The sequence below is a fragment of the Choloepus didactylus genome (genome assembly GCF_015220235.1).
Source record: "Choloepus didactylus isolate mChoDid1 chromosome 13 unlocalized genomic scaffold, mChoDid1.pri SUPER_13_unloc1, whole genome shotgun sequence".
Taxonomy (NCBI): Eukaryota; Metazoa; Chordata; class Mammalia; order Pilosa; family Megalonychidae; genus Choloepus; species Choloepus didactylus.
In genome coordinates, this window is record NW_023637588.1 from 894698 (window position 1) to 1183055 (window position 288358).

Consider the following 288358-nt stretch of genomic DNA (forward strand, 5'->3'; position numbering starts at 1 on the left):
GGAGATCCCATTTGTCTATTTCTTCTTTGGTTGCTCGTGCCATGGGTGAGAGGTCTAAGAAACCACCTCCTTTCACAAAATCTTTAAGATATTGCCCTACATTTTCTTCTAACAGTTTTATGGTCTTGGTGCTAATGTTTAGGTCTTTGATCCACTTTGAGTTAATTTTGGCATAAGGTGTGAGATGGACATCTTCTTTCATTCTTTTGGAAATGGATATCCAGTTCTCCAAACACCATTTAGTGAACAGGCTGCTCTTTCCCACTTCTTCAATTTTTTTGAAGAGATTGAGCAGGATTGGTACTAAGTTGTTCTTGAATGCTTGGTAGAATTCAAATGTGAAACCATCTGGTCCTGGGCTTTTCCTTTTTGGGAGCTTTTTGATGACTGACTCAATCTCTTTACTTGTGATTGGTTTGTTGAGGTCATCTATTTCTTCTTGAGTTAATGTTGGATTTGTTGATTCTCTCTATTGTTTTCCTGTTCTCAGTTGCATTCATTTCTGCTCTAATCTTTGTTATTTCTTCCCTTCTGCTTGCTTTGGGGTTAGTTTGTTTTTCTTTCTCTAATTCCTCCAGGTGAGCAGTTAACTCATCAATTTTTGCTCTCTCTCCTCTTTTAATATAGGCATTTAGGGCAGTAAATTTCCCTCTCATCACCACCTTTGCTGCATCCCATAAGTTTTGATGAGTTGTGTTTTCATTGTCATTTGCCTCGAGGTATTTACTAATTTCTCTTGTAATTTCTTCTTTTACCCACTGGTTGTCTAAGAGGGTGTTGTTTAGCCTCCATATATTTGTGAATTTTATGACCTTCTGCCTTTTATTTATTTCCAACTTCATTCCATTGTGGTCTGAAAAAGTGTTTTGTATAATATCAATATTTTTAAATTTGTTGAGACTTGCTTTGTGACCCAACATGTGGTCTATCCTAGAGAATGTTCTATGAGCACTTTAGAAAAAAGTGTATCCTGCTGTTGTTGGATGTAGTGTTCTATAAATGTCTGTCAAGTCTAGTTCTTTTATCATACAGTTCAAAATCTCTGTTTCTTTAGTGATCCTCTGTCTAGATGTTCTATCCATTGAAGAGAGTGGTGTATTGAACTCTCCAACTATTATTGTAGAGGTATCTATTTCTCCTTTCAGTGATCGCAGTGTTTGCCTCATGAATTTTGGGGCATTCTGGCTTGGTGCATAAATATTTATGATTGTTATGCTTTCTTGATGAATTGACCCTTTTATTATATATAGTGTCCTTCTTTGTCTCCTTTAATGGTTTTGCTTTTGAAGTCTAACTTGTCTGATATTAATATAGCTACTCCCACATTTTTCTGGTTGTTGTTTGCATGAAATATCTTTTTCCAACCTTTCACTTTCCATCTATGTTTGTCCTTGTGTCTAAAGTGAGTTTCTTGCAGACAGCATATAGATGGGTCCTGTTTTTTAATCCATTCTGCCAGTCTGTGTCTTTTTATTAGGGAGTTTAATCCATTTACATTTAGTGTTATTACTGTAAGGGCAGTACTTTCTTCTACCATTTTGTTTTTTGGAATTTATATGTTGTATCTTATTTTTTCCTCTCCTTTTACCTTTCCTGATAATCTTCATTTCTGTACTCTTCTCCAACTCTCACTCTCCTGTCTTTTCCTATCAGCCTGTAGCACTCCCTTTAGTATTTCTTGTAGTGCCGGTCTCTTATTCACAAACTCTCTCATTGTCTGTTTGTCTGAAAATGTTTTAATCTCTCCCTCATTTTTGAAGGAAAGTTTTTCTGGATATAGAATTCTTGGTTGGCAGTTTTTCTCTTTCAGTATCTTAAATATATCATGCCACTGTCTTCTTGCCTCCATGGTTTCTACAGAGAAATCTGTACATAGTCTTATTGACCTTCCCTTGTATGTGATGAATTGCTTTTCTCTTGCTGCTTTCAGAATCCTCTCTTTGTCTTTGACATTGGACAATCTGACCAGTAAGTGTCTTGGAGTAAGTCTATTGGGATCTATTCTATTCGGGGTATGTTGTACTTCTTGAATCTCTAATTTTCTTTCTTTTATAAGAGTTGGGAAATTTTCAGTGAATATGTCTTCTATTACACTTTCTGCCCCTTTTCCCCTCTCTTCTCCTTCTGGGATACACATAACAGGTATATTTGTGCATTTCATGTTTTCACTCAGCTCCCTAAGACCCTGCTCATATTTTTCCATTTTTCTCACCATCTGTTTTGCGTATATGAATTTGAATGACCTGTCTTCCAGTTCACTGATCCTTTCTTCTGCCTATTGAAATCTACTGTTTTGTCCCTCCAATTTGTTTTTCATCTCCTCCATTGTGGCCTTCATTCCCATGAGTTCTGCCATTTGATTTTTTAAGTTTATGAATTCTTCTTTATGGTCAGCCAGTGTCTTCTTTATATCCTTCAGCTCTTTTGCTATATCTTCCTTCATTTCATCAAATTTATTTAGCATTAGTTGCCTCCACTCCTGTGTCTCAGCTGAGCTATTAATTTGTTCCTTTGGCTGGTCCATGTTTTTGTGTTTCCTGGTAAGGCTTGTTGTCTTAAATTCTCTAGGCATCTGATTTTCTTGATTAGTTTATTTTGGAGCTTGTTTTCTGTCTTTTACCTAGTGGTTTTCTTGTTGGTTGGCTTTGTTCTCTGGCCTCTGTTATTCAGTTCAACTTATTCTAGACCTCTTAGGTTCTATTTAGTGGATCAGAATTTTTCCCCTCTTGTTTTTTTGTTTCTTGCTCTGCCTCTATGTAACCTTTTTGTGAGTGGTTCTCCTCAGATATGGTCAACCCTAGTCAGATTTTCCCAGTCTAGTGAGGCCCAGGTCTCATTGGGAGGGTATGAGGTTTTCCTGAGAATGAGACCCTCCTATGAGGCCTTTAGAATTGGTGCTTTTCCTCTCCTGTCCAGCAGGTGGCACTGGCCAGCCTGCAGCTCCCCCACCTGTGTAAGGTGGTATGGAGCCTTTAGTTCTCCTGGTGACTCTGATCCTGTCAGGGGTGTGGCTGACTGAAGCTGGAATCTGAATTCCAGCCCCTGGGTCTGAATTCCCAGAAGGAGGACTGCCAGTTGAGCTGGACCTCCCTCCACTCTCCCAATCCTCAGAACTCCAGTTGTCTCTCAGGGGCACTATTCCCTTCTCCTCTCTCCTCTTTGGGGCCTCTCCAGGTAGATTCCTTGGTCAGCCTGAGTTGCCAATTAAAGACGGGGGTGGAGGCCTTCAGTAGTGAATACAGAATTCAAAGACACTGTGGGTACTCTATCTCCCCCAAGCCCAGCCTAGTCCCTCAACCTGGGCTTTCCGATAGAAAATAACCACATATATTACTTTTAGATTTGAAAAAAAAAAATAGAAAAGAAATCAAGAAAAAGAAAAAAGGAAAAATAAAAAAAGAGTCTCTTTTAAAATTCTTTCCCCAGCCTGGAAGTTTTGTCAGTGTCAGAATAGAGCATTTAAAGATATGCCTTGGGCTATTGTCTGACAATTACTCTCCAACCGCTTCAGTTCCACCCCTGCCTCGGGCTATTGAAATACAAAAAGATAAGGGATCAGTGAGAAGCCAGAAGGGACAAAATGTAGGGGAAAAAAAATGGCTGTTTTGGAGTCTGGGAATGGGTGCCCGCTTTTACGTGTCCCCACTTCTCAGAGCCCAGCCCTTCTTTAACACCCCAGCTCCCAAAGTTAGTTAATTAATTTGTTAATTAATTCTGCAGTTGAGGCTGGGTTGAGCCTCCCTTCTTGCCCTCAGCAGATTGCTGTTTTTTTCTCCTCCCCCCCCTTTCAGGGAGCTGGCAGCAAGACAGTCTGTGAGGTCTGAGTGGGGAGGGACGCCAGACCCCTGGTCCGGGGAACATACAATGTTCGCTGCAATCTCAGCTTTTCCTCCAATTCCAAACTTGTGTCCAATGTCTGACTGGTTACTGGAGACCCCAAAAACAATGTTTCATGTAGTTCTTGGGTATTTGCCAGCTGCTCTAGGGGAGAGATGAAATTCTGCTTCTCACCACTCCACCATCTTGCCCCCAGGTGTGTCAGCTCTTTTTAAAGGATTCCAGTAAACAAATCAAGATCCTCCTGAATGGGTGGAGCTGTAACTCTGTGGAAATAATCTAATCAAATGTATCACCTATAGTTGGGTGAGTCATATCTCCAAGGAAATAGCCTAATCCAAATATCCCACAATATTGGATTATAACCTGGGTTTCCAGGGAACATAACTTATCCAAACCAGCTAATTTGTTCAGTTTCTATTTTTGATGCAACTCTAAAGATGATTATGTTGTCTAAGTTGAATCAGGAAAGAACACTGAATAGTAACTGAAAACTGTACAATGAAAGATGATGTGCCATGATTCAAATAAAAACTATTACAGATTTTACACAATATCTTATAGACAATAGATGATATTTTATAAGGTCAGCACTCACCTGATACCAAACTCTGAAAAGCACAAAAAAAAAGTACAATATTTCCTATCACCATACCTCATTTTTCTAACCATGTATAAAACACATAAGGATGAAGAATACTTATACAAACCATGCAAATTTGGTTCAACATATGATAAAAAATCAATATAATCTTTGTATCAAGCTAATGAAGAAAAAATCATTATATCAATTGATGCAAAAAAGAAAAGCATTTGGTAAACTCCAACTCTTAATCCTGTTAAAATATTCATCATGTTAAGAGGGAAATTACCTTAAGCAGTAGAAGAATATTTACAAATAAAAGTTCAGCTGACATCAAACAATGAAAATCTAAATCCTTTTCCCCATTAAAGAGAACAATAAAAGGATGCCAACTTTCACCATTCTTGTTCAGTATAATATTGGAAATACTAGCTACTACAATAAAGGAAGAAAAATGAAAAGCATACAAATTGGAAAGGAGGATATAAAACTGCCCTTATGCATAGATAACATGATGGTTTTAGTGTAAAAACCCAAAGAATCTACATTACAATTGTATACTTAATAAATGAATACAGAAATATCACCAAATACAAGATCAACACATAAAAGCAACATATTTCTATTAACAGTGAAGCTGAGGAAGCCAAACCTAAAAACACAGTACCATTAGAAATCACTCCAGAGAAAATTATATATTCAGATATATATTAAAAAAATAAAAGGCCTGTATGCTAAATATTACAAAACATTTTTGAAAGAAATTTTACTGTACACAAATAAATGGAGTGTCATTCCATGCTTCTGGACTGATATACTCAAATTACTGAAGATTTCAGTTATCCCTAAATTGATTTATAGGTCTAATAAATTTCCAGTCAAAAGGCCAGCATGATTTTATGGGCATATACAAGCTTATTATAAAATTTGTATGGAAAGGAAAATACTCTAGAGTATCTAAAAAGTTATTGACAAGAAAGAATAATGCAGAAGTAATCTATACCCAATAATTTATTACTCTTCAGACATAGTAATCATGACTATGTGATTTTGATGTAGGAGTAGACACATAGATCAATGGAACTGAAGAGGAAACAGGACTAAACAAATATGTCCAACTGATGATTGAATAAAGTGCAAAAGCAACACAGTTGAGGAAAGATAGGCTTTTCAACAGATGATGCTGGAGGATTGGACATCCATAGGGAAAGAAAAGAAACATTGCTAAAACTCAATCTTATAAAAATTAACTCAAAGTGTATTATGGAGTTAAATGTGAAATGTAAACTGTAAAACTTTTAAAAATTACACCAAAGAAAGTCTTTTGTATCAAGAAGTAGGCATAGATTTCTTAGATGTGACACCAAAAGCACACTACATAAATGGAAAAAAGAAAAGGAAAATATTTGGATCTTATCACAGTTAAATTATTTTAGTCTGCAAAATTCCATGTGAATAAGGTTAAAATACAAGCTATACTACACACTGGGAGAATGTATTATATATATATATATATATATATATATATATATATATATATATATATATGCATATATATCTGACAAAGAATTCACATATAGTACATAAAGAACTCTGAAACTGAACATATATAAATGAAAAAAATCCTATTAGAAAATGGGCAAAAGACATTTCACAAAAGAAAATACACAAATGGCAAATAAGTATATGAAAAAATGCTCCACATCATTAGCCATTAGACAAATGCAAATTTGAACCACAGTGGGATACCATAACATCTTTTAGAATGGCCAAAATTTAAAATAAATTGTGGCAAGTGGCAAGGATACAAACAGTGGCAAGGATGTGGAAAAACTGGAATATTTAAATATTGCTCATGGGAATGTAAAATGCAACCATCACTCTGAAAAACATTCCAGCAGTTTCTTATAAAACTAAGCATGCAATTACCATAAAACCCAACAATTACACATCAGCATTTATCCCAAAGAAATGAAAATTTATGTCCAACAAAACCTGTCCTTAGAAGTTCATAGCAGTTTTATTCACAATAGTAGAAAACCTGGAAATAGCCCAGATGTCCTTCAGCAGGTGATTGGCTAAACAAACTGATATTTACATAGCCTGATCTGTTATTTGGCAATAAAAGAGAACACAATGTAAATGCATGAAACAGTTTATATGAATCTCAAGGGAATTATTTGAAGTGTAAAAAGCAATCCCAAAATGTTATATATTGTATGATACAGTTATGTAGCATTTTTGAAATTACAAAATTTCAGAAATTGAAAAAATTACTGGTTGTCAGGGACTGGTGACACACAGAGTTAATGGGAAGGAGGTGATTATGGTTACAAAGGAGCAATACAAAGAATCCTTGTGTGATTCAACTGTTCATATCTTCACTGTGGTGGTGGGTACACAAATCTGCACATGTGATTAAATTTTACAGAACTCAAGTTGTTCATTCTGAATTAGTTTATATATTAAGTACAATAACAATAAAATTCCAATGAGCTTTTCTGTTTAATTAGGCAAATGATGCTAAATTACATATGGATATATAAAAACATAATATAAGCTCGGAAAGTATAGGACAGGCAGAGTTGTGAGGGAGAACTTGCTCTACTAAGTTTTAAAAATAAGGCAGAGACTCCACTGAACTATGACAATGTCTGCTGACCCTTCTGTCTTCAAAATGTCTCTGGGCTTCTGTGTGTCCTTGCTTGTTCCTCCTAGGGAATTTCTGTCTCTCTTGGATTCCCTCTTAGCTTCTCCCAGGGAGCAAACTTTGGATGCATATTTTAGCTTCTCTTTCAGCTTAACTGTTTGTTTCTCCAGGGTGTTTCTGACTAAACATCTCTCTTAGCTTACCATCTCAAAATATCTTTCTGTCTGTATACCAAAGCTGTGGTTCTGTGTCATCTCTGAGCTCTCTTAAGGACTTCAGCAAACTAATCAAGACCCATTCTCAATGGGCAAGGCCACATCTCCAATGAAATAATCTAATCAAATATCTCACCCATTGGTGGGTGACATCTCCATGGAAATATTCTAATCAAAAGATACCATTCACAGTAAGTCTGCATCCACAAGACTGGATTAAAATAACATGGTTTTCTGCAGTACATAATAGACTCAAACCAGCACACAAGGGAAGTAATGATCATAGTGCTTGGCTATATGCAAGCACTTTGTGGTGGGATGAAATACAGGAGAATTACAAATTGTGAAGTAATTTTTACTGAGTTTATTTTTTTAATATTATGAGTGAAGCAATTCTGACAATATTTTAGATGTATTATAAGAATAGAGCAAGTAAATAAATGTGCTGTTCGGAGCCAGTGTTCTCACTGAAAAAGAGGGAACATATAAAATTTAATTGGGGAATATAAGAGAAAAACAATGTTAAGTTAGACAATACTTTGATGTTTCAAACTCATGATTTCTAAAATATGTATATACGTGCATGTTTGAAAGTATGTGTGCATTTATAATTGCATGTATGTGTATGAATGTGTTTAAATACAGGCATGAATTTCCTGTCTGCTGAAAGTACCAAAAAGAAAGAAATCTCCCAGTTACAATAAACATACAATGTCCAGATGTGTGTGACTAAATAATTTTATTTTGCCCTAACATTGTACAAAAATTAACTGCACATACATTTTTTATTCAGTTTTATTGAAATACTTTCATACACCATACAATCATCCATGGTATACAATCAACTGTCCAAAGCATTATCACATAGTTATGCATTCATCACCACAATCTATCTCTGAACATTTTCCTTACTTCAGAAAGAACCAGAACAAGAATAAAAAATAAAAGTGAAAAAGAACACCCAAACCATCCCCCATCCCACCCCATTTGTCCTTTAATTTTTATCCCCATTTTTCTACTCATCCATACACTAGATAAAGGGGGTGTAATCCACAAGGTCTTCACAATCACACTGTCACCCCTTGTAATCTACATTATTATATAATCATCTTCAGAAGTCCAGACTGCTGGGTTGGAGTTTGGTAGTTTCAAGTATTTACTTCTAGTTATTCCAATACATTAAAACCTAAGAGGTGTTATCTATATAGTGCATAAGAATGTCCACCAGAGTGACCTCTCGTCTCCATTTGAAATCTCTCAGCTACTGAAACTATTTCATCTCATTTTGCATCCCCCTTTTGGTCAAGAAGATACTCTCAGTCCCATGATACTGGGTCCAGATTCATCCCCAGGAGTCATATTCTGCATTGCCAGGGAGATTTACACCCTGGGTCCCACATAGGGGGAGGGCAGCAAGTTCAACTGTTAAGGTGGCTCAGAGAGAGAGAGGGCCACATCTGAGCCACAAAGAGGTACTCAGGGGGAGACTCTTAGGCACAATTATATGCAAGTTTTAGCCTCTCCTTTGCAGTAATGAGCCCCATAAGGCAAGTGCCATGATCAAGGGCTCAGCACATCAAACTGTCAGTCCCAATGCTTGTGACAACATCAACAGCAGTCCAGGTGAGGAAGTCCAACACTTCCGCACCTTCCCCCAGATCCTCAGGGGTTTGGGGGGAGGCTGTAAATATATTTTTTATTATCTGCCCAAATTACTCTGGGATATGTCACTATTTCACTCCAGCCTATACTAACCTACCATATCTCACCATGCAATTGTGGTGTTTGAACAAACTGAGTGTAGAGTTGTACCATTTAGAAAATTTAGATCCCTTACCAAATAGACATCTCTTCCCTTGGTCTCATAAGGAAGTTGAAGTTTTAAAACACAGTCAGTTTTGACCTTTACCCTTTGGCCCGGTTTGCCCTGGTCTTAACCAGACCTGCTTCATTCATATCACTAATTGAAGTCTGGGCTCTTTTTCAGCTTTTTTTTTTAACAGTGGCTGTATGCACTAATACTGACATTCATATCTGACAAGCTCTAGCTCTGACTTTTAGGTGTCTCAGAAATATACATTGTTCCAAAGACAAATCAGGTTATATCCTATGGGATAAGCATCTCAAAGTTTAGAGATAGGCATTACAATTTAGGGATAGAGTTAACTGCTGTAAGAGCTTCCAATCTAGGGACTATTACAATAATTATGTCCATGTTAGGCTATGTTCTAAGATTTAATTCTGAGTTTACACATTGTAGTTAGTCCATATTGCTGAGGCATTAAAGTGTTTGCCTTTATTTTTGGTGTACTTCACTCAAATACTGTGTATAGGATCCATTCACCTCATTGTGTGTCTCACAGCTTCACTCCTTCTTGTAGTTGCTCAATGTTCCACTGTATGTGTACACCACAGTACACCATACTGTTCCTCAGTCTATGGACACTTAGGTCACCTCAACCCATTGCAAATCATGATTACTGCCTCCATGAACACCAGTTTGCAAATGTCCATTCATGTCTCTGCTCTCAGATCTTCAAATGGCATACCCCATAATGAGGTTGCAGGACCTTATGGTCCCCACATACTTAACTATTTGTGAAACAACCACACTGACCTTCAGAAAGGCTACACCATTCTACTTGCTCATCAACAGTAGATAGATACATCCCTCTCACTATGTTTTCTCCAAAACTTTTACTCATATATAGATATATATATTTTCCTACAATTTTATAGAGTTATATTCACATATCATACATTTATCCACAGTGTACAATCAGTTGTTCATGGCATTATCATAAAGTTGTACATTTATCACCACAATCAGTACTTGAACATATTGATTACTACAAGAAAAATTGTTCTTTTAGCAATAATAAAAAATGATAAAAAGAAAAATAACATATCATGCAATACAATATAATAGTAAGGACAGCAAATAATCCCACTACCAAGAATCACATATTCCTCCCCTATATCCCCCTCTCATATACATTTAGCATTGGCATATTGCCTTTGTTACATTTAATGGAGGTATATTACAATGTTACTGTTGACCATAGACTCCAGTTTGCTTTGATTATGTTTTTTCCTGAATACCATCCCTTTTTCAAATTTCTACATGGTTGACATTCATTTGCTTTCCCACATGCAAAAACATTTTTATATTTGTATATTTAGTAACAGTCATTGGCCACCCCAGTTTTTGCCACGTTATACAGTCCCAGTCTTTATCATCTATCTTTACCTCTGGTGTCATACATTCTCTTATCCCACCACTTTCAGCTTTACTCACAGACATCTTTGTTCAGTGTACTTACAATACTGTGCCACCATAACACAGTATTATGCTATCTATTTCTGAATCTATGCAATCAATCCTAAACATTCTGTAGTCCTTCAGCATCAAATGGCTGGTCTCTGCCCTCTTTCTATCTCCTGGTAACCTGTGTTATCAACTTTTAACTGCCAAAGATTTTTTATTAATGTCTGTTCATAGTGAGAGCATACAGAATCTATCCTTTTGTTTCTGGCTAACTTCACTCAACATAATGTCCTCAAGGTTCATCCACATTATTATAAGATCATGTCTTTGTTCTGTCTTACAGCTGCATAACATTGCATCATGTGTATATACCACAGTTTGTTTATCCACTCATCCATTGATGGACATTTGGGCTGTTTCCATCTCTTGGCAATTGTGAATAATGCTGCAATAAACATCGGTTTACAAATATCTGTTTGTGTCTTAAGTGTCAGTCCCTCTGAGTATATACGTAGCAATGAAATAGCTGGGTCATACACCAAATCTATATTTAGCTTCCTGAGGAGACTCCACACTGTCTTCCAGAGTGGTTGCACCATTCTACATTCCCACCAACAATGAATAAGTGTACCTCTTTCTCCACATCCTCTCCAGCACTTGTCATTTCCTGTATTTTGGATAATGGCCATTCTAGTAGGTGTGAGATGATATCTCATTGTGGTTTTTGTTTTGCATTTCCTTAATAGCTAGTGAAGTTGAGCATTTTTTCATATGTTTTTGAGCCATTTGTATTTCCTCTTCAGAAAAATGTCTGTCTGTGTCTTTTGCCCATTTTTTAATTGGATTGTTTGTCTTTCTGTTATTAGATCCAGGATTCCTTTATATATTCAGGATATTGAACCCTTATCTGATATGTGGTTTCCAAATATCATTCCCATTGTGTAGGTTGCCTTTTTACTTTTCTGACAAAGTCCTTTGATGTACAAAAGTGTTTAATTTTGAGGAGATCCCATTTGTCTATTTGTTCTTTGGTTGCTCGCACCTTGGGTTTGAGGTCTAAGAAACCAACTCCTATCACAAGATCTTTAAGATATTGTCCTACATTTTCTTCTAAGAGTTTTATGGTCTTGATGTTAATGTTTAGGTCTTTGATCCAATTTGAGATAATTTTTGCATAAGGTGTGAGATAGGCATCCCCTTCATTCATTTGGAAATGGATATCCAGTTCTCCAAAAACCATTTGTTTGACAGGCTGCCCTTTCCCAGTTTTTTTGGCTTCACTGCCTTCTCAAAGATCAGTTGTCTGTACACGTGAAGGTCTACTTCTGAACACTCAATTTGATTCCATTGGTCAGTATATCTGTCCTTATACCAGTACCATGCTGTTTTGAACACTGTAGCTTTGTAATAGGCTTCAAAGTCAGGTAGTGTGACATCTCCCACTTTGTCCCTCTTTCTCAAGATATTTTTGGCAATTCAGGGCACCTTACCCTTCCAAATAAATTTAGTTATTGGTTTTTCTATTCTGTAAAGTAAGTTGTTGGGATTTGAGTTGGTATTGCATTGAATCTGTAAATCAGTTTAGGTAAAATTGCCATCTTTACTATATTTAGTCTTCCAATCCATGAACATGATATGTCCTTCCATATTTTTAGGTCTTGTTCAATTTATTTTAGCAGTTTCTTAAAGTTTTCTATGTAAAGGTCTTTTGTGTAGTTGGTTCAGTTTATTCCTAAATACTTGATTCTTTTCATTGCTATTGTAAATGGGATTTTTTCCTTCATTTTCTCCTCTTGCACATTACTTGTCTATAGGAACACCACAGAGTTTTGTATGTTGATCTTGTAGCCTGCTACTTTGCTGTATTCATTGACTAGTTCTAATAGCTTTGCTGTAGATTTTTCTGGATTTCCTACATATAGAATTATGCCATCTGCAAATAGTGAAAATTTTACTTTTTCCTCTCCAGTTTGGATGCTTTTATTTCTTTTTCTTCCCTAATTGCTCAAGCTAGAAATTACAGTATATGTTGAATATCAATGGTGATAGTGGGCATCCTTGTCTTGTTCTGATCTTAGAGGAAAAGCTTTCAGTCTCTCCCCATTGAATATGATGTTATCTCTGGATTTTTCGTATATTGCCTTTATCATATTGAAAAAGTTCCCTTCTATTCCTATCCTTTGAAGTGTTTTCATCAGGAAAGGATGTTGAATTTTGTCAAATGCCTTTTCTGCATCGATTGAGATGTTCATGTGGTCCTTCTGCTTTGATTCATTGATGTGGTGTATTACATTAATTGATTTTCTTGTGTTGAACCAGTCTTGCATACCTGGAATGAATCCCACCAGGTCATGGTGTATAATTCTTTTAATGTGTTGTTGGATTCAATTTGCAAGTATTTTGTTGAGGATTTTTGCATCTATATTCATTAAAGAAATTGGTCTATAATTTTCTTTTTTTGTAGTATCTTTGTCTGGTGTTGGTATTAGGGTGATGCTGGCTTCATAGAATCAGTTAGGTAGCTTTCCCTCCAATTTTTTTGAAGAGTTTGGGCAGGATTGGAACTAATCCTTTCTTGAATGCTTGGTAGAATTCACATGTGAAACCATCTGGTCTTGGGCTTTTCCTTTTTGGCAGTTTTTTGATGACTGACTCAATCTCTTTACTTGTGATTGGTTTGTTGAGGTCATCGATTTCTTCCTGAGTTAATGTTGGTTGTTTATGCTTTTCTACTAAGTTGTCCATTTTATCTAAGTTGTCTAGTTTATTAGCATATAGTTGCTCATAGTATCTTCTCATTATCTCCTAAATTTTTGCAGGGTCAGTAGTTATATTTCCTTTCCCATTTCTGAATGCATTTATTTGCATCTGCTCTCTCTCTCTCTCTCTCTCTCTCTCTCTCTCTCTCTCTCTCTCTCTCTCTCTCTCTCTCTTTTTTGTTAGCCTAGCCAGCAGTCCATTAATTTTATTGATTTTCTCAAAGAACCAACTTCTGGTTTTGTTGATTCTCTCTATTGTTTTCCTGTCCTCAATTGCATTTATTTCTGCTCTAATCTTTGTTATTTCTTCCTTTCTGCTTGCTTTGGGGTTAGTTTGCTGTTCTTTCTCTAATTCCTCCATGTGAGCAGTTAACTCTTCAATTTTTTCTCTCTCTTTTCTTTTAATATAGGCATTTAGGGCAAGAAATTTCCCAATCAGCACTGCCTTTGCTGCATCCCATAAGTTTTGATAAGTTGTGTTTTCACTGTCATTTGCCTCGAGGTATTTGCTAATTTCTCTTATAATTTTTTTCCTTTACCCACTGGTTTTCTAAGAGGATGCTGTTTAGCCTCCATATGTTTGTGAATTTTATGACCTTCTGCCTTTTATTTCCAACTTTATTCCATTGTAGTCTGAGAAAGTGTTTTGTATAATATCAATATTTTTAAATTTGTTGAGACTTGCTTTGTGACCCATGTGGACTATCCTAGAGAATGTTCCATGAGCACTTTAGAAAAAAGTGTATCCTGCTGTTGATGGATGTAGTGTTCTATAAATTTCTGTCAAGTCTTTTTCATTTATCATACAATTCAACATCTCTGTTTCTTTAGTGATCCTCTTTCTAGATGTTCTATCCATTGATGAGAGTGGTGTACTGAAGTCTCCAATTATTATTGTAGAGGTGTCTATTTCTCCTTTCAGTGATCACAGTGTTTGCCTCATGAATTTTGGGGCATTCTGGCTTGGTGCATAAATATTTATGATTGTTATGTTTTCTTGATGAATTGACCCTTTTCTTAATATATAGTGTCCTTCTTTGTCTCTTTTAATTGTTTTACTTTTGAAGTCTAATTTGTCTGATATTAATATAGCTATTCCCACTTTTTTCTGGTTGTTGTTTGCATGAAATATCTTTTTCCAACCTTTCACTTTCAGTCTATTTTTGTCCTTGTGTCTAAAGTGAGTTTCTTGTAGACAGCATATAGATGGGTCCTGTTTTTTAATCCATTCTGCCAGTCTGTGTCTTTTTATTGGGGAGTTTACTCCATTTGTGTTTATTGTTATTACCGTAATGGCAATACTTTCTACTACCATTTTGTTTTTTGGAATTTATATGTCATATCTTGTTTTTTCCTCTCTCTCTTTTACCTTTCCTGATAATCTTCATTTCTGCACTCTTCTCCAACTCTCACTCTCCTGTCTTTTCCTATCAGCCTGTAGCACTCCCTTTAGTATTTCTTGTAGTGCTGGCCTCTTATTCACAAACTCTCTCAGTGCCTGTTTGTCTGAAAATGCTTTAATCTCTCCCTCATTTTTGAAGGAAAGTTTTGCTGGATATAGAATTCTTGGTTGGCAGTTTTTCTCTTCCAGTATCTTAAATATGTCATGCCAATGTCTTCTTGCCTCATTGTTTCTGCAGAGAAATCTGTACATAGTCTTATTGACCTTCCCTTGTATGTGATGAATTGCTTTTCTCTTGCTGCTTTCAGAATCCTCTCTTTGTCTTTGACATTGGACAATCTGACCAGTAAGTGTCTTGAAGTAGGTCTATTGGGATCTATTCTATTTGGGGTACGTTGTACTTCTTGAATCTCTAATTTTCTGTCTTTTGTAAGAGTTGGGAAATTTTCAGTGAATATGTCTTCTATTACTCTTTCTGCCCCTTTTCCCCTCTCTTCTCCTTCTGGGATACCCATAACACGTATGTTTGTGCGTTTCATGTTTTCACTCAGCTCCCTAAGACCCTGCTCATATTTTTCCATTTTTTTCACCATCTGTTCTTTTGTGTGTATGAATTTGAATGATCTGTCTTCCAGTTCACTGATCCTTTCTTCTGCCTGTTCAAATCTACTGTTGTGTCCCTCCATTGTGTTTTTCATCTCCTCCATTGTGGCCTTCATTCCCATGTGTTCTGCCATTTTTTTTTTAAATTTATGAATTCTTCTTTATGGTGATCCAGTGTCTTCTTTATATCCTTCAACTCTTTTGCTGAATCTTCCTTCATTTCATTAAATTTATTTAGCATTAGTTGCCTCAACTCCTGTATCTCAGCTAAGCTATTAATTTGTTCATTTGGCTGGTCCATATTTTTGTGTTTCCTGGTATGGCTTGTTATTTTAAGTTGTCTAGTCATCTGATTTTCTTGATTAGTTTATTTTGGAGCTTGTTTTCTATCTTTTACCTAGGGGTTTTCTTGTTTGTTGGCTTTGTTCTCTGGCCTCTGTTATTAATTTCAACTTATTCTAGAACTCTAACTTAGGTTCAATTTAGTTGATAAGAATTTTTCCCCTCTTGCTTCTTCTGTCTCTTGTTCTGCCTCTATGTAGCCTTTCTGTGAGTGTTTCTCCTCAGATATGGTGGACCCTAGTCAGATTTTCCCAGTCTAGTGAGGCCCAGGTCTCATTGAGAGGGTAGGGAGTCTTCCTGAGAATGAGACCCTCCTTTGAGGTCTTTAGAATTGGTGCTTTTCTTCTCCTGTCCAGCAGGTGGCACTTGCCACCCTGCAGCTCCCCTACCAATGTAAGGTGTTATGGAGCCTTTAATTCTCCTGGTGACTCTGATCCTGTTGGGGGCATGGCTGACCGAAGGCAGAATCTGAATTCCAGCCCCTGGGGTCTGAGTTCCCAAAAGGAGGACTGCCAGTTGAGCTGGACCTCCATCCACTCTCCCAATCCTCAGAACTCCAGTTGTCTCTCAGAGGCACTATTCCCTTCTCCCCTCTCCTCTTTGGGGCATCTCCAGCTAGATATCTTGCTCAGCCTGAGTTGCCAACTAAAGACAGGAGTGGAGACCTTCAGTAGTGAATACAGAACTCAAAGACACTGTGGGTACTCTGTCTCCCCAAATCACAGCCTAGTCCCTCAACCTGGGCTTTCTGATAGATAATAACCATGTATGTTACTTTTAGATTAAAAAAATAGAAAAGAAAAACAAGAAAAAGAAGAAGAAAAACAGAGTCCCATTTAAAAGATTTTCCCCAGCCTGGAAGTTTTGTCAGTGTCAGAATAGAGCATTTAAAGATATACTTTGGGCTACTGAGTGATAATTACTCTACAACAGCTTCAGTTCCACCCCTGCCGGGGTCTATAGAAATGCAGAAAGATAAGGGATCAGTGAGAAAAGAGAAGGGACAAAATGTAGGGGGAAAATGGCTTTTTTTTGGAGTCTGGGAATGGGTGCCTGCTTTTATGTGCCCCCAATTCTTGGAGCCCAGCCCTTCTTTAGCACCCCCAGCTCCAAAATTAGTTAATTAATTTGTTAATGACTTCTGCAGTTGAGGCTGGGTTAAATCCCCCCTTCTTGCCCTCAGCAGATTTCTGGTTTTTTTTTGTTTTTTTCTCCCCCTTTCAGGGAGCCAGCAGCAAGAAAGTCTGTGAGATCTGGGTGTGGAGGGTCACCAGACCCCTTGTTCTTAAACTTACAATGTTCACTGCAATCTCAGCTTTTCCTCCAATTCCAAACTTGCATCCAATGTTTGTTTACTGGAGACCCTGAAAACACTGTTTCATATAGTTCTTGAGTAATTGCCAGCTGCTCTAGGGGAGAAAAGTAATTCTGCACAACACTCTGCCATCTTGCCCCACCCCTGCACATACATTTTTAAGTTTAGAGGTATATTTCCTCTTTGTAGATTTTGTAGGTAAAAAAATTAAATATTGGGAATTCCATATGGTTTAACTTACTTTTTTCAAACCTCTCATTTCACTCATGAGATATCTATTCCCCTTTCCTATATAAATAATCTCTATATTCTCTCATACATATTTTTAGATTTTTCCTTTCTTTGTATCACCATGTAGTTCATCTTAATTTGTCTGTGAAGTTTCATGTTTTAGTTTCCATCTCCTAAAACAAATATCATACATTGGGTTTACTTAAATAATGGATATTTATTGGATCACAGATTTAAGACTTGAAGAAGTCCAAAATTGGGATGTTAGCAAGGCATTGCTTTCTTGCTGAAGATGGTGGCATTCTGGGGCTGATTGCTGGTGATCCTTAGTTCTTGGAATTTCTGTCACAGGGCAATGCACATTGCTGAATCTTCTTTCTCTTCCAGATTCCATTGACTTCCAGTTTCTGGCTGTTCCATATGGCTTCTCTCTTAGTAGCCTTCTCTACAAGGCCTCCAGTAATAGCATTAAGAACCAACCCAATTAACCTGGACCACATCTTATCAGAAAGAACATTTTCAAATATATACTATTTACAATATATTTACAACCACAGAAATGGATTAAGATTTAGAACATGTTTTTCTGAGGTAAACAACTCTGAGCCACCGTAGTGTGTGATCCAGTTTGCTAATACTGCCAGGATGCAAAATACCAGAAGTGGATTATCTTTTATAAAGGAGGTTTATTTGGTTACAAAGTTAGTCTTAAGGCTGTCAAGTGTCCAAGATAAGGAATCAACATTTGGGTACCTTCACTGAAGGATGGCCAATGGCATCCAGAAAACCTCTGATAGCTGGGAAGGCACATGGCTGGCATCTGCTCTGGAGTTCTGGTTTCAAAATGGCTTTCTCCAAAATGTCAGTATTAGCTTCCAACAGCCAACTTCAAAATGTGTTTCTCAGCTGTGACAGCTCATTCTCTCTTTGAATACTTTTATAGGAGTCCACTGATACAAATAAGACCTACCCTGAATGAGTGGGGTAACACCTGCATGGGAGTCAATTTTGCCAAATTCTCCACCTCATTAAAACAAGGGTTACCTTTCTTCTAGTTGGTAATGGCACATTCATCATTTCTGCTTAGGGCATCATCAGAAGCATATTTAGAGGCAATATTTCCACAGTCACTTCAAAGTAATCTAGGACTTTTTTATCAAGCTCCTCCCAATTATTGCAGAATCTTCCCCTTATCCATTTAAAAAACCATTCCAATATGTTTGGTATTTGCAAACTCAGAAGCACCCCAATTCCAGAACCAAAATTTGTTCCAGTTTGCTAATGCTGCCATAATGCCAAATACCAAAAATGGATTGGCTTTTATAAAGGGAGTTTATTTGGTTACAAAGTTACAATCTGAAGGCCATAAAGTGTCCAAGGTAAGACATCAACAATTGGATACCTTCACTGAAGAATGGCCAAGGGCATCCAGAAAACCTCTGATAGCTTGGAAGGCATGTGGTTGACATCTGCTCCAGTGTTCTGCTTTCAGAATGGCTTTCTCCAAAATGTCAGTGTTAGCTCCTAACAGCCATCTTCAAAATGTGTCTCTCAGCTGCAGCAGCTCCTTCTGTCAGTGATTCAATTAAGACCTCCCATGGGGTAACACCTCCATGGAAATTATCCAATCAAAGTTCTGGCCCGTATTTGATTGTGTCACAGCTCCATGGAAACATCCAATCAGAAGGTCACACCCTAATCAAAAAGATTAATCAACCTTCCCCCACAAGATTGCATCAAAGAACATGGCTTTTCCTGGGGGACATAATATATACAAACCAGCATATTGTGGTTTTATTTATCCAGCTCAAGATTTAATGAGGATTTTTAAAATTTTAAACTTGTATTTTCATTCAGTAGTTAAAAAACAAATATATTTTACCACATTTTTTTCCTACCCTGTACTTCTGGAGGACTTTTTTATTTTGTGTTCCACTTTCTTTTATTGATTTTCCTAAATTTTTCCCCTTTCATTTTCCTGGAAAAATGGCTAATACCAGGACTAGGGAAGGGTAGGAAAACAACATTCTTTAGAGATTTTTTTTTCAGCAAATGCCTGATAATGATAAATATCTCTCAGTATGTGTATATGTGCCTCCTGTGTAAGTTTCTCACATTTGTTTTTCACCTTACTAATCCTGTATTTCCTACCTTGTCTCCCATTGAATTGATCAGATTCTGTTTTTAACTTAATGTTTAAGATGAAATATATTTTTATAAGCTTTTTTTTTTTTTTTTTTTTTTTAGAGTTTTACTAGTTTATTGATAATGTATTATTTCTTACTGTGATGGGAAATGGAAACATTCTTGGGTCCTAAGTTGGTGGATGAATGTGTGATGATAGCAGTCAAAACATTATTACATGGTGCCTTTTACTTTATCACCCAAAAGAGCTTGTTTTACTACTTTTCTGCTCTAATTCCACATGCAAACCACCATCTCTTATTTGTACTCAGGAAGAAGAGAAGTGAAACTGAGCGGTTTTGATTGAGTAATTTAGAGAAAGAGAGGGGGAGCAAAAGTCAAAATCAGCTAGCATTTGGGGGAGTTTGTCACAAGGAGCCCACAGACCCTTCTAACAGAAAGGAGTGCTGCCGTGGGTGCCAATTTCATGTTTCATCATCTGGAAGGAAGGGGCTGTCCCTGCTTTGCCTTTTGACCATTTACCTCTATTACAAGTTGCATACATTTGTAGAAACTCAGCCAAGGCATTTTTTTTTTTTCTGGTTTTCTGTGTTATAGGGACAGATACTTCCAAAATTTTCTACCATTCATTTTTTACCCACCTCATTTTCTTCATGGTACTTCTATACCATGGGGCTATTGAAGGATTTTTTTTTTTTCTTTTCAATCATTTTATTGAGATATATTCACATACCACGCAGTCATACAAAACAAATCGTACTTTCGATTGTTTACAGTACAATTACATAGTTGTACATTCATCACCTAAATCAATCCCTGACACCTTCATTAGCACACACACAAAAATAACAAGAATAATAATTAGAGTGAAAAAGAGCAATTGAAGTAAAAAAGAACTCTGGGTACCTTTGTCTGTTTGTTTCCTTCTCCTATTTTTCTACTCATCCATCCATAAACTAGACAAAGTGGAGTGTGGTCCTTATGGCTTTCCCAATCCCATTGTCACCCCTCATAAGCTACATTTTTATACATCTGTCTTCGAGATTCATGGGTTCTGGGTTTTAGTTTGATAGTTTCAGGTATCCACCACCAGCCACCCCAATTCTTTAGAACCTAAAAAGGGTTGTCTAAAGTGTGCATAAGCGTGCCCACCAGAGTGACCTCTTGGCTCGTTTTGGAATCTCTCTGCCACTGAAGCTCATTTCACCTCCTTTCACATCCCCCTTTTGGTCAAGAAGATGTTCTCCGTCCCACGATGCCGGGTCTACATTCCTCCCCGGGAGCCATACTCCACGTCGCCAGGGAGATTCACTCCCCTGGGTGTCCGATCCCACGCAGGGGGGAGGGCAGTGACCCCACCCCTCAAGTTGGCCCAGCCAGAGAGAGAGGGCCACATCTGAGCAACAAAGAGGCACTCAGGAGGAGACTCCTAGGCACAAATATAGGGAGGCCTAGCCTCTCCTTATAAGCTTTTAAGTTATTTTACATATTTTCCCTTCTTCTTTCATATTTTCTTGTTTGCTTTCTTTCTTCGTTTTTCTTTCTTTCTTTCTTTCTTGCATACTATTTTTTTGTCTTTAAACATTCCTTCTGCTAATATTTTCTTCAGACTACATCCAATATACAGTGGAAGATCCATGACTTCTAAGTTCTTAGAATGTCTCAATGGATCAGTTATTTAATTTTCTCTGCTCTAACCCTTTTGGATTTAATTGTACTGGTCTAGTTTATATGATAATTTGCAGGGGAGAGGGTTAAAAACATGGTCCATGAAGGAGATGTATACTCAATCATATGGATGACACTGACTTGGTTATTTTTATAGCCAAAGGGCTCAGGACTTTATTCAGACTCAGTACTGGTCTCCTGACTCTACATGGATACTAGACCTCCAGCTTATGCTCCTTTGGCACATCACTATTGCTAAATGAATTAGGCTGCTGAAGCATTAGTCTGAGCTTTACAGCTGTGGCTTCATAGTAGCAATAGCCTGACTGAATGAGAAGATAGAACTCTGACTCATGTAAGAAACACAGGATACCAAACCACAATCCCTGCAGTAATCATCCCAGGATGGTCAGGGCTTGGCCACCAACAGCCATTTATTAATTTAGAGTTTGATAAAACAGAGGTTTCAGCAACTGTTATATTTGTGTTTGGCAGAGACTCAAAGGAAAGCAGAGTGCTGGAAAAGCTACATAGTGGGAAAAATGAAGGTTTTATGTATATTCTGATTGGATTTTATTAATATGGGAAAGTTGGATGTGGGCTAGCTAGAAGCAGGTCATTCCATGTGATTGGTTTGATGAATATATTTGGTTTCCTCTGGTTGGTCAGGCATTGAAAGCAAGGGCATACATTAGTGAAGGCGTTAGTTTGTGCCAAATTATGACTGAATGCACCAGTTACTGCAAAGGTTGTGGGTCAGAGTTCTATTATCATATATGATCTGGCCATTGTCTGAGTATATGTTTATTCTCTCAATTGATAACAAAACTCTTTACAAAAGCTTATTCAACAATCTTTATTGAAAATAATATCTTTTGAAAAGTTAACATCCCAAAGTTAAGAAATTGAAAATGAAAATAGATTATCAATAAATAATTTTCATAGGTGAATATTTGAAAAAAATTAAAAAAAAACAAATTATCTTTTTGTCAGTTGGGATGTTTTGAAACAGGCTTCTCCAACTTGAACTCCTATACAGGAATATAATTCTTATTGAAAGAAATGTGGAAAAATAGATCAAGTGACTCATAAAGTTTTAGCATTGTCTTTCTGTTTCCACTTTTGGTAATGTATCAACACTAAATAATTCTTAATAATAATATATTTTGTCTCCAAAATTGTACTTTCCTCCATAAATTATATGATGAACTAAAAAAGGAAAGTTAAATCAAATGCCCAGAAAATAAATATATTCACTTGATAGTATAAAATTACATTGTGGAATATTTTTTCATCAACATAGAAGAAAAGGCCTGAATTAAGGAACCCATATTGTGTATTCTCAAATGTTTCCTTCACTTTGCATTACACTGTGGATATAATTCCATGTAAAACTGACTTATCCACTTTAAAAGCAATTCCAGTTTGGTAATGCTGCCCTTTTGCAAAATGCCAGAAATGCAATGGCTATTATAAAGGGGATTTTTTGGTTGCAAAGTTACAGTCTTAAGGCCATAAAGTGTCCAAAGTAAGGCATCAACAAAAGTTACCTTCACTGGAGAAAGGTCATTAGCATCTGACAAAACTCTGTTAGCTGGGAAGGCATGAAGATGGTGTCTGCTTGCTCCCAGGTTGCATTTCAAAATGGCATTCTCCAAAGTGTTGCTCTTGGGGCATTTTGTCCTCTCTTAGCTGCAGCTACCATGAAGCCCTTCTGTTTGTGAGTGTCTTTATAAGACTCCAGTGAACTAACTGAGGATTGCCCTGAATGGGCAGGGCCACACCTCCATGAAAGCATTCAATCAGAAGTCACACCTTAGCCAAAGGAGTCACTCACAGTTGGGAGGGTCACATCTCCATGGAAACAACCTAATCCCAATATCCTACAAGACTGGATTAAAGAATATGACTTTTTCTGGGGGACATAATATATACAAACCAGCACAAAAACAAAGACTATTCCCTTGTTTTTGGTATAATAACAGCAGATATGGATAAATCTGTTGAAAATAACTTTTACTGAGGTTGACAATAGCACCTGCTTTTAGGACTTTGAAAATTGGGGGACCACCTGTTGAGGCATAAATGCTATTTCTCCTTAGAGGGGAACAACCTGACTTTTTCTGGTAGTTTCAATTTTTAGAAATCTCCAAGAAATAATCTTAGGAATTCTTCATGTTTAGCCATGGATTTGAAACTCATAATCAAAGCAAAATATTGAGTGAAGCAGAGCAAGTGTAATTTATATCATTATGGTAACAAGAGGTAGAATAGCAACATAGAAGCAAATTTTGAATATTTATATTCATCACTCTGACAATTAAATTTGTCCCATTTCCTTCAAATTTTTAGCCTTCTTGTTCTACTTTGCCCCAGTCCATATTTGAGGACTTAGGAAAAGTTCCAATTATTGACAGGGTTTAAGGGGTTATCTGCTATCAGTTCTATGAGCTTTTCTTCTTGAAAGGAAAAAGCACCTTGTGCATGTGTAACAGGACAGGCAGAATACATCTGAAGCATAGTTAAGGTTCTAATCCACAGCCATTGAAAAAGTGATTAAGAGAGGGAAATGAACATTTCATGTGTTAATGGTTGAAAAGGAAGTAACTTGGCACCCTAAGAGATGGAGACCTTAAGAGGGAAATCAAACAAGTTATTATAACTATCAATAAGTTATTTTCCCTCTTAAGCCAAAGAATATCCTAAACTTATTGGCTTGCTCAGATTAACAATCAGAACTCCTTTTTACTTTCTTTTGCTAACCAACCCATTGCTATGCAATTTGTACTGCTTTATCCAAAGTCTCTTGTAGTCCTGTTTAATCTTCTTTTTGCTTTTCATCAACTATTTTTCAATTCCTTAATTGAAAATCTTTGCTAAACATATGTGGCATATTATAAGTATCAGCTTGTAATTGCATATGTATCTGTTTTACTGTGTTTTATAAAAAGAACATGTGGAAATAATTTCACATTCTGATTTCAGTTAAAAATTTATTCATTCAACCTTTTCCTCATATCCAATATTTCCAAAATATTGTTCTCAAAATTGTGTATATGATCAAAGAATCTTAAAGAGGACAAGAATTAGGAGTTTATTTAGTAAACACCCTACTAACTACATATGTGCACCTAATTTTACAAAAGGTAAGTCCAATGCAATGTACAAAATTTTGCTTTACATAAACATCCAATTCCTTTTTATCAAAAGCTTCCATTCATATCATGTAGAGGAAACACACCATATTTTGTTTTATTTATTTTCAGTGCTTTTTCTTCCCCTGTATTTAGGAACATTTGTTCTTGTTTTTGGAAATTCTTACTTGGTAACTCTGTACACATATGGAAACAATTTACAAGAGATTTCTTATATTAGAGGTGGTTTATTTTCTCTTCCACTTCTTTTGCAGAGTTTCTCTTACATCCTTGTTATGGAGGCTGTAGATAAACGGGTTCAGAACTGGAGTCACAACAGTGTTGAGGATGTGTACCACTTTGCTCAGATCCAAGGAGACTTTGATTGATGTATGAACATGAAGGAACATTATGGATCCATTTCAGATGAGCACCACAGTCAGATGAGAGGAGCATGTGGAGAAGGCTTTGCTCCTGCCACTGGATGAGATCTTAAGGATTGTTCTGATGATGTAGAAGTAGGAGATCAGGGTGATGAGGCACGATCTCAGGATAACCAGAAAAGCAATCACAAAGACCACAAGTTCTATCACCTCTGTGCTGGTACAGTCCAGGGCAATAAAGGGGGCAATGTCACAGAAAAAGTGATTGATGGCATGGGGACCACAGAAAGAGAAGCCACTGATGAGAGCTTTTGGCACTGAAATGACCACAAAGCCACAAACCCAGGAACCCAGGGCCAGCTGGGCAGAGAGCAGGCTGCTCATGAGAGCCACATAGTGTAGAGGACAGCAGATAGCCAGATATGAGTCATAGGCCATGGCTGTCAGGAGGAAGTATTCTGTGCAGCCTAATGAGAAAACAAGGCACATCTGCAACAGGCAGCCAGTAAATGAGATGGTCTTGCTTCTCCCCAGTAGAATGGCCAGGGCCTTGGGGACAGCAGCTGTGGTATACCAAATCTCCAGGAAAGAAAGTTTGCTCAAAAAGAAGTACATGGGAGTGTGTACTTGGTGGTATTTACTCACCAAAATCAGGATAGCAAGGTTACCACTGACAGTGAGGATGTACATCACCAAAAAAAACATGAAGAGAGAGAGCTGAAGTGCCTGTGACCATGAAAATCCCAACAGGAGAACTTCTTGCAGTAGTGTTGTGTTGTCTGTACCCATTGTGGTGCTGAAATAAACCAGGAAATATAGGCCAAAAGCTAGAAGCAATCACACATTTCTAGAAAGATAAAAAGAAATGGATTCATGAGAATGTCAATAACTGAAAGCAGCCATTCAGAGAGGTTCTAATGTTTGTTGAGTAAGTCATATGTGCCTGGAGTTTTAAGGGCAAACCAAATCAAAAACAAATTAAAAAGGAAGAAATACATTAATTTTCTCTGGTGCAAAAAGGAAAGACTCCCACCCTTCCCTTTTCTTAGAACATTCTTTAAAAAATTGTAATTATAAATACTTTGCCCCTTTGAGAAATAAATTTTTTAAAGCTAAATAAGCTTTTTGCCAGCTTTCCAGTCCTGGAATATCTTTTTACAAGACCCTGGGAGCTATATCTCTGAAATGTAAATATAAAGGAACTTAGCATCCTTATCTCCCCATTTCTGTCAACTTTAACTTAAGTGTCTGCCTCCAAATATAACTATCTACCTATCATAAAGATATGAGAAGTTTTATTATTCCTTTGGATAGAGACAATAGTCACAAAGTCCACTCCAATTACAGGTGAATTTAAGTTGCACTGTGCATGACAGTTGTTGTTGCCAAGTCCTCTTCCTTGAGGACTAGTTATAGTTTATCCTGAGAATATGTATGCAATGGTTTGAATCTGCCTGGCTACATATAATGGTGAGGTATTTTTCTTTCTTTGCAATCTCTTTAGTGGATTGCCTGGTGATGCATCACATTCTAGTTTCATGCTTATTTAAAAATAAAGGTGTTTTCCTTACTCTTCTAGCTTTATGTAGTAGTTTCCTAGGTTGGGGGAAGATTTTGTTTTATATTATGTTTTCCCAATACTGTGCATTGTTAATTTCATTTAATTTGACCAAACTATTGTGCATATATTAGTATTACCAATTAAAGTTTAGGAAACTAATGTACAAAGAATGTTAGCTCTTTTGCAAAGGTTGCACTTCAGAACCAAGAATCAAATCCAGTCTCTTTGACTCCATTGACCTGTTCTAGTCATTCCCATGCAAACTCTCCCATTGTAGATTACATGGAAACCCACAGATGGCTGACCCTTTTATCTGGGCTCAACTACTCTTTTTAAAACATCCTTCACTCCAGAAATGTCTTGGACTCACAGTCAGGGCTTAACAAGTTGACAGACTGGTTGAACGAATGGTAGGAAGGAAACTTAGTAGTTACTTAGCCCATTCCTCATTCTACACAGAAATTCATGTGTATATTGCTGCTCAGATATCCAGAGGCAGAATCTAGCAAAAATTTAGAACAAACCCTCAGTAGAATCCAGAATATAAGACAGACCCTCTTGACATTGGTACCTTCTGTGGATTCAACTACTTTTTAACTAGACTCTTCTCTGTGGTCTTGAATGAAAAAAATGTAATTTTGTCTTCAAAAAACTGCCTCACTTGCATGTTTGAATAGAACTAGAAATAGCTTCCCAGTTGATCTCATTTATAATCTCTGTCCTCAAAAGTAATGTCAAATGAAAACAAATGCAGATGATGTATACAGACTTTATTAGAAACAGTTCTTGCAATTGGGGGGGATGGACTATTGCAATAAGTTCTGCAAGCATCTCAAGAGTGAGGCAAATTTTTTTGTTTTATTTTTTTTGTCAGAGAGAAGTAAACAAAACAGAAAGAACTCTGTGTGGGGATATGGGATGAAATGATGCTAGGATACAGAGAATTGATCAGTTAATTTACACTGACACTAGCATATTCTCTGGGGGTGACAGGGAGTGTGAGGCATTAAGGAGGGCTTATGAGGGTGAGGGTGGTCCAAAGTTCAGAGACCTGCCAGAACAAGAGACACTTAACTAAAATTAAGTTAGCAAGCATTATATTCCTATTGATTACTGGGGACAAAAAGTTCAGATATTCATTTTGAGGCAAAAAGGGAATTTGGAGGCATTATCTTACATAAACAAGGAAGCAGCTGTGACTCATATAAATGATACGGGGAAGGGTGTTCTTTTCATAAACCTTCCAGGATGCAAAAAGTGTGGAAGTATTTTACTTAGCTATTGCTATTTTTCAGGATCAAAGGGTTCAGGTAAAATTCAACATTTTCAATACCTTTCAGAAACAAACACTAAACACTTTAAAAATAATTAGCAGTTTCAAAATGAATCTCTCTTCTCAATATTCTATACTTCATGTAGTTTCATGTTTACTTATTAATACAAGAATTGAAGTTTTCCATGAATCCAACATTACAAGCTTTCATTCCTTATATTTCATTTTGAACAATATGCATACTGCTTTCTACTTCTAGGACACTTGATGCTTTTTCCAGCTCTGGTGACTTCACCCTTTTTGATTTTTCACATTACCAATTACTCTTTTACTTTTTATTGCAAACTTCAACATTTTACAGTAAAAACAACTAAGAATACCTTAAAGTCCAATTAATTATATCTGTCTTCTGATTCATTTCAATATAAAGGCCCAAGTTGTTATGTAAATATCATTAGTGAAAGCAATTTATAATTAACATTTCTGAATTTCACTTGAACACTTTTGCATACAGTTCTTTATATATATTAACAATATTTAATGGCTATATAACAGTCTATGTTAGCAATAACAATACACCAAAACTTACTTATCCATTTCCCAATTATTGGCTTTCTTAAAAAAACCTCTTATGAATGGTATTGCTCAAAACATCTTTGTATTAGAAGGTGCCTTCACTGTTGGTATTATATTTTGAAGGACTCTTCCCTTTATCATCCTCATGAATAACATATGTATACTCACTAAAATCATCTCCTAAATAAACCTCATGCTTTTTACTACATGCTTACAAGTCAATAAGTATATGTAGAATACAATAGGAGTCTACAAAGTGTATGAGTCTATATTTTGAGTATAACTCATTTAGGGCAGAAAAGCCCTCTACAGTTTGCTTCTCAAGTACGAATCAGCATGGGGATCACCTGGAGGTATTGTCAGGGTGCAGTTTCCAATTATGCCTCTGGGATGGGACCTGGTATTCTACATCTCAGACAAGCTTCATGGAATTATAACTAATCAGGAAACATTTGTCTGTACAAGAATCTAGAAGCCTTCTAATATTTAAATAAAGAATCTGAAAGCCAGGGAGATGGCATAACTTTCCCAAGATTTAATTGGTAGTAAAACAACCTAGATTACTAATTAATTATCCCAAGTAAGAAAACAGCTAATTGCATTAATTTAGATTTTGATGGATATGTCAGGACAGTCCTATGGCAATAAATGTTGACAAATGGTTTTCACAAATTTCTTTCAGCTAATATAATCTCCCAACATACATGTTATTCATGTTCAACTAATATTTCTAACTGCTGTTTTCTAGTTCAAGTACTAATATTATTAGTTCATTTTTAATGTCCTTTAGTACTGTCCATGTGTTCTTTTCATAAAAGATAGTCAAGGAATACCCATTTAAATATCAACTCATAATAATAGATAATAACAGCCAATTGATAGTGAATTCTTATTTGTCAGTAAATACTCCAAACATTTGCATCTACTCTAATGTAATCTTTCTGAACATCATGAATGTCATTTTATTATCCTACTTATTTTATACTTAATAAAACTGAAACAAAAGGACCAAAGAGATTTTCTGAAAGGAAGGTTTGAATATGAATCTCAGAGATTAAGCTCCAGAGCCCCAGTACTTTGAACCACTACATTATGCTACTTTCAGGGACATTTTTACAGCCTCCTGTGGTATCTGATTTGTTGCTTCAAATAAAGGATTTTTTAATTTATATTCAAATATGAATCATTAGTCAAAGTTATTCCAAAAATCTACTAGCAGAAAAACTTCTGTTTTAAATTTGGATTTATGTGAATAATGTAATTAGATCTATAATTTTCCATTTTTTAAAATTTAGAAATCCATTTTTCATGACCCCTAATTAGAGAATAAATAGAAAGGATATCAATTGCCATATTATGAAATGGTATTTTCTAATTTTTTTCAGTTACCCTGCTGAATTTGTCTGATATCATGAAATGATATTTGTTTGAATTATGTGATGATTATGTCCCCAATTTTAACACCTACTTAAGTTGCTCTGTGTTTGAGTATCTCCAGTATTAATTCTAAGATGAGACTAAGATGACAATAGGAGTTAATAAAATCAAAGGAAGAAATAGTTTGATTTACTGAGTTTAAATAAATGACTTTTAGATTTTCCAAATTAATTGACAGAATAATTTATCTTATATAGACTAGATCCAGTTCATAAAAGTTTATTGACAGGGGAAACTAAGATGGTGGCTAGCTGAGACAGGGTGAAAAAAATGCCTCCGTGAAAAACACTAGCTAAAAACCAGAAAGTGACCTAGAATACCAGTTACAGTGATGTGCCAGCTGGATGAGGGCTCCTAGCTCCAGAGGGGAGTATACTTGGTAAAACCAGGAGTTGGCATTCTGAAATGAGTGAGTAAGCTGGCTGGAAGACTCACAGTCATGAAGAGGGCTGGGGAAGCCAGGGTTCAGCATTTGAAGACCAGCTGGCTCTTTAAAAAAAACAGGAGTATTTCCAGCAGCAATGTGGGAACCACACAATACAACACAGCAAGAGGGGGCTGGGATGGCCTCCTGGTATCTGGCCAGGAAGATAGCCCACAGCAGATACCCTTGGGTTTGGGGGAAAGGAGGGGAGAGCCAGAAGCAGAAAGAAACCCCATAGATCACAGCTGGCCCCCCTGGTGGGCTGGATAAACACCTGCCCAGGGCTGTGCCCACAGCCCAGAGCCCCACCAGTTGTCCCAGAGCTGGGAAGGAGGAACTGGGCAAGTTGGAGGGGGCTGAGATGCCCCATTTGGCCATTTTTGCTTCAGGCAGGGAGTGCAACGCTGCATGGCCCAGTGGCCCAGGGCTTCCTTCTGGGATGGCATGCACAGGTGATGTAGCACAGCATTCTCTCAACTGAGTTCCTGGAGGAGCACAGCTGGGGCGGGGATCTGCTTAGAGAACCCAGGGACACTATGCCAAGTCAGTGGTTTATGGATCAGCAAGAGAGAGGGCCTGGGGCTAAACTGAAATGAAGGCTTAGACTCTTGTGGTGGCCTTGAATCTCTGGGATCCTGGGGGATTTGAATGTTAGAACCAACTTTCCTCCTTGGCCACCTGTACACATGCCCCACATTCATGGTGGACAGCTCCAGCAACACACCCAAACTGAGTTCTCCAACTGAACCCACAAGAATCATTTCCCCCACACAACACGGAAACTAGCTTGAGAACTGACTTGAGGGATATAGGTGACTCACAGATGCCATCTGCTGGTTAGTTAGAGAAAGTGTACATCACCAAACTGTTCCTGAAAAATTAGATCGACATCCCTTTTTCTTTACAACCTGAAAGAACCCTATCAAGCAAAACAAATGCCAAGAGGCCAAAAACAGCAGAAAATCTTAACACATATGATAAAACCAGAAGATATGGAGAATCCAACTCCAAACACACAAATCCAAATATCAGAAGATACAATATACCTCACAAAATTAATCAAAGAACTACAATCAAGGAACAAAAACATGGCAAAGGATTTAAAGGACATCAAGAAGACCATGGCCCAGGATATAAGTGACATAAAGAAGACCCTCGAAGAGCATAAAGAAGAAATTGCAAGAGTAAATAAAAAATAGAACATCTTATGGAAATAAAAGAAACTGTTGGCCAAATTAAAAATACACTGCATATTCACAATACAAGACTAGAGGAAGCTGAACAACATCTCAGTGTCCTAGAAGCCCACAGAACAGAAAATGAAAGAACAAAAGAAAGAATGGAGAAAAAATCAAAAAAACAAAATGGATCTCAGGTATACGATAGATAAAAGAAAACATCCAAACTTAAGACTTCTTGGTACCCCAGAAGGGGAAGAGAAGGGTAAAGGTCTAGAAAGAGTATTCAAAGAAATTGTTGGGGAAAACTTCCCCAGCATTCTACACAATATAAATACACAAAGCGTAAATGCCCAGTGAACTCCAAATACAATAAATTCAAATAGACCCACTCCAAGGCATATTCTAATCACACTGTCAAATACTGAGGAGAAGGAGCAAGTTCTGATACAGCAAGAGAAAAGCAATTCACCACATACAAAGGAAACAACATAAGACTAAGTATTGACTACTCAGTGGACACCATGGAGATAAGAAGGCAGTGGCATGACATATTTAAAATTCTGAGAGAGAAAAATTTCCAACCAAGAATACTTTATCCACCAAAACTCTCCTTCAAATTTGAGGGAGAGCTTAAAATTTTCACAGATAAACAACTGCTGAGAGACTTTGCCAATAAAAGACCTGCCCTACTTCAGATTCTAAAGGGAACCCTGCCAACAGAGAAACAACAGAAAGGAGAAAGAGATATAGAGAATTTTAACAGAAATATATAGTGCCTTACATCCCAAAGCACCAGGACACTCATTTTTCTCTAGTGATCATGGATCTTTCTCCAGAAGGGACCATAAGCTGGGACATAAAACAAACCTCGAAAAATTTAAAAAAAATAATAATGAATATACTCAAAGCACATTCTCCAACCACATGGAATACAAATAGAAGTCAATAATTTTTGAACTGTAATTCCACTAGTTACTTCCTACATGATATAAAATACACAAACTCTAAGGACAAACCAGTGGTTTTGAACTCAATGTAAATCATGTAATTTTACACAACTATATAAAGGTGGAGGAATGTAGGAGTATAGGAACATAGTTTATGTGTCCTATTGAATTGAAGATGGTATCAAAGAAAAACAAGATTGATATGGATTTAAGAGGTTAATTTTAAGCCCCACAGTATGCAAAAAGAAATTATCAGAGAATATAAATATAGAGATGGAAAGTAGAGTTTGGGTTAAGAGAAATGGGGGAAGGGGCAATGGGGAGTTAAGAAATGAGTGTAGGGTTGCTGTTTGAGGTGAAGGGAAATTTCTAGTAATGGATGGTGGGCAAGAGCATTACAACATTCTAAATGTAATTAATCCCACTAATGAAAGGCTAGGGAGGGGTTGGATTGGGAAGATTTAGGCTGTATATATGTTTCCACAATTGAAAAAAATAAAAGTCTAACTAGATGACGATTGAATGCTAAGGATGAACTTGGATGGGACTGGAGGATAGAGGACAGGTGGCTCAAAGGGACACAGTTGAGACATAAGGAAAAGGAAATATAGAATGTAAGCTTTGTATCATTGTTGAATCTCTTGTACTTCTTAGCTGCACTTAATGGGATTGCATAAAAGAATGTACTTGTTCACAGAAAGTGTATACTTGAATTATAGTGTATGCTCAAGGATGTGTGCAGCTAACTCTCATATGTTCAGAAGATAGAGCAATAGCTGATGGATGATAGGGAGGGAGGGAGGGCAAGAAATAGCAATTGGACAGCATGTTAAAGTTGGTGGATTGAGCTATCGGGGGACTGGGATCAGGGTATAATGGAATTCTTTGTATGGGGCTAGTATTGTTTCTGCAACTGTTCATATAACTTTGAATTTATTTCAAAATAAAAAAATAAAAAGCTTATTGACAAAGGACTATACATAATTTCAATATCTTACATTTGGAAAGTGACTTTGCATATATAAAATACATATATTTTAAATAGAAGAATGATATTTTCACAAAAATAACTGTATTATAGTTCCACCATTTCAGTTATTTCCTTCTAGGTGTTCTAATACCTTAGCGATTAAGGCATAGAAAATTATTTTAGCTACACGTTAAATTGTAATTTGAAATTCATCAACTCTGTATATATGTTATATTTCACAATATGGAAATAACTGGAGCTATGGTACTGTAACCCATAAAATTCTTTGAAATTTCCTATATAACTACTTGCTTAATTGTACTTTGAAAGTTATCCTCTTTCTGCATATATGTTATATTTCACAATAAGGAAATAACTGAAACCATGGAACTCTAACCCACAATATTCTTTGAAATTTGTTCTCTATTTGATATATTGTGCTTGCAAAGTTATCACTTTTATGTATATATGTTATATTCCACAATAAACCAATGAAAAAAAGAAAGTAGTTAAAATGGGAAATGTTATGTTGTATATTTGTTACCACAATTTAAAAAAAGAATTAAAAATATAACTATATGTGAATTGTTTCTGAATTTTAGATTTGAAGTATTGATTGTATTTTGTGATGGATCTATGATATAGAACAAATTTGTGATTGCAAATTTACCCATTGATGAAGCTTTGGCTAGAACATTTTAAGTATCTAATAACCCAGCTCACTTACCCGGGTGCAATTCTTTCTATCACACATGTACATTCCAAAAATCTCTGTCCTTTATCCATTTTTCTTATTCCATGGTTTTTTTTCTTTAAAAAATCTTACTTTTTGATAGCAATCATTCTTTCTATCTCCTTTTCTTCTATTTTTGTTTTGTTATCTTATTATTTCATGAAGCTTTTCCCCTCCTTAACACTTATTAATCATTGATTACCTCAGTATTCCATAGTCTTTGAACACTGTTCTCAGTGTTTTTCTGTTCCTTCTGTATTTTTATTCTGACCCTGTCCTGCCCTGGACACAGTCAACCTCTCTGGGTCTTAATTTTCTCCACTTCACTTTTTCTCATAATGAACTCCACACTATTTGCTGTTAAGTAATTTTGTATGTGAGACTGATTCTTCTGAGAGAAGATGAAATATTGAAACTCCCTTGTGGGTATTTAGGACTAGATGAAGGAAAAATAACCTTACTGGCAGCTTTGTTAGATTTTTCTGAATGGGTGGTTTCAGAAACTTATCAATTTGATTGAAAGAACTCAAATTACTGAAACAGGAAAGGAATACTTGCTTTGTGTTTCAAATATATTAATCTGTTTTTTTTTTTTTCTTTTTTGTCTTTCTGACTGTGTTCTGGGAATGCAAGTGTTTAATGAATTCAGTAAATTTGTGAATAACTCTTTAAAACAAATCTGATGATCTAAAGAAGTGAATTTAAGCAAAATTATGATAAATTAACAAAAAGACTGATGTAACTGAAAATTTAAAATTACCTGAGAATAAGAAAACAAAAATCTGCTTGGCTGTCTAGCAGACTAAAATAGCTGGCAAAGAAAAGGCCAGCTCAAAATACAACAGGAAATAATTACAGATAATTACAAGCTGCACTGGTAATTCCCTTCTTTGAGGAAGTACTTTTTTCTAACTCATTGAAATTTCTTTAAAAGGTTGGCTGATAGAAACTATGATGTTTAACATTATATAAGCAATGGTGAAATATCCCACCCTTACTCCTCAAGGGGGCTCTGCATAGTTTTTTCATTGTTTTTATCATTAACTTTTTTTATATTCATTTTACTGAGATATATTCACATACCATGCAGTCATACAAAATAAATTATACATTTGATTGTTCACAATACCATTACATAGTTGTACATTCATCACCAAAATCAATCCTTGACACCTTCTTTACCACATACACAGAATAACAGGAATAATAAAGTGAAAAAGAGCAATTAAAATAAAAAAGAACACTGAGTGCCTTTATCTGTTTGTTTCCTTCCTCAATTTTTCTACTCATCCATCCATATACTAGACAAAGGGGAGTGTAATCCTTATTTCTTTCCCAATCCTTTGTCACCCCTCATAAGCTTCATTGTTATACAATCATCTTCAAGATTCATGGGTTCTGGGCTGTAGTTTGATAGTTTCAGATATCTACCACCAGCTACCCCAATTCATAAGAACCTAGAAAGGGTTGTCTATATTGTGCATAAGAGTGCCAACCAGAGTGACCTCTCGGCTCCTTTTGGAATCTCTCTGCCAATGAAGCTTATTTCATTTCCTTTCATTTCACCCTTTTGGTCAAGAAGATGTTCTGCATCCTATGATGCCAGGTCTACATTCCTCCCTGGGAGTCTTATTCCACATTGTGGGGGGATTCACTCCCCTTGGTGTCTGATCCCACATAGGGGGGAGGGTGGTGATTTCACCTGCCAAATTGGCTTAGCTAGAGAGAGCGGGCCACATCTGAGCAACACAGAGGCATTTGGGAGGAGGCTCTTAGGCATAATTATAGGGAGTCCTAGCCTCTCCTTTGCAGCAACAGGCTTCCCAATGGCAAGTCCTGTGGTAGAGGGCTCAACCATCAATCGACCAGTCCCCTATGTCTGTGAGCACATCATTAACCATTGAGGTGGGGAAGCCCAACACCCCTGCATTCTCCACCAGCTCCTCAAGGGGGCTCTGCATGATTTTTTCATTGTTTTTTTCATTAACTTTTTTTTAAATCTATATCAAAAAAAATTAAAAAAAATATTAAAAAACATTTCAAACAAACCATAACAATGGAGTAAGAAAAAGACAACTAACCTAAGATAGATACTTTAATTACAATGTGTTCCTACTGCATCCCTAGAAAATAACCTAATATAGCGACATTTCTGTGACCTTGTTCCCACCATACCAATCAGAAATTAATAGACTGTAGTCATTCCTGGGTGTTCCCAGAACATTAAATTTACCCATGATAGCTTATCTTCTCTTATTGCATTTTCCTTCCCCCTTCCTTAATTACTCTGTATCATTAGTTCCCTTAAATTCTATATTACAAACCATTTGCTTTACATTTTTCAATGTTCACATTGGAGGTAGCATATAATATTTCTCTTTTTGTGACTGACTTATTTCACTCAACATTTTATCTTCAAGGATCATCCATGTTGTATGTTTCATGACATTGTTCCTTCTTACAGCCACATAGTATTCCATCATATATATATACCACATTTTATTTATCCACTCATCTGCTGAAGGACATTTGGGTTGTTTCCATCTCCTGGCAATTGTGAATAATGTTGGTATGAACATTGGTGTGCAGATATCTGTTTGTGTCACTGCGTTCAGATCTTCGAGGTATATACTGAGTAGTGAAATCACTAGATTGAAGGGTCACTCTATATCTAGTTCTCATCTTCTCATTAGTCTTCAATTCCTGTCCAGGTTCATAAATATGTATATCTTAATTGCTAAGTTCTTTTAATGGATAGATTTTACTTGGGTCTATTCCCTCAGCATGTAGAGACAATTATCCCCTTGATGTTACCCCTGGGTACTGGCTATTTTCTATTCCAATGGCTGTGTTCCCAAGGCTTTACAAAATGCCATCAGTGTCCCTGTGTTTAAATAAAGTGTACAGGGAGGCTCTTGTTATAAAACCAAATGATTCCTGATAGGAATTCAGTCATCTCAAGGAAATATGCCCACTCTTCCTCACCTGCACCTGAAATGTCACTGAATCCTTTTCAGATGTTCTGGCTTGCCTATCTAGGCAAATAAAAGCCAATATTATCTTGTGAGCAATTAATGCTATTATTGTTTTTTTTCTCATCTTCACTTCATTACATGAATTACACTCATCTCTCCGCTGTGTTTCCCACAGGTTTTTGAAAGTGACTGTAAAAGATATTAGACAAGAAATATAGGTAAGAAAGGAACTCACATAATGACATCAACCTCCTTTTTATATTAATTTCCTTAAAAACCTTAAAAACTCAGACATAGAATTATAGTTAATAATACAATTATAAAAATGTTCTTTCACAAATTGTAACAAATGTACTATATAACACAAGGTGTTCATAATAGGGTGGTATAGGGAATTGTATTCTACATGTAATTCTTCTGTAACCTACAACTTCTATAATAATCATAACAATAACAACAATAATAAAAAAAACCTCAGTGCCAATAATTTTAGCAGATTTTCTAGCCATCCATGGAAGCACAGATGAACTGATCATACCACATTGTGGAGCAATTGCCAGCAATACAGACAAGAGCAGCTCTGTACACTACAGTGGGCAGAATGTTAATTGAAATCTCTACTTAATACACATTTAATTATCTTGGATTATGTTTTGCCTAAAGGAGATGAAACAATTATTTCTTCATGTTACTGAAATTAAAGCAATAATTTCAACAATATCTTGCATCTCATCTTCTCTTGGCTAAAAATTATGCTATACTTTCAGGTGGTACAAAGATGGATAGGAGAATACATGCAAAAATTAAAATGCATGCAAATTCTCTTATATTTCAGGTGTAATTCTAGGGCTTTCTCATAGCATATCATGAAAGAGAATTTCAGCATTTCTATGATTGACTCCCACATTGTCCAGACTGCTTATAATTCACCCAAAAATATTTTAAAGTATTGAGTTAATTTTAATTAAAGATAATATGAACCTATAGATAAATAAATGAGTAAATATATCAATGGGCAACATTTATCTTTCAATTCTTCCCTTTAAAAATGAACACTTGAAGTCTGAAGAAAAGGAAATGGAGCATTTGCTTCTACACCTTGATGGACCATAGTACTCAGGTAACATTCTAGTCACCCAATGATAACTTTACATGTAAGTAATCTCCATGACACCTGTCTGTCTGCAGGTAAATAAATGGCCATATGTTTGTAATTTCTATTCAAATCACTTCAAAACAGTTTATATTATTATATTCCTTTGAACAGGAAATTCCATTAGCAAACTCATGGTGCTGAATTTTCCATTTTTTGTTCACTTCTTAAACACCATAGTACTTTCATTTTAAAACACAAGGAATGCAAATGCTAAAGGGATCTTTGCCTTCCATTTTTAATCAGTGGTTTATAGCTTTTATTTATTTAACTTTCTCAATATAACTAAAATTTTGAGATCCTCCCATATTTGAAATACTTAATAAATGTTAAATTCAAAGGAGTAGGTAGTATTGCAAATTTTAGAGATAAGGAACTTAAAGTTCAAAGATGATTAAGAGGTTCCCCACAGATATAAAGCAAGTAACTGGTGATTCAGGATGCAAAATATATTTTCCCCTGAAGGTCATGAAATTCAACCTCTGCTACACTACCACATGGAAATTCAAGCCAGAAATTAGCTGGTCAGAAAATGGGTTAAAACTTAATGCAGAGTTGTGATTGGATATCATAAAAATAATAGCCACCTATCTCTATTCAGATTCTGTTTGGACGTAAAATAATGATGAGTATTAACATTTATAGAATACTTCTAATGAATCAGGATACATAGAGTTTACATATATTTACCTTCCTGGCAAAGCTGTGACCTCCAATATACTAATTTAACCACTATTAAATGATGGAATATTTTGTGAACATTGGCACAAGCTCTTAAATATTATATTTTATTGCTGTCACATCCATGGAAATCAGTTAAGCAAGCAGGGAGACTAAAGGAGAAGAAGGCACCATTATGTTACTTTCAAATAATCATTACCAATAAAGAGAATAGAAATGGATAAATGAGAGTTGTTAAATGCACTTATGCTCAATTCTTTCCTCATGATGATTCTCCAATTTGTTTAGAGATTATTTGCCTTTGCCTTTCCAGGTCCAAAGCAAATTATGCAAAGATGCCAAACTATGCTACAGTGACTGAGTTCCTACTTATGGGTTTTTCTGATGCATGGGAACTCCAAGTCTTATGGGCCATGCTATTCCTACTGATATACTTGGCCACCCTTATGGGAAACCATTTCATAGTTCTTCACAGCTTAATGTGCTCCTTCTTTAGGAATCTGTCTGTTGTGGCCATGTACTACATTTCCATCTCTGTGCTAAGGTGTGTGCCATATTCCCCCTTGACAAACCAGTGATTTCCATGGTTGGTTGTGCAGCTTAGATATTTCTTGAGCTTTTGTTGGCTTCTGCTGAGATGCTGTTCCTCACTACCATGGCCCATGATCACTATGTGGCCATCTGTCAGCACCTTCAGTATGCTGTGTTCATGAACCCACATGCCTGTGTTCAGATGACACTGAATTCTATAATTATAGGTTTTATCAATGCAAGTGTGCATATTTGCAACACTTTCCAGTTGTCCTTCTGCCAGTCCCTTGTGGTCCATCAGTTCTTCTCTGACATCCCTTCTGTGCTGAGGCTCTCCTATTCAGCAATCAAGTTGTAATTTTTGTCTCTGTAGAGATGATTTCTGAAGTCTGCTTTGCCTGCATCATAATTCTTATATTCACATATTTTCTACTGTGCTTAAGTTTCCCAACAAAGGAGAGAAGGGAAAGGCCTTTTCCACCTGTTTCACTCACATTCTTGTGGTGACCATCTTTGTCAGCTCAGCTTGTGCTGTGTATATGAAGTCAAGTTCCAACTCTCCCACAATCCAGGACATGATTATTTCTGTTTCTTAAATCCTATTATTTATAGTCTTAGAAACAAGCAAATAAAGGAGGCTCTAAAGAGAATTTTGAGCAGAAAACTTTACTCAGGAAAATAATAGAATGCAAGACATTTTCCCCATGGTGACGCAAGTAGAAAATGTTTCAGTATTAGATTTCTGGCCTATTTTCAACACTGTGGGAGCTGAATTGATTTCTAAGGGACTGTCATCATATTATTTGTCAGTGTAGAAACATGTATTTTCTTTTGTGATGTTTCCTTCCAAAACTGCACATTTTCTCATTCCTGAAACATTACTGTTAACAACCAATACCATTTGCTAAATAGTCCCCTTTCCAAAATTCTTTGACTCTGGAGAGAGATAGAGTAAATAAACTATATATTATGTTCTCTCTCAGCTTTCTGTGCAATTATAAGACATAGAATCATTCTTTCAGTCATATATTTAAATATTCCTAAAAATGTAAATTATAACATCTGTAACTTAGTCATAAAATCATGTTACAGATTTTTTTCTTAATTAAAATCTTAGCATCTTAGAAAATTTTGATGGGTAATTAGGATCAACTATAACTTATCCTGCTTGTCATTAGAAGGAAGGATAAATTTTATATCAATAATATTTTTACTAGAAGCATACAAATGCTATTAAAAACTAAAATTGATATATGTTTAAACTATTTGAGATTAAGATAATTTGGTGGCAAATATTAAATTCCCCATGACCAGAAGTCAAAAATAAGGCAATTGTTTTCCAATTTCATACATAATGCTTGTGTTCCACCCTTTCAATTCATTGAGAACATACAATGAAGAAAATATATTTAGTGTAGTTTCAGATTCGTTTCTCATATATGGGGACCCATAATCCATAAAGTAGTGTTTAAATTTAGGCACAGTACACTCTAGTGGATGAATAGAAAGTCTCACATATTGGACATATAATTTCTAATACATATATAATATTGACTATTTTTTTCATTTTTTTCTCGTATAGTTTGTAAGTAATCCCAATTTTAATATATAGACAAAAAAGGTGGATTTTCCCATTCCTGATTCTTCCTGAGGACTCCACCCGACCTCTCACCACCCCCCACAATCTGCCAACCTCCCTTATGCCCCCACCCCACCTGCTCCTCTCCTCCTGGGAGTCTGGGGTGTGGGGGGCTGGGGGGAGTCCACAGGCGCAGCCGCGGTGTGGCCAGTGGGGGAACTACAGGCCTCCCCCTGGTGCATTCCCACCTGGGCCTTTCTCTGAGACCAGTTGCGGGATTGCTGGGAATGCCAGGTGGGGAAGGTGGTTTGGCAGGCACCACTGGTGGCCATCTCCTGAGGTCCTGGGAGCCCTAAACCGATGAGTGTTACAGTCCCCCAGCAGCAGTGCTTGCCAAATCCCAGGATCCAGGGAGAGGATCTTCCCCACTCTCTCCTCTTCCTGGCTACCACCCCCGCGGGGTCCCCCCTAGGTAGCCGCCCCTCCCACTGCATGACCGCTCCCCCTCCCATCCCCCACCCCAGCGATGGGTGAGCCAGGGACAGGGGGACTGTCCCAAGTGTGCCCTGGAAGGTTTGAACCATCTTCCCAGGGTTCCCAAGCTGCCATGCCCTGACAAGCAGAGAGAACTGAAAGCATGGGGTCGCCCGTGATGTCTTCTACCCACGCAATCCATTTTGTAACACAGACAAGGAATCTAAGATTAATTTAGTACAAAATTCTTACGTTTTGTAAAATTATTTTCAACTCTTGATAAGTGAATTGGGGAAGTTATTGCTACAATTATAATCAGATCTGCTGCTACTGTTAATGCTATTGCTTCTAAGATTTTTATGTCATAGGGTGCTAAAATGGTTAAGTGATGCATTTTAATATTTTGCAAATTATTATCCTCTGGAAACACATCACATAACATTTGCAAAAAATTATATTGAGTATATTTCTTCATATGACTTTAGATTTATACATTATATTTGTAACTGTAATTTTATAAATGCATTTTGTACCTGTAATGTGTAAACAATAATATAGTTTAAAATAATGACAGGAAAATAAAGTTAATACAAATTCTTATATTTTACTGTCACCAACAATTTTACTCTGGATATGCACAATAGAGTTTGAAGATCAATGTCCTAATGCAAATGGTAATGTTTATCTTATTTAGAAAGTTGCTTTGCAAGATCCATTCAAATAACATGGTATAGCATTTGTATATACATAATAATATAGCATCACACTAAATAAAGCATGAATTAAGAAAACTAAAAGGAGAAATACAAAATATCATAATTATTTTAAGGTATGGTTCACAGCATTTGATAGAACAAACAGATCAAAAGTAAGGATAGATTTTGCCAACTTGATCTAATTGACATTTGTACAAAACTATTACCTGCCCAACAAAACTGCTGTTAATAATTCTGATTCACATAGACATGAAATATTTACCAAAATAGAACATATTCTGTGCCATGATGAAAGACTCCACAAAGTACAAATGACTCTAATCATACATAAGATGATCTTTGATTTCAGGAAGTAATAAAGAGAGGGGTGTTATTGAAATCTCTGACTGTAATTGTTGATACGTTGATTTCACCTTGAAGGTCCATTAGTTTGCATCCTGTGTTTTTAAACTCCATCATTTGATGCTTAAATATTTAAGATTTTTATTTCCTCTTGGACAACTGACACCTTAATCATGATGAAATGACTATGTCTTCTTGTGAATAGTATCTACTCAGAATTCTACTTTCTGTTGTTAATTTAACCACTTTGGTTTTCTTTTTATTCTTGTTTGCATATATATCTATATATTACTTTTAACCTGTTTGTGTCTTTTCCTTTGATGCCGTTTCTTGAATGAAGCATAGAGTTGTTCCTTGCTTTTTAACCCTACTAGATAATTTCAACATTTATTTGTGGTGATTCTTTTTAACAATAATAATTATATATATGTAAAATTAGGTTTAATTATGTCATGTTGCTTTTTATTTTATCTTTGTATCATTGGTTCTTTTTTCCTTGGTTCCACTTTTATTCAGTCATTGTTTTGATTTATTAAATATGTTTCAGCTTCTTTGTTGGACTATTAGCTATAATTCTTTGTTTTCTAGTGTTGGTTGTTGTTTGGGGTTTGTAATATACATACTTAATTTCTCAATATACATTTATTTGACATTACACCACTTCTTTTGTAATAAATATAGCATACAAAAATACTATACAATAGCATACCTACATTTCCTCACCACCCTTGAGATATTTTATATAAATTTTACTTATAGATATATTACAAAACACCGAAAACATTATGACTATTTCTGTCCTAACAGCCCATTATATTGTTGACAGTTTTTCTTAAGACAAATAACAATCTTTATCCATGTATATCCCATTACTAGTGCCTTCATTCCTTGTGTAGATCCATATTTTCATTATTCTTCTCCCTGAAGAACTTTCTTCCACATCTGTTGTAGTGAGGGTCTAGTGGTGGTGGATGATGTCAGGTTTTGAATATCTGCAAATGTTTTATCTGCATTTTTTAAAGTTACTTCATTGAAAATAATTTTAGGGCATCAATTTTTTTCTTTCAGCAATTTAAAGAGTGTTCCACTGTATTCTCTCTTTGATTCAGGTGAGAAATACACTATCATTTTTATGTTTGTTCTGTATATAATTTTGAAAACATTACATTTTCATCTGTTTATCACAAGATTTGAACATTTGCATTTGATTTGCTTTCGTGTACTCATCTTCAGGTTTCTTTGGCTTGGTATTCATTAAGCTTCTTGTATATGTGGCTTTATATGGTTTTACCAAACTTGGAAAAGTTTCATCCAATATTTCTGTAAATAATATTTCTGATAACCTCTCTTTTCTTTAAGTTACATTGACTATATATATTAACAGATGTTTGAAGAATATTCCAAACTTGATGATTTTTTAAAAACACTTTATTTAGTGAGTATAATTTTGGATAGAGTTGCTATATGTTCAAATTCATTAGGATATTTTTTTCTTTTTCAATGTCTAAGCTATAAATAATCCCATGTTGGGTAGTTTTCATCTCAAATATTGCATAATTTTTTTATCTAGAATTTCCACTATGGATTATTTATCTCTTCCATGCCTCTGACATTTTGAACACATGGCCAACAGTTGCAACAATGCTGTTAATTTATGTCCTGTCAATTCTAACATTTGCCTTAGTCCTGGATCAGGTTTTATTGATTTATTTTTATCCTCCTTATGTTAGATTTTCCTGTTTTTTTAAATGAGTGTATAGTAATTGTTGACTGCAAGCCAATATTGCAAATTTTAAGTTTTTATTTCTGTATTTTGTTAATATTCATTTTATCGAGATATATTCACATACCACGCAGTCATACAAAACAAATTATACATTCGATTGTTCACAGTAGCATTACATAATTGTACATTCATCACCAAAATCAATCCCTGACACCTTCTTTACCACACACACAAAAATAACAAGAATAATAATTAAAGTGAAAAAGAGCAATTAAAGTAAAAAAGAACACTGGGTGCCTTTGTCTGTTTCCTACCCTTATTTTTCTACTCATCCATCCATAAACTAGACAAAGGGGAGTGTGGTCCATATGGCTTTCCCAATCACATTGTCACCCCTCATAAGCTACATTTTTATACAATTGTCTTCAAGACTCTTGGGTTCTGGTTTATAGTTTGATAGTTTCAGATATCCACCACCAGCTACCCCAATTCATTAGAACATAAAAAGGGTTGTCTATATTGTGGATAAGAGTGCCCACCAGAGTGACCTCTTGGCTCCTTTTGGTATCTCTCTGCCACTGAAGTTTATTTAATTTCCATTCACACCCCCCTTTTGGTCAAGAAGATGTTCTCCATTCCACAATGCCGGGTCTACATTCCTCCCTGGGAGTCATATTCCATGTTGCCAGGGGAATTCACTCCATTGGGTGTCTGATCCCACATAGGGGGGAGGGCAGTGATTTCACGTGCCAAGTTGGCTTATCTAGAAATAGAGGGCCACATCTGAGCAACAAAGAGGCATTTGGGAGGAGGCACTTAGGCACAGTTATAGGGAGGTCTAGCCCCTCCTTTGCAGCAACAGTCTTCCCAAGGGCAAATCCTGTGGTAGAGGGCTCAACCCATCAAACCACCAGTCCCCTATGTCTGTGGGCATGTTAACAATAATTGAGGTGGGGTGGGCCAATACCCCTGCATTCTCCACCAGCTCCTCAAGGGAGCTCTGCATATTTTTTCCTTGTTTTTTTTAAATTTCTTTTTTAAATCAACTGTATGAAAAATAAAAAAATAAAAAAAAAACATACAATAAAAGAACATTTCAAAGAGACCATAACAAGGGAGTAAGAAAAAAAAAAACAACTAACCTAAGCTCACTACTTTACTTCCAACATATTCCTACTCTACCACAAGACAGTAACCTAATATAGCAACATTTTTGTGAACTTGTTCTTACTATACCCATCAGAAATTAACAGACCACAGTCATTCCTGGGCATTCCCAGAACGTTAAATTTTCCCATGATAGCTTATCAGTTCTAAGTGGATTATTGTTCCCCCTACCTTAATTACTGTCTATCACTAGTTCCCCTACATTCTACATTATAAACCATTTGTTTTACATTTTTCAAAGTTCACATTAGTGGTAGCATATAATACTTCTCTTTTTGTGCCTGGCTTATTTTGCTCAGCATTATGTCATCAAGGTTCATCCATGTTGTCATATGCTTCACGAGATCATTCCTTCTTAATGCCATGTAGTATTTCATCATGTGTATATACCACATTTTATTTATCCACTCATCTGTTGAAGGAAATTTGGGTTGTTTCCATCTCTTGGCAATTGTGAATAATGTTGCTATGAACATTGGTGTGCAGATATCTGTTCATGTCACTGCTTTCCAAACTTCTGGGTATACACCAAGAAGTGCAATCACTGGATCAAACGGTAACTCTATATCTAGTTTTCTAAGGAACTGCCAGACTGACTTCCAGAGTGGATGAACCACTATACAGTCCCACCAACAATGAATAAGAGTTCCAATTTCTCCACATCCCCTCCAGCATTTGTAGTCTGCTGTTTGTTTAATGGCAGCCATTCTAATTGGAGTGAGATGGTATCTCACTGTGGTCCTAAATTGCATCTATCTAATAACTAGTGAAGCTGAATAGTTTTTCATGTGTCTTGGCCATTTGTATTTCCTCTTCAGAGAAGTGTCTTTTCATATCTTTTACACATTTTATAATTGGGTTGTCTGAACTATCGTCATTGAGTTGTAGGATTTCTTTATATATGCGAGATATCAGTCTTTTGTCAGATACATGGTTTCCAAAGATTTTTTTCCCATTGAGTTGGCTGCCTCTTTACCTTTTTGAGAAATTCCTTTCAGGTGCAGAAACTTCTAAACTTGTGGAGTTCCCATTTATCTATTTTTTCTTTTGTTGATTGTGCTTTGGGTGTAAAGTCTAGGAAGTGGTCGCCTAATACAAGGTCTTGAAGATGTTTTCTTACATTATCTTCTAGGAGTTCTATGGTAATTTCTTTTATATTGAGATCTTTGGTCAATTTTGAGTTAATTTTTGTGTAGTGTGGGAGGTAGGGGTCCTCTTTCATTCTTTTGGATATGGATCTCCAACTCTTCCAGCCCCATTTCTTGAAAAAACCATTATGACCCAGTTCAGTGATTTTGGGGGCCTTATCAATGATCAGTCGGCCATAGATCTGGGGGTCTATCTCTGAATTCTCAATTCAATTCCATTGATCTATATGTCTATCTTTCTGCCAGTACCATGTTGTTTTGACAACTGTGGCTTTATAATAAGTTTGAGAGTCAGGGAGTGTAAGTCCTCCCACTTCGTTTTTCTTTTTTATAGTGTCTTTAGCAATTCAAGGCATCTTCCCTTTCCAAATAAATTTGATAACTAGATTTTCCAAGTCTGCAAAGTAGGTTGTTGGAATTTTGATTGGAATTGCATTGAATCTGTAGATGAGTTTGGGTAGAATTGACATCTTAATGACATTTAGCCTTCCTATCCATGAACATGGGATAGTTTTCCATCTTTTAAGGTCCCCATCTATTTCTTTTAGTAGAGTTATGTAGTTTTCTTTGTATAGGTCTTTTATATCTTTGGTTAAGTTTATTCATAGGTACTTGATTTTTTTAGTTGCTATTGAAAATGGTATCTTTTTCTTCGGTGTCTCTTCAGTTTGTTCATTTCTAGCATATAGAAACATTACTGACTTATGTGCATTAATCTTGTATCCCACTACATTGCTAAATTTGATAGCTCTAGTAGCTGTATCATCGATTTCTCAGGGATTTCCAGATATAAGATCATATCATCTGCAAACAATGCCAGTTTTACTTCTTCCTTTCCAATTTGGATGCCTTTTATTTCTTTGTCTTGCCAGATTGCCCAGGCTAGCACTTCCAGCACAATGTTGAATAACAGTGGTGACAACAGGCATCCTTGTCTCATTCCTCATCTTAGAGGGAAGGCTTTCAGTCTCCCACCATTGAGTACTATGCTGGCTGTCAGTTTATCATATATGCTGTTTATCATATTGAGAAAGATTCCTTCAATTCCTACCTTTTGAAGTGTTTTTATCAGAAAGGGATGTTGGATTTTGTCAAATGCTGTTTCAGCATCTACTGACATGATCATTTGATTTTTCCCTTTTGATTTGTTAATGTGTTGCAATACATTGACTTTCTTATGTTGAACCACCCTTGAATGCCTGGAATGAACCCCACTTGGTTATGGTGTATGACTTTTTTATTGTGTCTTTGGATTTGATTTGCAAGTATTTTGTTGAGGATTTTTGCATCTATATTCATTAGGGAGGTTGGCCAGTAGTTTTCCTTTTTTGTAGCATCTTTGCCTGGTTTTGCTTTTAGATTGATGTTAGCTACATAAAATGAGTTAGGTAGTGTTCCATTTTCTTCAATGTTTTGAAAGAGTTTAAGTAAGACTGGTGTCAGTTCTTTTTGGAAAGTTTGGTGGAATTCCCCTAGGAATCCATCTGGCCCTGGGCATTTATTTGTGGGAAGCTTTTTAATGACTGATTGGATCTCTTTGTTTGTGATTGGTTGGTTGAGGAATTCTGTTTCTTCTCTGTTCAGTCTAGGTTGTTCATATGTTTCCAGGAAATTGTCCATTTCCTCTACATTATCCATTTTGTTGGCATACAGTTCTTCATAGTATCCTCTTATAATTTTTTAAATTTCATTTGGATCTGCAGTAATGTCACCTTTCTCATTCATTATTTTGTTTATATGGATCTTCTCTCTTTTTGATTTTGTCAGTCTAGCTATTGGCTTGTCAATCTTGTTGATCTTCTCAAAGAACTACCTTTTGGTGTTATTTATCCTCCCTATTGTTCTTTTGCTCTCTGTGTCATTTATTTCTGCTTTAATCCTTGTTAAATCTTTTCTTCTACTTGATTTAGGATTGGTTTGCTGTTCATTTTGTAGCTTCTTCAGTTGATCCATTAGTTCTTTGATTTTGGCTCTTTCTTCCTTTTCAATATATGCATTTAGTGCTATAAATTTCCCCCTCAGCACCGCTTTTGCTGCATCCCATAGGTTTTGGTATGTTGTCTTCTCATTTTCATTCATCTCTCTATATTTAGCAATTTCTCTTGCTATTTCTCCTTTAACCCACTGATTGTTTAGGATTGTGTTGTTTAACCTCCAGGTATTTGTGAATTTTCTAAGTCTCTGATGGCTATTTACTTCCAATTGTATTCCATTGTGGTCAGAGAATGTGCTTTGAATAATTTCTATCTTTTTAAATTTATTGAGCCTTGTTTTACATCCCAGCATATGATCTCCTCTGGAGAAAGTTCCATGAGAACTAGAGAAGAATGTGTATCCTGGTGATTTGGGATGTAATGTTCTATATATGTCTGTTAAATCCAATTCATTTATCAGATTGTTTAGGTTTTCAATTTCCTTATGGGTCTTCTGTCTGGTTGATCTATGTATAGGAGAGAGTGATGTGTTGAAGTCTCCCACAGTTACTGTGGAAGCATCAATTTCTTTGTTTACTTTTGCCAGTATTTCTCTCATGTATTTTGTGGCACTTTGACTGGGTGCATAAACATTTATGGTTGTTATTTCTTCTTGTTGAATTATCCCTTTTATTAGTATGTAGTGACCTTCTTTGTCTCTCAAAACATCCCTGCATTTAAAGTCTATTTTGTCTGAGATTAATATTGCTACACCTGCTTTCTTGTGGCTGTAGCTGGTGTGAGATATTTTTTCCACCTTTCACTTTCAATTTCTTTGTGTCCCTGTGTCTCAGATGAGTCTCTTGTATGCGACATATTGATGGTTCATTTTTTTTGATCCATTCTGCAAATCTATATCTTTTAATTGGGGAATTTAATCCATTTACATTCAATGTTATAACCATGAAGGCATTTCTTGAATCAGCCATCTTATCCTTTGGTTTATGTTTGTCATTTATATTTTTCCCTCTCTCTAATAACATCCTTTAGTGTACCCATACCAAATCTCTTTAGTTCTGAACATTTCTCCATAACTTTCTCTCCTTTCTTTATTTCTCTGTCTGTAGGGCATCCTTTAGTATCTCCAGTACTGCAGGTCTCTTGTTAGCAAATTCTCTCAGCATTTGTTTGTCTGTGAAAAATTTAAGCTCTCCCTCAAATATGAAGGAGAGCTTTGATGGATAAACTATTCTTGGTAGGAAACTTTTCTCACTCAGAATTTTAAATATGTTATGCCACTGCCTTCTCGCCTCCATGGTGGCTGCTGAGTAGTCATTATTTAGTCTTATGCTGTTTCCTTTGTATGTGGTGAATTGCTTTTCTCTTGCTGCTTTCAGAACTTGCTCCTTCTCTTCAGTATTTGACAGTGTGGTCAGAATATGTCTCGGAGTGGGTTTATTTGGATTTATTGCATTTGGAGTTTGCTGGGCATTTATGATTTGTGTATTTATGGTGTTTATAAGATTTGGGAAGTGTACCAGTTTGAATGTATTCTGTCCCCCAAAATGCCATTTTCTTTGATGTAATCATGTCTGGGCAGATGTATCAGTGTTGATTAGATTGTAATTCTTTGAATGTCTCCATGGAGATGTGACCTACCCAACTGTGGGTGATGACTAATTGGATAGTTTCCGTGGAGGTGTGGCCCTGCCCATTCAGCCTGGGCCTTAATGAGTTTACTGGAGCACTATATAAGCTGAGACAGAAGGAGCGAGCTTGCTATAGCCAAGAGGGACACGTTGAAGAATGCACAGGAGCTGAGAGAGAAGCTGCAGCTTACAGAGACCGTTTGAAGATGGCCATTGAAAGCAGACTCTTGCTCCAGAGAAGCTAAGAGAGGACAAATGCCCCAAGATCAACTAAGAGTGGCATTTTGAGGAGGAGCTGCATCTTAGAGAGGAACATCATCGGGGAAAGCCTTTGCAAAACTGCAACTTGGAGCAGATGCCACCCACATGCCTTCCCAGCTAACAGAGGTTTTCCAGATGCCATTGGCTATCCTCCAGTGAAGGTACCCAATTGTTTATGTGTTACCTTGGACACTTTATGGTCTTAAGACTGTAACTTTTTAACCAAATAAAACCCCTTTATAAAGCCTTTCCATTTTTGGTATTCTGCTTAATGGCATCACTAGCAAACTGGAACAGATTTTGGTACCAGAGAAGAGGGCTGCTGGTGCTGCTGAGTTTGCAAATACCAAAAATGTTGGAATGGCTTATTAAATGGATAAATGGAAGATTCTGTAAGAACTGTAAGGAGCTTGATAGAAAAGACCTAAACTGCTTTGAAGAGACTGTTCATGGAAATATAGACTCTAAGGATACTTTTGATGAGGCCTTGAGCAGAAATGATGAATGTGTTGTTGCAAACTGGAAGAAAGGTGATCCTTGTTTTAAAGTGGCAGAGAATTTGGCAAAATTGAGTCCTGGTGTTGAATGGAAGGCAGAATTTGAAAGTGACAACCTGAAATATTTAGTTGATGAGATCTCCAAGCAAAATATAGAAGTAGCCTGGCTTTTATAGCTTATAGTAAAATATGAGAGAACAGAGATAAGCTGAGAAATGAAATCTTGGTTTCAAAGAAATCAGAAATTGATGGCCTCAAAAACTCTGGGCTTCCATGGGGTGAAACCCCAGAAGCTACAGCCCAACATGAGGATGTAACCAAACATGGAACCCAGCTGCCTTTTCAGTACAAGCCAAGATTGGATATGGAGTTAAGCAGAAAGGATTTGTGGAAAGTCCTATTGTCTGATGGCTTTGCCCCTGTGTGCTCCATGAGAAGCCAACAGAATTTTTGCATGCTCCTTACAGACAGAGCTGCTGCTGGTTGGGACTAGAGGAGACAGAGAAAGAACAAATTGAAGAAAAAATTTCTTCAAAGACAGAGCCATGGATGTTGAGGTATAGAGTCAAGAGTTCTCAGGCTTGGAGAGTGGAGTGGCCCACATGCATGGAAAGGGTGAGTTTGCCCTAGAGGTTGAGGGTGGGCATTCCACCTCAATGTTCAGGAAAGTTGTTGCCACCCTAGGCCTCAAAGAGGGTGGAGCACATTCCCAGGGGACTTGAGAGAGTCTGACCACCACCCCACTGTTCTGAAGGGGTTGAGTGTGTGCCCCAAAGATGGAAGAGAATCAGGTGCTGCCTGATATTTGAGGAGGGTGGGGCCAAGAAGGTGGTCTCCCCAATGTGTGGATATGTTGGAACACTCACTCCAGCATTTAGAGAGGAAGGTACTGCCAAAAAGGCCCTTAGGAATGGTTAGACTCCTGCTCTCTCAAGCCCCAAGGATGCAACATCATTCTGTAAATGACTCTCAGACTTTGAAATCTAATGGAGTTTGCCCTGCGGGTTTTAGGAACTGTTCTGGTCCTGTTAACCCTGTTTTCCTTACTGTTTCTCCTTATGGCAGTGGGAATGTTTATCCTATGGATGCCCCTCCTTTGTATATTGGAAGCACATGACTTGTTCTGGGTTCACAGATCCATAGCTGAAGGAGGGTTATGCCTTAGGACTGACCATGCCTGTAATTGATTTTGATGAGGTCTTGTAGTTAACTACTGTTACTTAAGGCAATGGGAATGTTTATCCTATGACTGTCCCTCCTTTTTATATTGGAAGTACATAACTTGTTCTAAGTTTCAGAGGTCCACAGCTAGAGGGGAATTATGCCTTCAGACAAACCATGCCTGTAACTGATTTAATGGGATCTTGTACTTAACTACTGTTACTGAAATGATATAAGTTTTTGTGATATATTCATGGGATGAATGTACTTTGTATATGGAAAGATCATGTCATTTTGGGGTCCAGTGGGTGGAATGAGCCAGTTTGAATGTATTCTGTCCCTCAAAATGCCATTTTCTTTGATGTAATCTTGTGTGGGCAGATGTATCAGTGTTGATTAGATTGTAATTCTTTGTGTCTCCATGGAGATGTGACCCACCCAACTGTGGGTGATGACTCTAATTGGGTAGTTTCCATGGAGATGTGGCCCTGCCTATTCAGCCTGGGCCTTGATGAGTTTACTGGAGCACTATATAAGCTGAGACAGAAGGAGTGAGCTTGCTATAGCCAAGAGGGACACGTTGAAGAATGCACAGGAGCTGAGAGAGAAGCTGCAGCTTGCAGAGACAGTTTGAAGATGGCCGTTGAAAGCAGACTCTTGCTCCAGAGAAGCTAAGAGAGGACAAATGCCCCAAGATCAACTAAGAGTGACATTTTGAGGAGGAGCTGCATCTTAGAGAGGAACATCCTTGGGGAAAGCCTTTGCAAAACCGAAACTTGGAGCAGATGCCAGCCATGTGCCTTCCCAGATAACAGAGGTTTTCCGGATGCCATTGGCTATCCTCCAGTGAAGGTACCCAATTGTTTATGTGTTACCTTGGACACTTTATGGCCTTAAGACTGTAACTTTTTAACCAAATAAAACCCCTTTATAAAGCCTTTCCATTTTTGGTATTCTGCTTAATGGCAGCATTAGCAAACAAGAACAGGAGGTTTTCCCCAACAATTTCTTTGAATACCCTTCCTAGACCTTTACCCTTTTCTTCCCCTTCTGGAACACCAATGAGTCTTATATTTGGATGTTTTATATTATCTATCATATCCCTGAGGTCCGTTTTTGTTTTTTCAATTTGTTCCCCTTTTTTTCTTTTGTGCTTTCATTTTCCATTCACTCATCTTCCAGGTCACTGATTAGTTGCTCAACTTTCTCTAGTCTTGTACTATGAGTATCCAGAATCTTTTTAATTTGGTCAACAGTTCCTTAATTTCCATAAGATCATCTGTTTTTTTACTTAGTCTTGCAATGTCTTCTTTATGCTCTTCTAGGGTCTTCTTGATGACCTTTATATCCTGTGCCATGCTCTTCTTCATGTCCTTTATATCTCATGCTATGGTCTCATCATTCATCTTTAGTCCTTTGATTAGTTACTCTAGGAACTGTGTCTCCTCTGAGCTTTTAATTTGAGTGCTTGCGCTTGGGTTATCCATATCATATGGTTTTTTCATATGCTTTAAAATTTTCTGTTGTTTTTGGCCTCTTGGCATTTGCTTAACTTGATAGGGTTCTTTTACAATTTGTAAACGAATTGAAATCCTTATCTCTAATTTGTCTGATCTACAGCTTTGTGGAGTACACCTTCTCTAACTAAACAGCAGGTGGCATCCAAGACCCACCTGTTCTCCTGAAGCCAGTTCTCCCCTGCTTTGCCTATGTGGTGAGTGGGGGAGTGAGTCTTGTGGGGTCCAATTGATGTACCAAGCTTGTGTGTGTAGTTGGTATTGCCCACCCTGTATATGGGGCGTGTGTCTGGGTGGTCAGAGAGGGGGGCAGCTCTAACAATCAAATCTCCCTTGTGATCCTGGAGTTTTAAAGCTGCTGCAATAGTCTAATCTTTCATTTCACTCCTGCCACATTTTGTCTCTGCCACTGACCCACAAGTCCTTGGTATGGCCCCTGAGACTTGTGAGTGGGTCCCTCTTCCAGGCCATGCACCCCTGGTCCTCTGTTGAGGGATGACTGTGTTATGTCAAAGGTGAGTGCCATCCTCCTAGGGAGGTACTGGGCTGCAGGGTTGTGTAGGGAGGCTCCCAGTCTGCTGAGCAGATGTCCCCCTTTTCTTGGGAAGTTGTGGTGTTTAGTGAATTTTCTCAGCCACTGAATTATTGCCTTTTGTCTCAGAGCTCTCTTAGTTCTGCTCTTGTTTTGACCTGCCCAAATTGCAAGTCTTTGAGGCTTTCTGTATCGGGCTTCTTAGAGTAATTGCTTTAGAAAAAGGAAAAATAAATAAAAAAGGGCCCACCTTGCAGATCTAATGGGTAATTGAAAGGCTAAGAGACAAAGCAATTAGGGCCATTAAGGAAAAGTCCAAGGGGTAGAGAGATCAGTTTTTCTTCAGGATTTGCATATGAGCCTCAGGTCCTGAGCTGTGCCCTTCCCCTTTTTATGTTCACCAGAACTCCAAAAAGCCTCCACTTTTCTTTTTGGTCTTCTCTTGCTGTTTCTTGCTATCCCTATCTCCTCTCTGCTGGACTGGCTGCTCTCAGATTCTCTGGTGTCTGGTCTCTATGATTGGAGTTTGGATCAGTAGAATGAGTTTTGGATAAGAGCCACAAGAGCAGTTCTCCCTCCTCATTCCCAGTGCTGATGGCCCCTCCTCTCATGGGACTGAGCCTGGCAGAGAGGGGTGTGGGTCCCTTATCTGCAAAAACTTGTGGATTTCACTGATCTCAGCAGTTCGACGTGTTCATGAGTGTTGTATGAAGTATGCCCAAAGTCAAATTGCTCTGCGGTGTCCAGTCCACGCAGTTCCTGGCTTTCTATCTACTTTCCTGAAGGAGTAACTAAAACATACACCTCACCATTCTGTCATCTTGCATCTTTATATTTTTATTACTATAAATGTACTTTGGCTTAGCTCATATTCACAGGTATGTTATTTGAAAACAGTTTAATCTTTTTGGATCTTCATTTAAAATTTGTGTGATGGATCAGATAAGTGTTTGTTTCAGGACTAAAAACTCCCTTTTATTGAGAGAAGACCCTCCATAACATTTTAGTCAATGGTTTTAGCATTATGACATGTTCCACTCACCCTGTCAGCCCAGGCACAATTCCCATCCCTGTGTGAGTATTTGGTCCTGTTCGCACACATCCTTTTGGACAGTACCCAGATTAAACTTGAACACTTTTCTCACATGTGTGTTCAGAATTTTACACTGCTGAAACTTGAGGATAACCCTCTACAGATTTCCAGTTTTTTTCCTACCTGTGCTGGGCACTTCTTTTTGGCACTATGTGCTGTAAGCTCTAGCAACTTTAGTCTGAATCTCAAATCTGTCACCTCAATTCAGGAAATGCACTGGATTCCAACTGAGTTCCTCTTCCATGTTTTGTAGCCAGAAAATTCTCTTAATGCAGTCCCATGTGGCAATTATTTTCTCTCTTTAAGTGTTCTCTTTCCTTCATTGCCTGATATTCAGTCTCTGGAAATCAGGTTTGTTTGTTTTTTTGTTTTGTTTTGTTTTTGTTTTTGTTTTTTCCTTTTTTCTGGAATTTTTGAATTGGGGATTGTTTCAAGAAGGAGGGTTTGGTAGATATAACTGTCCCTCAAAGAATCTCATCTCTTGGAATTCACACATTTGAGTTATTGCCTTCACCTGAGTGGGATTTGCATTTACTGTGTCATTTGTAGCAAATGAAAGCCAAAAATAATTGATTGGGTATCACTTTCTTTTCTAGGTTCATTTGTTTTATTTTGAAATAAATTCAAATTTATATGAACAGTTGCAAAAACAATACTAGCCCCATACAAAGAATTCCATCCTACCCTGACACCCCTCCCCCGATAGCTCAATCCACCAACTTTAACATGCTTTCCCTCCCTCCCTCCCTCCCTATCATCCATCAGCTATTGCTCTGTCTTCTGAACATATGAGAGTTAGCTGCACACATCCTTGAGCATACACTATAATTCATGTATACACTTCCCATGAACAAGAACGTTCTTTTATGCAATCCCATTAAACACAGCTAAGAAGTACAATAGATTCAACAATGATACAGAGCTTACATTCTATATTTCCTTTTCCTTATGTCTCAACTCTGTCCCTTTGAGCCACCTGTCCTCTATCCTCCAGTCCCCTCCAAGTTCATCCTTAGCATTCAATTGTCATCTTGTTAGACTCTTTTTTTTTCAGTTGTGGAAAAATATATACAGCCTAAATCTTCCCATTCCAACCCCACCCTAGCCTTTAATTAGTGGGATTAATCATGTTTAGAATGTTATAATGCTCTTGCCCACCATCCATTACTAGAAATTTCCCTTCACTTCAAACAGCGACCCTATACTCATTTCTTAACTCCCCATTGCCCCTTCCCCCATTTTTCTTAACCCAAACTCTACTTTTCATCTCTATAGTTATATTCTCTGATAATTTCTTTGTGTTTACTGTGGAGCTTAAAATTAACCTCTTAAATCCATATCAATCTTGTTTTTCTTTGATACCACCTTCACTTCAATAGGACATATAAACTATGTTCCTATACTCCTTCATTCCCCCACCTTTATATAGTTGTCTAAAATTACATATTTTACATTGAGTTCAAAACCACTGGTTTGTCCTTAGAGTTTGTGTATTTTATATCATGTAGGAAGCAACTAGTGGAATTACAGTTCAAAAATAATTGACTTCTTTTGTATTCTCTTGTGGTTGGAGAATGTGCTTTGAGTATATTCAATTTTTTTTTTTTAATTTCTTGAGGCTTGTTTTATGTCCCAGCTTATGGTTCCATCTGGAGAAAGATCTGTGATCAATAGAGAAAAGTGAGTGTCCTGGTGATTTGGGATATAAGGTACTATAAATGCCTGTTAAAATTCTCTTTATCTCTTTCTCTTTTCCCTGACTCTCTGACAGCAGGTCTCCCCTCAGAATCTGAAGTAGGGCAGGTCTTTTATTGGCAATGTCTCTCAGCATTTGTTTGTCTGTGAAAAATTTAAGCTCCCCCGCAAATTTGAAGAATAGTTTTGTTGCATAAAGTATTCTTGGTTGGAAATTTTTCTCTCTCAGAATTTTAAATATGTCATGCCACTGCCTTCTTGTCTCCATGGTGTCCACTGAGTAGTCAATAGTTAGTCTTATGTTGTTTCCTTTGTATGTGGTGAATTGCTTTTCTCTTGCTGCTTTCAGAACTTGCTCCTTCTCTTCAGTATTTGACAGGCTGATCAGAATATGTCTTGGAGTGGGTCTATTTGGATTTATTCTATTTGGAGTTCACTGGACATTTATGCTTTGTGTATTTATACTGTGTAGAATGTTGGGGAAGTTTTCCCCAACAATTTCTTTGAATACTTTTTCTAGACCTTTATCCTTCTCTTCCCCTTCTGAGACACCAATGAGTCTTAAGTTTGGACGTTTTATTTTATCTATCATATCCCTGAGATCCGTTTTGATTTTTTCCATTTTTTCCCCATTCTTTCTTTTGTTCTTTCATTTTCTGTTCTGTGGGCTTCCAGGACACTGAGATGTTGTTCTGCTTTCTCTAGTCTTGTATTGTGAATATCCAGTGTCTTTTTAATTTGGCCAACAGTTTCTTTTATTTCCATAAGATCTTCTATTTTTTTATTTACTCTTGCAATGTCTTCTTTATGCTCTTTGAGGGTCTTCTTTATGTCACTTATATCTTGGGCCATGGTCTCCTTGATGTCCTTTAAATCCTTTGCCATGTTTTCATTCCTGGATTGTAGTTCTTTGTTTATTTTTGTGAGGTATAGGGTATCTTCTGATATTTGGATTTGTGTGTTTGGAGTTGGATTCTCCATATCTTCTGGTTTTATCATATGTGTTAAGATTTTCTGTTGTTTTGGCCTCTTGGCATTTGTTTTGCTTGATAGGGTTCTTTCAAGTTGTAAAGAAAAATGGATATCAATCTAATTTTTCAGAACACAGTTTGGTGATGTACACTTTCTCTAACTAATGAGCAGATGGTGTCTGAGTCACCTATATCCCTCAAGTCAGTTCTCAACCTTGTTTCCATGTTGTGTGGGGAAATGATTCTTGTGGGTTCAGTTGGAGAACTCAGTTTGGGTGTGTTGCTGGAGCTGTCCACCCTGAATGTGGGGCATGTCTACAGGTGGCCAGGGAGGAAAGGCAGTTCTAATGTTCAAATCCCCCGGGATCCTGGAGATTCAAGGCTGCCACAATATTCTAAGCCTTCATTTCAGTTCAGCCCCAGACCCTCTCTCTCACTGATCCATAAACCACCAGACTTGGCATAGTGTCCCTGGGTTCTCTGAGTGGATCCCCCCTCCCAGCTGTGCTCCTCCAGGAGCTCAGCCAAAGGAATGCTGTGCTACATCACCAGTGCATGCCATCCCACAAGGGAAGCCCTTGGCTAGCAGGCCGTGTGGTGGTGCACTCCCTGCACAAAGCAAAAATGGCTGAATGGGGTGTCTCAGCCCCCTCCTCCTCACACAGTTCCTCTTTCCCAGCTCTGGGACAACTGGCGGGGCTCTGGGCTGTGGGCATAGCCCCAGGCAGGAGTTTATCTAGCCCTCCAGAGGGGCAGCTGTGAGCCATGGGGTTTCTTTCTGCTTACAGATCTCCCCTCCATTCCCCTGAACCCAAGGGTATCTGCTCCATGGTATCTGGCCCAGCCCCCTCTTGCTGTGTTTTCCTGCATGGTTCCTGCAATTGCTGCTGGAACCACTCCTTTTTAAAGAGACAGCTGGTCTCCAAACACTGAACCCTGACTTCCCCAGCCCACTGCATGGCTGTGGGTCTTCCAGCCAGCTTACTGTCTTGTTTCAGAATACTGACTCCTGGTTTCACCAAGTATATGGCCCCTCTGGAGATAGGAGCCCTCATCCAGCTGGTGCATTACTGTAACCAGTATTCTAGGTCACTTTTCAGATTTTAGCTAGTGTTTTTCATGGATGCATTTTTTTCACCCTGTCTCAGTTAGCCACCATCTTAGTTTCTCTCCTGGGTATCACTTTTGATATTAGGTAATAAAAAGCCGCTGGCTTCCCTAGTGGGAAGCTTAATAAGTGATTTATTTCACTTTTTCTCTTCCACCCTGAGGTTATACAGCTGCCAGGTTTTGAAGAGATCCTTTGGATGGGCCAAGGTTTAAATTAAAAAATTCCACTCACCGTGTAATCCCCGGTACAACTCCCATCCCTGTATGAGTACCTGACACTCTGCATACATATACTTTTTCATAGTACCTAGGTTAGCCTTGAATAGTTTCCTCACATATGTGTTCAGAACTGTATCTGCTGCATTCTGAGGATGAATCTCTATAGTTTTCTAGGTTATTTTTTTTCCTTCCTGTGCTGGTCACTCCCCTCTGGCACTTTGTCTATACTTTGATCTGATTTTGGCATGCTTGGCTCCTGGATTATATAGAAAAGAAGTACAAACTATTCTTTTAATTCTTATTGCTTCAGTTTCCTGGGCTGCTCAAGGGAATGCCATGAAATGGGTTGGCTTAAAAATGGGAATTTATTACCCCACCATTTTGAGGCTAAAGGAACATTCAGATAAGGCATCCTCAAGGCAATGCTTTCATGCTTAAGAGTGTGGCATTCAGAGGCTCTCTGGTGCTCCTTGGCTCCTCTGTCACATGGGAAGGGACATGGCAGTGATTCCTGGTATCTTCCTTCTCTTCTGGGTTCTGTTTCAGCTTCTTCCTATCTGTGGCTTTGTCTCCTGCTGTCTGAATTTCATTCTACATATAAAGTAATACAGTAATAGCATTAAGACCCACCATGATTGAGGTGTTGTCAGACCCAACTGAAATAGCCTCAGCAAAATTTCATACTTACAATGTGCTCACACCCACAAGAATGGATTAAATTTAAGAACACAATTTTCTGGGATACATACATATTATTCATCAGTGTTATAGTGGGTGATCTCCAGTTTCTTAAATGTTTTTTGCATTGCCACTATCTCATCCAAGCCATCAACCAACAGCAACAACAAAAAGAGAAAGAAAGAAAACCTGCTAATTACAGATGTTAAATAGACCTTAATGGGAAACTTGTTACGCAAGGATGATGCATCACACAGTGATGAAGAAGAAAAAAGAATTGATCACCTCTATAGCCAGGCATACTCAATCTTTCAGGTCTGCCTGGAGAATAAGCACAAGGGGTCTCAAGAATTGAGAATATCTTCATCATATCTGTGTGCTGTGGTAAATATTTGCTCAGGAAGTTACTACAGAATAGCTCAGACCAAAAAATAACTTCATTCTTTGTCTCAGGAAATTGTCGTGTTCCCAATCTACCTGGGCAAGCATTTTGCTCATCTGAGCTAACAGTCTGCTTATAAAGATAAAGGCTTGCTCATTTCAACTTACCTCATGACACTTAAGATCTCATATCAAGATCTTTTACTCACTGAAAATGCAATCTTATGTTTTCACGCTGTGAACTTTGCCCAATCCCAAACCATTCCCTGCCTGGAAAATCCTTTGTAAACTTTTTTTTTTAAGTACAAAATAACTTGTTCATAAAAGCAGAAAATGAAGGTGACTTCCAAAACAAATTGAAATTGTAGGAGAAATGTAACCTGGCAAACCTACTGGAAGGTTGGGAGTCCATAGACCATATTCTGACATTTTCTCTAAGAACAATATTTAGTACATAAGCCATAAAAGACATCTAGAGGGTGTCCCAGTTAGGGGTCAACAGGAAAACTCAACCTCTTAGACAGATTCCCACATAAATTAACCCAATTTAATACATCTTTATTGTGTGCCTACTACATACCAGTTGCTGTATCCCCTAACTTAGAACCACTCACCTTCAAAGGTCCCTAGGTAGACGCTTCTTTCTGCTCTAAGAAGGTGTCAAGGAATAATTAGCAGAAAAAAAAATCAAAGCTGAGTTAGGAATTCTTGAGAGAAGCCAACACAGAAATGAATTTTAGATATAAATTGTCCACAGGTACAACTAAAACACTACAGTTGTAACTTCCACTTTAAAAGAATCTCATGTCTTCACACAAGTTCCTTTTTTCACATTTCCTTTTATTGAAACAGGGTGAAATAAAAGAATACTCACCCAGAAATCAGCAGCCAGGTGCTTCCTGAAGATTTTGGAGTATGATTGTCACACAACCCAATACTTTCAAAGACTATGCAACTATCAAAAATGAGCTGATGAATGCTTTCTTTTCTAGGCCATCAGATTGGTCTTAATATTACCATTAGAGATGGAAAGGACCTTAAAAATAATTGCTTTCACCTCCTCATTTTATAAATGCATTTTACAAAAACATTCAGTATTTATTAAATCAGGAAATTTTGATGAAAATCAAAGAAAATTTGCCATGAGCTACACATTTTTAATGCTTTTAGGTCACTCCTCAAACTACTGACAGAAAAGAGAACCTTGGAAATGGCCCAGCTTTGTGAATCCCATACTGGAAGAAGGGCTGACAGAGAGCAGAACCACCAGGATTGGACTGAATCCAGCATCTGAAGAGAAAAAATATATCTAGATTGTCAATAATTTTTTAACTGGGCATTCCCCATTAGTTTTTTGATATTTAAAATGTACAGGTACAGTTTGTAACTTGATAAACTCTATGTCACAGCAGTGATGTCTATTTATTAAGAGAATTATGGACAAACAATCTACTAGTAAAACAAAGCCAAAAAAACACTCAAATTTTACGTGTGTTCTCAAAAATTCCCACAGGTTGGCATTACATTGTACATATGTCCTGGCTTTTAAATTTCTATATGATTGTAAGGTTTTATCGAGGTATCAATAATAATTTTTCTACACAAATGAGCTAATCAGAATCATCTCTGCTTGTAATATTCTGTATTTCCTTGAAGGTGGATACAAATGAAGAGATACCCTAGATAGAGTGTATTCCTCTGAGGACTATGAAATATCATTCCTTGAACTGTTCTTCTCTCCTCTTTGTGCAGTGAATATATCTCTGGATCAGGAAATGGCCAGTCATGACACAAGCCTTTCTGAAGAGATTAGAACTGTTATGTTTGGAAATTGCCATCATAGAGTACCCTGGGAGTTCCAGTGAGTGGAGAATTTTGTTGCTTGGGGAGCTCAGGCCTTCACCTCTAGCAGGCACTACTCAGATTGAGTTCTTGTGGTCTTAGAGCTACCTAGGTAACTGTAACTGATTCCTTACTGATTATTGGGATCCTTTCCTTCTATTTTCTTGAAGGTGAAGAATCATTATGATCTCTCTAACAATTCCCCACCATTAAGTCAGTAGGTGAAACAGCCTCTGGGTCAGGTTGGGATGTTTCTGGATTATGAGAATATAATCATGAGTTTCCAAGAGGTTGAAAGTGTCCCCTCATACAGTTTCCTTCCTTCTTCATCTTCCCTTCTGAGGGCTTTATTTGGCCTGGGTTCTCCATGAAAAGTCAGATTTTGGGATCATATATTTGGAGAACTTCCACATCTGAGAATTTAGTTTCCTGTGACCTTCTCACATGAAGCAACAGGATATACCTGAAGGCACTGAATGTAGTTGTACATTTGAAATTAAGGAAACATAATTGCTGAAGGATTATAAATATGATAACCATGTAGACTGCATAGATTTGTGTATTAAATGATCTTTGAGTAAAAACAGTTTCTTTTGAAACATCCCCTAGAATATCAGCCATTTAATTTCCTTTTGTAAATTATAGCAACCTTGTTGAAATAAACTCATATAACACAAAATTCCCCCATTTAAAGTGTACAAAAAGTTGCTTTCAGTATATATCCAAGTTGCGCCACCACCATAACTATCTAATTCCAGAACATTTTCATTACTCCCAAAAGAAACCTCTTATCTATTAGCAGCCACTCCTTATTCCCAACTACAACATTCCCTAGCACCCACTGATCTAGTTTCAGTCCAGATGAATTCACCTCTTCTGAACATTTCACATAATTTTAATCTTACCATTTGTGGCCTTTTGTGTCTGGCTTCTTTCCATTAGCAGAATGTTTTCAAGATTCAATCATGTTGTCAACAAAGATATTTTACTTGCAAATTTCATGTAAGTTGGGATGGCAAAATAAAGGGATGTATTTTCAGCTTGGTACACCAAAGGAAATGAACTTAGTTTTTATCTTCAAACCTCAGTGTAGATCAAATGTCTAACATATTTTTTCATTTCTTTAAATTCTAGTCACTCATAGCTGTTCAGCTCAAACTGTTTTTCAGGGAAGAACTCCCTGACTCCAGAGATCAAGGTGATTCCTCCTATTATGCACTTTCTTAACATTCTATACTATCTCCTAATACTAATACTAATTCTAATACTACTGCTACTAATAATAAAACTCTCATCAATTTGTTAGATATCTGTTATGGTAGATTGAAAATTGCAAGTGGGTAAGGGAAATAGTTTTTCTTATTTGCTACTATATTCTCACAATTTAACACAGCACTTAGAACATAGTACACTATAAATATGTGAAAAATTAATGGATAAATGAACAAACGAGCTAATAAAAGCAAATATTATAATGACATAAAACATTTTTCTAATGTCTAGTTGAAATATTAGGAAAGATAATTATAAATGATAATGTAAATAAGAATCCAGAAATATCACGGTCTCCACCTTCATGAATCTTAAACACCAGAGAGAAGAAAAAATCTTAAATAATCGAATAAGTCAATGTAAAAATATCCTTACTATGACTAAGAGGGACTTGTTACAATTATATGCATTAATTCTGCATATAAAATTTTACTTAGGGATGCTAGAGAATCTTCCCCAGGAAAATTCTGATTTAGGGGAAAAGAGTAAATGTAAGTAAAAATGAATGAGATATTTGGGCCTTTGTGGTAAATTGAAGAGTGGACACAGAATCTGTGCATTGGCTGAACTACTTACATTTCTTCCCACAGTGGGAAGATTGGGGTTTTTTTGAAAAAGTGCTTCAAATCAGTTTTTCCAGCCAATAACCAAGACAGCTTCTTAGAAATTTCCCCCTTAACTATCTTGTAGGTCCTTACTCCTGCAAATCATACAGCATGAAACAATGCCAGCACCTCAAAATGTTAGCAACAGATACATACTTCAACTATTAAGTGTGTGCAAAAGTAATTCCCTTTTACCTAGCCTGACATTTTGAAAATGAATTTTCTCCAGCTCCCTTGATCAACTCCTGCTTCTGGTGAAATGTAAATAGCTCCTCCTGAGTTACATTGATGTTCTCTTTATTGAAAATATGATATAGAACTTTATTGTGTTCTCTATGACAATTAAGATACTATCACAAGTTCTTTATAATTTTGTAACACTTAGAAAATGGGAAGAATAATTTGAATAATGTGAATTATTCTCAAATGTAAGAAAGTGGTGGTATTTTATTTTAATTATTTATATTTGTGTACAGAAATCATATTCATGAGAAATGTATATCATGTTTCACACTCTCCCAGAAGTGGAGAACCTAGTTTCTACAATTGATCTTGAAAGTGTTGAAATGAACATAGCCCAGCTTCCTGTAGTCAGAGAGGCATTGATTGGAAAGGTTCATTGCTGATGCCCTGCTCTACTCAATTGCTATTTCAAAGAGGCACAACTGTCAGCATGCCACAGACTTCATAACACCCTGAACAGGTGTCCATGGCATAGTTCTCACTGTAAAGTTTGTATGCTTTGGTTCTCCTCTCTCAAATATTTGCAGAAATATTTATTTGGGCCAATCTTTGTGGACTCTTTGATAGAGATGGATGCAAGCTTATGGATTCTATTTCCCCACATCCATAAATATAGATGAATCAACAGGGAGGACTTGGGAAATATTTTTCTCATCAAAGTTTTCTATTACTGTTGCTGTACCAAATTTTTTTGCATTTAGCTTTTCATGGAATACTCCTGTTGACTTAAAGAATGACTTGGGACCCGTTCTAATTCAACTAGGTGAGCACACACCTGCTCCCTTTTCTTTTCTTGTAGCAATGCTATACTGTGGGATATATCAGACACTTCTGTGGGAGAGGCCAAAAATAGACTTAGTTCCCCAACATGATCTTCATCAGGCATAAAGGTAACAATTTGATCCCTAAGTGTGTGATGCTGCTTCTACTCTGTTCCTTTCATCCTATGACAGAGAACAGGTTTATCTTGTACTTATCCTTGACAATCCTAATAGAAAATATTTTGGTTGTTGTTTTAAAGAAATGGCCACTCAAAAGTGATATTTGTTCTATTTATTGAGTACCATATAATTTTAATCATTCCACTTTAATGAATAGGTACAGATGTGTCTACCTTGTACTCTACATCAGTTGAGATTCAACCATTGAAAGAAGATGATTTTTTGTTATTTGTTCCATGATATTAACTACTAGTCAAATCAGAAGTGTGGGATAAAAAAAAAGTTGCTAAGAGGTAATCACTTGTTTCCTGCCCAACAAACTATCACACAGAAACCTTAAGCAAGATACAGCGTCATGGCCAGGGGAAAAATCCTGGCCCCAAATGTGACATCTTCTCCTGAAAAAGCTTGTCAAAGGCTTCACTCTGGGCCACTGTGAAGTGGTTTTTCCAGTCCTCAGAAATTCCTGCCAGACAGAGATGGAAGGAAAAGTATCAAATCAGAGAAATAAAGCCCCAGATATACAACCAAGCCTGACTACCCCTTGGTTTCTCCCAATGACCTAATCAATCCAGTCAGTGATTGCTCTGAACAGTAACATGAGCATCTGCTCCCTGTGCTCAAAGTCAATGAAGAGCACAAGTAAGAATGGGTGGAGTAGTGGCTACAAGTGAGTACAGTATCACACAGATGAGATTTGAAATCCCACTTCTGTACTAGCTTGGGAAACCCAAGAGAGTTGTTTAACTTCTCTGAACCCCAACTTCCTTATTGGGACAATAATCATAAACAGCTGAGAGAATTGCTTTATCCATTATGTATAATACACTTCAATATATTTAAATAATATAATGGATAGTAACATTTTTTGTATTCTTTTATTTTTTGATGTAGATTTATGATAAGTTGGAAAACTAGTAGAGGGATTTCCTGGGTGCACATCATCCAGTTTCTTCCATAGTTATATCTAGAGAACTGTAGGAAAATATGAAGAACAGAAAATTGACATTTCTATAATGTGTGTTTAATCCTCTGTCATTTTACCCCATATATAATATAATATAATATAATATAATATAATATAATATAATATACATAACATGTATATTCATGTAAGTCATAAAATATTCCATCACAACAAAGATCTCTCATACTAGTTTCAAGTCACACCCACCATCTCCCCCTCCATTGCTAATCCCCATAAATCATTAATATTTTCCCCATCTCTATAAATTCATTATTTTAAAAATGTTATATAAATGGAATTATACAGTATGTGGCCTTTTGATACTGACATTTTTCACTCAGCATGCCTTGAGATCCATCCAAGTTGATGCATAAATCAAAATTCTTTTTCATATGGGTGATAAGTTGGTATCATTATACTTTCCCCATGAGTAGCACAATGGATAATATCTATTTGCATAGGTTATCCATTTTAATCTCACAAAAAACTTTGAGGTAGGAGTTCTTATTACAATGAACATTTTACCCAGTTTACTATGGACTCTTCAAAGGACAAACAGCCAATAAAAGGCAGAGCCAGTGACTTAACACAGAAAACCTAGTTTTCAGATCTATTGGCCTTGACAATTTCTCCACTATCCCTTATATAAGGATTGGATCCTAAATGGACGTGGACCTCACCAGAAATATCCTGAACAAATTATTCTTGCTCAAAAACATTCAATGTGGTGGAGTTCACCATCTATGAAAGCAGGATACCCATTCAATAATTGGGCAGGTTTCTTCTTAAAAAAACAATTATTTATTAAAAATATCTTGGTGTATGTTCAAATCTTAATCTTAATTTTACATCCAAGCAATTGTTTCATGGAAGACTTCCTTCTGTTACAGAAGTTAGTTTTGATCAAATGCATGCATTGCCACTCCTAACCTCTTTGAAGTTAATTTCTGATATTACATAAGCCTCATATTCAGCAATTGAGAGATAAGACATTTGTATTTCATTCTATAATTACTGAGATTGGATAATTAGAAGCTCTATTTCCCCCATATGAAGCAGGATATACATGTATATGTATGCATGTGTGTATGTATATAAACATTATATATATATATATATATATATATATATATATATATATATATAAACATTATATATATATATATATATATATATATATATATATATATATATATGTTTCTGATTAGGATATAATCATTTTGTATTTCTTGAAAATGATCCAGATCCATCTCCTGTAATGTGTTTATTATTCCATGGATTATTTCCATTTAGGATAATATAGGAAAGAAGAAATATGTGGTATGGATAGATGGAAGGAAACTTCAGTATGGATGTAGCCCAGGGAGCAGTTGATATAACAAAGATGGGGTCAATTTTAGGCTTGGAAAGAAGCAGAGGAATGGCTAAAAATACCTGGGTTGGATTATAATCAGGATCTGTGATGCCTTCAAGAACAGGGTAAGGGGTCTAAGATTAGGTATGATTGTGGTTAAAGATGTTGTGTGTTATATTCTGCCTAACCAATTACACATGGGCTAAAAATGGTGAGAGTACATACCTGACAATAGTTTTGGTAAGTGAATAATACATCTAAAGACTATCCGTCATACATTTTTGGTGGGAATATAAAATGGTACAAGCACTTGGGAAAAAATGTTTACAATTTCTTTAAAAACTGAACATATAGTTACCATATTGCATTCATTGGCATTTACCTCAAGGAAATAAAAATGAATGTCCAGAAAATATATATGCATAATTGATAATAGAAACTTTGTCTGCAATGACAAATAAATTGCAAACAACGCAAATATTCTTCAATGAATGAATGGTTAAACAAACACTGACACATCCATACCATAGAACACCGGTCAGCAGTTTAAGGAAGAAACTATTGATACATGCAACAACTTGAATGGATCTTAAGGTTATTATGCTGAGTGGGGGAAAAAGCCAATGTCACAAAGTTGACAGATCTATGAGTCCATTTATATGATATTCCTGGCATGAAAAAATTATAAAGATTTTGGATGGAGTAATGGTTGCCAGATGTCAGAGATGGTGCAGGGAAAAGAATGGGTGTGACTGTAAAGTAGTGGCATGTGGGAAGTCTTTGTGATGATGGAATAATTCTGTATCTTGATTGCAGTGGTATCACATATGTGATAAAATATCATAGAAATATACAAACACACACATACAAATGAATGCATATAAAACTGGTCAATTCTGAATGCAGCCTCTTGATTTTTCTGATGTCAATTTTCCAGTCTTAAATATTGTACTATAGTTATGAAAGAGGTTACCATTGGGGGATACTGGGTGAAGGGCATAAGTAACCTGTGTACTATTTTTGCACCTTCTTTGACTCTCTAATCACTTCAAAATAAAAAGATAAAAAAAGAAGGTGACCCAGAACATCTAACTACCTGATATCTGCTGGGGGATACTGATGCTTGGAGCTCTCTGATACCTTGACAGGAGTAACCACTTTTCAGAAGAAGGGAAAAACAGTATATCTTCTGATCCTTCCTTCCCATGATCCTTTCAGCCATGTTTTAATCTTTATTCTGACAAATGACCATTCTTCTCAAAAAATCAAACACAAGGCAGTCAATATTCAAACACAGTTGCTTCCATGCCCTGTGCTTTATATGAATTTTGACATACAATCTATTTCATTGATGCAATCTTGTCCCCCAGCCCATCTGTTCTCACCCTTTCTCAGCATTGGTGCTTCAGTGAAGGCATGGATGATAAGCTGAACCATGCTGGACATTTTGTTCTCTTTCATGACTGAGAAGGAGCTGTTATGGAGTACTGAGTCAAATTCTTCTGGCTCCAAATTTTTACCAAGAAACTGACAAATCTTCTCCACACTGCCCTTAATGTCCTGAGGGGAAAAATTGACAACAGATATTGATTCTAAGGACTGATTTTAGAACCAGCTGTTTGAAACTTAATCAATGTCCAACACTGAATACTTGTGTGACCTTCTGACATTTTCTGAACTCCCACATGTCTCAGTTTTCACATCTGTAAAATGGAGATAAAAATGCACACCACATAAGGTGGCTATAAGAATGCTACTAGAGAGGCTAACAGCACTTTTTATAATATACTTCTGTGGTGCTTTCTATATTTAGCATTAAGTTTTTCCTTGCTCACATAAAGTCAAGTGTATATTTTGTTAGTCATGTGCATTTTAATATGACTACAATCCTAGCCTTCTGCTGTTTTGTGGCTCAATCCTCCATCGTATCCTCACACTCCTCTCTCTTCCATTGGCAGTTGGAGAAGATCATAGGATTGAAGCACTTCCTTCTTCATCAATTCTTCCCGAAGTAACCCCAGTCTTCCACTTACTTTCCATTAGCAAAACCAAGCCACATGCCCCCATCTAGATGCAAGGGAGACTAGGAAATATAGTCCCTACATGGCAGGCCACTTTCCAGAAAAAGCTCTATCATTACAAAGGGGAATTTAACATTTCAGTGGCCAGCTGGCCAACAATGCCACTGAATAAATGACTTTATAGAAGTATATCTGGCATAGATAAAGGTCTAGATAAAAACTGACCATTGTTATTGGCACCAGGATGGGTGTGGGTGGGTAATCACATGAAATCTAGAGATTATTTATATTTCTGTCTATCACCCCCACTCTCCACCCCAGGACCTCTATTGGGAACACTCTAATCTGGAAATGCCTCTGAAAGATTATGTGAAATGACTTGGGACTAGTTTGCAGTTCAATAGTCCATCCAATAGAAATGGCCCCAAGCTGAGGATGATTTTAGGTGCCTGCATAGAACATGTTCATGAGATGCAGGAGTTGACAGTTTGGGTCAGCTTCATGTATGTAAATAACAATTTCCATGTGTTAAGCATACATTGCACAGATTTGAGAATGTGCATAAACCAAAGAGAGTAGAAGATTGTCAGCTGCTGTTCTGGCCTAACTCTCTGAGAGTGTCCTATGCTAAAATCAGAAGGACGTGTGGAAGAAATATACCTATAAACATGCTATAGCTAGCATGCATTAAACACATATCCTATGGGAAATATGATTGTTGATACTTTCCTTTTTGTTCTCAAAAGTCAGTAAATTATTATTATTCAGGCTAGGGAATGGGGACATTGAGGCACAGAGTAGTTAAGAGTTTGTCAAAGTTACCCAGTAAATAGGCAGTCTGGCTCTGAGCATTAAGCTCCTAGCCACTGTCTCACACTTCCTCTTATGAACGCTTCTGCATGGATGAAGAAATATCTGGGAAGGGAGAGAAGGCTGTTTGACCCTAGGAGGGCCAGAGAAAGGAAATTACCCTCTGCAGGTCCTCATAAAACACTAGTAAGAAACACTTCTTATCTCTTCTCTCCATCCATCCAAGAGTATGATCAAACCAAAGTCCATAAGTCACTGTATGGGGATAAAAAAACATGAAGGTTAATAATTCCTCCCATACTCATATTCAAGGAATATTTATTGCCATACCTAGAGTGGATTTAGTTATTTTGAATTTGAGGGTTGGGAGTTAACCAAGAAAAAGTTTTGACCACTGCATTTTGGAATGCCAAAGCCATTTATTGGGGATGATGTTTTAGCTTTGACAGATTTGCAGTGGGAAAAGCAGTCCTTCTTATCAGGAAACATGCCAGATGCAGAGTGTGAGGAAGCCTCTAGGAGAAGCATACAAGGGGGAAACCCCCAAAATTCCCAGGAAAGAGAAAAGTGGGGGGTGGAGGCAGGGGTTTGTATCTAGGCAATGTCATGGGGCTTGCACAACAGGGGCTTCTTGACAAAAAAGCTATGAGGTGCCAAAGATGTCAGGGGGCTTATAAGTGCAGAGTTTTATCTTATCAATGGTAACCACAATTCGTGGACAGTTTTTTAGGGTAGGCATTGCAGGTCAACTCTAAATGGCAAAGAATTTCTTAATTGGGCCATTTTTAAAATAAGTGGATGTGTAAGAATTTGATTTTGGCACCAGTGGGCTTTTCTAACAGACCCAGGCTGCTGTGATCAAGTAAAAACACACAGTGGCCACCTTCAGGCTCATTTATGTAAGAGAAGGAAATATTTTATTTTGTGAATTGTTGAAAGGGAAAAAGACAATATCCTTCCCTCTAGCAGTGTATAATAAAATAATGATTATAAAAACCATAAAATCTCAGATGCATTTTCTATGTACTGAGATGCAACTATGATACAACTCATTCTTACCATTTAGATTTTTTAAATGAATAGACATTTTTAGAGAATTTTAGGTTTATAGAAAAATTCAGTCAAAAGTACAGCATTCCCATATACTCCTTCTCCTCTTCCACAAAGTTTCTTCTGTTATTAACATCTTACATTAGTTTGGTAATTTTATTACAATTGATGAACCAAAATTGATACATTACCAACTAAAGATTCTAGCTTACATTCAGGTTCACATTTAGTGTTGCACAGTGCTATGAGTTTTGATAAATGCATAATGTCATGTATCCACCATTACAGCATCTTGCAAAATATATTCACTGTCACATAACACTAAGTGATGACTACCCATCAGGCACAAATGCAAGTGAGAATGCAGTGGTATAACATATTTAAGATTGTTAAAGAGAAAAATTGCCAGCCAAGAATTCTTTATCCAGCAAATTTTTCCTTCAAAAGTGAGGGAAAGTTTAAAATTTTCACAGACAAATGCTGAGAGAATTTGTTAACAGGAGACATGCAATTCAAGAAGGTTGTCTGACAAAAAACAGAGAGAGGTCTGGAGTAGGGCACAGAATTGAAGAGTATTATTAAGAGTAACTTAAAGGATATAAAGAGGGAGAAAAATAGATCTGACAAATAAAATCAAAGGATAATATGGTTGAATCAAGAACTGCCTTTACAATAACATTGAATGGTAATGTATTGAAGTCCTCCAATTAGAAAAACACAGATTGACAGGATGGATTAAATAATATGATCCATCTATTTGGTGTTCACAAGGGACTCATCATATACCCAAGAAAACAAAAAAGTTGAAAGCAAAAGTATGGAAAAAGATATTCCATGCAAGTTGTAACCAAAAAAAAAAAAAAATAATAAAAATAAAAAAAATAAAAATAAAAATAAAAAAAAACAGGGATAGCTATACTTATATAAGGCAAAGTAGACTTTAAATGCCACAATGTCAAAAGAGACAAAGAATAACACTACATATAAATAAAAGGATTATTTACCAAGAAGAAATATCATAAATATTTATGTACCCAATCAAGATGCTCCAAAGCACATGAGGGACATTGGCAAAACTGAAGAAAGCAATAGACATTTCTACAAAAATAGTGTGAGACTTCAATACACTATTCACTTCTATAGATATAACAATTTGGACAGAGGATCAATAAGGAAATAGAGAACTGTTCTGGTTTGCTAAAGCTGCCATAATGCAAAATACCAGAAATGGATTGGTTTTATACAGGGGATTTATTAGGTTACAAATTTACAGTTCCAAGGCTCATAAAAGTGTCCAAACTAAGGCATCAACAAAAGGAAACCTTCACTGAAGAAAGGGTGATGACATCCAGAACACCTCTGTCAGCTGGGAAGGCACATGGCTAGAGTCTACTGGTCGTTTTCTACTGGGTTATGATTTCAAAATGACTTTTTTTTTTCAAAATGTCTCTGGGCTTCTTTCTCTCTGCTTCTGTCTTGGCTCCTGTGAATACTTTCTTTTTATCCCAGGACATTTCTCTATGAACACCTCGGGTCCTCTCTTTGCTTCTCCAGGACAAACTCTGGGATTCATCTCTTAGTTCAGTATGTCTAAACATCTCACCCCTCAGAAAAATGAGATGGTAGCAGGATCTCCCTAATCCCCAGGGAATGTGTTCCACCCTCTCTGAGGCCTGGGGCAGCAGCACACATCATGAACATTGAAGTGGAAAACCCAAACTCAGCCTCTGGCAAAAACTCACCCTCTTCACATGTATGGGTTGTTCTGCGCTCCTATCCTGAGATTTCTTGGCTCCAGACCTTGGATTCCACAGTTTGAGTTTTGAATAAATGTTTCCATCAATCTTTCTCTTTTATGTCCCTCTTGGTCCAGACTGGAAGTGGTTCCATTTATATAGATATCACACATGCAATAATGCTGTCTTGGCATGCAGCATACAGGGGTGAAGAAGGTCAGATAATAAAACTTTCCTCAAAACCTTTCTGGGTAACTCAATCTCCAATCCTGGCTTGTACTGAAATGGCTGGTTGGTTCCAGGTTTCATTAAATCTTTGTGTGGCACACTATCTTCTGGAGTGTCACTTTCTGGAAGCCCAAAATTTTCCAGACCATCAATTTCTAGTTTCTTAGTACCCAACAGTTCAATTTTCAGCTTAAATGTTTCTTCTCACATTTTACTATATGCTGCAAGGAGAAATCAGGCTGCATTTTCCAAGTTTAGTTTGGAGATCTCTTCAACTAAGTATCCCTGCTTGTCACTTTCAAATTCTGTATTCTATCAGACACCACAAGTCAGTTTTACCAAATTATCTGCCACTTTAAAACAAGGATGGCCTTTCTTCCAATTGGCAATGACACACTCATCATTTATGTCTAAGTCCTCATTGAAAATATCTTTAGGGTCCATATTTCTACCAATAGTCTCTTCAAATCAGTCTGGGCTTTTACTATTAAGATCCTCATATTTTTTTCCAGAATATTCCCCTTATCCATTTAAAAAGCCATTCCAACATGTTTGGTATTTTCAAACTCAGCAGCACCCCACTTCTATGGTACCAAAATCTCTTCTGGTTTGCTAAAGCTGCCATCATGCAAAATACCAGAAATGGATAGGCTTTTATAAGGGGGATTTGTTCAGGTACAAATTTGCAGTTCGAAGGACATAAAAGTGTCCAAATTAAGGCATCAGCAAAAGGATACCTTTGCTGAAGAAAGGCCAATGGCGTCCAGAACACCTCTATCAGCTGGGAAAGCTTGTGGCTGGCATCTGCTGGTCCTTTGCTCCTGGATTCTGGCTTCAAAATGTTTTTCTCCAAAATGTCTCTGGTCTTCTCTGTCTCTTACCTTCTCTCTCAGCTCCTGTGAATCCTCGCTTGTTCTCCAAGGGCATTTTTCTCTAAACATCCAGGGGTTCTCTCTTAGCTTCTCCAGGGTAAAATTCTGGGCTTTTTCTCTTAGTTCTGCATCTCCAAACTCATTCTCCTGGGGTCAAACTCTAGATTTCATATCTTAGTACATTTCTTTCCAAACTGTCCCTCTCAGCTTCTCTGAACTCCTTATCTCCTTCTCTCTGTGAGCCCTCTTAAAGGACTCTACTGATCTCACTTTATGGGAAAGGTCATGCATCCATGGAAGTGATTTAGTCAAAATATGTCAACCACAATTGTGACGGTAACATCTCCATAAAAAAAAACCTAATCAAATGTCCCATCCATGATATGTGTACCACCACAAGACTGCATTAAAGAACATAGTCTTTCCTGGGGTACCTATCAGTTTCAAACTGGAACAAGAACTTAATATAAATGATTAGACCTAACAGACCTATAAAGTTCATTGTACCCCAAACACCAGGATGTATATGCTTCTCAAGTGCTCATGGAACATTCTCCAAGAGAGATCATATTCTGGGACACAGAAAAGGACTTAATATTTTTTAAAAGATTAAAATTATCCAAAGCACTTTCTCTGACCATAATGGAATGAAGCTAGAAACCAATAATGACCAAGGAACTATAACTTTCAAAAATATATGGAGAGTAGAGGGGTGGGGAAAGACGGCAGAGTGATGAGGTGCGGAATTTAGTCTGTCTTCTGGAGCAGCTGGTAACTACCCAAGAACTATATGAAACTGTGTTTTCTGGGTCTCCATTGACCATTCACACATCAGACACAAGTTTGGAACTGAAAGAAAAGCCAAGATTGCAGCAAATATTGTGTTTCCCTGATGATGTGTCTGGTGCACCCCCAGACCCCATGGACTATCTTGCATTGGGCTTCCTGAAAGGGAAAAAAAAAAACAGAATAATTTGCTGAGGGCAAGAAGGGGGGATCAACCCAGCCTCAACTGCAGAATTAATAAATTAATTAACTAATTTTTGGAGCTGTGGGTGCTAAATAAGTGCTGGGCTCCAAGAAGGAGGGCATATAAAAGCAAGCACACATTCCCTGGCCCCAGAAAAAGCCCCCCCCTACACTTTGACCCTTATCCTTTCTCACTGACTTCATACTTTTGGAATTCAGTAGCCCACAGCATGGGAGGGATTGATGCTGTTGGAGGTAATTAAAGGCAATAGCCCAAATACATATTTAAATGCTCTATTCTGACACTGACAAAATGTCCAGGCTGGGGAAAGGCTTTTAAATGGGACTTCTTTTTCTCCATCTGCCATGGAGATGGCAGAGAGTCTGAGTGCCTCCCAGATAATTTAGGTGGGTGGGGCTGAGAAAAAGTTGGTCTCCCCACTACTTGGATTTGTTGTAGCAATCACTCCAGTGTTTTAAGAAAGCAAGGCTACTGCATGAGTCTTTGAAAGGGGTGGGACTGCCACTTTTTCAAGCCCTGAGGATAAAACATCATTCTGTAAATGATTCTCATTTTTGAAATCTAATGAGGTTTGCCCTGAAGGTATCCTTTTGTTGTTTTTTTCCTTTTTCCTTGTTTTTCTTTTCTATTTTTTAAATCTAAAGGTAACATATGTGGTTATTTTCTATCAGAAAGCCCAAGTTGAAGTTCTAGGCTAGTCTGAGTGTGGAAAGACAGAGTACCCAGAATTTCTTTGAACTCCAAGTTCACTTCTGAAGGTCTGCACCCCTGTCTTTAATTGGCAACTCAGGCTGACCAAGGAATTAAGCTGGACTTGCCCCAAAGAGGAGAGGGGAGAAGGAAATAGTGCTCCTTGGAGACAACTGTATTTCCCAGGATTGGGAGAGTGGAGAGAGGTCCAGCTCAACTGGCAGTCCTTCTTCTGGGAGCTCAGACACCAGGGGCTGGAACTGACAATGCAGCTTCACTCAGCCATGCCCTCAACAGGATCAGAGTCACTGGGAGAACTAAAGGCTCCATACCTCCTTACTCTGGGGGGGGAGGAGCTGTGGGCTGGCAAGTGCCACCTGCCAGACAGGATAGGGGAAAAGCACAGATTCTAGAGGCCTCAGAGTTGGGTCTCATTCCCAGGGAAACACCATATCCTCCTTCTGAGATCTGGGCCTTTGTAGACTATGTGAACCTGACTTGGGTAGACCATATCTGAGGGGGTCTTCTCACAAACAGGCTACATAGATGCAGGGCAAGTAACAGAAAAACAAGAAGTGAGCTAAATAGAACTTATATTAGAGGTCTAAAATAAGCTGAGCAGCACAAAAAAGTTCAGAGAACAAAGTCAAATGACAAGAACCCCCCAGGTAAAAGAGTGAAAATGAAATGCAGAATAAACTAATCAAGAAAATCAGATGCCTAGACAACTTAAGATAATGAGCCATGCTAGGAAACATGAAAATATGGATCAATCAAAGGAACAAATTAATGGATCAAGTGAGATACAGGAGTTGAGGCAACTAACACTAAATCAGTTCAATGAACTGAGGGAATATATGGCAAAAGAGGAGAAGGATATAAAGAAGACACTGGATGACCCTAAAGAAGAATTCATATACCTGAAATAACAAATAGAACTTATGAGAATGATGGCACAATGGAGGAGATGAAAAACACAATGGAGGAACACAACAGTAGATTTGAACAGGCAAAAGAAAGGGTCAGTGAACTGGAAGACAAAGCATTTGAATTCATACATACAAAAGAAAAGGTGGTGAAAAAATGGAAAAATATGAACAGGGCATTAGGGAGCTGAGTGGCAACATGAAACACATGAATATATATGTTATGGGTATCCCAGAAGGAGAACAGAGGGGAAAAAGGGCAGAAAGAGTAATAGAAGAAATGTTCACTGAAAATATCCTTGCTCTTATAAAAGACAGAAAATTACAGAGTGAAGAAGTGCAGTGTATCCCAAACAGAATAAACCCCAATAGACTGACTTCCAAGACACTTACTGATCAGATTGTCCAATGTTAAAGGCAGAGAATTCTGAAAGCAGCAAGAAAAAAAGCAATCCATCATATACAGTGGAAGCTCCATAAGACTATGCACAGATTCCTTTGCAGAAACCATGGAAATGAGAAGACAGTGGCATGATATACTTAAAATACTGAAAGAGAAAAATGCCAACCAAGAATTCTATATCCAGCCAAACTGTCTTTCAAAAATGAGTGAGAGATTAAAATGTTTTCAGAAAAAAAGACACTGAGAGATATTGTGAATAAAAGACAAGCACTACAAGATATATTAAAGTGAGTGCTACAGGCTGATAGGAAAAGACAGGAGAAAAAGTTTTGGAGAAGAGTGCAGAAATTAAGATTATCAGGAAAGGTAAAAGAAGAGAGGAAAACATAAGATGTGACATATAAACTCTGAAAGACAAGATGGTAGATGAAAGTACTGCCCCTACAGTAATAACACTAAATGTTAATGGATTAAACTCCCCAATAAAAAGACACAGACTGGCAGAATTGATTAAAAAACAGGAACCATCTATATGCTGTCTGCAAGAAACTCACTTAAGACACAAGGGCAAAAAGACTGAGAGCTTAAGGATAGAAAAATATATTTCACACAAACAAGAATGTGTCTATATGAGTATCAGGCATATTAGACTTCAAAAGTGAAACACTTAAAGGAGACAAGGACAGACACTATATATTAATAAAAGGGTCAATTCATCAAGAAAACATAACAATCATAAATATTCATGCACAATGACAGAATGCCCCAAAATTCATGAGGCAAACACTGAGAACACTGAGAGGAGAAGTAGATACCTCTACAGTAACAGTTGCAGACTTCAATACACCACTGTCATCAATGGATAGAAAATATAGACAGAGGGTCAATAAAGATGTTGAATTGCATGATAAATGCACTAGACTTGACAGACATTTATAGAAAACTACATCTAACAACAGCAGCATACATTTTTCACTCAAGTGCTCATGGAACACTCTCTAGGACAGACAACATGGTTCACAAAGCAAGTCTCAAAATTTTTAAAAGATTGATAGTATAAAAAACACTTTCTCAGATGATAATGGAATGAAGTTGGAAATAAATAACAGCAAGAAGGTAGTAAATTTCACATACATATATATATGGAGGCTAAACAACACACTCTTAGAAAACCAGTGGGTAAAAGGAAGAAATTACAAATGAAATTAGTAAATACCTTGAAGCAAATGACAATGAAAACACAACATATCAAAACTTATGGGATGCAGTAAATTTATTGCCCTAAATGTCTATTTTAGAAGAGAAGCAAAAATTGAGGAATTAACTACTCACCTGGAAGAATTAGGAAAAGAAGAGCAAAACAAACCCAAAGCAAACAGAAGGGAAGAAATAACAGGGATTAGAGCATAAATAAATGAACTTGAGAACAGGAAAACAATAGAAAGAATCAACAAAACCTGAAGTTTGTTCTTCGAGAAAATCAATAAAATTGATGGGCTGCTAGCTAGGCAAACAAAAAAGGGGGGGAGGGGGAGAGAGTGGATGCGAATACATACAATCAGAAATGGGAAAAGAAACATAACAACTGTCCTGTAGAAATAAAGGAGATAATGAGAAGATATTATGAACAACTATATGCTAATAAACTTCACAAATTAGATGAAATGGGCAACTTCCTATAAATGCATAAACAACCAACATTGACTCAAGGAGAAATAGATGACTTCAACAAACCAATCACAAGTAAAGAGATTGAGTCAGTCATCAAAAAGCAATCAAAAAAGGAAAAGGCCAGGACCAGATGGCTTAATATTTGAATTCTACCAAGCATTCAAGAAAGAATTAGTACCAATCCTGCTCAAACTCTTCAAAAACTTTGGAGAAGAGGGAAAGCTACCTAACTCATTCTGTGACACCAACATCACCCTAATACCAAAATCAGGCAAAGATACTACAAAAAAAGAAAATTGTAGACCAAACTTTTTAATGAATATAATTGCAAAAATCCTTTAAAAAATACTCACAAATTGAATGCAGCAGCACATTAAAAGAATTGTGTACCATGAACAGGTGTGATTTATTCCAGGTATGCAAGGCTGGTTCAATACAAGAAAATCAATTAATGTAATACACCACATCAATAAATCAAAGCAGAAGAACCACATGATCATCCTGATTGATGCAGAAAAGGCATTTGACAAAATTCAGCATCCTTTCCTGATGAAAACAGTTCAAAGGATAGGAATAGAAGGGAACTTTCTCAACATGATAAAGGCAATATATGAAAAACCAACAGGAAACATCATACTCAATGGGGAAAGACTGAAAGCTTTCTCTCTAAGATAAGGAAAAATACAGGGATGCCCACTGTTGCCACTTTTATTCAACATTGTGATGGAAGTGTTAGAGCAATTAGGAAAGAAAAAGAAATAAAATACATCCAAACTGGAGATGAAGAAGTAAAACTTTCACTCTTCAGATGATACAATTCTCCAAGTAGAAAATCCAGACAGCAAATTGGCAAGACACAACATCAGCATGCAAAAATCTGTAGTGCTCCTACACACAAGAAATGTGCAACAAGAGAAGGAAATCAAGAAAAAATCCATTTACAATAGCAACCAAAAGAATCAAGTACTTAGGAATAAACTTAACCAAGGAAACAAATGACCTTCATGCAGAAAACTACACGAAACTGCTAAAAGAAACCAAACAGGCAATTTTACCTAAAATGATTTATAGATTCAATGCAATATCAATTAAAATAAAAACAACTTAGTTTACAGATAAAGAAAAAAAAAACAAATTTATTTGGAAGGGCAAGGTGCCCCAAAGAGCCAAAAATACCTTGAGAAAGAGGAATGACATTGGAGGTCTCACACTACCTGAAATTGAAACATACTAGAAAGCTACAGTGGTCAAAAAGGCATGATACTGACATAAGGACAGATATACTGACCTATGGAACCAAATTGAGTTTTCAGAAATAGACCCTCTCATCTATGGACAGTTGATCTTTGGTAAGGAGGTAAAGCCAAAGCAAGTGGTAGAGAGCAGCCTTTTCAATCAATGGTGTTTGGAGAACTTCATAATCATTTCTGAAACAATGAAAAAGGACTCAAATCTCACACCTTATACAAACATTAACTTCAAATAGGTCAAAGATGTAAGCATTAGCACTAAGACAATAAGACTCTTAGAAGAACATGTAGGGCAATATCTTAAAGATCTTGTGATAGGATGTGGTTTCCTAGACATCACTTCCAAGTAACAAGCAACCAAGGAACAGACAAATGAGACCTCCTCAAAATTATACAATTTTGTACATCAAAGGACTTTGTCAGAAAAGTAAAAAGGCAACCTATGTAATGGGAGATGATATTTGGTAATCACATATCAGATAAGAGTTTAATATCCTGAATATATAAAGGGATCTTACAACCCAACACCAGAAAGACAAACAATCCATTTTAAAAATGGCAAAAGTCATGGACAGACACTTTTCTGAAGAGGAAATACAAATGGCACAAAAATATTAAAAAATGCTCAACTTCACTGGCTATTAGGGAAATGCATATCCAAACCACAATGAGATATCATCTCACACCTACCAGCATGGCCATTACCCAAAAATCAGAAAATCACAATTGCTGGAGAGGATGTTTAGGAAGAGGCACACTTATTCATTATTGTTGGGAATGAAGAATGGTGCAACCACTCTGGAAGACAGTGTGGAATTTCCTCAGGAAACTAGGTATAGGTTTGCCATATATCCCAGCTATTCCATTGCTAGGTATATACTCAGAGGAACTGAAAGTTAAGACACAAATGGTCATTTGTAAACCAATGTTTATTGTGGCATTATTCGTGATTGCCAAGAGATGGGAACAGCCCAAATGTCCATCAATGGATGAGTGGATAAACAAACTGTGGTATATATACATAATGGAATTTTATGCATTCATAAGACAGAACAAAGACATGGATTATATAATAATGTGGATTAACCTTGAGGACATTATAAGTGAATTTAGTGAGAAACAAATGGACAGGTACTGTAGGGTCTTGCTAATATGAAGTAACACTGAACAGAGTTTGAGAGTTAAAAGCTGACAACACAGGCTATCAGGATACAGGAAGAGGTTTGAGATCAGTCATTGGATGCTGAAGGACTACAGAATGTTCAGCAGGATTGATTGTATAAATCCAGAAATAGCATAATACTGTGTGATGGTAGCACAATATTTTAAGTACACTGAACAAATTTGTCTGTGAGTAAAGCTGAAAAAGTTGGGATAGGTGAATGAATGACACCTGAGGTAAAAATAAATGACAAAGACTGGGACTATATAACTTGGCAAAAACTGGACAGGCCAATGACTCTAATGAAATGCACAAATATAAAAATGTTTTATCATGTGGGAGAGCAAATTGATGTCAACCATGCAGTGTTGAAAAATGGATGGTATTTGGGAAAAAAAACATAATCAAAGCCAACTGGAGTCTGTGGTTAGCAGTAACATTGTAATATATTTCCATTAAATGTAACAAAGGCAATATAGGAAAGCTAAATATGTATGAAAGGGGGATATAAGGGAGGGATATGGGATTCTTGGAAGTGGTGTTGTTTTCTGTCCTTACTATTATATTGTACCATACGACATGTTATACATCACTAAAAAACTGTTTTTTGTAGTAATCAATATGTTCAAATGCTGACTGTGGTGATCAATATACAACTTTTTGATGATACCATAAAGAACTGACTTTACACTGTGGACAAGTATATGGTATGTGAATATAACTCTATTACATTTTAGGAAAAATATAAATAGGAGTAAAAATGTTGGAGAAAGCATGGAGAGATTGATGCACCTATCTACTGTTGATGAGGAGACAGGATGGTGTAGCCTTTCTGGAGGTCAGTGTGGTGGGTCCACAAAAAGCTAAATATGTGGGGACCATAAGGTCCTGCTACCTCACTATGGGGTATGTACTTGGAAGATCTGAGAGCAGAGACAAGAATGGACATTTAAACAATGGTGTTTATGGGGGCAGTATTCATGATTTGCAATAGGTGGGTGTGGTCTAAGGGTACATAGATTGAAGAACAGAATGGTGAAATGTTCTGTATGCATAAAATGGAATATTGAGCAAATACAAGAAGGAGTGAAGCTGTGAGACATGCAACAAGGTGAATGGATCCAGTAGACAGCATGTTGAGTGAAGTACACCAGAACAAAAGGCAAACAATACAATGCCTCACCCATGTGGACTAGCTGCAATGTGTAAACTCAGAATTGAATCTTAGAACAGAGCCTAACAGGGGAGCAATTACTGTAATGGTCCCCCTTACAGCAGTAAACCTGTTCTTGAATTGTTGTGGTTATCTTCAAACTCTGAGATGCTGATCCCTTTGTGCATACCCTGATTGGTCTCTGGAATTCTGGGTATCTGTGTGACACCTGAAACTCAGAGCTAGTGCTCAGCAGATATGAATGTCAGTATTACCTCATACAGTAACTGTTTAAAAAGCTGAAAAACAGTCAAGATTTCAATTACAGATATGAATTAAGCAGAACTGATTCATATAAATGCATACAGCAGCTGTTAAAAAAAGCTGAAAAAGATCACAGAATTTGATTACAGATATGGATGGAGCAGATCTGACTAAGACTGGGGCAAATCAGACCAAAGGGTGAAAATTGAAACTGACTGTGTATAAAAACTTCAACTTCTTTGTGAGACCAATGAAAGAGATGATTATTTGGTACAGGATCTACATTTTCTAAACAGTATACCTTTTACAATTTGTTCCAACACTACAGTCACATGGAGCTTTGAATAGGAAGTGAGATATGTTATGGCTGTATAGGTTACAGTGAAATAGTGACACATCTCAAAGTAACTTGGACAAAGAATACAAATATATGTATGCAGGAAACCCCTGAGGAGCTGGGGGAAAATGCAGAAGTGTTGGACTTCTTCACTTGGACTGACACTGATATTCTCACAAACACTGAGGCCTGGTAATTTGATATGCCAAGCCCCCTAATATGGGACTTGCCATTATGAAAGTGGTCATTGTAAAGGAGAGGCTAAATCTGCATATAATTGTCCCTAAGTGTCTCTTCTTTGTTGCTCAGATGTGGCCCTCTCTCTCTAGATAAGTCACCTTGACATGTGAACTCACTACTCTCCCCCCTATTTGGGACCTGACTCCCAGAGGTGCAAATCTCCCTGGCAATGCAGGATATGACTCCTGGGGATGAATTTGGACCCAATATTGTGGGATTGAGAACATCTTGACCAAAAGGGAGATGTAAAATGAAATGAAATAAAGTTTCAGTGGTTAAGAGATTTGAAATGTAGTCAAGAGGTCAGCCTGGTGGATTTCTTATGCACTATATAGATAAAAATTTTTAGGTTTAGTGTATTGGAATAGCTAGAAGTAAATACCTGAAGCTATCAAACTCCAACTCAGTAGCCTGGACTCTTGAAGATGATTGTATAACAATGTAGTTTACAATGGTGACAGCATGATTGTGAAATCCTTGTGGATCACACTACATTTATCTAGTGTATGAATGATGAGAATAAAAATGGGGATAAAAACTAAATGAAAAATAGGGTGGGATGGGGGATAATGTGTGTGTTCTTTTTTACTTTTGTTTTTATTCTTATTCTGATATTTTCTGATGAAAGGGAAAAGTTCAAAATTAGATTGTGATGATGAATGCATAACTATATGATGGTACTGTGCACAGTTGATTGTACACCATGGATGATGTATGTTATGTGAATATATTTCAATAAAATTGAATTTAATTTTAAATAGAGAGAGATTTAGTATAGGAATTGGCTCATGCAACCATGGGAATTAGCAAACTGAATTCTATAGGACAGGCCACAAGTAGGAAACTTCAATATGCATTTGAATTCCCAAGCTGGAAACTCCAAAGAAGGTGACAAGTTCCCCAACAGAACTGGGCTGGCTGAGTAGAAACAGGAATTTTTCATTCTGACTGCTGAAATCCTTAGTTCCTGCTTTAAGGCCTCAACTGATTTTATGACTAACATCCTCCACAAAAGACAAGTTCAAATCTTAATCTGCATTCCTGTGTATGTGAACCCATTTGTAAATAGGACATTTTGAAGATGTTAAAATTAGTTAAGGTGTATAGAATTGAATCAGTTAATTGAATTAATTAAAATGTAGAAAATTGAATTGAAATGACTAGAAGCTTTGTAAAGAGAGGAAATTTGGATGAAGTCAGTCAGAGAAAGCCAAAAGAAGTCAGACAAAATTCAGCAGAAGCCAGAAGAGCAGATACAAGAGCAGAGAGAGAGACACCAGGTGACATCACCAGAGGGCTACAAATATAGGAGAAAAAACAAGGCCTTGCCAGCATCTTGATTTTGGACTTCTAGTCTTCAAAACTCTGAGACAATAAATGTTTGTGGTTTAAGCCAAATATATATACATGGAGGTTGAACAACACACTCTTAAGCAATCAGTTGGTTAAAGTAGAAATTGCAAGAGAAGTCAGTAAATATCTGCTGATGAATGAAAATGAGAATACAACATATTAAAACATATGTGATGCAGCAAAAGCAATGCTAAGAGGGAAATTTATAGCTCTAAATGTCTACATTAAAAAGAAAGAAAGAGCTAAAACCAAATACCTAACTGAACAACTGAAGGAACTGGAGAAAGAGCAGAAAACTTACCCAAAAGCAAGTAGAAGAAAAGAAATAAAAATTAAAGCAGGAATAAATGAATTGGAGACCAAAACAATAGAGAGAATCAATAACACTAAAATTTCTGCCTTGAGAAGATCAACAAGATTGAGCAACCTGTAGATAGACTGATAAAGTAAAATAGAGAGAAGATACAGACAAACAAAATTAGAAATGGGAGGAGACTGTGCTGGTTTGAATCTGTTATGAACCCCAGAAAATCCATGTTCCTTAAATCCAGTCTTGTAGGGACTTACCTATTGTGGGTGGCATATTTTGATTAGGTTGTTTCCATGGAGATTAGACACTGCCCATTCAAGATTGGTCTTAATCCTTTACTAGAGTCCTTTAAGAGAGGAGATAGATAGACAGAGATAGACATAGAGATAGAGATAGAGATAGAGATAGAGATAGAGATAGAGATAGACATAGACATAGACATAGAGATAGAGATAGAGGTAGAGGTAGAGGTAGAGGTAGAGGTAGAGGTAGAAAGAGAGAGAATGAGATTGAGATTGTGACAGAGATAGAGAAGAGGGTGTTCAGAGAACTAAGGTATGTAATCCAGAGTTGGCCTCAGAGACATTTTGAGAAATCCACAGAAACCAGAAGCTAAACCTGGGAAAGTCCAACAGACTCTCATCATTTGACTTCCCATGTGAATGAGGAAGCCCAGATGCCATTGTCCTTTCTTCACAGAGGGTATTGTACAGTTGATGCCTTAATTGGGACATTTTTATGGCCTTAGAACTATAAAGTTGTGAACTAATAAATTTCCATTGTAAAAGCCAATCCATTTCTGGTATATTGCATTTTGTAAACTTTAGCAAGCCAAAGAAGTCCCATTTAGAAAATGCTTATAAGAAAATTAAGGCCTACATTGTAAGATAGTATGGAAGTAATATTTATTCTTGAGTTTTGTTATTTCCAAATTCTGAAATTCTGTGCTCTTTGTGTAAAATCTGGTAGTCCCCTGGAACTTTGGGTATCTGGTTGATGCCTGAGACACAAAGTTAAAGTTCTGCAAATCTGAAATTCAGCATTACACTTTACAGCAACTCTTAAGCTGAAAAAGTGATCAGACTTCAATTAAAGATGTGAATGAAGCTGAATTGGTTAGGACAAAGGTAAATCAGAACACAGGGTAAAGGATGATATAGTCTGTATTTGAAACTTCAACTTCTGTGTGAGACAAAAGGAAGAGATGAATATTTTGTCCAAAATTTAAATTTTCTGTAGCATACTGTCTAACTTAACCTGTCTGGTCAGCTTATTTAAACAACCTAATTACATGGAGCCTAGAAGAGAGAATGAGAACCTGTTACTCTGTATAACTTAATGTAATATTCTCACACATTCCTGAATATTTTGCAAAGAAAATAAAAGTATTTTCAAAGTCACTTGAGGGACTGGGGAAAATTTTTGGAACTATAAAACTTCTCCACCAGAGAAATTCCTGACATTGTCTCAAGGGTTAAGGACTCCCAATTTAATAATTCAAGCCCTCAATCTTGAGGCTTGCCCTTATGAAACTTCTTTCTGAAATGGCAAATCCAAACCTATTTATAATTATGCCTAAGAGTCACCCCTAGTAAATTTCTTTTGTTTCTCAGATGTGGTCTGTCACCATCTAAGCCAAACTCTGACAATAAACTCTTGACCCCACCCCCCTACATGGAAAATGACTTCCAGGAGTGTGAGTCTCCCTGGCAACATGGGAGTTGATTACCAGGTATGAACCTGATCATGGGATTGATATTGACCAAAAGAGAGAAAGAAAATAAACAAAATAAAATTTCAGTGGGTAAGTGATTTCAAACAGACTCAGAGGTCAATCTGGAGGTTACTTTTATGTAAGCTTCAGCCAGATATTGCAAATTGCCACAGTATGCTAAACTCCAACCTGCTGTATTCCTGAAAACTCTAAAGAATAACTTGAGCTCTATCTAAGAATGTATAAAAGTTTTACTTATTGTTTATTTTTTCAGAAACTTAAAACTTCCAGATTGTTCCTATGACAGATAAGCCCTGAAACCCAGAGGAACCAGTCTCTCCAAGAACATCAATGAGTTTCATTCAGCTACCCCATAGTGTTGACACTCTTTTTCAGCATGAAGTGGTTAGAATGGCCATTGCCAAGATATCCCAGAATATTGAGAGAATGATCAAATAAGAGGGAGTAATTGTAGCAGAGAAGTTATGATTTAACAAATGATTATGACTACTGAATAATTATATAGCTATTTCCTTTTAGTTTCTAGTGTATTATGATACCCAGAAGGAAATACCTGAAATTGTTGAACTGTAACTCAGTAGCCTTGATCTTGGATAATGATTGTATGACTATATAGCTTGTGCCTTGTGACAATGTGATTGTTAAAAACTTGTGTCTGATACCCCATTTATACATGTATGGTTCAATGAATAATAAAATAAAAACATACATGGAAAAAATTCTAAAGGAGATGAAGGAAAGTAATTAGAAAGATCTAAGGGATATAAGAAAAACAATGAATGAATGATATGAAAGTATTAATAAAGAGAGAAATTTTAAAAAGGAACAATATAGAACCACTAGAGTTGAAGACCATAATAATGAAACATACCCAGCAGGGTTTGAAGAGAATGTTGGAGCTAGCAGAAGAAAGAATCAGTAAACCCAAAGACAAGACACTTGAAATGACTCAGGCTGAGAAGCAGAAAGAAATGAATTATTAAAAGCAAAAAATACCTAAGGTATCTCTGAGGACACATCATGTGTGCTAACATAAACATTATGGGAGTCTCAGAAGAAGAGAGAAAGGGGCAAAGAACACTTAAAGAAATAATGACAGAGAACACCCAAAATTTAGCAAAAAAATATAATATGCAATCCAAGAAGCTTAGAGAATACCAAACAAGTTAGACATGAAGAAAGATACACCTGCCACATATTAATAACACTACTGAATACAAAGGAGAAGGACAGAGTCCTAAAAGCTGCAAGAGAAAAGCAACATGTTATGCGTAAATGAGTCCCAATGAGATTGAGTGCCAACTTCTCATCAGAAACCATGGAGGCAAGTAGGTGGTCCATGAAATACTTAAAATACAGAGAGAAAACAGCTACCAATCAAGAATTTTATATCTGCAAGAATTTCTATCAAAAATGTGTGAGAGAGGGTGGGGTAAGATGGCAGAGAAGTGAGGTGAAGAATTTCATCTCTCCACTAGCACAGCTGGCAATTACCTAAGAACTATATGAAACAGTGTTTTCGGGGTCTCTGGTAAACAGTCACACTGGACACAAATTTGGAATTGGAGGAAAAGCTGAGATCACAGCGAACATTGTAAGTTTCCCAGAACAGGGGTCTGGCACCCCGCCCCATCCAGATCACACAGACTGTCTTGCTGATGGCTCCCTGAAAGGTGGAAAAAAAACAAAAAACAGCAATCTGCTGAGAGCAAGAAGGGGTCTCAACCCATCCTCAACTGCAGAATTAATTAACAAATTAATTAACTAATTTTGGGAGCTGGGGGTGCTAAAGAAGGGTTGGGCTCTGAGAAGTGGGGGCACGTAAAAGTGGGCACCCATTCCCATACTCCAAAAAAGCCATTTATTTCCCTACATTTTGTCCCTTCTGGCTTCTCACTGATCCCTTATCTTTTTGCATTTCAATAGCCCCTGGCAGGGGTAGAACTGAAGATGTTCGAGAGTAATTATCAGACAATAGCCCAAAGTATATCTTTAAATGCTCTATTCTGACACTGACAAAACTTCCAGGCTGGGGAAAGACTTTTAAAAGGGACTCCTTTTTTCCTTTCTTTTTTCTTTTTCTTTTTTTTCTGTTTTTTTTTTTTTTAATCTCAAAGTAACATAAGTGGTTTTCTATCAGAAAGCCCAGGTTGAGGGACTAGGCTGTGCTTGGGGGGAGACAGAGTACCCACAGTGTCTTTGAGTTCCATATTCCCTACTGAAGGTCTCCACCCAATCTTTAATTGCCAAATCAGGCTGAGCAAGGAATCTAGCTAGAGATGCCCCAAACAGGAGAGGGGAGAAGGGAATAGTACCCCTGAGAAGTAACTGGAGTTCTCAGGATTGGGACAGTGGAGAGAGGTCCAGCTCAACTGGCAGTCCTCCTTTTGGGAACTCAGACCACAGTGTCTGGAATTTAGATTCTGGCTTCAGTCAGCCATGCCCCTGACAGGATCAGAGTCACCAGGAGAACTAAAGTCTCCACACCTCCTTACACTGGTGGGGGAGCTGCAGGCTGGCAAGTGCCACATGCTGGACAGGAGAGGAAAAGCACCAATTCTAAATGCCTCACAGGAGGGTCTCATTCTCAGGAAAACTCATACACTCCCAATGAGACCTGGGCCTCACTAGACTGGGAAAATCTGACTAGGGTAGACCATATCTGAGGAGACCCTCTCACAAAAAGGCTACATAGAGGTAGAGCAAGAAACAGGAAAAACAAGAGGGGAAAAATTCTGTTCAACTAAATGGAACCTAAGTTAGAGATCTAGAATAAGTTGAACTGAATAACAGAGGCCAGAGAACAAACAAACCAAGAAATCCCCTAGGTAAAAGATAGAAAACAACCTCCAAAATGAACTAATCAATAAAATCAGATGCCTAGACAACTTAAGATAACAAGCCATACCAGGAAACATGAAAATATGGACCAGCCAAATGAACAAATTAATAGCTCAGCTGAAATACAGGAGTTGAGTTAACTAATGTTGAATAAATTCAATGAAATGAAAGAAGAGATAGCAAAAGAACTGAAGGATATAATGAAGACACTGTATGACCATAAAGAAGAATTCATAAACTTAAAAAAACAAATGGCAGAACTCATGGGAATGAAGGCCACAATGTAGGAGATGAAAAGCACAATGGAGGGTCACAATATATTTGAACAGGCAGAAGAAAGGATGAGTGAACTGGAAGACACGTCATTTGAATTCATACACACAAAAGAACAGATGGTGAAAAAATGGAAAAATATGAGTAGGGTCTTAGGGAGCTGAGTGACAACAAGAAACGCATAAATATGCATGTTATGGGTATCCCAGAAGGAGAAGAGAGGGGAAAGGGGGCAGAAAGAGTAACAGAAGATATATACACTGAAAATTTCCCAACTCTTATAAAATGCAGAAAATTAGAGATTCAAGAAGTACAACACACCCCAAATAGAATAGATACCAATAGATCTACTCCAAGACAATGGTCAGATTGTCCAATGTCAAAGACAAAGAGAGGATTCTGAAAGCAGCAAGAGAAAAGCAAACCATCACATACAAGGGAAGGTTGATAAGACTATGTACAGATTTCTCCGCAGAAACCATGGAGGCAAGAAGACAGTGCCATGATTTATTTAAGATACTGAAAGAGAAAAACTGCCAAACAAGAATTTTATATTCAGCAAAGTTTTCCTTTAAAAACAGGATGAGATTAAAACATTTTCAGACAAACAGACACTGAGTTTGTGAATAAGAGATCAGCACTACAAGAAATACTAAAGGGAGTGCTACAGGCTGATAGGAAAAAACAGGAGAGAGAGAGTTGGAGACAAGTGCAGAAATGAAGATTATCAGGAAAGGTAAAAGGAGAGAGAGGAAAAAATTAGATATGACATAAATTCCAAAAAACAAAATGGTAGTAGAAAGTACTGAACTTACAGTAATAACACTAAATGTTAATGGATTAAACTCCACAATAAAAAGAAACAGACTAGCAGAATGGATTAAAAAACAAGCCCATCTATATGCTGTTTACAAGAAACTCACTTTAGACACAAGGACAAAAATAGAGTAAAAGTGAAAGGTTGGAAAAAGATATTTCATGCAAACAACAACCAGAAAGAAGCAGGGGCAGCTATATTAATATCAGACAAATTAGACTTCAAAAGTAAAACAATTAAAGAGACAAAGAAGGACAATATATATTAATAAAAGGGTCAATTCATCAAGAAAACTTAACAATCATAAATATTTATGCACCAAGCCAGAATTCCCCAAAATTCATGAGGCAAACACTGCAATCACTGAAAGAAGAAATAGATATGTCTACAATAATATTTGGAGACTGCAATACAGCACTCTCATCAATGGATAGAACATCTAGACAGAGGATCACTAAAGAAATGGAGATGTTGAATTGTATGTTAAATGAACTAGACTCAGCAGACATTTATAGAACACTACTTCCAACAACAGCAGGATGCACTTTTTTCTCAAGTGCTCATGGAACATTCTCTAGGATAGACCACATGTTGGGTCACAAAGCAAGTCTCAACAAATTAAAAAATATTGATATTTTACAAAACATTTTCTCAGACCACAATGGAATGAAGTTGGAAATAAATAAAAGGTATAAGGTCATAAAATTCACAAACATATAGAGGCTAAACAACACCCTCTTAGAAAACATGTAGGTAAAGGAAGAAATTACAAGAAAAATTGGTAAATACCTTGAGGCAAATGACAATGAAAACATAACTTATCAAAACTTATGGGATGCAGCAAAGACAGTGCTGAGAGGAAAATTTATTGCACTAATTGCCTGTATTAAAAGAAAAGAGGAAGGAAAAATTGAAGTTAACTGTTCACCAGGAGGAATTAGAGAAAGAACAGAAAACTAACCCAAAAGCAACAAAAGGGAAGAAATAAAAAGATTAGAGCAGAAATAAATGCAATTGAGAACAGGAAAACAACAGAGAGAATCAACAAAACCGGAAGCTGGTTCTTTGAGAAAATCAATTAAATTGATGGACCACTGGCGAGACTAAGAAAAAGAAGAGAGAGCAGATGCAAATAAGTGCAATCAGAAAAGGGAAAGGAAATATAACTACTGACCCTGCAGAAATTAAGGAGATAATGAGAAGATACTATGAGAAAATATATGCTAATAAACGAGACAACTTAGATGAAATGCACAACTTCCTAGAAAAGTATAAACAACCAACATTAACTCAAGAAGAAATAGATGACCTCAACAAACCAGTCACAAGTAAAGAGATTGAGCCACTCATCAAAAAACTGCCAAAAAGGAAAAGCCCAGGACCAGATGGTTTCACATGTGAATTCTACCAAGCATTCAAGAATGAATTAGTACCAATCCTGCTCAAACTCTTCAAAAAATTGAAGAAGAGGGAAAGGTACCTAACTCTTTCTATGAAGCCAACGTCACCCTAATACCAAAACCAAAGATATGAAAAAAAAAATTATAGACCAATTTCTTTAATGAACATAGATCCAAAAATCCTCAACAAAATACTCACAAATCAAATCCAGCAACACATTAAAAGAACTATACACCATGACCAGGTGCGATTTCTACCAGGTATGCAAGGCTGGTTCAACACAAGAAAATCAATTAATGTAATATGCCACATCAATAAATCAAGGCAGAAGAACCACATGATCATCTTGATCAATGCAGAAAAGACATTTGACAAAACTCAACATCCTTTCCTGATGAAAACAATTCAAAGTATAGGAATAGAAGGGAAATTTTTCAGTATGATAAAGACAATATATGAAAAACCCACAGCTAACATCATACTCAATGGGGAGAGACTGAAAGCTTTTCCTCTAAGATCAGGAACAAGACAGGGATGCCCACTATCACCATTGTTATTCAACATTGTGCTGGAAGTTCTAGCCAGAGCAATTAGGCAAGAAAAAGAAATAAAAGGCATCCAAATTGGAGAGGAAGAAGTAAAACTTTCACTATTTGCAGATGACATGATTCTATATGTAGGAAATCCAGAAAAATCTACAGAAAAGCTACTAGAACTAGTCAATGAATTCAGCAACATAGCAGGCTACAAGATCAACACGCAAAAATCTGTAGCGTTCCTATACACAAGCAATGTGCAACCAGAGGAAGAAATCAAGAAAAAAATCCAATTTATAATAGCAACCAAAAGAATCAAGTATTTAGGAATAAACTTAACCAAGGACACAAAAGACCTTTACATAGAAAACTATAAGAAACTGCTAAAAGAAATTGAACAAGTCCTGAAAAAATGAAAGAACATACCATGTTCATGGATTGGAAGACTAAATATAGTTAAGATGGCAATTTTACCTAAACTGATTTACAGATTCAATGCAATACGAATTCTAATCCCAACAACTTACTTTACAGAAATAGAAAAACCAATAACTAAATTTATTTGGAAGGGTAAGGTGCCCCGAATAGCCAAAAATGTCTTGAGAAAGAGGAATGAAGTGGGAGGTCTCACACTACCTGACTTTGAAGCATATTACAAAGCTACAGTGCTCAAAACAGCATGGTACTGGCATAAGGACAGATATACTGATCAATGGAATCGAATTGAGTGTTCAGAAGTAGACCCTCACATCTATGGACAACTGATCTTTGATAAGGTAGTGAAGCCGAAGCAACTGGGAAAGAGCAGCCTGTTCAATAAATGGTGTTTGGAGAACTGGATATCCATTTCCAAAAGAATGAAAGAGGATGTCCATCTCACACCTTATGCCAAAATTAACTCAAAGTGGATCAAAGACCTAAACATTAGCACCAAGACCATAAAACTCTTAGAAGAAAATTTGGGCAATATCTTAAAGATCTTGTGACAGGAGGTGGTTTCTTATACCTCACACCCAAGGTGCAAGCAACCAAAGAACAAATAGACAAATGGGATCTCCGAAAACTTAAACACTTTTGTACATCAAAGGACTTTGTCAGAAAAGTAAAAAGGCAACCTACACAATGGGAGATGATATTTGGAAACCACATATCAGATAAGGATTTAATATCCTGAATATATAAAGGAATCCTGCATATCAATAACAGAAAGACAAACAATCCAATTAAAAAAAAATGGGCAAAAGACATGGACAGACATTTTTCTGAAGAGGAAATACAAATGGCTCCAACACATATGAAAAAATGCTCAACTTCACTGGCTATTAAGGAAATGCAAATCGAAACCACAATGAGATACCATCTCACACCTACCAGAATCATCATTATCCGAAAAACAGAAAATGACAAGTGATGGAGAGGATGTGGAGAAAGAGGCACACTTATTCATTGTTGGTGGGAATGTAGAATGGTGCAACCACTCTGGAAGACAGTGTGGAGTTTCTTCAGGAAGCTAAATATAGATTTGCTGTATGACCCAGCTATTCCATTGCTAGCTATATACTCAGAGGAACTGAAACTTAAGACACAAAGAGACATTTGTAAACCGATGTTTTTTGCACCATTATTCACAATTGCCAAGAGATGGAAACAGCCCAAATGTCCAACAATGGATGACTGGATAAACAAACTGGAGTGTATACACATGATGGAATATTATAGAGCTGTAAGATAGAACAAAGCCATGGATCATATAATAATGTGGCTGAACCTTGAGGACATTATGTTGAGTGATGTTAGCCAGAAAAAAAAGGTCCAAATCTGTATGGTCTCACTAATATAAACAGACATTAATGAACAAACTTTGGGAGTTAAAAGCTGACAACACAGGCAACTAGGAGATAGAAAGAGGGCAGAGACCAGCCATTTGATGCTGAAGGACTTCAGAATGTTTAGGATTGATTGTATAGATCTAGAAATAGATAGCATAATACTGTGTGATGGTAGCACAGTATTGTAAGTACACTGAAAAAAGATGTCTGTGAGTAAACCTGAAAGAGTTGAGATAGGAAAATTATGACACCAGAGTTAAAGATAGATGATAAAGCCTGAGACTGTATAACCTGGCAAAAATTGGAGTGGCCAATGACTGTTACTAAATATACAAATATAAAAATGTTTTTGCATGTGGGAAAGCAAATGAATGTCGACCATGTAGAGAGTTGAAAAAGGGATGGTATTCAGGAAGAAACATAATCAAAGCAAACCGGAGTCTATGGTCAACCTTAGCATTGTAATATACCTCCATTAAATGTAACAAAGGCAATATGCCAATGCTAAATGTATATGAGAGGGGATATAGGGAAGGAATATGGGATTCTTGGTAGTGGTATTTCCTGTCCTTACTATTCTATTGTATTGTTTGACATGTTATTTTTCTTTTTATCATTTTTTTATTATTGTTAAAAAAACATTTTTTCTTGTAGTAATCAGTATGTTCAAGTGCTGATTGTGGTGATAAATTTACAACTTTATGATGATACCATGAACAACTGATTGTATACTGTGGATAAATGTATGGTATGTGAATATAACTCTATAAAACTGTAGGAAAATATATATAGGAGCAAAAGTGTTGGAGAAAACATGGTGAGAGGGATGTACCTATCTAGGGTTGATAAGCAGGTAGAATGGTGTAACCTTTCTCAAGTTCAGTGTGGTTGTTCCACAAAAATTTAGGTATGCGGGGACCAAAAGGTCCTGCAAGCTCATTATGGGGTATGTCATTTGAAGATCTGAGAGCAGAGACACGAATGGACATTTGCAAACTGGAGTTCATGGAGGCAGTAATCATGATTTGCAAAGGGTGGAGATGACATAAGGGTATATTGACTGAAGAATGGAATGGTGTACTGTGGTGTATGCATACAGTGGAACATTGAGCAACTACAAGAAGGAGTGAAGCTGTGAGACACACAATGAGGTGAATGGATCCTGTACACAGTATTTGAGTGAAGTACACCAGAAATAAAGGCAAACACTTTAATGCATCACCAATATGGACTAAGTACAATGTGTAAACTCAGAATTGGATCTTAGAACATAGCCTAACATGAACATAATTATTGTAATAGTCCCTAGATTGTAAGCTCTTACAGCAGTTAACTCTATCCCTGAAATCTAATGCCTATCTCTAAACTTTGAGATGCTGATCCCTTAGTGTATAACCTGATTGGTCTCTGGAACAATGTGTATCTCTGAGACACCTGAAACTCAGAGATAGAGCTCAGCAGATATGAATGTCAGCATTAGTGCATACAGCCACTGTTAAAAAAAAAGCTGAAAAATAGCCCAGAATTCAATTAGTGATGTGAATGAAGCAGGTCTGGTTAAGACCAGGGCAAGCCAGGCCAAAGGGTAAAGTTTGAAACTGACTGTGTTTAAAACTTCAACTTCCATATGAAACCAAGGGAAGAGATGTCCATTATGTACAGGATCTAAATTTTCTAAATGGTAAAACTGTACAGTCGGTTTCTTCAAACACAACAACTGCATGGAACTTTGAATAGGAAGTGAGATATAGTAGGTTAGTATAGGCTGGAGTGAAATAGTGACACATCCCAGAGTAATTTGAGCAGATAATAAAAAAAATATATTTACAGCCTCCTCCCCCAGCCTCAAGGATATTGGGGAAGGTGCAGAAGTGTTGGACTTCCTCACCTGGACTTATGTTGATGTTGTCACAAACATTGGGATGGCAGTTTGATGTGCTGAGCCCTCAGTCATGCAACTTGCCCTTATGAACCTTGTTACTGCAAAGGAGAGGCTTATCTTGCATATAATTGTGCCTAAGTATCTCCCCCAGGTACCTCTTTGTTGCTCAGATGTGGCTCTCTCTCTCTCTCTGAGCCACCTTAACAGTTGAACTTGCTGCCCACCCCCTATGTGGGACCCAGGGTGTAAATCTCCCTGGCAATGCAGAATATGACTCCTGGGGATGAATCTGGACCCAGCATCATGGGACTGAGAGTATCTTCTTGACCAAAAGGGGGATGCAAAATGAGATGAAATAGTTTCAGTGGCTGAGAGATTTCAAATGGTGCAAAGAGGTCACTCTGGTGGACATTCTTATGCACTGTATAGATAACACCTCTTAGGATTTAATGTATTAGAATAGCTAGAAGTAATTACCTGAAAGTACCAAACTCCAACCCAGCAGTCTGGACTCCTGAAGACAATTATATAATAATGTAGATTACAAGGGGTGACAGTGTGATTGTGAAGACCTTGTGGATCACACCCCCTTTAGTGTATGGATGAGTAGAAAAATGGGGATAAAAACTAAAGGACAAATGGGGTGGAATGGGGGATGGTTTGGGTATTCTTTATTCACTTTTATTTTTTATTCTTGTTCTGCTTCTTTCTGATGTAAGGAAAACATTCAGAGATAGATTGTGGTGATGAACACATAACTATGTGATCATACTGTGGACAGTGGATTGTATACTGTGGATGATTGTATGGTGTGCAAATGTACTTCAATAAAACTGAATTAAAAAAAAGACATTCCCAACTAAAAAAAAAAAAAAAATCGTGTGAGAGATTGACATTCCCAGAGCAGCAAAAGCTGAGGGAGTTCATCATCACTGAACCTGCCCTACAAGCAACACTAAAGAGAGTTATTCAGACTGAAAGGAGAGGACACTAGACAGTGGTTCAAATCCACATACAGAAACAAAGACCTCCAGTAAAGTTAGCCATTTGGGTGACTATAAATGTCGATATTATTGTGGTGTATTGTTATGATAGCTAAACAGGTGCTAAGAGGCAAATGCATAAAAGGTAATGTTAAATCTGTAGTTTTGTACATACAATGTACAAAGATATGACTGGTCACAAGTACAGAAAAAGGAGGGGGGATGCAAGAGTATAGGAAAATTATCTGTGTATGCTATTGAAGTTAAGGTAGTATCAACCAAATATGATTGTTATGTATTTAGGATGTTAAATTTTAACCCCATGGTCAACACAAGGAAAAATGATAAAAAAAAAATACAGCCAAATAGAAAAGAGAAGACACTCAATATGATACCACCCAAAAATCAAATAAATATAAAAGTAGGCATTAATGGAAGAATTAAATGGTCAAAAAATGTATAAGACATATGAAGGCTAAATAGTAAATTGTACTACATTATCAGTAGTGACTTTAAATTTAAATGAATTAAACACTACAGTAAAAGAGAGAATAGCAGAATAGTTACAAAAGTGTTACCAAACTATATGCTGTCTGCAAGAGACTCATATTAAATTCAAAGATAGAAGTAGGTTGAAAGTAAGAGGATGGGAAAAATGTCATGAAACTAATAAACAAAGGAGAGGTGGAGAAGCTGTACTAATATCAAATAAAATAGACTTTAAGTAAAAATCTCCTATGAGGGACAAATACTGTCATTATATGTTGATAAATTGGAAAATTCAAGAAGAAGATGTAACAGTTATGAATATCTAAACACCTGAGAGCAGAGCCCCAGAATATATGAAGCATTCACTAACAGATTTGAGGGGAGAAATTGACAATTGTATACTAAAAATAGGAGAGTCACACATAACTTTCAATAATGGATAGAACATCTAGTCATGTATCAAAAAGGAAATCCAAGACTTGAACTATATTACAAACCAACTATACCTGACAAACATATATAGAATATTTCACCTCAAAAAAGAGTACACATTCTTCTCAAGTGCACATGAATCATTCCCCATGAGACACCATAAGTTAGGTCACAAAACAAAACAAAATAAAAAAATTGAAATCATATATGTGTAGCATCCAACCAAAACAGAATGAATCTAGAAGTCAATAACAGATGGAGAAATGAAAAATTAACATATATGTGGAAATTAAACAACATTCTTAAACACCTAATGGTTTAAAGAGGAAATCAGAAGTGAAATTAGGAAATAACTTGAGGTTAATGAAAATGAACATACAACATAACAAAATTTATGGGATGCAGAAAAAGCAGTACTGAGAGGGAAATTTATAGCTTTAAATTCTTACAGTAAAAAAGAAGAAATATTTCAAATCTGAGACGTAACCTCAAAACTGGAAGAACTGGAAAAAAGCACAAACTAAACCCAGAGTGAGCATAAGGAAGGAAATAACAGAGATTAGAGTGAAATTACTGAAATAGGAACAAACAACAACAAAAACTCCAACATTGTACTGGAAGTTCTTGCCAGAGCAATTAGGAAACAAACATAAATAAAGGTGACTGAATTGAAAAGTGTATTAGAGTTCTCTAGGGAAACAGAATCAGCAAGAGATATCTATAAATATAAGACTGCATAAAAGTGCCTCATATAACTGTGGGTATGCAAGTCTCCAAATTCTGTAGGGCAGGCAGCAAACTGGCAACTCAGATGAAGGTGTTCAATGAAATCCTCAGGCAGCAAACTGGCAACTTCAATAAATGTGTTCAATGAACCCCTCTGGAACGAACTGGCAACTTCAATGAACTCCTCAGGAAATATTTTGCAGGTTAGCTGAAGAAGTGAAGGCCCTCTGTCTTGCTTAAAAGTCTTATACTGATTGGATTAAATCCAGCTGATTGAATTCTGTCATTATGGAGGACACACACTTCATTGAATGTAATCAGTCACAGCTGCAGGCAATGGACTGATGATTTAACAAATGAGCCTTCAGGTTTATTAACCAACCACAAATGCTCTTGGAGTAACAGTTAGGCCAGTGCATGCTTGACTAGACACCTGGGCACCATCACATAGCCAAGATGACACATGAACCTGTAACAGTCAACCCCTTGTCAAATTGGCAGTTATACACATCACCTTATACCATACTTTATCTCTATGTAGAGAACAACAGATGTATGTTTCACCTAACAAATCTCTACTGTCCTACATACAGCTGGAAATACACTAAATCTATCTAGATTAGGGTGCAAGTTCTTGGGTGACATTAACCCTTAAAATTGCTTTCCTTTAACTTAAATACTGTGAAATGAACAATACAGCTCATGTCATATGACCAGGGGATAAGATAGAGAAGAAAACAAATATTTGCTTTACAGACAAATTCAAACATACTCGTAACTAAACAAGGAGGAAATATTTATGCCATCAAAGTCCTCATTTCTGTAACTGGTCATGTGGTTGTAGTTCATATTGGTTATTACCTTCTTCCACTACCCATTCCATATTCCCTTTAACCTCAGCAAGCACTTCAGAAGGACATGGTTCTTTTCTTGGTGGGATGACTAAATTTTCATTTCTGAAGTTTCTGGAACATTGGCAGTCCTGCCTGGAATTGGTTGTTGCAGTTTTCCATTGACTTTAATCACAGGGCATGGTAATGCTAAGAGATGCCCTAGGAGATTTCCTGTATTCCAGGAAAACCCTTCTTTTCCTCCATTGTGTAGTTACAGAGCTACTTTCCCTTGATAGGATCAATCACCACAGCCAATACAGTAATCCCCTTCCTTGTCTGTTGATTCACAGGTATAAGAAGAACAAGTGGCCAGGTGCCAGTCTTAACTTCCAGTCAAATGAAATTATTTTTGTGTTTTCTGGTGGAAAGACTCCTCCTTTTGGAATTAAGACTTGTAGACCCACAGAACTTAAGGTTTCAGGGACAGGAATCAAAAATTTTCTTAGTGGATTGCTAGGAATGATAGTGAGTTTTGCCACTCCTGTTTTCATCCCTTGAATCCTGGACCTGTGAATCTTGGCTATGGAAGAAACAGCACCATACAGTGGATGCAGATTCAGAGCATACAGTCTCCTGGAGAACACTGACCCAGCCCTGCAAGGTATTGCCGCCTAGTTGGAGCAGTAATTGATTCTTCAACAGGCCATTCCAATGTTCTATCAACCCAGCTGCCTCTGGATGGTGGGGAACATGGTGTGACCAGAGTATTCCATGAGCATGTGCCTATTCTCTCACTTCATTTGTAGTGAAGTGAGTTCCTTGTTCAGAAGCAATGTTTTGTGGAATATCATGACAGTGGATAAGGCATTCTGTAATTCCACAGATATAGATTTGGAAGAAGCTGTTTGTGCAGGGCAGAAAAACTGATATCTGGAGTATGTGTCTATTCCAGTAAGGACAAATCACTGCCCCATCCATGATGCAAGTGATCCAATGTAATCAACCAGCCACCAGATAGCAGGCTGATCACCTCGGGGAATGGTGCCATATCAGCAACTCAGTTTAGGTCTGTGCTGATGGCAGATTCGGCCCTCAGCAGTGGCTGTGGACTGGTCAGCCTTAATGAGTTGAAGTCCATGTTGCTGAGCCCAAGCATAACCTCCATCCCTACCACCATGACCACTTTTTCATGAGCACATTGGGCAATGACAGGAGTGGCTGGGGAAAGAGGCTGATTGGTATCCACCAAATCGGTCATCTTATCTAACTGTCTGTTAAAATCTACCTCTACTGGAGTTACCCTCTTGTAAGCATTCACATGGGACACAAATACCTTCATGTCTTTTGCCCACTCAGAAAGGACTATCCACATCCCTCTTCCCCAGACTTCTTTGTCACCAAATTTCCAATCATGTTCCCTCCAAGTCCCTGACCATCCAACCAAACCATTAGCAACAGCCCATGAATCAGTAAACAAATGCACCTCTGGCCAGTTCTCCTTCTAAGAAATGTGAACAACCAGGTTCACTGCTTGAAGTTCTGTCACTGGGAGGATTTCCCCTCACCACTGTCCTTCAGGGACATCACAGAGAGGGGCTGCAGTGCTGCAGTTGCCCACTTTTGGCTGGTGCCTGCATATCATGCAGAACCATCTGTAAACCAGGCCCAAGTTTTCTCTTCCTCAGTCAACTGATTGTAAGGAACTCCCCAAGATGCCATAGCTGTGAGCAGGGAAAGAGAAGGTAATGCAGCAGGGGTGGGGGCCATGGTCATTTGGGCCACTTCCTCATGTAACTTACCTTTGCCTTCAGGACACACTCAAGCTCTATCTCTTATATACCATTTCCATTTTCTGATGGAGTGCTGCTGTGCAAGCCCAACTTTATGGCTTGGTGAGTTGGACAACACCCAACTCATGATAGGAAACTAGGTCTCATGGTAACTTGGTGGTCCATAGCTAAGTATTCTGTCTCTCCTAAGGCCCAATAGAAGGCCAAAAGCTGTTTCTCACATGGGGAGTTATCTGCAGTGGGTAGTAAGGCTTTACTCCAAAATCCTAAGGGTCTACATTGAGATTCTCCTATAGGAGCCTGCCAACATCTCCAAGGAGCATCTCTATTTGCCACTGACACTTCCAGCACTGTTGGATCATCTGTATCATTTGGTCCAAGTGGAAGAGCAGCTTGCCCAGCAGCCTGGACCTGCTTTAAAGCCTCATCCTTTTCCAGTCCCTACTCAAAACTTAGAAGCTTTTCTGGTGACTTGGTAAATGGGATGGAGTAGCACACCAAAATGAGGAACATGTTGTCTCCAAGATCCAAAGAGACCAAGTAAGCATTGTGTTTTTTTAGGTCATAGGAGGGGTCAGATGCAGCAGCTTATCCTTCTCCTTAGAAGGGGTAGCTTGACATGCCTGACACCACTGGGCACCTAGAAATTTTACTGAGGTGGAAGGTTGCTGTATTTTTGTTGGATTTATCTCCCATCATCTGACATGCAAATACCTTACCAACAAATCTAGAGTAGTTGTTACTTCTTGCCTGCTAGTTCCAATCAACCTATTATCATCAATATAATGGACCAGTGTGATGTCTTGTGGGAAGGAGAAATGTTCAATGTCTCTTCAGACAATGTTATGACATAGGGATAAAGAGTTGATATACCCCTGTGGTATCACAGTGAATGTGAACTGCTGGCATTGCCAGATGAATGCAAACTGTTTCTGGTGGTCTTCACTAACAGCTATTGAGAAAAAAAGCATTTGCCAGTTCAATAGCTGTATACCTGGTACTGGGGGATGTGTTGATTTCCTCAATCACTGATATGATATCAGGAACAACAGCTGCAATGGCAGTCACCACCTGGTTAAGCTTACAATAATTCACTGTCATAATCAAAGTTCCATCTCTTTTCTGCACAGGCCAAATGGGAGAGGTGAATGGGGATATGTTGAGAATCACCACTTCTGCATCCTTCAAGTTCTTAGGAGTGACATTAATCTCTGCAATCCCTCCAGAAATCTAGTATTACTTCTGATTTGCTATTTTGTTAGGCATGGCAGTTCTAGTGGTTTCCACTTGGCATCTCCCACCCTAATAGCCCTCACAGCATGAGTCAGGGAATGAACATGAAGATTTTGCCAGTTGCTGAGTATGTCTATTGCAATTATGCATTACAGAGCTGAGGAAATAATCACAGAATGGGTTCAGGGACCTGAAGTACATAAGCCCCAACTCTGACTGGTGGATGAGAGTGATGTTTTGGGTCTCCTGGAATTAATGTCACTTCTGAGTCAGTACCTAACAATCCCCCAAATATCTGATCATTTCTTTTTCCCCAATGCACAGTTTATGGTAAAAGGCCATAAAACCCTCTGGGTATGGCTGGGAGGAAGATTAACAGTATAAATTTTGGGCAATGTAACAGTTTACTTCCTTAAGGTTACCCAGCCTACAACCCATTCAAGGGACTCTGGATCTGTGAACTGTCTCAAGTCTGGGAATTAAATAAGGGGCTGCAACTCTCTGTTTTTGTAATTCAGTTTAGATATTTGTTCACTTGACCTGGAATACTTCTGCTTATACACCTCAAACAAGAATTTAGTAGACTGCCCATCTATTTTACTGCTAGGTACACCATGATCTATTACCCAATGCAATAAATCTCTGTGAGTCAGACTACTTGGACAGCTGCCTTGAGCCTGTTTTCCATTATGGTAGCCATGCCCACCTTTTCTCTGAAAATTAACTGCTGCCATGTGGCTTCTGCTGACTTGAGATGTGATTATCCCCATTGTGTTTAAGTATTCCAGCTCAGTGACAGCAGTTCCCACAGTAATATTTGACCTACAGAAAAACACAACTACAGAGCTTTTCATGGGTGATGGAGCTAGTCTCACAAATTTATTCCTCAGAGTCCTGGTAAAAGGTGTCCTCTGGACATTCCAGGGGTGTGTGAGCAGGTCTTCCAAGATAAATCCACTCTAACATTCCAATCTCTCTAAGCCTTTGAATTCCCTCCTGTACATTATACCAGGGAAGTCCTGGCATTTTGACCTCAGGAAATGTCAGCCACCTTTTGATCCATGTTTCAGCCAACCTCCCAAACAACCTGTTAACTCCCTTAATAACCCTTTGAGCTACAACATTAGATGCAGAATCTCTGCTTGGTGGGTCCATATCAGTAAATTTAGCCTGATCCAACTTTATATTCCTTCCACCGTTATCCAACACCCTTATTATCCATTCTCATACATATTCCCCTGGTTTCTGTCTGTATAAATTGGAAAACTCATACAGTTCTTTTGGAATATAGCATACTTCCTCATCGGCCACACTTTTTACCTCACCCTTTGGGGCCTTTTGGGACATTAGTCTAGTTGTAGGTCCTGAAGCAAAGACTGGTGATGGGGTTGGGTCATAAAAAGAATTAGAAGTATCCCTGAAGCCACACAACCCAGGACATTCTGTTGCATTTTCATCCCCTGAAACAGGATTAATCTCTTCAGACAAAGGAGAGAGGGCTGCTTCCACAGGGGAGGTGATTACAGGTTTATCAGGCACTGAAGGGTTAATCTCTTTAGGTGAGGGTGGGATGGTAGGCTCCTCAGGGCAGACTAGAAGTTGGGTATCTGTTTCCTCAGGGCAGACTATATGTGAGGGGCCTGTTTCCTCAGGACAAACCACTAGAGTCATATCTAACAAAGACTCAGCAGAATCCAGAGTTCCCCTGGCTTTACTGACATTATTATCTATCCATATGTCCCCATCCCCTTTTAGGATCCCATTCTTTTCCAATCAATGCATTTACTCTAACAGCAGAAATGCTATGAATTTGAGATTTTAGTTTACATTGTACATGATACTCACCCAATGAGACTCTAGGTCTGTTTTTTCAGAAATCTCAAGTCTGTGACAATGGGAAATAATATTTTCTTTAAGGGCACACACAGAAACATTTACAGCTGTCATATGGTGCTTAAATTTCAAATTTTAAACCTTTAACTCATCCCTTTCTCTTATAACTTTATCCAGCATATCTAAGAGCAACCAGCTCACATCATTGTACCTCTTAAGTTTGCAAAACTTTGTTAAGGTGTCAAAAACATGGTCACCCAGAGCCTTGATTCATACAAGAATATGATTAGGAAAATCAAATGATGCTATTTTGCTTATCTCCAGTGCCAACTCATGCCACGGATGGTCAGTGCCATCTTGATTATTGGTAATTGGGTCATTAGTGTCTTTGAATCTAATCAGAGTGGAAAACTAATTGTAAAAGACCATTTTAAGATTCTGTTTCTGAAGAACCACTCCTAGTATGAAGCTCTATTAGTTGGGGTTATCTAGGGAAACAGAATCAACAAGAGATATCTGTAAATATAATATTTTATAACAATGTCCCATGTAACTGTGGGTATACATGACTCCAAATTCCATAAGGCTGACAGTAAACTGGCAACTCAAATTAAGATGTTCAATCAACTCTTCAGGTAGCAAACTGGAAACTTGGATGAACGTGTTGAAAGAATTCCTCCAGAAATGAACTGGCAACTTCAATGAACTCCTCAGGAAATGCCTCCCTGGTTAGCTGAAGAAGTGAGGGCCTTCTATCTGTCTTGCTTAAAAGTCGTAAACTGATTGGATTAAATTCAGCTGATTGAGTTCTCTCATTGTGGAAAACGTGTCCTTTGTTACATGTAATCAGTCACGGCTGCAACCAATTGATGGTTTAATAAATATCCTTCTGGTTTATAAACCACCCACAAATGTCCTTGCAGTAATGGTTAGACCAGTGCATGTTTGACCAGACACTTGGGCACCACCACATGACAAAGTTGACACATGAACCTAACCATCACAAAAAAGAAGAAGGAAAATATTCCATATTTGCAGATGACATGATCCTATATACAGAAAATCTTGAAAAATCCATATCATATTTCCTAGACCTAAGAAATGAACTCAGCAAATTGGCAGGGTACAAGATTAACACCCCAAATCAGCAGTGTTTCTGTATACAAGCAATGAACAATCAGAATAAGAAATCATGAAAAAATTCCATTCACATTAGCAATTAAAAAATAAAATACATAGAAATAAATCTAATGATGGAGGTTGAGGGCTTGTACATGGAAAACTACACAATATTGCTAAAAGAAATAAATGTCCCAAATAAATGGAAGGACATTCCATGTCTATGGATGGGAAAACTAATTAAGATTAAGATGTCAATCCTAGAAGGAATGGATAGATTCAACACAATCCCAATCAAAACTCCAACAGTCTTCATTGTAAGCATGGAAAGCCAATCATCAAATTTGTATGGAAATGTAAGGGGTTCCAAATAAATAAATCTGTCTCATAAAAGAATAATGAAATTGGAGGAATCACATTTCCTGATTTTAAAACCTATTTATAAAGGCATAGTAATCATAACAGCAGGTACTAGTACAAGGATGGACATATAGACCAAAGAAATAGAATTGAGAGTTCAGAAAGCAACCCTTACATTTATGGTGAACTGATTTTTGATGAAGTGGCAAGGACTACTGAACTGGGAAAGAAGTCTCTTTAGCAAATATTGCTGGGAAAACTAGATCTCTGTTATCAAAAAATAAGGACACCTACCTTAACCCATACACAAAAACCAACTCAAAATGGATCAAATACCTAAATGTAAGATCCCAAACTACCAAACTCCTAGAAGAAAACCTAAGGAAGTTTTCTCAGGTTCTTGTGTTAGGCAATGGTTTCTTACAATTTACACCCAAAGCACAAGCAACAAGAGAAAATATAGATAAATATGACCTCATCAAAATTACAAACTTTTGCACCTCAAGGGAGTTTGTCATGAAATTAAAATGACAACCTTTACAATGGGAGAAAATATTTGGAAACCACATGTTCCAGTTTGCTAAAGCTGCCAAAATGCAAAATACCAGAAATGGAATGGCTTTTACTGGGGTGGGGGGGTGTAGTAGTACACAAATTAAAGTTTCTATTGTCATGAAAATGTCCAAATTAAGACATCAAGAGGTAGAGACCTTCTCTGAGGAAAAGGCTGGTGACATCTGGAACACCTTTGTCAGCTGGGAAGGCACATCATTGGCATTTGCTGGTCCTTTGCTCCCATGTTGCATTATTTTCATCTTCTGATTCTAGTTGTTTTCTACTTAAGCATCTGTTGGTTCCCACTTAGTTTCTCCAGGGCAAAATCTGGGCTTCATTTCTTAGGATCTCCAGACATCTGGGTCTGTGTCAGCTCTGAGCTGTCTTCCAAATGTCTCTGCCTTTTATCCACTCATATAGGATGCCAGTAAACTAATTAAGTCCAAACTTGAATGGGTAGGGTCACATCTCCATGGAAATAATCTAATCAAAAGATCCCACCCACAATAGGTCTGCTTTCACAAGAGTAGATTAAAATAATATAGTCTTTTTATGGGGTACATAACAGATAAACCATATATCCAATAAAGGTTTAGATTCAGAACATAAAAAGATATCCTTCAACTCAACAACAAAAAGGCCATGAAACCAAGTAAAAATTGGACAAAATACTTGAATAGACATCTCTCCAAGGAAGATTTACAAATGGCTAGAAAGCACATGAAAAGACGTTCAACATCATTAGCCATCAGGAGAAGTGCAAATCAAAACCACAATGAAATACACTTTCAAACCCATTAGAATGTCTGCTTTTTTAAAAAATGGAAAATAAGTGCTGGAGAGGATACAGAGAAATAGGAACACTCATTCATTGCTGGTGGCTAGGTAAAATGGTGCAGCCACCATGGAGGAAAGTTTGGGGTTCCCTTTGAAAGCTAAGTTTAGAATTAGTGCCCAGATATAAGCATATATCAAAGTAACTGAAATCAGGGACTTGAGCATATATTTGTACATTGATGTTCAAATCAGCATTATTTACAATTGTCATAATATGGAAACAACCCAAGTGTCCTTCAACTAATGGATGGATAAATAAATGTGTGATATGTACTATGGAATGTTATTCAGCCATAAAAAGAAATGAAGTCCTGATATATGCAACCACATGGATGAACCTTGAAGATATCATGTTGAGTTAAATAAGCCAGACACAAAAGAACACGTATGATCTCAGTGATTTGAAATTATTAGAATAAGCAAAATCACAGAAACAGAATCTAGAATATAGGTTACCAGGGTACAGCGTGGGGATAGGAAATGGGAATTTTAAGGCTTAAACTGTACAGGGTTCATATTTGGAATGATGGAAATGTTTTGGTAATGGATGGTCATGATGGTAGCACAATATTGTGAACATAATTAATATCACTGAAATATATATCTGAATGTGATTTAAAGGGAAAAAGTTAGATTTTATATATGGTAACAATAATAATTTTAAAAATGCATGCAACTACACTATATAAACAGTGAACCCTAAGTTAAACCATGGACTACAGTCAATGGTACAATTATAAAAATGTGCTATAATTAATATAAAAAATTGTTTCACAGCAATGCAAGATGCTGGTTGTGGGTTGGTGTATGGGAACCCTGAATTTTGTGCATGATTGTTCTGAAAACTGGCAACTTCTTTAATAAATAAAAGTCAATGTGTGTGTGTTTATATATATATATATATATATATATATATATATATATATATATATGTATGTATATGAAATAATTTGGCTTAGGTGTTCCCAAATTATACACAATCATTTATGAAGTAGTTTTCAACTATTAATTTGATATCTATCTTTTTATATTAACTAATGGGTTCTGTGCCTTCAAGGGGGTGAGTGATTGTAAAGTAATAAACTTATTAATAAATTGGATCCATTTGGAAAAAAAGATAAAATTAGCTCCATTCTTTACAGCAGACACTAGATTAAAGATCCAGAGATCTAAATGAAAAATATGTAGCCATACAAGTAGGGAAAGATAATATGAGCAAATTTTTCCCTACTCTCCTTAAAGAAAAAGGGTTTCTAAGTATGATTCACGTGAATTTAGTAAAATCACAGAGATTATACTGAAAGCCACTGACTGTACACATTTGATGGATATTATAGTATGGGAATATATATCAATAAAACTGCCTTAATTGTATATGCCGTGAAATAGTGTAATATTGAACTATATTTTAAAAATTGCATGATAAGAACATAAACAGTTAAAAAGAAAACTGACAAACTTAAGAAAATATTTTCACTATATATCACCAAAAAAAGGATTGAAGTTGCTAATATATTTTTCAAACCCTTAATGATTGCTTGGAAAATAACCAAATCCCAATATAAAATGGATAAAAAAAGAGAACCATAAATTACAGACAGAAAAGATATACAATGGATCTTAGACATGTGGAAAAATTTTCAACCTTATTCATAATCACATAAGTTCAAATTAAAACTGCACCAAGATATCAATATTCACATATCAGGTTGACAAAAATTAAAAAAGCTATGACAATATATTCCATTAGCAAGACAATATGGGAGATAGGTACACTCACAAATTGTTGGTGGTAATGCAAGTGTGAGACAATTTTATCAACTAAATAAATAATAATAGTAATGGATTTTAATCCATAGAATAAAATAAAAATAGGTGAATAAATGCTGAATTTACCAAAAAAAAAAAAAAGAAATAAAGGAAATCTCTGTTACAAATGAATTTCAACTAATAAATGTAGCAAGAAAAATTGAAATAGAACCATATGGCAAACACCATAGTCAAAATTGATTCAGTTAAGAATCATTGATTCTAAAAGTAGCAGGATGGTTATTTACTCTCAAAATAACTCCGCACAAAGCACATATTAATTTAAAGAGAAAATCTTAACAAAGTGTTCTCAAAGATACCATCTTAACCGAATGAAAAATGTTCACCTGGAAAGAGTAAAATTGACACTATATGCTTCCTGATAGGATTCACAGAGAACACCTCATATCTGAGGTACTGTTCCAGTTTGCTAACGCTGCCCTTTTGCAAAACACCAGAAATGAATTGGCCTTTATAAAGGGTGTTTATTTGGTTCTACAGTTACAGTCTTCAGGCAATAAAGTGTCCAAGGTAAGGCATCAACAAAGGGTATGTTCACTAAAGGAACATCCATTATCTTGGAAAGCAAGTGGCTGGCATCTTTTGATACTGGACTGTGTTCCAGCTTCTCTCTCAGCTCCTGCAAATTCTTCAAAATGTTGCTCTTTTGGCATGTTGCCCTCTCTTAACTTCTCCAGAGCAAAAGTCTGCTTTCAGTGGCCATCTTCAAAATGTCTCTCTAGTTCAGCTCCTCTATCAGCTCTTGTACATTCTTCAAATGGTCCCTCTTGGCTATAGCAAGCTCACTTCTTCTGTATGAGCTTATATAGTGCTCCAGTAAACCAATCAAGACCCATGCCAAATGGGCAGGGCCACACCTCCATGGAAACTATCCAGAGTTATCACCAACATTGGGTGGTTTGCATCTCCATGGAAACACTCAACCAGAGAATTGCAATCTAATGAACACCAATATGTCTATGCATACAAGATTGCATCAAAGATCATGGCATTTTGGGGGACATAAAACATTCAAACTGGTGCAGTTACTATGGCCAAAAGAGTGTATCATGAATTTAATTATGAGGAAACAACAGAAAATAGCAAATTGGAGGATATTCTTCAAAAAAACTAGATCCTACTCTCCAAAAACATCAATGACATGAAAAAATAATTATTCCAGATTAAAGGAGAATAAGGTGACATAACAAAATGAAATTTATAATTTTTGATTGGGTCCTGTTTCCCCAGTTGGGAACTGATGAAAATTGAACAGACATAGATAATAGCATTACATCATAATGAAATGTTAATTTCCAGATTTTGATCATGCTGTAGTTTTAAAAAGGTGTTAACTTTTGCTAAATCTGGATGTATGGGAGTTCTTTATAAATTTGTTCATTTTTGCAGGCTGAAAATATTTCCAAAAAAAAAAGTAAATAAAAATTTTAAACCCTAGCAAATTAAATTGATCCAGCGTGAAAAGTATATCCTGAAGAAGAAAGCCAACTTCTTTGGGACAACAGTGGGAATGTGTTTCATGGTTGTGGGACTCTGTCTAAACCATGATTGATTCCAAAAAGTAACATTCATAGCTGAACAAAGAATTATATGGACCAATCATATTTTCAGAAATATTCAGTACAAGTGCTAATGTGGGAAAGAGAAGAATTGCATTGAAGTTTGAACTATTCATCTCTTTGACTGCGGATAATTAAAGGCTAATTGGACTTTTTTTTATTAAATTCAGTTTTATTGAAATACATTCACACACCATACAATCATCCATGATATAGAATCCACTGTCCACAGTATGATAACATAGTTATGCGTTCATCACCACAATGTAACTCTGAATATTTTCCTTACATCAGAAAGAACCAGAACAAGAATAAAAAATAAAAGTGAAAAAAGAACACTCAAATCATCCCCCCATCCCACCCCATTTGTCCTTTAGTTTTTATCCCCATTCCTCCACTCATCCATACACTAGATAAAGGGGGTGTGATCCACAAAGTCTTCACAATCACACTGTCACCCCTTGTAATCTACATTATTATATAATTGTCTTCAGGAGTCCAGACTGCTGGGTTGGAGTTTGGTAGTTTAAGGTATTTCCTTCTAGCTATTCCAATACATTAAAGCCTAAGAGGTGTTATCTATATAGTGCATAAGAATGTCCACCAGAATGACCTCTCGACCCCATTTGGAATCTCTCAGCCACTGAATCTATTTCATCTCATTTTGCATCCCCCTTTTGGTCAAGAAGATACTCTCAGTCCCACGAAGCCAGGTCCACATTCACCCCCGGGAGTCATACTCTGCGTTACCAGGGAGATTTACACCCCTGGCAGTTGGGTTCCACGTAGGGGGGAGGGCAGCGAGTCCACCTGTCAAGATGGCTCAGTTAGAGAGAGAGAGGGCCACATCTGAGCAACAAAGAGGTACTCAGGGGGAGATTCTTAGGCACCATTACATACAACTTTAGACTTTCCTTTGTGGTAATGAGCTTCATAAGGGCAAGTCCCTTGCTCGAGGGCTCAGCACATCAAACCGCCAGTCCCAATGTTTGTGACAACATCAACATCAGTCCAGGTGAGGATGTCCAACACATCTGCACCTTCCCCCAGATCCTCAGGGCTGGGGAGGGGGGGGGCTGTAAATATGTTTTTCATTATCTGCCCAAATTACTCTAGGATGTGTCACTGTTTCACTACAGTGTATACTAACCTACCGTATCTCACTTCCTATTCAAAGTTCCATGCAATTGTGGTGTTTGAACAAATCGACTGTAGAATTGTACTGTTTAGAAAATTTAGTTCCTGTACCAAATAGATATCTATTCCCTTGGTCTCATATGAAAGTTGAAGTTTTAAAACAGTCAGTTTCAACCTTTATCCTTTGGCCTGGCTTGCCCTGGTCTTAACCAGACCTGCTTCATTCATATCACTAATTGAAGTCTGGGCTCTTTTTCATCTTTTTTTTTTTTTTTTTTTTTTTGACAGTGGCTGTATGCACTAATACTGACATTCATATCTGCCGAGCTCTAGCTCTGAGTTTCAGGTGTCTCAGAGATATGCAATCAGGTTATACACTAGGGGATCAGCATCTCAAAGTTTAGAGATAGGCCTTACAATTCAGGGATAGAGTTAACTGCTGTAAGAGCTTACAATCTAGGGACTATTACAATTATTGTGTCCATGTTAGGCTATGTTCTAAGATTCAATTCTGAGTTTACACATTGTAGTTAGTCCATATTGGTGAGGCATCATCCCTCTCACCATGTTTTCTCCAACACTTTTACTCCTATATATATATATTTTCCTACAATTTCATAGAGTTATATTCACATACCATACATTTATCCACAGTGTACAATCAGTTGTTCATGGTATCATCATAAACTTGTACATTTATCACCACAATCAGCACTTGAACATACTGATTACTACAAGAAAAATTGTTTTTTTTAGCAATAAGAAAAAAATGATAAAAAGAAAAATAACATGTCATACTATACAATATACTACTAAGGAGAGCAAATAACACCACTACCAAGAATCCCATATTACTCCCCTATATCCCCCTCTCATATACATTTAGCATTGGCATATTGCCTTTGTTACATTTAAAACACATCCCTAAGGCATAACAACACATCTTCCAAAACACAGTCCAAACCCTGCCAAAGACCTCCTAAGGATAGATGGACGACGAAAAGGCTATCCTTATCCAAACAAGTAATTAAAAATAAACCAACACAGGAAATACAAAACTATATAAAATAAAAAGGAAAACCAGAGAATCACTAGATAATAAATGGCATTTCACAACTTCTCAAAAGAAAAATTTTGCCAAGGAGAAGGGAGAAATTCAGTTAACCCTGTTCAAAACAATTATATCTACCAAACAAGAATTTAAGCCAGGGATATAAGAGTTCAGGGAAGATATGATAAGACAACAGAAGGAATTGAAAAGTAATGATATAAATAAATAATATATGCCCATACAAGCACATAAAATAGGTCCTCCACTTATTGACCTTCTGAATAAAAAAAAAGATAAAAATGACTATCAGATAAGAAATGTTTTCCACACTAAATTCCTTCTATGACATTGGAGAAAATTTTGAACAATCATTGACCACAGATTTACACTTTTATTAAAAATGCAGTTAGTCTGATTATTATTCCAAAATTGTAAATGGAAGTCCATGTTCTACTCACCATCACCTTGGATAAACTTGTTGAAGTATTCATCAAAATTTCTTTGCTTCTCCAACTTACTTTCTTTCACTAAATAATAAAAAGATGTAAGAATATCTCTTGGATTCCTTATGACATAAATGACCTAAAGGAGAAGGACAGTTTATGAAAGCTCAGCATAGATACTTATCTTTGTCTGCCCCTCTCAGTATTTCACATTTCTTTTACTTGGACATCACCTACTTGTCTATTTAAACACAAAGCCTGAGTTAGAAAAGACGAATCTTCACTCTCAATCCAATACTCTTTCAAGGCAAGCTCTCTTTCCTTAACATGATTCCATTTACCATTAGGTAACAGATGCTAAATTAAACTTAACCTTGGGCAAGATTAATTAATTGGTAGTGGCTCCCACTAGATTAAGAAGAATTCATACCTGCCATCTTGGTTCACAAGACAAAGTATTGTGATCAGTTAATTATGGCTGCCTAGATTTGGGAGTGGGGAATGATTATATATTTGCCATGCATTTAGAACACTTCCTTGGATTCACCATTTTAAAAAATGATAGAACATGATGTGAGAATTCTTCAGAGGGAGGAACATCAACTCACTTTGGCATTGGAGGTAAAATAGGACTTGGGGAAAAGATGTATGGGGAGATGTGAAGACACGAGGCGTGGTCCCTCCTGGTCACTTAGGGCTTTCATTGCAGCATCAATTTCTATCCATGGGGACCTGACAAAGTTAGGGACAGACTGTACCCAAGTGGGGTCCCCATTGGAGTTGATCAAACTGACAATATCAATCATCCATTGTGTTCCTGTTTGTGGGAAGAAGGTGAAGTCATGTTATTTATATATTACATTATATATAATAGATTTGATTATATATACATTAAAATACACACTTTCTGTATTCCAGACACCCAAATCTGTCATTATTCATAATCATCAGCTATTATGTCCTGAAAATCATACTAGAAATAATGATGGAAGAGGCAATATTGTATTATCATTTCAGTTCTGATTTATTGGATTTTTAGTGATATTGAAGAACTGCCATTATAAAAGTTCATAAATGTCCTCACATTTTAAAATTCTTTGTGGGGCTTTTAACCCCCTTTTCTTATGTAGTCAAAGAAAAATTTATAAATTAAAGGCAAATAATATTGTTTTTATTAATTTATATAATAATCACAGAAAATCTTTATTAACATTCCAGAATTTGGAAAATTATTAACTTTCTTCTTGTCCTAGTATTTTTTTATTGTTTTGGCTTCTAGTATATTCATTTGCCTGTAAATTATTTTGATTTAAAGAGTGAAGAGAAGGAAAAACATACCCAAAAGGATACTATTGGGACAATTGAAAAAAATTGGAATATAGCTTCTATGCTTTAGATCAATGTTAAAATTATTGAATATGATAAAAGAAATTAATGAGGTTACATAAGTGAATATCCTTGCTCTTTGGCAGTGTACATGGAAGTATTAAGTGTTCAAGGAACATGATGCATGCAACCTACATTAAAATGTTTATAAAATAAATATGATAGATAAATTGATAAAAAATATAACAAATGTGTCAAAATGCTTTTATTTTATAAAAATGGTTTTACTTGTGGGAGAACAAATAATTGTCAACCATGCAAAATGTTGAAAAAGGGATGATACTAGGGAAAAATATAATCAAATCAAACTGGTGTCTATGGTTAACAGTAACATTGAATATGCTTCCATTAAATGTAACAAATGCAATATAAAAAAGCTGAATATATGAGAGGGGGATATAAGGAATGATATGAGATTCTTGGTAGTGGTGGTGCTGTCTGACCTTATCATATTATATAGTATGGTATATTTTATCATATTTTTTATTATTCATAAGTTTTTTTCATAGTAATGAATATGTTCAAGTGCTGGTTGTGGTGATGGATGCACAACTGTATGATGATACTGTGGACAATTGATCATACACTGTGGATGATTGTATGGTATGTGACTATATCGCCATAAAATTGTAGGAAAAAGTATAAATATGGATAAAACTGCTGAAGAAAACATGGAGCAAGAGATGTACCTATTTACCATTGGTGGGGATGTAGAATGGTGTAGTCTATGTAGAGGATAGTGGGGTGGTTCCACAAGAAGCTAAGTATGTGGGTGCCATTAGGTCCTGCAACCTCACTATGGGGTGTATACTTGGAATATCTGAGAACAGGGACATGAATGAACATTTGCTCACTGGTGTTTATAGAGGCAGTATTTGTGATATGCAATGGAGGTGGCCTAAAGGTGCATTGACAGAGGAACAGAATGGTGAACTGTGGTGTATGCATACAAGAGAATATTGAGCAGCTGCAAGAAAGAATGAAGCTGTGAGACACACAACAAGTTGAATGGACCTTGATGACAGCATTTTGAATGAAGTACACCAGAAACAATGGCAAATATTATAATGCCTCACCAATATGGACTAACTACAATGTATAAACTCATAATTGAATCTTAGAGCACAGCTTATCAGGGGAATTCTTTTTATAATGGACCTTAGATTGTAAGCTCTTACAGCAGTCACATCTATTCTGGAATTGTAATGGCTATTCCTATTTCTGAGATTCTGAGTTCTTTGTGTATAACCTTGTTGGAATCTGGAAATTTGGGTATCTATATGACACCTGAAACTCAGAGCTAGAGCTTGGCAGCTATGAATGTCAGTATTAGAACATACAGCAACTGTTAAAAAAAAACTGAAAAAGAGTCCAGACTTCAATTGCAGATATGAATGAAGCAGATCTGGTTAGGACTAAGGCAAAACTGGCCAAAGAGTAAAGGACAATACTGATTGTGTTTTAATACTTCAACTTCTGTGTAAGACCAAGGGAAAAGATGTTTATTTGGTATAGGGTATATATCTTCTACAGCACAATAAATAAATAATTTAACTTCTATGGTCAGTTTATTCAAACATCACAATTACATAGAACTTTGAATAGGAAGTGAAATCTGGTATGTTTGTGCAGGTTGGTGTGAAATAGTGATCCAGCCCAAAGTAATTTGGGTAGAGAATAAAAATATATTTTCTGGCCCCCCTGAGGAGCTGCGGAAAAATGCATAAATGTTGGCCATCCCCACCTGGGTTATTGTTGATGTTCTTGCAATCACTGAGGAAAACACTTTTTTATGCCAGGCACTCAATCTAGGGGCATGCCCTCTTGAGGCTAGTTACTGCAGAGGAGAGGCTGTCTACTAACTGTGTCTCTTTGCTGCTCAGATGTGACCCTCTCTCTCTAGCTAAGCCAATTCAGCAGGATCTGACTCCAGGGATGCCCACTTAGCAGAGCTTCTTCATTCAATGTTGTAGCACAAGGGGTTAGGAAGGCAATTGAAAGATTGTTTGGGTGGTTGTCTGGAACATGGATGAAAATGTGGCTGAGCTTACCTGAGGTTTAAATGCCAGAACTGCCCTAGTATAATATGAAGGGGGAATCCAAATGCTTAGAGATATTGGAATGGGTTAGCATGGATTTATCATGAAAGACCTGCTCACACACCCCAGGAATGTCCAGAAGACATATCTTTTACCAAGACTGTGAAAAATAAATATGTTACACTAGTTCCATTATACCTGGAGAGCCCTGCAGTTGCCCTTCTTTGTAGGTCAGATATTACTGTAGGAACTGCTGTCACTGAGCTGGAATCCTTAAACAGAATGGGGATAATCATATCCCAAGTTGGCAGAAGCCACATGGCAGCACTTAATTGCCAAAGGCAAGGTGGGCATGGCTACCATAATGGACAACAAGATCAAAGCAGCAATCAAAATAATCTGACTCACAGACTTATGACATTGGCTAGTAGATCATGGAGTATCCAGAAGTAAAATAGATGGACAGTCTACTAAATCCTTATTTGATCTTTGTAAGCAGAAGGATTCTAGGTCAAGTGAACAAATGTCTAACCTGAATTACAAAACAACGTCATGGCCCCTTAATCAATTCCTAGACTTGAGAAAGTTTACAGACCCAGAGCCCCTTGAATGAGGGGAAGAAATGATACCCTTGGGGAAGGACCCTGTTACACTGCCAAAAATTTATACTGCTAATCTTCCTCCCAGCCTTCCCCAATGGGACCTATGGCCTTTTACCAGGTAACTGTGCATTGGGGAAAAGGAAATGATCAGATATTTGGGGAATTATTAGACACTGGCCCAGAAGTGACATTAATTCCAGGAGAATCAAAATGTTACTCTGGTCCAGCAATCAGAGTTTGGGCTTCTGGAGGTCAGGTGATTGAGGGAGTTTTAGCTCAGGTCCATCTCACAGTGGGCCCAGCATATCCTTGGATCCATTCTGTTGTTTCCCCAGTTCCAGAATGTATAATTGTAATAGACATACTCAGCAACTTGCAGAGTTACCACATTGGTTCATTGGCTTGTTGAGTGAGGGCTATTATGATAGAAAAGACCAAGTAGAAGCCATTAGAACTGCCCCTGCCTAGCAAAATAGTAAATCAGAAGCAATAATGGACTCCTGGAAGGATTTCAGAGATTAATTCCACTCCTAAGGACTTGAAGGCCACAGGGGTGATGATTCCCATCACAACCCTATTCAGCTCTCCTATTTGGCATTTGTAGAAAACAGACATGGCTTGGAGGATAGCAGTGAATTATAATAAGCTTAACAAGGTGGTGACACCAATTGCAACTGCTTTTCCAGATGTGGTATCATTGCTTGAGCAAATCAACCCCTCCCTTGTTTCCTGGTATGCAGCTATTCATCTGGCAAATTCTTTTCTCTTAATACCTCTTAGTAAGAACCACAAGAAAGAATTTACATTCAGCTGGCAAGGCTGGTAGTATACATTCACTGTGCTACCTCAGGGCTATATCAATTCTCCAGCCTCACAAATATAGACTATAATGTGTGAACTCTGAGAATTGAATCTTAGAGGACAGGTTATCAGGGGAAGGCTTACTGTAAAGGTCCCTATATTGTAAGCTCTTATGGCAGTAACATCAATTCCTGACTTGTAATGGTTATCTGAAAATCCTGAGATGCTGAGCTCTTTGTGTATAAACCTGGCTGCTTTCTGGAAATTTGGGTATCTGTATGATACCTGAGACTCAGAATTAGAGTTCAGCAGCTATGAATGTTAGTATTTCCTCATAGAGGAAGTGTTTAAAAAAGCTTAAAAAGATCTCAGACTTCAACTAGACATGTGAGTGAAACATATCTGGTTAGGACTAAGGCAAATCAGGACAAAGGGGGAAGGATGATATTGCCTGTGTTATAAAACTTTAACTTCTACATAAGACCAATGTAAGAGATGTTTATTTGGTGCAGGATCAATATTTCCTGTAGCACACTAAGTAATTTAATTTGTATGGTCAGTGTATTCAAACAGCATAACTACATGGAGCTTTGAATTGGAATTGAGATCCGTAAGTTTGTACAGGTTAATGTGAAATCCTGATACATAACAAAGTAATTTGGGAGTCTGAGGAACTGGGGGAAAATACAGAAATATTAAACTTCCCATCTGATTTATTACTGATGTTCTTGCAGGCACTGAGGACTGCCAGATTCATGGGCTGAACTCTCATCTTGGGGCTTGCCTTTATGAAACTTGTTACTGCAAAGGAGATGCTAAGACTACCTATAATTGTGCCTAAGTGTCTCCCCCAGAGAACCTGTTTTGTTGATCAGATATGGCCTCTCTCTCTCTCAGGTAAACCTAATGTCTCTGCAGGTAAACCCAATGTCCTACCACCTACATGAGACATGACTCCCAAGGCTTTATATATCCCTGGCAATGTGGGACATGACTCCTACGGGTCAGCCTGGGTCCAGCATCATGGGATTGAGAAAACCTTCTTAAAAAAATGGGGAAGCAAATGAAACAAAATAAAGTTTCACTGACTGAGAGTCTTCAAATGGAGTCAGGGGGTCACTCTGGAAGGTTTTCTTATGCATTGTATACATATCCCATTTTAGTCTTTAGTGTATTGGAATCACTAGAAGGAAATACCTGAAACTATCAAATGAAAACCAGTGGCCTTGATTCTTGAAGAAGATTGTATAGCTATGTAGCCTATATTGTGTGACTTTTTGATTGTGAAAGCCTTGTGACTCACACTCCCTTCATCCAGTGTATGGACAGATGAGTAGAAAAATGGGGAAAATTTTAATTAAAAATAGGGTGGGAAGGGGAATGGAATATTTTGGGTCTTCTTTTATGCTTGTACTTTTATTCTCATTTTAATCTTTTTTTAGAGCAATGAACATGTTAAGAAATTGATTTTGGTAATGAATTCACAATTATACAATGGTGCTGTAAACACTCTACACCGTGGATGATTTTAGGGCATGTGAATATATATCAATAAAACTGAATTTTAAACAAAGGAAATGAGAAGTGATTTAAAATATCTCATTATAAAAGCTCATCTAAACAAAAAGAACAGTAGTTTAAGAGGAAAGAGGGAAAATATAAAGTATAAGACTTGCAAAAGGCAATTATGAATATATCAGAAGTCTTGACTTAGTAATTACCTTACATATAAATGGATTAAATTCTCTTATCAAGACACAGAGTTTGACAAAATGGATATAAGTATGCCCTAACTATATGTTGCTTACAATGGACTCATATCAAAAGATACAGTTTGAAAGTTAAACAATGAAAAATATATTCCATACAAATAGTAATCAAAAAATAGCTCTGTTACTTCTTTTCTTCTACTTAGTTTAGGTTTGGTTTGCTGTTCATTTTCCAGCTTCTTCAGTTGCTCCATTAGTTCTTTGATTTTAGCTATTTCTTTCTCCTTAATGTATGCATTTAGTGCTATAAATTTCCCCTTTAGTTCCACTTTTGCTATGTCCCATAGGTATTGATATACTGTGTTTTCATTTTCATTCATCTCTATATATTTAGCAATTTCTCTTGCTATTTCTTCTATAACCCACTGCTTGTTTAGAAGTGTGTTTTTAGCCTCTAGGTATTTGTGAATTTTCTAAATCTCTGATGGTTATTGACTTCTAATTGTATTCCATTGTGGTCAAAGAATGTGCTATAAATAATTTCAAATTTTGAATTTATTGAGGATTATTTTATGTCCCAGTATATGATCTATTCTGGAAAAAGTTTTATGAGCACTAGAGAAGAATTAGTATCCTGGTGATTTGGGATGTAAAGTTCTGTATATGTCTGTTAAATCCAATTCACTTATTAGACTTTTTAGGTTTGCATTTTCCTTATTGGTCATCTGTCTGGTTGATCTATATATAGGAGAGAATGATGTGTTGAAGTCTCCTACAGTTATTGTTGAAACACCAATTGCTTCCTTTACTTTTTCCAGTGTTTGTCTCATGTATTTTGTGACAGCTTGGTTGGGTGTATAACATTTCTTCTTATTTCTTCTTGTTGAATTGCCCTTTTAATTGTATGTAGTGGCATTTTCCTCTCATAATATCCTTGCATTTAAAGTCTACTTTATCTGAGATTAAGATTGCTACTCCTGCTTTCTTTCAGCTGTAGCTTGCATGAAATATTTTTCCATCCTTTCACTTTCAATTTTTTGTGTCCCTGTGTCTAAGATGAGTCGCTTGTATGCAACACATTGATGGTTCATTTTTTTGATACATTTTGAAAGTCTATATTTTTAATTGGGGAGTTTAATCCATTTACATTCAATGCTATTGCTGTGAAGACTTTTCTTGAATCAGCCATTCTATCCTTTGGTTTATGTATGTCAGATATATTTCCCTGCTTTCTCTTAATGTCTTTTAAAATACCCAAATGGAATCTCTTTATTACTGAACCTTTCTCCATTTCTCTCTCTTTTCTTTGTTTCTCTGTTGGTACAGCTCCCTTTAGTATCTCAAGTAGGGAAGGTCTCCTGGTAGCAAATTCTCTCAGCATTCATTTGTCTGTGAAATATTTAAGCTCCTCAGTATGATAAAGAGCATATAGGAAAAACCCACAGCCAGCAGAGTACTCAATGGTGAGAGACTGAAAGCCTTCCCTATAAGATCAGGAATGAGATAAGGATGCCCACTGTCACTACTGTTAATCAACATTGTGCTAGAAGTGCTAGCCAAGGCAATATGGCAAGACAAAGAAATAAAAGGCATCCAAATTGGAAAGGAAGCAGTAAAACAGTCATCATTTGCAGATAATATGATCTTATATCTGGAAAACTCTGAGAAATTGATGATACAGTTACTAGAGCTAATAAACAAATTTACCAAAGTAGCAGGATACAAGATTAATGCACATAAGTCAGTAATGTTTCTATATGCTACAAATGGACAGAGTGAAGAGAGACTCAAGAAAAAGTTAACATTTTCAATAATGGCTAAAAAAAATCAAGAACATAGCAATAAACTTAACCAAAGATGTAAAAGACCAATAGAAATGAAACTATAACTCTACTAAAAGAAATAGAAGGAGACCTTAAAATATGGAAAAATATTCCATTTTCATGGATGGGAAGGCTAAATGTCATTAAGATGTCAATTCTACCCAAACTCACCTATAGATTCAATGCAATCCCAATCAAAATTCCAACAATATACTTTGCAGACTTGGAAAAGCTTGTTATAAAATTTATTGGAAAGGGACGCTGCCTTGAATTGCTAAAAACACTCTAAAAGAGAAAAACAAAGTGGGAGAACTCACACTCCCTGACTTTGAAGCTTATTATAAAGCCACAGTAGCATAAAAGCATGGTAGTGGTATAAAGATAGACATACTGGTCAATGGACTCAAATTGAGAATTCAGAGATAGATCCCCAGATCCACAGTTGACTGATCTTTGATAAGGCCCCCAAAGCCACTGAACTGGAACACAACAGTCTTTTCAAAAAATGGGGCTGTGAGAATTGGATATCCATATCTAAAAGAATGAAAGAGGAACCCTACCTCACACTCTACACAAAAATTAACTCAAAATGGATCAAAATCTCAATATAGAATACAGTACCATAAAACTCCTAGAAGATAATGAAGGAAATTATCTTCAATACCTTGCATTAGGTGGCCACTTCCTAGACCTTACACCCAAAGCACAAGCAACAAAAGAAAAAATAGATAAATGTGAATTCCTCAAGCTTACACGTTTTTGTACCTGAAAGGAATTTGTCAAAGAGGAGAAGAGGCAGTCAACTTAATGGGAAAAAGTTTCTGGAAACCACATGTCTGATAAAATACTGATATCTTTCATATGTAAAGATATCCTTCAACTCAATGACAATAATACAGACAGCCCAAATATAAAATGGGTGAAAGAATTAAAAAGACAGTTCTCTGAAGAGCAAATACAAGTGACCAAGAAACACATGGAAAAATTTTCAGCTTCACTAGCTATTAGAGAGGTGCAGATTAAGACCACAATGAGATACCATCTCACACCTATTAGAATGGCTGCCATTAAACAAACTGGAAACTACAATGCTGGAGAGGATGTGGAGAAGTTGGAACTCTTATTCATTGTTGGTGAGACTGTATAATGGTTCAGCCTCTCTGGAAGTCAGTCTGGCAGTTCCTTAAAAAATTAGATATACATATCACATTTTGATCCAGTGATTGCACTTTTGGTACATATCCAGAAGATCTGAAAGCACTGACATGAACAGATATCTTCATGCCAATATTCATAGCAGAATAACTCACAATTGCCAAGAGATGGAAACAACACAAATGTCCTTTAGCACATGAGTGGTTAAATAAAATGTGGTATACACACATGATGGAATACTATGTGGCAGTAAGAAGGAATGATGTCATGAAACATATGACAACATGGAGGAACCTTGAAGACATAATGCTGAGTGAAATAAGCCAGGCACAAAAAGAGGAATATTATATGCTACCACTAATGTGAACATTGAGAAATGTAAAATAAATAGTTTAAATGTAGAATGTAGGGGAACTAGCAATAGAGACCAATAAATGAAGGGGAAACAATAAACCAATAAGAACAGATAAGCTATGCTGGGTAAATTTTACATTCTGGGAATGTCCAGGAATGACTATTTGTTAATTTCTGATGGGTATGTTAGAAACAAGTTCACAGATATGTTGCTATATTAGGTTATTTTCCTGGGGTAGAGTAGGAACATGATGGAAGTAAAGTAGTTAGGTTAGTAGTCTTTTTCTTACTGCCTTGTTATTTTACAGTTTGTTTGAAATACTTGTTTATTTTGTGTTTTTAATGATTTTATATAGTTAATTAAAAATAGATTTAATATAAAAAAACAGTGAAAATATGCAGATCCCCCTTGAGGAGCTTGTGGAGAATGCAGGGCTGTTGGGCTTCTCCACCTTGATGTTTGCTGATGTGCTCTCAGATATAGGGGCTCACAGACTCTACCACAGGACTCACTTTTGCAAAACTATTGCTGCAAAGGAGAGGCTAGGACTGCCTATAATTGTGCCTAAGAGCCTACTCCTGAATCTCTCTTTGTTGCTCAGATGTGGCCCTCTCTTGATAAGCCAACTTGAGAGGTGAAATTACTCCCTTCCCCCTACATGGGATCTGACACCCAGGGGAGTGAATCTCCCTGGCAACATGGGGTATAACTCCTGAGGTGGAATCTGGACCCAGATTCATGGGATGGAAAGCACCTTCTTGACCAAAAGGGGGTTATGAAAGGAAATGAAATAAGCTTTAGTGGCAGAGAGTTTCCAAAAGGGGCTGATATGTCACTCTGGTGGGTACTCTTATGTACAATATATACAATCCTTTTTAGGTTCCAATGAATTGGAATAGCTAGCAGTAAATAACTGAAACCCAAACTACAACCCATAACCCATGAATCTTGAAGATTTTACAAAAATGTAGCTTATGAGGGGTGATTCAATAACAAGGACTTTGTGGGTCAGTGGCAGAGACAATCTGTGGCAAGACTGAACTGAAGCTTTAGACTCTTGCAACAGCCTTAAATTACCAGAAACACATTGGAGGTTTGATTATTAAAGATGCCCCCCTCCCTAACCATTCAGGGAGATAGCCATATGGACCACACTCCTCTTTGTCCAGTGTATGGACAGATGAGTAGAACAATGCAGGCCAAAAACAAAAAACAACAACAACAAAAAAAAAAAACAGTGTTCTTTTTTTAATTTTTCTTTCTCACTTTAATTTTTATCCTTATTATTTTTGTGTGTGTGGTAATGAAAATGTTCAAAAATTAATTTTGTGATAATGCACTACATAATGGTGTTGTGGACAATTGAATATATGCTTTGTATGACTGCATGGTATTTGAATATATCACAATAAAAATTAATTTAAAAAATAAAATGGCTCTGGTGGATATACTAAAACAAGATAAAATGGACTTTATGTCAAAATCTATTACAAGAGAGAACCTAAGATGGTGGCTAGGAGAGACAGGGCAAAAAAACACCTCCCTGAAAAATACTAGATAAAAAACAGAAAGTGACCCAGAACACCAGTTCCAGTGATGCACCAGCTGGACAAGGTCTGCTAAATCCACAGCGACCATGTACTTGGTGAAACTCAGAGTCTGCATTCTGAAATGAGTGAGTAAGCCTGATGAATGTCCAGCAGCCATGCTTTATTGGGGGGAAACCATGGGTTGGCATTTGACGGTGGACTAGCTCTTTTTTAAGAAAACACAGAAGTGGCTGCAGATATGGCAGTGAAAACTGTACAGTGAAGCATGGCAGGAACAGGCTGTGTAAATGCCTCAATATCTGGCATGGAAGATAGCCTTTTGCACACCCACTGCTAATTGTCTCAGAGTGAGGAAGGCAGAGGTTAGCCAAAGAGGGAAAATAAACATGTCCATTGCATCCATCTTCCTGGCAGGCTGGGAACACTCCTGCCTGTTGCTGGAGCCACAGCCCAGAGCTATGCAAAAACTCAGTGTGACAGGAAGTGTTTCCAGTAACATTCACACACACCACAATATTGGGTATGGACAATAGCCTTTTGTGCACCCACAGATATTTGTCCCATAGCTGGGACAGCAGAGCTCTGAAAAAAGGGGAAAATTAACATGTCCCATTCAGCCATGCTTACAGCAGGCTGGGAATGCCCCTACATGGCCTAGCAGCCAAGAACTTCCATTGGGGGAGAGTGCACACTTGTGAAATAGCACAGCCATCCCTCCGCAGATGCCGTAGAAGGGTACAGCTTGGAAGAGGGACACATTTGGAAATCCCAGGGACCAGATGTCAGTAACAAGGACTTGTGGGTCAGTGGCAGAGACAATCTATGGCAAGACTGAACTGAAGGTTTAGACTCTTGCAACAGCCTTAAATTACCAGGAACACATTGGGGGTTTGATTATTAAAGATGCCCCCCTCCCTAACCATTCAGAAACATGCCCAGCATTCAGGGCAGACAGCAACAACAACATACACAAAATTGGTGCACCAACTGGATCCCACAAGAATCAGACCCCACCACAAAGAAAAAGTTGAGAGTAAATGACTTGGGAACATGTGACCCATGGATGCCATATGCTGGTGAGCTGGAGAAAGTGTATGCCACCAAGCTGTAGATATGACAAACTAGAGATAAGTCTGTGAATAGTCCTACATATACTAAAAGAACACTATCAAGTAAAACAAATGCCAAGAGGCCAAAAACAACAGAAAAATTTAAAGCATACAAAACCCAGATGATATGGATAACCTAAACCCAAACACCCAAGTAAAAACATCAGAGGAGACACAGTATTTGGAGCAATTAATCAAGAACAAAAGACAAACAATGAGATCATGGCAGAGGATACAAAGATATGATGAAGAACATGGCACAGGATATAAAGGACATGAAGAAGATCCTAGAAGAGCATAAAGAAGAAATTGCAAGAGTAAAAAAAAAGAGATGATATTATGGAAATTAAAGAAACTGTTGACTAAAAAAAAAGATTCTGGATACTCTTTGTACAAGAATAGAAGAAGCAGCACAACAAATCAGTGACCTTGAGGACCACAGAATGGAAAAAGAAAGAACAAAAGAAAGAATGGGCAAAAAATAAGAAAAATCAAAATGGACCTCAGGGATGTGATAGATAAAATAAAACATCCAAATTTAAGACTCGTTGGTGTCCCAGAAGAGGAAGAGAAGGATAAATGTCTAGAAACAGTATTCAAATAAATTGTTGGGGAAAACTTCCCAAACCTTCTACACAATAAATATACACAAAGCATAAATACCCAGTGATGTACAAAATGAATAAATCCAAATAAACCACTCCAATATATATTCTGATCAGACTGACAAATACTGAAGGAGAAAGTTCTGAAAGCATCAAGAGAAAAGCAATTCACCACATAAAAAGGAAACAACATAAGACTAAGTAGTGACTACTCAGTGGCCACTATGGAGGTGAGAAGGCAGTGGCATGACATATTTAAAACCCTGAGAGAAAAATTTCCAACCAAGCATCCTTTATCCTGCAAAGCTCTCCTTTAATTTTAAGGGAGAGACTAAATTTTTCACTGACAAACAAATGCTGAGAGATTTTGCTAATAAAAACCTGCCCTACTTAAGACACTAAAGTGAGCCCTACCAAAAGAGAAAAAGAAAGGAGAGAGAGAGATATAGAGAAAAGTTCAGTACTAAAGAGATTCAATTTTAGTTCATAAAAGGACAATAAGAAAGTGAGGGGAAAATATATCTGACAAACATAAAACAAAGTATAAGATGGCTGATTCAAAAATGCCTTCACAGTAATAATGTTGATTGTAAATCAATTAAACTCCCCAATTAAAAGATATAGATTGGCACAATGGATCAAAAAATATGAACCATCAATATGGTGCATGCAAGAGACTCATTGTAGACACAGGGACACAAAGAAATTGAAAGTGAAATGATGGAAAAAATATTTCATGCAAGCTACATCCCAAAGAAAGCAGGAGTAACAATATTAATCCCAGATAAAATAGAGTAAATTCAAGGATGTTATGAGAGACAAAGAAGGTCACTACATACTAATAAAAGGGTCAATTTAACAAGAAGAAATAACAATCATAAATGTTTATTCACCCAGTCATGGTGCCAAAAAATAGATGAGACAAACACTGGTCAAACTAAAGGAAGCAATTGATGTTTCCACAATAATTTTGGGAGAATTCAACACATCACTCTCTCCTATAGGTAGATCAACGAGACAGAGGATGAATAAGGAAATTGAAAGCCTAAAAAAATCTGATAAATGTATTTGGTTTAACAGACGTATATAGAACATTACAACCCAAATCACCTGGATACACATTCTTCTCTAGTATCATGGAACTTTCTGCAGAATAAACCATATGCTAGCACATAAAACAAGCCTCAATAAATTTAAAAAAAATTTAAATTTTTCAAAGCACATTCTCTGACCACAGTGGGATACATTTAGAAGTCAATAACTATTACAGACAGAAAATTCACAAAAACTTACAGTTGGACATTTCAGTATATAATCCTTAAATACTAAATAGACCATGTACAATGAAAATCAACAAAGGAAAACATGGAAAAATGAGAAGTATTGGAAAATACTGTAAAGCAAAAGACCTAACAAACATAAAAAGAACATTTAATCCCTCCACAGTAGAATACACATTCCTTTCAAGTGGACATGGAACATTCTCCAGGATGGTCCGCATGTTAGTCACAAGAGAAGTCCTAATAAATTGTAAGGTATTCAAAGCAATTTATCTTCTGTACCCAACGGAATGAACCTAGAAATCAATAAGGGAGAGATGTAAAATTTACAAATATATGGAAGTTAAACAGCAGACTTGTAAGAAGCCAATGATTTAAAGAAATATAGGAGAACTAAAAAATACTTACAAACAAGTGTCAATTACTATGCACAATACCCAAACTTATAAGCAGTGTTCAAAGGGAAATTTATAGCTATGAATGCCTATATTAAAAGTAAAGAAAGATCTGAAATTAATAACATAACTTTACTTCTTGAGGAACTAGAAAAAGAAGAGCAAAGTAAATCTAAAATTAGCAGAAGAAAGGAAGTGATTAACATTAAAGTGAAAATAAATAGATAATAGAAAACAATTGAGAAAATCAGAAAAAATCAATAAAATTGACAAACTTTTAGCTAGATTGGAAAAGAAAAAAGAAGACACAAACTACTAAAATCCTAAATGAAAATGGAACATTACCACCGATCTTGAAGTAAGTAAAAGGATTAAAGAGAATACTATGAAAAATGACTACCAACAAATTATAGTCTAGAGGAAATGTACGCATTCCTAGAAATACATAACTTACATAAACTGACTTAATTCAAAATACAAGATTTCAGCATACCAAAACAAGTAAAGAGATTGAATCAGTCATCAAAAGCCTCCAGCAGAGAAAAGTGAAGGACTAGATGGTTTCACAGTTGAATTCTATCAAATATTCAAAAAATAATTATACACACATTAGAATTTATTCCAGGAATGCCACAGTGGCTCAACATAAGAAAACCCATGCAATACATCACATGGTCAGAACAAATTTTAAAATCACATGACCATCTCAGTTGATGCAGAGAAGACATTTCACATAATCAAATTCTCTTTCATGATAGCAACACCCAGAAAATTAGTAATAGAAAGTAACTTCCTCAACATGTTAAAGAGCATATATGAAAAATCCACATAAAACATCATACTTAATGCTTAAAGTCTGAAAGCCTTCCCACTGAGGCCAGAAACAAGACAATGATACTTGCTTTCATTGGTGTTGTTCAACATTGTAATGGAAGTCCTCACCAAAGCAATTATGCAAGGAAATTAAAGGCATCCAAATTAGAAAATAAGAAGGAAAACTTTCTCTATTTTCAGATAACATGATTCTTTATATAAAGAATCCCAAAGCATCCACAAGAAAACAACTGGAATTTATAATTAAACTGAGAAAATTTACAAGCTATAAGATTAACATGAAAAAATCAGTTGTATGTCTATACCCCAGGAAAGAGTATTCTGAAATTGAAATATTTTTATAATCCCATTCATCTTCCAGTAGATGGTGGAATAAGGACAGGAATATGTTATTCCTCCACCAGAAACACATAGAGAACAGATAGAAACTGCCTAAGGCAGTAGTTATGGGGCTTGGCAGACTAGAGAAGGACCATTGCAAAATATAAGGAAGAGATTGAGGAAAAGTGGAGAAACTACATTCGAGAAATTCTGGTGAGTGAACTTGACCATGTGCATTTACCATGTTCTTGTCTGGTTTGTGAGGTGGTGTGTAGTTCTGTTTCAACTCTTGGTCAGCAAATTTAACCCTCTTGGACCCCAGCATAGAGCCTCTCCTAGTGGGAGTCTGGGAGCCAGCAGTTCCATTGTTTCCACAAGCAGAGAGACTGTGGAAAGAGTCTCATCTCCACAATGGTTCCTGGTGCCCACCTTCACTATGGGGGACAGCAGATTCAGGAATGCCTGATTCTCACTTCCCTGGCTGCAACTGTCTGGGACACAGAAGGAGGCCCTACTATTGGGAAAATAGGGTTGCAGAATGGCTCTGATTTAACAATTGGCTGGTGACTGTGACCCTCTTGTCCCACAGCCTTGAACCTTTCCATGCAGGAGCCCAGGACACTTTTGGATCCACTATATCCATAAACAGAAGCTGCACTGAGTGACTAAGCTCCACTGTGGACCCCAGTGCCCACCCTTCACATCCAAGTCCAGTAGCTTTAAGTCAATCCAGACTCTGTCCACCTGGTTGCTGCAGTCTGGGAGAGGTGGGGTTGGGGGAAATAGATGGCCTAAGACTGCCATTTACCAGGAAGGCTGGAAAAGTGAAGTCTGGGTAAATGCTTTCCTGACCATCTCAGTAAGGTCCTTTGGAATGGGGCTGAATGCCCTGTGAGGGATACTGGCTTTGGTTGTGCTAGGAAAACTGATGAACCTGGTGCCAAAGAAGACCTTAAATGTGAATCCAATTAAGAACAAAATCTTACAAAACAGAGGGAAACAACTTTGAAAATAATGTTAGCAAGGTAATCAGATACCCAGAAACAGTAAAAAAAAAATTACAATGCACATTAAGAAAGAAGAAGATATGGCTGAGCCAAATAATCAAATTAAAATTTAGAGGAGACAAAGAATTTGGAACAACTAATCAATGATGCAAAAACAAATCTCCTAAATAATTTCAATGAGATAGTTAAATAGGTAAAAGATATAAAGGAGAGAAAAGGAGATGATGTCTTCAACATGGAGATATAAACACCTATTGCAAACTCTTCTCCAGAGATTAAATGAGAAAAAGGACAATTCTGAAGTATTTGAAAATCTGGAAGAAAATGCAGACTCTTAATTGAAGGAAGAGAAAAATATCAGGTAGGCAACTTCCATCCTAGACCAGCTGGTCCACTCACTATCCTCTCTCGCATGATCAGTGTGGGAAAGGTACAGAATCAGCAGACAGGAACCCTCACACCAGGAACACAGATTATAAAATCTCTCACAGCAGTGACACATACACCCACTGCCTGAAGGCCCAGGGGACAGGAGAGGACAATTCAAAGCCCAGATCAGTAAGGGGAATAAAGACTAAGAAAATGTGGACAGAGGTTGTGATTCCAGTCCTGATTCTGAAATCCCTTCTCTCACCCTTGAGGGTAGTAGCAGCTGATGACTCTTTGCTTGACTTCAGGACAGCTGGAATACTGGGACACTGAAAGGGTACTTGGCCACAGGTGTAGTGCAATATCAAGCCAGATTTTGGCTGGGATAGTGATGGCATAGGAATCCTGCAATTTCAGCTTAACTGGACATAGAGGCTCAGCATCCTCTGAGGAAAATTAAGTAACTGAAAAGTGCTGGAAAGTGCTGAAAGTGCAAGGGAATAGAGGCCCTTCTAAAAAGAAGCTTCAAACTATTTGTTAGGACCACTAGAACTGGTCTGCATGCCCTGCACAGAAAACCCACCCAATTTTGGCTGAGAAATATGGACAAACCAAGTCTCAATGCAGAGCTCTAAAACAAACCCAGGTCTTCTTGAGTGGCAGAAAACAGAGCACCACTGGAAGCTGGCAGATCTTTATCACCACACACAGTGAACTTGCAGGGGTAACCAGTGCCTACCTACCATCCCTTTGGAAGTCCATTATGGGTGCCTGATTTGGGGGAAGACCTGAGGTTAGAGCCAATCACACAACTGGCCAGTGAGAAAAATAAAGAAATATAGAGATCAAAGAAAAACAGCAAGAGAACCAAAAGCAAAAGAGAACACAACCTCCAGAATAAACTAATCAAGAAAATTCAGATGCCTAGTCAGCAAATAATCATGAGCCATACCAAGAAACATGAAGATATGGCCCAGACAAAGGAAAAAACTAATGCTTCAACTGAGATTAAAGAGTTGAAACAACTAGTTAAATAAGTTCACACAAATCTTCTAAATCAAATCAATGAGTTGAAAGAAAATGTGACAAAAGAGATTAAAGATATAAAGAAGATACTAGGTGAAAATAAGAAAGTATCTGCAAGCTTGAAATAATGGCATAATTTATGGGAATGAAAGGCACAATAGAAGAGATGACATGCACAATGGGGACATAAAAGAGCAGACTTGGAGAGGCAGAAGAAAGTATTACTGAACTAGAGGACAGGATATCTGAAATCCTATACACAAAAGAACAGATATGGAAAAGAGTGGAAAAATATGAGCAGGGGTTCAGGGACTGAATGAAAACATGAAGTGTATAAATATACATGCCATAGGTGTCCCAGAAGGAGAAGAGGAAGGGAAAAGGGGCAGAAAGAATAAGAGAGGATGTACTCAATGAAAATTTGTCACTCTTATGATAGACATAAAATTACAGATTCAGGAAGCACAGCATACCCCCAAGAGAATTGATCCAAATACACCTACTCCAAGACCCTTCCTAATCAGATTGTCAAACATCAAAGACAAAAAGAATTCTGAAAGCAGCAAGAGAAAAGCAATCCATCACAAACAAGCAATCCATCACAAACAAGGAAGCTTAATAAGATCAAGTGCTGATTTCTCATTAGAAACCATCACAAACAAATCCATCACAAACAAGCAATCCATCCATCACAAACAAGCAATACATCACAAACAAGGAAGCTTAAAAAGATTAAGTGCTGATGTCTCATTAGAAACCATGGAAGCAGGAAGGCTGTGGTATGGATTATTCAAGATACAGAAAGAGAAAAACTGCCAGCCAAGAATCCTATATCTGGCAAAACTGCCCTTCAAAAATAAGGAAGAGTTCAAAATACATACAGATAAACAGACACTAATAGAGCTCATGAGCAGAAAACCTCCTCTACAAGAAATAATAAAGGAAATGCTAAAAACAGATAGGAAAAGACAGTAGAGAAGTTTGGAGAAGAGTAGAGAAATGAAGATACCAGGATATAGATAGAGGGTAAAGACTGGGCATTTGATGCTGAAGGAGTACAGAGTGCTAAACCGGATCGATTGTAAAGATACAGAAATGGATAGCACAATATTGGGTGATGGTAGCACAATATTTTAAGTACACTGAACAAGCATGACTGTGAGAATGGTTAAAAGAGGAAGGTTAGATGCATGCAGGACACAAGAAGGAAAGATAGGAGATAAAGACTGGGACTGTATAACTCAGTGAAACTTAGCGTGGTCAATGATTGTGATTAAACATATAAATATAAGAATGTTTTTACATGAGGTAGAACAAAGGAATGTCAACATTCCAAGGTGTTAAAAATATGGTCATTTGAGGAAAAATACAATCAATTCAAAACAGAATCTATAGCTAACAGTAATATTGTAATATGTTTCCATTAATTATAACAAAGGCAATTTACCAAAGCTAAATGCCTATAAGAGGGGGATAAAAGCTGCGATATGGTGTTCTTGGCATTATTGTCTGACTTTAATTGTATTTTATTTTATATTCATGTTTTCTGTTGTCACTTTTTAGCTGTTGTTTTTTCCTTCTTTTTTCTTTCTTCCTTTTTCCATTTTACATCTCTCCCTCTTTCTTTGTGGAAGAAATGGAAATCTCCTCATATAGATAGTAGTGGTGAATGCATAATTAGGACAAATGTAAATGTAAAGAGTAAAGGATGATATTGATGGTGTTTTAAAGCTTCAACTTCTATGTGAAACCAAAGGAAGACATGTTTATTAGGTGCAAAATCTATATTTTTGCATCACACTATATATTTTAACTTGTATGTTCAGTTTATTCAAACAATATAATTACATGGAAATTGAATAGTGAGTGAAATCTGGTCTGTTTGTACAGGTTACTGTGAAGAATTGATACATCCCAGAGTAATTTGGGCAGGTAATGAAAATGTACTTGCAAAGTTCCATTGAGGGACTGGGAGAAAATGTGGAAATATTAAATTTCCCACCTGGGGAATTAATGATATTCTCACAAGCACTGGGGGCTACCAATTTAGAATGCTAAGTCCTCAATCTTGGAACTTGCCCTAATGAAGCCTGTTACTGCAAACGAAAGACAGCCTACTTAAAGTTTTGCCTAAGAATCACTCCCAGAGAACCTTCTTTGTTGTTCAAACGTGGCCACTCTTTCTAAGCAAACTCTGCAGGTAAACTCACTGCCCTCCTCCCTATGTGGGACATGAGTCCCATGGGTGTAAATCTCCTTGGTAACATGGGATATGACTCATGGGGATGAGCTTGGCCCTGCCATTGTGAGATTGAGAAAGTCTTCTTGGACAAAAAGTGGGGAGATAAATGAAAGAAAATAAAGTTTCAGTAGCTGAGAGACCTCAAATAGCATTGAGAGGTCATTCTGGTGGTTATTCTAATTCATTTTATAGATACCCCATTTTAGTTTTTAGTGTATTGAAATAGCTAGAAGGTTAGAGCTAGGACTGTTGAACGGCCACCCAGTAGCCTTGATTCTTGAAGATGATTGTATAACTATATTTCTTTCACTGTGTGACAGGGTGATTGTGAAAACTTTGTGGCTCCCACTCCCTTTATCCAGTGTATGGACTGATGAGTAGAAAAAATGAGGATGAAGTAACATTAATGGGGAAGGATGGGGTGATGGGATGTCTTTGGTGTTCTTTTTAACTTTAATTTTTATTCTTATTCTTTTTTTGAGTGTGATAATAAAAATGTTTAAAAATTGATTATGGTGATGAATGTACAACTATATAATGATACTGTGAACAATTCATGGTACAGTGTGGATGATTGTATCATTTTGAAAATGTCTCAATAAAAGTGAATTATTAAAAAAGTTTAAGAGAGCATAAAGAAGAATCTAAAAGAATACATAAATAACAGTATTTATGGAAAGAAGATACTGCAGATGAAAGTAAATATATACTATAGACAAGCAAGGTAGAAGGACCAGTGAACTAGAGGTAGACAACTGAATTGGAACACACAATAGAACAAATGGATGAATAAATGGAAACATTTGAGCTGAGTCTCTGGTAAATGATTAACAACAAGTAGCAAACAAATATACAGTCATAGGTGTCCCAGAAGAGAAGGGCAAAGGGCCAGAAGAATATTTGAGGAAATAAGGGCCGAAAATTTCTCAAACCTTATTACAGACATAAGTATTCAAATACAAGAAACACATTGTAGCCCAAACAGAAAAAATTTGAATAGACCCACTCCAAGAATGCCAAATGCCAAAGAGGAGAAAATCCTGAAAGCAAGCAAGAAAAACACAATTCATTACATACAAGGGAGCTAAATAAGACTAAGTGCTGACTTTCATCAGGCACCGTGGAGGTGAGAAGGCAGTGGTTCAGTATATTTAAGACACAGAAAAATTGCCAGCCAAGAAATCTTTATCCAGAAAAGCTCTCCTTCAAAAGTGAAGTAGAGGACTCGGGCAAGATGGCAGCATAGAGAGGAGTGGAAGCTAAGTAGTCCACCTGGAACAACTACAAAAAACCAGAAACAACTAGTAAATAATCCAGAATAACTGTGGGGGGACAAACGAGACCATCCATTCATCATACACCAACCTGAATTGGGAGGAATGCCCAAGAACACAGCATAAAATCTGTAAGTAAAACCTGTGGAACCAAGTCTTGAGACCCCCTCCCCCATAGCCAGAGCTTCAAAGCCTCGTGGTGCCAGAGAGAAGCTCTCTCCCAGCAAGCGAATATAGCTCAGCTGAGCTCCAACTAGGGTTTTAAGTAGCGAGTGTGAACTGCTCACTACAGGTACGCATCCCCAAAAACAGACAGAGGCTTTGGGTGACAACTGACCTGGGAGAGCCAGAGGGTCACCTTGGACTGGGTCTGAAGGGGACTGTTTCTTTTTTGGCTCAGTGGAGAAAGCCCCAGTCATTTTCAGTTTCCAGGGCTGTGACTTGGGGAAGGGCGGACACAGCACAAGCAGAGAGAGAGACCATTGACATGCTAATGACCTCCACCTGGCAGGTGTGTCTTCTCTAGGAGGAAAGAGGTGGGGCCCTTTCCATTCAGAACCAGACCCCAGAGCCTGGGGGAACACCGCCATACCTCTTCACACCACTCAAGAATTATAGGCTAACAGGTATCACCTACTGGGCAGAAAAGCACAGTGACCTGAAGAATCAAAGGGTGGAGCAATTTTCTAAGACACACCCACAGGGAAACCAGATACTGAATATTTCTTCCCTCTGGGACCTGAGCCTGTTCTGGTCTGGGAAAACCTGATTTGGATAACCAAGGAAACCATGCCTAGACAACAGAAAATTAAAACCTACACTAAGAAAAACAAAGTTATGGCCCAGTCAAAGGAACAAATGTACACTTCAACTGAGATACAGGAATTTAAACAACTAATGCTAAATCAGTTCAAAAAGTTTAGAGAAGATATTGCAAAAGAGGTAGAGGCTGTAAAGGAAGCACTGGACATGTATACGGCAGAAATCAAAAGTTCAAAGAAACAACTAGAAGAATCTATGGAAATTAAAGGCACAACACAAAAGATGAAAGACCCAATGGAAACACACAACAGCAGATCTCAAGAGGCAGAAGAAAATACCCAGGAACTAGAGAACAAAACACCTGAAATCCTACATGCAAAGGAGCAGATGGAGAAAAGAATGAAAAAATATGAGCAACGTCTCTGGGAACTCAAGGATGAAACAAAGTACAATAATGTACGTATCATTGGTGTCCCAGAAGGAGAAGAGAAGGAAAGGGGGCAGAAGCAATAATAGAGGAAATAATTAATGAAAATTTCCCATCTCTTAAGAAAGACATAAAATTACAGATCCAAGAAGCACAGCGTACTCCAAATGGAAGAGATATGAATAGGCCTACGCCAAGATACTTAATAATCAGATTATCAAATGTCAAAGACAAAGAGAGAATCCTGAAAGCAGCAAGAGAAAAGCGATCCATTACATACAAAGGAAGCTTCATAAGACTATGCGTGGATGTCTCAGCAGAAACCATGGCGGCAAGAAGGAAGTGGTGTGATATATTTATGATACTGAAAGAGAAAAACCTCCAACCAAGAATCCTGTATCCAGCAAAGCTGTCCTTCAAATATGAGGGAGATCTCAAAATATTTTCTGACAAACAGACAATGAGAGACATTGTGAACAAGACACCTGTCCTACAGGAAATACTAACGGGAGCACTACAGGGTGATAGAAGACAAGAGTGCGTGGTTTGGAACACAATTTTGGGAGATGGTAGCACAACAATGTAAGTACACTGAACAAAGGTAACTATGAATACAGTTGAGAGAGGAAGGTGGGGAGCATGTGAGACACCACAGGAAAGGAGGAAAGATAAACACTGGGACTGTGTAACTTGGTGAAATCTAGAGTATTCAACAATTGTGATAAAATGTAGAAATATGTTCTTTTACAAGGGAGAACAAGCAAATGTCAACCTTGCAAGGTGTTAAAAATGGAGAGGCATTGGGGGAGGGATGCAATCAACATAAACTAGAGACTGTAACTAATAGAATCATTGTATTATGCTTCCTTTAATGTAACAAAGGTGATATGCAGATAAGAAGGGGGGATAGGGGAGGCATGTGAGATACTTGACATTGGTGGTATTGTCTGATTCTTTACTCTGCTTTGATTTAAGGTTATTTTTCCTTTTGCTGCTTCCTAGCTGTCATTTTTTTTTCCTCTTTCTTTTGCCTCTGTACCTTCTTTGACTCTTCCTCCTGCCTTGTGGAAGAAATGTAGATGCTCTTATATAGATAGTAGTGAAGGTGGTGAACACATAAATGCATGACCATGCAGAAAACCATCGATTATTTACTTGGGATGGAATGTATGGTGAGTGAACAAAACCATATTAAAAAAAAATGGGTTGATAACAGAACCTTGAGGGCAATATACTGAGTGAAATAAGCCAGACACATTAGGACAATTATTACAGGGTCTCACTGACAGGAACTAATTATAATATGTAAACTCATAGACATGAAATATAAGGTACCAAGATATAGGACAAGGCTTAAGAATGGGGAGTGGTTGCTTAATATGAGGAGAATGTTGAATTATGATGAACTCAAATGTTTGGAAATGAACAGGGGTTTTGGTAGCAAGATGTGAGAATAACCAACAGTGCCGAATGGTGTGTGAATGAGGTGGAAAGGGGAAGCTCAGAGGCATATATGTCACCAGAAGGAAAGTTGGAGGTCAAAAGATGGGAATGTATAAAACTGAATCCTATGGTGGGCAATGTCCATGATCAACTGTAAGAATACTAGAAATCACTTCCATGAACCAGAACAAATGTATGACAATACAATTAGTAGTTAATAATAGAGGGGCATATAGGGAAGAACTATATACCTATTACAAACTATATACTACAGTTAGTAGTATTTCAACATTTTTTCATAAACAGTAACAAATGTACTATATCAATACTAGGAGTCAACAATTGAGATGAGTTGGTTAGGGATAGTGGAGGATTAGAGTTTCCTTTTCTTTTTTTCTTTTTTAATCTTTCACTTTATTTCTTGTCTGGAGTAATGAAAAGTTTCTAAAAATTGAACAAAAATTAAGTGTGATGGATACACAGCTGTATGAGGGTACCCAGGGGCAAGTGATTGTACACTTTGGATCTTTGGATAATTGTATGGTATCTGAACAATCTCAATGAAAATGAAAAAAAAAAAAGTGAAGTAGAGTTTAAAAATATTCAAAGTTAAATGAAGCTGAGAGAGTATATTTACAAGAGAACTTCCCTGCAATAAACAATAAAGGGAGTTATGCCAGCTGAAAATAAATAAGGCAGGAGAGAGAGGACTGGAGACAGTACAAAAAGGATAATTGTCAGTAAGGTAATTAAAAGGATGAAAAGAGAGAAAAATAATAGATCTGATAATTAAAAACCACAGGAAAAAAATGGTTGAAGTAAGAATGGCTTTTACATTAATAACATTGAAAGATAATGGACTAAACTCCTCAATTAAAAGACACAGATTGGGAGAATGAATGTAAAAATATGACCCATATATATGCTGTTTACAAGAGAATAATTTTAGATACAAAGATGCAAATAGATTGAAAGTGAGAATAAAAATTTTGAAAGGCTGGGAAAAAATATTCCATACAGGCCATAACCAAAAAGAAGAAGGAGGAAAGAAGAGGAAGACGTAGAGGAGGTGGAGGAGGAGAAAAAGAAACAGCAGCAGCAGAAGCAGCTGGGATAGCTGTACTAATATCAGACAAAATAGACTTTAAATGCAAAAACATTATGAGTCAAAGAAGTGGAGAATATTATAATAAAGTGAAAATTTGCCAAAAAAGAAGTAACAATCATAAATATTTATGCACCTAATTGAGGTGCCCCAAAGTACATGAGGCAAACACTGGCAAAATTGAAGGGAGTAATCAGTGTCTCTATAATAACAGTGGGGGACTTCAACACACCACTGTTTTCAGTAGATACAACATCCAGATAGAGGATTGATAAAGAAATAGATAATCTAAATAATATGATAAATGAACTAGAGCTAGCAGACATATATAGAATATTGACCCTGAAACAGCATGATATACATTCTTCTCAAGGTCTCAGGAACATTCTCCAAGATAGCCCATATGCTAGGGCACAAAATAGATCTAAATAAACATACAAAATTGAAATTATACAAAGAACTTTCTCTGATGATAATGGAATGAAGTTGGAAATCAATAACCATCAGAGAAATGGAAAATTCTCAAATTTATAGAGGTTAAACAACACACACTTACATAATCAATGTGTCAAAGTAGAAATAGCTAGAGAAACAGTAAATACCTTGAGATGAATGAAAATCACAACACAGCATAACAAAATTAAAGGGATGCAGTGAAGACAGTGCTGAGAGGGAAATTTATAGCCCTAAATTCCTGCATTAAAATGAACAAAGAGCTAAACCCAAAGACCTAACTGAACAACTGGAAAAACTAGAGAAGGAACAGCAAGTTAATCCCAAAGGAAGAAGAAAGAAAGAAAGAAAGAAAGAAAAAAGATTAGAGGAGAAATAAATGGAACAGAGAACAACAACAACAACAACAACAACAAAAACACAATAGAACCAATAAAACCAATCTCTGGTTCTTTCAGAAGATCAATAAAATTGAGAAACCCTTCGCTAGACTGAAAAAGACAAAAAAGAGAGATGACAGAAATAAAATGACAAATGAGACAGAGGTCATTACTGCAGACCCCAAAGAAAAAAAATTGATCATAAAAGGTTGCATGAACAACTGTATGTCAACAACTAGACAAATTAGAAGAAATGGACAATTTGTTAGAAACACGCAAACAACTTTCATTGACTCTAGAAAACATAGAAGATCTAAACAAACCAATCATGAAGAAAGAGATTAAGTCATTCATAAAACCTTCCCAACAAAGAAAAGCCGAGGATCAGATGGTTTCACAGCTATATTTTAAGAAGCAATCCAATAATAATTAACAGCATTCCTGCTCAAATTCTTCCAAAAAAATTGAACAAGAGAGAACACTGCCTAAATCATTATAGAAGCCAACATCACCCTAATACCAAAGCATTAAAAAAGATAGCACAAGAAAATACAGACCAACCTCACTAAGGAATATAGAGGAAAACTCCTCACCAAAACACTTGCAAATCAAGCCCAAAGGAACATTAAAAGGATTATACACCATGAATAAGTGGGTTTTATCCCAAGTATGCAACGGGTGGTTCTACACAAGAAAATCAATTAATGTAATACACCACACAAAAAATTGGAAGGGAAAAAACACATGACCATCCTGATTGATTCAGAAAAGGCATTTGACAAAATTCAGCAACCTTGCATGATAAAAACATTTCAACAGGTAGGGATAGAAGGGAACTTCCTCAAAATGATGAAGAGCATATATGAAAAACCCACAGCTAACACTGTACAAACTTATGAGAGACTGAAGACTTTTCCTCAAAGATTGGGAAGAAGACAAAGATGCCCACTGTCACCACTGTTTTTCTACATTGTGCTAGAAGATGTATCTATAGCAATTAGGCAAGAAAAGAAATAAAAGTCATCCAAATTGTAAGGAAGAAGTAAAACTGTCACTATTGGCAGATGACATGACCCTATATTTAGAAAATCCTGAAATAATATGACAAAACAACTTGACCTAATAAATGAGTACAGCAAAGTGGCTGGAAACAAGATCAACACACAAAAATCAGTAGAGTATCTGTGTACTTATAATGAGCTGTCTGAGGAGATAATCAAGAAAAAAGCTCCATTCACAAGAGCAAATAAATGAATCAAATATCTAGGAATAAACTGATCCAAATATGTAAAGGACTTGTACACAGAAAACTACAAGAATTGATGAAAGGAATAAAAGTAGACCTAAATAAATGGAAAGATATTCCATGTCCATGGTTTGGAAGGGTACATGTTGTTAAGATGTCAATTCTACCCAAATTGATCTACAGATTCAATGCAATACCAATAAAAATTCCAAAAACCTTCTTTGCAGGAATATAAAAGTTATCACATTTAGTTGGAGGGAAATGGGCCTTGAGTAGCCATAAATATCTTGAAAAAGCAGAATGAACTGGGGGGACTCAGGCTTCCTGACTTGAAAGCATTTAAAGTCCCAGTGGTCAAAACCGCATGCTAATGGCATAAAAATAGACATGATCAGTGGAATCAATTTGAGAGTTCAGAAATAGATCCTCCAATCTATGCTCAATTGAGTGTTGCCAAGTCTCCCAAATCCACTCAACTGGGACAGAACAGACTCTTCAAAAAATCATGTTGGAAGAACTGGATAGCTATATCCAAGAGAATGAAAAAGAAACCCTATGTCACAACTTATAAAAATTAAGTCAAAATGTACCAAAGTCCTAAGTGTATGAGTCAGTTCCATAAAATATCTTTAAGAAAATATAAGGGAACAAATTCAAATCCCAGTGATAGGAGGTAGTTTCTTAGACCTTAACCCCAAAGCACAAGCAAAGAAAGAAATAATAGAAACATGGCACCTCCTCAAAATTGAATACCTCAGTGCATCAAAGGTCTTTGTCAAAATGGTGTAAAGGCAGACAGCTCAATGGGAGAAAACATCTGGAAACCATATATATGATTTTCTATCCAGAATATATAAAGAAATCCTACAACTCAACAATGAAAAGACAAACAACCCAATTAAAAAATGGGCAAAAGTCATGAATAGACATTTTCCCAAAAAGGAAATACAAATGGCTAAAAAAACAAATGAAAAATGAAAAATGCTCATCTTCACTAGCTATTGGAGAAAGGCAAATGAAAACCACAGAGATATCATTCCACACCCACTAGAATGACCACCATTTAACAGGAGACCAGAAATGTTGTAAAGCATGTGGAGAAATACAAACACTTCTTCATGGCAGGTGGGAATACAAAATATTACAGCCACTGTGGAAACTTTTTGATGGTTCCTCAGAAAACTAAATATAGAGTTGCCTTATGATCCAGCAATCCTGCTATTCAGTATAAACCCAGAAGATCTGAAAGCGGTGATTTGAACAGACACTTGCACACCAATATTTATAACATCATTATTCACAATTGCCAAAAGATGGAAACAACCCAGGTGCCCATCAACTGATGATCAGATAAAGAAAATGTGGTATATACATACAATGTAATATTACTCAGCAATAAGAAGGAATGAAGTCCTGAAGCATGTGTCTAAATGGTTGAACCTTGAGGACAATATGCTGAGTTAAATAAGTCAGGCACAAAAGGACAAACATTGTCTAATCTCATTGATATGAACTAATCATGATACATAAACTCATAGTCATAAAATCTAGAATACAGCTTACCAGGAGATAGAATGAGGCTAGATAATGGGGAGCAGTTGCTTAATATATGTAGAATGCTTAAATATGATGAACTTAAACATTTGGAAATGAATAGAGGTGATAGTACCACATTTTTATAAGTGTTAGTAGTGCTGAATTATATGTGAATGTGATTGAAAGGGGTAGTTTAGTGTCACATATGTCACCAGAAAGAAAGGTAGTGTTTAAAATCTGGGAATACATAACACAGTGAATCTTGTGGTGGACAATGACTGTGATTAGCCCTATATATGTAAGTGAGTTCTTTCATGAACTAGAAGAATTTCATGACACTTTTACAAGCAGATAATAATAGAGTCATATATGGGGGAAAAGTACCTATCGCAAACTCTGAACTATTGTTAACAATACTATCTTAATATTTTTCCAAAAGTAAGAAAGGCACCACACCAATACTAGGGGTCAATGATGTGTGGTTGGGGGACAAGGAGTAGGGGATGTTTTGGGTTTTCTTTTTCTTTTTATTTATTTTCTTGGAGTGTTGAAAATGTTCTAAAACTGATTGTGGTAATGAATGCACAACTATATGATGATACTCTGAGTAATTGATTATATACATTGGATGGATTTTATGGTGTGTGATTATATCACAGTAAAATTTTATTTTAAAAATGAAAGAAAGATAAGGAGTAACAAATGTACAACACCAATAGTAGAGTTCAACAATGGGGTTTGGGATAAGGGATATGGAATATTTTGGGTTTTCTTTTATATTTATATTTTTTCCTTTTCCTTTTTTGGAGCAATGAAAATATTCTAACATTCTGGTGATGAATACACAAATATGTGATGACACTGCTAGCCATTGATTGCATAATTTTGGTGGACTCTATGGTTAGTGAATGCATCTCAATAAAATTGCATTAAAAATCCCATTCATGGTAGCAGCTAAAAGAATAAGATACATAGGAATAAATTTAACAAAGAAAAGAAATGATTTGTGTACCTTAAACTACAAAATGTTGTTGAAATAAATAAATAAATGACCAAAATAAATGGCAAAAAATTCCATTTTAATGGATAGAAGACTTAATATTAAGATGTCAACACTACATGAAGCAATTTACTTAGTCAATGCAATATCTGTCAAAATCCCAGAAGACTTTTTCATCAAAATTAAAAGCCAGTCCTCAAATTCATATGTAATCTCAAGAAACCCCAAAGAGCCAAATCAATATTTCCAAGCAAGAACAAAGTTGGAGGTCTCATAATTCCCAATTTCAAAACTTACTGCAAAGTCACAGTAATCAAAATTATGTAGTACTGACTGACAGATAGACAAGTGGACCAGAGATTTCAGAAATAAATCAAACTGATTTTTGTAAAGGGTGCCAAGTGAATTAATTGGGGAAAGAATGGTCTCTTTAACAAATGGTGCTAGCACAACTGGATATCTACTTGCAGAACAATGAAGCTAGACCCCTACCTCATACCATAACAAGAATTAACTAAAAGTGGTCAAGGACCCCAACTTAAGAGTGAAAACAATGAAACTATTATAAGAAAAGTTAGGAGAAAACTTTATAACTATGGATTTGGTAGTGATATCTTAAATATGACACCAAAACATGAGCAACAAATGAAAAAATAGATAAAATGGACACTGTCAAAATTGAAAACTTTTGCTTATCAAAGGACACTGTGGAGAAAGTGAAAAGACAATGTATGGAATGGGAGAATATAATTGCTAACCATATATCTGATAAGGGTATAATATCCAGAATATATAAAGAACTGCTGTAACTCAACATCAAAATACAAATAACACAATTCTAAATTGGGCAAGGTGTTTGAATATATATTTCTCCACTGAAGACATACAAATGGAGAGTATGCAGATAAAATGATGCTCATCATCATGGGTAATTGGGGCAACTCAAATTAAAGCCACAATGATATACCCCCTCACATCCACTCAGTTAGCTATTACATAAAAATATAAAATAATGTGTTGACAAGGATGTGAAGAAATAGGAAACCTTATACATTGTTGGTGGGAATGTAAAATGGTTAGCCACAGTGGAAATTAGTTTGTTGGTACATAGAATTATCATATGACCCAGCTATCCAACTTATTGGTAGATACCCAAAATAAATGAAAGCGGGGACATAAACAGATATTTGAACACCTTGTTATTGAAAGTAACCCAGTGTCATTCTACAGATGAATGGATAAACAAAATGTGGTATAGTCTCACAAGGGAATATAATTGAGCCATAAAAGGAATGAAGTTATGATACATGCTACAACATGGATGAACCTTGAAGATAATGTTTAGTGAAACAAGCCAGACAGAAAAAGTTAAATACTGTATGATCTTGCTTATATGAAATATCTAGAGAATCAAACTTCAGTGATTCAGATAGTAGTTTATAGTTTACCAGGGGTGGATGTAGGGCAGGAAGAGGAGTTATTTATTAATGCATACAGTTTCTGTTGGATATGATGAAAATTTGGGGTAATGCATGTTGGTGAATGGAGCACAATATTATGAAAGTAATTAATGTTACTGAATTGTACACTTGAAGGTGGTTAAAATGGGAAACTTTGAATTGCATATTTGTAATGACAATAAAATTTTTCTTTTAAACATTGAGCCATAAACACAATGAAAAAACAATCTACAGCAACATAATGATAAAAGATTGAAGACTTCTCTTCTAAGATTGGTTATAAGGCAAGGATGCACACTTTCGCCAATGCTATTTAATATTGTACTGGAGATCTGGCCATTGAATAAGACAAAAAAAAAAGAAATAAAAATGATACAGATTGGAAAGGAAGAAGGAAAACTGTCTTTATTTGTAGATGACATGATTGTGTATGTAGGCATTCCTCAAGAACCTTTACAAAGGCTACCACATTTAATAAATGAGTTTAGTAATGTCACAGAATAAAAGGCTAATATAAAAATTAATTGTATTTCTATATATTAGCAGTTAACAATTAGAAATCACATTAAAATGCAATACCATTTTCAATAGACTAAAAAGCAAGATATGTTTAGGATAAATTTAACTACATATGTGTGAGATGTGTAAAGTAAATTTTTAAAAATATTACTATGAGAAATTAAAGAAAACTTAATATTGTAACAAATACCCAATATTGTTAAAATGTTAACACTCTCAAATTGATCTATAGACTCAATTCAAACTCAGTAAAAATTCAAACAGGAATTTTGTAAAATTGTCAAGGCATTTCTAATGATATAGAATGGCCAGAACAATTTTGTAAAGCAAGAACAAATTTTGAGGACTTGCACAACCTGATTTTAAGACTTACTATAAAGATATAGCAACCAAGGCAGTATCATACTAGCCTAAAGGTAGACATATGAATCAGTAGAATAAACTAGAGAGTCCACAAGTATGTCATAAATGGTAGATAGAATTTTGACACAGCTGTCAGGGTAATTTACAGGTTAATGAAAACTCTTTTCAATAATTGGTGATAGAACACTGGATGTCTGTTATGAAAAAAGTGAAACTCAAAATATTAAAATAACTATAAACCTAAACATAAAGGGCACAGCTATAAAACTTCTAAAAGAAAACAGGAGAAAATGCTTATAATATGGAGATATACAAAAAATTTCCTATAAAATATGAAAAGTGAAAATATTAAAAGAAATAATGAATTTCACTTCAGAATTTAAAAAAAAAACTGCATGTTGAAATATCTCTTAAGAAAATGAAAAGACAAGCCATAGATTATGAGACAATGTTTGCAATTCTTATATTTATCAAAGGACTTATATACAGAGCATGCAAATAATTGTTCATTTAGTAAAAAAAACAACAAAGCCAACTAAAAATGGGCACAAGATTTAAACAGACACTTCAAGAATGAAGAGCTACAAATAATCAATATATACATGAAAAAATGCTCAACATCATTAATCACCCGGAATGTGGATGTGTAGCAAATTAAAACTACAATGAGAGACTACCACATATTTGATTATCTAACAAGCAAAATACTTATAACCCCAAGAGTTAGCAAAGTTATAGAGCAAGTGATGCACTCTTCCCATGCTCATAGAAAGTTAAAATTTTACAATCACTTTGAAAAACAGTTGGGCATTTTCTTAAAAGTTAAATATTCAATTCCCATAAACATGAGTCAGATATCTCCAGAGAAATGGAAGCCACAGTTGTATATAAATATAGATAGATGTACTAAACGAATTGGCTTATGTGACCACAGTTACTACCGGCTCTGAACTCTGTAGGGCAGGCCACCAGCTGGAACTTATGCTACAGGTGACATTGCAGTCCTGGATCTGAATTTCCCAGGGGAAACTGGCAAGTTGGACATTACACCAAGAGTTTAAGTTGAAGTCTTGAGCAGACATTCCCCTGACCCCTGGCACCTTAGTTCTTCCTGTTAAGATTGGAGAAGGCCCACCCACTCCTGATTGGAGAAGACTTACCCATATTTTGGAGCATAAACTCCTTAAAGTCAACTGATTGCTGATGTTAATCCCATCTACAAAATATCTCTATAGCAAAAACTAGGCCAGTGTTTGACCACAAAACTGGACACCATAACTAGCCACAGTGACACAAATTTAACCATCACACCATGGAATCTGCAGTTCCATCCCTAGGTATTTATCCAGGAGAAATGAAGATATATGTCCACACAAAGATTTGCACATGAATGTCAATAATAATTTTACTTATAATATCCCAAAGCTGAAAATAACCCAGATACCCATTTCTTAAATGATAAGCAATTTGGGTCATAGACTCATGGTATAATGCTGTCCAGGAATAATAAAAAAATAGACTCCTGATACACATAATAATATGAATGAATCTCAAAAACAGTGTGCTGAGTAAAATTAATCAAACCTAAGAGGGTACATATTTATTATCTGATTTATATGAAGCCCTAGAAATGAGAAGTCTAAACTATAGTGACAGGTCAGTGGTTGTCTAGGGCTGGTGTTTGAGGGAGGATGGACTAGAATGAGCTATGCAGAATATTTAGAAATAAAGGGGGTATTCTGTACCTTGATTGTGGTGGTGGTTACAGGGTGAGTAGAAATTGTTCAAAACTCACCAAAATGTACAGCAAGAATGGGTGTATTTTATTGTATATAATTTATACCTCAATGAAGTTGATTTTAAGACAGGAAAGGATATTTCTGTTAAAGATCAAGAGACTTGAAAGAGTGATAGAAATAAAGTGTTTCTACTATGGGTTCTTATTCAAATATATCAACCAGGTAAAGAGAATGTTGAGGCATTGTGGAAAATTACACACAAATAGTGTATTGTATGAAATTAAGAAATTAACAATATTGTGGTGTTATACTTCTATTATGGGTAAAATAAGTTGTATCTGTTAGTGATACTAAAAATTCTAGATTACCAGAAAAAGAAGAAAATAAATGAGGGGGTTGAGAAATCAAGAAAAAAACACCAAAATATTGGTTTCTGAAATAGATGATGGAGGTTCACTGATCATAAATGTTCTTCGCACTATTCTCTCTTACTTTTAATTTTTTGGAAATTTTACATCATAAGAAACATAAAAACATTTTAAATACATACTTTCTACCAAATAGGTGATTTATTCTTCTTTTATTGAACCCTAATATTACATTGTCTTTAAATCCATACGGTATAAATATCCCCAAACACTAGCCTCCATAAATAGGCAGTAAGACAATGTTCCTAGATTATAGTACATATTTTGTGTCAAATAAGTGTTTCTTAAATTTATGTTGTCAACATCATCAGATCACAAATGTATATGCAGAATAATAAATAATTATTAAATTATTTATTATAATAAAATACATTATCCTAATATATTTTAATAAAGCATATGTACATTTATTATAATAAGTAAATATAATTATAATAAAGAGAAAAATTAACACATTAGCTTCCTAGGGCTGTCAGAACAAATTACCACAAACTTTGCTTAAAACAACAGAAATTTATTCTCTCACACTATCCTGGAGGCTAGAAGTCTAAAACCAAAATGTCAAAAGAGCCATGCTCCCTGTGTGTATAACTTTTGAGGAACCATCAAATTGTTTTCCACAGTGACTAGACCATTTTACAATCCTACCAGCAATGCATGAGGATTCTACTTTCTCCACATCCCCAACAACACTTTTTATTTTCCACTTTTTAAATTATAGTCATTCTAATAGGTGTTAATTGCAATCTTATTGTGTTCTTGGTTTGCATTTCCCTGACGCATAGTGATGTTGAGCATCTTTTCATGTGCTTATTATCTGTTGATGTATGTTCTTTGGCGAAATACCTATTTTATCATTGTAGTTTTGTTTTTGAGTTGTAGGAGTTATTTTAATATTCTGGATATGAAACCCTTTTCAGATATATGATTTTCAACTATTTTATCTCATTCTGAGAAATTGTCCTCTCATTTTCTTGACAGTGTTGTTTGTTGAACAAAAATTTCTAATGCCGAAGTTAAGTTTATCTATATTTTTTATTTTGTTGCTCATGATTTTGTGTCATATTTTAAAAACTGTTGCCAAATTTAAGGTCATGAAGATCTTCCCCTTTTTGTCTTCTAGGAATTTTATGGGTTTAGCTGCTAAATTTAGGTCTTTGACCCATCTTGGGCTAATATTTGTATATGGTCTAAGGTAAGTATGCTGGTTTTGATATATTATGTCCCCCATCCCCAAAAGCCATGCTTTAATCCAATCTTGCATGATGTTTGGATTACTTTATTTCCATGGAGATGTGACCCTCCCAAGGGGAAGTGAAATATTTTGATTAGATATTTCCATGAAGATGTGGCCCCACCCATTCAGGGTGGGTCTTAATTAGATCACCAGAGTCCATTAAGAGGTGCTTGGGCACTGACAGAGAATCTAGGAACAGACAAAATGTATTCTGATGCTTACATATGCTTAGAGATGCAGACAAAAGAACATTTGGAAATGCTTAGCTAAGAGAAACCCAGAGACATTTTGGAGAATGCCATTTTGAAATGCAACCCAGGGACAAAGGAACAGCAGACACCAGCCATTTGCCTTCCCAGCTGACAGAGTTGTTCCAGGTGCCATCAGCAATTCTTCAGTGAAGGTACCCTCTTGTTGATGCCTTATTTTGGAAACTTTTATAGCTGTATAACTGTAAATTTGTAGCCAAATAAACTCCCTTTATAAAAGTCAACCCATTTCTGCTATTTTGCATAATGGCAGAATTAGCAAACTGGAAGAGTAAGGGTAAATTAATTCCCTTGCATGAGGATATCCATTTTTCCAAGTGCCACTTTTTGAAGAGATTACTCTTTCCCCATTGAATACTCTCCCCACCTATAGTCAAAATTTAATTGACCATAGATGTAAGGGTTTATTTCTGGGCTCCCAAATCTGTTCCATTGATCTATATATCTATGTGCCACCACCACACTGTCTTGATATTGTGGTTTGTAATACATTTTGATATTGGAAAGTGTATGTTTCCAAATTTGTTCTACATTTTCAAGATTGTTTTGGCTATTTTAAGTTCCTTTTATTTCCATATAAAATTTGAGAAAAGCTTGTCAGTTTCTGCAATTAAAATAAACAATAGCTGAGATATACAATTGTTGTAGTTTGCTAATGCTGCTGGAATGCAAAACACCAAAAATGGATTGACTTTTATACAAGAGGGTTTATTTGGTTGCACAGTTACAGTCTTAAGGCCATAAAGTGTCCAAGGTAACACATCAGCAATTGGGTTCCTTCACTGGAGGATGGCTAATGGTGTCTGGAAAACTGTGTTACCTGGGAAGGCATGTGGCTGGTGTCTGGTCCAAAGCTCTGGTTTCAAAATGGCTTCCTCCAAGGACATTCCTCTCTAGGCTACAGTTCCTCAAAAATGTCACTCTTGGTTGCACTTGGGATATTTATCCTCTCTCAGCTTCTCTGGAGCAAGAGTCTGCTTTCAACAGCCATCTTTAAACTGTCTCTCATCTTCAGCTCCTGTGCTTTCTTCAAAGTGTTCCTTTTAGCTGTAGCTCCAATTCAAAACATCACTCACAGCTGCACTGAGTTCCCTCTGCCTGTCAGCTCATTTATGTGGCTCCACTGATCAAAGCCCACCCTGAATGGGTGGGGCCATGCCTCCATGAAAAATCTAATCAGAGTCATCACCCACAGCTTGGCAGGGCACATCTCCAAAGAAACACTCAAGGAAATCTAACCAAAACTGATAACCTATGCACACACAAGATTACATCAAAGATAATGGTGTTTGGTGACACAATATATTCAAACTGGCACACAATACTCTGTATATTTTCTTGGGGTAGAGTAGGAAAATCTTGGAAGCAATGTAATTATTTTAGGCTATTTGTTTTTTCCTATACCTTTGTTTTGGCTTTGTTTGAAAAGTTTTTTTTTTTATTGTCTGCTTTTTTAAAATTGTTTGATAATTTTTTTAAGAAAATGAAAAAAATCCCCAAAATACCTGAGATTTCAGTAAGGATTTTGTCAAATCTTTAGGTGAATTTGGGAATAATTGACATATTAACATTTTAGGTCTTCAGATTCTTGACCTTGGGATGTCTTTCCATGTATTTATGTTTTCATTTCTTTCAACAATGTTTTGTAGTTTTTCACTATACAAGTCTTCCACTTCTTTTGTTAAACTTATTACTGGGTCTTATATTTTTATGCTCTTATTCATTGAATAGTTATCTTAATTTCACTTTCAGATTGTTCATTTCTACTGCATGAAAATATAATTGATTTTTGTATACTGATAGTCTATCTTGAAATTTCCAGAATCATATGCTAGTTCTAATACTTTCAAGTGGATTCCTTAGGATTTTAGTATAGAAAATTATGTCATCTGAAAATAGTTACTCTTTCCTTTCTGTTTGGATACCTTCCATTTAGAATCAATTGATTTTTGACAAATATTCCAAGAAAATTACATGGGAAAGGAATGGTGCTGGAACAATTGGATATTTATATGCAAAAGAATGAAGTTGGACCTTGTGCCAGATTGGATATATTATGTCCCCCAAAAGCCATGATCTTTAATGCAATCTTGTGGGGCAGACATATTAATCTTGTTGATTAGGATGTGATCTCTTGATTGAATGTTTCCATGGTGATTTGACCCTGCTCATTCAGGGTAGATCTTAATTAGATAATTGCAGTACTTTAATAAGAGTTCATACAGAGAATCTGAGAGAGAATTTTGGAGGCAGCCATTGGAAGCAGATGCTTAGAGATGCCAGCCCAGAGTTTCCTCCAGAGAAGCTAAGAGAGAGAATCTTAGAGACATTTTGGAGAATGCCATTTTGTAAAAACAACTGTGGAGCAAAGGACCAGCAGATGCCTGCTACATGCTTTCCCAGCTGACAGAGGGTTTCCAGATACCATCGGCTGTTCTTCAGAGAAGGTATCCTCTTGCTGATACCTTAGTTTGGACACGTTTATGACCTTTGAAATGTAAAATTGTACCCAAATAAATCTCCTTTATGAAAGCCAATCCATTTCTGGTATTTGCATAATGGCAACATTAATAAACCAGAACAGACCTCTACCTTACATTATATGTAAAAATTAACTTAAATGACCCCAGACTTAAATGGAAGATCTAAAAGTATAAAATACTTTGAAGAAAACATAGGAGTAACTCTTCATGACCATGGATTAGGTAATGATGACACCAAAAGAACAAGTGATAAAAGAAAATAATCAATTGGACTTCATGAAAATTAAAACTTTAATGCTTTAAATGGCACCATCAAGAATGTGAAAAGACAGAATGGAGAAATTATTTTCAAATTATATATCTGATCAAGGAATCATATGAAGAAAAATTAAAATCTTAGAATTCAATAATGAAAAGACAAATATCCCAATTAAAAATGGGAAAATATCTGACTAGTATTTTTTCCAAAGAAGATATATAAATGTTCAGCATCATTTATCATTAGGGAAATGCAAATCAAAACCACATTTAGATACCATTCTTTGTCCAATAGAATGGCTGTGATGAAAAATATAGACAATAACGTCCCATAAGCACATCACTTATGGGAATGTTAAGTGGAGCAGACACTTTGGAAAATGGTTCAGCAATTTCTTTAAAAGATATGTATTATTTTACCAAGCAGTTCCACTCCTAGATGTGTACTCAGGACCACTGAAAATGTATGTTCACACAAAGACCTCTATAGGAATGGTGATGATCCATTTTAGCCTAAAAGATGAAAAACCCAAATATACATCAGCTTTTAAAGGGATGAAAACAAAATGTAGTATATCCATATATAGAATACTCATTGAAAATAAAAATGAATGAAGCACTGATACATGCTACAAACCTCAAAATCATTATGCTCAATGAAAGAAGCAAGACAAAAAAGAAAATATTATATGATTCTGTTTGTATGAAATGTTGAAAGTAAACCTATACAGTGAGAAAATAAATAAAAGATTGCCCAGGGATAGGGGCAGGAATGAGGAGTGACTGTAAATGGTCAGGAGGCATCTTTTCAGGTGACAGAAATGTTCTAAAATTAGATTGCACTGATCACTGTACAACTCTGTAAATATATTAACATTCATTTAATTGTACACTTAAAATGAGTGAATTTCTCAGAGTATTAATTGTATTTCATTAACAGAGTTGAATGATAGAGAGAGAACCCTGGGACCTAGTTCTTTGATTTAAAGCCTGTGTAGAAATTGGACGTTACCTAACCCATGTTTCAATTTCTGCATTGATAGATATCAGAAGAATTTACTTAACAGAACAAATGTGAGTATTATATTAATTGAAGCATATAAATTCTTGACGAGAGTGCTTTTTACATTTCATGTCCCAGACAGGTTTCAGTTGTTATTATTTATCAGTGAAAATATTGTCATCATCATTATTAGCTTCTGGTTTCTGGAGGAAGAACTTTTTCTTGAGGACTTAATATTATAAACATCCTCCCCTGAAGAACCCACATACACACACACTGACACACACTCTTACACGCATATCTTCACACACTCATGCACAAATTCACTCACACACATGCATATGCATTAACACATACTCTCATACACATACCCTCACATACTCATGCATAGGACAGTCACTCACACACATGCACAGTCACACAGGGTCTCACACATACATGCACTTACACACACACTAACATGCACACACTCTTCTTACCTGATCTAGGGTAGGTCAATATGATGACATCATCATCTCTCACCAAAAACTCATCCCGGGCAAAGAGCAGATCCTCTTTGCTGGTGAGTAAAGGGTTCATCTTTGTCCCCTCAAACAAAAATGATGGCTCAGACATCTTGTACTGTCCTCTTGTTCAGTGAAGCTTCCAGGACCACTGGATCTGAGTTCTGATCTTGGATCAAATGGCTGCATTAAATAAGTCAGTAAAGGAATTGGAACATCCAAGGGGCCCTGAAGCCCAATACTCTGTCCTTGACAGCTCCTGAAGATCCTTGGAAGCTCCCAAAGAGCAGGGTTCACTCAACAGTTGAGTGAATGGGGTGGAGCTTGACAGAGTCAAGGACTGCCCCTTAGACATGGGAAAACCCTGACAGGTTATAAAAGGATGACAACCAGACCAGTAAATAGGAGAGGGGGATCTAGGCCAAGGACAGAGGAGAGCAGGTGAGGGAGGAGAGGGGCCAGGGCTCTCCACTTTAAGAAACTGAGGTTGGAAGGGGCTGGTGGGCTCCTTCAGTTCTCCCTGCAAGACTGTGGCTCTGAAAGAGATTCAAAGACTCCATTCTTTTCTCAGGATTCTCACTGCCCCTTCACCCAATTCCATGTATGCCTGATAAGATTTTTCTGGTGCAAAAACAGGAAATCAGACAAAAGAGGCTTAATGTTATTTCACTTAAAAGGTGTCTTAAAAACTCTGGTTTCAGTCCTGTGTGGAAGCCCAGGACCAGAAAAATTTCCAAGATTCTCTAAAACATAAGCACACAGCAGCCTGTGATCCAGAGAAGTTAATCAAAATGTAACCAGCCTCCCTCAGAGGAAGGTAGCATGCAGATAATCAATTCACCCTCCTGTAACATATTAAGTAAATCTTTTCAAGGTCCATTGGTTCCTGGAACCAAGGTTGTTACACTCTTCCTAGCTTACCTGTGTGTTACAAGACACCTTTATCACATACCCACTGGAATGTTCTTGTTTTGGGTCCCCATAACTGGCCTTGAAGACTGCAACTTAACCATGCAATGCTCCCACACAGAGTTCAGAACCAGCCACTATCAGAGTGACTTCACTGACTTCTTGCTTCACTCCTGTAAGTTCCTATAATAAATTTGTCTTACTTCTTTCCTGGTGTTTTCTTAGGTCTCCCTGCTGGACCAGCCATTGTGGGCTGGAACAATTGCAAAGCCAGCCAGAGACTAAAGAAACCCTGGCCACTGGTGGCATGAACTTAGGAAAGGGATATCCCCCAGGTGGGACATGGGGATGGCCAGCAACATCTATGTGGGGAGGGTTGGCTACCCTCTAGATGAATAGGGTCCTCTGAAGGAGTACAGAGATGTTTGTAACTCTCCAGCTGAACTAAGAGCCCTTCTGCTACAGGCCAAAGGACAATTAGGATTTCATAAAGAAAAGAAAAGCCACCAGGCTGCCACAGCAGTAGCCTGGCCACACTTGGAGGCTATGCATGCAGCTATGGAAAAGGCCTTAGTAGCTAAGTTGACAGTCCACTGCTGGGAAGAAGAATTAAATTTAGAGAGAGACGTGCAGTAGCTCCTGATCAAAGTGTACCTTCCCACAGACATACTGTGACAATACATCACTATAAACTTCCAGATGGCCAATGAGAATAAATGCAACCAACAAAGAATTAGAGAGATTGGGCAATATGATTCCCAACTCACAGTCCATTTAATAACCATGTCTGACCAATGAAAATCTTAATGATACCTGGCAAATGAATATTGGTTTTTAAGAGCCTAATAAAATAACACCTTCTTTGTTTGTAGCTGTGCTGAATAAAGCTACCTTGTTGCAAAATATGAGTACTTGGCTACAGAAATTTCATTTTGTATTAGATGTTGCTAATGTTTCTTTAGAATTTTCTTAGACCCTCCCAGCCAGGCTGCATTCACCTTCATGTGGGAAGGACAATGGACATTTGCTGTATTTTCAGAGGGCCCCTTCATAGTCCTACTATCTTCCATGATCTGGTTGTGCAAGATCTAAAATCATGGAATTTCCCCAAAAACAGAACTGTGTTTCATTACATTAATGATGTTATGCTAATCAGTAACTCTTTTGCAGACCTAGCAACTGCCACTAACACTGTGGTGACACACCCTCAGAACTGGGGATGGGTGGCAAACAGAAATAAATTACAGGGGTCTGGATCACCTGTCATCACCTGTATGAGAATGGCTGTCCATAGAGTCACCAGACACCTTTGAGTTAGTGCTTCAACTTGGAGTAAGGCATAATAGACATTACATATTTGCTTCTCTAAGGGGCTCTATCACAGTTCAGCTCCTTTCCAAATTTGTCACTACAGTGTTAGTGGCAGTTACTAGGTCTGAAAAAGAGTTACCGGTTATCATAACACCATAAATGTAATGAAACAGAGTTCAATTTTTTGGTTATTTCCATATAAGGCCTTGCAAAACAAGACCATGGAAGATAGTAGGACCATGAAGGGAGTGCTCTGAAAATACAGAAAATGTCCATTGTTGTCCTTCCCACATGAAGGTGAATTCAGCCTGGCTGGAAGGGTCTAAAGAAATTCTAAAGAAAGCATTAACAAGGTCTAATACAAAATGAAACTTGCTTTGCTGAGTGTTCATATTTTGCAACAAGGTAGCTATATTCAGCAATGGGATCTCATTTTGTCTGTTGCCTTTGTCAAATGCCCCACCCAAAGCCAAATTCTATGCCAAACACATCAAATTCACAATCTACATTTGAGTCCAACAAATTGGAGCTTGAGGAATAGGTCTGCAGCTGGTGTGATAGCTCAATTAGCTTTCTCAAAGGCAGCCTACTGTGGAAAAATCTGATTCCACTTTTCCCTTTCTAACCAGGGTATACAAAGGTCTTAGAATCTGTGCTAAATGGGAATTAATGGTCTCTAACAAACTAATACATCAAGAAGAGCTATTAATTATTGAGGAGTCTGCAATGTAGGATAACCTTGTATGTTATTAACAACAGCTGAAGGAAAGACATTAATCTTATCCATAATAAGCCCAGGGATACAGAAAGGTGCAAGGTACAGTTTCCACAATTACAAAGAAAAAGAGATAGAATAATCTCAAATTCATTATTGGACATAGTTTGAAACCCACAGGAGAACTAGGCTTGAAGGAAAACAAAGTATCCTGAAATCTAAGGGGAGACTGTGGGTGGGTGGGAGGGGTAGGGGTTGATGTGCACTCACCTGGGGAAGACACAACCAAGCACCTGTGAGAAAACAGAATGAACAATAACTGCACTAACCATCTTGATTTGCTTGAGCTTCCATTTTTTCCAGGGAATTAGAAAGAAGAGAAGGGGGCCAACATACCAATGATACTTTATGTGGCTGGCAGTGGAGACCTCTCCTCCTGTGAAACAATGGGCAAGCAAGTTGAGGCCAGGGATAAAGAGTCTGCTGACAGTTGACAAATGGCCAAGATCTTGCACAAACATCCTGTTCCTGCATTCTGACTGTTGCCTGCCCAAAGACATTCCTCCCAGGTTAACCCATGCACTCCCTGACATCCCCTCTCCCTCACCCCCACTTCTCTTATAGAGCCCAACAAGCCACTTCCACAGCCCAGGCTCTTGAGAAGAACCCGTTTGCTGGTGCTCTGCATGCATGCTGCTTTTGCTCAATAATCCTATATTATTATTATTATTGCGGTAAAGTCCTCTGGTGTTTTCCCTTTTGGAGAAGAAGAACTTGAGTTCTTATGTCTCCAGCTGCTTAAAGTTCAACACCTGTAAGCAGAGTTAAGCCAAAATAGGGGCCAAATCATTGAAGGCAGAGTTCAGGCTGACAGGAATGCATGGAAACATCTGTGGCTGCAATAACTGGTGAGCCCACATGCTATGGCAGACTCCATCTCCCCAAGCCTACAAGATGCTCAAAGAAAAGTTGTAAGAGAGCCCTAACAAAGCATCCAGGGTGGTACAGACATGGAGGAGCAGAAGCAACAGCTGTGTAGGTTAGGCCTCCAAATCTAAATTTTCAAGATGCAGGCTAGAGGCTCATGTGGAGCGCTTGCAGACACCCCCTGTTATGAGAGCACAACCTGGCACTACCTCCCTTCTGGAAAGACCTTTCTTTTGCCATTTGGCACTGTGTTAATGTTTTTTATTTTTTTCAGTAGAGGGCACTGGAGAGACGTTGAGGAAAAGGAGTGTTTTGTTTTACTTCCCTGTTCCAGTGTTCTGGCCACAAGCAGGCCCCTAGGGCTTTGATAGCTTCTCCAGTGTCTGGTTTTTGCAGTGCATGGAAGCCAGCAGCACTCACAGTCTCTGGCTTCCCTGGTTTCCCTTCTTGTGGTTTCATGGCACAGGGCCTCTGATGAGATGCCAGCTGTGAAGCACTTTCCCAGGAGCCCAGCAAGAAAGAATTCTAGCAAATTCAGTGAGCCCAGCACAACATCTCATTCCATGTCACTTTGCTAGCCACAGCTCCTGCTATCTCTGATTTCTGCATTGTTTGAAAGCCTCTTTATTTCTTACTGAGCAGTCTCTTGTTACTGCAATACCATTTCTTATTATTTTTTTTTCATTTGAAACATACCATGTTTAAATCTTTATGTAGTTTCTGCCTCCTGATTGGATCCTGACAGCTACAGTCCCTTCCTAGGTAAAAAATTACAGACAACCACAAAAAAAGAGGACTTTCTTGGGTGTTTGTGGTGAATCCACCCCTTTGCCTCGATTCTTCCTCAATGCCCTGAATTCAGGCCTCGGAATTCCTAAATGCCCTCTGGATGGGGTGTGACTAGGAGTTCAGAAATGGTGTATTCCTCCTTTCCTGGCATCCCTGGATTCAATAAAGATTCAGCTCATCCTCTAGCCTTGACAGGGCTCCCAATTCATGGAAATATTATCTCCAAGCCCCAGAAGCCCTTACTTTACTCACTTCCAGAATTACTTGGCATTAAAAGTACATGCTATGCTTTCCATTGGGCAGCTTTATCCCCTGCTAAATGCCTTGCACCTATCACTTCTCTGATGAGTAATTTTTTTCTAAATCATTAGGTCAGAAGCAAATGTGCATAGCTGTTAAGAAAAAGATGCAATTTTAAATCTCTCCATCTTTACCTACTCTGACCATGGAGACATTTGAAACTGGAGTTCCTATTAAACAAGATTTATAAACAAGGTCTCAACCCTGGTTTTGCTTGGAAATTAAATTAAAGCATTTTGTTTTTAAATGCACTCATCTGCATGCAAAGGTCCAGGCAATTTTACCCATGTGTAGGTCCAAATAACCACAATCAATATTCAGAATTGTTTCAACATCACAAAGAGACTCACATGATAATTACAACACACATCCATCCTTCCCCATTCCTAACCCTGGCCAACAACTGCTCTGTTTATCTCTATAGTTAGGTCTTTACAAGGATGTTCTATAGGTGGAATCATACAGTATAACCTTTTGAGATTGACTTTTGCCACTCAACATAATGACGTTAAGAATTATCCAAGTTGTCTTGTGTAGCAATGGTTCATTCATTTTTTATTTCTGAATAGTATTCCATGGTACAGATGAATCACACTTTAGCCATTCACCTGTTGGTGGGCATTTGGGCTGATTCTAGTGTAGGGGCTACTGCAAATAAAGCTGCTAGGAACATTCATATACAGCATTTTTGTTTTGGAAGGTTTTTCCTTTCTCTGTGGAAAAATATCCAGGAATAGAATTCCTGGGCTGTATGGTAAATGTATGTATAATTTTATAAGAAAATGTTAGCCTGTTTTCCAGAGTGGCTGAACAAATTCCTCAGGGTATAGTTCAGATCTATGGAATAATATAGCCTGTAGCTGGGTGTTCTTCCATTCCAGGTGGTTGTTGAATATTGTTAGATTATCTGGATTTCTGAATGGTTTTCCATGTTTTATAGTTGGGATAATAGAAGAGGACTGATTTGGACCTTAGGTTTAGGGCTGAATAACAGGGAAACAGGATTAAGGAAGGATGACAGCCAAGGATTGGTTTGAGTTTGATGTTTGTGTAAAGCATTTAAAGAACTGTACTTCAGACTGAACACACAGCTTGTGAGTGATTGGCCATGGGAGCTGTGGCTGGGATATTGCTGGAGTATTGTGAAGACTGAGGAGAAGATATATGCAGGATTCAGCTAGGAACTAATAAACATGGTATGAAATATGTTAGGATGGTGACTGTGGGGGTGAAAAGGATCTAAACAAATGAATCCTAAGTGATCTTCCCAGCTCTTGCTCTCCATAAAAAGATTTTCAATTGGTCCCTAAGAACTCTAAAATCTAAACCATTTGAATAACTGTTTCCCCTCACCTCTGTGTCCTTCTTAGATATGAGCAGATCCAAATGATTGGAATGGGACACAATAAATATTGTGTCAAAATTGGAGATGTTTTTAGAGGTCCCCCAGGTTCCAAACTCCCCCTTTTGAAATACAAGTTTAAGAAGGAGGTGATTTTCTGAGATCACACACACCTGACATTAGGGGAAAGTCAACATTACCCCATGAGGTACCCCTGTGATTGTGTGTGCAGAGAAGAGGAATATGAGGTAACACACCAGTTTGAGGCAATAGTAGGCTAGAGATGAAAGGGTTGAGACAGAAATGCCAAGTAAGGAATGATGTAGGATAAATGCTTCCTCTCAAGTGATTCTTAGTGATCTCTTCTGACATCTCTCCCAGAAACTATAATTGACCTTCCCATTTGTCTAATCTTCCTGGACATTTTGAAAGAGATTAAATGTGAAGTAAGGCTACTTATTGTTGAGTCTGACTGAGAAAGACTTAAATAATCAAACTGTTGACTGAAATTTCTCCGTTCCTTATCAGCACAAGATTGATTCACAGAGACTAGCCTTATATTTTTCTGTTTCAAAGCCATCAGCAACTTCAGTGTTTCTGCACTGACATCACTATTCTGAAGCCTATGGAGATAGAGGGGAAATTATGTCAATTCTTCATGTTATATTTCAACTTTATCACACTAATAAGTTTCCCATAACTCCATTCTTGGGACATTCTTGGGAGTCTCTTGTGCTGCCTCTGAGGAAAAAGTAAAATCTGTTCTAGACTAAAAATCTTTGCTTTCAGTAGATAGAGCATTGCATTAAACACTGCAGCATAAAGGCAAGAATTCCATTGAAAGAACAGACCGAAGTTATTCAGTATAATCACTGATGCTGTGTGCTCAATACTTTGCATGCATATATGATTATATCTTCACATACAATACCATTAATGTTGTGATTTTATAGATCACAATTTTGAGGATCCAAATTTTTAACCTAAAGATGTTTACAGAGAAGAAAGTCCATATTCAGGAGCCCATGCTCATAACTTTTGGTATGGCATCTTCAAATCAAGGATGGGTGGTTCATACTCATGTATTTTTATATGTCCTCTCTGTATATGTGTCCCCATTAGTATGTAGGCGTAAATGCTTTAACTTGAAATATAGGTGTTAGGAAACTTCATTGAATAAAAAAATAAAATTCCTGCCATTATGGGGCTTATATTCTAGTGGAAGGAGATGGATAACAAACAGAAGACATGATATGCTTCAAAGTAAGAGCCATGGAGAAAGATAAAAAGAATAAAGGATATGAGAAAGGCTGTAGTGCTTTAATGGGTGCTTCCATGATTTTGAAGCTTTGACACAATATCTATGTATATGGAAAAGTATCATTTGAGGAAAAGGGAAAATAAGTAATAGTGGGGTCCCAAGAACATTTTTCATTTCAGAAAACTGCAATCAAAGAGTAATTGAGTTGTCCTTTATGGACTTGATCAATGGGAAATCCAGGATGTGGGTACCTTGTCTTTACTTAAATGCTCATTAACCTGGATATTGTTTTCCTTCAAGAAAATAAGACTGGTAGAGGGAATGCTAAATATGTCCAGAAGTTTCCATCTATGTAGACAAAGTATGAATGGAAATTGTGGTAGGCAAATTCTAAGATGTTTTTCTTTGATCCTTACCTTGTGACTTTGCATAATCTTTTCCCCTTGAGTGTAGGAGAGACCTGTGATTTGCTTCTAACCAACAGAATAGGCAAAATGAGGGGATATCACTAACAATTACTTTACATACAATTGTTACCTCTGCCTTGCTAACAGACTATTGCCTTCTTAGCTTGTTCAATTTGAAGTGAGCTGCCATGTTGGAGATAATAGCCCTTGAGGAACTGAGATCTTCCAGTTTCCCCATGAGCTTACAATTAGATGTGTCCATAGCTGGGCCTTCAGGCAAGACCTCAGTCCTGGATGATACCTTGATTATGTCTTGGGAAAGAGCCTGGAGAAGAATCCTAACCCACATAAACTATAAGATAACTGTATGATGTTTTCAGCCCTATGATTGTGGTAATTTGCTACATGGCAATGGATAGCTAATACAGAAAGAGAGTTTAATACAGAAAGGATTTTAATGACCCCAAGTTTGAAGCCACAAAATGGGGAGCTGAAAATTCATCTTTTTTCCTTCTCTATTAATGAAGGACATATCTGTTAGGTCTGGGCCCTGGGCCCCTCTCCCATCTCCCTGTTTTGCAAAACCAGACTGCAGATCAAGTCATGCCTCCTCACATTACTGCCCCCTCCATTCTCCAATTTTCATGCTAATTTCTTTGTTCTCACCCATCACTGTTCCCTCCCTTTCCCTTGCAAATTTATTCCCTCCCCCATCACCTCTCCTGTTCAAAAGGAACAGACCAGGTTTTGCCAAAGTTACAAGATAAACTATGCATAATCCCCTATTGGCCAAATTGCACATACATTACACTGCATAATGTCCTGGTTGATGAAAAGCCCTATAAAAAGATATCCCACCTCCCCACTGTGTACTTTCCCCTACAAGCAGCCTTTCTGCAAGTGGGGGCTTCCCTGAGGCTTCTCTCAAATAAAATTTTCATTGTCACCTGCCCATTTGGCTTTTTTGCCCATCCTTCAAACCAAACTACCCTACAATACCCAAAACAGGAGAAATTAAAAAATTAGGAAATATTTAAATATAGGATAATTTTTATCCTCTCTCAAGTATAAGTAATTGTCATCATTTTTTCATTGTATTCTACTCTAGGCACTCCACACCCATTCTCAATCTCCCAACAGGGGGACTATTCTTATTTTTTCCCCAGAGAGTTGAGTCTGCTAACATGGTTTTTACATTCTAGAACATCTCAAAACTGAATTCTCAAAGGATTCTTTCTTTCACCAAGAAAGAAAGCATCTAGTTTACCCAACTGTCTGAAGTATACAATTTGGGTGTTTCAAAGCCTCAAGGAGTTGCACAATTCCTTCATCACCCAACTCATTCCTAAACAGTGTTTTTTTGTTGTTGTTGATAAGAAGAGAGGCAACAGCTCACAGCAGGCACTCATTAACAAACTCTTCTAGCCTGAAACAAGGAGATGCAAAGGTGAAACCTGAACCCAATCCTTGGAGAGCAGTGGCAGGCTGAATAGATGAGCATGAACTAGACATTTACCAAATGCCAGTCTCAACCAGTTTTGGATGAAACAACTGACAATCCAATAGAGCAGCATCTCAAAAACCAATGAGAGTTCTCATTTCCCAGCCCACAGATAAGTACTTTCTGTACTTATCCCTCCTTCAGGTTTCCTGAACTCCAAAAAGGGAACCTTTCCTATCAGGTGCCTACCAATGTTTTCTAGCTTGCAGTTTAGATGTTTCAAGGCATGGGATCACAGCTCCTCCCCTGCATTCCCTACATTATTGTTTCCAAGCTCCAGGCTCCTCAGGTTTTTACTATTAGTAATAGCCAAGGCAATTTCTCTACAGACATAACTGCTAAAAATAAACAACCAGATAGTCTGCAAAAAACATACATGAGCTGTAGTCATGAGCACTTGTCTCAAGATTTTATATTGTGAACTGACAGATGTTTTTGGTCCTTTCTTAAAGCATCTATAAAGAAGGGACTCAGGATGGGAGCATTATTTTCAATGCAGATGGGACACTTACAATGTACCAGGCATTATTCTAAGCTCTTAATGCTTATTAATCCCTTGATCATCACAAGGCTATTATCCTCCCAACTTTACAGACAAGGAAGCTGATGCCAGAAAGTTTTAAGCAACTTGTCTGAGGATGCACATAATTAGAAACCATATTTCCCATTTATGTTTTTGTGATACTGAACTGGAGCTCTAAAGAATTATTTTATGCAACCTCTGACATTTATTCTTCTATCTTTTAGCACTCATGTGAAAAACATCACTGGAGAGGACTGAAGATTTTGGCTTTATATCCAAAGGAAAATTATACCAGGTGGTTCCTCTTCTTATTAAAAGTAAGCAAAGTGCTTACAATTGCCCATATTCTCCCAGTAATATATGCCTCATTTTCTCATTCTCATTCTCTTCTCCCATCACATCTCTTGTTACAGTACGGCCACTCACTTTTTCAATTACTTTGGCCCCCTCAATTCTCCTTGAGGATATGAGTTTTCCTATCTTAGCAACTTTGTACTGGCTGCTCATCCTGCTGAAAGTGCCCCTCATTTTCTGTGTCACTGACTCCCTCTTCTCCTTCAAGACCTTGTTGAAATGTCCCCTTCTCAACAGTGTTTACACTGACTTATCTTCCTTAAGATTGCTGCATCCCACAGTCAGCAGTCCTGATTACAAAACATGATCTAATTAAATGTCCAGTGTGCTTATTGTCATCCAAGGGTGTGTGTGAAGGGTCAAATAGTAAATACTTTAGGTTTTTGGGTCACACAGCCTATCAAAAATGTAAAAATTTTGGAACTTTAACATGAAACAGCAATAGATAATGCTGTAAACAAATGGCTGTTGTTATGTTCCAGTAAAATTCAATTTATAAAAATAGGTAGTGGGCCAGATTTTGCCCCTGGGCTGTGGTTTCCTGACCCTTAAACTAATGCACAGCATAATTTATTTATGCCTTCTTTGTTTTCTATCTTTCCATTAGGATCCATTGGGACATGGATATTCATTTCCTTCACTAATGCATCCCAACCACCTAGAAGAGGGCCTGACTCTTAGAACACATTCAGTACATCTTAAAAAATTTCAAGTATATTCATTCAATAGTTATGGCCATCTACTCTATTAATTTTGGAGGCAAGATAATACCACTACTTTCATACTTAAAGGAAATCAAGAATGGTAAACAAATACAGGGTTTTACATGCCCTAGGGAAGCTTATAGAAGAAATGTAAAGTTATACTTAAGATGACTGTTGGAGGTTGATGAGAAGTAGACATGGAAAGAGTTCAGTGTCTATAGCAAACCAGTCTGTAAGCCAAATCCAGCTACCTGCCTGTTTTTGTAAACAGTTTAATTAGGACACAGCCATTCACTTATTTATTGTCCATGGCTGCTCTTGAACTACAATGGTAGAGTCAAGTAATTGTGACAGAAACCACATGGTCTTTAAATTCAAAATACTTACTATTGGCCCTCTATAGAAAAAGTTTCTGACCCTTGGTCTAGAGCATTGAGTGACTCTACCTCAAACACCTTAGCACAAACCAAGGGCTGGAGAGGTGGGGGTGCAGAGGTTATTTTCCCAAAGGCTATATATAGACTTTCATGCCAAGGTAAACAGCATTCTACAACAAAAGTGTTTCCCCTGAATTGTCTATATTTCCCTGACTCACCTATCACCACTAAATTAAAGTAGAAGAACTTATGGATTTAAATTATAAGTGCTTGATAGAGATAAATTTGAGGTAAAAAGATATGATAGTGCTGGTTATTTTTCTTTAATATAATCCACTAAGCACTTCAGTTCAGGAGCTAATGGGTTACAGTGTTGTTATTTTATGAACAGGAGATAATTTTCTTATCTCAATTTTCCATATTTCTGAGCCAAGGAAAGACATTTGAGGTGGAATATTTTCAAAGAAATACTTCAATGCAAATAATGCCAAAGAGTTAAAAAGTTAATTTTCTCCAGATAAGTACCAGCTCTGCATCTCTAGAAGTATGAGAAAGTTGATTATTTAGTATCTATGATGAAAAATGGTCAGATGGCTATGGGAGATGATTGGGAGATGATTACCTACATTTATTTTTGTATATTTGGCAATGGCCAGACCATCCTAAGTTACCTTACCAGAAGTACATAGGGTCTTTGGCCCATAGCAGTTTCTTTGATATGGCTACCCTGAAGCTATCTACCCAACACACCCATTTTCCAGTAGGTCCATTTCACACCAAAGATGGTCCCACTATTGCTTAGTCCAAAAAATGTTCCCATTCCCCCAAATTTTTATGCCAGGTCATGGCTGGATCTCTGGAGTGCTCCTGCAGTAATTTTCCATGGCTGGGCCCAGGCAAACCTTCTCTGTATTATAAGGAACTGTGTTTACTCTGCTGTTTCTCAGCTGGAACATTTTAACAATCAATCTTATTCTACTCTTAGGTGGCCTATTTCTGGAAGCATGTCCCCAATCCTTATGAGCATCACTCACTGCTCCCAACACAACTGTTAAAGTCTTTACTCATTTATGTTGCCAAATCTGCCACCCAAATTCTTACTGTAGGGACACAGTCATCCAAGAAACTCATGGCAAGACTTACTTGAGCTCCTGTAATTTACAGGTTGCTAACATCAAGGGCAAAGTCAAAACTAGTATTCCATGATCTTGTAGGTAATTCACACTTAAATCCAAGTGTTTTAGGGTTTTGCTGAGAATGAGAACTCTCCCAATGGAGGTGTGACAAGTTTTGGTGAGACAACAGAAAAATAACCTGTGAAGGATAACAAGCACTGCAAGAGCAAGTCAATAAAACTGTTTAATCTCATAAAGATGATCATCCAACACCATTCCAACAGACACAAGTGTGTCTGTGACTTCTGTGTCATAGCCCAGAATGTCTTCTTGTGACTTTCTTATTGGAAAGAAGATAAAATGAATGAAATGATGCAGAGTGTGAAACATAGAATACTTTATTCCAGCAGGACATGAGAAAAATCTAACTCTTTCACAAGCTGGATGACCTTTTAGAAATTTCTACTACAGTTGGTTTCCTCACTGTTTGATATGGTGTATTGTTTAAATTTAATCCTAAAATTCTTTCAGCCTTTTAAATTCAATGATTCTATGATTCTAAAACAGTTAGAAGTGAATATAAAGACTATTGAAATTTTGAAAATTGGGGAAACATAAAATCTGAAGTCTTGCCTAGAATCCTTCAAATCTGGATCTATGAAATAATTTTGTGGAATCCTCAGTTCTTTTTTTTAACTGTGGATTTGTTACCAATATTTGAAGGTTTGCCCATTTCTAATCTGGCTTTCTAGCTTCTTTTTTAAGAAGTTGTACCTTTGTTTCATGAATATTCATTAGAGCTGTGGATGGCAAACTATGGTTGGCAGGCAAAATCCACCTTGCTGCCTGTTTTTTTGTACAGATATGAGCTAGGGATGGTTTTAACATTTTAAGTGTCTGAGAAAAGAGAAAACTTATACTCTGTGACAATAGAAGAGTGTGAAATTCAAATTTTGATGTTATAAAGTTCTGTTGGAATGACCACACCCATTTGTTGACACATTGTCCATGACTGTTTTTGCACTATAATGTCAGAGCTGAAGTTGCCACAGAGACCATTATGTCCATAAAGGGTAAAATATTTACAATATGGCCTCTTACAGAAATTCTGTAAACCTCTGGGCAACATCTCTTCCCTTTAAACATGACTTGTGCTCTCCTGTCTGCTCTCAGCTCCAATAATGTTCATTTATTACGTTTGGTTCTTGAAGGTTTGGCCCTTTCCATCATGTGATTTTAAAGAAATCTAAGTAATTACTGGCTTCACTACTGTTCTTCTTTTTATGTATTTAATCTTTTCTACCAATAGTCAAGATCAGACCAGAATATCAGGAATTTTATCATGTCTTTCACTTATTTCAATTTCAGTAAGTCCTTATGTTTTATACCATCTTATAAAACAATTAACATTTCAATTGCTGCTGAACACTGAACTTAAGGGCTTTACTAGAAACAATAAACTCTTAACTTATCAATAACACTTAAATTAACATCTTATAATATTCATTAATTTGAATAAATATTTTTGTCAAGGTCTACAAATTATTTCATTAGGGCTTTTTCCTAAAATCCAAGTATCTGAGTATTTAAAACATACAAAATTAGGCCATGATATAATGAGTTATGTGTACCCCACACTCATGCTTAATATTTATCAACTCAGGGACAGTATTGTTTCATCTATAGCCCATCCATTTCTCCCATCCAGTAGGACATGAGAAAACTCTAACTCATGCTAGATTTTGTAATAAATACCAGACATCACATTATCATCTGTAAAATGTATTTTGATATTTATCTTCAAATTAAAGTAATGTATATTTTAACCATATTTTATTTTACCTATAATAGTTTCTTTCAAGATTTGATTAAATTTCTGTATATTGATTTTGTATCAGTAGAAATCAAATTTCAATATTTATCTACTTTCACAGGATTCTAGACAATTATCACAAATATTTTTTTATGTTTACCAATTACATTGCTCAGATATGCTCAGGTATGTAAATTTGACTTTCTTTGATACTAGTGATATGGGTATGTTCTCATTTATATAGCCATTTGCATTAACTTTCTTAATTTTATATAAATGCAAGAAAAATGAACTAGAAAATTTTCCTGTTGTCTTTGTAAAAACTCTTCAGAAACAACCAGTATAAATCTATGTGGATATTAATATTTCTCAGTTAACAGACTTGGTCATGACCAGAATTTTGCATTTTATAGATATTTTCCTTAGGGAAATGAAATTTTCCATCATCCTTACACTTCAATTCCATGACTAGGAAAAAATAAACAACAAAAATAGAAAGTTATTTTTACTTTCATGCATCACAATATCATAAAATATAGATGTGAACTATGAACAAGTACATGCCAACACACTGGAAAACTTACATGAAGTGGAAAAATTCATAGAAAGACACAAACTACCAAAACTGACTGAGAGGAAATAAAAAATATGAATAGACTTAACATGTAAAGATACTGAATTAGTAATAAAAAGTAAAACTACTCACAAAGAAAAGTCTAGGCTCAGATGGCTTCACTGGCTTAAAGAATTAATTCATTTAAAGGCATTTAAAGAACATGAATTCTTCACAAACTCTTTCAGAAAATAGAAGAGTAGGAAACACTTCACAACTCACTTTGTGAAATCAGAATTATCTGGACACCAAAACCAGATAACATCACAATATAAGATAATATACCAATTTTCTTATAAATGTAGCCAAAAATTCCTCAACAAAATACTAGCAAACCAAATACACCAACATACAAAAAGTACTATATATTATGATCAAGTGGGATTTCTCAGGAAAGCAATGTTGAGTTGGCATCTGAATACCAAGTAATGGAATATAACATATCAATAAATAAAGGTCAAAACTTACAATCATCTCAATAGACACAGGGAAAAAAATAACATAAAATATTCAAAATCTTTTCATAATAAATAGAATGTTCAATTTAGGAATATAAGAGAACTTCCTCAAACTGATAAAGGACATCCAAGGAACACCCATGGATAATATCTTATTTAGTGGAAGAATACTGAATGATTCCACCCTTAAGATCAGGGACAAGACAAAGATTTTGTCAACAAGACCACTTCTATTCAATTTTGTACTAGAGATTCTCTCAAGGTCAATTAAGGGAGAGAAAAACAAAAAGTGCCCAGTTTGAAAAGGAACAAGTAAAACTACAGTGATTTGTAGATGATATAATCTTGCATATAAATAACCTAAGGGGTATATTTGAAACATTCATTAAATTGTTATAAATAAACAAAAAATCCCTAAGAAACCAACAAGAGTTATTAGAATAAATGAGTTAAGCAAGGTTGCAAGATACAAGATCAATACACAAAAATTATGTTTTTGTATACCAATGAACAATCCAGAGGTCAAATTAGCAATTCTATACACAAGAGCATCAAAAAGAATAAAATAGAAATAAATTCAACAAAAGAAATATAAGGCTAACTTATACCCTGAAAACTAGAAAATGTCATTGAAAGGAATTAAAGATACCTAAATAAGTGGAAAGAGATCCTTTTTTCACAGATTGGAAGACTTAGTATTGTTAAGATGGCAATAATCACCACATTTATCTACAGAATCAACGTCATGCCTATCAAAGTCCCAGCTGACTTTTTTCAGAAAATGACCAACTGATTGTAAAATCTAGATTCAAAGGATCTAGAAAAATCAAAGTATCCTTGAGAAAAGTACAAAATAGAAAGACTTACCCTATCCAAATTGAAAATATGCTGTAAAGCTATGGTAATCAAGACACTGTAATATTGGCAAAAGGTAGACACATGGGGTAGAGGGACATAATGGAGAATCCAGAAATAAACCCCTAGATTTACAGCCAATTGATTTTCAAAAAGGTGCTGAGAGAATGCAATGGAGAAAGAATATTCTCTTCAACAAATGATTCTGGGACAAATGGATATTCAGATGAAAAAGAATGACTTGGAACTCTTCTTTTCACCATATGCAAAAATTAACTGAAGTGGATCATCACCCTAAATGAAGAAATAACACTATAAAGTCATAGGAGAAAACATAGTAATAAATCTTGGTGACCTCTGTTTAGGCAAAGCCTTCTTGGATATGACACTAAAAGCATATGTGACAAAAGAGAATAAATAATTGGACTTCAAAATCAAGAGCTTTTGTGCTGCAGATGATACCATTAGGAAAATGAAAAGAAAGCCAGAGACTGGAAGAAAATATTTGCATCTATCTTATAAGAGACTTGTATCCAGAATATATAAAATGCTCTTACAACACAGCAAGAGATAATTAACCCAAATGTTAAAAAAAGATTTGACAATGGATTTGAATAAACAAATCAAACTATAAGATATCACTGCACACTCACTAGGATGGCTATAATTTTAAAAAGACAGAGAAAATCAAGGGTTGATGAGAATATAAATAAAACAGGACTTCCATAAATTGCTCTTGTCATTGTAAAATGGTTTAATCACTTTGACAAAACATTTGACAGCCCTTCAAATATTAAATATAACCACATGAGCCAACAATTTTACTTCTATGAGTTGAAAACAGGTGTTCAAACAAAAACTCTAATATAGATAGTCATAGCAGCGCTATACACAATAGCCAAAAGGTAAAAAACAACTCAAATCCATCCATCAATGGATGAATGGATAAACAAAACCTGGTGTAATCCATATGTTGGTATATTATTCAGCCATTAGAAGGAATGGAGTACTGAAACATGCTAAAACTTCAATAAACATTGAAAGAAAGCCAGTCAAAAGAATACATAACATATTATTCCATTTATATGAAATTCTAAGAAAAAACTAAACTCTCAAAACAAAATGTAGATTAGTGGTTACCTAGAGATGGAAGTGGAGGTGAGAGAACAAGGAGTTTCTTTTGGGGGTGATGAAATTTTTAAAGTTAAGTTGTGGCATTGATTGCAAAATCCTAAAAATATACAAAAAACCATCAGACTGACTACTTTGAGTGAACTTTATAGTATATCAATTATATCTCATTAAATCTGTCAAAAATTCAAACAGGAAGAAAACAGAAATGTATGTATGAAATGAAGATATACCTACTTAGGACCTCATTGTTAAGCCAATGATCTCTGACCTATTTCCTCATGATACCTTCTTATTTTAATATAAAATTAGTTCATGTCAACAATCACGTACTGGATTTCTTTGGGGACAGATATATCCTAGAACAGCTTGATATTTTAGAAATCACATAACTTAAGATTTCTCCTTTTAGCCACATTCAAATATATAATTCAGTGTTGTTAATTACATTCAAAATATGGTGCTACCATCACCACCATCCATTACCAAAACTTTCTGTTATCCCAAATTGAAATTCTCTACCTTTTAAGCATTAATTTGCATTGCCTACCCCCACCCCAGCCTTGTCTTTCAGTAAAATAAAAGTTATCATATATAGAGTATTAGGTGACACTACCAGAAGGGCACAAATACATAACCAAATATGTGAATATTTCTACACAAAAATATGAAAAAAGACAATGAAAATCTCATTTTACTTCAGATTATCACATGTACCAAGTGAGTTTTAATGGAAAAAAAGAGAACTGCATTCTCCACTCTTTTTGGAGATTATATTCCTGAACATACACAGAACTACTTTTTCTGTTTTGTTTCCTGGCCATCTCTGCAACTCCTGACACCTTGGTAGCTTTGTAGATTTATGCTTTATTTTGCTACGTTTTATCCTGCCTCAACCATTTGAAATACTCAGCTACTTGAGCAACTTTTCCAGATATGAAAAAGAGTACATCTTACATAACTGGAACAAATATTGACAGAGGAAGAGCCCGTTGCTTGCACCCATCATGAAAGATGTAAAATCTAGGGAATGAATCCCTACTTCAAGGTAGCCTAGCACCAGATCTCCTTTTCTTTGCTTTGTACTCCATAACATTACATCACAGATGAAGCCTTTCACAGTTGCTTATTTTTGTAGTGACCATATCAGTCCCTTGCTCTTATCAAGCCAGTTGCTATTGTTCAGGTGCTATGTTTGAAACCATTTTAACACCATATTTAACTCTTCCCAAAATCATAAGGATGGTAGTGTTATGATTACATTTTTTGGATTGTACAATGGAAGTTGAGAAAAGGTAAATAAATGCTGTCAATAATTTACAGCAAATTAGATGTTGATCCAAATATTAACCTAGATCTGTCTGAATCTAAAGCTGTTTTGCTTTGTTATAATTTCCCCCTTCAATGTTTTTATTTTAATGACATGCATAATGAACTTCTATGTGATAGGATTGCTACAAGCAGACTTACACCAGTGACTCAAGAATACACTCAGTATGGAGCAAAACATCACACAGTGTTTTCACCCCACCATTACTCTGTGGATTGTTGGACAAGGTCAGCTGTTTCAGCTTCTTTTTGCTGATGAGGAGCAAAGCTATTTCTTCATGCTCACTAGCTTTCAATTCACATTTCATCAAGCTACAAGAGGAATTCATAAATAAAGTAAGGTTTCCCATTTCTCAAATAGTCTCTTTTTTGAATAAAACAGCCCCAGCCAAGTGAGATGACATTGGCTTTAGGTGGGAAATAAGTGAATTCTTTACTTCTGATCATGCCTTTCACCATTTTTCTAAGTTAAAATTTGGGCAAGATTGTAAATTGTTTGCAGTAGTGACTAAATGACTATGCATTTGTAACAAATCATTGAATTATACATCAAAAAGAAGGAACTTTGATGTATTTAAGTTAAATAGTTTTAAAAGGGAAGGATCAAACCCTACAGAAAATTTTAACAAAATGAGGATATGGCAAAGTGGAGGTCTCTGGGAACCTTGACAAGGTCCATTTTTGTGAGATGCTGGGTGTGATGTTTAGGTTCATGTATCAACTTGGCCAGGTAACTGGTGTAACCATTGCTGTGAGGATGTTTTTGGCTGGTTTATTAAGTCATCAGTCAATTGGCTGCAGCTGTGACTGATGATGTCAATGAAGGGTGTGTTTTCCACAATGAGAGAATGCATTTGGCTGGATTTAATCCAATCAATCAGTTGAAGGTTTTTCAGCAAGACAGACAGAGGACCTTCACGTCCTCTTTGGCTGCCCAGTGAAGTGTTTCCTGAGGAGATCATTGAAGTTACTCATTTGTTTCCTGAGGAGTTCATCAAACATCTTCACTGGAGTTGCTAGCTTGCTGCCTGCTCTATGGAATTTGGACTTGTGCATACCCACAGTTGCATGAGACACTTTTATAAATCTTACATTCATAGATATCTCTCATGGATTCTGTTTCCCTAGAGAACCCTAACAAATACAACTTGTTACCAGGGGTGGTTTTTGAGCAACAGAATCTTAAAATGGGCTTTTACAATTGGTTTTCTACTCTGATTAGATTCAAAGACACTAATGCCTCCATTTCCAGTAATTGAGAGGGCACTGAGGGTCCATGGCATGAGTTAGCAAGGGAGATATACAAAACAACAATGTTTGATTCTCCTAATCAAACTCTTATATAAACGCTCTGGATGACAGTGCTTTTGACACCTTCACAGAGTTTTGCAGAATTAAGAAGTATAATGATGTTGGCTGGCTGCTCTTAAGATATGTTGGATAAAGTTATAAGAGAAAGGGATTAGCTAAAGTCTTCAAATTAAAATCTTAAATGCTGCATGACAGATATAAAGGTTTCTATGTGTGCGCTGAAAGAAAATCTTATTTCCTCTGCAGACTTGAGATTTCTGAAAACCAGATGCAGACTCTCATTGTGTGAGTAGCAGACTTATAACATAAACTAAAACCTCAACCTCTCTGGGTGTCTGCTATTAAAGTAAAGGCATTAATTGGAAAAGAATGGGATCCTGAAACTTGGGATGGGGACATATGGATTGATAATAATGGCAGTGAGGACATTGGAACCCCAGATTCTGCTGAGTCATTGTTGGATTTCCCTGTAGTGGGCTGTCCTGAGGAATCAGCATCCTCACCTCCAGTCTGCCCTAAGCAACCTGCCATCCAACCTCTACCTAAAGACATTAACCATTCAGTGCCTGCTAATACAGTAATCACCTCCCCAGAGTAAGAATCCCTTACTCCTCTGTCTGAAGAGATGAGATTAATCCTGTCTAAAGAGACAAAATGCAGCAAAATGTCTGACGTAAATGGCTTGAAGGATACATCTAATTCTTTTCATGACCCACCCCCACCACCAGTCTTTGCTTCAAGACATATAACTAGACTAAAGTCCCAAGAGGCCCTGAAGGGTGAGGTGCAAAGTGTTACCCATGAGGAAGTATGCCATACTCCAAAAGAACTGTATGAGTTTTCCAGCTTATACAGACAGAAACCAGGAGAATATGTGTGGGAATGGATATTAAGGGTGTGGGATAATGGTGGAAGGAATATAAGGTTGGATCAGGCTGAGTTTACTGATATGGGCCCACCAAGCAGAGATTCTACATTCAATGTTGTACCTTGAGGGGTTAGAAAGGGTGTTAACAGTTTGTTTGTGAGGTGGACTAAAACATGGATCAAAAGGTGGCCAGCACTACAGTAGGTTGAAATGCCATAACTGCCCTGCTATAATGTAGAGGAGGGGATTCAAAGGCTTAGAGAGATTGGATTGTTAGAATAGATTTATCATGGAAGACCTGCTCACACACCCCTAGAATGTCCAGAGGACACACCTTTTACCAAGGCTCTGAGGAATAAATTTTTGAGACTAGCTCCATCATCCCTGAAGAAATCCATAGTCATACTTCCCTGTAGGTCAGACAGTATTGTAGGAACTGCTGTCACTGAGCTGGAATATTTAACAAAATGGGTGTAATCAGATCCTGATTCAGCAGAAGCCAAGTAGTTACAGTTAATCACCACAGAAAATGTTGGCACAGCATCCATAATGGAAAACAAGCTCAAAGCAGCAATCAAAATAATCTGACTTGCAGAGACTGACAGCATTGGCTAGTAGATCAGGGAGTATCAAGTAGTAAAATAGATGGGCAATCAGCTAAATTCTTGTTTGAACCATATAAGCAGAAGAATTCTAGGTTAAGAGAACAAAAGTTTCCCTTGAATTACAAAAACAGAGAGTCACATCCCCTTAATTTCCAGACTTGAGAGAGCTTACAGATCCAGAGCCCCTTGAATGAGGGGAAGGCCAGGTAAACTTGGGGAAAGAAACTGTTACACTGCCAAAAATTTATACTGTTAATCTTCCTCCCAGCCCTCCCCAGGGGGACCTACAGCCTTTTACCAGGATAACTGTGCGTTGGGGAAGAGGAAATGATCAGATATTTCACGGATTATTTGACACTGGTTCAGAAATGACATTAACCCCAGGAGACCCAAAATGTCACTCTGGTCCACCAGAGTTGGGGCTTATGGAGGTCAGGTGGTCAATGGAGTGTCACCTCAGTTCCATTTCACAGTGGATCCAGTGGGTCCCCAGACCCATTCTGTGGTTATTTCCCCAGTGCCAGTATGCATAATTTGAATAGACATACTCCATAACTGGCAGAATCCTCACATTGGTTTCCTGGTTCATGGAATGAGGACTATTATGGTGGGAAAGGCCAAGTGGAAGCCAGTAGAACTGCCCCTGCCTAGTAAACTAGAAGCAATATTGGATTCCTGGAGGGATTGCAGAGATTAATGCCACTCTTAAGGACATGAAGGATGCAGGGGTGGTGATTCCCACCACATCCCCCATTCAACTCTCCTATTTGGCCTGTGCAGAAAACAGATGGGTCCTTGAGGATATAGTGGATTATCATAAGTTTAACCAAGTGATGACTCCAATTACAGCTGCTCTTCCAGATGTGGTATCATTGAGCAAATCAATGCATGCTCTGGTACCTGGTATGCAGCTATTGACCTGACAAATGCTTTTCCTCCATAGCTCTTTATAAGGACAACCAGAAACAGTTTCCATTCAGCTGGCAAGGCCAACTATTAACATTCACTGTGCTACCTCAGGGTTATATCAACTCTCCAGCCCTATGTCATGATGTTATCTGCAGGGATCTTGATCATTTCTCCCTCCCACAAGATTTCACACTGCTCCATTATATTGATGATATCATGTTGATTGGAACTAGTGAGCAAGAAGTAGCAACTACTCTATATTTGTTGGTAAGGTATTTGCATGGCAGAGGATGGGAGATAAATCCAACAAAAATTCAGGGGCCTTCCACCTCAGTGAAATTTCTAACTCTCCAGTGGTGTGGGGCCTGTCAAGGTATTCCTTCTAAGGTGAAGGATAAGCTGGTGCATCTGGCCCCTCCTATGACCGAAAAAGAGGCACAATGCTTAGTTGGCTTCTTAGGATTTTGGAGACAACAAATGCCTCATTTGGGTGTGCTACTCTGGCCAATTTACTGAATGACCAGGAAATTTAGTTTTGATTGGGGGCTGGAACAAGTTGAGACTCTGTGACAGGTGCAGTCTGCTGTGCAAGCTGCTCTGCCTCATGGACAATATGATCCAACAGATCCAGTGGTGCTGGAAGTGTCAGTAGCAAATAGAGATGCAGTTTGGAGACTTTGGCAGGCTCCCATAGGAGAATCACAAAAAGGGTTCTTAGGATTTTGGAGTAAAACTTTACCATCTTCTGCAGATAATGTCTCTCCATTTGAGAAACAGCTGCTGGCCTTTAACTTGGCCTTATTAGAGACAGAATGCTTACCCCAGGCCACCAAGTTACCATGATACCTGAGTTACTTATCATGAGCTGGGTGTTGTCTGACCCAACAAGCCATAAAGTTGGGCATGCATAGCATCACTCCATCATGAAGTGGAAATGGTATATATGAGACAGAGCTTAATAGGTCCTGAAGTCACAAGTAAGTTACATGAGGAAGTGGCCCAAATGCCCATGGCCCTGACCCCTTCCACCTTATCTTGTATTTCCCAAGCTTGTCTTTCCCAGATATGGCATTTGGGGATTTCCTTACAATCAATTGACTGAGGAAAAGAAAACATGGGCCTGGTTTACAGACGGCTCTACTTGTTATGCTGGCATCACCCAAAAGTGAACAACTGCAGCCCTGCATCCCCTTTCTGGGATGTCCCTGAAGGACAGTGGTGAGGGGAAATCCTCCCAGTGAGCAGAACTTAAAGCAGTGAACCTGGTTGTTCACTTTTCTTGGAGGGAGAACTGGCCAGAGTTGCATTTGTTTACTGAATCCTGGGCTGTTGCTAATGGTTTGGCTGGATGGTCAGGGACTTGGAAGGAACATGATTGGAAGATTGGTGAAAAATAAGTCTGGGGAAGTTGTATGTGGATAGACCTTTCTGAGTGGGCAAAGGATGTAAGATATTTGTGTCCCATGTGAATGCTCACAAGAGGGTGACTTCAGAAGAATAAGATTTTAATAACCAAGAGGATAAAATGACTCATTTGGTGGATAACAATAAGCCTATTTCCCCAGCAACTCATGTCATTGCCCAATGGGCTCATGAAAAAAGTGGTCATGGGGGTAGGGATGGAGGTTATGCATGTCGTGCCTGTTTGAATGTATTATGTCCCCACAAATGCCATTATCATTGATGTAATCTTGTGTGGGCAGACATATCAGGGTTGATTAGATTGTAATTCTTTGAGTGTTTCCATGGAAATGCACCCCACACAACTGTGGGTGATGACTCTGGAAAATTTCCATGGAAATGTTACTCAATCATTTCAGGGTGTGTCTAAATTAAATAACTGGAGCCATACAAATGAGCTGACAAACAGAGGGAAATCAACACAGCTCTGAGTAACATTTTGAAGAGGAGCTACAGCCAAAAGGGACACTTTGTAGAATGCAGTGGAACTGAGAGAGAAGCTTCAGATTACAGAGACATTTTGGAGACAGCCTTTGATATTAGACTTTTGCTCCAGAGAAGCTAAGAGAGGACAAACACCCAAGACCAACTAGAGTGAAATTTTGGTGAGATCCTGAAGTGTAGAGAGGAACATCCTGGGAGAAAGTTTTGAAACCAGAACTCTGGAGCAGATACCAGCCAAGTGCCTTCCCAGCTAACAGACATTTTCCAGACACCATTGGCCATCCTTCATTAAATGTACCCAATTGTTTATGTGTTACCCTGGACACTTTATGGCCTTAGGACTGCAACTATGTAACCAATATACCCCCTATTTTTAAAGCCAATCCATTTCTGGTGTTTTGCATTCCAGAAGCATTAGTAAACTAGAACAGATTTTTGTACCAGGAGAAGTGGGATTCTAGTGCTCCTTAGTTCACAAATACCAGACATGTCAGAATGGCTTTTTAAATGGATAAGGAGAAGACTATGGAAGAATTGTTAGGAGCTTGATAAAGGCCTAAACTGCTTTGAAGAGACTGTTGGTGGAAATATGGACTCTAAAGATACTTCTGATGAGGCTTGAGCAGAAATGATGAATGTGTTTTTGCAAACTGGAAGGAACATGATCCTTGCTTTAAAGTGGCAGAGAATTTGGAAAAATTGACTCCTCATGTTGTACGGATGGCAGAATTTAAAAGCAACAACCTGGAATATTTAGCTGATGAAATCTCCAAGAAAAATAGAGAAGCAGTAGCCTGGCTTTTACTTGCAGCTTATAGTAAAATGCGAGAGGACAGAGATAAGCTGAGAAATGAACCCTTAGTTTCAAAGAAACCAGAAATTGATAGCCTGAAAAACTCTGGGCTTCCAGGGTGTGAAACCCTGGAACCTACAGCCCAAAATGAGGATTTAACCAAACATGGAAACCAGCTACCATTTCAGTACAAGCCAAGATTGGAAAAACATTTAAGCAGTAAGGATTTGTGGGAAGTCCTATTGTTTGATGGTTTTGACCCCTGTGTGCTTCATGTGAAACCAACAGAATTTTTGTGAGCTCTTTACAGACAGAGCCACTGCTGTTTAGGACTGGAGGAGAAAGACAAGGAATATATTGAAGGAAATTTTTCTTCAAAAGCAAAGCCATGGAAGTTGAGGTCTGGATTCAAGAGGCCTTGGGCTGGGAGACCAGAGTAGCACACATGCATGGAAAGGGTGGGTTTGCCCCAGAGGTCAAGAGTGGGCCTTCCTCCTTAATGTTCTGGAAGACTTTTGCCACCCCAGGCCTTAAAGAGGGTTGAGTGCATTCCCAGGGAATTGGAGAGAACCTGGCTGCCACCCCACTGTTCTGAAGGGGTTGAGCATGTGTTCCAGAGATGGAAAAGATTCCAGGTCCTGCTCCAATGTTTGAGGAGGGTGGGACAAAGAAGGGGGTATCCCCAATCTGTGGATATGTTGAAGCACTCATCCCAGGGTTTGGAGAGAAAAGGGTTACCACAGATGCCCTTAGGAAGATTTGGACTCTTGTTCTCTCAAGCCCCAAGGATGCAACATCATTCTGTAAATGACCCTCAGACTTTGAAATCTAATGGATTTTGTCCTGCAGGTTTTAGGAACTGATTTTGTCCTGTGAACCCTTTTTTTCCTTTCAGTTTCTCCTTATGGCAATGGGAATTTTCACCCTATGATTGTCCCTCCTTTGTATATTGGAAGCACATAAATTGTTCTAAGTTTACAGGTCCACAGTCAGAGAGGAACTTTGCTTTGGGGCAGACAAAACCTGTAACTGGTTTAATGGGATCTTGTACTTAACTATTGTTACTGAAATGATTTCAGTTTTTGTGATATTGTGATAGGATGAATGTATTTGTATATGGAAAGATCAAGTCACTTTTGGATCTGGGGGTGGAATGCACCAGTTTGAATATATTATGTCCCCCAAAATGCCATTATCTTTGATGTACTCTTGTGTGGGCACACTTATCAGTGTTGAATACATTGTAATTCCTTGAGTGTTTCAAAAGGGATGCACCTCACCCAACTGGTGGTGTTGACTGATTGGATAATTTCCATGGACTTGTTACCCCACCCATTCAGAGTGGTTCTAAATTAAATCACTGGAGGCATATAAATAAGCTGACAAACAGAAGGAACTCAGTGCAGCTGAGAGTGACATTTTGAAGTGGAGCTACAGCCAAAAGGGACACTTTGAAGAACACACTGGAACTGAGAGATGAGCTTCAGCATACAGAGACATTTTGGAGGCAGTCTTTGAAAGCAGACCTTTGCTCCAGAGAAGCTAAGAGAGGACAAACACCACAAAAGCAACTGAGAGTGACACTTTGGAAAGAAGCTGAAGCCTAGAGTGGAACATCCTGGGAGAAAGCTATTTTGAAACTAGAACTCTGGTGCAGATGCAAGCCATGTGCCTTACCAGATAGCAGATGTTTTCCAGACAACATTGGCCATCCTCCTTTGAAGGTACCCAATTGTTGATGTGTTACCTTGGCCACTTTATGGCCTTAAGACTGTAACTGTGTAACCAAATAAGCCCCCTTTTATAGAAGCCAATCCTTTTCTGGTGTTTTGCATTCTGGCAGCATTAGCAAACTAAAACACATGGGCTTAGAAACATGGATATCTACTCACCAAGGCTGACTTGACCACAGCCACTGCTGAGTGCCCAATCTGCCAGCAGCAGAGACCAACACTCATTCTCTGATATTGCCCCATTCCCCAAGGTGATCAGCCTGCTACTGGGTGCCTGATTGTTTACCTTGGACCACTTCCATCATGGAAGAGGAAGTGACTTGTTTTTCCTGGAATAAATACATACTCTGGGTATGGGCCTGCCTTGCCTGAATGAAATGCTTCTGCCAAAACTACCCTCCATGTACTTACAGAATGCCTTACTCACAGTCATAGTATTCCACACAGCATTGCTTCTGACCAAGGAACCCAGTTCACAGCAAATGAAGTGAGAGAGTGGGCACTTGCTCATGGAATTCTTTGGTCTTACCATGATCCCCACAACCAGAGACAGCTGGGTCAATAGAATGGTGGAATGGCCTGTTGAAGACTCAATTATAGTGCCAACTAGGTTGCAATACCTTGCAGGTCTGGGACAGTGTTCTCCAGGAGGCTGTGTATGCTCTTAAACAGCATGCACTCTATGGTGCTGTTTCTCCCATAGCCGTGATTCATGGGTACAGGAGTCAAGGGGTGGAAAAGTAGTCACAACACTCACTATCACTCCTCCTGATCCACTATGTAAATTTTTGCTTCCTGTCCCTGCAAGCTTAAGCTCTCTTGGTCTGCAAATCTTTGTTTCAAAAGGAGGAGTCTTTCCACCAGGAAACACAATAACCCCATTGAACTGGAAGTTAAGAGTGTCACCTGGCCACTTTTTTCTTCTTATGCCTCTGAATCAACAGGCAAGGAAGGGGATTACTGTACTGGCTGGGGTGATTGATCCTATCAAGGGGAAATAGCACTTCAACTACACAATGGAAGTAAAGAAGAGTTTTCCTGGAATACAGGAGATCCCTTAGGGCTTCGCTTAGTACTACCATGCCCTGTGAGTAAAGTCAATGGAAAACTGCAACAACCCAATCCAGGTAGACAACCAATGGCCAAGAGAATTCAGGAATGAAGGTTTGGGACATCCTACTAGGCAAACATCCACAGCCAGTTGAAATGCTTGCTGAGGGTAAAGGGAATATGGAATGGGTAGTGAAAGAAGGTAGTGATAAATATGAACTACAGACACATGACAAGTTACAGAAATTAAGACTATGATGGCATGAATATTTTCTCCTGGTTTTGTTATGCTTACATTTGTATTTGTCTGTAAAGCAAATATCTTTTCTTTCTTTTCTTTCTTATCCCCGTATCATATGGAATAAGCTGTATTGTTCATTTTGCTGTATTTAAGAGAAAGGAAATCAATTTTGAGTTAATGTTACCCAAGGACTTGCACTACATTCTGGAGAGGTTTACTGTGTTTCCAGTTGTACACTGCACAGTGGAGTATTGTTAGGCAACATATATGTCTGTTACTGTTGTCTACTTATAGATAAAGTATGGTTTCAGGTGATGTGTATAAATGCCAAGTTGACAATGGGTGGACTGTGATGGTTAAGTTCATGTGTAACTTGGCCAGATGATGGTACTCAGCTGTCTTGTCAAGAAAGCTCTAGTCTACCCATTGCTGTGAGGATGTTTGTGGCTGGCTAATAAACCAACAGGCTGGTTTATTAAATCATCAGTCAATTGGCTGCTGCTGTGACTGATGATGTCAACAAATGTCATGTCTTCCACAATAAGGGAATGCAGTTGGCTGGATTTAATACAATCATTCAGTTGAAGAATTTAAATGAGACAGGTAGAGGACCTTCCCTTTTTTGGCTGCCTAGGAAGCATTTCCTGAGGAGTTCATTGAAGTTGCCAGATCATTTCCTGAAGAGTTCATTGAACACATTCATTGAAGTTGTCAGTTTGTTTCCTAAGGATTTCATTGAACATCTTCATTGGAGTTGTTAGTTTGCTGCCTGCCCTACAGAATTTGGACTTGTGCATAACCGCAGTTGCATGAGACACTTTTATAAATCTTATATTCATAGATATCTCTCATTGATTCTGTTTCCCTAGAGAACCCTAACTAATACACTGAGAAAGAAAAGTCTAACCAGACTTAAGAGGAAAGGAGAATAAAGGAAATGCATTCCAGGAGCCAAAGACTTAATGAGTTTTGTTGTCTGTGGAGCAGAGATGCAGGACAATAGCTTGAGAGATACATGAAGTCAAGGAGAGTTTGTTTTTTTAAGTATATAAGATTGTAGTCTCATTATATGCTGAAGGCAATAATCTAGCAGAAAGCAAAAAAAAAATTCTGTAAGATATAGAGGGGACAATTTCTTGAGGCATATCCCTGAGTGAATGAAAGGGGGATGGAATCTAGTGTAGAGTTGGAAATGTGTAGCCTTCAATAAAAACAGGGAGAATTCATCAGAGCAGAGGTGATGGCTGGGTATGAGGTCCAAATGCATATAGAATGGTTAAATCTGTGGTGAGAATGCTTGAAGTTTCTTTTCTGACTTTTCTGACAGAAAAAAAGAAAATCAACAACTGAGAATTGGGTCTGAGAAGATGGTATTTGATGTTTGAGGAAAGAGGAAGAGCACAAAGCAGTTATTTTGGAACATAGGGAAGTATAGAGTAGGACAGTGTTTCTCCAAGTTGGATCCCTAGAGCAGGAGCATCAGCATCACCTGGGAACTTGGTAGAAATGAAAATTCTCAGGCCCCATCCAGAATTCCTTTAGCAAATTCTGGGGGTGGTGCCCAGAGATCTGTTTTAATATGCCCTCCAGGATATTCTGATACACAAATGTTTAGGAACCACTGGGCTAATCAACTGTAGTAAAATTACAGTGCAGCCACAGGGGGCTCACTGGAACTTTGTGAACATTCATCTGAAGTGAGATGAGAGCCCATAGGTTGGATGTTTCCTTTGGCCACATTCAGCTTCCTTTGTGCTCACAATGACAGACAGAACTTTCTATTAACAATTGGGGTTTTGCCAGACAAGTGTTTTCAAAGCAAAGTTCATTGAGTGACATGATATAAGACAATGAATATAAAAGACCACAGAATTTAAACTCTTTCAAGAAAGAAGTGAGGGATGAAGCAGGATGAAGGACTGTAGAAAGTTGGTAGAGTTAAATAACTGAAGGAACCAGTGTGATTAAAGTGTGTTTGTGCTTGTGTGTAAGAGAAAGAGGCTTGGGGAGGCAGGAGGTGCCATTTGGAACATGGGATGCTTGAAACTGAGACAACAAATGGAAGGCAGTTATTGGAGATGATAAGGTATAGAGCTGTGCTGTTGAACATGGGAACCACTAGCCATATATGGCTATTGAGCACCTGAAGTATGCCTAGTGCAACTGAGGCACTGATTTCTTTATTTTATTTAATTTTCATTAATTTAAGTTTAAAAATTATTCTTGATTCAGTTATTGGAAAACAAGCATATTTAGAACAACTTTACTATCTCAATCAACTTTTGCAATTATAAGTTGTATGAAATCAAAATAGAGATCACTTATTTCTGATGCAAATTTAGCATCTGAGTGAAGTTCTTTAAGTGTAAATTACACACTGTATTTTTGAATTAAATTCAGTTTTATTGAAATATGTTCACATACTATACAATCATTCATGGTATATAATCAACTGTTCACAGTATGATCATACAGTTAGGTATTCATCAACACAATCTATTTCTAAACATTTTCCTTACATCAGAAAGAATCAGAACAAGAATAAAAAATAAAAGTAAAAAAGAACACCCAAATCATCCCCCCATTCCACCATATTTGCATTTAGTTTTTGTCCCCATTTCTCTACTCATCCATCCATACCCATGGTAAAGGGAGTGTGATCTACAAGGTTTTCACAATCACACTGTCCCCCCTTGTATTCTGCATTGTTATACAATCATCTTCAGGAGTCCAGACTACTGAGTTGGAGTTTGATAGTTTCAGATATTTTCTTCTAGTTATTTCAATACATTAAAACCTAAGAGGTGTTATCTATATAGTGCATAAGAATGTCCACCAGGCTGACCTCTTGACTCCATTTGAAATATCTCAGCTGCTGAAACTATTTCATCTCATTTTACATCCCCCTTTTGGTCAAGAAGATATTCTCAATCCCATGATGCCAGGTCCAGATTCATCCCCAGGGGTCATATCCTGAATTGCTAGGGAGATTTACACCCCTGGGAATTGGGTCCCAATTAAGGGAGAGGGCAGTGAGTTCACCTGCCAAGGTGGCTCATTTAGAAAGAGAGAGAGAGAGCCACACCTAAGCAATAAGGAGGTACTCAGGGGGAGACTCTTAGGCACAATTATATGCAAGTTTAGCCTCTCCTTGCAGTAATGAGCTTCATAAGGGTAAATCCCATGATAGAGGGCTTAGCACATCAAACCACCAGTCATAATGTTTGTGACATCAACCGCAGTCCAGGTGAGGAAGTCCAACACTTCCACACTTTCCCCCAGTTCCTCAAGGTGGGGGTGGCTGTAAATACATTTTTATTCTCTGCCCAAATTACTTTGGGATGTGTCACTATTTCACTCTAACACATACTAACCTACTGTATCTCAGTTCCTACTCAAATTTCCATGTGATTTTGGCATTTGAACAAACTGTAGAGCTAAACTGTTTAGAAAATATAGATCCTGAACCAAATAGACATCTCTTCCTTTGGTCTTACATGAAAGTGGAAGTTTGAAAACACAATCAGTTTTAACCTTTACCCTTTGGCCCAGCTTGCCCTAGTCTTAAACAGACCTGCTTCATTCATATCACTAATTTCACTAATTGAAGTGTGGGCTGTTTTTAGCTTTCTTATTTTAACAGTAGCTGTATGCAACAATACTTATATTCATATCTGCCAAACTCCAGCTCTGAGCTTCAGTCATCACAGAGATACCCATTGTTCCAGAGACCAATCAGGTTATACACCAAGGGAGCAGCATTTCAAAGACTGGAGGCAGCCATCACAACACAGGAACAGAATTGACTGCTCTAAGGGTTTACAATCTAGGGAACATTACAACAATCATTTCCCTGTTAGACTGTGTTATAAGATTTAATTCTGAATTTACACATTGTAGTTAGTCCATATTGGTGAGGCATTATAGTGTCTGCCTTTATTTTTGGCACACTTCACTCAAATGCTGATATACACATTGGATTTTGAGGACCATGCAAAAAAAGAAGAATGTTAATCTCACTAATTTTTATTTGAACTACATAGTGATATAATTTGGTCTGTTGGGTTAACTAATGTATATTAAAATTCATTTTTCCTGTTTTCTTTTGCTTTTTTAATGTAGCTACTACAAAATCTATCTTTGTGACTCACATTATTTTTCTATTGGATTGATATATCTCTTCTTTGTTGGAACAAGACACCATTTCCTGGCAATAAATTGCAAACCCCACACCCATCCCCATAAAAATCAGAAGCACTGCTCTAGGTTTGACCATAGTGATCTGTACCACCAGAAGGGCAGAAGGACTAGATTATTTGTGGGTTATAGGTCAAGGAAATGAGAAGGCAAGTTATAGAAAAGATTATCCATATAGAAATTGAGGTCAGCCAAATCATGGGAAGAGTTTTGACAAGACAGAAATACTCTATATGCTCAAATCATCAAGGAATGAGTGACAGCAAGGAGACATACATGTATTATCTAAAAAATCCTTCTGTAAACCAATACACAACCACTTCCCTCATGCATAATGAGCATTCAGTCAGACAATGACTTGCCTCAGATGCATGTTGCACATTGGATTTTCCAAGACCTCATCCAAAAGTGAAAATGTCATTTGGGAAATGGGTGTGCAATTCAGACTCAAGTGCATCAGGCTCTGGCTATGAATAATAGCCTTGAACAGGTCTTCAAATCTGGAATTTTCAGGGAAATGTGTTGGCCTGCAGAATGGGAATGCTACACTGAAGATCACATAGAGTATGACAATCTTGTTTGCAATGTTTCATGGCTGATCTAGTTCATCCCAGAATAGATTTTGTGTTGATCATTTTCTCACAGACTTGTTATCATTTAAAGATCTTCAGGTTCCCAGACAGGACAGAGCATCTCTACTAATGCCTACATTGGGCTGTTGTCTCAGAAATAATATTCTGGTTCTTTATCATGACTTTCATCTAAGCATACCCTAAGTGACCCTGCTCTAATTTTGTGACAAGGCCAGGCAGAAAGATTTTGCAAATATTCAGGCAAGAAGTGATGGAGGTTAAGATCAGGTTGGTAATGGAATAGAGGACAAGTTGTAGTTTGATTTAGGATTTCAAAAGTAGGATTTTTTAGTTGGCTTCACATGTGGTATGAAACAAAGTGTTGAGGACAATTCCGTGAGTTTTTCATAATTCCCTTGAAAGTTGAAATAAAATATCAGGGCAACAGCTTTTGTCATTACCTCTGTAAGTGCCACTTGGGGAAAAGAATTAGGAACACACAAATTGCCCTCATGCCCCTGATGGACTCAGGATTCCCAGGCCTGGAAGGGACTCCCTCAAGCTACTCATGTTTGAAACAACTTGAAGTCAAACATGAAAACTGGTATGCAAACTCATGGAGTCAGAAACTAGAATACAGGTGAGCAGTGTATGTGGTAGGGATAGGGAATTGGAAGTTAAGGCTTAAAATGTGCTGGGTTCCTATTTGCAATGATGGAAATGTTTTGGTGATGGATGGTAGGGGTGGTAGCAAAACACTGTGGATATAATTAACAACACTGAAATACATTATCTGAATATGATTAAATGGGGAAATGTTAGATTGCATATAGGGTAACAATAAAAAGAATCCATGGGACTACATTATACAAACTGAACCACAAATTAAACCATGGAGTTTAATATTACAACTATAAAAATGTGCTATCATCAATTGTAACAAATGTTCCACACCAATGCAAGTTGTTGGTGGGTTGGTATATGGCAATCCTGTATTTCATGAATGATTGTTCTGTAAACCCACAAATTCTCTGATATGAAAAATTAAAAGGAATATTGTCATGAGAAGGATTGTAGAAACTTGTAATCCTACAGAGAAGTGATTTATGACTGAGGAACCTATGATAAACCTGAATGCAGAGCACACCTGGAAAGCTCTTTTAACTTAATTCCCAGATTATGTGGTGAGTCTGTGAGAGGATGAACATGTGGCTGTTTTCTGGATCCTAACCCAATACTTCTTTAGACCCTACCTCTCCACACAACTTCTACCCCCTTCCTTTCTCCCTGCTGCAACAAAACTACTCAATTCCCCAATTCTCCTCTCACCATTTTATATTCCAGTTAAGTTTTCACCCTCAATATTATTCCAAAACTGGTCTTGATCACCATTGATCTCTGCATTGCTACTTTCAATGGCTGGTTTTCAGTACCTACTCTCCCCTGTCTAACTGCCATCATCTGACAGTGTTGATCTTTCCTTCTTTAATACACTTCATTTGAATTTAAGGTTATTACAGTCTACTTTTCCTAACTTAATAGCTATTCCCAAACTTCTTTCACTGATTACTACTTTTATGACCAACCACTTAAGTTTGGAGAACTCTGGAATAAGTCCTTGGATCTTCTCTTTTCCATAGCTATGTTTGTACCCTTGGTGAACTCATTAGTCTTTGGCTTTAAACATTGTATATTTACATAGCATGCACAGACACACACTAATGACACCCAGATTTTATCTTCATCTCAGGAATACTTCATACTGTCACTTGGAAGTCTAATACACATTTCAGCTTTATGTCAACTTCAGACCTACACAGAAAATATTCTCCCCATCTCAGTGGCAATGCTATCCTACCAGTTGTTCAGTCCAAAAATCACTATTAACTGTTTCCTGTCTCATACTCCACATTTAATCCAGCATGGAATTAGCCCCTGCCAAAATATACCCAAGTTCTGGAGACTTGACAACCCCTACTGCTTACACCCTAGTCAGATCTGCCATCTCTCTCACCTGGAAGAGTAAAAACCTTTGATTTCCCTGAATCTACCTGGCTTTCTGAAGTGCAGTTCTTAACATAGTAGTCAGAATGAGCCTCTTAAAAACCAAGTCATACATAACCTATGCTCAAAACCTCTAAACAACTCCTCAATCAAAACAAAACAAAACAAAACACATGCACTCATACACATACACAAAAGACACCAGTCCTCACACACTGGCTTACAAGGCACAATCCATGACCCATTCCCTTAACATCCTCCATCCCACTGTCTAAAGCCACATGGATTCTGTGAGCTTTTCTGAACACTGGGCCTTACTCTTGTGATCCCTTCTGCCAGGAATGGTCTATGACCAGATGTTCATTTGGTTCACTTTTTCACCTCATTCAAGTCTTTCTTCAAATTTCCCCTTCTCTGTGGAGCTTACTAATACTACATCCTTTCCCCCACCATTCAAGCAACCCTTAATATTCCTGAGCTTTCTATATTATTTTTCCATATTACTATTACTCTCTAAAAGCTTCTGTTGTTCTTGTTCATTTTATTTCTCTCCTGATAGAAACTAAGGGCACTCACCTTACCCAGTCACACTGATATATCTAAAGTGCCTTAACTAGCACCTGAAACAAAATAGGCATCATTTCTTAATGAAAATAAGGCTAATGATGGGCTTCCAGGAACCTAGGTAATTCCATTACATTGGATTACATTGAATGATATAGTAGCATTTCCTATAAAGCTGCTATAAACTCAGACAAAGATTACTTTCCCAATGAATTTCTTGGACAAGTGAAGCTATTTTCTTCAACTGATTCCAATGCACTTCTGGGGCAGAATCTGCTAGATGCTGACTCCTACCCATTTTCCGTTTCTTACTTAAAATAACTCCAATTTTTATTCTCAACACTTGTAAGATTAGAGGCTGATTTCTTGGTCCCCCTTGCAATTATAGGAAGCCATGTGATGACCAGATGAATATATCATTGAGATAAGGGCAAAAGTGATGCATGGAAGTGTTGTAGGAAGTTTCCATAAAGGGAGCTTCTGCATCTTAGAGTTACCCTTTCCATTTCATCCCATTTCTTCTGCTTCCTGGCTGGAAGACAACCCTGATAGCTGGAGCTCCAGTAGCCACTGTGGCCCAAGCCCATCTTGGTAACAGAGGCACAGAGGAGATGCACAGAAGGGGCCCAGGTCCCTGATGAACCTGGAAGTATAGTGACCACAGGCTTCCTACCTCCAGACTTTTTATGGGTGCAGAAAATTAAGCTTTACAAGCTTAAGCCACTTATGGTGCAAGGGAGATATTCTACATGGTTGAACATAATCCAGAGCAATACATCTTCTCTCCCTCTTTTCCACCTGGACAACCTATGATCCCTCAGCAGCTGAATAAATTATTTATTTTCTGAAACCATTACCAGAGTCTTCAGGTACCCCCTCCCCACAAACACACTCTGCTTTTAGGTTCAGTCCCCCTACCTTAATTCTGACACCCATCTCTGCTTTTAACACATGGTGCAATCGTTATTTTCTTGTATATTTTACTCTCCCAGAGGAGAAAGGAAAGAATATGTTGTTTTTAACGGAATCTCCAAGGTAGAGACTGGTCTGACACCTACTTGGGTGTTTGGAGTTGACAGCTGGGATGCCCCAGTGCTTTACACAGGATCCTTTCTGAAGTGTTGTCAGGGTCAATGTCACAGATTTCCAGCTCCTGGGGTTTCTCCCAATCATGGAGTAGAGAACAGATCTCTCTCCAAAAGATGAGGCTCCACATTTGACTATACAAAAGAAAAACTTAATTCTCCAGTGAAATAAATTCAATTCTAGCAATTTTAAAAGTCAATAAGTATATTGAGCCATCCTGTTGAAACCACCTATTACTCTATACAGGCTTCATGCTAGTCAAGAAGGAAAAAAGCATTATCAGTCATCAAAAACAACATGAAGGTAGTTGATGACTCTAGTCTGGAAAGATTTAACTGAGTTTGATGCCTTGCAATGTGAGAAAGTTGAATATTAAAATAAATCATTATTGATAGGTGCTGTATGTTGTATGCTCTGAACATCCTTAAATGATTTTTCAGATTTATTTTATTAATTCACACAGTGGATCTAAAGAAACAAGAGTAAACTAGTGTTTCTAAATCAGGAGAAATGTTGCTCCCTAGGGGAACATTGCCAATGGATGGAGACATTTTTGGTTGTCACAATTGGTGCTATTGGCCTCTAGTAGATAGACGCTGCGGATCCCACTGAACATTCTAAAGGCATGATAAAGTCCCCCATAAATAATTATCTGGTCCAAAATGTCAATAATTCTAAGTTTAGTCCAGAAATACTGGGTTACACTGAAGCAGATAATTTTTTTTAAAGTCACTGGTCCAGATAGATTGTAGATAAAGTTCTGTGTGAACTTTGTTTTCAGTCTTGTTATGGTCAACAGGCAGTGGAATTTTGGCAGGTTTTAGGAATAAAGCAAAGAATGGAATTTTTAAAAGACTTACCTAGATGTCAGGCTCACTTTGGCTTCCCTATTTTAAAAAGATGCCATGAATATACAACCTAAGTTTCTCTAGAATGTGGCAGTGCTTCAGACAATATAACAAAACTAACAGATGTTTGTTTTCTTGAATAAAAATCATAGCTTCTAAAAAAATGTCCATTATGTGCTTCATGAATCTTCCTCCTGATTCTCAAAGAGGGAGTGAAACAAAGGTAGATGGTGTATGATGTACCCTGGATAACTATCTAAATATTTTATTTGCTATAGAAATTACTGCATGATGTCCTCTATTAATAGTTTACAACCAAAGGCTCTCTCAAGAATTTTCCTTCTCTCCTCATTAAGAAGACCAAAAATGAAATTTAGTATTGATTTAAAATCATTGTATGTTTCCTTTCTGTCTTTATCTTTTTTACTAGCTATGGGAAACTGGCACTCAGATAATATCATATACCCTATGGCTGCACAAAACTCCTGGACACTCAAATCTATGAATGTGTAATGGTCTTTATATTTGCCACTCTTCATAAGAATCTTCATGGGCTGCAGCACACAGACAGCAGCCCTGGTAAACCCAACACTTCTGAGTTCCCCATTACTAAAATCCAGTGTGCCATGAATCAGTCCTTCTGAAGCCAATGAACACAGGTGTTCCAGGTAGACTAAATGCTGTTTAATGGTCAAACCAGCCTCAGATGCCAATGTATTGGCAAGAAAATGGGCCAAGTATATCCGTGTGTGTTTTTCACGTGAGTCTGATGTCACCCCTCTTGTCCATCACCTGACCCATTGCACTGCAAGTGATCCAGTATATGAAAGGGACTCCACACAGATACACAAGCATATCATTCTCCTGCACAAGTTTGAGGGCCTTTGTAGCCCTGTCCATGTCTTCAAAAAATGGAGTAAAACACTTCTGTCTCTTTACATCAGAGAACTACAGCCTCACAGACAGACCTGTGTCCTTCTTTAATGCCATCATGGCAGCCTGATTGGGCCTTGATGAGATAAGGAATAAGGAACCAGGAGTCATTTTTCTCTTCAGCAAACTGACCAGGAGCACTGATGCTGACACCTGCTGCATGCTGTAAATACACAAAGCAGATTCCTCTATACTTAAGGTAATATTTATGTTGTCTAAGTCCTCAAGGACGAACAGGAATTTCTTGGGATCAGACAGGATATCAGCCACAGGAGCCTGGCTATTGGGCCAGTTCTTAGAGATCAGCTTAACCAAGCTACCATTGTTATGAGATTATATCCTTCCAAATTACACCATTTGCCCACTCTAAAACTACCATTTTTTTAATAATCATTTTGAGATATATTCACATACCATGCAGTCATACAAAACAAATAATACATTTGATTTTTCACAGTACCATTGCATAGCTGTGCATTCATCATCAAAATCAATCCCTCACACCTTCATTACCACACACACAAAAATAACAAGAATAATAATTAAAGTGAAAAGAGCAATTAAAGTAAAAAAGAACAGTGGGTGCCTTTGTTTGTTTCTTTCCCCCATTTTTTTACTCATTGATCCATAAACTAGACAAAGTGGAGTGTGGTCCTTATGACTTTCCCACTCCCATTGTCATCCCTCATAAGCTAAATTTTTATACAATCATCTTTAAGATTCATGGGTTCTGGGTTGTAGTTTGATAGTTTCAGGTATCTGTCACCAGCTACCCCAATTCATTAGAAAATAAAAAGGGTTGTCTATATTGTGCATAAGAGTGCCCACTAGAGTGAACTCTCGGCTCCTTTTGGAATCTCTCTGCAACTGAAGCTTATTTCATTTCCTTTCATTTCCACCTTTTGGTCAAGATGTTCTCTATCCCATGATGCCAGGTCTACATTCCTCCCTGGGAGTCATATTACACATTGCCAGGGAGATTCACTCCCATGGGTGTCTGATCCAACATAGGGGGGAGGGCAGTGATTTCACCTTTCAAGTTGGCTTAGGTAGAGAGAGAGGGCCACATCTGAGCAACAAAGAGGCATTTGGGAAGAGGCTCTTAGGCACAACTATAGGCAGGCCTAGCCTCTCCTTTGCAGCAAGAGTCTTTCCAAGGGCAATTCCTGTGGCAGAGGGCTCAATCCATCAACCACCAGTCCCCTATGTCTGTGAGCACATTTGCAACCATTGAGGTGGGGCAGGCTAATAGCCCTGCATTCTCCACCAGCTTCTCAAGGGGGCTCTGCATATTTTTCCTTGTTTTTTTAGTTAATTCTTTTCTTTAATCAACTCTATTAAAAATTTAAAAAATTAAAAAAATTAGAAAAATACAATAAAAGAATATTTCAAACAGACCATAACAAGGGAGTAAGAAACAGACAACTAACCTAAGATAACTACTTTACTTCCAACATGATCCTACTCTATCCCAGGAAAGTAACCTAATATAGCAACATTTCTGTGAACTTGTTCCTACCATACCCATCAGAAATTAACAGACCATAGTCATTCCTGGGTATTCCCAGAACATTAAATTTACCCATGACAGATTATCTGTTCTTACTGGATTATTGTTCCCCCTTCCTTAATTACTCTATCACTAGTTCCCCTACATTCTACATTATAAACTATTTGTTTTACATTTTTCAAAGTTCACATTAGTGGTAGCATATAATATTCCTCTTTTTGTGCCTGGCTTATTTTGTTCAGCATTATGTCATCAAGGTTCATCCATGTTGTCATATATTTCATGACATCATTATTTCTTACTGCTGTGTAGTATTCCATCATGTTTATATGCCACACTTTATCCACTCATCTGTTGAAGGACATCTGTGTTGTTTCTGTCTCTTGGAAATTGTGAATAATGCTGTTATGAACATTGGCATGCAGATATCTGGTTGTGTCGCTGCTTTCAGATCTTCCAGGTATATACTGAGAAGTGCAATATCTGGATTGAAGGGTAACACTATATCAAGTTTTCTAGGAACTGCCAGACTGACTTCCAGAGTGTCTGAACCATTATACAGTCCCACCAACAATAAATAATGGTTCCAATGTCTCCACATCCCCTCCAGCACTTTCAGTTTCCTGTTTGTTTAATGGCAGCCATTCTAATTGGTGTGAGATGGTATCTCATTGTTGTCTTAATTTACACCTCTCTAACAGCTAGTGAGACAGAACATTTTTCATTTGTTTCTTGGCCATTTGTATTTCTCTTCAGAGAACTGACTTTTCATATCTTTTGCCCATTTTATAATTGGCCTGATTATACTATCATCATTGAATTGTAGGATTTCATTATATATGCAAGATATCAGTCTTGTGTCAGAAACATTGTTTCCAAAAATTTTTCCCATTGAGTTGGCTGCCTCTTTACCTTTTTGAAAAACTCCCTGGAGGTACAGAAACTTCTCAGCTTGAGGAGTTCCCTTTTATCTATTTTTTTTGTTGCTTGTGCTTTGGGTGTAAAGTCTAGGAAGTGGCTACTGAATACAAGGTCTTGAAGATGTTTCCCTACATTTTTTTCTAGGAGTTTTATGGTACTTTCTTTTATATTGAGATATTTGATCCATTTTGAGTTAATTTTTGTGTAGGGTGTGAGGGATGGGTCCTCTTTCATTCTTTTGAATATGAATATCCAACTCTCCCAGCCCCATATGTTGAAAAGACCATTATGACCCAGTTCAGTGTCTTTGGGGGCCTTATCAAAGATCAGTTGGCCATAGATCAGGGGGTCTATCTCCACATTCTGAATTTGTTTCCTTTGATCAATATATCTATCTTTGTGCCAGTACCATGCTGTTTTGACAACTATGGCTTTGTAATAAGCTTCAAAGTCAGGGAGTGTAAGTCCTCCCACTTCATTTTTCTTTTTAGAGTATCTTTGGCAATTCAAGGCATCTTCTCTTTCCAAATAAATTTGATTACTAGCTTCTCCAAGTCTGCAAAGTAGGTTGTTGGAATTTTGATTGGGATGGCATTGAATCTGTAGATGAGTTTGGGTAGAATTGACATCTTAATGACATTTAGCCTTCCTATCCATGAACATGGAATATTTCTCCATCTTTTAAGGTTCCCTTTTATTTCTTTTAGTAGAGTTATGTAGTTTTCTTTGCATAGGTCTTTTACATCTTTGGTTAAATTTATTCCTAGGTACTTGATTCTTTTAGTTGCTATTGAAAATGGTATGCTTTTCTTGAGTGTCTTTTCAGTTTGTTCATTTCTATCATATAGAAACATTAATGACTTATTGCATTAATCTTGTTTTCCATTACTTTCCTAAATTTTTTTATTAGGTATAGCAGCTGTATCATCAATTTCTCTGGGTTTTCCAGATATAAGATCTTATCATCTACAAAAATGACAGTTTTACTTTTTCCTTTGCAATTTTTATGTCTTATTTCTTTGTCTTGCCAGATTGCCCTGGCTAGCCCCCCCAGCACAATGTTGAATAACAGTGATGATAGTGGGCATCCTTGTCTTGTTCCTGATCTTAGAGGGAAGGCTTTGAATCTCTCACCATTGAGTACTATGCTGGCTGTGGGTTTTTCATATATGCTTTTTATCATATCGAGAAAGTTTTCTTCAATTCCTACCTTTTGAAGTGTTTTTATCAAAAAGGGATGTTGGATTTTGTCAAATGCTTTTTCAGCATCTATTGAGATGATCATTTGATTTTTCCCTTTTGATTTGTTAATGTGTTGTAATACATTGATTTTCTCATGTTGAACCATCCTTGCATGTCTGGAATAAACCCCACTTGGTCATGGTGACTGATTTTTTTTAATGTGTCTTTGGATTCGATTTGCAAGTATTTTGTTGAGAATTTTTCATGTATATTCATTAGGGAGATTGGCCAGTAGTTTTCCTTTTTTGTAGCATCTTTGCCTGGTTTTGGTATTAGATTGATGTTAGCTTCATAAAATGAGTTAGGTAGTGTTCCATTTTCTTCAATGTTTTGAAAGAGTTTAAGTAAGATTGATGTCAGTTCTTTTTGGAAAGTTTGGTAGAATTCCCCTGTGAAGCCATCTGGACCTCAGTATTTATTTGTGGGAAGATGTTGATGACTGGTTTGATCTCTTTGTTTGTGATTGGTGGATTAAGCCTTCTGTTTCTTCTCTGTTCAGTCTAAGTTGTTCACAGGTTTCCAGGAAATTGTCCATTTTCTCTACATTATCAAGTTTGTTGGCATATAGTTGTTCATAGTATCCTCATAATTTTTTTAATTTCTTCAGGATCTGCAGTAATGTCACCTTTCTCATTCATTATTTTCTTTTTATGGGTCTTCCCTCTTTTTGATTTTGTCAGACTAGCTAGGGCCTTGTCAATCTTGTTAATCTTTCCAAAGAACCAACTTTTGGTGTTATTTCTCCTCTCTGTTCTTTTCTTTTTTTTTTTTTTTTTTTGGTTTTCTATGTTATTTATTTCTGTTTAATCCTTGTTATTTCTTTCCTTCTACTTGGTTTAGGATTGGTTTGCTGTTCATTTTCTAGCTTCTTCAGTTGATCCATTAGTTCTTTGATTTTGTTTCTTTCTTCTTTTTTAATATAGGCATTTAGTGCTATAAGTTTCCCCTCAGTACCACTTTTGCTGCATCCCATAGGTTTTGTATGTTGTGTTCTCATTTTCATTTGTCTTTATATATTTAGCAATTTCTCTTGCTATTTCTTCCTCAACCCACTGATTGTTTAGAAGCATGTTGTTTAAGCTCCAGGTATTAGTGAATTTTCTAAGTCTCTGATGGTTATTGACTTCTAATTGCATTCCATTGTGGTCAGAGAATATGCTTTGAATAATTTCAAATTTTTTAAATTTATTGAAGCTTGTTTTATGTCCCAGCACATGATCTATTCTGGAGAAAGTTCCATGAGCACTAGAGAAGAATGTGTACCCTGGTGATTTGGGAGGTAATGTTCTATATATGTCTGTTAAATCCAATTCATTTATCAGATTGTTTTGCTTATCAGTTTCCTTATTGGTCTTCTCTCTGGTTGATCTATCAATAGTAGAGAGTGATGTGTTCTAGTCTCCCACAATTATTGTGGAACATCAATTGCTTCCTTTAGTTTTACCAGTGTTTCTCTCATGTATTTTGTGGCACCTTGAATGGATGCATAAACATTTATGATTGTTATTTCTTCTTGTTAACTTGCCCTTTTCATTAGAATGTAGTGGTCTTTCTTGTCTTTCATAACATCCTTGCATTTAAAGTCTATTTTATCTGAGATAAATATTGCTACGCCTGCTTTCTTTTGGCTGTAGCTTTCATGAAATATTTTTTCCATCCTTTCACTTTCACTTTCTTTGTGTCCCTGTGTCTGAGTCTCTTGTATGCAACATATTGATGGTCATTTTATGTTATCCATTCTATGAATCTATATCTTCTAATTGGGGAGTTTAATCCATTTACATTAACTGTTATAACTGTGAAGGTATTTCTTGAATCAGCCATCTTTTCCTTTGGTTTATGTTTGTCATATTTATCTTTTCCCTCTCTCTATTAATATCCTTTAATGTACCCATACTGAATCTCTTTAGTACTGAACATTTCTCCATGTCTCTCTATCATCTTTCTTTGTTTCTCTGTCTGTAGGGTTCCCTTTAGTATTTCCAGTAGGGCAGGTCTCTTGTTAGCAAATTCTCTCAGCATTTGTTTCTCTTTGTAAAATTTAAGCTCTCCCTCAAATTTGAAGGAGAGCTTTCTGGATAAAGTATTCCTGATTGGAAATTTTTCTCACTTAGAATTTTAAATATGTCATGCCACTGCATTCTCACCTCCATGGTGGCTGCTGTGTAATCATTACTTAATCTTATGTTGTTTCCTTTGTATGTAGTAAATTGCTTTTCTCTTGCTGCTCTCAGAACTTGCTCCATCTCTTCCATATTTGACAGTGTGATCAGAATAAGTCTCAGAGTGGGTTCATTTGAATTTATTCTATTTGCTGTTCACTGGGCATTTACAATTTCTGTATTTATGGTGTTTAGAAGTTTTCCCCAACAACTTCTTTGAATACTCTTCCTAGACCTTTACCCTTCTCTTCCCCTTCTGGAATGCCAATTAGTCTTATATTTGGATGTTTTACATTATCTATCATATCCATGAGGTTCATTTTGATTTTTAAAATTTTTCCCCATTCTTTGTTTAGTTCTTTCATTTTCCATTCTCTCATCTTCCAGGTCACTGATTTGTTTCCCAGCTTCCTCTAGTCTTGTACTATTAGCATCCAAAACCTTTTTAATTTTGTCACATTTTCTTTAATTTCTATAAGATCATCTTTTTTTATTTGCTCTTGCAATTTCTTCTTTATGCTCTCCTAAGTTCTTCTTCATGTCCTTTATATCCTGTGCCATGGTCTCATTATTCATCTTTATTTCTTTGATTAATTGCTCCAGGTACTGTGTCTCCTCTGAATTTTTGATTTGGGTGCATGGGCTTGGGTTATCCATATCACTCAGTTTTTCCATATGCTTTAAAATTTTCTGCTATTTTTGGCCTCTTGGCATTTGCTTAACTTGATAGGGTTCTTTTAGGATTTGTAGACTGATTGAAATCCTTATCTCTAATTTGTCATAGCTACGGCTTCTTGGAGTACACATTCTCTAACTAACCAGCAGGTGGCATCCACAGGCCACCTATTTGCCTCAAGCCAGTTCTCCTCCACTTTGTCTTTGTAGTGATTGGGGGATTGAGACTTGTTTGGGTCCAGTTGGTGTACCCAGCTTGCATGTGTAGTTGGTGTTACCTACCCTGTATATGGGATGTGTGTCTGGGCAGTCAGGGAGGGGGTTGGCTCTAACAATTAAATCTCCCTGGTGCTCCTGGGGATTTAAAGCTGCTGCAATAGTATAATCCTTCAGTTCAGTCTTGCCACAGTTTGTCTCTGCCTCTGACCCACAAGTCCTTGGTATTGGCATATGGCCACTGAGACTTGCAAGTGGGTCCCTCTTCCAGGCCATGCACCACCCCCAGGAAACTACCAGTTTTATAAGCATTGTTTTTCTGGATGATTTATCTCCAGCCAGGAACACCTTAAGGTGTTTTGGTGGTGATGTATCCTTAGGATTATACCCATGTCAAGTTTGTTGAAAGTTTCTGCTGCAGTTTCAATAAACATGAATATGTGGAAAACTGTTCTTGCCAGTACACCAGGAATCTTTCCTTTTGGAGAAATTGTGTCTCTTTTACCTAAGGGCCAGCGAAGTATGGGGTATAAGAAATGCAAATTATAGATGAGTTCAAAATACATAAGAATTTTCACCCAGTATTTCTACTTGCAAGCATTCATCACAAAGACATAGGTACAAACATGCATACTATGGCCTTGTTTTAAAAGAAGAGTGCATAAACCTGGATTTTACTGATAGTTAAATAATGTATAATTCATCAATATAGTGAATCCCCAAATATCTTTTACCATTGCTTATTCATTCTTCAAGGAATTTCCTAACATTTATCTCAGCATGAGGAAGGCCTTATTTTTCCTCCTTTTGTGTTTTCACATTTCATAGCCTTCTGTTGTAACATTTAATAAAAAGACAGTTCATTTTAAATTGAAATTTTCCTTTGAGCTAATGATTCCTAAGTTCAGGGACTGTTTCCTATTATCCATTCAACTCAAAGCATATAGCTATTACATCTTTGACTCTACCAACCATTAGTTACAACTTAATGTTTCCTCTTATTTTCTTGTTTATGTACATGATTACTTAAATCCTGATTATTTAATAAGTAACAACATAAACTTAATGATATATACAACACATTTAAATATCAGTTACAGAGGGAGTTTTACTTATGCTGAAAATATATGATTGCATTCCAAGTATAACAAGATACAGTAAAAACAATCATATTTAAAGCTATCACACAGCTATGGTTACAAAAATAAGACTAAATAAATGAATGTCCAGAGAGGGATGATGCCTTCCTTGGTGAACAGATACCCAAAGATACTGTTATCTCTGGGGCAAGGGAAGACAGAAAAGAGAACCTACTTTTTCAGAAGAGATTTTCTGTAATAAGGAAACAGCTGGCCATTGATAGCTGAACCTGGACTGGCATGACAGACCATGAAGTTGCAGGTCCAGCTCTCCAAGCAGAGATGATTCTGATGGCAGGATTGTCCTGATCATGTCCTCATCTGATTAAAGTGGCAAGTTAACCTTCCCTAGTCCAGCTCTTCTAAGCAGCCTAAACTGCCTGGCAGAGGAAACAGCAAATCTTTTCAGGGGAAAATAATATCTCTTTCTCTACTCTTTTATATACAATGTCTGGCATATAATTTTTAAAAAATAGATTTTCAAACAATCAGAAGACAGTGATCCATAATCAAGAGAGAAAAAAGTCAATAGAAGCACACCTATATAACCTAGCTTTTGGAGTAGTTTTTTTTGTTCGCTTGTTTGTTTGTTTGTTTGTTTGTTTTTATTTTAATATAACTATTAGAAAAAAGTACTATTCTGAAGAAATGTCTAAATAAATAGACAGAATCTTAGCCAAAAATGAAAAGTATAAGAAGAATCAAATGGAAGTTCTATCAGAATTCAAAATGAAGAATTCATCAAAATCACTTAATTACAAATGTCTCATGGCATAAGAAAGCATTTGGTAATACAAAGATGGATTAATAGAACTATCTTAACTTAAAAACAAAGGAAAAAGGTCACTAAACTGATCAGACCATCATGTAACTGTGAGACATTATCAAAGAATATGATTACAAAATACACATAATTACAGTTACAAAAGGATAGGGGAAGGAAGGATAAATATAGAAGAAATATTTGAGAAAGCAATGGCTTAGCACTTTCTAAAATCAACAGGAGAAATTATTCAAGTTACCACTGCCATGTGGCTTGGCTCTCTTGCAGCATGTGGCCCTCAGATTTATTGAGCTTCCATACAAGATGGCTAAGAGTACCAAGTCCAGGTTTCCACTGAGCAAAGGTGGAAGGCCAATCACTTTGGAAGTCAGTAGTATCCCTTCTGCCACACTCTTTTGGCCAAAAACTGTCAATGCCAATTAGGCTTCAAGGGGAAGGGACATAGATGTCATCTCTCAATGGGGAAGAATGTCAAAAAATTTACAGAGAGTTTTAAACAGCCACATGCTGCCCCTTGGCCAATATTTATTAATGTTCCTTCTATATACAAACCCTTACACTCCCAAGACACCCCAAGTAGTCTCATCTATTAAAGCCTCAAAACTCAAGGTCAGGACCTGGTCTGTATCAGGCCCAGATATGTATGAGGCTCCATAGTTGGATGCACTTGCTATGATGATCTGAGCTAAAAGATGATTTGTGTGTTCCATCCACAATCAAACTAAAGTGGTGTTAACAGAGATAGGCAACCTCATTCAAAAAGGAGAAGCAGGGTGGGAAGCAGAATGCAATATTAGTCTATGGTAATTCTGAAATCCACCCAGGCACATATTGCTAGGTTCATTATTAGGACCCATTCTTTCTTCCTGGGAGTCCCCCAGGGCACTTGACACAATCCACTGGAATCCCAGTTCTCCCCTGGATCATCCTTTCTTTTCCATAAAATTAGCCAGTGTTTGTAGCTCAGTAGTTCTTAGATTTTTCCCTGTTCATAGAAGTTAAGGGGTGCAAAAGCTTCTTTTCATTAAGTAGTGTATCTGTCCCTTTCAGTTCAAGATTTTTCAATATTCTATGGACCTTAAATATCCTTTTATAATCCATTCAATTAGGCAAAAGCCATATCCAAAAATCTTAGATATGAGCCCATCTCTGCTCTATAATGCTGCATAGGACTACAACCATTGAGATCACAGAAGCCCTAAATATTAAAGGAGATGTTCTGTGAACAGGCCCTTGGGATCTTTAAATGACCTTTTGTCTATTAGGTACCACCTTAAGTCTTTCTGAAATCTTAAAGGGTTTTACAATCTCACCCTGTATTTGGTATTTTGAAGCCCTTCCTTGGCTCTGAATACCCTCTGATAGACAAGTGTATCCTGGGACTTCTCATTTTTAAGTCAAAAACTTAACATTGTTTTCTTTATCTCATCTCTCTTCTTATTGTAAGCAGAAGAAATCAGGCCACAACTTCATCCCATCCTCCTTATTTTCAAGTTCATTATGTACATTTTCTACTTCCCACATTACTTCAGGCAACAATTGTGCCAAACTTCCCACCCCTACAAAGCAAGGGTTTCCTTTCTTCCACATTTTAATGTTTCTCACATACCTTTCACCTTTATTGAAAGCTTCCTCAAAGGCCACAAGCCTTCCACCAACTTCCCTGTTCCAAATCAAATGCTTTATGACTTAGTGCCTGAACCACCACTGGCATTTTTAATGCTAGCAATCTACTTTCAGGTACCAAAATTTTTGAGTTGCTAATGCTACATAATAAGCTATTTCACCACAGGAATTGAGGGAAGAAAGCAAAGAACTAAATCTGAGACTCTAATACCTTCAGTTTGGAGAGAAGTAAACAAAGAAGTTAAGCATGTGGCCTGTGATGGAGTGACAGCTTGGCAGCCATGAGAGAAGAGGGGGACTTACAGAGCCTGCTGCTGTCTGGGTTTCTGGGCATGGGGTTAGTGAGCAGTGGCAGGGCAGAAGGTAATTCTCTGGTACAGATTCTTAAGGGGCATCAGCAGAAGAAGCAGAGCCTGGGTTTCCCAGAAAACACAGCTCTCAGACTCAGTTGGTTCTTCACTTCTACACTGATGTTCTCAGGTTATAGTAGGGGAAAGGAGAAAAAAGAAGAAAATTAACACCAGCTTCCAACATGAGATAGGAAAAATGTTTGGGAGAATTTATGCTCTACCAAAGCAAATTTTACATTTTAGATACAGTTGCCCATGATAAACTTAAGTCAGATAAGAAGAAGTGGAAGAAAAGCCAATTATAGCACAACTATCAATATAAAAATAGATAAAAAATTGCATAAATTCTGAAAGGAACACTCAAGGAAGAAAAGGAAAATTCCTGTGACTTCATCCAAGCTACAGAAAATACAGATGTTCTTAAAAGACATAAACTATAAAACAGCGGCTTGAATTGCAATGAATGAGATATTATGGAGTTATAGAAAAAAATAACCAAGAGAGCACCATTACAGGTTAATTCTAAATATTAGAATTATACATAATTAGAAATAGGGACATGGCTGAAGACTAAATTGCTGTCAAGGTTAAAAAGCTGGAGATAAATGCAGTGACTACAGAATCTTAAACCAATTAGAGAACATTATAGCTATTGAAAAGAAAGAAACAAGAATATAAGGAAAGTTAATGTCCTCAAAGTACAGAATATACCAGAGGATAAAATGTAAGTTGGAGGGGAAAGTCTCTACAATTAGGGACAGAGTCTATAAAGATAACTTAGAAACAGAATGAGCAACATTAGGAAGTACCCTTATTACCCTTCCAAACTCCAAGGATAAAAAAGGAATTGTTTAAAGATTCAAAAAAGAAATCTTATGAAAAAGAAATCAACTCATAACATGTTTTCTTAGAATTCTCCAAAAATCTTCAATTCCAAAAGATATGGAATCAATTTCTACAATATTTAAGTGAAAGACTGATGAAAATTATATTCATCCATGTTGTCATTTGTGTGCAAAGACAATCATATAGTCTTACACATAAATAAAACTAAACCCATTACTCTGCACCTATGAGACCTTCTTGGAAGTAGCAGTAATGAAATATCAACTAAGACACTGAAATGAACTACTTGGGATGGCAGAAAAAAATGGTTTGCAATAAGCTATATGAAGTTATTTATGAAATATAAGCCAAAATGAGATGCTTTTATTGCACCCCAGAAAAAATGTTATGAACTTTGACCATGTATAATATACATAAGTTATGAAGACACACAAAGGATAAGGGACAAGAGATAGCAAAGGAGAGAAAAGAAAATGTGTTTTCTGTGGTAGCAAGAAGTGACTTCATGACTATAATATTAAATCAAAAAGATAAAACATGACCAGCAATATTTTACAGCTTTTCATTTTAGAAGGATCTTTTAAGAAGCAAATGTTTTCTTCATCATTTTGTTTAATCTATGGTACAATTTTTTCAGTTTCATTTTAGTTTATTTCTAAATTTGAACATTCAAGAAAAAATATTTTATTTATAAGTCACATTGACATATGCTGTATTAATTATTTGTGTTCAGAAATATGGTTAAGTATTAATTAGTTTTGATGTATTTCTTGAAATTTTAAGTAGTAAAACTTTATCATTTCACTTCAAAAAGGGAAAAAAAGCCTATCCAATGTTACATATTTGTTAAGCAGGATCAGTGTTTGAATGTTAATGTAGGAACTCAGGTATCTACACTAACCTAGTGAGTATCTAAGAGAATGAGAAAGCAGGGAGATTCTCAGATTTTGTTTCTTTCTCCGCTGCTAACATTTTTCAGTAAGCAGCTAGTATGAAACATCTTTGAGGCATGACATGAGCATGTAAGCTCACAGAATGTTGTGCCTAGACCTGAACAAATTACAGAACAATGGGTTCTTCAAACAGGGGTTGAGAGCATTAGTCAGGTGTTAGAAAGTCATGTAGATATGGTTTCCCTGACTCATTGAAGGAGAAAGTCATGTCCTGGAAAAGAACATATTATTAGAAGCTTTTTATATATTAGAACCCCATTTATTCTATTAGAATTGTTATTCTACCTGAATATATTGACATGTGTTCATTGTAAAGACTTTGGAAGGACACATATAAAAACAGGTAACTTGTTACCTCTTGGAGGGAGCTCCAGACTGGGGAAGGTTTAAGATATTTTTCCTTTATTGAAAAATGATGTAAGTTTGTCAGATAAAAAGAAGTTAAAAAGGAAGTGTACAGGATGATCTTATTTCTGTACATTTGCATCTGGCCACATGCCTGGGGAGTTCTTGGAGGATATAACTGTTAACATTGGATATAGTTCAGAGAAGCAGGATTTCAGAAATTTTTTCAATTTTGTATTCTCTGAAAAGTCTATGCTGTATATTACTTAGATTTATTTTTCTGAGTATAAATATACCTAATGAGAGCAAATGTAAAAATGGATGTCAAAGCAATTCTTAGTTTTCAAATCATGTGAGTGAAAGAGATATAGTCTAGCCAAGTTTCTTTACTGCTTATCAGATTTTATCTCATAGTCATGTCAGTGTCCTCTTGTTTATTCCAGGGATTTAAAGCTGGACCACTAAAGTCAATCATGACCCATGAGATGATTTTGTTTGAACTACAAGTCATTTTCTTTTTGTTTGAAAAGATTACCAACCATTAAATGCCAAAAGACACAAAATGCTTGATATTTCTTATTTTTCTTGTCACAGCAGATCTGGTTACTCTGTGACTACATTTCCACTTAACAAAAAATAAGTAGCAGTTCAGCAGTGGAAGCCTAATCATTTATTTTTAGCCATGACTGAAGACAACCTGAAATATTTCTTCCATAAAACTAGTTGTAAATGTCTGAAAAATAATACAATTTGGGGAATAGTAATGAATCTGAAAACAGGTTGTCTGGAACTGGCTGCTACTTTGCACATTTATTTCACCTGCCTGGGTGATCCCTGTAGGTGTTTGAATCTTGTTGGGTAGGAGAATGTACAAAGGATGGAAAAAAGTGAAGGGATAAAAAAAAGCCTGGCATTTGGAGCCAGCTACGTTTGGCTTAAAGTCTCAGCTCTGCTAACTAATAGGTTTTGGAATAGATTTATAACCTTGGTATGTTCTCCTAACCTCTTAGATCTTCAGTTATCCCTTTTTAGTACAATAATTAAGTCTATTTCAGAGATTTTTCATAATGACTTATGCTTAATAGAGTACCTAGTATGTTAGCTCTCTAAAACCTTTGCACATGGTCCATACAGTTATTTGGACAGATCCTACTGTTCTCTTGTAAAAGCTTCATGCTGGGGATCTACTGTAGTTTAAGCACTTTCTTTGAATGGGTATAATCTTTTTACTGGCTACTTTCAAAATCAATTTTAAAAAGGCAGAAATAGGAGTAGTCTCAGGACAGGAATCTACTCACATCCAAACCATCTCTGACCCACTAATGGCTAACAACTTGAAGGCTATGTCTTTTGTGGTGGAGAAGTCACTTAGAAAAACTGAGTTCCCTATAAACTACCCCATCCACCCTTTTGGCTACCCCACTCATGGTTTCATCTAGCATTGATGTTCTCACAGAGATCAAGGTATGTTGCATCTCATGTGATGTTGTCAATTTGTTATCCAGATCTTCTGGTTTGGCCCTCCTTAGCTCAAGTTATTGGCAATCCAAGCTCCTTAAGTTCTTTTGCAAGATACTACTTAAAACCATGGAATTCCTTATTAATGAGATTCTCTAGATAGAACAGTAAGTCAGAATCAGCAGAAATTGACTCTGCCATCTTGCTCCTCTGGTGATGTCAGATTTGATAGAAAGGATCTTGAGGAACAAGCAACACTGGATCTAAAAAGTAAAGATGGAATCAGAGAATCAAATTACACAACAGCATCACTACTTGCAAAACTGGAATAGTAGAAAACACCTCTTGAGAATCCATTAACAACAGGTCTGAACTCATTTTCTCTGGGAACGTGACATAAGCCATACTTTATCATGTTATGTTTTCCCTGATAAATTTCTGATTTGAGATAAGCATGAGCTATCAGTGGTACTAAAAGGCAGCTTATTATTTGAAAGTTAACCCTGCTTACTGAATAGCATTTAGGTTTGGAGAAGTGAGTAGATGTAGAACTTTTGGGGGAAGATAGACCTGAGCTTTTCTGGTGCAGTGTTGTTTTTTTTGGGTGGGTGGTACTTGAAAGTCACCCTTTTGCAGATCAGAAGTCTATGTTCACTATCTCTTACAAGATATGCTATCATTTCTGATCTTCCCCTTCACTGGGGTAAGCAGTACAGTTCCTGGTCATATCCCTTACCAATGGCTATGCTCCTTGGAGTGTATCTCATTACACCTGGATACTTATAAGGATTCTTACTGAAGAGACAACTGCAGCTATCATATTAGGCTGTAGTTGTGGTCTTGCAGGCTTCTAAAAAGCTGTTTTAGGATGTGGTGTCAGTTGTGTGGCCTGTGAGTCCCAATGTCAGTCTGAACCTGAAATAATTATATGTGGTCATGTTGAAGGGGAATTGTAGAGTGGTGTCTCCAGAGGGATTGATTCCAGAGCTTCCATGCAACATAGCCCAGGCACTCCTATTTTACAGCAAGGATGGGGAGGATCTGATGAGATACAAATTGCTGGGGGTTGGCCAAATTCCCCATGGTTTCCTGGAAATGCCTTGATGGACAGAACAGTGTATAAATCCTCCCTTCAAAGAGCAAATGAATGCTGGAATAGGGCTGGGAAGTACTGAAAGCTAAAATAGTCCATCTCCATTCATGAAGTAAACTTAACCAGAAATCCAATTATAACTGAATTGTTCTGCTTAAAGAGACCACTGATACAGCCTGTGAAAATGTACCAAATGCCATACAAAGAGATGTTATTACATATGTGCCAGGTTAACAAGCCATACAGGACTCTGATGCCTGTTGGAGGGGCAGAAGCAGTCACAAGAGCCAGCAGATCTCACATACATGACTGGTAACATATTGAATGAAGAGGATAGAGTTACTAGTTGAATCTGATTCCACCATGGCTGTGATCTATGAGATAGAGTGCTCATGAACCCCTAATGCAGAGGGGCAAAAATGGGCCATGCACCTATGTTGCCTAAATTTTATAGCAGTGCCAAATGGCACTCTGATGCCCAACATTGGAAAGGTGAAAATAACTTGATATGGCTGATGTTGCCTAAGAAATTCTAGAGCTTGGGCCTCATTTAAAGTGTAGTTCTAACTATGATATAAATAGACATTGGCAGTAGCAGTAAAAAACAGCATGGAACATAGCACTAGAAAGTACCTATTGTTTCTGAAACTTCAAGGACTCCTCAGTCTTTACCATGCAAAATTTTCCTAGCTATCATATACTACAGTCTTGACAAAATCAACTGTGTGCATCAAGTGACACCTGGGATTGTACACTCAAATTGTCCCCATGGTGATACCTAAAGAAGGCTGCTTTAGACACAATAAAGGACAATGACCTTATATTGTAAGAGCCTGGACACTGCTGAGTTAAAATCCTTATGGAAGACTGGAAAGGGCAAACTAACATTGTAGAATAACAAAGTAAGGTTATGAAAGACAAATTTGAAATGCTCTATTATGTGAAAAAGGAAAAAATGAAATGGTGGTTTTGAATTAGAAGGATAGGAAATCTGCTTCTGTATTAGTGTTTTTGGAGAAATTAATGAGCTTATTGGTTAGTGGCAATAATCAAAGATACAGAAGGAAGTTCTCAAGTTGTTTAGCTTCCTAGCTGTTAAAGCCAATACCATACAATGTGTTGTTTTAACAACAGGAATTTATTGGCTCAGTTTCAAAGGCTAAAAGGCTTGTTTCCTTTGGAGGACATGCAGTTCAGGGAGTTCCAAGCCATCAGAAAACAGAACTTTCCACAGATCCTTCCTGGTTAACTCCCTTTCCAGTCCTGACTTCCTCGAAATGACCCAGTGGACCAAGTTTTGTCACATCTTCTGTAGTAAAGGTTTGTTCAGTTAAACCCTCATGTAGAACTCTTTTCTCTGGTGACTCATATCTCACAAGCTCAGGGAGGTCCCTGATGGAGTTGTTTCTATCCCTAGTCTAAGGAAACACTATCTGGAAAGGCTTAAAATTTTCAAAACCATGAATTGCTGGTTTCCTTTGTGCTCAAGAGTTTAATTCCCAGCATATCATTTTCCTCTCACATTTTATTATATACTGCAAGGAGAAGCAAGGCTTGGGAATACCCTTATATGAATATCCAAGTTCATCACTTTCAGATTTTGCCTTCCATCTGACATCAGAACACAGTTTCACCAAGTTCTATGCCACTTTATAAGCAAGGATTGCCTTTCTTTCCATTTCCAATAACACATCAACTTTCTTCTAAAGCCTCAGTGAAAGTGGACATAAAATCCATATTTATAGCAACAGTCTCTTCAAAGCAATCTATCTTCACAGTTTTCCCAGGCTCTTATCCATTACCCTATCCCAAAGCCATTTCCATATATTTAGATATTTGTAATATCAGTAACCTCACTTTCCATTACCAAAAATTGTTTCAGTTTCTTACCTGCCAAAACAAATACCATACAATGGGTTGGCTTAACAACAGGGATTTATTGGCTCATGGTTTCAGAGATAGAAGGCTGGCTTCCTCCAGGGTCTGGTCAACTACCTTTAGGATTCCTTGGCTCTTTTATCATATGACAATACACATGGTGGTATCTTCTTTTTCTTCTTGTTTCCATTGACTTCCAGCTTCTGACTAGCCCCTGTGGCTTCTCTCCCACCCGACTTTCACTCTCCTTATAAAGGATTCTAGTAATCCTAATTAAAGCCCATCCTGATTCATTTGGGCCATGCCTTAACTGAGGTAACATCTTGAGATCTTACTTACAAAGTGTCCACACACACTGGAATGCAGATCAAGACCAAGAACATGTCTAAGTGTGGTACACAATTCAATCCACAACACTGAGCTTTAAAAATTAAGATCTGAGACTGTCAAATATATTAAAGGCAAAAACATAATTAGTGAACAGAGAACCAAATTTAGATATGCCTTGAAAATATTTTAAAATCTGTAAATATCTAGTTAGGAAAAGTGAGCAAACAAATACCTTGGATGGGAAAACATGGATGGGTTTATGAAACATTAAAATAGAGATTATAGTGGAGCAGAGACTATAGGTTTGAGGGTGAAATATTGTGTTACCCAAGAACTTTAGAGACAGCCACATTTTGTGTCTAGAAGCAACAGAAGCATATTCTCATATTTAGAAAAGATGGAAAGAAGATATCAGGGGGTCTACTTTAAAAATTAAAAAAATTAAGAGTTCAAGAATGAAGTAAACACAGTATAAATTTGGCAGTAGTGTACTCCCAAAATCAGTTAACCATGGAAGTAATTCTAAGTAACTATAGCTACAAACATGAGTGTCAATGTAAAAAATAATTTTGGAAGATAATATAAAATATAACTACAGAAAAATTATTTTACAGTAATTATTTTAGCCTCAACCCCTGACTGTGGAAAGAGTAATAACAGAAGGTGCTGGAGGACAGAAGAAGATGGTGGTATAGAGAGGAGTGGAAGCAAGTCTGTTCCCCTGGGATAACTAATAAGCAACCAGGAACAACTAGTAAATAATCTGCAATAACTGTGGGGAGACAAATGTGATTGTCCACTCATCATACATGAACCTGAATTGGGAGGAATTCCCAAGCTCACACCATAAAATCTGTAAGTAAAAACTGTGGATCAAAGCTGGGAGATCCCTCCCCCATGTCCCAAACTACAAAGCCTCATGGTGCTAGAGAGCAGCACTTTCCCAGTAAGTAAATATAGTTCAGCCCAGCTCCAACTGGAATTTTAATTAACAAATGTGGACTGCTCAATGCAAGCTACAAATTCCCAAAAAGCAGACAGAGGCTTTAGGTGGTGACTGACCTTGGAGAGCAGGAGGGTGGCTGTGGACTGGCCCTGAATGGGAATTTCTGTCCATGTTTTGGCTCAGTGGAGAAAGCCTCAGCCATTTTTAGTCCCCAGTGCTCTGACCCAGACAAAGGTGGAGATTGCACAGACAGAGAGTTTATTCAAATGCTAACGACCTCTACCTAGGGTTGTGTCTTCCCTAAAAGGAAAGAATTGATGCCAAGCTCTACTACCTGACTTCCATTCAGCCAGACCCCAGAACCTGGGGGAAAACATCCATGGGCCACACATACACCTGTCAGGAGCTGCAGGCTGACAGTAGCCACATGCTGGGCAGAAAAGCACAGTGACTTGAGGCCTCAGAGGGTGTACCAATCTTCTAAGAGTGACCCTCAGGGAAATGTAATACTATTACCTCCTTCTGAGACCTAAGATTGTTCTGTTCTGGGAAAACCTGATTGGGGTAACCAAGGAAATAAAATGCCTAGACATCAGAAAAATACAACCCACTCAGAAAAATGAAGTTATGGCCCAGTCAAAGGAACAAACTTACACTTCAAGTAAGATACAGGAATTTAAACAACTAATAACTAAATCAGTTCAAAAAGCTTAGGGAATATATGGCAAGAGATGAAGTATATAATGAAAACACTGGGTATACATGAGGTGTAAATCAAAAGATTGAAAAAAGCAACTGACAGAATCTAAGGAAATGAAAGGCACAACACGAGAGAGGAAAAACACAATGGAGGCAACAGCAGATCTCAAGAGGTAGAAGAAAATGCTCAGGAACTGGAGAACAAGGCACCTGAAAACCTATATGCAAAAGAACAGATAGAGAAAATAATGGAAAAATATGAACAGTGTCTCCAGGAAATTAAGGACAAAATGAAATATAGGAGTGTACATATCATTGGTGTCCCAGAAGGAAAAGAGAAGGGAAATTGGGCAGAAACAATAATAGAGGAAATAATCCATGAAAATTTCCCATCTCTTATGAAAGATATAAAATTTTGGATCCAAGAAGCACAGCATACCCCAAACAGGACAGTTCTGAATAGGCCCCTGCCAAGACACCTAATTATCAGATTACCAAACATCCAATATAAAGAGAGAATCCTGAAAGCAGGAAGAGAAAATCAATCCATCACATACAAAGGAAGCTTGATAAGACAATGTGGAGATTTCTCAATAGAAATCATGGAGGTAAGAAGGAAGTGGGGTAATATATTTAAGACACAGAAAGAGAAAAACCACCAGCCAAGAATCCTATATCCAGCCAAACTGTCCCTCAAATATGAGGGAGAGCATAAAATATTCTCTGACAAACAGAAAATGACAGTTTGTGAACAAGATACCTGCTCTTTAGGAAACACAAAAGGAAACACTGCAGACAGAAAGGAAAAGACAGGAGTGAGAGGTTCAGAAAACAATTTGGGAGATAGTAGCACAGCAATGTATGTACACTGAAAAAAGATGATTGAGCATGGTTGAAAGAGGAAGATTAGGACCATATGGGACAACAGAATGAAAGAAGAAAGATAAAGACTGGGACTGTATAACTCAGTGAAACCGAGGGTGCTCAATGATTTTAATAAAAGGTGCAAATATGTTTTCACATGAGGTAGAACAAATGAATGTCAACATTGCAAGGTGTTAAAAATAGGGTAGAATTGGGGGGGGAATACAATCAATGCAAACTAGAGACTATAGTTAACAGAAACATTGTATCATGCTTCCTTTAATATAACAAAATCAACATACAAAAGATTAATGCATATGGGGAGATATGGGGAAGGCATAGGACTCCTGGCATTGCTGATGCTGTCTGACTCTTTATTATACTTTAGTTTAATGCTATCTTTCCTTTGGTTTCTTTCTAGCTGTTATGTTTTCTTCTCCCATTCTTTTTTCTTTAATCTTCCTACCTTCTTTGACTCTTCCTCCATTTTTTCCCTCATTAATTTTTTTTCTTTTTCTTTTGTTGCTCTACCTTCTTTGACTCCTCCTCCTACTTTGTGGAGGAAATAGAGATGTCCTTTTATAAATAGTGGTGATGGTGCTAAATACATAAATATGTGACTGTCTCTTTGAAAATGCAGGATGAAGCCTTTGTGAGGCAGGCAATGAACTACTTCCAAGAAGTTAAATTTTCCATCATTGATAATGTGGACATGACAGTTTCTGCACCCTGCTTCAAAATATGGCTCTGGCTTGAGGAAACTTCAACTTTCCATCCAAAATACCTTCAAGGATAGCAGGGACAGCACAATGTGAGTCCCTTCATTGAATTCTATCCCCTTTTCAGCATCTACCATATTCCCAAGTGACTTTTGCTAATACAGCATTTAATATATGATGCAGTATTTTGGTTAGGATCTCACCTTTCCTGTTAAACAGGCCTCAGTTCAAGTCCTTGCTTAACTCTTTATTAGCTTTGTGGCCTCATTCATGAGATGTGTCACCTCCTTGTAAAGGGGACAATGATAGTTGCTACCACACTTTGAGGTATCATAAGGGCTGAATATAGGAATCCATGTGAAATGTTTCCCCACACTTCTCAAAAATTAGCCAACAATGTTTACAATTAATATTTGTATCATTCATATAGCAAGCACATTCAGGCTGTTTCTTGACCTCCCAGGTAGAAATTGCCTATTAATGTATTCCAATGGTCTTAAAAATTTTAAATCATTTAATTAACACATTTAATACTCATAAAAATTCATATGAGGTAAGTCTTATTATTACCATATTACAGGTTAGGAAACTGGGGCAAACAGGTCCAGTGAGCTGCACAAGGTTATATAGTTAGGAAGTGAAGGAGACCAGGTACATGCCAATAAAGTTTTGCTCAAAACTTTGGCTTAACAGCTGCACTATGCTGCCTCACCTTTCAGTCAAAGTTTGCCTGAAGCACAAGGCAGGGTTTCTCGACCTTGGAACCAGTGACATTTGGGTTGGATCATTCTTTGTCATGGGAAGCTCTCATGTGCCTTGTAGGATGTTTAGGAGCATCCCTGATCTTTACCTGCTAGTTGTCAGACTCTCCCCTTCCCTAAGATGTAATAACTAAAAATGTCTCCTGACATTATCAAGTGTACCCTGAATTGCAACATCACCCTGGTTTAGAACCACTGATATAAGGTGATCTCAACTGACTGATCTTATTCTCCCCAGATAAAGGTGGTCTGAGTCAGAGGTCTTGTTTTCAGGAAGATGATATACATTGTCAATGGCTTGGGTTGAGTATTGCCCGTGGATAGCATCACCTTTCTCATTTGTTGCAGGTCATGCTACAGTCTCTTCTAGTGGCATCATGTCTGCTCTGTGCTTACTACAAATGAACAACTGAGAGAACTACAAATATATGACAGCTGCCTTGATAAGTCTGCCTTTGTGACTTTCTGTCATCAACTGAAGCATCCCAATTGTCATCTTCAAAACCTTGGGTAAGTAGAGACCAGCTAGACTTGATTATACTGTGCATATAACAAAGTATTATCCCATCCAGCTTTTGGATGAGGCCAACTGTATACTCAAAGAATTATAATCTAGAGCAAGGTTTCTCACCCTCAGCACTATTGATATTTTAAGCCAGTTAATTCTGTGCTGTGGGGGCTTGCCCTCTGCATTGTAGGCTGTTCAGCAGCCTCCTTAGTCAGTATGCCAGTAGCAACCCCTTCTAATTTGTGACACCAAAGGTGTCCCCATGTATTGCTTAATGTCCCCATGCATTGCTGAATGTCCCCTGGGAGCAAAAATATCCCCAGTTGAGAAACTCTGGTCTAGAGTAATTTATGTTGGTGATGTGGGAACTGCATTCAATGACACATGTAAGGGAGTTGGGTGTCACCATTCTACCTGGCAGGTCTTTGAGGTAGACGGAGATTGTTTTAGTTTTCCAGAAGATATGACAGATACCATACAATGGGTTGGCTTAAGACTGGGAATCTATTGTTTCTTAGTTTTGTAAGTTGGAAGCCCAATTAAGGAGCCAGCAAGGACAGGCTTTCTCTCCAGCATCTACAGTATTCTGGTCCTGGCATGCCATAATCCTTGGGGTTCCTTGGCTAGCATCTCTGTCTCCCATCCCCTGGTGGTTTCTCTCTCTTTCTGCCTGCTCTTCTGTTTTCTGCTGACTTTGGCTTCCTGCTTCTCCCTGTGGGCTTCTCTTTATTAAGCTTCCAGTGGTATGGATTAAGACCCACCCCAATTCAGTTGGCCACACCTGAACTAATAATAACCATCTCAGAAGGTCCTATTTACAAATAAGCTCATACCTACAGGACTGCTGATTAGAGTAAGGCCATGTTGTTAATGGACTACATAATTCAATCTACCACAGAGTTGGATCCAGTGTTATGGAAAGATAAAATGGTAGGAAGGTGTTCTAGTCTGCTAATGCTGCCATTATGCAAATACCAGAAATGGATCAGCTTTTATAAAGTGGGTTTATTTGGTTACAAAGTTACAGTCTTAAGGCCATAAAGTGTCCAAGATAACACATCAACAACTGGGTACCTTCACTGGATGATGGCCAATGTCATCCAGAAAACCTCTGCTATTTGGGAAGGCACATGGCTGACATCTGCTCCAGAGTTCTGGTTTCAACATGGCTTTCTCCCAGGATGTTCCTCTGTAGACCTCATCACCTCTTCATAATGCCACTCTCAGTTGCTCTTGGGGCATTTGTCCTCTCTTAGCTTCTCTGAAGCAAGAGTCTGCTTTCAATGACCATCTTCAAACTGTCTCTCATCCACAGCTCCTCTCTCAGCTCTCTGTGCATTCTTCAAAGTGTCCCTCTTGGCTGCAGCAAGTTTGCTCCTTCTGTCTGAGCTTATGTAGTGCTCCAGTGAACTTATCAAGGCCCACACTGAATGGATGTGGCCACATCTATATTGAAATTATCCAATAAGTGTTATCATCCACAGGTGACTGGGTCACATCTCCATGGAAATACTCAAAGAATTGCAGTCCAACCAACACTAATGCATCCATCCTCACAAGATTGCATGAAACATAATTGCATTTGGGGGGACATAATACATTCAAACTGGCACAGAATGGTATTGTCTTAGTTTGTGAGGGGAGGTATAACAAAATACCATAGACTTGTTGGCTGACACAATGGGAATTTATTGTCTCACAGTTTGGAGAAGTCCTGTACCAGGATATCAGCAGTCCATGCTTTTTCCAAAGTCTGTAGTGTTCTGGGGGTGGCTCAGTTCCTGCCTCTGTTTCCTCCTCTGGCTTCTACTCCTCCCACTCAGTTATCTGGACCTATCTAGATTTCCACTCCTTATAAACATTCCAGTCATATTGAATTAAGGCCCATATTGATTCAATTTGGCCCCATCTTAAGAGGATCCTACAAGATTCTATCAGTAAATGAGTTCACAATTTTCAAACCAGGGGTTAGGGTTTAAACATGTCTTGTGGGGAGGCATGGTTCAATCCCCAACATGTACTAATGTGACATGGTAAACTCCAGGTTCCCCCCATATTCACTCCCTCATTCAACAGGTATTAATGACATTAATGAACACCAACTTCTTGGCTGACACTGAGATACAGCAGTAAACCCAAAAAAGACTTTGACCTGAGATGTTTAACTTCTGTAACTGGGGGTTGCAAAGGAGGAGAGACAGAGTAGTAGAGAAGTGTTTGTATCTCAGAAAGGAGGAGGCCTAAATGGTGGGCTGGCATTGAAGTGGAGACCTGAAGGAAGTGAGGAAGGGAATGAGCAAGGAGCTCCATGAGCCCAAAGTGGCATAACTGAATGGGAGAGAAATAGAAGGTGAGCTTTGAGGGGTAGCCAGTTGCTGATCATGTCCATTTTTGGAGGCCATGATAAGTATTTCCTTTTTTTTTTTTTTTTTTTGAGAGAGATGGGATGCCCCAGAGGGGTGTTGAGGAGAGGAGTAAAAATTTGAGTTACATTTGACATGGCTTGCTTTGATAGCTTTGTAGAAAATAGACTATGAGTGGACACATGCCTCTAGGAAAGCAAGTTATGGGGCTGTTGTGATAGTTCATGCTAGAGAAGATGGTAGTTTGCACTAGCTTGGTGCTAATGGAAATGGTAAGAAGTGATGGGCTGCTGGATATTTCAAAGGAGGAACTTAAAATTTTGCTGATGGATTGAATTTGTGTTGTAAAGAGTCAAGGATGTCTGTGTTTTCACCTGAACAACTAGGAACATGGGAAAAGAAAAGTGAATGAGTACATGCATTTAGTATTTTTTATGTTCCAGACACTTTATGGGATATTTTATTTTGAGAATGTAAATTAACTTTTTTTTATACCCTGTTATTGCCACCTTAGAGCCTTCACACATCCGTTCCTCTTTGCCTAGAATGCTGTTCTTTGCCCTAGGCCATTTCCTCTCCAATAAACTCTACTTATCCTTTAGCTTTCATCTCAAGGAAAGCCATTTCTGAAATCTAGACTAAGTTATTCTCCCTTTCACATGCCCATTTCTCTTGCTGTGCCATCAATTGCCACACTCGTCACATTAAAGAAAGGTTTCTCAATGTAACAAAACTTCTAAAGGGCAGAGCTGGGTTTTGAAACAAAAGCTGACCAGTTTCAGAGCTTCTGATGGTTCCTTCTACACCTACTGCTTCTGTAAATATTTATTTTTAAAACAGATCCATCTGTACCTTGAAGAACATTATATCAACCTATGTTTGATGGCCAATCATGAAGACTCTGTACTGGATCCCAGGAATAAAATAGAGTTTAAGTTAGGGTCCTGTCCTCAGGGAACATATAGTTAAGTATGATTTGTTTGGTTCTCCCACCATAAAACATAGATATTTCTCAGTGGGAAGTATAGTAAAAGAAACAAGAGAGCCTGAGGTTCTGGTTATCTGGGCAGTTGTCTTAGTCTAGTATTTTCTAAAAATCCTTTGATGTGATTCATAAGGTAAGGATTCCAGAGACAGCAATATTTGAGAAATGATGTGACAGAGAATATTAGACCCACTCCACCTTGCACTCAAAGTGTGCTCTCCATTCTTTAGTACAGCCTTGTCTTCCAACCAGGGATTGATGTCCAATGTTCTCTGTCATCTAAGTGTGGGTATGTGAATTTTTCTTGGCAATAGAATGTGAGAGAAGTGATATGTGCATCACTTCTAAGCCAAAGCATTTATGAAGAGGCTGGGGTCTCTTCATGTGTTTTCTCAATCTGCTACTTGGATGGGGATGGTGAAATCACAAGAGAGAAACTGGGTAGGTAACTACATAGAGGAATGTTCACATACATTAATGTCATTAAAATAGAAATACTGCTTCAGGATATCTGTGGAGGGGAATGAGATGCTGCCTTTCTAAATAGCTCCCAGGTACTATAACTCAACTGGTCTAAGAACCATCCTTTAAGACGCAGAGCTGTAGAGCAGTGACTTCTTAATATTGTCTTCATGTTAAAATCATCTCAGGACCTTAAAAACTATTCAAGCTCATGCAAAACCTCCAAACTAGGTTATCAGAGTATCCCTGTGTTCTAGCTTGCTAATGCTGCCAGAATGCAAAACACCAGAGATGGATTGGCTTTTATAAAAGGGGGTTTGTTTGGTTACAGAGTTACAGTCTTAAGGCCATAAAGTGTTCAAGGTAACATATCAGCGATTGGGTACCTTCACTGGAGGATGGCCAATGGTGTCTGGAAAACCTGTTAGCTGGGAAGGCATGTGGCTGGTGTCTGCTCCAAAGTTCTGCTTTCAAAATTGCTTTCTCATGGGATGTTCCTCTCTAGGCTGCAGTTCCTCAAACATGTCACTCTTAGCTGCTCTTTGGGAGTTTTTCCTCTCTTAGCTTCTCCAGAGCAAAAGTCTGAATTCAATGGCCATCTTCAAAGTGTCTCTCATCTGCAGCTCTTCTTCTCAGTTCCTCTGCATCCTTCAAAGTGTCCCTCTTGGCTATAGCAGCTTGCTTCTTCTGTCTTATCTTATACAGTGCTCAAATAATTTAATTCAGACACACCCAATGGACAGACCAACACCACCATGGAAATTGTCCAGAGTCATTAGCCACAGTTTGGTGGGGCACATCTCCATGGAAATTCTCAAAGAGTTACAATATAATGAACACTGATAGGTCCACCCAAACAAGATTACATCAAAGATAATGGCATTTGGGGGGACATAATACATTCAAACTGGTACATTCCACCCCCTGGACCCCAAAATGACATTATCTTCCCATATACAAATACATTCATCCCACAACAATGTCACAGAAACTTAAATCATTTCAGTAACAATACTCAAGTACAAGATTCCATCAATATCAAATATAGGCATGGTCAGTCCTAAGGCATAATTTTCCTTTAGCTGTGGATCTGTGAACTCAGAACAAGTTATGTGCTTCAAATGTCTAAAGGAGAGACATTCAGAGGATAAATATTCCCATTGCCATAAGTAGAAACAGTAAGGAAAACAGGGTCAAAAGGACCAAAACAGTTCCTAAAACCTGTAGGACAAACTCCATTAAAGTTCAAAGTCTAAGAGTCATTAACAGAAAGATGTTGCATCCTCAGGGTTTGAGAGAGCAGGAGTCTAACCCTTCCTAAGGGCCTCTTCAGCAGCCCTTTCCTCTCCAAATGCTGGGGCGAGGTCTCCAACATATCCTCAAACATTGGGGCAGTACGCAGTTTCCCTTCCTTCTCTGGGGCACATGCTCTACCCCTTCAGAACAGGGGCATGGCAACCAGGCTCTCCCCAATTCCCTGGGAATGTTCTCCACCCTCTTTGGGACCTGGGGTGGCAAAACTCTTCCAGAGCATTGAGGCAGAAGGCCCACCCTCAACCTATGGGGCAAATTCACCCTTTCTGTGTGTGTGGGCCAATCTGCTCTCCCAGCCCAAGGCCCCTTGGCTCCAGACCTCAACCTCCATGGCTCTGTCTTTGAAGACATTTTTTCTTCAATTTGTTCCTTGTCTGTCTCCTCCAGTCCAGACCAGCAATTGCTCTGTCTGTAAAGGTCTTGCAAAAATTCTGTTGGCTTCACATGAAGCACACAGGGGTCAAAGCTGTCAGACAATAGGACTTTCCACAAATCCTTTCTGCTTAACTCCTTTTCCAATCTTGGCTTGTACTGAAATGGTGGCTGGGTTCCCTGTTTGGTTACATCCTCATATTCAGTTGTAGCTTCTGGGATTCCACCCCCTGGAAGCCAGCAATTTTCAAGCCATCAGCTTCTGGTTTCTTTGAATCCAAGAGTTCAGTTCTAAGTTTATCTCTCTCTGCTCACATTTTACTATAAGCTGCAAGGAGAAGCCAGGGTACATCCTCCACTAAGAACTCCTCAGCTAAATATTTCAGGTTGTCACTTTCAAATTCTTCCTTTGGTCTGACACCTAGACTCAATTTTGACAAATTCTCTGCCACTGTAAAACAAGGATCACCTTTCTCCCAATTTGCAACAACACGTTCATCATTTCCGTTCATGTCCTCATCAGAAGTATCTTTAGAGTCCATATTTCCACAAGCAGTCTTTTCAAAGCAGATTAGGCCTTTTCTATCAAGCTCCACACAATTCTTTCAAAATCTTCCCCTTATCCATTTAAAAAGCCATTCCAAAATGTTTGGTATTTGCAAACTCAGCAGCAAAAACACCCCACTTCCAGTACTAAAATCTATTCTAGTTTGCTAATGCTGCAGAATGCAAAACACCAGAGATGGATTAGCTTTTAAAAAGGGGGGGTTATTCGGCTGCACATTTACAGTCTTAAGGTCATAAAGTGTCCAAGTTAACATATCAGCATTTGGGTACCTTCACTGGATGATGGCCAATGGTGTCTGGAAAACCTCTGTTAGCTGGGAAGGCATGTGGCCAGCATCTTCTCCAGAGTTCTGGTTTCAAAATGGCTTTCTCCCAGGATGTTCCCCTCTAGGCAACAGTTCTTCAAAAATATTACTCTTAGCTGCTCTTTGGATGTTTTTCCTCTCTTAGATTCTCCAGAGCAAAACTCTGAATTCAACGGCCATCTTTAAATTGTCTCTCATCTGCAGTTCTTCTCAGTTCCTGTGCATCCTCCAAAGTGTGCCTCTTGGCTGTAGCAGTTTGCTCCTTCTGTCTAATCTTATTTAGTGCTCAAGTGATTTAATTCAGACACACCCAATGGACAGGCCAACACCGCCATTGAAATTATCCAATCAGAGTCATCACCCACAGTTGGGTGGGGTGCATCACCATGGAAACACTCAAAGAATTACAATCTAATTAACACTTATAGGTTCACCCACACAAGATTACATCAATGATAATGGCATTTGGGGGGACTTAGTACATTCAAACTGGCACGCCCCATGTGATTTTGATGTGCAGCTGAGGTAAAGGAGTGTCACAGAGAAAAGCCCTTCAGCAGCCAGAACACCTGCGTTGAAGCATAACATGAAAAGAAAACTCTGTGTTAATCCACTTAAATCTGGGGCATTGTTATACTGGAAAGTCTTACACCATGTTTTCTCAATTTTGGCACTATAAGTATTCTGAACTGGACAAGTCTTTGTGTCCTCTGCATTAGGACAGGGCATCCTCCTGTCCTCTTTACTTATCCTGTCCCAGCTACTTAGTAGAGGTCAGTAGAAAATTCTCAGTTGTGACAACCAAAACTGTCTCCACACTGTCAGCTGTCCATCTGATGAACACTGGGCTACACAATTGGATTGTGAAGTTAGAATATTGGTTAATCCTTGGGTAGAGGAGACAATTGAAGACAATATACTCAGGATATATGCCCAGGCTTCATTGGATGAAACCCACCCAAAACTGTCTCCACTGGAGACAGTTGGCTTTACTCTGAGGCACTCATTCATAAACCAGATTTGAAATTCCTGAATGTCAGTAGCATAAGAATCCCCATCAATGAGGTGAACTTTCTCTGTGACATGTTGAACCAACCAACATGCAACATGGAACTGCTATAAGTCTCTCTATTCACCAGTCTCACTGATTTGACCCAAGGAAGACTGTACATATTTTAATATGTCTACTTTCCTTCTCTTTTCTGTTTGTGTTCATTTTTCATTTCTCCAGGCTCCTGGGAACTTGAAGACAGAATATGGAAGTTAAGGTTTCTAAATTGGCACAAACAGTTTGGAAAATTATTTTCCAAATTCACCTTTCATAGATACTGGCATACTGTACCAGAAATTCCATTCTTAGGAATATACTTAAGAGTTGCATCCATAAATTTGCAGAAAGATAGGTACTAAAACATTCATTATAGGTATTTATGACACCTAAAAAATGGAAATATCCATTAACAGTAAGTTAGATGAGAATTCATACTTATATTCTCATATGCCATGAGAATGATCTACATCCATGTGCAACAATTTGACTGAACATCAGACATAGCTGATGGAGAGGAGCCAAATTCAATAGTATATCATATACTTTTTTATATAAAATTCAAAAAGTGGGCAAGAATTTGGTATTAGAGATTAGGATAGGGGTTACCTTTGGGAGGACAGTGACAGGAAGTGGGTACAGGAGATAACAGATAAATTGTTTCTTGATCTGGATACTGGTAACAGTTCAATTCATGATAATGCATTGATGACACTGATGATTTGTACACTTTATGTTATAGTTCACATTTTTTCAATAAAGTAAGAATTCCTTCTATATTTATCCACTATTCACCTTCTTTAGTACCTACATGTTCAAACACTTCTACATAGAATTCTGTCAGTTCTCTGGAATCCCATCAACCAAACATATCTAAGACCAAAACCCCATGTTTTTTAAATAATAACTCAAGATGTAATTCACATGCCACAAAACTCACACTTTAAAGTAAAATTCAGTGATTTTAGTATACTCACAGAATTTTGCAAACATTATGTTATATAATTTTGGAATATTTTCATCATCACATAAAGAAGCCTCATATCCACTAGCACTCATTCCCCCACAACCCTCTATCTCTAGCCCCTGCAAGCATTAATCTACTTTCAGTCTCTATGGATTTGCCTATTTTGGACATTTAATATAAATGGAATCATACAATATGTGATCTTTTGTGACTGCCTTCTTTCACTTGGCATAAACTTGTAGCATGTACCAGTACTTTATTCCTTTTTATTGCCAAATAGTGTTCCATTGTATGGATATAATACATTTCATTTATCTATTCACCAGTTGATGGACATTTGGGTTGTTTGCATCTCTTGACAATTATTAATAGTGCTGCTATGAACACTCATGTAAGTTTTTGTTTGCATACATTTTGTTTCAGTTCTTTTTGGTATACACCCAGAGGTGAAATTTCTTGGTCATATGATAATTCTTTGTTTAACTTGGGTACTTCCTCCAAAATTCTTTTCCACAGCAGCAGCTCCATTTGGTATTCCTACCAGTGATGCACCATATTTTCAATTTCTTTACATCTTTGCCAAGTTTTGATATTTTCCATTATTGTTTTATTATAGCCACCTTAGTGGGTGTGAAGTGGTACCTTATTGTTGTTTTGATTTGCATTTCCTGAATGACTAAATATGTTGAGCATCTTTTCATGTGTTTGCTTGCTATTTGTATATCTTCTTTAGAAAAAATGTCCACTCAAGTCCTTTGCCCATTCTTATTTGTGTTGTTTGTCTTTTTGTTGTTTCACTGCAAAAGCTTTTTTATATAGTCTTGATAAATGTTTCTTATCAGGTATATGATTTTCAAATATTTTCTCCCATCTTATGAGCTGTCTTTTCACTTTCTTGATGGTATTCTTTGAAGTGCAAAAAATTTTAATTTTGAGGAAGTGCAATTTATTTTTTTGTCTCATGCTTTTGTTGTCATATTTAAGAAGCCATTGCCTCACTCAAGGTTATGAAAGTTAACTCCTTGTTTTCATCTAAGTGTTTTATAGTCTTATCCCTTATATTTAGGTCTGATCCACTTTGAGTTAATTTTTGTATTGGTATTAAAAAAACCAAGTCCTATTACTCCTTGGAAATAATTTCAGTACCTTAAAACTAGAAACAACTTTAAAAACACACATTGCCACAGAATCATCCTGGAGAAAAGACAGTAGGAGCCACAGGCTGAGTAACCTGCCAATTACATTTTTATTTCTTGACAACTGTCAGAACTGTTTAGTTCTTTATTCACTTGCCTTTGGGCCTGGTTAATGCTTTTTGTGGAAACCAGAGGTAAGGAGAATGCTTGAGGCAATAGAAAACCATATTAATGGCCAAAAAAACAATTGAAACAAACTCTCAAATAATGAGTTCTGTTGGGTCCCAGCTCAAGGCTTCTGCAATTTAATGCTCTCTGAGGAGTTATCAGTCAAGTCTTCACTCAAGTAATAAGGATTCATGCAATCAAAGGCCATGGAGAGAGCACACTACTCAGGGTGAACAAGCCCAAGGACCTAAGTGGGGTAAAAGAGCTGGGTGAGGGATGAGTTTGAGGAAGAGCAAAGAGTGAATTACTTGAAGAATAAAACCCACATGGTCAAGCAACTGGAAATAGCCAGTGTCACTAGGAATAGGCAGGAATCTTTAACTAAAGCCTTGTATTGGGGGCTTCTCCTTAAAGATAGTGAGAAGTCACTGGGAGGTTTAAGCTGACAGTGGATGTGTGTTTCAAATTGCTTCTCATGGCAATGTTCAGAGTGGATTGATGGGGATCAAGAACAGAGACAGGGGAATCAATGAGGTTATGTGGTGTTTTACTCTTATAAGATCAGCAAGGGGAAAATTTCAGGAACATAGAAACAAACAGTTGGTGAAAAAGTGCTGCTTCTCAGCTGATGATTGTCAAGTCTTTGTCTCAGTTCTAAACAACAACAAGAAGCTGAAGTATCTTAATGTAGCAAACAGCATGCTGGACAAAAGGCTGGACCCATTGTGTGGGGCCTTGCACCAACCTGACTGTTTCACTGGAAGTCCTGGTTTAAGTAAACATTGGGAGGGACCACTATAGAGAGCATGACAGCAGTTTGATCTTTGATCTCTTGCATAAAACCCATCTTCCGATGGTGACAGCATAGCACAGATTTTGAGCATAAGTTTAACAATCAAACTTGAATTCAAATCCTGGATTTACCACTTAAACACTGTCATCTTGAGCAAGTTATTTTACCTCCCTCAGCTGCAATTTGCTCATCTGTAAAAAGATAGAGGAAAAATGTCTTGCCTTAGAGGTCTTATGAAAATTAAGATTATGCATACAGTACACTTACTAAGTATCAAAAGATGTCACATTGTATTAAAGTATCTACAACACACATAGGTGCTCCCTGGGTTGGTAACTATTACTTGTTGCCAATAGGTAAAGTGGATGCACAGCTATCAATATTTGCTAAGGACAGCAGCAGAGCAAGGTATCTATGGGCCTGTTGACTTCATTTCATACTGAGCATGTCATTCTTGCAGGAATAGGATGGATTAATATACTTACCTGGAAGCAAATTTGGGGATACATAGAATACAGGATAACAGATGAGTTCATGTGTTACAGGATCAATTTATTATCTAATAATCCAATTCTACTTACATCTTCAGCTCATGATAATACTTATATAAAAAGGGAGAAGGAAGATTTGCATTTGTCTATATTTTCTTGTTAAAGATACAACCATCCCTGGAGAAGAGGTAAGAATTATTATGTAGGTTACCTGTGGGAAACGGAAATGAGATGTTGGGGGAGAGAGTCATAGGGAGATTTTTCTCTATGTATGCTTCTGGATTTGTATACATTTGAACTGCATGAAAGTAAGGTTATCTGGAGGACAAATCAGGAAGAAATTAGAGGATGTATACTTCCAGCTGAGATGCAGTACCAGGGACTGGAATTCACTTGCCACCTAAAACAACAAAATAAAATAGTTTTTGCAATGAAGGACAGTGATTCCTGAGAAACTGGAAATAAACAAGGAGAGTCCTTTAGCTGCCCCAGCTTATTGCCTGAGAGATGTTCCAGTATGTGGTTAAGAAAGGAAGAAACAAGGCAGAACCACTCAGTTTCTTGAGCTGAGGAGATGAAGCTGAGTGTCTGGGAAGTTGTGTAAGGTCACAGAACAATGTGGCAAAGAGAGAGAATGCACATGGAAAGAACTCTGTGAATCTGAAGGAAAGCCCCCTTGAGAATGTATGGTGTTCTCCTCATGCACACATAGATAAGAACTCCACTAAGACCAGGAAAACAATCTGAAATGATTTGAAGGAACTGTATCTGGTACTATCTGACCTGGGAATAGGTTGTGTTCCCCCAGCCAGACTGAAATACTTCATAATTTATGAGGCATTAGGCAGAGTACTCAACATATTCTTGTCTTGGTAGGCAGAAATAATTAGCTGTAAACTAAGCACTGCTCTGGTCTTGTCTTCTTAAAATCAAGACCTGAAATGAGCAAACTCTAACTGAATTGTGTCCCAAAACAAAGCTAAAGAATACCTATAGGAGTACAAAAATATCCAGAAGGTAAAATTCACAATGTTGAGCATGCAACCAAAGCTCACAATCAGACTATGCAGTAGGAAAACAGGGCCCATAACAATGAGAAGACTCAGTCAAGTGAAACTGACCCAGAATGGATGAAGGTGTTAGACAATGACATTGAAACAGTGAATTAAAACACCATTTGATATACTGAAAAAGATAACTTGGGCAACAGAAGATATAAAAGACATAAATTAAACTAGAATTTAAAACTTCAATGTCTGAGTTAAAAAAAAAATCACTGAAGGGTATTGATGCCAGCTAGATATTATAGAGGAAAAATTAGAAACTTTAAGATATACAAAAATAAATGGCCCAAAATAATACAGAGAGGTAATATTTTAAAGAAAAAGAGAACCTTTGTGCTGTGGAATATTTTCAAGTGGCCTACTTTATTTGTAAATGGAGAAAGTAGAGGAAGACAAAAAGCAGTTGAGGAAATAATGGTCAAATTTTTTCCAAATTTGATGAAAAATATAAACCTGCAAATCTAATAATCTCAATGAACCCGAAGCACAAGAAACATGAAAAGAAATGACACCAAGGCATGTACTATTCAAATTTCTTAAAAAAATGTGATAAAGAGAAAATCCTAAATACAGTAAGAGAAAGAAAAGTTATGTATTGAGGAATAAAGATAACAATTGTGTTCTCATCAAAAACAATATTAAGCAAGAAGACAGGAGCAACATCATTAAAATATTAATATACAAATGCTTCTGGATTTGCATACATTTGAACTGCATGACAGTAAGGTTATCTGGAGGATAACCTTGCTTTCAACCTAGAGTTCTATATCCTATAAAAATCTTCTAGAAACAAGAAGTAAATAAGAAACTTTCAGAATATATAAAAAATTTCATCACCAACAGAGCTGCATAAGAAATGTTAAAAGAAATCCTCCAGCAAATACTAGGCATAAATATGGATCTACTCAAAGGAAAGAAAAGCACCAAAAAATAGTAATTATTTGGGTAAATATTTAAGATTTCTTCATGTTATTTAAAGATCTTTAAAACATAATTGACTATTTAAATCAGTGACTGGCAAAAAATAGCCCATGAACCAATTTGTCCTTCTGCCTGCTTGTGTAAAGTTTTATTGTAATACAGTCATACCCGTTTGATTACAGATTGATTATGACTGCTTTCATACTACAACAGTAGAGTTAAGTAGTTATAACAAAGACTGAATGATCTAAAAAGGCATCCCCTTCCTGAAAATGTAGCTAATCCAGTTTTTAAACAAAATTTATAGCAATGAATTGTAGGGATTCTACAATATATATGAATAAATTATATGAAGCCTGGAAAAGGGGGACAAAGAAATGTGTTATGGTTAAGTTTCTGGTACTATATATAAAATGATATAATGTTACTTGAAGGTAGACTGTGATAAGTTAAAAATGTATGTTGTAAACCAACAAAGGATACAAAATGAAATCCTAAAAAATTCTGTACACAAATAAAGACAGTGAACGAAGAAATATTGAACAAAGAATGGATGGAACAGATAGAAAACAAATAGTAAGGTGATATAGTGATAGACTTAACCCTAACCATATCAATAATCACATTAATGGTCTGAATACAACTAAAAGACAGATTGTCAGGTTGGGTATAAAAGCAAGACCCATCTATATGCCACCGATAGGAAACACACTTTAATTTGAAGACATAATAAAAGCTAAAGGTGGAAAATGATATCATGCTGATATTAAAATAAATTTAGAGTGGCTATATTAATATCACACAAAATAGATTTATGTCATTTTCATGACACAAGTGTCAATACTTCATGACATAACAACTCTAAATGTTTGTGTGCCTAATTTTCAAAATTTACAAAGCAAAAATTGATAGAACTACAAGGAAAAATAGAAAAGCCAAAATTATAACTAAAAATTTCAATATTCCTCTCTCAAGAGATAATAGAACAGTTAGAAAATAATAAAGACATAGTAGATTTGATGAACACTATCAACGAAAGTGACCTGATATTTATTAAATAATTCATCCAACAACAGCAGAATATACATTCTTGTAAATGCATCTTGTCTTTCTCTGGAAATCAACAGCAGAAACATCCCAGGAAAATTCCCAAGTACTTTGGAAGTAAAAAGTACAATTTTAAATAACACATAGACTAAGGAATATATTAAATGGAAAACAAAGAATTTTGAAGTAAAAGAAAATGAAGATACAACACATCAGGATTTGTGAGGTGCAGCTGAAGTAGTATGTAGGAGGAATGTATTGTACTAAATGTGTCTATTAGAAAAGGAAGTTTCATACAAATGTCCTCAGCTTCCACCATGACCCTGGAAAATAAGAAAAATTTAAGCCCAAATGAGGCAGAAGAAAGGAGAAATTAAGACATCACTGGAGATTCTATTGGTATTAAAATGATTGTAAGGAAATTTGAGAACTATGTGAAATGGACAAATTCCATGAAAGACAGAAACTATCAAATCTCACTCAAGAAGAAATAGATATTATAACAATCCCATATCGATTAATGAAATTGAATTTGTAGTTTAAAACTTTCTCACACTAAACTCCAAGCTCAGCTGGATTCAATGGTGAATTCTACAAAATACTTAAGAAAGAATACCAATTCCATTCAGTCTCTTCCAGAAAATTGAGTATAAAGGAAAATTCCCAAATAAGAAGCCAACATTATCCTCATACCAGAACTAGGCAAAAATATTACAGGAAAGAAAACTAGACTAATTTCCCTTGTGAAAATATATATTAAAATTTCAAACACATTTTAGCATATCAAAGCTAACAACATATAAAAAGGATAAAACACCATGAAAAAAACAGGGATTACCCTTGGAAATTACCAGTAGTTTAACATTCTAAAATACTTCAATGTAATTTATCATATTAGAATTAAAAAAAAAAAAAAGAAAATAATCCAATCACCATATAGGCACAGGAAAAAAAATATTTGACGAAAGCCAGTGTCCAGTACTATTTTCTAAAATGCTCAGGGAACTAAAAATGGAAAGAATTTCCTCAGCCTAATAAACAGAATCTATGAAACCCTGCAACATACTGAATAGTGAAAGAGTGCATGTTTTCCCCTAAGATCAAGAATAAGACAAAGATATCTGCTTACATTACCAACATTCAACATTGTACTGAATGTTCTTGTCAGTGCAACAAGGCAAGGAAAAGAAAGACTCTTAATCTCTGCTTTATATAGATTCTGTACCTGTTCTCCATTAAGGATTTTGTATGTAAAATTACAGGAATCTTATCTTTAATGTGGTTAAAAAAAACCCTCTTAAGATATCATTTTCTTTTTCTCCCATATGTTTACCTCCACAGGTTAACTTACTGTGGTCTCAATGAATCCTTTCTGGAAAACCACTCTGAAGTCCTTCTGTGTACTAAAAGCTTGGTTCATTGAGACCTCAGTACAAATGACTTAAAGGATGATGTATTAAACCTCCTCTATGAGACCTTGAAGCACCAAATGACACCTACAGTCACTATGGTATGTCTCTTAAGGTTTGCTTTGAAGATCAAGCCTTGGTTCAAGGCCTTGGACTGCTGAGAAAGCCATTGTGTCTGCCCCTCACATTAAAGTTAAAACTTTCATGGCTCAAAATCTCTTAGAGATGCTCAGGGGAACAAACGTGTATCCTGACTTTTGAGTCATGGATTTAATTCGTCGTAAATGGTCATTTAGTGGAGTATTCATAAAGGACTAAGAGAAAAGAGAGGAGTTATTATGACTTGGTGTTCAGGGATGGTTTGTGAATAAGGAGATGTTTGGCATGTGTTCTAAAAGACAAATATGTTTCATCACATGGATCAAGAGAAATGGATTTCCAGAGAGAAGGGTAAAGCATGGGGGTGGGAAACCTGATAATATATATGGCAATTTATGTAGCTAAAACAAAGGGTATTTCAAGGAATAAAGGTAGTAAAAGAGTAATCAGGTTAATGAAAGAAAATGAAAATATTTTATTTCTGGCAATACAATTGAAGAAAACTTAGATACCTCTTTTTGAGTTATCAATTGGAAGACATTTTAATTATCAAATGTCTCTTTCCCTGAGAAATTCAGTGACTTGTGAGAGTAGGCAGAATTAATTTTTTGGATCCATCAGAAAATCTGAGTTTAGAAATTTATATTCCTTCCTTAAAGCATATGTTAAATAATGTGAGAAGAAAAGATGCATTCTTTATTTCATAATGGTGGGTTAAGTACCTAGATCAATCCTTGATCTGTAAACCACTACAAACATCAAATAAGATGATTTTAATAACCATTAAAAGCATCTAGAAGCTGACCCAGAAGTGCACTGAGTAGATTAAGTGTATACCACCTGAGATTATCAAAATTCCTTAATACAACTTTTTAAAATGAAATCTTAAAATAGTACTGCCTATAGACACCCGAGAAAAGCAAGTGAAAATCCTCTCTGGAGGGAGATAACAGGACAATATGATCTTTGGCTTCAAATTAATCCTAAAATGATGCTTGAAGATCAATAAATACCACATAGTCAAAATAACCTAAAACACAAGAGAACAAGGCACACTGAGCAAGAACAAGCTGAAACAAACCTGCCTCCTGAACTTCAAATATTGGAGTGTCCCAAATTATCTTTATAAAACAACTATGCTTATACTGTTTAAAGAAAGTGATGAGCTTAAATGGGAATCCTAAAAAGATAAAATACCTTAAGAAGGAAATAAAAAATACTGTATCTAAATTACCAGAATTAATAAGTTTAAAAACCTTGCTTAAAACATACAATAACTTTCCAAGAAAAAATAGCTAATGGAATTAAAGAAAAAATTAAGCTAATGGAATAAAAGTACCATTTATAGTAGCATCTAAAAGGAATTAATTAGGAATAAAGCTAACACAATATGTGAGACTTCTGTACAGAATATCATCAAATTATTTTGTAGGACAAGAAAAAGGGAAAGAAATACCATGTCCAAAGAGTGAAATATTCAGTATTTTAAAAAGTCAATTCTCTGCTAACTTATTTTAATTTTAATGAATCCCAGTCAAAAAACAATGTTTTTATTTGCTTTTACTGTTGTGTTGAAATCAAAGTCAATTTAAAAATGCATATGGGAATTACAAAGGTTCAAGGATACCTAAGAAACACATAAAGAAAATGTGGGAGGCCTTGTTCTAAAGATATCAAGAGATTAAAAAATTATAAAAATTACAAGTAGAATTGGATTCACACAGGGATGAACTTATAGAACACAGAAACAGGAGAGAACCCAGAAACAGAGCCACCAACATTCAGATATTTCATCATGGACAATGGTACTGCACACAAGTAGGGAAAGGACAGAGTTTCAACAAATGATAAAGGGACAATTATCCATCCATATAGTAGAGAAAGGCTGTAGTACTTTGGTATCTTTCTTTTCTAATATCAATCAAACTGGTAGTAAGCACTTGAGAGTGACATCATGACTGTTCTGTTGCATTTGGTAAAATATCTCATCACCACAGACCTTGCCTATGTTCTCACCAGCAATCAACACCTTAGATTTATGGAAATCAGGCACAATGACAGAAGGTATTGGCATGAAGCTGTCGTGTGAAGCTTTGGGATATCCCACCTGCTACTTAAAGAATCTGGGATGGAAATCATTGAGGTTATGGCTCTGTCTTTGTGGGTGGTTAAAGATGGAGAATTTATGGACAGAAAGAAATCTCCATCAGGGGCACATATCAGCTGTTGCATAATTAACCACTCCAAACATTAGAGGCATACAATGATGAACACTTACTATTGCTGGCTGATTCTTCTGATCAGGGCATGCTCAGGAATCTGTGGTTATCTTGTGGGGGCAGTGGCTGATCTAAGCCAGCCTCACTATCAGATCCAGCAGTTGGCTGGCTGGCTGTTAACTGGGATGACAGGGATGACTGGACAGTTTCTCTCACCATCTAACCAGCTAGCCTGAGTGTGTTGACCTGGCACCTTAGGGTTCAAGAGTGCTAGAAGGGTATGAGGTCTCCTGAGGTAAAGATACAGAAGTAACATAACATTGCCTCAAGGGTGAGGAAAACAGACTTAAATCTTAGTAGAATGAGCTGCAAAGTCAAATTGCAGAAGGTGTAGATGTGGAAAGACATGCAGAGTTGTAGCCACATCTGCAATCTACCATGGAGCAATAATCTGATATCAAACACTGGATTGTAAGATTCTGTCCTCAGAGGCTAAGGGCTGAGCCTTGGATGGATGTCAGCTCCCATCCCATCATCTGCTACCTTCTTAACCCTGAGGGTGGGAACACTTCTGCCTGTGTGTCTTTTTATTGCAGTCTGGATGCATGTGGATGGACTGGAGCCTGCTGTGTGGATGTCTCCTGTATCCTAGCCAGCAGTAAAATGCTGGATAGGCTCAGCCTGACCAAGAATGCCTTGGACTATGATGGGGTGGCAGTGCTGTGTGTGGGTTTGAGGCATCCAGAATGTTCCCTGAAGGTCCTGGGGTGAGCTGGCATCTGTTCCCCTTCATGATGGGAGACCTTGGGGCTAAGAAGGGTTTGATCAGCACCTGAAATGCACAACTCCTACATCTAGTCTAATTCATTACATTTAAAATGCAGATGAATTTCCCTGAGTCAGCTGTTGCAGGCATGAGACACAGTAAATAGGAAGCACTGAACACAGTCACTGGTAAAAGATGACTGACAAAAACTGGTGGACTATACTGTAGTCTTTTAAGTGTGCAATAGTATTATGTCTAAAAAAACAACTCTATGTAACTTAATGAAAAATACTTTGTTGCTAAAAAAACCACTAACATCATCTGAACTTTTAGTAAGTCATAGTCCTTTTGCTGGTGAAAGGCCTTGCCTTGATGCTGATGGCTGCTGACTGATCAGGGTGGCAGTTATTTAAGTTTGGGGTGGCTGTGGCAATTTCTTAAAATAACAGAACATTGAAGTTCTTTGATTTTTCCTTTCATGTAAGATTTCTCTGTGGCATGTGATTCAGTTTGATAGCATTTCACCCGTAGTAGAACTTTCAAAATTGGACTCAGTCCTCTCAAACCCTGCCTCTGCTTTATCAACTAAGTTAATGTAATATTCTAAATTCTTTGCTATCATTTCAGCAATATTCACAGCATCTCCACTAGGAGTAGATGCCATCTAAAGAAATTAATTTCTTTACTCATCCATAGGAAGGACGTCCTCCTCCATTCAATCTTTATTATGAGATTGCAGCAATTCAGTCACATCTTCAGGCTTCAATTCTGACTCTAGTTCTCTTGCTATTTCTACCACATCTGCAGTAATTCCATCCACCAAAGTCTTAAACCCCTTAAAGTCAGCCATAAGGGTTGGGATCAACTTCCTCCAAACTCCTATGAATGTTGATATTTTTACCTTCTCCCATGAATTATGAATCTTCCTAATGATGTCAAAATGTCAAATCCTTTCCAGAAAGATTTCAATTTACTTTGTCCAGATCTGTCAGAGGAATCACTATCTATGGCAGTGATATTATTTAAGAAATGCATTTCATAAAGCTTAGTCTGGAAGTCAAAATTACTCCTTTATCCATGGGCTGCAGAATGGATGTTGTATTAGCAGGCAAGAAAACATTAATTATGTTGTACACCTCCATCAGGGTGCTTGGGTGAACAGGTGAATTGTCAATAAGCAGTAATATTTTGAATCTTTTTTCTGAACAGTAGGTCTCAATATTTGGCTTAAAATATTCAGTAAACCATGTCCTAAACAGATGTTCAGTCATCCAGGCTTTGTTGTTCCATTTATAGAGTAAAGGCAGAGTAGATTTAGCATCATTCTTTAGGACCCTAAGATTTTAGGGATGGTAAATGGGCACTGGCTTCAACTTAAAGTCACAAATTGCATTAGCCCCTAACTAGAGAGTCTTTGAACCAATTTACTTCTCTCTAGCTATGGGAGTCCTGGATGGCATCTTCTTCCAATAGAAGACTGTTTCATCTACACTGATAATCTGTTGTATTGTGTAACTATCTTCATCAATTATCTTAGCTAGATCTTCTGGATGACCTGCTGCATCTTCCACATCAGCACTTGCTGCTTGACCTTGCACTTTTATGTTATGGAGATGCCTTCTTTACTTATACCTCATGAACCAACCTCTGGTAGCTTCCAACTTTTCTTCTGAAGCTTCCTCACTTTTCTCAGCCTTCATAGAATTGAACAGGGTTAGAACTTTGATTGGCTTAGGCTTTGGCTTAAGAGAATGTGGTGGCTGGTTTGATCTTCTATCCAGACCATTAGAACTTTCTCCATATCAATAATAAGGCTGTTTCACTTTCATATCATTCATGTGTTCACTGGAAAAACACTTAATATCCTTCAAGAACTCTCTCTTTCCATTCACTATGTGGCTAATATTTGACACAAGAGGCCTAGCTCTTGGCCTGTCTCAGCAAGCCTTCCTTACTAAGCTTAACCATTTCAGCTTTTGATTTAAGGGAGAATACTTAGAGGCCATTGTAAGGCTATAACTGGCCTAATTTTAACTCTGTTGTGTCTCAGGCAATAGGAAGGCCCAGGGGGAGGAGGAGAGACAGGGGCTCAGCTGGTGGGTGGAGCAGGCTGAACATGCATGTCTATATATTAAGTGCCCCTTTTTATATGGGCACAGTTCATGGCACCTTAAAACAACTAAAATAGTAACATCAAGGATCACATCATATTGCCATAACAGATGTGATAATAATGAAAAAGTTTCAGAAATTTATTTACCACAATCTGACATCTGACACAGAGATATGAAGTAAGCACATGTTGGAAAAATGACACCAAGATACTTGCTTGATGCAGAGTTTCTAGAAACCTCCAATTTGTTAAAAAAATCATCTGCAAATTACAATAAATGAAGTATACCTATAGATACCAACAAAGATATTTATATCCACAGAAGAACCCAGGCAGTGGTCCTTAACCATCCTAACTGATTCAAAGCCACAATATACCATCATGTGAAGATTCTCTTAAAAAGGAGCAAGAACAAGATCAAGGACATTTAAGTTCTTGATGGGAAGCCCCGGTTGGAACAGGAAGACCATTGGGGATGCCAGACAGGGGGAGGCCTGGACCCAAGAAGGAAAAAAAGCTGGTTTGAATTTTGCTCCTCTTTATCAGCTTTTCCAATTGCAAAATGAATTCCTGGTTCCCTAGCCCAGGCTGGCTGGCAAACAGTCCAGGAAGTGAGGAAGTGATCCCACAGAAAGAGCCCTGGCCTGGGGGTCAGGAGTCCCAAGTGACTGATGGCTGATTCTCTCTGTGTCTGGAACAAGTCCCACACCACCTTTGCCTCAGTCATCCCTTCTGTAAGCTTGCAGAGAAGGATGATGGGGGCACTAGACTATTTGAAACTCCCTTCTTGCTCTTAAACTGCCTGAATTCTGTCTGCTTGAAGCAGTCAGAGGTTCCAGCTTGGGTGAACTCAGTGCTGCCTTGTCACAAGCATAAAGGCTCAACAAGGAAAGGAACCATTTATCTCTTAATAAAGTGCCATTCCAAACTGACCATGGCCTGGGGAACTTGCCCAGTGCTGTGTAGACATTACATCTGTCCATTGCATCTTGTTGGTCAGACTGGGCTTGAAAATGGAGGGGCTTGGACACCCTGAGGCCAAAAGTCCTCAGAGATGTGGAGGCTGCCTCCTGCCAGGCCTGGCTCCCCACAAACTTCTCTGTACACCTCAGGGGTGCAGAGGGTGGGAGAGACATGGTAGAGACATGCTGATGGGCATCGAGGGAGCTGGGGCCAGATTTTCCTTTTGCAAAATGTTGGCAAAGCTGGCTTAAAGGCCATTAGGATGTTCAAATTAATATGTTGAGGAATCAATATTTATGGTTAAAACTCCAAGCATTTCTAGCTCTTTCCAAACTCTGTAATCTTGTTTGGAGTCAGGCAGATTTGGGTTCAAATCCAGACTCTGCCAGAGACTAGCTGAGTAACCCCAGGCAAGTTACTTAAACTCTCTGAGTCTGTTTCCTCAGATGTAAAAAGGAAATAATGATTGTACCTGATTAAGGTTTGCTTCAAGGCACACACAAGGTAACAGATGTAAAATGCTTAGCATAGGAAGTGCTAGATAAATGTAGGTTACCATTAGGGTCTAGCATGTTCCTAATAAATGGGAAGAGTAGAGTCTCTGGAGTTAGACAGAGCTGGATTCAGGTCTTAACTCTGCATCCAACTCACTGTGTGACCTTAAACAAGTTGCTTCCCTCTTCCAAGCCTCAGTGTGGTCATTCATAAATGGGATGGTGAAGCTCTTTACTAGAGGAAGTCTTTGATGCTTGGTAAGAAAAGGCATGAAAACTGGCTATGCACAATAGGTGCTTAGTGCCTGGAGCACCCACACACCCTGCAGCTCAGGAGCAAGGTCAAGGAGCCAGGCTGCAGTCCCTGCCCCATGCTCAGTAACCAAGCCCTAGGATGCATTCTACTTCCAGCAAGATGCCCCAAGGGTGCTTCCTGAAGCTACATTTTGGACCTGTCTCTGGCAAGGCTTTGAGGAAGTAAAGGAGGAGGCCCCTCCTGAGTATTTTATCCTCAGCAGCTCTAGCCAGAGGATCAGGGCAGGACAGTGGAAATCTCTGTGAGGGGCATGGGCTGCTGGGGAAGCTTCCTGCCATGGTCCAGGCCCTGGATACCAAGTGTAAGGTGAGAGGAGGGACTGGGCAAAGGACTGGCTCCACCCCAACCCCAAAATAGCCATGGCCTGGACCACCATCTCATGGGGAAGTTTTAGGGTTGGCTACTCTAGGCCCACATCCACTTAAGGGCACATTTTCTTCTTTCAGCATCCTTTCCTCCTTGCAGCTTCCAACTTGTCTTGCCCTTCCAAAGAATCCACATCACCCCATCCCCTTGGGACCTGTTCTCTGTCTTCCCAGCTGATCTGAAAGCTGAATCTGTGAACCTGGATGTTCACAGGCTGTGTCATATTTCTTTCCCAGAAACCTGTGTATTTCCACAGGGGCCTGTTAAACACCATGCCTTAACCCAGAGGAATGACTTAAGTGGTGGATTATCTGGCCAGCTATCACTGTAGGTATATGTGGGCAAAGGGTGAGCTGCATCACACTTTCTCTGACCTCCTCTGCTCACACCATGAGTGGACATGTGACATGTTTGTGTTATTGCTGGGAAACACACAGTAAGTAGCTTAGTCCTGCTGCCTTATGCCAATCCCAGTTCATGGCAGTGTTTCTGAGAATTCTTCTTCTTATTTTCCCTTTAGTTGGCCAAGGCTTAGTCTTCCAAGAAATATGCATTGCTGGTCCAAGTCTGTGAGCAACATGACATACTCTGTCCATCAATTCACCAGGAGAAAGGGGTCCTAAACCGGGTTCCCAGCTCAAAACACTGTTCATAACCATGCAAAATAGAGTGGACACTGGTGTGTGCTGACAAGATCCCTGCCTTGGTCTTCAGAAGGCATATCTTTGGTCTACCCTCAGAGTGTCCACTAGGGGCTTCTAAGTGGAGGTTCAAAGGATGCTTGTCTCCTGCTCATTCATGGCGTACCTCTCATTCATTATGGGCAACTTGGTAAAGCTCCTGTGGCTGAGGTAGGAGGAGTGGCCTGTGTCCTCACTCAGAGCATTGACCAGGTAAGAGAAGAGGGTCATCTGGAACTTCTTGAATTCCTGACCCATGAAAATGTAGAGAATGGAGTTCATGCAGCTGTTGGCAATGGTAATGGCAGTGGCCAAGTGCAAGCTCAGTTTGAAGGCAGAGCTGGGCACTGTGGTGTGAAGGAGCTCCAGGAGGTAGAGCACATGGTAGGGACACCAGCAGAGGAAGAAGGTGATGATTATGGTCACAATGATATTCCAGGGCTTCTTGGTCCTGGCCAGGTGGTTGTGCTGCAGCTTACAGATGATGGTGAGGTAGCAGGCTGTGATGATGAGGACCAGGACCAAGAAGCCACAGAGGAAGTGGGTGACAGTAACAACTATCAGCCAAGTGTATGCCACAGGCACCAGTCTGGGATGAGTGGGCCATGGGGCAGAGTTGGTAATGGACAGGTTGGAGTTATTAAAGCAGTGTATTTTCCCAACCTGGTCAGTGGTGTCCCAGAAGATGAGGGATGGGGAACTCAAGAAGAAAGCCAGAACCCAAATTTTCACACATGCCATGTAGGCCAGACCAATGCTGTGGTGGTTCTGGGACCAGATGGGGAGGAGCACAGAGATGCAGCAGTTGATGCTGATGACAGCAGGAAGACGCTGGTGTACATGTTGTGAGTGAGCAGGAAGGAGTTGATCTTGCACATGGCTGTCCCCAAAACCCAATAGAAGTCCATGGCAATATAGGTGATGTGGATTGGGAGGAAGACATTGAACAGAAAATCTGTCATGGCCAAGTTGAGGAACCAGACAGTGTTCACCATCTTCTTCATCTTGCAGGTGGCAATGATGGTGACCAGGCCATTGCCCAGGATCCCAAGGAAGCAGATGATGCTGTAGACCATGACCAGGAAGATCCTGATGCCCCAGCTCCCTGCAAAGTTACCTCCCCCAAAATCAGGTTGGGGGCAAAATCATCAGGGCATTCATTGTAGGCCATGAAGGAGTTGTAATCTCCATCCTCCATTCTCCATGTTGAGGAGAAATCCTAGCTGCCATCATTGCTCTTCCAGCCTGTGGTCTCTGCAGTCTCAGCCTGCTGCTAGCCCACTTCTGGGCAGCAGGCCCAAACCCAGAGCAGGGGCCTTATGAGGGCCTTGGGCATGGGAGCCTGTCAAGAGTGTTGCAGTCCCTGACCTAAACAGAACAGGCTGGCAGACCTTAGCACACAGCAGTCTGCATTAACTAGCATAGTTTGCTTTTGTTTTAAAGTGCCAGGACAGAAGAACAAAAATTTCCTTTGTTGCACCTTAAACTATCCATGTCTTTGACAAAAAGAAAGCCTGTGAGAGAGTCAAGTCCAGTGTCTTGATGCTCTAACCAGCAATTGAAATCATGGCATTTATACAGTGGATTTAATAATCTCTGAATTGAGGTTTGGGGTGGCTACTTAACATGTACAGTGCTAGAGATTCATGATGAGTTGAGTGGGTTCATTCAACAACCTGTTGCAAATTCTAACAAATACTCTTTCTGGAAACATTTCTAAACTGTTGATTTCGCTAACCCCAGAATGGTCTACCTATATGAGGTATTCCTATCATTTAACTGAATTTAGCCAAAAGGCTAAAGGCCAAACTGTCCGGCGCCGCCCCGCTCGACCCCTGTTCCCCGGCCGGCGAGGGGAGAAACAAGGGATGAGAGAGAGAGAGATGCAGACCACGCAAACTGACCTGGCTGGAAGTCACGACTCGAGCCACACGGCGGTTGCGAGAGCAAGTCTTTTACTGAAGCTAGATAAGCATTCTCTGTTACAGGTTTCCACGCGGGGCAGAGTGCCTCGCGGGAGAGCAGCCTCGATGTGGCCGTCAGGTACGGCTCCTAGTGGGCTGTCTCCCCGAGGTTCGCTTGGGCAAACTCTTAAGTACTCTACTCATAACCAATGATCTAGCGCCGCGCATATGCACTCAATTGGCAGATAGGAATAGTGAGTGTGCACGTCATAAGCGGAAGCAGGATATGGGCGCCATCTTGGCTCATTCGATGGGCGGGGGGACTTTGGAGCAGGTTTACAGCGCATGCGCTATGCCCGTCCCGGGAGACGGCTCTCCACACCAAACCATCTTCATTTGTTGAGCATGTAACACATAGTGGTTAAAATCAGTTTTCCCCTTGGATACTAAAGCTTCTCAGGCCAGGGAGTATGTTCCATCTACAGCATTTTATATCCAAAGTGTACTGATTGAAAGAAAGAATATTTATAATGTACCAAGGATGAGGGTCACAAAACCATACACTTTCTCTGAACTTTGAGCTGACCATCCAGCAGGAGAGATTTTTAAATGGAGAACTTTGTCCTTTGCTATTTCTCTCCTTCTAACCTTTTTCCTAGTCTCCTAGGGCTACCATAATGAAGGTCCACAGACTGGGTGGCTTAAAACAACAGAAGTGTATTGGCTCATGGTTCTGGAGGCCAGAGGTCCTAGATCTGTAGTCCTTCCTGGCCTCTTTCTAGCTTCTGGCATCCCTGGAGTTTTGAGCTCTGCCTCCATCACATGGTCTTCTCCCCCAATCCTGTCACCTCTCCACTCCTGATAAGGACTCCAGTCACAATGGATTAAGGACCCACCCTACTCCAGTGTGACCTCATCTTAACTTGCCTAAGTCCACCTGTAATGATGCTATTTCCAAATAAGATTACATTCTGATGTACTGGGGATTAGGACTTCAATGTCTCTTTTGGACACAGTTTAACCTGGGAAACACTCCCAGGTGACCCCATTATTACCCTTTCCCCACCTCAAGAGTACAGAGGTGGTCTTCCCACAAGAACAGCACCAACTCACCCAAGTGTGCTCTGTGCACAATTCGGATGTTTCAGAGCCTCAAACAGTAGTTTTATTCCATCATCCTGCAGATCATTTTTTCCAACATCAAAAATTCTCACATTATGATTGTGTTTGAGGGCATTAGCAAGCTCCCAACAGCCCTCTGTTGTGAAGGAACAATCTGACAATCTGTAAAATAAAAACATGCAAAGAGGATAAAACAACCCTTGAGTCCTTGGGCTAATCTCTCTATATACATTAGCCCAACATAACTTCTTTCAAGGAAAGTAGAGAGGCCAAGGCCAGACTTTTCATCCCATGCTCCAGAAAGGACAGGGTAGAGATCAAGAGGCCAAATGGGTCATGGGTGCCCTACTAGATTGATTCCAGTTGGAGAGAAAATGGAGGAAATAGCTGTGCAGTTGTCTCCCTTCCCCAGCATCCAAGGCCTGTTAGTGTGGAGGGCTTTCTCCATGATATTGACCATCTAGGTACCCAGACCCCATGTCTATATCATAGGACAAGTTTTATCAGCCTTTGAGTTCAACATTTGACTGGAAAAGACACTAGGAATCTCACATAAGGCAGATCTAAATTTCCAAGAATGAGTTATTACATCAGAATAAATTCAAGGTAATTAATCCAGGTCAATAATTGAAGACTGGGGTGTGGGTAGAGAGAAATGGAAAAAGAGAAGTGGAGGGAGGGGAACAAGGGGAGGGAGGGACAAGGATCATGCATCTGCACCCAGGACTGGAAACTCATTAGACAGTCATCAGTGGGTTGATCTGCATGGCCTTCCTCTCCTCTCCCAAATGAGGGGAAGGTGAGGAAACCTACTCCAGGCTCCATAGGCTGCAATCCAGATGACTCAAGGCATCACACAGAAACTTTACCCCCTCATCTCCAAATCAATTCTTGCTCAGATTCAGGTGTGTCAACACTTATTCTGGAGGACAGCACCTGACAAATGCCTGTAACTGGGGGCCCCAAGCTGGCAAAACCACAACCTGCAGGCAAGAGCCACACAGAGATGGAATCTCAGGAAAAGAGCCAGAAAAAGGCACCTTGATCCTTCCTCAGAGTCAACACTTGGTGGCTCCCTGCATCACATCTCCTTATTTCCAGACCTGGATGCTGTGAGCCCCACCCAGGATATAGCAGATATCTCTGCCTATTTATCCCTCCCACTTTGGAATTATACATCTGTAGGGCCATGAAAGCAGCAGTTGTGATTGGATTTTGAAAAAATAATAAAGGAAAAGAAAACTAAACATCCATGAGACAGGTGGGGGCAAACCCCAGGCCCAGAGGCAGTAAACATATTTTCAAATACCAGTCAGCTGATGGCCAAGGGAAAGCTACATTCTTCCTTTCATCCTTCATTTCTTCTATGCTAAAGTGGAGTTTACAATGGTTGCTCATAGATTTGATTAAATGAGCCAACCATATAAAGTGCTTTGACAAGGAAATATAAAATAGACTCCCAGAAGAGTTGCTAAACTCAGCTGGATGTATGAGTCAAGAATTGATCTCTTTCTCTTTTCTTTCTGAAATCCACCATTAAGAGGCCATCAAACTGCCTCTCCTGCCAGTGAGATGACATCCACCCACCTTCAGAAAGGCCTGGGGAGGGAAACTCCCTTCTCTTGCTTTTTCTTGAACTTGTTTCTCCTTATCTTCAGGGCTAAGTGATTGGAGAAAAATTGGGAAAAGTTAATTTTTAAAAGGCAGCTTGAGCCTGCTTCCCATGTGTTTTATCTATTTATTCCCATGAATTTAGTTTACTCAGTACATTGAGGTTTGAGGAAAGTCATCATCATCAAATCTTTTGATATTACTAGTTAAATCAATGCATATGTCTAATTTTTAGACCTTAAGGCATGATATAACATTGGAAAAAGAGGATAGAATTAGTGGCCCTTGATTCCCAAGCATGCACCCAAATTCCATCTCAATTCAAGTCCAAGTATTACACATTCGGTCCTTTATCAGAAACAAGGCTTCTCATACAAGGTCCACTGTATCTGCTGACATTTCCCTATCTGCAAGCCATAGTTGATACCCTGTTATAATCCTTTTCTATAACATGTTAGAGGACCAGTTTTCAGTCCAAAACTATGCCCCATCTCCAATGAGGATGCTCTCTCTTATCTCACTACTCAGGCCTCCTTGCTGTTATCTGAGCATGCTAGTCACATTCTCCCACTGGGGCCTTTTTGCTCTTGCCCCTTCTCTGCTTGGAATGCTCTTTCCCCCATTACAAACATGGCTCAGTCTCTCCCTTCCTTTAGGTCTTTACTCCAGTATCTTTTCAGCAAGGCCCTTCTGGCTTCCATAACAAAAATTATAAACCACAAACAAAAAATAATAATAATAACTTAAAACAAAATATAAAATATAAAAATAATAAAGTAAACAAACAAAAATAAATAATATTATAAACCAGCCCCCTCCACACACAGCCATTCTCAGACCCTGACCCAATTTTCTTCTTCTTTGGGAAATGTCACCTTTTTCTATACTGCTTATTCTGTTTGTTTGACAACCAAGTATAAACTCCACAAAGACAGAAATTGTCTAATTTGTCCACTACTGTAACCTCAGAACTGAGGATGGTGCCTGACACGACAGATGCTCAAGAAGGGTGCTTTTGATGAATTAATGTTCTGCCACAGACTAAACTTTCTTTAAGACAAAAATTTCTCATGGACTTTGCATGCCTTCAGTTCTTCTCAAGTGCATTGCCCTCATAGTTTCCCAGAGGATCTCTACCCCTTCATATCCAGCTCAAAACAACTACCTATTTCAAAGTTTATAAGGAAAATTTGGTTTGTTTATATGTATTCAAGTGCAAGGTCACTCACAAGGGATTGACATTTTTAAAAATTTCAAACTACTTTGCCTAAGTAATGCTCAAAAATACAAGTAGAGGTTTTATATTTATTCTCACAAGCACCTAGCTTATTTTTTGGCAAATACATACAAAGTGAGGTCATCAAAAGAAAGAACCTAGGTTATTCTTCTATGGGATTCTGTTGAACCATGAAGAATCTCACACTCACATCAGTTTTCAGAGTTTGCACTTTGGATTTCTTAGCTCAGCACAAAGAATGTTCACAGGTGAACCATTAAGCTTTCTATTACTCAGGTCCAACTCACTCACATTTCCACTTGTGCCAAAAATGGAGCAAATATCCTGCCACTGATGTATCCTGGAATCAACATGTCTTGACCTTTATGAAGGAGAAAGACATACATACATAAATACATTTATGGAGATAGAGAAAGAGAACACGTATATATATTGAATACTTATTACTTCAGACCCTAGAACACTATTCTTACTAACATTCCAAATTAAAAGGGAATTAGTCTTCTCAAAACTTTATTTTTTTCAACCAAAGCAGAAATGATATTTGCTGTATGTTTGAGAGTTAAGCAAGAACATGGGGACACATAACATGCTTTCAGTTACTGGCATAAGTTAGAGGTAAGTGTGTCTTAGCACAATTCCTGGTACATAAACCCTTAGTGTTCAGTATCTAAGAGATAAGATCTACCTCTAAGTATAACAATTAAAAGTAACCAGCCAATCCTACATGATACCTAAAGGAAGATGTTCTGTCAGTTTGGAGCTGATCTAGAAAGTGTGATTGAACATAAAAGTTGATAAAATAATACCAAAATCTTCAGGGCGCAACTTGAGTACACCCTGTGAAAATGGACTCTTTTCTGAGTTGGGGCTCATGTCTCACTGGGATCTAGGAGGCTTTTAAGTTCTTCATGTTCCTTCTCTGTCACATTACAGAGATATATATGATCTTCAGGCCAAGGGATATTGTTCCACATCACCAGTATTTTAGCAGTCATACTCTCTGTAATTTTTCTGTGACCTGAAACAGAGAAGCAAGGCAAGGAAAAAAGACACATAGCAGTAGACAGAATGAATTTTAAAGTTAGGAATGATTCAATATCAAAGTTCATACATGAAGCTCTAAACAAGATAAATAATCTCTGCCTTCAAGGATCTTATTTTTGCAAAATTGCAAAAGGTATAGACAGTTTTCGATCCACAGATGAAAAGATTTAAAAAAATGTGGTATATTCATACAATGATTTACATATATCAAAGGTCACTGTTCTGTGGAGAATGGGTTATGGTACATCTTTGCATGAAAGGAAATAGGGAGACAAGGTAGGATGTTACTAAATTATTTCAGTAATAACTGATAGGGTAGAAGGGGATACAAGAAATAAATGGATTTTCAATATATGTTGAGTGTAGACCCAACAGAACTATTGCTCATAACAAGGGGGTCCTAAGGAAAAGTGCTATACAAGCATCCAGGTTATTTATTTAAAGATTTTTTTAAACATTTAGGTGGACGATGATTTCATTCACCTGGAATATATTCACCTGGATATATATATATATATATATATATATATATATATATATATATATATAAAATATATATGTGTGTATATATATATTAAGTTCCTAGTGGAGAAATCATGAGAGTAATATGAGACCTGCCTTCAAATTTTCTTGAAGATTTAGAACTGGCACTTATAACTGTGACATTTTAGCAGTGCTTAACTTCTTTGAATCTCAGTTCCTTTGTCTACAGTTTCCAAAAAAGCAGAAAATTTCCTTTATCTGCTGGAAAGGAAATACTAATTTACACAGATAGATCCTACAATCCTTTTCAGGGGTAGCATTCTGTTCAGATAATCAAAGGCCTCTGAAGACTAGAATTTCTCAAATGTTCAGACTTCTAGTGCTTTAATCCACATCCATAAAAAGGACTATTGTCTTGGGCTCATCAAATCCCAAAACCTGATCACTGGACTTTTATGAAATGATTCTTATGCACCAAATGAGTAAAAGTACAGGATCTGCTCCCTCAGAATAGATCTAAGCTTTTCTCCCATTTGCTTGCCACTATTTATCTTCAATACAGCAAGGGTTTGGTGATCTAAAAATCCATTGGACTCAAAATTGGTGTGAGGGTTGTATCAGAGGTGACCTCATTGACTCTTTGATCTAACTAACTTGGGAATGAATTTTGCTATTCAGAGGTTGTTTTATTTTTTTTAAGCTGAGTACAATAGCATCATACATAAATTCAAAGAAAAAAATGGTTTGGCAGAAAATTCTGGAAATCCATGTAACAGACCAAGAGCTCATTTATACATGCAAAGCACTCTTACAAGTCAATAATAATGAACACCTAAAAGAAAAACAGGGATTGGGGATTTCACAAGAAATAAGAAGGCTGAAAGCAATTTTGTGAGAAATTGATATTGTGCAAGAAATGAAAAGGCTAAAAGCAATAAAGACTCTCAAATTTCTAATATAATGAAAGCAAATTAAATGTTAAATCAAGACAATATTTCTATCAATTTGGAAAGTATTTGAGATAATCTGTGTTGATAGCAGAACAGAAAAACAGAAGTCCACAGTAACATTGGGGATATATTCCACAGTCTTTCAGAGGACCAACTTGATTGCAAAATGTCGATTATGTATGTCTTTTGTTCTAGGAGTTCTTAACTTGGAAATGTCTTCTATAGAAATACTTTGAGTGCACAATAAGTAATGGATTCTATCAAAGCATTGTTTTATAATAAAGACCTGGAAACCTAGAGTTTCATCAAGAGGAGAGGAGCTTAAATATCAACCATGACACAGTCATCAGTCATACCAATGGATATCATGTAGCTACCAAAGAATGAAGTTGATCTGCACTTATATAAAGATGTATTCAAGGTACCAAGTGACAGAAGTCAACATGAAACTATGTGATCTAATTTATGAATAAAAGCTGGAAGAATGTAACAACTAAACTGTTAAAAGTGGTTACCATCATAGAATTTGTTATGTAGAAGATGGGAGATTTTTAAAAACTTTAAACACTTTGTACCTTTTGTATTGTTTACATAATCATATTCCTCTGACCAAGAAAGAGATTCCTGATACCTCCTATGACATGTGTGGATGAAACCTGAAGACATCATTTTGCATGAAATAAGCCAGACACAGAGGCACAAATACTGTATCATCTCACTTATATGAAATAAGGAGAATAAGCATATTCATGGAGTCATAAACTAGAATACAGGTTACCAAGTGTCAAGTGTTGATGGAAAGGAAAGCAATTGCTCAACAGATGCAGAGTTTCTGTTTGAAGTGATAAAAATTTCAGTAGCAGATGCTGGTGATGGGAGCACAAAGTTGTGAATGTAATTAATACCACTGAATTGTACATTTGAAAGTGATTAAAAGGTAATTTTTTAGTTGTATATATGTTACAACAAAAAAGCTTAGGGATAGAGAGGGGTAGAGACAGAATGATATAGAAAATGTGGCAAAATGTTAAAAGTTGGTGGATCTGGATATTTAGGTGGGGTGTATGTTGGAGTTTTCTGCATGGGTCTTGCATTATTTTTGCAACTGTCCTACATTTTTGTAAATATTTAAAAATAAAATGATTTTATAGCATTTTTTAATATTCAAATAATAAATATATGATTACTAAATAATATAATTAATAGAAGTTATGGATGGTACAAAGTTGAAGAAATCTTTCAAATTATAGCATAAAAGTAAAGACAGAAGAATATGAAAGAAAATTAAAGATTAATCCCAGGAAAAACAACATCTAATTAGAGTTTCAGAAAAAGAGAACTAAGAAGAAATGGCCAATGTTAAAGAAATAACTCAAGAAAATTTGAGAACTGAAGAACATGTATATTCAAATTCACAGTATCCACTTAATTCCCAGCCCAGGAAAGGGGAATGCCCACAACCTAGACAAACTGTGAGATTTCCAAACACAATGATAGAGTAAAACTAGTTTTCCATAGAGTAAAAGGTAGGTCACATACAAAGTAAGAAATAAAATTGCAAGAGATTTATCAACACTGGATGCTGGAAGACATTTGAATATCACCAGCATTGAGGGAAAGTTACTCTCAACATGGGATATAACACCTAAACCATATATCAAACATGAAGTTACAGTAAAGAAATTTGTAACCAAACAAGGTCTCAATATTTCATCTTATGTTGATCTTGCTCAAGGAGCTGCTATAGGATGGAATCCTATGAAACAGCAGTAAAAAAGACAGACAGATATGAGATCTAGGGGAAAAAAAGGGTGGCAACATTGCAGAGTATAAAATGGAATCCGGGATTAAATAAAGTTCTAGAACAAGAGCTGCATGGCACCAATAGAAACTAGAGAAGGATGGTTGTGCTTCAGGAAACTGTCTACAAATAATAAATAAGTGATTGGTGGAACCTGCTGTGTTTGAATGCATTATAGTTCCCAAAGAATTTTGGATAATGAAATGATAATTGTATAGAAATCTAAACAAGCAGCAATTTTTAACTCAAACAGAAACAGGGAACTGTACCCCCAAAATGGTATGTATAGTGAGTTGAATGGTAGCCATAGAGATATATCCATGTTCTAATCTCCAGAAGCCATGAATATTACCTTATATGGCAAAGATGTGAAAAAATTTAAGGTTCTTAAGAGGAGGAAATTATCCTGAAGTATCCAGCTGGGCCCAAAATGCAATCACATGTATCCTTAAAAGAGAGAGGGAGAGGGAAGAGGAAGGATGTGGTCACAGAGGCAAACATTGGAGTGATGTAGTCATAACCCCAAGAAGGCTAAAGCCACCAGAAGATGGAAGATCAAGGAAGACCTTCCTAGAGCCCCTAGAAGCAGCACTGCCCTGGTGACACCTTGATTTTGCACTTCTGGCCTCCATAAGAATGCAAAAATTAATTTCTCTTGTTTTGAGTCACATAATGTGTGGTAGTTTGTTACATCAGACCTAGGAAACTAATACAACCTGTGATCACAATTTGTTACTTGAATCAGCATTGATTTATAGCCATAGGACACTGAACACTGATTTTGTCACCTTCCAAAAAATAGATGGCAATTTTATTGAAGGATAGAAGTGAAGAGAAATACTTATCTATCATGAAAAATTCAGTGGATAATTGATTGGAAAACTAATAAATAGAAGTACATGTTAATCATTTGTGAGCAGGGAAATAAACACTAAACTAGTAGTCAAAAGCAAAATGTGGGAAGAGGAGCAAGATGGCAGCATAGAGAGGAGTGGAATTTAGTCAGTCCCCTAGAATAACTAATGAAAAACAGGGAACAACTAGTAAACAATTTGGAATAAATGCCATGAGACAACCGTGTCTGTCCACACATTGTACACCAATGTGGATTGGGAGGAAAGCCTGAGATTGCAGCATAGAATCTGTAAGTAAAATCTGCAGAACTATGCCCCAAAAGCAGGGTGAGCTGCAAAACCTCACTGTGGTAGAAACTAGCAACACTTTCTGAGCAAGTGAATATAGCTCAGCTGAGCTCCAACTGACATTTTAGTTAACAATGGTGGACTGCTGAGTACAAGCTACAAACCCCCATCAAGCAGACAGAGGCTTTTAGTGACAACTGACCTTAAATAACCAGAAGACTCATCTGTCCTGGGAGGGGGAACCTAGAAGACTGGTGTTACCTCTGACCAACAAGCAAAACTGAGGGAGTGTGTACTTGCTCCCAAAGGGGGCTTTCTTTCCCTTTTTCTCTCTTTCAAACTGTAGGGCTCAGAAGAGAGAGCCACAGCCATTTTCAGTTCATAGCACTCTGACCAAGACAGAGGTGGAGATAACAGGGACAGAGAGACTATTCCAATGCAGATGATAACTCCCTAGGGGATGTATTTTCCCTAAGAGAAAAGAGGTGGGGCCCAGCTTCCCCTTCAGAACCAGACCCTGGACCATTGGGGAAAACAGCCAAGACAGAAAGTAAGGGGGCCACACCTCCTTATACCACTAAGGAGTGACAGAACAACAGGTGCCATTCTGCTGGGAATGTTAGGAAAATCACAGTGACTGGTGACAACACAGAAAATGTCTGTCATTCCTCTAAGATACACCCTGAATATAACCGTACTCTTAGACCTGAACCCATTCTAGTCTGGGAAAATCTAACTGGGGTAACCAAGGAAACCAGATGCCTCAACAACAGAAAACTACAATCTATACTAGGAAAAACAAAGATGTGACCCAGTTGAAGGAACGAACTTGCATCTCAGTCAAGATACAGTTGAGATAGTTTTCACTTCAATGAAACAATCTATTAAAGATTTTCAAAGAAATATGCTAAATCAAGTCAAAAACCAAATCAAGAAGTTAAGGGAAGATATAACAAAAGGGACAAAGGCTATAAACAAAACACTGGGTTAACATAGTGTAGAAATCAAAAGTTTGAAAAAATGACTGGCAGAATCTATGGAAATGGAAGGCACAAAAAAGAGATGAAAAATGCAATGGAGACATACAACAGCAGATCTCAAGAAGCAGAAGAAAACACTCAGGAACTGGAGAACAAGATACCCGAAATCCTACACACAAAAAGAATAGAGAGGGTAAAGAATGGAAAAATATGAGCAACATCTCAGGGAATTAAATGATAGCATGAAGCACATGAATATACATGTCATGGGTGTCCTAGAAGGAGAGAGAAGGGAAAAGGAGAAGAAGAAATAATAGAGGAAATAATCAATGAAAATTTCCCATCTCTTATGAATGAAATAAAATTACAGATCCAAGAAGCACAGGGTACCCCAAACAGAATATATCTGAACAGACCTATGCCAAGACACATAATAATCAGATTATCAAACATCAAAGACAAAGAGAGAATACTGAAAGCTGAAAGAGAAATGTGATCCATCACATACAAAGGAAGTTTGAAAAAACTATGTGTGGATTTCTCAGTAGAAACCATGGAGGCAAGAAAGAAATAGTGTGATATATCTAAGATACTGAAAGAGAAAAACTGTCAACCAAGAATCCTATATTTGGCAAAACTGTCCTTCAAATATGAGGGAGAGCTTAAGATATTTTCTGACAAAAAGACAATGAGAGAGTTTGTGAACAAGATACCTGTGCTACAGGAAATGCTAAAGGGAGCACTACCAATGGATAGAAAAAGACAGGAATGAGAGGTTTGGAACACAATTTTGGGTGATGGTAGCACAGCAATGTAAGTACACTGAACAAAAATGACTGTGAGTATGGTTGAAAGAGGAAAATTAGGAGAATGTGGGACACCAGAAGGAAAGAGAAAAGATAAAGACTGGGATTACATAGCTCAGTGAAACCTAGAGTGCTCAAAAATTGTGATAAAGTGTACAAATATGTTTTTAAATGAAGAAGAACAAATGGATGTCAAGCTTGCAAGACATTAAAAATAGGGTGGTATTGGGGAAAAATGTAATCAATGAAAAGTAGATACTATAGCTAACAGAAACTTTGTATTATGCTTTCTTTAATGTAATAAAGGCAATTTATAAAAGCTAAATGGCTACAAGATGGGGCCTAAGTGAGGGGTATGGGACTCTTGGCATTGGTGATGTCTGACTCTTATTCTACTTCACTTTAATTCAATCTTTGCTTTTGTTGTTTTCAGGTGTCAGTTTTTAATTTCTTTTTCTTTTGTCTCTCTACCTTCCTTGACTCTTCCTCCTTCTTTTTGGAAGAAATGAAGATGTCCTTATACAGATAGTGGTGATGGTGGTGGATACATAAATATGTAACTATACAGGGAACCACTGATTGTTTACTTAGGATGTAATGTATGGTGTGTGAACAAAACCATCTTAAAAAATGGGTTGATGAAGAAAATGTGAGGACACTATATTGAGTGAAATAGGACAGACTCATAAGGACCAATATTGCATGGTCTCACTGATATGAACTAATTATAGTATATAAACACATAGACATGAAATATAAGTTAACAGGATATAGAATGAGACTAAAGAATGGGGAGCAGTTGGTTATTATGAACAGAATGTTCAACTAGGTTGAACCTAAATGTTTGGAAGTGGACAGAGGTGATGGTAGCACATTATTGTGATAATAACTAACAGTGCTGAATGGTGTGTGAATTTGGTAGGAAGGGGAAGCTTAGAGCCACATATGTCACCAGAAGAAAAGTTGGAGATTAAAAGATGGTATTGTATAAAACAATGATTCTTGTGGTGGACAATGCCCATGATTAAAACTACAAATATTAGAAATTTCTTTCATGAACCAGAACAAATGTATGACACTGTAACCAGAAGCTAATAATAGAAAGATATATAGGGGAAAATATACCTGTTGCAATCTATATAGTACAGTCAACAGTATTTAACATTCTTTCATCAACTGTAACAAATATACTATACCAATACTATGAGTCAATAATGGAGGTGTAGGTGTAGGGAAAGAATTGTTTTTTGTCTTTATTTCTTTTCTGGAGTAATGAAAATGTTCTAAAATTGGGAAAAGTCAATTGTGGTGATGTGTGCACAGCTGTATGATGGTACCATGGGCAATTGATTGTGCACTCTGGATCTTTGGATAATTGTATAGTAGGTGAACAGTCTCAAATTAAATATAAAAAAGTTAAAATGTTTCTTCTCTGGACTAGAAATCAAGGGTTGAGCAAAGGATTGATGCTTTTCATTATAGGTTTTGTGTTTCTGTGACTCTTGTTTAATTATACAAATATATGTGCATATCTTTGATACAACTAAACTAATATTTAAATGTGTGTATTATTTTGCCAAAGTAAAAGTATTCAAAGGGCCAATGGTACAAGAGAAAAGATATCTATTAATGCAACAAAAAACGGAGTCCATAAGTATTTATGTGTCTATGAATTTGGAATGGAATAGAGAGAATTTCCAGCTTATGGTAAATTGTTATTCAATGAGTGCTAGAAGAGCTAGTTGGGAAGATATTTAAAATTTCATATTATAATGTCAAAAAATTTCAGACTACAGGGCAAATATGGATCTAATGAAATGAACTTCTCCATCAAGCAATTTTTCCCTGATCATCATAAACTAATATACAAACCTGTCTCATGTTTTGGAATCTCTGATTTTTGGATTGGATCTCATGGCTCTTTGGTCTGCATGTTCTCTGAAATAAACAGTGATGGTGGGTTTTGTAATAACCCAGGCTGAAAATACGCAACAATGATGGAGGCTCCTAGTAGAACCAAAATTTTATCTGTCGAGCTTTAAATTGAAGAGTCTGAAAGAAGGAGTTTCTTACCCTCCTTAAACCAAAATACAGACCATGTACAGGGCCTGAATTTCCATGACTCAGAATCTTCTATGCCAAAGATGTTGACATGGAAGTTTCAGTGTAGTCAATTCCCATCCCTACTTCTTAGAATTCACTTCTTTGTTTTGGAGCAAAAGTGGTCAGTGGTCAAGCACGGAGCCCCAAGACAGTGGCTACCTGGGTGAAAGTCTCAGCTCTACTAGTCACCAGCTCTGTGACCCAGATTAATTTACCTAAACTCTCTGTGCCTCAGTTTCCTTCACTGTAGGATTTAAATAGTACCTCTTTCTTATGAGTGTAGTGAAGAGTAAGTACAAATGCACAGAAAGCATTAAAATCAATGCTTGGCTTGTAATGGACACCAGCAATATGTAGTAATTATTTTCTATTGGTCTGAGGTGTGGTCAGTTCTACTCTAAAGTGATGTAGGCATACCAGAAAAATCACCACAGTAGGTAAAATTGAGCAACAAAAAATACAGGGTTTAGGTGGATGTATGTATGTATGTGTGGATGGAAAAAATGATGGCTAGATAGATGGAAAATGGATGGATAGGAAGGAAGGAAAGAAGGAAAGAAATAAGGAAAGGAGGAAAGAAATAAGGAAGGAAGAAAAGAAAGAAAGAAAGAAGGAAGGAAGGAAGGAAGGAAGGAAGGAAGGAGGGAGGGAAGGAAGGAAGGAAGAAAGAAAGAAAGAGAAAGAAAGAAAGAGAAAGAAAGAAAGAAAGAAAGAAAGAAAGAAAGAAAGAAAGGAAGGAAGGAAGGAAGGAAGAAGGAAGGAAAGAAAGAGAAAGAAAGAAAAAGAAAAGAGTGAGCAAATGTCGCAAAATGTTTAAATGGTGGATCTGGGTATCTGTTGGAAGACAGTATGTTGGAGTTTTCTGTGTGAATTTTGTATTGTTTTTGTAACTGTCATAAATGTTTGAAATTATTGCAAAATATAAAGTTTAAGGAAAAACTGTTTTATGGGAAAATATAATCCATTATACTTTACTTTAAAAGACAGGAACTTAATAACAATGTGAGGACAGTTTTACACATGTTAAATTGTTAGGGAACACATAAATACTATAGTAAATATGGTACTTGAAAAATAAAAACAAATGTTAGCTTACTTGTGGTAGTAGGTGTGAGAAGGGTGACAGCTTGTGTCTGTGAAGTGGTGGAAGGAGTGTGACCTGAAAGCATGTAGAAGTTATAACACCTTCGTGTGGGATGTAGAAGGTGTGGCTCATGCCCAGGTAGCTGTTAGGTGTTTGAGGCATGTACTTTTGTACATTCTGTGTATTCCTACATGACTTGTCTTAGCTATGTAACTGAGAAGTTTGGATTTAATAAATGATTATAATTACTGAATCATTATACAGATATTTCTTTTTACTTTATGGTATATTAGACTGACCTGAGGGAAATATCTGAAATTTCTGAATTGCAATCCAGCTGCCTTGATCTCTGATAATGATTATGTAACCATATAGTCTTTATTTTGTGATTGTAAACAACTCGTTACTGACTTCCACTTGTACTCCTTTGTCCTGTTTTTCAACTTTAGAGTCTTATGATCACTAAAGACAGCCCCTAATGTTTATTAATGAAGGGTCTTGGGTCAGCCCAGAATTAACCCCCTTCAATTTGAAAACTATCTTGCTAGGTGAAGCTGGATCTAACCAATATTTCAGAGTAGTTAAGACTTTAACATATGTGACCTATACCGCATTATAATACTAAAAATCACATCAATCAACATATTAAGGCCACAATTTTCTTACATACATTCGGTAACTATGCATGTAATCAATCTTTATATGCTTAATAATTAGATCATCTCTAACCCCATCACCTCAAGCCATTGTGCTCATTACCCTAAAACCTGTCCATCCTTTGATACTATAAAACTAGAGTTACTGGAGTTTGGGGAGATAGATTTTTAGGCCAATAAGCTGTCTGATCTATTTTGTGTCTAACAATAAATTCTTCCTCTCCTTGAAACCCCAGTGTCTCAAGAATTAGTCATTTGAGCACATTAGGCAAAGAAACTTTGCTTTTGATCAGTATCAGCAATGTACAGTTTACTACATTCACCTTGTGTTTCTCATAGATAAAACTACATTGGCAAGTGTAAAATTTGTGTTAGGCTCAAATTGTTCCCTAATGCATCAATTGCACTGGAATGAATTTACATTTTCAAAGCAAGTCTTACAGCAGAACTGACTGTACTTCTTTCACTTCTCCCTTCTTGCAGTTGATCACCATTTCATCCCAGGCTAGAACTTGAAGGCACTTTAAACCTTCAAAGACAATTATAGAATTTCATTCCTACCAATTTGGGATGGCCCAATAAAAATTCAGCAGCAACCTTCTTGTTCTCATGAGCCTGGACAGACTTTCTCTCTCTCCCACAGGTCCCAGCCCCACTCACCATTCATCTCTGCTGTAGCTTTCTCACAAATTTAGGTCAGATTCATGTTCTCAAAGATGCTGAGGCCACTTGACATGCCTGCATCCTGGGAAGTGTTCTTTCAGAAGAAAACAGATTACTGGGATCAGTGGCTTTCATGCTTGTCCAAGGAATTGGCCAGAATTTCCTAAACAACAGTTGTCCATTCTGGAGGCAAAGCTTCACTTCCTCCAGCTGATACTGATCCAGGGTCACCAGATAAAACAGAAGCCCATCATGGCTACAGACATCCAAAGATGTGGTGGCACATGAGTTCATCTTTCCCAACACAGGAGATTCCTAGGTTCATTGAAGAATGTTTGTGTTCACAGAACAAATTAGACCTGTAGAAAAAGAGAATTAAAATCATAAGCCATGACTACTACCTCCTCTAAAGCTGTCAAGTGTATGCATTTACTGTTTATTTTTTCTCATCATAACACTTATCTCTAACCATATTTGTACACTTATTTAGCTGTCTCCCTTCCACAAGAATGTAAACTCCATTTGGACAGAGATGTTGCCTCTCTCATTCTCAGCAGAAACTCCATTTGGACAGAAATATTGCCTGCCTCATTCTCAGCTTTATGCCCAGAGCCTAGCCTGGCACAGATGAGGCACTCTGTTATAAGATGAAGGAATAAAGAATACTAAATTTTTGCTCCTCACCATGAAGTGTTACCCTATTCTACTCTACAATCAGCTAAATTTATTATCTATATTTTATAAAAGTGACAATAAAATGGCATCTTTAAATTGCTGCAAAGAAAAAGTTTTAAAAAACCTGCCAAACAATATTCTATATCCACTGAAGAGGTCCTTCAAAAATGAAGGAAAAGAGTGAGGATTGGGGGGAGACAATGGAGTAGAAATTGCCAGGAATCAGTCCCTCCACTAAAGCAACTACTGAACCAGCAGGAACTGTCTGCAAAACTTTGAAACACCAGTGTCTAGGGAAACACTGTGCAGCATCTATAGAGGAGTCAGAAGAAGAGACTGGCAAATCATAATGAAGACCAGAGAGTTTGACCCTCCCTGCAGTGATTAACAACTCCCTTCCCCCAGCTCCCTTAATACAATATTTTTCATTAATAGATAGAACATCAAGACAGAAGATCAGTAACGAATGCAAGACTTGAACAATACTCCAAACTAAGTAGACCTAACAGACATATATAGAACACTTCATCCAACAACTGAGTACACATTCTTCTTGAGTATACATTGGTCATGCTCCAGGATAGACCATATCTTAGGTCACAAAACAAGTTCCAATAAATTTCAATATATTTAAATCACATAATTTATCTTCTATGACAACTGATTAAGCTATAAATCAATAACAGAGGGAGAAATTGAAAACTTATAAATATTTAGAAATTAAACAATGTTGTTTTAAACAACCAATGGATTAAAGCAGAAATCACAAAAGAAACTAGGAAATATCTTGAGCTGAATGAAAATGAAAATGCAGCATACCAAAAATTTTGCAACATGTCAAAGGCAGTGATGATAATGAAATTTATGGCTTGAAATGTTTATATTAAAAAAGAAAGACTTCAAGTCAGAGCCCTAATCTCAAAAGTGGAGGAACTGGGAAAAAACAACAAATTAAACCCAAAGCAAGCAGAAGGAAGGAAATAAAAATTAGAGCAGGAATAAATAAACTGAAGAATAAAATAAACAATAAAATCAACAAAACCAAAAGTTGGTTATTTGAAAAGATCAGTAAAACTGACAAACCTTTAGCTATACTGACAAAGGAAGAAAAGACATAGGACACAAATAACTAAAATCAGAAATTAAAAGGGGTGCATTACTACTGACCCCACTGAAATAAAAAGGCCTATAAGTAGATACTATGAACACCAATAAATAGATAACCTAGAGGACATGAAAAATTCTTAGAAATACAAAAACTTCCTATATTGACTGAAGAAATAGAAAATTTCAACAAATTAATTACTGGTGAAGAGACTGAATCAGTAAACAGAAAAAAAGAAAAGCAAAAGACCAGATGGCTCCACAGGGAAGCAAACTTTCCAAGAAACTTAACTCAGGTTCTGCTCAAACTCTTCCAAACACTAAAGAGAAGGAACAACTCCCTGACTCATACTATGAGGCAAATATCACCTTCAGACCAAAGCCAGATAAAGAATACACAAGAAAAGAAAACCACAGACTAATATCCCTTGTTGCAAAAACTTGCATCAAAATATCAGCAAACCAAATCCAACAGATCATCAAAAGATTTATACCATGATCAAGTTGGATTTTTTCTATATATGCAAGGTTGGTGCAACATTAAAAAGCCAATTAACGTAATACACTACATTAAAAAATTGAAAGGGAAAAAAAACACATGATCATCTCAGCTGACAAAAAAAAAGACATTTGATATCATTTCTTGATAAAAATACTTCAAAAGATAGGAATAGAAGGAAACTTCCACAACTTGATAAAATGCATATATGAAAAACCCACAGCTAACATCTTACTCAACAATGAGAGGCTGAACCCTTTCCCTTGAAGACTGGGAACAAGAAAAGAATGCCCACTGTTACAACTTTTATTCAAAATTGTACTGGAAGTTCAAACCAGAGTAATTAGGGAAGAAAAAAATACAAGGCATCAAAATTGGAAAGGAAGAAGTACAACTTTTACTAATTGCAGATGATATGATCCTATATAGAGAAAGTCCTGAAAAATCAACAACAAAGCTACTAGAGTGAATAAGCAAACTCAGCAAAGTGGTGTGAACCAAGATCAACATGCAAAAATCATTAGTGTTTCTATACATTATTAATGAAAAATCTGGGAATTAAATCAAGAAAATTACATTTACTATAGCAACCTAAAGAATCAAATATCTAGGAATAAATTTATCCAAGGATGTAAAGGAATTTTACACAGAAAACTACAAAACACTGCTAAAAGAAATCAAAGAAGACCTAAATAAATGGAAGGACATTCCATGTTCATGGACTGGAAGACTAACATTTTTAAGATGTCAATTCCACCCAAAATGATATCCAGATTCAATGCAATCCCAATCAAAATCCAATAAATGGGTGATGTCATCAATGTGGTGTTGTATGACATCCCTTGAAAAAGTCTCCATTCAGAATCATCTAATAAAAGGACAAATCCCACTTGCTGGGAATGCTGGAGAATGATAGAAACTGGAGAAGGACTTTGCAAATGTTAAATCAAAGAAAAATAAAACGCATCAAAATCAGGTAGGAGATTTATGTCCCAAACCATTCAGTCTGGAACCTCTCCTCCTCACTGACACCCAAGCATATTAAGAGCCACACAGAGGAAGAATGGCTTGGGTACCTCCTACAGTGGATCCAACCATAGAGACACTAAAAGCAACAAGTTAGAAGCCCATGCATATCCAGGCACAGGGACCCAAGTGTGAAGAGAATCAGGGTGGAACAAAAGAGATTTAGGGATGTCACATACAAAAGTTCCTCCAGAGGTAAAAGAGACCTTGGGAGAATTGTTGGAAATTGGTGCACACACTCAGTCCAGGCTCTGTTTGCTAGACCACCTAAATGTAAAGTGGACCTTTCTGGATTGATACCATCTGGCACCTTATGGGTACCATAACAGGGAAGAAACTGGAAGAAGAAAAGACTCACAGGAGAAACAAATGGGTGGAGGGATACTGAACTGCTGGAAGATAGGACAGTTTCCAGAAATGAAAAGTATAATAAAAAGGGGCATTGAATGAGGGAGAGAATTTAAACAAATCATTGGAACTGGGGAGAAAGGTCTGCACAGTAACAGGACAGATGAAGATTCCTGGAGGTGGAACAGAGGAGAATAAGCTTTCTCCTGAATGTGAAACCATTGCACACAAAAGAGCAATCTTGGAAACTGTACCACATACCCAGGGCAAGAATTGTAAGAAGAATAGCTGAGAAAATCTTATCAGTTAAACATGGACTGCTCTGAAGTTACAGAATATGTTGGACCAAGCATATAAGAAGAGCCTTAACATGAAGCCAATCAACAATAATATCCTAGGCAAGAGGAAGAAACTGACCATCAGAATTAGCACATGAAAATAATCAGATGCCAAGACATCAGCAAAATATTACAAGCTATACTAAGAAGCAGGAAGATATGATTAGTCAAGGGAAAAACCTAAAACATCAGAGGAAACACAGAATTTGGAACAACTAATCAAAGAAGTTTAAACAAATCTACAAAATAAAGTCAAGGAGATGAAGGAAAATATGGATAGAAATAAACTAATGGTGGATATAGACATAAAGGATATTAAGAAGACAATATGTGAGCATAAAGAACTTAAAAGTTTAAAAAAGAAATGTAACAGAAAGTATAAGAATGAAAGGAACAATAATGGAGGTTAAAATACACTAGAGGCATACAACAGCAGAATTAAACAGGAGGACAGAAGAAGCAAAGTAGAATACAGGGCAATCAAAAATATACAATTAGAAGAATAGATAGAGAAAGGATAGAAAAAAATGAGCAGTGTCTCATAAACTTGAGTGGCAGCATGAAGCATACAAATATATGTATCAAGGGTAACCTAGAAAGAAAATAGAAGGGAAAATGGGCAGAAAGGATATTTGAGATAATAATGGCCCAAAATTTCCCAACTTTTGTGAAAGACATGAATATACATGTCCAAGAAGCACAACATATTTCAAACAGAAAAAAACCTAATAGACCTACTCCAAGACAAAAACTAGTCAAATGTCAAAGCCAAAGATAAATAGAGGATTCTGAAAGCAGCAAGGGGAAGTGTTTTGTCATATTAAAGGGATCCTCAATAAAACTAAGTGCTGAATTCTCGTCAGAAACCATAGAAGTGAAAACACAGTGGTACTCTATATTTAAGGTACTGAAAGAGAAAAATTGCCATCCAAAAATTCTTTCTCACAAAACTGTCCCTCAAAAATGAAGGAGACTTTAAAATATTCACAGAGAAATGGAAACTAAGAAAGTTCTTTGACAAAAAACCTGGCTGATAAGAACTGCTAAATGGAATTCTTCAGGTTCAAAGGAATAGACAGGACAGGATATTTTGAATGGTATGAAGAATTGAAGATCTTCCATAAAGGTATCTAAAGAGTAAATGCAAACCCAAGAGTACTGTACCCTCAATATACAACTCTACTCCTTAATTCTTATAAGAGTCAGAGTACAGTTAAACAAAATAAGTCATTTCCTGATAATGGACATGCAAAATATTGAGAGATAATATGGGACAAAAACAACATAAAGAGAGGAAACTGAGGGCTATTGGAGCAGAAAATTTGTAAGCTGTTGAAGCTAAGCTGGCATCCTTTCAAATTAGTAGGTTGTGGACATAGGCTGTGTAATACAAACTTCAGGGTAACCACAAAGAAAGTGTTTTTTTTTTTTTTTAATATACAAAACAGAAATGAGAAGGGGATTGGTCAACATAACACAAAAGACCAGCTAAACACAAAAGTAGACTGAAATAAAGGAAAAGAGAGGTACAAAAGACATGACATAAAATCAAAGGACAAAATGGCTGAAGTGGTACTGTTTTTACAGTAATAACACTAGTATTAATGAACTAAACTCCCCAATCAAAAGACACTGATTGGCAAAATGGATAAAAGTGCATGACCCAGAAAACTAAGATGGCAGCTAGCTGAGACAGGGCAAAAAATGCCTCCATGAAAAACACTAGCTGAAAACCAGAAAGTGACCTAGAATAGCTGTTATAGCAATGCGCCAGCTGGACGAGGGCTCCTAGCTCCAGAGGGACCATATACTTGGTGAAACCAGGAGTCAGCATTCTGAAACAAGTGAGTAAGCTGGCTGGAAGACCCACAGCTGCTCGGCAGGTTGGGGAAGCCAGGGATCAGCATTTGGAGACAAGCTGGCTCTTTTAACAATGGAAAAAAAAAGAAAAAAAGGAGCAGCTCCAGCAGCAATCGTGGGAACCATACAGTAAAACACAGCAAGAGGGGGCTGGGCCGGCCTCTTGGCATCTGGCCAGGAAGATAGCCCACAGCAGACACCCTTGGGTTTGGGGGAATGGAGGGGAGAGCCGGAAGCAGAATGAAACCCCATGGCTCACAGCTGGACCCATGGAGGGCTGGATAAACTCCTACCTGGGGCTGTGCCCACAGCCCAGAGCCCCGCCAGTTGTCCCGGAGCTGGGAAGGAGGAACTATGTGAAGAGGAGGGGGCTGAGACGCCCCATTTGGCCATTTTTGCTTCAGGCAGGGAGTGCACCGCTGCATGGCGGCCTGGGGCTTCCCTTGTGGGACGGTGCGCACTGGAGACATAGCACAGCATTCCCTCAGCTGAGCTCCTGCAGGAGCATGGCTGGGAGGGAGGATCTGCTCAGATAATCCAGGGACACTATGCCAAGCCTGGTGGTTTATGGATCAGTGAGAGAGAGGGTCTGGGGCTGAACTGAAATGAAGGCTTAGACTCCTGTGGTGGCCTTGAATCTCCAGGATCCTGAGGGATTTGAACATTAGAACTGCCCTTCCTCCATGACCACCCATACACACGCCCCACATTCAGAGTGGGCAGCTCCAGCAACAAACCCAAACTGAGTTCTCCAACTGAACCTACAAAAATCATTTCCCCACACACCATGGGAACAAGGTTGAGAACTGACTTGAGGGATATAGGTGACTCACAGAGGCCATCTGCTGGATAGTTAGAGAAAGTGTATGTCACCATCTGTTTTTTTGAAAAATTAGATCAATATCCCTTTTTCTTTACAATTTGAAAGAACCCTATCAAGCAAAACAAATGCCAAGAGGCCAAAAACAACAGAAAATCTTAACACATATGATAAAACCAGAGGATATGGAGAATCCAACTCCAAACACACAAATCAAAATATCAGAAGATACACTATACCTTGCAAAATTAATCAAAGAACTACAATCAAAGAATGAAAACATGGCAAATATTTAAAGGACACCAAGAAGACCATGGCCCAGGATATAAGTGACATAAAGAAGACCCTCAAAGAGCATAAAGAAGACATTACAAGCTAAAATAAAAAAATAGAAGATCTTATGGAAATAAAAGAAACTGTTGGCCAAATTAAAAAGACACTGGATATTCACAATACAAGACTAGAGGAAGGTGAAGAACATCTCAGTGTCCTAGAAGCCCACAGAACAGAAAATGAAAGAATGAAAGAAAGAATGGAGAAAAAAATCAAAAAAATAGAAATGGATCTCAGGAATATGATAGATAAAATAAAACATCCAAGCTTAAGACTTATTGGTGTCCCAGAAGGGGAAGAGAAGAATAAAGGTCTAGAAAGAGTATTCAAAGAAATTGTTGGGGAAAACTTCACCAACATTCTAGAGAATATAAATACACAAAGCATAAATGCCCAGCAAACTCCAAATAGAATAAATTCAAATAAACTGACTCCAAGACATATTCTGATCAGACCGTCAAATACTGAAGAGAAGGAGCAAGTTCTGAAAGAAGCAGGAGAAAAGCAATTCACCACATACAAAGGAAACAACATAAGACTAAGTAGTGACTACTCAGTGGCCAGCATGGAGGCGAGAAGGGAGTGGCATGACATATTTAAAATTCTGAAAGAGAAAAAATTCCAACCAAGAATACTTTATCCAGCAAAACTGGGCTTCAGATTTGAGGGAGAGCTTAAATTTTTCACAGACAAACAAATGCTGAGAGACTTTGCCAATGAAAGACCTGCCCTACTTCAGATACTGAGGGGAGCCCTGCTGGTGGAGTGACAGAGAAAGGAGAAAGAGATATAGAGAATTTTAAAAGACATATATAGAAACTTACATCCCAAATCACCAGGACACTCTCTTTTCTCTAGTGGTCACAGATCTTTCTCCAGAAGGGACCATAAGCTGGGACATAAAACAAGCCTCAAGAAATTTAAAAAAAAATTGAATATACTCAAAGCACATTCTCCAACCACAATGGAATACAAATAGAAGTTAATAATTTTTGAACTGTAATTCCACTAGTTACTTCCTATGTGACATAAAATACACAAACTCTAAGGACAAATCAGTGGTGTTGACCTCAATGTAAAATATATAATTTTAGACAACTATATAAACATGGGGGAATGAAGGAGTATAGGAACATAGTTTATGTGTCCTATTGATGTGAAGGTGGTATCAAAGAAAAACAAGATTGATATGGATTTAAGAGGTTAATTTTAAGCCCCGCAGTAAACACAAAGAAATTATCGGAGAATATAACCATAGAGATGAAAAGTAGAGTTTGGATTAAGAGAAATGGGGGAAGAGGCAATGCGGAGTTAAGAAATGAGTATAGGGTTGCTGTTTGAGGTGAAGGGAAAATTCTAGTAATGGATGGTGGGCAAGAGCATTACAACATTCTAAACGTGATTAATCCCACTAATGAAAGGCTAGGAAGGGGTTGGAATGGGAATATTTAGGCTGTATATATGTTTCCACAACTGGAAAAAAAAAAAAAGACAGTCTAACTAGATGACAATTGAATGCTAAGGATGAACTTGGATAGGACTGGAGGATAGAGGACAGGTGGCTCAAAAGGACACAGTTGAGACATATGGAAAAGGAAATATAGAATCTGAACTTTGTATCATTGTTGAATCTATTGTACTTCTTAGCTGTGCTTCATGGGATTGCATAAAAGAATGTTCTTGTTCATGGGAAGTGTATACGTGAATTATAGTGTATGCTCAAGGATGTGTGCAGCTAACTCTCATATGTTGAGAAGACAGAGCAATAGATGATGGATGATAGATAGGGAGGGAGGGATGGAAAGAAATAGTGATATGACAGCATGTTAAAGTTGGTGGATTGAGCTATTGGGGGAGGGGGGTCAGGTTTTGATGGAATTCTGTGTATGGGGCTAGTATTGTTTTTGCAACTGTTCATATAACTTTGTATTTATTTCAAAATAAAAAAAGTGCATGATCCAACTGTATTTTGTTTACAAGAGACTCACCTTAGCCCAAAGGCACAATAGGATGGAAAAGAAGGGACTGAAAGATATAAAAGATAATGCAAAAAGTAAACAAAGGAGGGCTGAGGTAGCTATACTAATGGACAAAATAGGCTTTAAGTTAAAGCTGTTACAAGAGGCAAAGAAGGACACTATATATTCATAAAAGGGTCAATACACCAAGAAAAAGTAACAAACATAAATATGTATGCACCTAACCATAGTGCCCCAAAATACATGAGAGAAACCCTGGCAAAACTGAATGGAGAAATAGACACATCTACTATAATGGATGGAGACTTTAGTAAACCATTCTCTTCAATAGCTAGGCCATCTAGACAGAAGATCAATAAGGAAACAGAGAACTTCAATAATATGATGTGTTGCCAGGGGTGACACAGAAATTAAGATTAGAGACAAAAATATCTTTTGGAGACTGGGAGCAGGGGACACACAACCTGTTGGGTGAGTGTGTGTGAGTCCCATTCCCAAGACCCTTATTTATTATGCTTTCAGGGTAGAATAATGCTTTAATGTACACATAGACATTTTCCCATGGTTGTTTACATCAGTCTGCAAATGGTTCTTATCTGAATCTCAAGGACAATAACAGAAAACAGTCCTTCAGCCACATTCTCATATCTATGCATACTTTAACAAGGTGTGCCTTGACAGTGTTCTATCTCAGCAGGGGCCTAGTGTTCCAGGTCCCCACCTCAAGTATGCAGGAAGGAGAGGAGAAGCTTCAGGCCCTGTTTCTCACATGTCCCCCTTTTTGTTTTCTTATTGCAGACATGATGGCTGGGATTGCAGATTTCTCAGTTAACTCGGAGACTGCTTGTCTCATGCATTGGAGGACTAGACATAAACATAAAAGACAAATTATTATTATAAAGACACTTCCTAACATTTCACTACCTTAGCTTTTAACCCACGGTAAAAGATTTAGCTGTTGTATTTCATTAGTAATGCTCTGAAAGATTTTAGACAAGGATAAAACTTGGAAATTTGCTTGTTGAATTGTGTGAACATCAGCTTGTAACTGGGAAATATCAATAGTTAAATTTTTATGACGTCCCATTAAATGTTTTTTTAATTTTATCTGAGCTTACTGCTGAAGAATTGTATTCATGTGGAGTTATGCAAAAGATGGTTATATTCTAATCACATGTTAATTGTATTCTATGCCTTAGATATTTTATTTCTTCTCCAAGTAAGAGAACAGCATTTTCTAAGTTAACCAAATGCTGGTTAACTTCTTTATCAATTATCAGCTGTTCTCCCCAAGCTTTACTAGCATTCTCATGCCATGTTTATATAAAGTGTGCCATCTGTACTGACTGATGAAGCGTGGTGCCAGCTACAGCAGTGGCAGTGGTTATTGCTATTAAACCTATTATAAATGAAATTAATATACCTAGAAATCTTTTTACTCTATGTAACACTTTAATAATGTTAATAGTATATGCATATCAGGAGATGATTCCTAGGGCCTTTCCTAAGTCACTGGTATCCAGAGGCCTGTTCATCTTTGTAAGACAATTAAGGTAAGATTCCTGTTACTTAAGGTTCTATTTGCACAAGAATATAACACACAAGTGGCATTAGCTTTACAAGAAACCTTAGAATTCATGTTAAGAGAGAGATTACTTATCCAAAATACATATGGGTCTCTAACACAAGCTTGCACACTAAAGTGTTTAAACTTAGTAAAGTTTAAAGTGTAATTATTTTTATGGGAATATGTTCCATTCCATATACTGTAGAGCCATTGGAATCTTCCAAATAGAGGTTTGAGGGCCATAATTGTTTAAAAAAGGACAGGGTGGGACCATTCTCATACCATTCCATATTACAGGTTTTCTGACTTCTGTTTGCATGCTATCAGTATCATTCAGAAGGGATGCCAAATTATGCATATGAATTTGCCATTTTAACTGTTTATGTGCTAAGCAGGACTCATTTTGGCCACTGCGGTTCTGCACTGTGAACCCCTTAGGGGACCAGTCAGTTACAATTCCATAGGAACCATTAAGCAGTAGCACACTATTAGTCCCTTGACAAGTTTCCCAATGTATTCTCATTAAGTCTGGAGACCAATACTTTGGTGCTTGCAGACAGGATGCTGTCGGTTTCCATCATTTATACTACTATGTTGGTATGCAAAACCCTGACCTGTCAACAAATATAACATAGAATGAGAGACATTTCCATGCTTTGGAATTATTGAAAGCCATGCTTGTTGCTCAAAAGACAAACATTCTTTCTCATGTCTCAAACATAGTGGTAAATGTAAGAAGGCCAAAGTAGAATTATACTAAGTGCCTTCCTCTTTAGGATGTTCTGGTAGCCTGTCATTCTCCAGGCCAGGAAGCCATGCTGTATCATTAAGATAAATAAGAGGGGCTGGATCATTCAATTCCACAGGCTGTAATAGAGGAGGATTGGGGATATATGCCCAACAAGTATAATTATGGGCATGGGCATTTACTAAAGGAAGCATACTTACAGTAGTAGTTACAATAGCAAATAAAGCTATCACCAGATTAGAAGGGGTGAATGGCCTGTGCTCCTGCCATACCAGCCATTCAGCCTGTTGGCACAAATTTTTAATTTGTCCCCATGTAGGAGGAGAAGCTTCAGTGGTGACCAGCATTGGTCTGATGTGAGTCATTTTCAGTGAGAAGTCCTCCATCTGCATCACCAGAGGTTTTATGTTCCACAGGGACTTTCTCTTCTTCTCTCTCATGGTATGGTTTCAAGTGTCATGTGGGCACCTAAATAGGAGTCTGATCTTCACCTGGAGAGCCACAAGCAAACCCTCACATCCATGTTAACAATTTTCCTATTGTCCACTCTCCTGTCACAGGGTCCTTCAACCACACAGGAGGACTTTTAGTAAAAATATATTTGGACATATTATGAGGGCTGAAGAAATGTTTTTCTGCAAGAGTGCCATCATTTCTCATAAAAATTTAAATAATTCAAGGTAAACAAAACACAGGAAAGATGGACCACAGAAGTGATTTTATCCATACTGTCATCTCCCCCTTTTTGTTTTTGTACATTTTTTAATGGTTTGTTACAAAATGTAAAGTTGATGAGATTTGGAATAGCACTTAAGTGCATTCTATTTAGATCATTGGAAATGACATTTTACAAAATGAATTTCATTTTCAAATTAAGATCTTAATAATTTTACTGTAGTGCCATAATAAATCACTGATAATTTATAAAATATTTATTAAACTGTACTTGATTATACTAGTAGGTTGAAGAAACTCAGTGTTTCATTAGTTACCCTAACCCAATTTTCTATTTTGCAAAGCACTGTTTTGTTATTAGAATAACAGAAAGAATGTGAAATAGTTGAGGAAATTTATTTCTATTGCTCACTATGTGGTCATATAAAGAATAAAGAAGCAGATTTTTTATATTTCACCAATTTTATACTTTGTTCACTGAATTAAAAAGTTTTGAATATATTCATGATTATGAATTATATATTAAAGTTCTTAAATGAACACTTTCAAATATAATTGAGCACCTTGATATCAATTACAGTTTAAATTCATAAGATTAAATCAATAATTTCATCAAGTATAAAAATATGAGCACAATAAATCAATAAGAATTTTTAGAAGTGAGGATGTTGCAAGTGAATTTAATTTAATTTAGACAAATGGACTTAGTATGGTAAAATTACTTACAAAAAGGAAAGTACGTTAAGTGTTTTTAAAAGCAAAGAAGCTATTAATAATAGCATGAATTATATTCCCCTATATTTTTCTAAGTACTGTTATCATTGGAGCATGATAGACATATATATATACATATACATATATATAAATTATAGAAGTAATAAATTTTAAGTGCTTGATTTAACTCTTTTTAATTTAAAAGACAACTAAGTAAAGTGGTTATATTTTCACAGGCTTTATTTCACAGCATACTTATGGGATTATAGTTATATAATTTTTAAAAATAATTTTCACTCTATGTACATAATTATTTTAATGATTTAGTATGTTTTAAAATATATTTTAAGTGTCTATTATGTGCAGACAATTAAATATAATATGTCCTCAGTTAAATCTATTAATAAATATTTAAAAGTAGAATTTAGAGAGATACATTGTCTTTGTTAACAATAGGAAAACAAGCAAATCCATAATATAATATGGTAGATTTGATTGTGGTAAATCTCATTTAATGACAAACAAGTTATTAGTAAGAAAATATTCTCTTTATATATGCATATTTTTAATGAGAGAATAAATAAGCTACATAAAATGGACACCTGATTTGGGTGCTGCTGGGAGGAAACCCTTCCTAGGAAGTATTTTTCATAAGACAAACAAAACACACATGCACACACACATGCACACACACACAGACACACAATTGACTTGCAGGGGCTTTCTTAGAAAGTGGAATAATTGAATGCAAGTGACAAAATTGCAGAGAAGATATTTTGACAAAACAGATTTTTTGCCTTTTACATTGATCACCTAGTAAAACATTTTTATAACCTTTTACTAAGAAATAATACTTTGATTATCTAAGGAAACTTTTAATAAAATCACATTTAAAAAGTATTTCATATTAAAAGTTACCAAAATGAATTTGGAGATTGTTCTTAAGCAAACATTTTACAACATACAATTATTATGATGATAAGCAGGATAGGAGAATCAGGAAGAGAGTGGCTAGGTTGATAGTAAAACAGCAGGAGTATATTTTGTAAATTATTAGGCACATATATACAACATTGAATATTACTGCTTTAGGTGGTGGTTAGAATATTTAGTGCTGTTTTGTTTTAGAAAACCACATTTTCTTCTTCTTTTTTAAAGTTGTGGGATAACGGTGATAAGCAGTGTTATTACTAGTTTTTACTATTTTCTAAATTTGACCACAGAAATAATTTTTTCTATACATTTTTTATGGCTTTTTATATTCATCCCTCAATCTTGACTACAAAAACAAATTTTCCACTTCATAAACCTTTTGCAACTTTCTGTATCTATGTTTTCACAAACTTTTTATAGCTTTCTGTATTTATTTAGGCTTCATTCTACATTCTTAAACAATCAGTCATTTAGAACAAAGCCACTTTCTCTTTCCCTCTAATCAGAAAAATATTCTTTATACCTTTTATACAACATGCTATTACCATTAAAATCAAACTTGCCAGAACAATGCCAAACATTCAAAACACTATATTTAATGAATTCTGAAACAGTAATAAACAATCTTTTGGCAGGGATTAATGAACTGTGTAGGTGTTGCACTGTTTCATAACAGGACACTGAGAATTGTTAGGAATAGGAATTTGTTTTTGTGTTGCTCATCCTGCAAAGGCAGAAGAGGCAGAGGTCACCAATCTTCCTCCTCTCTAATTACATCCTTTTTCTCAGACTCTTCAGGGAAATCCCTGGGCTGAATGGATGATTGAAGGGGACATAGGGCAGTACAAACTAGCCTCCATGTTATTAAGGTTGAGATCAATATTTTGCTTCCTAATTTATGTTTCTTCTTAAGGATGTAGCTGACCAGTTTTCAAAATCTCAATTTTAAAGTGCCTTGTGGAATAGAAGATAGCTGGGGGGATTTGTTCCTTGTACAGGTGGGGGAGCAGGAGGAGGTGGTGGAAGCTCCTTAAATTGAGGTGGGGGAATGGAAGGTGATGGAGAGCATGGCTTAAGGGGGAGAAAATCCTCACCCTCTGGGTCTGCTGGATTATCATCATTATTCTCCTCCTCCTCCTCCTTCAGGAGGGGCTTTAAAACTGACTTAATCAAAGTCCAAGAGGACCAAATAATGACTGGCAAAGTGACACTCTGTATATGCAATTTTTTTACTCTCCACTCACCTTATCCCAATCACTAGATTCCAGGGAGCCAAGAGAAGGAAACCAAGAGCAATAATTTTCTACAATTTGTAAGAGCTCTAGAATATGAGATTCATTAGGCTTAGCACTGCCAGGTTTTAAGAGCTGATGGAGAGAGGTGGGGCAAGATGGCGGACTGGTGAGCTGTATGTTTTAGTTACTCCTCCAGGAAAGTAGGTAGAAAGCCAGGAACTGCATGGACTGGACACCACAGAGCAATCTGACTTTGGGCATACTTCATACAACACTCATGAAAACGTGGAACTGCTGAGATCAGCGAAATCTGTAAGTTTTTGTGGCCAGGGGACCCGCGCCCCTCCCTGCCAGGCTCAGTCCCATGGGAGGAGGGGCTGTCAGCTCCGGGAAGGAGAAGGGAGAACTGCAGTGGCAGCCAATATTGGAAACTCATTCTACTGATCCAAACTCCAACCATAGATAGACTGAGACCAGACACCAGAGAATCTGAGAGCAGCCAGCCCAGCAGAGAGGAGACAGGCATAGAAAAAAAAACAACACGAAAAACTCCAAAATAAAAGCAGAGGATTTTTGGAGTTCTGGTGAACATAGAGCTCAGGCCCTGAGGTGCATATGCAAATCCCGAAGAAAAGCTGATCTCTCTGCCCTGTGGACCTTTCCTTAATGGCCCTGGTTGCTTTGTCTCTTAGCATTTCAATAACCCATTAGATCTCTGAGGAGGGCCCTTTTTTTTTTTTAATCCTTTTTTCTTTTTCTAAAACAATTACTCTAAGAAGCCCAATACAGAAAGCTTCAAAGACTTGCAATTTGGGCAGGTCAAGTCAAGAGCAGAACTAAGAGAGCTCTGAGACAAAAGGCAATAATCCAGTGGCTGAGAAAATTCACTAAACACCACAACTTCCCAAGAAAAAGGGGGTGTCCGCTCACAGCCATCATCCTGGTGGACAGGAAACACTCCTGCCCATCACCAGCCCCATAGCCCAGAGCTGCCCCAGACAACCCAGTGTGATGGAAGGGCTTCAAATAACAGGCGCACACCACAAAACTGGGCATGGACATTAGCCTTCCCTGCAACCTCAGCTGATTGTCCCAGAGTTGGGAAGGTGGAGCAGTGTGAATTAACAAAGCCCCATTCAGCCATCATTTCAGCAGACTGGGAGCCTCCCTACACAGCCCAGCAGCCCAGAACTGCCCTGGGGGGACGGCACTCACCTGTGACATAGCACAGTCATCCCTCAACAGAGGACCCAGGGTGTACAGCCTGGAAGAGGGGCCCACTTGCAAGTCTCAGGAGCTATACTCCAATACCAAGGACTTGTGGGTCAGTGGCAGAGACAAACTGTGGCAGGACTGAACTGAAGGATTAGACTATTGCAGCAGCTTTAAAACTCTAGGATCACCAGGGAGATTTGATTGTTAGGGCCACCCCCCCACCCTGACTGCCCAGAAACACGCCCCATATACAGGGCAGGCAACACCAACTACACATGCAAGCTTGGTACACCAATTGGACCCCACAAGACTCACTCACCCACTCACAAAAAGGCTAAGCAGGGGAGAACTGGCTTGTGGAGAACAGGTGGCTAGTGGACGCCACCTGCTGGTTAGTTAGAGAAAGTGTACTCCACGAAGCTGTAGATTTGAAAAATTAGAGATAAGGACTTCAATTGGTCTACAAATCCTAAAAGAACCCTATCAAGTTCAGCAAATGCCACGAGGCCAAAAACAACAGAAAATTATAAAGCATATGAAAAAACCAGACGATATGGATAACCCAAGCCCAAGCACCCAAATCAAAAGATCAAAAGAGACACAGCACCTAGAGCAGCTACTCAAAGAATTAAAGATGAACAATGAGACCATAGTAGGGGATACAAAGGAAATCAAGAAGACCCTAGAAGAGCATAAAGAAGACATTGCAAGACTAAATAAAAAAATGGATGATCTTATGGAAATTAAAGAAACTGTTGACCAAATTAAAAAGATTCTGGACACTCATAGTACAAGACTAGAGGAAGTTGAACAATGAATCAGTGACCTAGAAGATGACAGAATGGAAAATGAAAGCATAAAAGAAACAATGGGGAAAAAAATTGAAAAAATTGAAATGGACCTCAGGGATATGATAGATAATATGAAACTTCCGAATATAAGACTCATTGGTGTCCCAGAAGGGGAAGAAAAGGGTAAAAGTCTAGGAAGAGTATTCAATGAAATTGTTGGGGAAAACTTCCCAAATCTTCTAAACAACGTAAATACACAAATCATAAATGCTCAGCGAACTCCAAATAGAATAAATCCAAATAAACCCACTCCAAGACATATACTCATCACACTGTCAAACATAGAAGAGAAGGAGCAAGTTCTGAAAGCAGCAAGAGAAAAGCAATTCACCACATACAAAGGAAACAGCATAAAACTAAGTAGTGACTACTCAGCAGCCACCATGGAGGCAAGAAGGCAGTGGCACGATATATTTAAAATTCTGAGTGAGAGGAATTTCCAGCCAAGAATACTTTATCCAGCAAAGCTCTCCTTCAAATTTGAGGGAGAGCTTAAATTTTTCACAGACAAACAAATGCTGAGAGAATTTGCTAACAAGAGACCTGCCCTACTGGAGATACTAAGGGGAGCCCTACAGACAGAGAAACAAAGAAAGGACAGAGAGACTTGGAGAAAGGCTCAGTACTAGAGATTCGGTATGGGTACAATAAAGGATATTAATAGAGAGAGGGGAAAAATATGACAAACATAAACCAAAGGATAAGATGGCTGATTCAAGAAATGCCTTCACGGTTATAACGTTGAATGTAAATGGATTAAACTCCCCAATTAAAAGATATAGATTCACAGAATGGATCAAAAAAAAATGAACCATCAATATGTTGCATACAAGAGACTCATCTTAGACACAGGGACACAAAGAAACTGAAAGTGAAAGGATGGAAAAAAATATTTCATGCAAGCTTCAGCCAAAAGAAAGCAGGTGTAGCAATATTAATCTCAGATAAAATAGACTTCAGATGCAGGGATGTTTTGAGAGACAAAGAAGGCCACTACATACTAATAAAAGGGGCAATTCAACAAGAAGAAATAACATTCGTAAATGTCTATGCACCCAATCAAGGTGCCACAAAATACATGAGAGAAACACTGGCAAAACTAAAGGAAGCAATTGATATTTCCACAATAATTGTGGGAGACTTCAACACATCACTCTCTCCTATAGATAGATCAACCAGACAGAAGACCAATAAGGAAATTGATAACCTAAACAATCTGATAAATGAATTAGATTTAACAGACATATACAGGACACTACATCCCAAATCACCAGGATACACATACTTTTCTAGTGCTCAAGGAACTTTCTCCAGAATAGATCATATGCTGGGACATAAAACAAGCCTCAATAAATTTAAAAAGATTGAAATTATTCAAAGCACATTCTCTGACCACAATGGAATACAATTAGAAGTCAAGAACCATCAGAGACTTAGAAAATTCACAAATACCTGGAGGTTAAACAACACACTCCTAAACAATCAGTGGGTTAAAGAAGAAATAGCAAGAGAAATTGCTAAATATATAGAGACGAATGAAAATGAGAACACAACATACCAAAACCTATGGGATGCAGCAAAAGCAGTGCTGAGGGGGAAATTTATAGCGCTAAATGCATATATTAAAAAGGAAGAAAGAGCCAAAATCAAAGAACTAATGGATCAACTGAAGAAGCTAGAAAATGAACAGCAAACCAATCCTAAACCAAGTAGAAGAAAATAAATAACAAGGATTAAAGCAGAAATAAATGACATAGAGAACAAAAAAACAATAGAGAGGATAAATATCACCAAAAGTTGGTTCTTTGAGAAGATCAACAAGATTGACAAGCCCTTAGCTAGACTGACAAAATCAAAAAGAGAGAAGACCCATATAAACAAAATAATGAATGAAAAAGGTGACATAACTGCAGATCCTGAAGAAATTTAAAAAATTATAAGAGGATATTATGAACAACTGTATGGCAACAAACTGGATAATGTAGAAGAAATGGACAATTTCCTGGAAACATATGAACAACCTAGACTGTCCAGAGAAGAAATAGAAGAGATCAACCAACACATCACAAGCAAAGAGATCCAATCAGTCATCAAAAATCTTCCCACAAATAAATGCCCAGGGCCAGATGGCTTCACAGGGGAATTCTACCAAACTTTCCAGAAAGAACTGACACCAATCTTACTCAAACTCTTTCAAAACATTGAAGAAAAATGGAACACTACCTAACTCATTTTATGAAGCTAACATCAATCTAATACCAAAACCAGGCAAAGATGCTACAAAAAAAGGAAAACTACCAGCCAATCTCCCTAATGAATATAGATGCAAAAATCCTCAACAAAATACTTGCAAATCGAATCCAAAGACACATTAAAAAAATCATACACCATGACCAAGTGGGGTTCATTCCAGGCATGCAAGGATGGTTTAACATAAGAAAATCAATCAATGTATTACAACACATTAACAAGTCAAAAGGGAAAAATCAATTGATCATCTCAATAGATGCTGAAAAAGCATTTGACAAAATCCAACATCCCTTTTTGATAAAAACACTTCAAAAGGTAGGAATTGAAGGAAACTTCCTCAACATGATAAAGAGCATATATGAAAAACCCATAGCCAGCATAGTACTCAATGGTGAGAGACTGAAAGCCTTCCCTCTAAGATCAGGAACAAGACAAGGATGCCCGCTGTCACCACTGTTATTCAACATTCTGCTGGAAGTGTTAGCCAGGGCAATCCGGCAAGACAAAGAAATAAAAGGAATCCAAATTGGAAAAGAAGAAGTAAAACTGTCATTGTTTGCAGATGATATGATCTTATATCTAGAAAACCCTGAGAAATTGACGATACAGCTACTAGAGCTAATAAACAAATTTAACAAAGTAGCAGGATACAAGATTAATGCACATAAGTCAGTAATGTTTCTATATGCTAGAAATGAACAAACTGAAGAGACACTCAAGAAAAAGATACCATTTTCAATAACAACTAAAAAAATCAAGTACCTAGGAATAAACTTAACCAAAGATGTAAAAGACCTATGCAAAGAAAACTACACAACTCTACTAAAAGAAATAGAAGGGGACCTTAAAAGATGGAAAAATATTCCATGTTCATGGATAGGAAGGCTAAATGTCATTAAGATGTCAATTCTACCCAAACTCATCTACAGATTCAATGCAATCCCAATCAAAATTCCAACAACCTACTTTGCAGACTTGGAAAAGCTAGTTATCAAATTTATTTGGAAAGGGAAGATGCCTCGAATTGCTAAAGACACTCTAAAAAAGAAAAACGAAGTGGGAGGACTTACACTCCCTGACTTTGAAGCTTATTATAAAGCCACAGTTGCCAAAACAGCATGGTACTGGCACAAAGATAGACATATAGATCAATGGAATCAAATTGAGAATTCAGAGATAGACCCTCAGATCTATGGCTGACTGATCTTTGATAAGGCCCCCAAAGTCACTGAACTGAGTCATAATGGTCCTTTCAACAAATGGGGCTGGGAGAGTTGGATATCCATATCCAAAAGAATGAAAGAGGACCCCTGCCTCACCCCCTACACAAAAATTAACTCAAAATGGACCAAAGATCTCAATATAAAAGAAAGTACCATAAAACTCCTAGAAGATAATGTAGGAAAACATCTTCAAGACCTTGTATTAGGCAGCCACTTCCTAGACTTTACACCCAAAGCACAAGCAACAAAAGAGAAAATAGATAAATGGGAACTCCTCAAGCTTAGAAGCTTCTGCATCTCAAAGGAATTTCTCAAAAAGCTAAAGAGGCAGCCAACTCAATGGGAAAAAATTTTTGGAAACCATGTATCTGAGAAAAGACTGATATATTGCATATATAAAGAAATCCTACAACTCAATGACAGTAGTACAGACAGCCCAATTATAAAATGGGCAAAAGATATGAAAAGACAGTTCTCTGAAGAGGAAATACAAATGGCCAAGAAACACATGAAAAAATGTTCAGCTTCACTAGCTATTAGAGAGATGCAAATTAAGACCACAATGAGATACCATCTAACACCGGTTAGAATGGCTGCCATTAAACAAACAGGAACCTACAAATGCTGGAGGGGATGTGGAGAAATTGGAACTCTTATTCATTGTTGGTGGGACTGTATAATGGTTCAGCCACTCTGGAAGTCAGTCTGGCAGTTCCTTAGAAAACTAGATATAGAGTTACCATTCGATCCAGCGATTGCACTTCTCGGTATATACCCGGAAGGTCGGAAAGCAGTGACACGAACAGATATCTGCACGCCAATGTTCATAGCAGCATTATTCACAATTGCCAAGAGATGGAAACAACCCAAATGTCCTTCAACAGATGAGTGGATAAATAAAATGTGGTATATACACACGATGGAATACTACGTGGCAGTAAGAAGGAACGATCTCGTGAAACATATGACGACATGGAGGAACCTTGAAGACATAATGCTGAGCGAAATAAGCCAGGCACAGAAAGAGAAATATTATATGCTACCACTAATGTGAACTTTGAAAAATGTAAAACAAATGGTTTATAATGCAGAATGTAGGGGAACTAGCAATAGAGAGCAATTAAGGAAGGGGGAACAATAATCCAAGAACAGATAAGCTATTTAACGTTCTGGGGATGCCCAGGAATGACTATGGTCTGTTAATTTCTGATGGATATAGTAGGAACAAGTTCACAGAAATGTTGCTATATTAGGTAACTTTCTTGGGGTAAAGTAGGAACATGTTGGAAGTTAAGCAGTTATCTTAGGTTAGTTGTCTTTTTCTTACTCCCTTGTTATGGTCTCTTTGAAATGTTCTTTTATCATATGTTTGTTTTCTTTTTAACTTTTTTTTCATACAGTTGATTTAAAAAAGAAGGGAAAGTTAAAAAAAAAAAAAAGAAAAACAAGGAAAAAAAGATGTAGTGCCCCCTTGAGGAGCCTGTGGAGAATGCAGGGGTATTCGCCTACCCCACCTCCATGGTTGCTAACATGACCACAGACATAGGGGACTGGTGGTTTAATGGGTTGAGCCCTCTACCATAGGTTTTACCCTTGGGAAGATGGTTGCTGCAAAGGAGAGGCTAGGCCTCCCTATGGTTGTGCCTAAGAGCCTCCTCCCGAATGCCTCTTTGTTGCTCAGATGTGGCCCTCTCTCTCTGGCTAAGCCAACTTGAAAGGTGAAATCACTGCCCTCCCCCCTACGTGGGATCAGACACCCAGGGGAGTGAATCTCCCTGGCAACGTGGAATATGACTCCTGGGGAGGAATATAGACCCGGCATCATGGGACGGAGAACATCTTCTTGACCAAAAGGGGGATGTGAAAGGAAATGAAATAAGCTTCAGTGGCAGAGAGATTCCAAAAGGAGCCAAGAGGTCACTCTGGTGGGCACTCTTACGCACACTTTAGACAACCCTTTTTAGGTTCCAAAGAATTGGGGTAGCTGGTGGTGGATACCTGAAACTATCAAACTACAACCCAGAACCCATGAATCTCAAAGACAGTTGTATAAAAATGTAGCTTATGAGGGGTGACAATGGGATTGGGAAAGCTATAAGGACCACACTCCACTTTGTCTAGTTTACGGATGGATGAGTAGAAAAATAGGGGAAGGAAACAAACAGACAAAGGTACCCAGTGTTCTTTTTTACTTCAATTGCTCTTTTTCACTCTAATTATTATTCTTGTTATTTCTGTGTGTGTGCTAATGAAGGTGTCAGGGATTGATTTAGGTGATGAATGTACAACTATGTAATGGTACTGTAAACAATCGAAAGTACGATTTGTTTTGTATGACTGTGTGGTATGTGAATATATCTCAATAAAATGAATAATAATAATAAAAAAGAGCTGATGAAGGAGATAGACATAAGTTTGATACTTGGTTATGCTGTCTCTGTTTCCCATAGTAACCCTGCTTCACAAAATGCTTGGGAGTGTCTTACCTTTGAGGATGTAGTGAGGCCTCTGCTCCACCGGAGTTCCTGCACCAATATCATAAACCTCAGTCAAATAAATGAGCCTTCCCCAGAACAGAGCAGGCCAGCCACTTTGAGATTCAAGCCCCACATTGGGCACCACTTGTTGCTGGGGGTGATGCATAATTTAAGATTAGAGACTAAAATATCTTCTGGAGACTGGGAGCAGGGTACACACCACCTGTCAGGCAAGTGTGTGTGACTCCCATTTCCAAGACCCTTATTTATTATGCTTTTAGGGTAGATTTTCCCATGGTTCTTTAAATCAGTCTGCAAATTGTTCTTATCTTAATCTCAAGGACAATAACAGAAAACAGTCCTTCAGCCACATTCTCACATCTGTGCCTACTTTAATGAGGTGTGCCTTGGCAGTGTTCTATCTCAGCAGGGGCCTAGTTTTCCAGTCCTCCACCTCAAGTATGCAGGAAGGAGAGGAGAAACTTCAGGCCCTGTTTCCCACAATGATGAATGAACTAGACCTAATAGCTATATTCAAAACATTGCACCCCAAAACAGCAGGATATGCAATCTTTTGAAGGGTACATGGAACACTGGGTCAAAAAACAAATCTCAATAAATTTAAAGACTGAAATTATATGAAGCATCTTCTCTGGTCTCAAAGGAACAAAGCTTAAAATCAATGAGGCAGAGAACTGGAAAATCCACAAATATATATAAGTTAAATGACACACTCTTAAACAGTCAATGGGCCAAAAGAATCACAAGGGAAATCAACACATACCTTGCAACAAATGAAAATGAGAACATAACATACCAAAACTTACAGGATGCAGTGAAGGCAGTTGTTCCAGTTTGCTAATATTGACACTATGCAAAATACCAAAAATGGATTGGCTCCTATAAAGGGGGTCTATTTTGTTACATATTTACAGTCTGAAGGTGATGAAAATGTCCAAATTAAGGCATCAACAAAAGTATACCATCACTGGAGAAAGGCCATTCACATCTGGAAAACCTCTGTCAGCTCAGAAGACATATGACCAGCATCTGCTTGTTCCCAGGTTGTATTTCAAAATGGCATTCACCAGTGTTCCACACAGTACCATGGGTGGCAGAATCCAGGCTGACATGGAGACACTTGAATTAGCTTTAGCAGAAGAAAAATGGAGGAGCCATAGAACATTAAGGATAAATTCAGGAAGATCTGAAGCCTTGGAAAACTTAAATGCTCTCTACACTATTTTTCAAGGAGTGATTACTGTGGTGACAGACTATGGAGAATTTATCAAAATTCCAGGCTGTCAATGCAAGATCTTGTCCATCAAACTCACAAGTCATCCTGTCAGGTAGATAAGCCCTCTGAGATAGTAGATGTTGGAAGCAAGATGTGGGTGAAGCTTATCAGCCAAAAGATGAAAAATGACAGGATAAAAGTATCCCTCTCCATGAAAGGGACTGGGAAAGACCTCAATCCCAACAATGTTATTACTGAGCAAGAAGAGCAGCAGAGTTAGTCCTTCCAGGATTACAGTGGACAGAAGATCACCCTTGAGGATATCCTAAACACAACCTGCAGGAAGTGTGGCTGTAAAGGCCACTTTACAAAGGATTGTTTCATGCAACCAAAGGGGACTAAATACTCTTTGATACCTGAAGATGAAGGGGAAATGGAAGAGGCAAAGTCAGCAGAGTTTGAGAAACCTGACCCCATGAAGAATTCTTCTAGACAAAGAAAGAAGGAAAAGAAGAAAAAGAAACCTAGAGACAGGGAGTCATCAGACTCTGATAGCTCAGACTCTGAGAATGATACAGGCAAGAGGATGAGGTACTCATCAAAAGACAACAAGGGTGAGAAGAAGAAGAAAAAGAAGGAACAGAAGAAAAAACATAAGGAGTGAGAGTGGATAGTGGACGGGGTGGTTGAAAGAATACAGTGTGAGGAGGCTTGTCCCTTGAATCCCTGCCTCCTAGAAAGACTCAATAGCAAGAATATGGCCCCCACACCATTGACTTCTTTCCCTTGGGAGATGGCTTCCCCTAATACAGCAGGCAGGTTTGAAAGTTATATATTAACTGCAGCTGCCTGAAAATAAATGATATTCTCCAAGATGTCTCTAGGCTTAGCTTCTCAGGGCAAACTCTGGGCTAGTATCTTCAAAGCATAGCAAGTCTGCTTTCAATGGCCATCTCCAAAATGTCTCTGTAAGCTGAAGCAACAAGTTCTTTCTATCTAAGCTCTTGCAGGGCTACAGTAATCTAATCAAGACCCAAGCTGGTGGGGCCACACCTCCATGGAAATAATCTATTCAAAGTTATCACCCACAGTTCAGTGGGTCACATCTCTATGGAAATAACATAATCCAAAGTTTACAACCTAATCAAGACTAAGTACATCTGCCCCCACAAGATTGCATTAAAGAACATGGCTTTTTTGGGGTGGTGTAATATATCAAAACTGGCACAGCAGTACTGAGAGGGAAGTTTATAAATCTGAATACTTCCATTTAAAAAGAAAGAGATAAAATCAAAGATCTAAATTCATACCTAAAGTAACTAGAAAATGAAAAGCTTACTAAACCCAAAGCAAGAAAAAGGAAAGAAATAACAAAGATTAGAGCAGAAATAAAAGAAATAGAGAATAAAAAGCAATAGAGAGAATTAACAAAACCAAGAGTTGGTTCTTTGAAAAATTCAATAAAGGTGAAAAACCTTTAGGTATTCTGAAAGAAAAAAATATACCAATACATAAATACAAATGAGAGGGATCAGACATTACTACTGATCCCACAGAGGATGCTATGAATAACAATATGCCAACAAATTAGACAACCTAGAATAAATGAACAAACTCCTAGAAACAAACAACCCATACAGACTCTAAAATAAAAGAAAGCCCTCAACAGACCAATTATAAGTAAAGAGACTGAAGCAGTCATGTAAAACCTCCCAAGAAAGAAAATCCAGGACCAAATGGTCTCAAAGGGGAATTCTACTAAACATTCCAAGAATTTATACCAATCCTGATCAAACTCTTCCAAAAAACTGAAGAGGATGGAAGACTACCTAACACATTCTATGAGACCAACAACACCCAAATACCAAAACAGATAAATATACTACAAAAAAAGAAAATTACAGATCAATTTCTCTTATGAATATAGATTAAAAAAAATCCTCAACAAAATTCCTGCAAATAAAATCCACAGCACATTAAAGAAATATACACCATGATCAAGTGGGATTTATCCAAGGTATATGTTCCAGTTTGCTAATGATGCTATTAGGCAAAATACCAAAAACGATTGGCTTTTACAAAGGGGGGTTATTTGGTTACAAAGTTAGAGTTCTACAGCCATAAAAGTGTCCAAACCAAGACATAAACATAAGCATACCTTCACTGAATAAAGGCCATTGGTGTCTAAGAAACCTCTGTTAGCTCAGGGCACATGGCTGGTGTCTGCTTGCTCCCAGTTGTGTTTCAAAATGGCTTTCTCCAAGGTCATTTCTCTCTAGGCATCTTGGGGTGTTCTTAGTTTCTCTCAGGCAAACTCTGGACTAGCAATGTCTACTTTCAATGGCCATCTCCAAAATGTCTCTCTTAGCTGCAGCAGTGTGCTCCTTCTGTCTGAACTCTTATAAGGTTTTAGTTAACTAATCAGTAGCCATGCTGAATGTGTGGGGCCACACCTACATGGAAAAAAAACTAATCAGTGGTATTACCCACAGTTGGGTGAGTCATATCTCCATGGACACAACCTATTCCAAAGATTCCAACATAATCATCACTAATACATTTTCCCACCACAAGACTGCATTAAAGAACATGGTATTTTGGGGGACATAATACATCCAAACTGGCACAATATACACAGGTTTTCAACATAAGAAAATCAATTAATATACTTCACCACATTAATAAAATAGAGCTAAATAATACAGGATCATCTCAATCAATGCAGTAAAAGAATCTGATGAAAGCCAGCATCCTTTCTTGATAAAACCACTAGAACATTAGGAATAGAAGGAAACTTCTGCAACATTGTAAAAGGCATATATGAATAATCCACTACTAACATCATACTCAATGATGAAGGACTGAAAGCTTTCCCACAATGATATGGAACAAGATATCTAGGCCCAGTATCACCAATGTTATTCAATATTTTACTGGAAGTTCTAGCCACAGCAGTTAGGCAAGAAAAAGAAATAAACATCATCAAAATTAGAAAGGAAAAAGTAAAATTTTCACTATTTGCAGATGACATTATCATATATATATTTATATAGAATGTGCCAAAAAATCCACCAAGCTAGTAAACAAATTCAGGAAAATGGTGGTATAAAAGATCAATACGCAAAAATTATTAGTTTTTCTATACACTAACAATGAATAATCTGTGGAGGAAATTAAGAAAAATAATTCCATTTACAATAGATAATAAAGAATCAGGTATCCAGGAATAAATTGAAACAAGGATATAAAGGACTCATCCACAGAAAGCTACAAAATGGCATGATTCACAATTGCCAAGAGATGAAAACAATTCAAATGTTCTTAACAGATGAGTGGATAAACAAAATGACGTATATGAACATGATGGAATAATGTGTGGCAGTAAGAAAAAATGAGGTAATGAAACATATGACAACCTGAATGAACCCTGAAGACAGAATGCTGAGTGAAATAAGCCAGACAAAAAAAGAGAGATATTGTAGGTTACTATTGATGAGAACTCTGTGAAAAATGTAAAATAAGTGTTTTATATTGTAGAATGTAGGGGACCTAGAGATAGATAGCAACCAATATAGGGGGGATGATAATCTAATAAGAATAGATAAGATATTGAGGATAATCTTGATATCAGAATGCTCAGGAATGACTGGGGTATGGTAGGAACCTGGAAGCAAAGTAGTTATTTTAGGTTATTTGCTTTTCTTGTTCCTTTGTTTTGTTTTGTTTTAATTTTTTTGATAAATTTTAAAGAAAAGACCAGAGACAATGAAAAAAAATCAAATTTTTTCTTTCTAAATAAATAGAACATTCCATGGGAGACTAAATGTTGTTAAGATATCAATTTTATCCAAAATGATTTCCAGAATCAATGCAAGCCCAATCAAATTGCAACAGGCTACTTTGCAGAAATAGAAAAGCCCATCATCAAATTTATTTATAAGGGTAAGTGGTCCTGAATGTCAAATCCATCTTGAAAAAGAAGAAAGAAGTTGGAGGACCCATACTTTCTGACTTTAAAGCTTATTGCAAAGCTACAATGGTCAAAACAGCACAGTACTAGAAATAAAAAGACATATATTATAATGACTCACAAATATAGACTAACTATAGTGTGTAAACCCTGAGAATTCAGTCTCAGAGCATGGATTATCAGGGAAAGACTTATAATAATGGTTCCCAGATTGTGAACTCTTGCAGCAGTTACCTGTATTCCTGAGTTGTAATGGCTATTTCTAGATTCTAAGATGTTGAGTTCTTGTATATAACCTGACTGATCCCTGGAGCTTCAGGTATCTCTGTGACACCTGGAACTCAGAGACAGAGTTCAGTAACTATGAATGTCAGCATTACCCCATGCAGCAAACGTTAAAGAAACCGAAAAAGAGTTGAGACTTCAAATTGAGATATGAAAAAAAAGTGGCCTTGGCTAGGACTAAGGTAAATCAGACTAAAGGGGAGAGGATGATATTGACTGTGTTTTAAAACTTCAACTTCTGTGGTAGACCAAAGGTAGAGATGTTCATTTGGTGGAAAATCTTTACTTTCTGTAGCATGCACTATTACTTAACTTGTATGGTCAGTTTATTCAAATACCATAATTTCATGGAACCTTAAATTGGGAGTGAGATCTGGCTTGTTTTTAAAGGTTAATGTGGAGACCCAATACATCCCAGAGTAATTTGGGCAGAGAATATAAAGCATTTGTAAAGCCCCCTTGAGGGACATGGGGAATGTGAAAATATTAAATTTAAACATTTGGGAAATTCCTTATATCCTCACAAACATCAAGGACTATCATTGTAGTGGGCCAAGTGCTCAATCTTGGGGCTTGCCTTAATGAAGCCTGTTACTGCAAAGGAGAGCCTAAGCCTACTTATAGTTTTGCCTAACAGTCTCCCCCAGAGAACCTCTTTGTTGCTCAGATGTGACCTCTCTAAGCCAATTTAGCAGATAGATTCACTGCCCTCCACCTGTATGTGGGACATGAAACACAGGAGTGTCTGTCCCTGGCAATGTGGGACATCACTCCCAGGGCTGAGTCTGGATCCAGCATCATGGGAATGAGAGAGCCTTCTTTACCAAAAAGGGAAAAAGAAGTGAAACAAAGTAAAGTTTCAGGGGCTGAGAGATTTCAAATGGAGTCAAGAAGTCATTCTGGAGGTTATCCTTATATATTATAAATATATCCCTTTAGTTTTTTTGCATTAGATTAGCTAGAAGGAAATACCTGAAAATGTTGAACTGCAACCCAGAAGCCTTGATTCTTCAAAACAAGTGTATAACTACATAGCTTATATAATGTGACTGTACGATTGTAGAAAACCTTGTGGCTCACACTTCCTTTATGCAGTGTATGGACAGGTGAGTATAAAAATGGGGACAAGAAAGTATATGAGTAATAGGGGGGATGGAAAGGATGGCATGTTTTGAGTATTTTTTCTTAGTTTTATTTTTATTCTTTTTTGGAGTAATAAAACTTCAAAAATTGACTGTGGTGATGAATGTACAACTGTATGATGATACTGTGAATGGTTGTACACTTTGGGTGATTGTGTGGTATTTTACCATGCCTCAGTAAAATTGCAAGGAAAAAAACAGCATGGTACTGGCACAAGGATAGATATATAGACCAATGGAATCAAATTGAGAGCTCAGAAATAGAGCCTCACCTCTATAACCAACTGATTTTTACTAGGATGCCAAGTTCAATCAATTGGGACAGATTATTCTCTTCAACAATTATGCTGGGAAAACTGCATATCCAGGTGAAAAAGAATGAAGAAGAACCCCTATCTCACACCATATACAAAACTTAACTCAATGTTGATCTGTGACCTAAATTTAAGAACCAGGACTTTAAAACTCCTAGAAGAAAATGTGGGGAAGTGTCTTTAGGTTCTTGTGCTTGGCAATGGTTTCATAGACTTTGCACCTAAAACACAAGCAACAAAAGAAAAAAAAAAAAATAGATAAATGGAACCTCATCAAAATTAAAAACTTTAGTGCATCAAATGATTGATCATGCCCACCTTGCCTTCCTGTGTATGCATGCCTGGTCTGTCTGAGACCCCTGAGTGCCAACCCTCATCCCTGGCCCAGCCCCATTTCCTCTTTGACAAGATGAAAGAAAGTATTATGAACAAGGTGCAACTTGCCAAACTGCAGGCACAGGTGCACATTGGTGGGAAAGGAACTGCTCAAAGAATGAAGAAGATGGTTCATAGCAGATGATTTTAAAAAAGAAAGTTCAGTTCTCCTTAGAGAAATTAGGAGTAAACAATATCACTGGTATTGAAGAAGTTAATAAGTTTACAAACCAAGGAACAGTGATCCACTTTGACAACACTGAAGTTCAGGTATCTCTGGCAATGAACACTCCCACTATTACAGGCCATGCTGAGACAAAACAGCTGACAGAAATGTTGCCCGGCATCTTAAGCCAGCTTGGCACAGACACTGACTAGTTTAAGGAGACTGGCTGAATATCTGCCCAAATAATCTGTGGATGGAAAAGCACCACTTCCTACTGCACAGGCTGATAAAGATGAAATTCCAGATCTTTTGGAGAATTTTGATTAGGCTTCCAAGAATGAGGCAAATGGAATTGAATCAACTTCTGAAGAAGATAGAACTTGAAATTACTTGGAACTGCTGTTTTACATTATGACTTCATTTTAAAATTTGTTTGTGGATCTAATAAAATCTAGATCTCTAATATTTTTAAGTTTGAGCCCCTTGACCACTGAACTCTTTTCAATTTTTTTATTAAACACAACTTCATTCTTTGCAACTAATCAAGCTGAAGAAGCCTAGGAGTAAAGTTTGAAAACAAAGATTAATAATTTTGGCCTAGTTAAAAAAAGGGCATTATGAAAGTAAAGCAATATACACAAAGGGAGAATATATTTGGAAACCATATATCTGACAAAGGTTTAATATCCAGAATATATAAAGAAATGTTTCAACTCAACAACAAAAAGACAAATAATTCAACTTAAAAATTCAGTGAAAGACTTGAATAAACATTTCTCCAGAGAAGATATAACAATGGCCAGATAATGTGGGACACAATTCCCAGGAATGAGCCTGGCCCTGGCATCAAGAGATTGAGAATGTGTTCTTGACCAAAAGGGGGAAAAGAAAGGTAACAAAATATGGTAAAAATGGCTAAGAGATTTCAAATAGAGTTGAAAGTCTATCCTCAAGGTTTCTATTATGCAAGCTCCAGCTAGATATTCCAAATGCCAACAGTATGCTAAGCCCTAATCAACAGTAGTGCTGAAACACCTAGGTCCCTCTCTGAGGCACTGTGAAAAGTTCACTTACTAAGTTTATTTTTCAGAAGCTTAAATTCTACAGAGTGTTCCTATGCCAGACAAGTCCCAAACCCAGAGGCAACAGCCTCTTTAAGAACATCAACCAGATATAGCCCCCTTCCCATAATGTGAACAACCCTTTTTAATATGAACAAGTTAGGATGGTCACTGCCCAGATATCCCTGAAAACTTAGAGAGTTATTAAATGAGAGGAAGGGGTAGCAACAGACAAGATAGGATTTAATAAAGGATTATGAATACTGAAACTTTATATGCATATATAGACATATATATTAATATATATATAAATTATATGTTTATATATTAGATGCTAGGGTATTAGAGTAGCTAGAAGGAAATAACTGAAATCATTGAACTGTAACCCATAACATTATTTGAAATTTTCTCTGTAACTACTCATTAAATTACACTTTGGAATTTATCACCCATCTGCATATATGTTATATTTCACAACAAAAAAAAGATTGTTTTTAAATGATCAGAAACATGAAAATATGCACAACATTATTAGCTATCAGGGGAAAGCAAACCAAAACCACAATGGGATGCCATTTCACACCCATTAGAATGGCTGTTTTTTAAAAAGAGGAAAATAAGCATTGGAGAGGATACAGAGAAATTGTAGCTGCTGTGGAAGACAATTTGAGTTCCATGGAAATTTAAGTGTAGAACTACCATATGACCTGGTAATCCTACTACTAGCTATATACCCAAAATGATTTACAGCAGTTCTGTGATGACTGGGATTCAATCTATCCAGCATTAGTGTGTTGGCCATTGTGTGGAAGTTCAGAGCAGCAGCACAGTGCAAGTTCTCCAAGCTGGAGTTCATGGACAGCATAGAATTATGATGTGAGAGCATTGAAAAATGAAACGGCCTGATACTCAAGATGGAAGAAGAGTAGAAACAACCAGGATTATTTAAAGATTTTTACCAGTTTACTTTTAATTTTGCAAATAATCCAGAACAAAAAGGATTTGATCTAGAAAAAGCAAAAACCTACTAGAATTTGGTGCTTAATGGAAGTCTTAAATTCTTAGAGTTATGGAGAAATGTTTTTTGTCAGAACATCATAAACTATCAATACCAAAAAATACTTCAAATCTTCTTTTAGAGTTCAGCAAAATGATTGTAGGTGACATGTCTAATTACAATGAAGAAGGGGCATGGTCTGTTCCACGACTTTGTGGAATTTGCATGCCCTCAAATTGCTGGAACAAAAGGCACAAGAGGGGGGCACTAAAAGAAACTCCTAGAATGTATATAGTCTGTACAATAAATACAATGGAAAACCACATAGTCAATTTCTGCTGGCTGGACAGAACTGAAGATCAATCCTCACAATTCAGGCTGAGGACTGACACAAAACTTTAAGGACACATCTTGGACCAGGTCCTATTTCTTTCTTCTAAGGGTGGTTTAGGCTTATCTTCTAGTCTAGGCCATTCTAAACATTTATAATTCCAACATAGTGGGGTTCATCTTATACATGTGGACCATCCTAGTTTATTATCCCATAAGTCTCAGAAGCTTGGGTGATTATTTTGAGGTTCCATTCTCACATAAATCACAATGCTGTCTTCACCAGAAAACAGCTTAACATACAAATTAAACATGTAAACATTACCATTTATAAATACTTCTCAAATATATGTTTTGGGCTAGTTGCAAAGACTATGCTGATAGCACTTCAATGAGAGTGATATATTTAAGTGTACTGTATCTGAAATGGTGTTTTGGTTTTGGAGGAATTTTTTCTTGCAAATCACATGTATTGTTGACATGAGTAGAGTATCTGATAAAAATAACTGATGTGAAAAAATTTTAGAATAATTTGGTGCCTACCTGAAAAGTTTATTGTGTTTTAGTCCCTCAATTTCAAAAAGGTCCCTTATCCTACCCATGTTTATATATATAGTTCTATGTGAGCTTTTATTTAGAAAATGCACACATAATTGTGGTCTCCCTTTCTACATTACACTTTAGATAATTGGATTTCAT

At 37.4% G+C, this 288358-nt stretch overlaps 3 protein-coding genes and 3 pseudogenes across 3 annotated transcripts; 2 read left to right on the forward strand and 4 right to left on the reverse strand.

Annotated features, from left to right (window-relative positions):
- Positions 1-24400: 24400 nt before the first annotated feature.
- Positions 24401-25324, reverse strand: LOC119524768 (olfactory receptor 6F1-like). Its single transcript, XM_037823427.1, is given in 1 exon segment — positions 24401-25324. A coding segment is annotated over 1 exon segment (924 nt).
- Positions 25325-65062: 39738 nt separating this feature from the next.
- On the reverse strand, positions 65063-153593 carry LOC119524778 (bile salt sulfotransferase-like). Its single transcript, XM_037823430.1, has 6 exons — positions 153494-153593; positions 113630-113838; positions 113037-113160; positions 70022-70116; positions 68416-68590; positions 65063-65175 (listed from the first exon to the last, which is right to left on the reverse strand). Exons 1-6 carry the CDS (start codon positions 153591-153593, stop codon positions 65063-65065), a joined length of 816 nt encoding a protein of 271 aa, XP_037679358.1.
- A 6569-nt stretch (positions 153594-160162) lies between these two features.
- NLRP11 (NLR family pyrin domain containing 11) lies at positions 160163-206298 on the reverse strand. Its single transcript, XM_037823432.1, is given in 14 exon segments — positions 160163-160433; positions 162746-162823; positions 163216-163325; positions 163328-163340; positions 166081-166251; positions 172393-172563; positions 186226-186390; positions 190062-190223; positions 191008-191125; positions 191128-191674; positions 191676-192186; positions 198877-198971; positions 200597-200606; positions 206183-206298. Coding segments are annotated over 14 exon segments (2538 nt in total).
- A 31115-nt stretch (positions 206299-237413) lies between these two features.
- LOC119524806 lies at positions 237414-238521 on the reverse strand (annotated as a pseudogene).
- A 40368-nt stretch (positions 238522-278889) lies between these two features.
- Positions 278890-279683, forward strand: LOC119524780 (annotated as a pseudogene).
- A 5456-nt stretch (positions 279684-285139) lies between these two features.
- LOC119524781 lies at positions 285140-285655 on the forward strand (annotated as a pseudogene).
- Positions 285656-288358: the final 2703 nt, after the last annotated feature.

Coding starts and splice junctions, on each gene's coding strand:
- LOC119524778 (XM_037823430.1), bottom strand. CDS start 153,593: ATGAACCCTTTACTCACCAGCAAAGAGGATCTGCTCTTTGCCCGGGAT. Junction 113,839..153,493: donor ATTGACCTACCCTAGATCAG/GTAAGAAGAGTG, acceptor TCCCACAAACAG/GAACACAATGGATGATTGAT. Junction 68,591..70,021: donor TTTATGAGGACCTGCAGAGG/GTAATTTCCTTT, acceptor TTTTCCCCTCAG/GACATTAAGGGCAGTGTGGA.